General features: G+C 54.0%; 6 protein-coding genes and 5 long non-coding RNA genes across 40 annotated transcripts; 6 read left to right on the forward strand and 5 right to left on the reverse strand.

Annotated features, from left to right (window-relative positions):
* Window positions 1-22,197: 22,197 nt before the first annotated feature.
* On the reverse strand, window positions 22,198-38,638 carry RRP1 (ribosomal RNA processing 1). Of its 2 annotated transcripts, none has more exons than XM_019745752.2 (13): window positions 38,340-38,638; window positions 37,286-37,368; window positions 35,315-35,372; window positions 33,646-33,731; window positions 31,901-31,962; window positions 29,572-29,701; window positions 29,432-29,496; window positions 29,037-29,194; window positions 26,451-26,530; window positions 25,759-25,856; window positions 25,552-25,571; window positions 24,589-24,702; window positions 22,198-24,216 (listed from the first exon to the last, which is right to left on the reverse strand). In XM_019745752.2, the coding sequence occupies exons 1-13, from the start codon at window positions 38,470-38,472 to the stop codon at window positions 23,993-23,995; spliced, it is 1,311 nt and encodes a 436-aa protein (XP_019601311.2). In that variant the 5' UTR covers window positions 38,473-38,638; the 3' UTR covers window positions 22,198-23,992. The 2 variants fall into 2 exon arrangements, with proteins under 2 accessions (XP_019601311.2, XP_019601312.2); XM_019745753.2 differs by lacking the exon at window positions 38,340-38,638 and adding an exon at window positions 37,885-38,129.
* Window positions 38,639-41,624: 2,986 nt separating this feature from the next.
* Window positions 41,625-45,568, forward strand: CSTB (cystatin B). Its single transcript, XM_019745754.2, has 3 exons — window positions 41,625-41,815; window positions 44,798-44,899; window positions 45,186-45,568. Exons 1-3 carry the CDS (start codon window positions 41,750-41,752, stop codon window positions 45,312-45,314), a joined length of 297 nt encoding a protein of 98 aa, XP_019601313.2. The 5' UTR covers window positions 41,625-41,749; the 3' UTR covers window positions 45,315-45,568.
* Window positions 45,569-49,768: 4,200 nt separating this feature from the next.
* Window positions 49,769-80,616, reverse strand: PDXK (pyridoxal kinase). Its single transcript, XM_074324534.1, has 11 exons — window positions 80,375-80,616; window positions 68,347-68,401; window positions 61,751-61,855; window positions 60,801-60,884; window positions 60,296-60,342; window positions 59,589-59,674; window positions 58,482-58,527; window positions 57,479-57,590; window positions 56,387-56,523; window positions 55,322-55,388; window positions 49,769-55,034 (listed from the first exon to the last, which is right to left on the reverse strand). Exons 1-11 carry the CDS (start codon window positions 80,459-80,461, stop codon window positions 54,922-54,924), a joined length of 939 nt encoding a protein of 312 aa, XP_074180635.1. The 5' UTR covers window positions 80,462-80,616; the 3' UTR covers window positions 49,769-54,921.
* LOC141569970 (uncharacterized) lies at window positions 75,325-80,368 on the reverse strand. The gene is made up of 2 exons (XR_012493719.1): window positions 79,329-80,368; window positions 75,325-77,893 (listed from the first exon to the last, which is right to left on the reverse strand). It is a non-coding gene; the product is annotated as an uncharacterized LOC141569970 (long non-coding RNA).
* A 189-nt stretch (window positions 80,617-80,805) lies between the features above and the next one.
* On the forward strand, window positions 80,806-85,614 carry LOC109454766 (uncharacterized). 2 transcript variants are annotated; one of them, XR_012493718.1, is made up of 3 exons: window positions 80,806-81,734; window positions 83,876-83,942; window positions 84,632-85,614. It is a non-coding gene; the product is annotated as an uncharacterized LOC109454766 (long non-coding RNA). The 2 variants fall into 2 exon arrangements; XR_002138522.2 differs by having other exon boundaries at window positions 83,876-84,490; window positions 84,632-85,613.
* On the reverse strand, window positions 83,847-90,080 carry LOC141569971 (uncharacterized). Its single transcript, XR_012493720.1, has 3 exons — window positions 89,884-90,080; window positions 87,777-88,379; window positions 83,847-83,920 (listed from the first exon to the last, which is right to left on the reverse strand). It is a non-coding gene; the product is annotated as an uncharacterized LOC141569971 (long non-coding RNA).
* A 3,711-nt stretch (window positions 90,081-93,791) lies between these two features.
* Window positions 93,792-120,412, reverse strand: RRP1B (ribosomal RNA processing 1B). 7 transcript variants are annotated; one of them, XM_074324574.1, is made up of 17 exons: window positions 120,216-120,349; window positions 112,655-112,737; window positions 111,104-111,161; window positions 109,778-109,863; window positions 109,359-109,420; window positions 108,879-109,008; window positions 107,938-108,002; window positions 107,324-107,505; window positions 105,087-105,181; window positions 104,405-104,502; window positions 103,390-103,409; window positions 102,584-102,709; window positions 101,316-102,052; window positions 98,639-98,794; window positions 97,287-97,350; window positions 96,131-96,331; window positions 93,792-94,487 (listed from the first exon to the last, which is right to left on the reverse strand). In XM_074324574.1, the coding sequence occupies exons 1-16, from the start codon at window positions 120,331-120,333 to the stop codon at window positions 96,138-96,140; spliced, it is 2,274 nt and encodes a 757-aa protein (XP_074180675.1). In that variant the 5' UTR covers window positions 120,334-120,349; the 3' UTR covers window positions 93,792-94,487; window positions 96,131-96,137. The 7 variants fall into 7 exon arrangements, with proteins under 7 accessions (XP_074180675.1, XP_074180665.1, XP_019601254.2 ...); XM_074324564.1 differs by lacking the exon at window positions 120,216-120,349 and adding an exon at window positions 119,787-120,134 and having other exon boundaries at window positions 102,584-102,712; XM_019745695.2 differs by having other exon boundaries at window positions 93,792-96,331.
* HSF2BP (heat shock transcription factor 2 binding protein) lies at window positions 120,332-188,079 on the forward strand. Of its 20 annotated transcripts, none has more exons than XM_074324628.1 (10): window positions 120,482-120,616; window positions 121,070-121,169; window positions 121,407-121,684; window positions 122,465-122,615; window positions 133,574-133,677; window positions 136,701-136,850; window positions 138,557-138,689; window positions 147,941-148,058; window positions 158,163-158,266; window positions 187,364-188,079. In XM_074324628.1, the coding sequence occupies exons 3-10, from the start codon at window positions 121,649-121,651 to the stop codon at window positions 187,573-187,575; spliced, it is 1,008 nt and encodes a 335-aa protein (XP_074180729.1). In that variant the 5' UTR covers window positions 120,482-120,616; window positions 121,070-121,169; window positions 121,407-121,648; the 3' UTR covers window positions 187,576-188,079. The 20 variants fall into 20 exon arrangements, with proteins under 20 accessions (XP_074180685.1, XP_074180779.1, XP_074180774.1 ...); XM_074324631.1 differs by having other exon boundaries at window positions 121,070-121,124; XM_074324665.1 differs by having other exon boundaries at window positions 121,070-121,124; window positions 121,407-121,468.
* A 9,744-nt stretch (window positions 188,080-197,823) lies between these two features.
* Window positions 197,824-202,229, forward strand: LOC141569982 (uncharacterized). The gene is made up of 2 exons (XR_012493740.1): window positions 197,824-198,553; window positions 199,200-202,229. It is a non-coding gene; the product is annotated as an uncharacterized LOC141569982 (long non-coding RNA).
* Window positions 202,230-235,706: 33,477 nt separating this feature from the next.
* LOC141569983 (uncharacterized) lies at window positions 235,707-242,680 on the forward strand. 3 transcript variants are annotated; one of them, XR_012493743.1, is made up of 3 exons: window positions 235,735-236,864; window positions 237,268-237,328; window positions 237,569-242,680. It is a non-coding gene; the product is annotated as an uncharacterized LOC141569983 (long non-coding RNA). The 3 variants fall into 3 exon arrangements; XR_012493742.1 differs by having other exon boundaries at window positions 235,757-236,864; window positions 237,268-242,114; window positions 242,477-242,680; XR_012493741.1 differs by having other exon boundaries at window positions 235,707-236,864; window positions 237,268-242,680.
* Window positions 242,681-257,595: 14,915 nt separating this feature from the next.
* Window positions 257,596-268,907, forward strand: SIK1 (salt inducible kinase 1). Its single transcript, XM_074324689.1, has 14 exons — window positions 257,596-257,738; window positions 258,214-258,381; window positions 258,721-258,837; window positions 261,300-261,363; window positions 261,541-261,702; window positions 261,842-261,966; window positions 262,051-262,174; window positions 262,834-263,045; window positions 263,352-263,501; window positions 263,962-264,072; window positions 264,199-264,406; window positions 264,902-265,177; window positions 265,845-266,076; window positions 266,519-268,907. Exons 2-14 carry the CDS (start codon window positions 258,226-258,228, stop codon window positions 266,901-266,903), a joined length of 2,322 nt encoding a protein of 773 aa, XP_074180790.1. The 5' UTR covers window positions 257,596-257,738; window positions 258,214-258,225; the 3' UTR covers window positions 266,904-268,907.
* The last annotated feature ends 11,557 nt before the right edge of the window (window positions 268,908-280,464 follow it).

Below are 280,464 nucleotides of genomic sequence, written 5' to 3' on the forward strand. Positions count from 1 at the left end.
GTTTTGGATTAATACATAATAGGAAAACAATGATAAATGCAGTTTTTTCAAGAGACAAATTATTTTAAACATAGTCTTCTACAAGGGCAAAAATCAGACACTGGAGACCCCAGCACTGAGAGCTGCCCTCGAGGTGATGTTAAGAAACCCGACCAGCCTGAAGGGGCTAAATCAGACACGACTGTTGACATCTACCAGACATCCCAGGGTCAGCTGAGAGCACAGGAGTGGCGGGGACTGGAGAGAAGCTGGCCTGATCAGCCTAGAGGTCAAAGTCACGGTCACAAGCACAGATGAAGCCAGCACCCAGCCAAGGACAGACCAGCACGTGGGGAGGCCGTGGGTGCAGGCGTAAGGCCCTGGCTTGAACCCGGGCTCCCCCTGCACTAGCTGTGAGGGCGGGGGCATTACTGAGCACGTGCCCCTCTCTGCCCAGAGTAACTGCTGTACGTGGCTGTGTGGTCAGGACTGGGGACCTGTGGCCTGAGCCCCGGGCCTGCTTCAGTGACAGCCACTGCCCTGGCAGCTGTGGACTGCCATCAGCATTCTTCTAGTGCATTCCGCGGAAGCGTGGGGGTGCCAGTGAGCAAGGGCAGCAGGCCTGAGGGCAGGCCGGGGGCAGAGATGGGGAGATAAGAACGCGCTGTGGGGTGCAGCCTGAGGCCCTCCTCCCCATGCAACCCCAGCCAGTCACAGCAGGTGGGGCACTGGGGCCAACACCCCTCACAGGCGACCTTTGCTCCAAGCCTCAGCCTGCTGCACGGAGGCCTGAGGCTCTGCGTGCCTTTGCCTTTCACAGGCGTTGCAACAGCACCCCCACCGCCAAGCTCCTTGCACCCTAACCCTACTCTGTGTACTCCCTGGAGCCCCCACCAGACACAGCAGGCCTGCAAAACAGACCTTCCCGCTTATAAATGCTGCTTGACCAGGCCCTCCAGGGCTGCACCCCAACTCTGCAGACAGAAGTGGGCCTGTGCAGGCGCTCGGTCCTCTGACCCAGTCTCTAAATGAGTCAAGTGTTCAAGGCCCCTTGTAAAGGTGGGAGCCACTGCCCGGCACAGGCTCTGTCCACGGAAGCGGGGGGAGGGGGCGGGGGGGGCGGGGGGGGACAGGAAACACACAGCGAGTGACCTCTCCAAGGACGGTCTCCCTTCTTCCCACGCTCGCCCCCACCCTACATACACTCAAGCAAAAACGTTCATTTTTTTTCCTTGTACCAAATCATATCTCAAATGTTCTCTGGGATTAAAAAAAAAAAAAGTACATGCTGTTTCTAAAAATTCACCTGTTCAGATTTGGTATTGCTGACGTGTGAGGGCGCTAACCCAGCCCACAGGCCCCCGGCCGCGGAATTCCTGAGAAATAGGGAAAGGACTTACTCAACGACTGCGTTACTGAGATCAAGGAAATGCTTCCAGAAAAAAACTCCCCCCGACGGCCGTTAGTATGAAGGAGACAGTAACGCCATAGCTGGCGAGGGGGTCGGGGTGGGTGCCTGTTAAATGCCACAGGCATAGACACTTAGGCAGAGGTGCAACATCCTGACGTGGTTTTTTTTTTTTAAATTTTATTGAGGAATATTGGGGAACAGTGTGTTTCTCCAGGGCCCATCAGCTCCCAGCTGTTGTCCTTCAATCTAGTTGTGGAGGGAGCAGCTCAGCGCCAAGTCCAGTCGCCGTTTTCAATCTTTAGTTACAGGGGGCACAGCCCACCATCCCATGTGGGAATTGAACCAGCAACCTTGTTGAGAGCTTGCGCTCTAACCAACTGAGACATCTAGCCGCCCTGATATGATTTAACTATATCTTACATTTAATTACAAAAGCTTATGCTTTTGAAAGTTAGAGAACATATTCCTGGTGATGGTGACAAAAGCCAGCGCTGGCAGCCTGTCCTGATGTGGGTCTAAGTTCTCTTCACTTACTCCCCCCAACACCACCAGGAGACAGGGATTGCTGTTACCTGTTCTTGGGGGAGGAAACTGGGCCTATCAAAACCTTCCGCTGCCTGAGAACTGGTTTTGTCTTATGAATAATTTGAATAAAAGTAGGGAGGGGAGAGGTGCGTGCTTTGGGAAAAACTCCGCTGCTGAGAGCAAGCCAGCCATGGCTTACCGTGAGAGCTCAGTGAGAGAACTGCTGCCTCAGTGCCCCTTTCAGCCCTGTCACGCCCCATACAGCTGACTCCTGGTCCCCCAGAAGGATGCCTGCTCCGACACTGGGTCACTCCCCTTCTCTCCAGGCCCAGCAGGCCTCTGGCTCCTTCTGCAGCCCCCTCCCTGCCTGGACCCACAGCTTCACCGCGTGGGACCTGGGTGTGCCTGACCTCTGCAGGAAAACGGGAATCAGAATTCCTAGTGCAGAGTTGTCGTGAGGGTGAAATGAGACACGGCTGTGAAGTATGCACCAGTGTCAATGCCAAGAGACCTGAACGGACACCAGCCGCCCCCCCGCCCCCATCCCAGGCCTCTCCCCTCAAGCCTCCTCCGCTCCAGGCTGTGAGCCCCCTCCCCCCTGCACGCCGGAATGAGAGTGGGTTATGGGGTCTTCAGAGGAAGCTCCATCCTAGGGTCCAGCAGACCCCAGGTCATGTCACTATGAGGACCAACCCAGCTGAGGCCGCACAAACACCAGGCAATCGATCAGCAAACCCCAATTAATAAAATAGCAGGTAGATGCCAAGAATCAAGCCATCTGATAGCAGACACAGCCTAATGGAGAGCTCGTGGTTTCAATGACGTTCTGCCCTGAAGAAGACGAGGTTTGGATTTCTCAGATCTCCCAGTGGCCCAGCTGCGCGGGCCAGACGCCTGTGTGTCCAACAGCTCCCCTGGACCAGGGAACATGGAGCCTGCCCAGGGGGCACCGCCCTCCCTGCTCTGGCCCTGCCTGGGCGCCCGGCGGGACCTGCCCGGGGCTGCCTCCCACCGCCTCCGTCCATCACTTGCTGGGCTCGCTGCAGGCCTTTGCCTGTCGGCACTCAGAAAGCAAGGACCTGATGGAAGGAGAACTGACTCTGGGTGGTGAACACACAATGGGATTTATAGATGATGTAATACAGAATTGTACACCTGAAATCTATGTAATTTTACTAACAATTGTCACCCCAATAAATTTTAAAAATAAATTAAAAAAAAAAAAAAAAAGAAAGCAAGGACCAGTGTGAATCGAGTACCTGCTCCCAAACAGGTTGGTGCCTTTCCAGGTGCCAGGCCCGTGGGGGGCACCTGGACCGCCTCCTGGCTGGACCTGTTCCCAGGACACTGGACCAGGGTCCACGCCTCCAGCACTTGCTGAATCCCTGTATCCAAGTGCCTGTCACCACTGGCCCCATCGCCATCAGACATCTCCGCTGCGCAAAGCCACATGGTGAGGGCCACCTCGTTTCACATTTCCTCAGTGGTGGCCTTCAGGCATCTGGCCCACCCGCCACCTTGGGAGCAGGCGCCACTGCCCCCTGTGCCACTGACACAAGCAGCCCTGGTGACACTTGCTGTGCCCCTGATACAAGCAGCCCTGGTGACACTCGGCTCCTCCCATTGAGGGGCGGGCTCCTCCCCCATGACCCTGACCCTGGGCAGCCCTTGGATTTGCTTTGGCCAGTGGTCCTGCAGCAAAGGTAGAGCAAGACATGGCTGTGAAGAAAGCCATTGAGCTGTACGCTTAAAACGGCCAAAACGACACATTAGCTTACATATATTTGACCACAATTAAAAACCAATGAATAAATTACTTTTTTAAAAAAGTGGCTTTAAAAGGCCTTGCCTACGGGGTTGGTTGCCTTCAGAACCCTGGGATGCCAGCGTCTGAACGGCCAGCCATGGATGCCAAGAGGCACATGGCCAGGCCCCCGTCACCACAGCCACAACCACCAGTCATGAGAGTGAGGCCGCTGACCACCAGCGGACTTCAGAGCCTAGCGAACCAGCCGAACCAGCAGAAGAACTGCCCAGCTGAGCCCAGACTAACTGCCAGCCCCAGAATCAAGAGCTGAATAAATGGTTATTTTAAGCCACTCAGTTTCATGGTGGCTTGTCACACAGCCATAGATAACAGATACCCAGCCAACCTCCCTGCCTCCGCCAGCTCACAGAGACAGCGCTCAGCACGCTCTCCTTCCAAGGCTGATGGGCCACCTGGAGCTAATGTCTTAGTTTCCACGAGTAAAGAAACATTCCTAGTTATTTTACAGCTGTGACAAGCTGATGTGCTTCTAGTGTTCCTAGCAATACACATTTTGCTACCTTGTGTTACCCTAACAAGAAATGAAACCAGTGGTGTTCATTATTTATCCTAACTCCACTGGGAGGCTGCTTGAGTCATGACTCTGAGAATTGTCATCTTCCAGAAACGATGGAGGGAGCTTCCGACTGAGCTAGATTTTCAGAACACGGTGAACTAAATTACCATAACTCTGTAACAGTTCTGCATTAGAAACGATAAAATTGGGAACTGGGGTGGGTTTCTACTCACTGTAGAACACAGCAGGACCATAGACTCCCTTCCTGCTCATGCAGCCCTCCCCCCATCAGCTGTAGACGGAAATCCTGCCAGGCGAGGCCTGGAGCACACACTCCGTGACACTCAGTGACACTCGGTGACTGTGTGCTGTCTGCACAGCACCCAGCTCAGAACTGGGGACAAGGTCACCTCAAGGTGGCGTCTGCCCCCAAGGCGGGTCCAGTCCCGTTGGGATACTTGCACCTCTTGTCCTAGAGCCATACCCAAGGGTGGCTTGAGCAGCCCAGCTCAAAGCAGATGCAAATGAAAGGCAGCCCTTGGCTCTGTTTCAGATGATAAATGACAGGGTACCCCCCTCCATGGCGTCTCCCACCCTGCGCCTCTGTCCCCACCTGCTGCCATCACTCCTACCTCAGTTTCTGTGATGGCCATTTGGTCTTCCCTGCACGTTCCATTGCAGCCTGTCTGCGTGCAGCCCATGTGCTGCGGCTGGACTCACCTTCCCCAGGTGCAGGCTGGGCCCCTTCACGCCCAGAAGCCTTCGGTGCCTGGGCGCAGGTGACACCCCTCACCCTGGTGGTCCAGGCTCTCCAGGCTGAAGGTCCCAGAACCCGGAAGCTGAGGGAGGCTTGAGTGCGATGCTTCATCTGGGAGTTTCCACGCCAGGGCAGCTGGAGGGAGGAAAAGGAAGTGAGACCTGGAGGGGCCGTGAGGGGCCGTGAGCTGTGGGTGCATCCCACGCCGGCCGCTGTGTCTGCTGCTGAATTAGGTTGCCTCCGACGGGACAGCATGGGCCTGAGGCAGTCCACAGAATTAGGAAGGGGAGGGCATGGACCCCTGCATGCCTGCCTGTCCCCAGAGCAGAGGTCACCAGATCCTGGGTGTCGGCTGCAGCCACAGAGCCGCTTCACAAAGGTCGCACATTTGTGGGGACTCGGTACACTCCCAACCTGGGACACCCTGATGGTCAGTGTCTACCCAGAGCTCCCGGAACTGGAGCCTGCGCCCCAGGTCACCCCCAGCTCTGCCCCATCTTGCCTCCTCCATCTCCCTTCGCAGGTGTGGGCCCTGACGCAGCTGCAGCTGCGGTGAACACAACTCAGCTAAGTCTGAAGCATGTCCGCACATTTCAGATGTGGAAGCCGTGACCCCATGACATCAAAATGTGGCTGTGTTTGGAGATGGGCCTTTACAGAGGTGAGCAAGTTAGAGTGCAGTCACTGGGTGGGCCTGATCCCAAGTGACAGGTGTCCTTGTGGGAAGGCAGATAAGGACAGACACACAGGGACGAGCACGTGAGGACACAGGGAGCAGACACCATCTGCACACCCAGGAGCAGCCTCAACAGGAACAGCCCTGGGACACCTGGATCTCAGCCTCCGGCCTCCAGAGCTGTGTCTGCTGCTTGCACTGCCTGGTCTGTGGTGTCTTGTTAGGCAGCCCCAGCAAACAAACGTGGTGACATTCAACCTCCCCAAACCCCCGCTTCCTGCCCCATTGAATGGCTCTGCCCACCAGTCGGGCAGCCAGCCTGCCTTCTGTCCGCTGTGCTCAGTGGGCGCCTCGCCCCCTGCAGGTTCCCTCATTTCTCCGCAGAGCACGTGTTCACTGAGCGCCTACAGACAGCTGGACCTGCACAGAACCTGGAGGGCAAGGCCGTGGGCAGCAGCCCCTCAGGCCCCGTTGCAGGACAGGCAGGGGAACGGGATCAGGTCCACGTGCTGTCATTGTCCCACTCTGTGATCCTCACTCTGTGACCGAATGGTTATGCACTGACCCTCAAAATGCTCTCCCCAGTGAAAACTCACCCTCCCCACTGTTCAATGTCACGTTCAACACCCATCAGGGGAGGGTCTGGCACTGCCCCACCTGCCCGGGTACCCAGCGGTCAACCTCACACACACCTTTCTGGCATGGTGTTGCCGCTTACTGCAAATTCCTGAGTAAATAAAATTGCTGAGGGGGTGTTTAACACACCCAAGGACTATTTTCAAGCAATTTAGAAGCAATTTCCTCGCAGAAATTAACATGCTAATTATGAATAATGATGATCTATTAACTAAAATAATCAACACCGTTATACTGGTCTGAGCTCGTGTTGGTGTCTGAGGCAAGAAAACCGCGTGCTGCAGACATCGGCCGAGTGGGTGAGCGGGCCCTGGTCTCCCCGCTGACCCACAGGTTTCACTGACTCACTCAGGGCCCCTCCAGAGTCCTCCAGGCAGGCAGCGCAGGCCCTCCGTCCTCTCCTCCCTCCTGGCTCCAGCAAGAATTAATGTGTGTCCCCCTGAAAATGCACTCCTCAGAGTTCAGCAACCCGCTTCCACCCTGTCTGGGCCAGTCTCCCGGGTTTGAATCCTGGCTCTGTAACTTACAGCTGTGTGACCTTAGCAGGTTTCCTAACCTCTCTGTGCCTCAGTTTTTTCATTTCAAATGGGGATAATAAAAGTACCTACCTCTTAGGGGAGTGCTGTGAAGACCAAGAGAGATGATGTCAGCGGGGCCATACAGAGCGCCTGGCGTGGGGTAGGTGTCTGTGGGCAGCGCGTGGGGTGGCGCAGTGACCACCTCTGTCTGCTCTTCCTCCTCACATGCATCCTGGAATGTCCAGGGTTATTTTTATGATTTTAACTATGCGTGTACCTGTTCAACTCCATAAAGCAGCGGTTCTAAAAAGCCGGACCCCACACCAGCCCAACAGCAAGACCCAGGCACTAGGCAGAGAGTTCCCCAACCTCGCCCCAGACCTGCTGAATCAGAGACCCCGGTGGTCTGTGTTTGCACAAAGCTGCCGGGGGTTTCACCCCATGCTCGAGTTGGAGGCTCGACCTTAAAAAATAAAAACAAATTCAGCCACCTAGGCTGTAGGGTTGCATAAGAAAAGGAAACAGAAATGCCTGCCCTTTCTCTTCCTTTACCAATCGTGATGGTCTCTTTCTTATCACGGCGGGCCACACTCACCCAGCTCTGACCTGAGCCACCACCATGCCCAGGGTGCACCCTGTGGCTGCCATAACCAAGTGCCACAGACGGAGCTGTCAGCAACGTTTTCTCCCCTTTCTGGAGGCTGCAAGTCAGAGATAAGGTGTTGGCAGGGCTGGCTCCCTCTGCCCCAGGCCTCTGCCCCGGCTTCTGGGGGTTCCTAGCTTGTAGAAGCATCGCCCTGATGTCTGCCTCCATCTTCACATGGCGTCCCCGTGTGTCTGTGTCCGCATGTCCCCTTTTCATAAGACACAGTCACACTGGGTTGGGGCCCACCCTGGGTTGGGGCCCACCCTACTCCAGTGTGACCTCTTGTTAAGTAAGGACACCTGTGACCACCCTGTTTCCAGGACATCTGAGCAGCTCTGACCTCGAACAGACGCCATGAACAGCCACCAGTGGACATGACCTGACCTAAGGGCCCGCTGTGAGGTGCCAGGCGCTAAGACTTTGGTGTACGAATTGCAGGAGGACACAGTTCAACTCATCACCCAGGAAAACCCACCTGTCAGACTAATGTCTAGACCGAGATGGCACACAGACCCCCTTACCTTACGCATGAGCTGTCCAGGGTTTCTGACCTGTACACGTGGACACCGGTTCCTGGCTGACCTGGAGCAGAGCAGGAGCTCGCTGCCTGCTGAGAAGGGCCCGGTCTCCTGGGCACAGGCCGGGCTGGGCATGATGCCCCCTCATTGGCACACGGCCTGGGAGTGGCCTGACCTCCATTCCCACCTGGCTCCCGTGAGCAGGTAACAGCACACCCACCCACCTGAAGCAGGGCTGTTCCCTGACTCAGCGCTTACCTGCACTGGCTTGCTGCCCCAAAGCCTCGCCCAGCCCACTGTGAGCGTTTGTCCCGATGGGAGGGCACGTTCCGTTTTATCATGAGGCTCGACATGAAAGGGTGTTTGTTTTACAGAACTTACAACATGGTTTACAAACTGCCTGTAGCTAAATAAGATCACAGGTATGTTTAATATTTGCTCTCGCGGACACCACTACTTTTAAAGGAATTAATGCCACTTGTAAGGTCAGAGGAGCGGACATGGCAGTAACCAGTAGCCATTTGCTAGGCTGCCTCACATCCAGCTGTGACCTGAAAATGTTTTCATAAGGGGAGTGAAGAGGCCTCCACCCTGACCTGTGTGTGTATGTCCCTGTCACATACGGGCATGAGGCAATGGAAGGACCAGTTTCTGAAGGTGAGTGAGGTCATGCCCCATGGGTGGCTGTTCGTGATGTCCATTCAAGGTCAGAGCTGCTCAGACATCCTGGGGCCATGTTGGGGTCGTGGCCCTGTGGCCCCAACTCAGCCCCTTGGGGGCTGAGTTGGGGGTTCCACTTGGGGGTGTGTTTCAGGAAGACAACACCAGAATTCATAGGCTCACAGGGGAAAGGGACGAACTCAAGACCCTCCCCTCAAGGGTGCCCCCTCGGCTGGGGCACTGTTCCTGTAGATGCCCCCCTCATCTCTGTTGACCCTTCCCTCCACCCCTTTGCCTGGCCGGCCAATCTGGCCCCCAGACCCGCTACAGGGCTGCAGTCCTGATGGATGGCAGCCTGCCTGGGCACCAACCTGGGAGCCCTTTGAGGGCCATGTTCCCTCTCGGCAGCCCCAGCAGCCCTTACGGTAATTCGGGCCCAGGAGCACATTCACCTCCAGGCCGAGGAGATTCCTGACAAGACATACGTGGCCCATCAAGACCCCAGCTTTGTGCTTGTGCAGCCAAGACCCAGCCTGAGTAGCACCAGGGCACAGGGGCAGTGGCTCAGCCTAGACAGGGCGCCAAGGAAATCACAGGGAAAGATGGCGGGCCCTGGTGTAGACAGGGGGAAGCCTCAGACGAGGGAGCTGCAGGGACAAGCACAGAGCCAGGCCACAGGGTGCAGGCCCACCTGAGGCCTGAGAGAGCCACCAACCAGGAGGCCGCCCCGGGCTGTGGCCAGAGCAAGACGGTCAGCACCCCCAGAGCGGGAACTTCGGGAAACATGTTTGCATCACACCACTGCTTCCTTCCTCCTTCCTTAGCTGATTCAGCTGTTTACTGTTTCAATTCAGCTGACCTTGAGGTAAAGGGACAGGCTTACAGGATAAGCCTAGCTGTGCTTCTCCATTCCCGGGAATGTTTGGGGGATGGGGATGGGGTCGGGATATGCCAGAGACAACTACCTGAGGTACAAATGTCCTGGGGCAGCTGTAACAAAGCCCCACACACCAGGCAGCTTAGAACAGCTGAACTTTATCCTGACAGGTGCTGGCAGCCAGGAGTCTGAGAACAGTTTCCTGAGGTGAGACCCAGATGTGTCAGGGCCATGGCCCCCAGGAGGCTGGGGGGCTGGTCCTTCCTGCCTCTTCCAGCCTCTGTGGCTCCAGGCGTCGCTGGCTGTGGCCCCATCACCCCACCTCTGCCTCTACAGTCACAAGGTTTCTCCCTGCGTCCGTGTCATCACTCAGCCTCCACACCAGGATGCTGCTCATTGGATCCGGGCCACCCTGTTCCAGGCTGACCTCAACTGATGGCGTCTGCAGGGACCCCATTTCCAAATAAGGTCACAGTCACAGGTCCAGAGGTCAGGACTTCACCCCTTTTTGGGGACTCAATTCAACCCCCAATACCTGACAAGCCGCGGGGCAGATGAGATCGTCACCCCAGGCCTGGCTTTGTTACTCAGGTGCCACGTCTGCTCACAGGACCCACAAATACACAAGGGCATAGAATCCCAGGGCTTCGGGCCCAAGACACGGGCTTCCTCTCCGGCTCCTCTGTTCTAGATTCCTGGCTAAGCAGCTGAAACACTTCACAACGGGGAGGGCTGGATGGGGCCAGCTTAGCAGACTCACCGTGCCACGCCCACAACACGCCAGGTGAGGACCCACACAGGCCAGCAGACTCGCAGGCCGGGTCCTTTGCATGGAGCTTCCCTGAGAAGTGAGGTTTCCACATCTGGGCCCCCCTCCATCCCAGCTGACCTCCCCTACCAGTACCAGGCGCTGGCACCATCCCCACTGGGTGAGAGGCCTCCCTGGCCACCTCCCCTGGCCCTACCACCAGTTCTGTGACCTGCGCCTGGCATTCTCGGAGGTGGTCCATACCCCTGGGTCTCTGACCCCAGGTCCCAGGCCGCTGCCTGTCTGTCAACTCTCTGGGCTGCACCTGTGTGATCCTGTGCGCCCCCCCCCCCCACACACACACACAGTGGCGTTTGGGATTCTGTGTTATCCTCAGACACAGGTTATGTGAGCAGAGACCGGCTGCAGGCCTTGCCCTGAGTGGGACACACGGCCCTGGTGCCCTCAGCAGGGACACAGCCGACGCTGGATGGGGACGGGCATTCCCCAGGGACCACAGGCCCTTTGAGTTCAGCCATGGACTTAGTAAGCGTCGCCTTGTTCCTGCAGCTTGCTGTAACAAACGTTTCTTTTCGATTCAAGGACAGCTGTTGGATTGAGGTTCATTCTGGCCCTCAGAGAGCGGAATCCCACAGGAACGCACACAGGGCAACAGACCAAACAGACACACTCACTGGATGACATCAGCCCCCACCCCGAGAGATCCATCCATGTACATTAACAGAGAGGGGGCAGCAGGAAGGGGGTCACTGACTCTGGATTAAATCTGTCGGCGTCACTTCAAATATCATTTAATATTTCACATTTCAAAATCTCTGAGGCACGGGGTTGAACACAGAAAACAAGTATCCAAATGAAATGTGTGCATGATGCCATTTGTGGAAAAAAGCTCAAGCTGCATCACACAAACGTCCTCTGTGCCTACAGCCATCGCTACCCAGACACACGGCGAGCTGTCCCAGGCTGGAGGGAAGAGCTCGGGACCGGGAAGGCCTGCTCTGTCACCGCGTTTCCTTCCATCCTGACCACATCATTACACAGGACGCTCCGCCAGTGAAAGGCACACAGCTGAGGGCCGGGAGGGTCGGAGAGGGGGGCTCCCTGAGCAGGTGGGGGCGCCCCCCCCCACCACGTGGCCACACTCACCAACACAGGAACTAGCTCCCTGATCTTTCCGTTTTCACTTTTAAATTTTTACAAGGAGAGTTCATTTCTGTACCACTTGGATAATTAAAAATTATTTTTTAAAATCCACAGCATTTTGAAAAGTGAAAACAATCACAAAACCAAAAAGAAAAGGTGCAAAAGAAGCATATGAAGAAAGTGTCTCTATTCGAGAAAGCGTTTAGAATGAGAGCCGAGGTAGCCAGGCAGCTCTTGGCTGGACGTTTCCAGGCAGCCAAGGCAGAAAGAGTCACCAGCAAGGGGGCCGATGTGTGTTTCTACCGACATAAGGGAAATATTCATCTAAAGAGAAAAAAAAGTCTCTCCTGGAATTGAATCAGGAAGCCCCTGGAGGAAAGACAAGTGACCTGGGGGTCTCAGTCACATCTGTAAAATGAGGGGCTGCACCGGACGTTGAGGACCCTTTCCTATGGGTCCCACCTGCACTCTGACAGTGGGAAGCCTGGGGTTACCAAGGCCGGGAGGGCGCAGAGGTGCCTCACAGACCCCAAGGGCTCAACCCCGTGAGGACAGGACCAGTCGTCCAGATACATGTTTGGCGAGCTGGGGCTGCATGTGACGACGTGAGCACACGCCTCTCACACAAATGCTATGAGTAGGTCTCATTTTTTAAATGATTACTGCCATGCTCCCATTTTACAGGCGAGGAAACTAAGGCTCAAAAGTTGACACAGCCTGCCTAAAATCTCACAACAAGCGAGTGGCCAAACCAGGACCACTTGCGCCCAGGCTGTGTGACCAGGCACACATTTTCCACCGACACACGCATGCACACCTCTTTCTCTGCACTTCGGGCTCTCGGGGGGTCTCCCTCTCTGGGGCACCCCGTTAGTCTACAGTTCTGGAAGGCAGCACCTACCTTGGCCTTGGCTGCTGCGCTGACACCAGGGCCAGCTCATGAGAGATTCTCAAGCAACGTTCATGGATTCAAATCCACACCAGCAACCAACATCCTGCAGCCACAGGAAGTCCCACAGCCCAGAGAAGACAGAGACCCGGGCCAGCCCGAGGGTGCCCTGACTGCACGACCGGAAGGTGCAGAGGGAGCAAACGCATCCACAGGGAGAGGGTGGCGCTGGGGCAGCTCTGACGTCTCAGTGACAGGGGCCCACAGGTCTCTTCCCCACACCTGTCACCCTTGGTGGTCCTGGTGACAGAGTAGAGCAGCCCCTCTGCTTTGTCACCTCGCCCATGACAGGGACCGTCACCACTGCCCAGAATGGAGCAGGGAGACGCAGCAAAATACATTATAAAGTGCGTAAGTCAGTGGTGTAAGAGCCGTAACAGTGCTGTGTGACCATCACCACTGTCTAGTTCCAGAACTTTCTCATGAAGCAGTCATCTCCCAGCCCCTCCCCCAGTCCTGACAACCACCATCTGCTTCTTCTCTGTGGATTTGCTTGTTCTGGGCATTTCATAGAAGTGGAATCATTCAGTATCTGTCCTTCTGTGTCTGGCTTCTGTCACATAGCATCATGTTTTCAGGGTTTAACCAATAAAAACACAGGACATGTACTTCAGCTGGAATTTCTGATGAACCACAAATGGATTTTTAGTACAAGTATGCCTCAAATACCGCCTGGGTCAAGCTTACAGTAAGAGACTCCTCGTGGCACTGGGAAGCCTGCCTCTTGGCTGGGCCCTTCCCACATCAGATCAGGTTTCTGTCACCTGCAAAGCTCAGGGACGCGCTGATGTCCCGTGCGAGCACCTGAGCTTCGTCACAAGGCCTACCTAGTCAGGTAACACCACCTGAAGCAACCCCTATATCCGTGTCTCCAGCTGAAGCTTTGCCCTCCACATGCCCACCCCCAGGCTGAGGCCAGTGTACCACAGCAGCACGGACTTGGAACAGATTGAAAGAAAGAGGTGGGAGTCTCTCCTACACCCGACGCCAGGTGGCTACTCTGACCCTCAGTGTCCTCATCTCCAGGACAGGAATGACACACCGCGGCCCCTTTGAAGGTGGCCGGGCTCGGAATGTGCACACCCTCTGGAAACAGTGACCGACGTAATATGCTGCTATTATTACTACTTCTACATTCCAATCTCCTGTTTCAAATAATCCCCGGGACACAAATAAACACACTTAAAATATATGGGGAAATGATGAACCTAAAAGAATCTCTGATCCTCAGGAAGCACATCAGCATTCAGCAACGGGGCTGCAAACAGCGCTTTGAACTCGGGACAAGGTGTGGCTCAACCCCGCCAGCAACCGAGCTAGAAACAGGCTGGGCTGTGCCCAGCGGAGGGGACACTGGCTGGGAAACGACATCCTCAGGGCTGAGAACCAGCACTTGTGGGAGCAGGTATTTCCGGTTCCTGTGGAGAGCGGGTTCTGCGCAGCAGTCTGATCAGGTCTGAACAGGCGCAGACCATGGATGCAGAAAAAGAGATAAGGGGCCACGGGGACAGCTCATCAAGCGGCTGGGTCCCCCTGTGAGGAGCAGTGCAGTCCGGGGTCGTTCTGTGTCCCGTGATGGAACAGGGCAAGGTCCCGAGAGAGAGAGAACCTGCTGGGGAAGGGCTGCGTTTCTCAGGGTCTGCGCTCGCTCCGGGGGTCTTTGGGGCCCTCGCAGCAGATCCCAGTGTGTTGTCCAAGATGCAGCAGAGGCCAAGGTCACGAGGGGACAGACAGAGTCAGGAGGCCTCAGAGAGCGGTGGACCTGCTGGGCCCTGGTGGGCTTGTGGGCGGAGGCCCAGCCGGGGAGGAGGGACTGCTGTCCCCACCGGCTTGAGGGACCTCAGCCAGGGCAGCCCCTGTCTCGGGACTACGTTCCTCGTTTGAATAAAAGGAAGCAGAAATATGAACGTTAGAGGATTCTAGAAGACCGAAAAGCCCCTGTCTGAGAGCAAGGTCTTGGGGCCGGCGCCGTGAAACCTGAGCTCACGGAGAGCGAGTCATGCCTTGGTGCCTGCTTTCCAGGCGACTGAAGAGCTTATCCACCCAAACAACCCGAAAACAGCAGCCAGGAGGGGTACCAGGCAGACTGCTCCCGGAGCCTGGAAGTGGGGAGAAGGTTCCTGGAGCAGCAGTGCTCAGGCCCACACACAAGAGCTCGGTGCCCACACCCTTCTGCCACCTCGACCTGAAGCCAGCAGGTCCCTGAGCCCCCAGGGCAGGCTTGGGACCGGAGCAGGCACGGACCCTTGCACCCATCCATCGGTCTCTGCTCCACTTCCGGGCATGTCGGCATGAGGTTCTAGAAGCCTGTCTTCTCATAGTACAAACTGCCACTCTGCCAGTAATGGCATTTTCGATTTCCAACCACAGCGATCTCATTGGTGAAGATGCCTGGCGTACACTAGGGGTTTTCCGACGGCCAGTAGCCTGGGGCCCCAGTGACTCAGCAAGGGCAGACTCCTGCCATCACCAGGGGCCCGTGCTGGGAAATCCCGCATTGCCTGCTGGGAGTGCTGGGCTCCCTTGCTCTGAACTTCCAGGACTCTGGCAGGCCACTCACTTCCTTTGTTCCCCCACCTTGCAGAGCAAGTGACATCTGTTAGCGGATGTGCCAGGTCAGGCCCTCCAGCTCCCAGGTGCGGTCACGCCCCCGCCTCCTGCCACCCTGAAGGCACTGCCCGTCCCTGCCCCGCTGGGTGGTCCCTGAGCCCCCTGCTACACCTTCCCCTCTTGCCCCCACCCCCGCCTGCCCCTGAAGACAGGTCGACAGACATTCTGTCCCACATCCAGCATCGATCCAGCTCGATGCTCAGACAACAGTGGACAAATGGGTGAGTAAAACAAAATGAAAAAGTCTATAAAAAAACCCAAACAGTGGCTACCCTTAGAAACTGAGAACAGGTGTGTGGGACATTTTTTTCCCAATAAACATGGGTTAATTTAATAATAAAACTCAAAAATGAAAATCCAATGACACTTTCTGCACTAGAGAAAAATGGAAGCTGTACACACTGCCTGCTGATTTGCAGACCGCGCGTGCCAGGGGCCACGCCCCCACACCCGCACGGCGGTGGCCTAGAGTGGTCAGGAGTGATGGACCCCTCCCCCCAGTCCAGCCTCCACCTTCTTGTATTAACAGCTGTGACAACTTGGGCTAAACACAAATTACTGCCAAGCACGAGTTTGGGAGGGTCCAAGGATTTTGGCGAATCCTGCTGCCCCTCAGCCCAACTCTATGGCCGCAGAGATTTGATCCCAGAAACAAGAACTGGGGGGAACGTCCCCGAATTGCTGCGGCAGGTCCCCATCCATCTGGCCCACGTGGCAGGATCAGACCATCCTCCAGCAAACACTACACACTGCTCTGTGGGCCAGCAGGGCTGCGGCCAGGATTGGGGGCACAGATCAGCCCTCGCGGAGCTCGCATTTTTATGGGGAGAGAGACAAAAAGCTTAGTTACAAACTGGTCAGTGCCATGAGCAAAACAACTAGGGGCTAAGAAAAGCGGACTGAACAGGGGAGCCTCCTTCGAAGGGCATGCGACGAAGGCTGCCGGCTGCCTGTCCAACATCCACTCTCCCCTCCTCCCTTTTAACACAACCCCAGCATTGGTGGTGCCACCATGACCACAGCTCTAAAAATGTTTCTGAGCTCCCCTTGCAATGGGGTTTGCCAGTGAGAGATAACTGATGGGCTAGACGTCCAGAAAAGTTTCTTAACGAGAACTGCCTCAGCTGAGAATGCTCTCTTCCGCCATCCATTCTTTCTTCCTGCCTGGGATATGGTTGTGATGGTTGGAGCTTCAGTGCCGTTTGTGACATGACCTTCCCAGTGTTTGGGAAACCAACATTTAAACAGCAGGTACATTCTAAAGCCACATACTGGACTTTTGATTCTAAAACCTATATTCTCCAATTTCTCCAACCCCTTCCCTTCAACACACACACACACACACACACACACACACACACACACACAGCTGAGCTGGCGAACAGGGGTCTTTCATGTTAGGAGGGCTGGCTGTGGGATGGAAGGCCCGTGATGCAGGGAAGGTCCTTGCCCAGGTGAGCCTGGCACTAAGCAGAGGGCGCAGACACACCAGATGACAGCAATTCTTATTCTACTGACAGCTCTAAAATAAAATTCTCCATTCTTCTCTGTGACTGTGACCAGATAAAATTACACAGTACCAGCAACTTATAAATAGAAAAAAAATAGATGGGGAGAAATGAGCAGATCAAGCCATAAACCATCAGGAGAAGTGAGAGGATGGAGCGTGCTCCGCTGGTTCTCCTTTCCGTTGGCTAGCCCGGAGGCTGGAATTCTCTGGGCTCTGCATCTGCTGTGTGGCCCCTGCTGAGCCTCTGGCTCCATCTGTCTCACGTCAGCTGAACCCGAGGTGAAAACGCAAAGCACTGCACTCCGGAGTGTCACCTGCACTGTGACAGTCTGCATGGGACGCTGCGTCCGAACAGTGATACAATTCAGGAGACACGCAGGCTCTTTGATGGTCTGTGTTGGGCGGACGCCACGTTCCTGCAGTGGATGCAGGGAGGGCCCCACAGAGAGCAGCCCCCAGGCCGTCCCCGGGGGAGCGTGCAGTGGGGACAAGAGGCGCACAGCCAGCGTCTGCTTCTTTTTCTTTTCTGTGACGTTAGCGCCTGTCGATGTCCATTGCTGAGACCCTTTCGTTCATTACGGGTTGCCCAAAGGTGTCACTGGGAACCCGCTTCCGTCTGTTTCCTTTTGCTCTAAAGAGAAACTCACCTTCATCACCTTTCCTACTACCTCAGGCGGGGACGGTCTGGGGGCATCCAGACAGGAAGGTCAACGCATGACCTTGGCCTCGGGAGAGAATGAGCCGGGCCCTGGCATCCTAGAGGAGCTGGCAGCGAAGGGCTTCTCCGGTGTCATTATGCCACACGAGTGATGGTGTGATTCGTGCCCTGTGGCTGCTTCCTCACTCATTCCTATCCCGTGCTGACCAGGGTCGGTGCAGCCAGCAAACACGGTCCCCTAGGAGTGGACAGACGCTAACGCTGCACTCAGGTCAGTGTCCATGTTGGACCTGCCCTCAAATCAGCATCATCACTGGCACAGGGTGACGAAAGTGGTGGGGACGAAGCACAGGGTGGGCAGGCGCTCGGCGGTCCAAGGAGTGGTGGCACACCTGTCCCTGCCTCGTCCTTCCTTTCCTGGCTTTGACACGAGGCTAATCTCTGCTGCCATTTCATCTCATGCTCTTTGCTCTGGGATACAGGGCAGGGTGGGGCTTCCGGGTTGTGGCGAGACCCACCCCTTCTGCCCCAGGCACGTGGACGCTGGCCAGGGTTTTGAAATAAAATGCTGAGCTATGCAGGCCTTAAGATAGGGCACGGATTACGCAAGGGGCGCTGCGGTTCTCCAAACCCTTGTCTCCCCACCTAGGATGTGAGTCCTGGAAACAGGAGCCTGGCACACAGGGGGCCCTCGGCTGAGGCCGGCCAGGGGTGCCCATGGGGCGGGCAGGTTCACACTGCTAGTTGCTGCCGCCAGCAGCTTTACAGAGGTGTACCCCACCCTCCCAGCTGCTGATTGCGCAGCAGGCCCTGCCACGGGCCCCCACCCTGTTCCAGACACGTGGGCACAGGCTCAGGAACACCACATACGTTGAGCATTCTCATCGAGTTTCCACCCCGCCCCCATGGCCAGGGACTGATTGAGGGGGGAGGATGTCCCAAAAGACTGGCCCCAGCCCCAAGATGGGCCCAACCCCGGGGCTCGGCTGTGCTCCCGTGGGACCAGGCAGCAGCTGGCGTCCAGCCAGGCCACCCCTCCTCTGGAAGCTGCGTCGGCCACCTGGGTGAGAACCCATCACAGGCTCTGAGGGTCACCCCCGCGATGACCCCCGACCTGCCACACGCAAACTGTGCGTCCACATCCCCCTGGGCCGCATCTGCTCAGCCAAAGGTCATGAAGAAAAGGGGCCCGTTCACAGCAACTAGACACCTGGACCACTGGGCAGGCACTGCCCCAGGCGCCCCACCCCCACCCCCGGCTCCGGGCTGAGCGCGGCCCCCGCCCCCACCCCCGTGCTCCCTCCGTCCCAGAATGGTCCCAGCCCTGGAGGGCGGCAGCTTCCAGGCAGCTCCTTCGCAGCTGGGCGACGGCTGAAATGGGCCTGGACAGCCACGTCTCCCCCCAAGGGACGGCCGGGCCTGGCTCCTAGCTCTCATCGGGAGAAAACGCATGCCCTGACGGGAACTGGCTAAAAAGGAATTCCTTCCCAAGGGACATGAATGTTATCAAGTCTCACCAGGCCTTCAGCGGCTTCATGACACCGTGGAAATGCTCACCCTCACATCACTTTCAAACAGGCACAAAAGTCAGCCAGGCCGGGTGGAGGGGCAGGCGGTCGGGGTCTGGGGACGAAGGGACATTTTGGGAGAGCCAGACACGGCCTGCCCACAATCTAGTCATCAGTTACGTGCAGACTAGTCTGAGCGCCAGCTGCTCCTCAGTGTGACGACGTCCCCACTTTGCCGGTTTTAGTCCAAGAAAAGGTGAAGACAGGTTTCCTGCCTGGAAATCCTCAGGTGGGAGATGGAGACAGTCCGACCACTGTCACCTGCCCAGCACCTCCATTCACTGTGGCAGCGTGTGGCCCCTTCCTCTGACCGGCGGGTGGGTCAGGCAGCGTGGCCCGTCCACGTGAGCCTCCGTGGGGGTGACCCAGGGCACAGGGGCCCCAGGAACGGCTGCCCAGCTGGGGTCCCCTGCGGCCAGCACTTCCAGAACTCTCAGGCAGGCGGCGAGCACCAATGGATTCCACCCTGTTCAGGCCCGTGTGCTGTCTGCTGTTGGCTGAAGCGTTCTGAATCACGACAGCCCCACTGTGGAAATTCAAGCACATCTAGGGTGCCTGCCCGGGAAGATGCCACGACAGTAACCATTCTTACGACCACTGTCCAGCTGTGAGAAAACTTCCAGGGCAGCTGACCTGGAAGACCCGTTTACTTGGAAACCACAAAGCTGAGAAGGGGAGCACACGAGGAGCCGACCTGCCTGCTCTCAGGGGTGACCAGGGTGGGCTGTCGGTGTCACCGAATTTGTGTCTGCTCCTCTCCCCAGGAAGGGAGAACAGGGAATAGAACCTCAGGACTGGGAGGAGTGGGGTTTCGGGTAAACGTGAATGAAGCAGCATTTTGATTGGTGTGAAGTGAAGGGGACAGGCCAGGGCCCCGGGGCCACAGGGGAAGGCGAGGGGGGCTGGGGTGCAGAGGCTGGGAACACAGGCTCAGCCCCTGCACGTAGCCTGTCCCTCCAGCTGGGAAGCTCAGCTCCAGCGGGTGGTGGGCAAGGAGCCAGTGCAGGAGTCCACCTAGCACACTCCATGGAAAGCACAGGGCCGGCCTCAGGCTGTGCCTTCCCAGGGACAGCTGGGTCACACGCTCGCTGTCTCCGGGTGACGTGGGCCCGCACCCAGCAGACAGGGCAGCAAACAGGCCCGGGCATGGTTTGTCCTACACTCGACACGACCTCCCACCTGCTCCCGCTGGCCCAGCCAGGGCTAGACGCCCTGTTTGGTCAGCCCAGCCCCTGGCCTCAGGGCACTGCGGGTGGCAGGCAGGGCAGACCTGGGGTATTGCAGGGGGAGGGTAAGCAGAGAAGTGTTGACCCTAAGGCAGGGGCAGCAGGGTTGTAGGTCAAGGTGAGGAGATGGGATGACCTTGAACCTCCCTCCCTACCCCCCTCCCCCCCCCGCCTCATGATGCATCCCTTCCCAAACACCCACACGTGGTGCTGTGAGAACAGGCCCGTCTGCAGCATTTCAGAGTGGACACATCTGGCTGGTCGTCAGCTCAAAGCAAAGCTCAGAAAGGGACGGTGCCAAGTGAAATCATAGCACCAGGCGGCTGGATTTCAGAGGGAGACCACAGAACTGCTAGGACAGCAGCTGCGATGGCCGACCAGCTGCAGCTCCCATAGCTACATCCTGTGTGGGCAATGAAACCGCCCCAGCTTAGAGGTAAGCAGCGCCCTTTAGTGCAGTCTCCCCACCTGCCCACTGCTGGGTCGGCTGGCAGGCCTGTTCTCTTCGCAGCAGAAAAGTCCACTTGGGGAAACACTCCCATCCTAGACTTACTGGTCCTCCAGGACTGCAGGCCGGGACCTGGACGGCTCAGGCGGCACCTGGGCCTGCTGCTGAGGTCCTCCCCCGGCAGGCAGGCTGGGGCTGCCGCATGGACCCCACTGGGCCCTCCCCGCCTCCTGCTGGCACGGGCACAGGATGGGCTCTCCTTTACCCACCCCTCCCCTGCCACCAGCGGTCCAAGCCTCGACATGGACGGCCTGGAGGTTGGGGCTCCTGTGTCTTGCTGCCCATGTAACTTCCGGGCCAAGGACGAGGGAACAGTCCCTTGCTGCCAGATCTTAAGTGGTTAAGAAGCTATTTTTGGAAGGCAGTGTGTGAAAGGGCAGAGCTCCCCAAAACACTGGTCTGAGTGTCCCAACCGGGCTGCTGGCAGGACTGCCCCCAAATCCACCCTCCAAGCCATGACTAGGACAGGTCCAAAGCCCCCTGGCTGGCCACTCCTAGCGAACCATGGAGGGCACACAGCTCTGTTACCTCCTGCCCCGCCACAAACGAGCCCCTGCCACACAGCCTGCACAACTCCCCACCCACTACACCTCACTGTGGAATGAACGCAGGCAGCCTGACTCAAGCCCAGTCAGAGGGGCCGGAGGCCTCTTGCCCTAACAAAGCACGGGACGCTGGGGGAATGGCGGGCCTTGTTAGAGCAGAACCGCCTGACGTCCCCCACGGGCCCAACAGGTACAATCTGAGCATTCAAATAAGTGACAGTGATACATTGTAACCCACAGGAGAAAACAGGAAAACTCAGGCCACTAATGTGATAAATCAGTGACTAAATGAAGTGTGAGAGAAACGACCCTCCCCCCACTCTGCAGCAGGTCGTGGCCTGAGCAGACATGGGGGCCACACGGCACCTGAGTCTAGGCAGAGGCACCCTCAGAACCACCAGTGGGGGTGTTCTGTCTGGTCCTGAGTGTCAGGACGGGGGACCTGGTGCAGATGAACGGCCGCTAGACATGGGATCCAGGTGTGATTCCGAACGGGGAGAGGGCAGCCCTGAACAGGCCTGTGGGTGAGACCGCAGGTGGGCCTGTGCTATTTGGACTTGTGGTTAAGAGAAGGTCTTCACTGTAGGCAATGCACCCTCCAGTGCCCAGGGTGATGGGCAGCAAGGCAGCAGCCTTACAGGGCGTGGGGGAAACACTGCACTTGCGCGTTTTCTGTAAGCCTGAGGATTTGGAAGGAAAAGCAACAGTGCCCTTGTGCTCGCTGTGCTGGCCGGGAGGTGAAGGCCCGCCTCCTGGGCCCCGCGGGGTGGGCGCCCCTGAACAGGGACAGGCGGGATCCCTGACACCACCACAGGCTTACAGGTTCGACCAGTGAGCAGGTACCTGAAGCTGCGCCCACGTGCAGGTCACACCCACAGGGGCCCCCAGCCCGCAGGCGGGAATGTGAAGTGGTGCGGCCGCGTGGGACAGTGGCAGTTCTTCAAACGACACACGGTCACCTGCTGGCGCCTGGCACAGCACTCCTCCGACACACGGCTGAGAAGGGAAGCGTGTCCAGCGCTGTTCAGTCCCTAGCACTGGGCAAAGGGGAGGGGGGACCCCCGTGGGCAGACGGACAAAGGACAGTGTGGTCCACCCGCACCGTCACCAGCCAGACGCACAAGCTGCCATGTTGCCGGAGGCTGCAAACCTGCTGAGGGCCGGAGCCAGACACGAGGGCCACACACTGTACGACTCCATTTATTCCGAAATCCAAATCGGGAAGTGTAGAGACAGAAAGTGGATCAGAGGTTGGCACGGGCTGGGAGGTGACGGCTAAAGACACCAGGTGTCTTTTGGGGGTGAAACATTCTAAACTGGCAGTGGTGATGGTGCCACAACTCTGCATGTACTAAGCGTGTAGATTGTCCAGCGTGTGAGCTGTATCTCAGTAAAGCTCTTTGAAGAGAACACACAGGAGAATACACTCCATGCCACCTTCTGAACTCCGCTTTCCTGGGGGACGGCGGTTGGGGTCACGTTCAACGTCCTCTTACAGTTTCACCCCTTTGCCAGTGAGACCGTTTCCCGATGGGGGAGAAGCGCTGCCCATCAGACACAGTGGCCTGCAGTCCCCAGCGGCTGAGGGGTGGGCGGTGGGCACCCACAGTTACAGTGGGAGAAAACGTGGTTAAATATGCGGAGGCTGGGATTCTGGAGGGGGGGTGGTAACAAAAGCGGGTGGCACTGATCTGCCAGCGAAGGGCCCTGGTTTAGGAACAGCAGTCAGGTATGCCCCTCCCGCCCCGAAATCTCTACAATACAGCTGTTTCCTTTATGACCAAGGGATGTCAACAGACAACAAAGCCCCCCCACCCACACAGAGAATGGCGCCAACAGAACCCTGCCTCCTGGGGTCCCTGCCAGGGAAAGGGGGGGCTCTGAGTCAGCCAGGTCACTGCACCCATGCTGAGCTCTGGCCACCAGCAACTGGGGCTAGATGTCCTTGTAAGTAAGCGGCTTTGGGGAAAGAGAACTGTGAACTCCAGCCGACTCTGCCGCTGCGCCCCAGGCCACCACCCGTCACCAGCTGGACCGAAAGAATGTCCACAGATTGCTGGCTCCCCACGTGCAAGCTGTGCAGCTGGGCTTTGGGGACTGGGGTTCAGATCAAGCCTCTGGGGGGTCCTCTCTAGGTCGGGCCTCGCGCTGGGCTCACCCACACACCTCCACCCAGCAGCGTTGGCCGGGGTGCCCGTGGAACACAGGATGTGGACTAAACCGAGACTGTCACCTGTGGAACCCTCAGCCATGGCTGCAGCACTGCCTGGAAGCCACTGGGCGCCCACACGGCGCTGTCACGGCCCCATTTCCCTTCTCACTGAGACTCTGGGGCCAGGTCCCGCTCCCAGCACAGCCACTCCAGTGAGCACCCCTCAGCGCCCAGCCAGGCAGACACAGTGCTGGCACTTAAGGCAGGCGGAGCACGGCGGGTCTGCCCACTGAACATCGGATCCGGTCTGCCTCTGTGTCCCAGGAGACACCCTTCCGGCCTCAGGCACTTTAACCCCAAGTAATAGGGGCCAACACCACCCACGGCCGACACCAAACACCAGTTTATATTGTGGGGAGCAACAGAGCCTGGCCAGACACCCCCTGCCAGCACTCTGAGTCCTTGCAGATTTTGTTTGAGAAACATATAACCAGCCTTTTTTCCACAAAAAAGGGTACAAAATATAAACACTGCTCGGAAAGCGGCACCTGTGTAAGCACATGGGTCAGGACGGCCGTTGCTAAGAACACACAGGTTTTACACCCGGCCACCCGCCTGTGGCCAGGGCGCAGCCAGGGAAGGAGGGCAGGGGAGGGCAGCCATGGGAGCTGCAAGTCTGAGGCCCCCGCCTGCCCGAGGACACACTGGTCTGGTGACCTTCTGACCATGTCGGGGTATGGGGAACGTGGCCCACCTGTCCTGGCACAGGGCGCAGACCTGGAGCCGTGGAGATAGCACGTCCCTGCCTGGGCTGGGCCCAGCGGATGTCACTTGTTTTCCTGTGTCCGCTTCTTTTTCACCTCTGGCTCCTGGCAGCCAGTCACCTTTGCTCTGGCCCCTGCCCGAGGTCGCCGCTGCCTCCTATGAGCCCCTCTCCTGCCTTGGGCCCGGGTCTGCTCTTGGGGCACAGTGGGGCCCGTGGCCACGTCCTGCCTCGTCCTCCGGGACCCAGCGCTCGGGTCTGCACGCAGGTCCTCCTGTCCATCTCTCCCTGAAACAGCAAGAGCACATGAATGAGGCACCAAGTAGGCCAGGTGACAGGAACACAGCACAGTCTTCAGCAAGGGCTGTCACACTCTCACCACGTGTGTGGACCAGCTGGGGAGAGGAGGAGGGAGGAAAGGCTCTGGGAGCAAGGAGAGCACAGCGCGGGGAACAGATCCTGGAAGCACCCTGAGCAGGAACGATGGGTCAAAACCCACCAGACACACAGGTCAAGGACAGAAAAGGGTCAGAGAGCGGCTGCCCAGACCGCAGCTGCAGACGGGAGGCCCGGCTGCATGAGGCAGCCACACTGCTGGAGGCGGGGAGGAGGGCTATGCACCTGGAGCCCGGCATGTCCCGTCCAAACCACCAGGCCCACCTGTCTTGTTGTGCAGCCGGCATTTGGGCAGACGCCTCTTGGTCCTCCGGCCCCGCCTCCCTTCTTGGAGCTTCCTCGCAGCCTTTTCTGGAATGTCCTCCTCAGGGAAGAGGCCTAAGGACCGAGGCAGATGATCAGGGCTGAGGGCAGGCCTGGTTTTGTGTGCGTGTCCCACTTCCCCTGCCCCAAGCTTCATGCAAGGAGACCCCATGTGACACCCGCCACGGCTCAAGTGGCTCGAGTCAGTCAGCACGACACACGGAGGAGCCGGCTCCTGGAGCATTCATGACACATCACGGCCCACTTCCTAAAAACACTTATGTGGGAAAGGACGACACCTTATGGGACAATGCTGGTGACCTGTATTGTAATGGGGTTCGAGTGACACGGGTCTGCACTGGCCAAACCCACCCGAGGCAGTGCTCGTGCATTTCACTGTATGCGAATTCCACCTAAAAAAGACTGGACTTTAGCTCACGATGAGCATGAAGCACTTCGCGTACGGTCTCATGGAAGAGCCGGGCCCGATGGGTAGGGAGGTGACATACAAGGACAGTCAAGCGTTGATGGCAGAGTCGAGGTGGTGGGTATAATGATCCTCACAATACAACCTTTCAACTGTGCCACCCACGTAAAAACTGCGACGAAATGTCAGGGAAAGGCTACATCTGCACTCACCGACCTTCCAGAAAACCGTCTTTCAGTAAAAGCCACCCCAGTTCCATCAGCCCCGCACCAAGATGTCTGCAGCCCAGCAGCCTTAGCAGCCCGGGAACTTTAACCAAAAATGCAGACTCTCGGGCCCCACCTGCCCTGGACCCAGCGCTGACCCAACATGAGCCACAGAACCCTCGCCCGCCTGTGTCCCAGGCACTGCAGCGCCTGCAGACGATGCGTTCTGCAGCCCACGCCCTCCCAGGAACCTTCCACTCGGGCGGTCTCAGTGCGCAGCCCTGGGCTCACCTTCCGCGAGGTCCTGCAACCTGGAAGAGTGAGAGACGGTCACTCACACAGAAGGCGGCTCTGTCCTCCCATGCCCGCTGCCCTAGGCAGGGCCCCCCAACCTGAGCCCCGAAGCCGTCGGCTGCCCTCCCGCCTGTGTGAACCCACTTAGACAGGGAGGGGGCAACCCCAGAGCCGTGGGAAGGACAGGCCTTTAGAGAAACGTACTTTCGGATGACCTTGTAGAGTCGCTTCCTATTCGGGGACGGGGTGTCCTGCTGACCGGCCACTTCAAACAGCCTGTTGGCCACAGCCTCATAGTCGAACTGTGGCACAAAGACACCGGGGGGGGGGGGGGGGCGCCGTCAGTCAGCGTCCAGGCTGCATGATGGGAACCCAGCAGAGAAGCACAGGACACACCCTGACGTCCCCCTGACATCCCCTCAGCCGAGGGTACCGTCTATAGCATGGGGCAGCAGACACATTCCAGGGCAGTGCCACCCAGCAGAAACGTGAGGGGCCACAAGGCGAGGCCCCGCAACTTTAAATCATCTGGTAGCCACGTTAAAACAAGTAAAATTGGTTTTGATCAATTTCATTTAACCGATGACTAAAATCCTACTAATTGCACAAGTAATCAATATTTAAAACCTATTGGTAAGTGCTGTACACTCCCCAGGAGGCGGCCGGGCAGACTTGGGGGGCGACGAGTGGCGAGGCCTCTGAGACCAGTCGCCCGGCCCCAGCCCTGTTTATCAAGGCCTCCTGCTCTGTAAGCACGGGGTCCCCCAAGTCTCAGCCGGACGGCTGCCGTCCCTGCTCATGGCACCTCCTCCCCTCCAGACCCGCCGGCCCCCCAAGTTGGCAGCGCATCAGAAGGCAGAGGCTGAGAGCGCAGCCCAGGAGTCCAGGCCACGTACCTGGAGGACAGGGCCAGCGCTGTCCTCGTCACCTCTGGCTTGCTCCTCACCCAGGTCCACTGCAGCCCCACGGGAGGAGCCTAGAACGAGAGAACACACACGTGGCATGGCAGGCCTCCAACACCACACCTGAGAGCCAACAGCCCTCCTGCCAGGGCCCTCCACCTGGTAGAGTGCACAGGTGGAGGCTGGGGGAGCCCACAGCACGAGACAGGCTCACACACATGCCTGGAAACAAGGGGGACGTCCCAGAGGACGTGGCCTTATGGAGTGGAAGTAAGAGGGAACTACGAGTGGGCATCTTAAGCAGTGAACGCAGCGTCACAAGTTCCAGAAGGAGGAAGAACTGGTGCAGCCAGAGCGGGACTGAGGGACCTTGGGGACAATGCTCAGATCACTTGGGGCTCTGATGTCACTGCCTACAGGCGTGCATGGCAGGGAATGAGGACAGTGGCCATAGGCAGGCCCGCGGCCCGGCAGGGGACTCCTGGGTCTGCCTGTGTGGGGTGACTCAGGTCCTGGGAGTGGGAGGGGAAGGGAGGGACAGGAGATGCAGGATGGCAGAAAATGGGGGCGGAGGGGGGCTGACTAACAAGACAGCTGGGAGCAGGCAACGCAGGTGTGAGGAGCTGGAGGAGGGAGCAATTACCCCGGAATTGATGGTGAGTGACATTCCACAAGACCACTCAGGGGGAAAGGTCAGGCTCAACAAAGTGCTGGGCAACGGGACAGCCACATGCAAAAGAATGAATCTGGACCCTTCCAAACACCACATATAAAACTTAACTCGAAATGGATCAAGATCCTAAACTTAGGACCTAAAACAATAAAACTCTCAATAGAAAACAAGACAAAAGCTTCACAACATTGGACTTGGCCATGCTTTCTTGGATGTGACGCCAAAGGCACAGGAAACGTGAGAACAAACAGACAAACTGGACTTCATGAAAATTGAAAAACGTCTCTCAAAAGACTCAACGGAGTGAAAATGCAGCTCACAGAAGAGGGGAAGCTATCTGCAAATCAGGTGTCTGATAAGGGATGTGGGTCCTGGATGCACAGAGAACCCCTGAAACTCAGCAGCACAACAATCCGACTGGAAAATGGGCCGAGGACTCGAATAAGAAGCTGTACAAATGGCCAACAAGCCCGTGAAAACTGCTCCTCGTCGCTCGTCACTAGGGAAAAGCCACCTAAACGCGCGAGACACCACCTCACACGCATCAGCATGGCCGTCGTCATCAAGACGAGCACTAACAAGTGCGGCGAGGACGTGGAGAAAAGGGAGCCTCGTGCACTGATGGGGGGATGTAAAGTGGGGTAGGTGCTGTGGAAACAGCGAGACATTCCCACCCCCTGCCCCAGCAATCCCGTTTCTGGGCACACGCCGGAAACACCTGCCGTGGGGTCTGGCTGAGAGGCATCGCACGCCGTGTTCACAGCGGCGTGACTCACATGACTCTCAAGGGCTGAGGCGCGGAGGCAGCCAGGCGGCCATGCACGGCCAGCGGCATGTGGTCTGTGTGGTGGGGCACCACTCAGCCTCAAACAGGGACAGAATCCCGACACCTGCTACGACATCGATGGCCCTGGAGGACGTGACGCTGAGTAGAGTAAGTCACAGACGGCAAGTTCTGCCTGACCCACTGACCTGACGTCCCAGAGCAGGGACAGCAAGGGTCGGGGCTGGGGGAGGGACTGGGCAGCTAGCGTTTGATGGATGACAAGTTCCACTTCGCAGAGATGGACAGCTCTGGAGAAGGCGGTGGTTACACAACAGCATGAATGTATCTAATGCCACTGAGCTGTGCACTTACAAGTAGTTAAAACAGTAAACTTTGTCATGTGTACTTGCTACAAAGAGTCAGAGGCAAACAGGAGTTCTGAAGCTGCCACAGCCACACGACACTGTACCCAGGCACTGCACGGGCCACCCAGCAGAATGGGACACCCAAGGGCAGCTGCAGTCCCGCGAGGACCCACGTCAGCACCGAGACGGCGACCAGATACCATCGCTGCTAAAGCACCACCGGACGTGCCCCCTAAACCCTTCAGTGGGACAAGCACTCCAGGCACATTCCCTTCATTTGTTCCTTCATTCATTCACTCATCTGGAAATGCATTCATTAACCCACTTATCTAGACTCTCGGCCGCTACGTCAGCCGTGGCTCTCAGCACTGGAGACGCAGCTGTGGTCAGGAGTTCCCTGTTCTGTGGAGCCGACCTCCAGGGGGGAAGATGGCCCAGGATGATGAACACGTGACTTATATCACTGATCTGTGCCAGGAAGTGAGGCTGCACTTCAAACAGGGTGGTCAGAGCAGGACCCCCAGTGACGGCAGAGACGGGCGGGGAGGGCTGAGCGGGCAGCCCAGGGCGGGAGAGGAGGGTCAGAGAGGAGCTGGGGGAGTCAGGACAGAGGCCTTGGAGCAAGAGCTGGAGTGAGTGACACATGCTTGTTTTTCAAGGACAGATTGGGGCGAGGGCAGAAACAAGAGGTCCCAGCAGGAGCGCTGCGGGCTCGGTCCAGGGCAGGTGCCACAGAGGTGGCAGGCACGTCAAGTGGGACGCCCAGCGATCCTCACCTCTAGTTGGCTTCTCACACAGCTCGCCCGGCTCCTGCTCGTTACCCTCCGACAGGTCCTCCGCCCCCATTTCATTCATTAGGTCCTCGATAGCAAACGGGGCCTGTTCCACAATCGTTTCAAAGATGCTGCGCGTGATGTTGTGCAAAACCAGGGAGCTGAAGGGACAGCGGGCACGGGGCAGGCCGTCAGTCGGGCCCGAAAAGACAACGGGCACGGGGCAGGCCGTCAGGCGCGCTGGGGGCAACAGAGGCCAAGTGCTGCGCCCACCACCCAACAGCCTGGCCCCTCATGGGGTTGGGTCATGCGGACACAAGGGAACAGCAGCTTCCCAAACACAGTCCCCCAAAAGTTCAGTGCAGAAGAGGCCAGCGGAGGGTGCCCGGGCCACTTACTCCTTCGTCTGGGCGGCGATTCTGCAGAAAGGCTCGATGAACTTGAGGTTCTGGTCCGCCGTCAGCTATGGGGATGCAGGAGCTAGGTCAGGCCCAGGTTCCCAGACCCCGGGGAGAAGCTGGGCCACCCCGCCTCTCACCTCGTCTGCGCCCACTTTGGCCAGCTCCTCCAGGAAGATTTCGATGAAGTGGCTCTTCACCCCATTGGGGGCCTGGCTGTCGGGGTGCAGGATCTCCGTCATCAGCAGTGCCAGCAGCTGCTCCATGTGCCTGAGGAAAGAAGCGGGCAAGTACAGCAGCAGCCACGACAGCACCGCACACTGCTCCTATGGAAGCGGCGGGCTCTGACAGGAACATGATGGCAGGCAGGTACCCCGCCTCCCACACGCCCACTTCCACACCCACAGTCCATTCCAGCAGAAAAGACCCACACAATTCCAGACTTAGGTGACCGAGCCAGCACCTGAACACACGGCATGACTGAGGTTTGGCTACAACACACAGGATGTGTAAACATCACACAGGCCTCCCCTCCATCCTCGAGACAAGTGGGGGAAGGCTTGGTGTGACAGGAGGCTGCCTCTGCGTCTCACGTCCCTTCCTGCTGTCCTCGTGGGTGCTGCTCGCTCAGGAAGGCAGGACAGAACGAACTCCAAGACAAAGGACGGAGGCCACAGAGCGGGGACGGGCTGGCCCCCAGATCCCACTGCACTGAATACACGGCCCGTGAAGGTCACAACAGACCTCTTCCCACATGGCATGTTGGTTTCCAGGGTCCCAGAGGCCGGGCTCCCAGGTCAGGGACCAGCCTGCAGGGGTCTAGATGCATGAACTCCTAGGTGCCTGATGACATCTCCATCCCCGAGCGGTCACTGTGTTCTCTTTAAGAAGCTGCCCGAATGACGTGGGTGCACGGCTACTGGGGCACCCACCGGATAGGCAAAGAAAGAGGCCGCTTGGGAGAAAGGACCCGGGGCCAGTGCAGGTGCCAGAGCTCCCCTCCCCCCTCGGAGGCTGGTGACAAGGCTGACAGACGTCTACCAAAAACAAAGCAGTTCCAGTTGCTGCATCAGAGCAGAGAAAGGCTACAAGAGTAATCACACCAGCAGCTCTGGTCGCCCCACAAAGGGAGGTTATCGATTTCTCCACAACGATCACTGTGCTGAATTACTAGTAACACTGAGGGTGAGACTACTTTCAAACCAACACAAATTATCTGAAACAAAACCGTCCCTTGACACTTAGTTCCGCTTCAGTCACCAGCTACCCACCAGGTAACCCACAGCCCACGGTCCTGAAACGAGTGAGACGCCCCCACGCCCACCTCAAGGTCCTCATGGGGATTGAAGGACGAAAACCACTGGAAACCAGAGGCACTCCTGCCCTAACATGAAGCCACCCTAGGAATTCTAAACTTAGAGACGTTCAGGTAACTCAAGTCCCACTCCTCCTGGTCATTTTCATGAGGGGAAAGTGAGCCAGGAGCAGGAACTACTAACCTAACTGTTGTCCCAATGATGAGCAGTGCCAGCAAGCCCGGGGCCGCAGCTGACCTCACATCTGGGGACTAGGGTTAGTGTCCACGTACTTGACATAAGCCCTTTGAATGTACACTTTGTAATAACAAGTCAATTCAAAAAGCAAGTTTCTAAGCCCGTCCCCTCGCTGCCCTCAAAGTGATGCAGGCGCAGAACAGACACAGGAGGTCACTGTCAGTGAAACAAAAGGCAGCCTGCAGATACCATGTCTCATCCGACGCCACTTTTGTACCATCAATGAAACATCTGAAAATTATCTGTTGGGGTTAAAATGGCTTTTTAATGTCTTATAAGTTTTCTGCGTTCTTTATATGAGCTCACATCACTCTCACAATTAAAAAAAATTACAAAGGAAATTTTAAATTAATTAAACCAATTTTTAAATGTGGACATTCCAAACGCCCCGGAGGTCTGGAAACCGGCTGCCCAGGCCTGGATGCAGTGGCCCTCCCGCCGCTGCTCGGTCCCAGGGTCCTCCAGGAGGGGCGGGGAAGGGCAGCGGGAAGAGCTAAGAGCCGAGGACTGCTCAGCGCCAGTAGAAACACAGGCCACTGGCCATTTGGGGGGACAGATTACCCCACTACAAGCACCCAAGTCAAAAGTGAGAAGTTGGGGCGAATAAAGTATTTCTAGAACTGGGAGCAACTACCACTGATAATATAGCTAAACACAGTAACACACAACATACGTCATAATGACTCACATGCTGACTCACAGAACGCACCACTGAAGTTGAAAGCAAACGTTTCCGTGAACACACGCAAACCACAATTTTAAAAATGCCTTCACTTTAAGCACCATCGTCACCCTTTTGTGGAAAGGCTGACATCGCTTTATGACAAATAATTAAGAGAGAAACACGTGAACCCAACCCCCCGGGACACAAATCCGGACTCGCCCGTGAGCAGTCAGGACACGCTGTGACACAGACCTTTCTTCCCACCGCCGTGCTTTCAGGGCCTTCAAGGACTCGTTCAGGACCATCCGCATGAGCTGGGGCACAAAAGGAGACCCGTTAATGGGGGCACAGCCCGGGCGGCCCGACATCCCCTCTGCCCGTGGTCACGTGTGGCCCAAACGCACGCAGGCTCCCAGAGGATGAAACGTGGACAGGACACCAAGCCCTCGGGACCTGGCCCGGAGGACGCGCTGCTGCACAGGGCTCAGAAGCCCCGACTCCCCAAGCGCACCCGGAAGTCAGGCTCACAGAGGACACAGGTGGCAATGGCAGCACCGTCAACAGCAGCTGAGCCAGACTGGTCCCCATTTCAGGAGGGAGAACGGGATGCGGCAAACGTCCCCCACAGGAGGCAGAGTGCCCCGAATAGCCAGGTCTGGAAACTGAGAGACCACTCCGAACTCCCCCAGGAACTTGTCCCCCAGCAGAGAGCGGAAGGTTGGCTTCCTGCAATCCAGGGGTAAAGTCTCCCCCAAGCCTCACTGTTAAACCAAACCCCAACACCTGCCCACAGTGCCCCACTTCTCTACAAGGGCTCACAGCATTTGTGGCCCGGTGTCATGCCCACAGAAGGGTCCAGTGGTGAACAAAGGCAACAGAGGGCAGGACAGAGCAGACATGGCGGCCAGGATGCCCGTCCCCAGGACACCAGAGGCTGTTTCCCATCACCCGTGCCTGCAGTGCCTTCAAGAGGGTGGGCCTTTGTGGGGGGCTGTGCTGCTGAACATGCTCCCATGGGGACATGGGAAATGGGCCTCAAAACGCCCCAGAATCCACGCTACCGAAGGGCCCAGAGACTGCACTCAGGGCACAGTGCACTGACACCCGTAGGAAGCCCCATGGCTTGTCACCTGTACTCTGGGACCTGCAAAGCCTGGGCCCTGGCGCCGCTCACGGCCCCACGTGCCTGGCGTCCATCTTCCTTCCACCCTCAGCTCCCTGCCTGGCCCGCCAGCTGACATGATGCAGTGCCACATAACCCTGGCCACGGCTGAGCAGGTGGATGGTCTGAGTGGCAGATCACAAGTCACTGCAGCCCTGAGGGGACCTGTCCTCACCCCGTTCCATGTGCCCACTGGTCAACTGCTCTCTTTATCTGGGACCATCCTAGGTCTGAGGGGACACACTGTAGTAACAAGCCTGCGGGAGAGGGGACGAGGGCGGGCAGCAAGATACCGAGTGTAAAAACCAGTTCTTCCTGCGTCTGAGGGCAAGTCTAAGCCAAATTCACAGGCAAGCCCCACAGAGAGGACAAAACAGGGATTCTGCACGACCGTCACGTGACTGCCCTCGCCCAGAGGCAGCCGTCTTCAGGGGCGGGCAGCCCCCTCCATCTTGGGCACACGCTCATCGGCTCAGCTTCCACAGCTGGGAAGCAATGGCTTCACCACTGAGTCTCCCAGGAGGGCAACTGTGACCGTCCCCTGAACCAAGAGTCTGTGCGGTGTCTCAGGACTGTTTCTTTGCCCGTCACCAGCCCTCAGCCTGGACAAACACCGTAGGCCCAGGCACGCCTGACCTAGGCCTCGGCTCTCCTCACGCACACCGGGCGCAGGGTCAGTCACAGGGTGGCTGCACTGCCCAGAGGCCCTCACCTCCACCCATCAAGGCGCGGGGCTCAGAGGCCAGTCCACTCCCTCCCTCCCTCCCGACTCCGCAGGGCAGCACGCCAGGGTGCCGCCTGGGGAGCCCACGGGGGCATGAGGCCGCCCCCTCACCATGTAGAACTTGTCCAGGCGCAGTCTGTCAATGCCCGTCCACTCGCGATTCATCGTCTGCCAGAAGGTCTGAAGGAACAGGTGCTCTGGAGAGGAAGAAGGCCAGGAGTCATAGAGGAACATGGAGGCCACTTGGGGACGCGAGGTGCGCCAGTGTCAGGAAATGCCGTCAGGACATCGTGGCAGCCCAACTTGGGGTTCTCGGCCGAGAGGCGGCACCACGAATATGGCTTAGAAACGGGGCTGGGCGGGACCTCAGGGAGGAAAGCAGAGCTCACCTCCAACTCCAAACGCAGCCACATCCTCTGAAGAACAGGCGCAAAGAGCAAAGCCACCAGCAAGAGCGGCGGCTGCTCGGGCCACTTCCCCAGGCTCTCGGTACCCACCCCCTTGACTGGGCTTGGCCCTGCCTGCCACCCAGGCCTGACCTCGCTTAGGCCCGAGAGAGGCACTAACACAATCAAGCACAAAACCCTCCCGATAATGACTATGCCAGATTCAGGGTGCTATGGCTGAGCTGTGTCCCCCCAACTCCTATGTGAAAGCCCTAACCCCCTACCTTTATTTGCACATAGGGTCTTTAATGAGGTGATTACTAAGATAAAATGAGGTCACTGGGTGGGTCCTAATCCAATCTGACTGGCGTCCTTTTGAGAAGGGACCAGGACACAGACACACAGAGGGACGGCCATGCGAGGACCAGGGAGAACACTGCTGTCTACATGCTCAGGAAAGGCCGCGGGAAGAAGCCACCCTGGGACACCTTGACCTCGGACGCACGTCCGCTGTTCCTGGTTAGCCATCAGCCACCAATAGAACTGCTGTGGCTATGCCAGCGGGTGGGTGGGTCGGTTGGCAGAGAAGCGGATGGCAGACTGCGGATCATGTGGCTCCTGCTTCCTGTGTCTCCAACCCAGCCGCCAGTGAGAATATAGTGGTGTGACTCCCCTATCTATGGCTCCGTGGGTGTTCCTTTTTGGTGTCACCATACTGTGTCCACCTGCTGAGAGTGGGAGCGGGACCCAGAGACACTGCATGACAGTGACATCTCCCCCACTGATCACTGCAGGGCAGTTAGAGACCCTCCCAGGTGAGAAAGCAGCTCCTTGCCCACCCGCGCACCCCCTAACTGATTCCTTTACCCACAAGTCTATCTGAACTAAACCTACCCACGTAACGTAAGCATGCCATTGTGCACGCCAGTGACCCTGCCAGGCCTGGGCTGCCCTCGGGGCAGTGGACGGAGGTCAAAATGCTGGTGCCCAGGCCCCGCCCTCAGAGCTGGATTTAACGAGACCAGAGTCTGGACGTCAAGATTTCTACAGACTCCAAACTGACTCCAATGAACAGGCAGCAGGGTTGGTAACTACTGATCCTGGTCAGGACAAAAACCAGTTAGGAAAACGCGGAGGAACCTCACAACTGTCAGGCGAAATTCAGCCAAGCAGCTTGGTAGCACTGTGAGCTTTCTGTTTCACTTTAAATACAAGATATAGCCCTTTAGACTTCTGAGCTGAGTATATTTAGTTGACCTGTGTCCCACGCTTACGCGCCAGCAGACACCGGCTAGAACGGGGGCCTCAGAAGCCAAGCCTTCGGCATGTGGTCGCTGACTGACGCTCAGCGACCTGGCCTTACAAAAGGACTTCGCCATGGCGAGGATACTCACGGGCCTCGGCAGTCTGGAAAGCATGGATGAGCTGGGAAATGGTCCTTCCTAATTCCTCCTGTGCAGGAAACAGTAAAACACTCCCTGAGTCACCGAAGAAATGTGGTCTTACAACAACTGACAGCAGAAAGGCCAACACACTCAATTGTCCACTCGTCACACAAGAACCGGCTTCCACTGGCTTGTTCAGCCCAGTGGGCGAGGTTTGCAAGTTACACCTGTGCTGTGAAAGGGCCCCCCTAGAGCCAGGCCAACGGGCCCTCCCAACAAGGGCAGTCACTGTCCTCACGACCACGGCTGAGCCACAAGCAAGAGGCTGACAATCAAAGGAGGGGTGGGACAGGCAGGGTAGGGCAGGACAGAGCGGGGGCTTTGGGACGTGCAGCCACCTGCCTGGCAGAGAGGGCCAAGCAGACCCCTGTGAGTCCCTCACTGCCTGCATTCCTTGACTGTCACGGGCCAAGCATTACTAGTGCACTTGCGAAACACAATCCCACAGCCTCCCCCAAGGGTCTCTGGTTTAGCAGGCGCGGAAGACAGCACAGGAATCTGCCTTTCAAATACCTCCCCCACCACCCAGGATAGCCTAAGGAAGGGTAAACAATTCCCCCTCTGAGAAACCCCCTCGTGCTCTGCCGGTGGGGCTGTGCACGGGAGCAGTCGCTACGGACAACACCATGGAGGGTCTTCGGGAAATTAAGAATAGAATTATGACCCAGCAATCCCTCTCCTGGGGATCTACCCCAAACTCTGAAACATTTATCCATAACGATATATGTACCCCTATCTTCACTGCAGCATTATTCACGGTGGCCGAGACATGGAAATAACCAAACTGCCCTTTGATAGATGATTGGATAAAAAAGATGTGGTACGTATATACAATGGAACATTACTCAGCCATAAAAAAGACGAAATACTGCCATTTGTGACAACATGGATGGATCTTGAGATTATCGTGCTAAATGAAGTAAGTTAGATGGAAAAAAGTCGAGAACCATACGACTTTACTCATGTGTGGGATATAAAACTGAAAGCAACCAGTGAACAAGACAAACAAGCAAAAACTCATAGATACAGACAACAGTTTAATGGTTACCAGAGGGTAAGGGGTGGGGGGTGATAGAAGAAGGGAAAGGGGTCAAACGTACGGTGATGGAAGGAGAACTGACTCTGGGTGAACACACAATGCAATAAATATGTAGATGACGTAATACAGAATTGTACAGTTGAAACCCCTATCATTTTACTAACCAATGTCACCCCAATAAATAAAAATTTTTTAAACAATGAAAAAATAAATAAAAAGGAGTATTTTAGGGCAGTGAAACTACTCTGTAAGACACTGAAATGATGGCGCCATGTCATTAGACATTTGTCCAAACCCATAGAACACATGTCCTGATGGAAACTGTGGACTCTGGGTCATGATGACGTGTCAAGGTAGGTTCACCGATTGCACCAAACGTACCACCTGGTGGGGACGTTGACAACAGAGGTGGCTGTGCCTGTGTGGGGGCGGGGTGTATGGCAAATCTCTGTACTTCCCCTGAATTTTATAGTGAATTAAAACTGCTCTAAAAAATAACGTCTATTTTTTAAGAAGACAATACAAAATGGCTTCAGGAGAAATCTGTGTCTCAGAAGACTTGGACCCTCTCCGTCGGTTTCCATCATTTCAGGGCTCAGTTTGCAATCTCTCACAAACACAAGACAGGTAACCCAGGTGTCACCCACAGGATGACCTGCACTACTGGCAGTCACCTGTGTAGCTGTGGTGCTCAACTCAGCACGTGTAAGACGTACCCTAACCAAACGCCCTGGTATCTGGCCAAAAAAACCAGAAAGGCACTGGAGCTATAAAACATCTCCCGGCATCTTCAGCCATATTACAATCCGGCCCCAGCACACGCCTATCTGCCCTCCTGCCAACACTGCTGCTCCGTTTCTGTGGCTGCTTCCCACACTCACCTGGAGGAGTGGCTTGTCCTGCATCCACATACAATAAAACAGTCCTTTCCACACCTTCAGCAGCTCGTCGTGAGTGAAACCACCTGCACCAAAAAACAGCAACACTCAGACAAAGTGACCCCAACTTTTTAGTGCCAGGAACGAAGCCAGAGCAATGTGACTGCCTGAACAAGACCAAAGTCCTACTACTGTAAAGATACATGGCCCTCCCCTCTGCAGCCATCCTAACTCAGAACCCACTGGGCCTGCGGCTGTAGGGACGCCCCCCAGGTAACTGACATTTCGTGCGTTCAATAAACACTGAGAATCTACAATGTCAGGCACTGTACTCCATTTGTGGAGATTCAAAATTGAGTGAGTTGCCATTTCCTGTGCTGGATGACGGCTGCACAGGTGAATTTGGTGATAATTCATCCAGTGTTACACCTGGGGTTTGTGCACTTTTCTGTACTATACTTCATTTTAAAAAGTTAACTTGTCATGATAGTAAGGGAGGAAGACAAAAAAAAAAAAAAAATCCCTCGAAATATTGACTGCGTTCCTAACCACGTGTCTGGCACCCTGTCCCCCAGCAGGGTCCTCAGCCTGCAGCTAATCACCCGGGGAGCTTCCTGACACAGATCGACGACCTCGCATCCAATTGCGGATTCGGCGGGATGGGACGGGCCCAGACATTCGCATTTCTAACAAACGTCCCGGTGCCGCTGACGCAGCTGATGGGGACCCGCACGTTGAGGACCAAGAAGCATTTCTCTGCCCTCGCGAAGCGTACGCTACAGCGACACTCAAACGACAACCTAATCACTGCACAAGGAGGATGACACAGCGACAAATGCCACGGGCGGGGGGGGCAGCGGGAAGCACCGCCCGGAGGCCCGCCCCGCCACGTGGAGGCTCCACGCCGCTCGGAGGCCACCGGCCGCGACCGCTGCCGCTCCCCGGGGCCCCGAGGCGCCGCCAGGCCCGGCCCCCGAGGCGCCTCCCCCCGAGGCGCCTCCCGCCAGGCCCGGCCCCCGAGGCGCCGCGCGCCCACACCCGCCCGCCGAGCGCCCACCTGCCGCCCGCTGAGTCCTGGCGACGATGTATTTCCGGAGCTTCCTCACCGCGCGGTCCCGGGTCACCTGCTCGTTCCCCGCCAGGCGCTGCGCCAGCTGGATCTCAGGGGGCAGCTGCACGCGTGGAACCATGGCGACCGCTGCCGAGACCCCTGCGGCCACAGACCCACCGCTTCGCTCGGGCGCGCGTGTGACGTCACACAGCGCGCCGGTCTCCGCCGGGCACGCTGCGCGGCGTGATGCGCATGCGCCGGCCTGCCAGGCCTGCAGGCCTGCGCCGCGTAGTGGCCAGTCCCCGCAATGACAGCGCTGGACAGTTATTAAAAGGAGGTTATTAAGCGTGTGCCTGCTTTTGGGGGGGGCTGTAGTTCAATCTGGATGACGAGAAACGGCTCTTGTTTAGCACAGAATGCCAGCGAGCTCAGGCGGAAGGAATGGTAGAATTGCAGAAATTCCTGTGCAGCCCCCAGTGAATCTTTGATTCAGGCGAAGGTCATCAGAAAGCAGCACAAGGGCTGGAAAAAGGTGACCCTGGACGAGTTTTGCACATGTAGCCCAGATGGCCTGCCACCGCGGGCAGCGTACCTCCACTTTCCCCGTCCCGCGCAACTGCATCACCTGGGGGCAGTCTAGCCTGACCCTCATCCAGCCTTTAGGTCTGCTCCCCGCTCTCAGGACACAGAGGGAGACTGGGACCGGTGCGCTAGAAGACAATCACCACGTTGGGGCTGGGACAGTCCACAGGACAGCTGTCCTGATCGCTTCACAAAGTGAATGCCATCGACGAAGGAATGAATGAATGCATGTGAAGGAGGGGAATGCAATACACAAATCTTGAGTGGATCCTGGTTCAAAGGAAAAGCTGTAAGTCCTTTGGGGGGCAATTGAGAAAGCTTACATATATAGACTAGATGTTATGTTATAGTGTGATTATATTAGGTGTGATAATGTAGCGTTTATATTTATGCAAAATGGGCTCAGCAGACTTTTTCTGTGAAGGGCCACATGTCAGGGAACGTCAAGACCAAGTTTGTTCATTTGCTAGGAGGACACAGGACTATGATGTGTTATGGCAAAAGGATACAAAGCAAAATCAGCACAGGGAAAAGGCATGTGGAGTGAGCCCAGGGGAGACCAGGAAGAAGCGTCCAGAATCCTCTCCAGGTAGAGTCACACAGGCTGCGCTCATCTCCCCAGCAAGGAGCTGTGACAACTCAAAGGCGAGATGTCGACTACATGGGAGCAAAGTGGAGAAACACAGGCTTGTTGTACATGGGTGGGTACGGGATAGTTAATATGTAACATTTACAGTACATAGAGATGGCATGAGGGCAACAAGACAACAGTTAGGGGTTTCGGGTCATCCACCTGTGACAAGGTGGTTATGCCTCCAAGGGATGTGAATAAGAAAATTATTCTAACTTTTCAAAGGTGAGTTTTCCTAGATGCATAAGAACAACGCACAGAGCTTACTTACGATAAAGACTGATCTTTTACTAAGGAAGCTATGAGTCTTGGATGTGACTACCCACCATGACCTGCCCTGCTAGGAATTTATGATCAGATCACCCTGTGAGGTTACTTTCAGTCACTGAGCTTGTCAGGCTCACTCAATTATGAATGAACTGTAGGGATCTTTCCTTCCCCTCCTCCCAGGGCTCAACCACACCTGGCCTCCCACCCTTCCCTGAAGTTACAGAACAGGCTCTGCCTTGGCAGGTACCTGAAAGGCTTGCCTCCCACACACCTGCTCATGGGCCCCTCCCAGTGGGGATCGGTACTGGGCCTCCAGGGGACGGCCAAGGCTGGGTGTGCTCCTGCAGTCAGCACCCAGTGATCGGAAAGGCCAGCATCCAGTGAGGTGCAGCTCTGGCCGGAAGGCTGCAGCTGGAGTGCCACCCTCAGCCCAGCATGAGTCATCTCATCACTGGACTCCTTTGTGACTATCCACCTACGTCAATCCTTCATTGTGTCCCTGGGTCACATGCTGGTGACATCCAGAGTGGCCAGCACAAGGGGGGAGGGGTGCTGGGCTGGGCCTTACAGATGAGGGGTGCAAGGTGGTCGAATGTGCTTGGGAGTGAGGCCAGGCAGGGCCTGATCCTGGACTCCAGGACATGCTGGCAGCCCCCGTCTCTGTCCCCAGCACCTCCTGGTGCCTGCTGGGCACAGGCTTCTCCCCGCTCTGCCCTCCGTTGCTCTTAGGTCCAGCGTCCCACTTGTCTCCAGGTTGTCCCCCCACGTCCACCCCACATCCTGCCATGCACGGGGCCAGGGCCATCGAAGGGTTCCTCTAGGGCCCAGGCCCATCTCCACCTGGGGTGACTCCTGCTGTCTTCTGCAGGGCCCAGGCCCACCCCTGCCCCAAGCAGTGACCTCTGATTTACCCTTCAGGGCCACACCCACCCCAGTGCCCAAGCAGACCCCTACCACATGCAGGGCCATGCCCATCCATGTAGGGCCTGCCTCCAATGTCCCCTGCAATGCCCTGTAGGGGAGGAAAAGATTTTCCCTTCTTCCCTTCTAGGTTCTTTGGATGGTCTAATAATTAAATTGACATAGGCCAGATTAACAGAAGAAAAACAAATTTAATTTCATACATAGGGAGCCTCATAAAAATGAGACCCAAAGGCTGAGGTCTATAGCTGTCCATCGTTAAGGGCCTGGATGGGGGTCTGCTGCTTCCTGGGGAGGACGGAGCTCACAGGAAGATGGGGAGAGCAGGTGTTTGGTAACCAGATGTCTGCCCTGCCAGCAGGGGTCTTTTTCAGATAAGCGAGTTATCTCTGATAATTCACTCTTTCTGGACCAGGCCCCCTATCTACATGCTTTTAGGCAATTAAGGGAGAGGTGAAAGTTTTTCCAGAATTTCTGGGTCTTGACTGTCTTCAGCTCAAAATCATCCACATGCCAAAGTGGCACATTCTGGGGTGGCCTGTTCTGAACCCCTTCAGCCCACGCACACCCCAGGAGCTCCGACTCCTGACCACCCCCACCGCCCTCACCCCAGGCGGAGACGAGAGACGCCCCCCATCCTCCAGGGCTCACACTGACCCCTCGCTTCCCCAGCTCCTGACTCCCGGGCCACGAAGACCAACACCAAACCCCGGGTGGGGGGCGACACGCGCTACAACACACCGTCCTTGATCCCCAGAGGTGCCCCCTCGCGGGGGTCTCAGGTAGCGCACTGCACCCGCCCCGCATCCATTCCCCGCAAAGGGGGCAGCCCGCGCCCCCCCGGCCCCGCCCACGCGTCCCCAAGGCGCGGTTCCCCCGCCCCCTCCCGCCCTCCCGTCACGTGACCTGGACAAGTAAAGGCGGAGGCCACCGCGCTCGGGAGCCGCAATCGCAGTCCGCTGCTCTGTGCCCGCTGCTCCGCTTCCGCTGCCCCGACACAGGCGCTGCCAAGATGATGTGCGGAGGTTGCTCCAGCACCAAGCCCGCCACGGCCGAGATCCAGGCCGTCGCGGACAAGGTAGGCCCTTCCGGGTCCTCCTGAGCCCAGGGTCGGTGCGGCCCTGTCCGCAGAGTGACGGCGCCCGCCCGGAAGCCGCGCTGAAATGCGCGTGGGGCGCTGGGCTCGGGACGCAGCCTGTGCGTTGCCGACGCGGCCTCGGGCGGGTCAGGGGCTGCGCGCGCTGCGGCGCTGAGACGGGAGGGGCGTGGTGTGCTTGCCCTCAGGTCCATCGGGGGGAAACCGAGCCCAGGTGGTGGAGCAGGTGGGGTAGATGTGAGCAGCCATTGGACCTGGGGGAAGCGCATGCATGGTCCTAAACTTCCCCTCTACTCTGGTACTCTGTGTACGTTTGCGGTGACCCCCAAAGAAACGTCGTAAAACAGAAAACAACAGAAACCAGGCTGCCGTGCAGAGGCCGGGCTCGGTTCAGACCCTGGTCAGCACTTGACTCCCGGCCTGGATTTCCTGGTCTGTAAAGTGGGCACCGCCTAGGTTCCTGCACAGAAGGTTCTGGGGAAGGTGGAATGGTCCAGCCAGCCCTACCTGTCTTCACCGGTCAGCAAAGGCCACCCCTTTACAGGTGGGGGTTCAGGCCACATGGAAGCTGGGGTTCTGAGTGAGAAGAGGAAAACTAAAACCTTTCTCCGGTAACTCTCCTCCCTGCTGCTGCTTCTGGACCCAAAGGCATGCAGCCAGCCCTGCGTCCTTGCTCGGTGGTTTGGACCACCTGACCACAGTGAAGGGTGTGAATCAGTCCCAGGAGACTTTGAAAATGAGAAATTTGCAAAGAGTATGTGGTGAGTCAGCCTGAGTGGTGGTGCCTAGGGCCATCCCCACAGCCACTCAGAGCCCAGCTAGCATTACTGTTCCTGGTTTTCAGGCCTATGAAACTCCTCACTTGTCACGCGAACTTTGAACGTGCATACCCTCATTCAGGAGAGAGACTGGCTGTCTCAGGCCCCTTTGTGAGTTTGGCGTCTATCACTTGAGATTGATATGGAACAGGGCAGTTGTCATGGCTACTAGGGGGCAGTTATTGAAGCTGGATATTTGCTGGTGGCAGGGACACTGTCTTGTGGCTGTTTGCACTGACTGCTCTGCAAGCACTCTAGGTTGCAGGTAAGGAGAACAGAGGTGAGAGACTGAGCCCCGGCCAGGAGGACGTCACTCATGCCCGTTCTGTAATCCCAGCCTCAGGAGTGCCCACTGGTCCTATCCTTGGCCTTCCCTGGCCCTCTGCCCCGCTCTGGTCTCCTGAGGGCCGGTCACTGACAGCTTCCTAACTGACCTGGGCCTTCTGCGCCCCCCTGGGCGCTCGCCCAGCCCAGCTTTCTCCTGGTCAGCAGCAGCATCAGTGCACTGCTACCCGCAGGCAGTGGCCTGGCCTTCGAGGCCGCCACGTGCCTGATCCCACTGTCTGCATCTGGGTTTCTCACAGAGCCTTGCAGACGGCCAGGGCTTTCCTGCCTCCACTCCTGAAAAAGGCAAAGAGGGAGGCGATGCCTCCCCAGAGCCCTGGGTGGGTCTGGAGGTGTCACTCACCCCGTAGGCATTGTCCGTTGTCTGCAGGGTCAGGTCTCTGCAGGCTAAGCACGGTCCTGCAGGTTGAGTATTCAGACACAGGTAAGTCTGCAGGGATCGCAGTGCTAGGGCGTGGGGGTGGGGATGGCAGAGGAGTGGCCGGACCCAGCCTGCCCTCTCCCCTCCTGACCCTGCCTCCTGTCCTTGGCTGCTCAGACTCCAGGCTCCTCTCCATTCTTATCCCAGGAAGGGTCCCTTCCCAAAGATGCCAGAGGCCACACAGCCTTTTCTCAGTGGCCGGTGACTCACTTGTGAGTAATCCAGCCTGCTTCCTGCAGGGCTTTAACTAAAGCTGGTAACCCTCTTGGACCGGTTGTGTCAGGTTCTGTCACTCCCACTGTCAGTGGCCCCAGTGCCCACCAGTTACCCTGAGGCCTTGGAATGAGATTAGATTTTAAATTAAGAAAAAGAAAAAGGCAAACGTGCTCTCCTCTTCTTCCACAAAGATGCTCAGTTTCTCAGAGGCCAAGACCCTGGAAAACAGGATTGAACCACAAGTGCGGTGACTGTTGGACACGCGGTCGGGACCAGCCTCTGTGCACAGGCCTGGGGTCCTCTGTGCAAAGGACATCGTCTAAAAATGCAGCATAAGGAATAGAGTCAGTGGAGTTGTAACAGCTACGTAGTAGGTTGGAGGAGGGGGTTATCACTTTGTGGGGGGTGTAAATGTCTAACTATTACATTGTTTTGTACACCTGAAACTAATAAGAAAAGTAAAAAATGAAATAAATAAAAAATGAAAATGCAGGAAAGCGCTTCTGACCTGCAAAGCACTGTATCTGCTGCCCGATGTGTTGCAGACCTTAGGTCTCAGGGCCCAGGAGGACAGTTACGAGAAGGAAGGCACATACACAAGAAGGAAGATTAAATCTAAACTTAAACTTAGTTTAACATTTTTAAATGTTTTATATTTTAATTTTTTAAAAAAGTTTATTGGGGTGACAATTGTTAGTAAAGTTACATAGGTTTCAGGTGTACAATTCTGTATTACATCATCTATAAATCCCATTGTGTGTTCACCACCCTAGATTTTAATTTTAAAAGAGGCATTTAAAAACTACACACAGTCTTTCAAATGACCTGTTTGCAGGTTAAGTAAACAGAAAAGCAGGGAGTAACCTTGCACATAGTGTCATAATGAGGAAAAGGTAAAAATTTCCCTTGCCTAGAAAAGCGGGCAAGTGGTATACTGAAATTGTAGCTTTGGAATCTGGTAGAATTAAGAACTTGTTTGCTGTACTTTATCCTGAGAGCAAGGTTTAACAAACTTCCTTGGTCACAAAGGATAGTCGTGGTATAGAAAACGTCTGAAAGGTGGACGTTAGAATTGCTGGTAACATTTACAGTGAGATAGGAGCTCATGTCAGTTACTGTGCAGGAAAAAAGCCATTGAGTTTTTCCCTCTGTCCCCTCCCCCAGGTGAAGTCCCAGCTGGAGGAGAAGGCAAACAAGAAGTACACCCTTTTTAAGGCTGTGGAGTACAAGAGCCAGCTGGTCGCGGGGATGAACTACTTCATCAAGGTGGGGTCTCAGCCACGCAGGAGGGTCTGCCCTGAAGTGGGTGCTCGTGCAGACGTGGGTGGTGGGGGCTTGTGGGTTCCAAGAGGGGTGCTCGAAGGGGGGGTCCTGTAGCAGCCCCCAGCTTCAGGAGGTTTGTGGCCCTCCAAAGTGAGTGTGCACATGTGCCATCCTCCATGGAGGAAGGACCAAGCCTTTGGGGCAACCGAGGGCGTCCACGCACCAGCACCCCTCAGCCTGCCGGAAGGGCTCAGGATGCACCTGCCCCCTCACGTGATGCCCTTTGCAGGTTCAGGTGGATAATGACAACTTCGTACACATCCGAGTGTTTGAAAGTCTGCCACACGAGAACAAGCCGCTGGCCTTGCACGACTACCAGGCTGACAAGACCAAGGAGGACGAGCTGGCGTACTTCTAGCTGCCGATTGTGAAGCAGCCCGTCGTCCCCGCGGGTCTCTGTCCCCTGCACGCACGCTTCTGGAATCACACATGAACGTCGTCTCTACGCCCTGCTACCTGCAGTGGAGGGGGCATCACACACCTGTCTTGCATCTCTGTTCCTGACTTTCATGATGTTGATTTTCTTCCCAATCAATGGTCTTAACTAAATTGCTTTCAAAGGGGGCTTATATTATCTCTAAATACATATATTTTTACGTCTTTGCAAATTTTCTCCTTTGTTTTGGATTTTTTTTCTTTACCTGAAACAATAATCATAATGTAAAGTGTCCAGACATGTTTATAAACTTCTTCCATGGCCATGCCCAGGCCAGAGCCGGCGGGACCCTCTTCCCCCTGAGCAGCAGAGCCCAGCCAGGTTGCCTACGGTCACAGGAAGTGGGTGGTAGACCCAGGATTCCAGGCGTCTGTCCGACTACAGGCCGGCAGGCTGTTGCCTTGACTCTGTGTCCTGCATCCAGGCCCTGGTTCCCCACCACCACCCCGTAAATGGATCCGAGTAGACCCGCTCCTAGACCATTCGCTGCGCTCAGGCTCAGTCACATGCTTTATGCTCTCGGAGAGACTCCCAGATGCAGTGACGCTGCAGGTAACAGAGGTGCTCCTGCAAACTCCTGTGTGTCTGCCCTGAGTGCCATGCCTGGAGGGCTCTCCTGAGCTCACCACTGAGCCGCAGGTGCTCAAAACCAGGCAGGGGGCATGTCTGGTTTAAGAATTCTTTTGGTTTCAACAAAGGGTGCCTGCCCACCCATGAAGCAAGTCCCATGGTGGGTTGGTTGGTTGGTTGGAAACAGAATAAGGAAGACTGTCTGCGATATTGTAAGAATGACGACGGGTAAGATTTGTGTGTGGCTCAGGGTCAAGGTAGAAAATGTGTTTCTGAGGGTTGACATTGGTCTGATGTTCCTGCACCCCCTGGCCTCTGCAGCGTGGGGCACTTTGTGCCAGGATCGGGCCGTCAGGTCATGAGGTAATGAGTGTGGAAGGGCCTGATGGGCATGCAGAGCCTTGAAAGTGGCAAGAAGAGAACTGAGTAACGAGCTGTGCGCAGCCTGCTGCCTTTCCACGCGCTGAAGGATAAAACACCTCTGTGCCGTGCTCTTGGTCTTGGCAAACAGTCCAGCAATTTTGCACTCAAGACCTAATGTAGTCTCCACCTGGGAACTTCCAGTGACCGGTGGGGGGATGGCCTTGTGGGTGCCAAGCAGGGCCACTGGCCCGTGCCCTGCAGGCAGGGAGCCCCCTGGAGGCAGCTGTTACTGCCAGTGGAGACAGAGTGACCGCTTCATGGGTGTGGCCTGTCTTCCTGGGGTGACATGAGTGGCGGTTGCACAACATCGTGAAAGCACTAAGTGCCGCTGAGCCTTGCTCTTGAAGATGGTTACATGTGTGCCCTGTGAACTTGACCTCAAGAACTCAGCACAGTAAACCAGAGCCAGCTTGGGGGGCCCCTTGGCAGAGGGTTTGAGGGACACATGCTGGACTGCAGCTCTTCCATCTGCCCCCTGGCCCAGCCTCTCCTCTGCCCGCCCTGGGCGCTCACCCACGGGCACACCCTTGCCCTCTGGCCCCCGCTGCTCACTGCAGGGTCCACCTGGGGGGTCTGGTCAGTGCCCTCCCTGCGACAGCACTGTTTTCTGGGTTCTGGTAACTGGCCCGCCAGTTAGTCCTCGCGCCAGTCTGGCCGTGGCTCCCCTTCCCTCCGTGTCCCGACGCGGGTGCTAACCACCCTTCCCTCTCCCCGCTTGTCAACGGCCCCTTTACTAAGTGCTCCTTGAGTTACCTGTCAGAGTGACTCGAGCACCAAGAAGACAGTGGCAGAGGGACCCGCCCCACCAGAGTCACAGGCCCTAATTGTCAAGCTCTCAGACCGGCTGGTCCCAGACACCTCTGGCCGAGCAGGTAGGCACCTTCCCGAGCCTGGCCTGTCCTCAGCGCCCTCCCTCCACCTAGAAGTCTCCGGAACTTGACTTCTCCCAAAGCCCGAGGCCTGTGATGCTGAGGTCCTGTCCTAATGGTCAGATGTGCATTAGCTGGAGACGGGAACATATAACGGACACCACCTGTGCACTGGGGCTGGTGCGACGGGGCCATCGGTCCCCCTTTCTGGTGGATACTGGGGGGCCCTCACTCTGCTGCCTGGAAGTGGCATTATGGCACATGTCTGTCCTCGCAAACACGGGACATGGCTCTGGCATGCAATGGCTAGAAGACAACTAGAATTCTAGAGCAATGGGTGAATTCCTTCCTTTACAGCCTGGGTGTGGAAAAAAGCTTTTAGTCTTTGATTCAGAATCCAGTGACAGTAGAAGAGCGCGACTGTAGAGACGGGTAAAAGAGCGTCCACGTGGCAGGAGCAGCAGCGCAAAGTCTCAAGTCAGCTGACAAACCGACAAAACACACGCAATTTATATCCCAGATGAGGGGTTAATAGCTGCAACGTACGACAACTTGTAAAAGTGGGGAGAAAGGGATGAAAAATTCTATAGTAAACGGGCAAGGACCAGAACAGACAATTCACAACAAACACATAACCACGTGTCCACTGAACACTCATTCACAGAAGTGCAGAGTAGGCCTCGCCGAGATCCGCTTTCTGTCCTGTTTGCCGTGCTAACCACCCTGGGGGCCAGCTGTGGGGACGTGGCCTCCTGTGTTCGCTTGTGAAATGCAAAACGTCGCCACCCTGTGCGAGGACCTGGGTGACCTCTCGAGACTGCACATGAACAGCCCTTCCAGCTGGCCTGTAACCAGGACTGTGGGGGTTTGTTTTGGTCACTTGCCTCTCCCCTTGACCAGCGTGCAGTGTCCGCAGTGGCTGGCACCTGGTGGGTGTTTGACAAGTGGCCGGATGTGAGGAGGATGGCATCCTCGCCTAATTCAGGGCTCTCCCTTGTAGGCACATTGTCCCCATCTCAGCTCTGTGTGCCTTCTGAGCCTGCCACCTGGACCTGTCCCCAGGCTTCACACCAACGCCCAACCCAGCGGGGCCACAGCTGCCCTGAGGCTCGGCACACACCTCAGAAGCCCAGGGGTGCCAGCTCCACGGGGGGAACTTTGGCCCATTAGAGGAGCTGGTTCCCACAGCTCCTCCAGGGACGCCTATGGGACCCAGCAGCCCAGTGGGTCTCCCGGACAGCCAGCTAGGTCACACACCGCCAAACCCTTCCCTCTCCCTCCCTGCCTCACCCACTTTCCTGTCCTCATCCCGCACCCCTGGAATGGCACCCTGTACACTGCAGCCGAAAGCTCAGGCCCCAGCTCTTTCCCAGGACCCAGACTGTGAAAGCCCTGAGCCAGGGGTCTCAGGATGGGGCCGAACTTGCGGCTGGGCTTCTCGCCTTACAGGAAGCCTGCACGAGTCCTCTCCAGGCCTGAGGTTCAAGTGCTGTGCGTGACATTGGCTCTGAGCCTCAGGTGACGGGGCAGCACTCGCTCGCCCCACTGTGCCCCACCAAGCATACGGCAGGTTAAAAATGCCCCCACACACACACACAAATCCCCGTCCAGTGCCTGGAACCTGTGACTGTGACCTCACAGGGCACAGCGGACTTTGCGGATGCGACCAATAGTCTTGAGAGGGGGACGTGATCCTGGGTGATCTGGGGGCACGATAGCATCACAGGGTCTCTGCAAGAGGGAGGTGGCAGGGTCAGTGTCAGAGACCAAAGGGGCAGCACGAGCCGAAGGATGCAGGCGCCTTGAGCAGCCAGAAAAGGCAGGGAACAGATTCTCCCCGGAGCCTCCAGGGGGGGCCAACCCTGCCCACCCATGAGTCTTCCAACCTCCAGACTAAACATGACAAACCTGTGCTGTGGAAGCTAGTTTGTGAAAATGGTACAGCAGCCACAGAAACCCCTCTGCGAGCGGTGGGCTTCCGGGCCAGGGCCTTGCCGGCCAGCTAAGGGGCATCAGGTGGTCAGAGTGGATTCGAGAACTGGTCAGAGAGGCTCCGGACACAATGCAGATCCCACCTCCTCCCACCCTCTCCATGCCTTTGTCAGAGACTGGAGGTGACCTGAGGGCTTATCTACAGAGGCGTGGGTGAGAGGACAGTACCTGTGAGCAAGGAGGACCGGCGTGGGCACCACCCAAGTGTGAAGGAACTGGAACCCAGAGGGGCAGTGACACATTGTCAGTGACAGAAGCTGGTGCTCAGAACGTGCCAGGGAGGCTCTTGCAGGACCCCAACAGCCCAGCGTAAGGACCAGCCCACAGGACGGAGAGCAGAGCAGCTCAGATGGGGAGGGGACGAGGGCCAGGGAGAGGGAATGACAGGTCCTTTCTTGAGGGGCGTGTAAGGACGTGGTGTCTAGCAGTGAGCACTGCCTGGTTAACGTGGTTTAGGGGCGGCACAGGTGGTTAACAGAAGGGAACCCTGTGGGGAAAAGCCACCATCACACCTGAACACAATCACCATGAAAATATTTATTTGTGAGAATCAGCAGTCGCCAGGACCCGCAGGCAGGCCTCTACAACAGACACTTCACAAACATGTCCACGCGCGGGGGCAGGGCGGTTGCCACAGGCTAATGGAACTGCCTGAACCTCACAGAGACATCTCCCCTCACAGCCCGGACCCAGGGGCGATGTGCGTTGTCCCAAGGCTGCATCACACCCCGACACGCTTCCAAAATCCAAGCTCGTTTCCAGGAAGGGCAAGGCCAGCATTAGTGGGCCTGAGTCGTCAGCACCTCAGTCTTTCTGTTGGTCCAGTTTTACAGTCATCGGTTGAAATGCCAACTAAAATTCTAAATTGGAATGTATGCAGCTAACATTAAAAGCATTCAAACACCACCGTCCTACAAGGAGAATTCATTTCCGGTTCCCCCAATACTAACACCTACCCCTCCCTCCAGTCACCAAGACAAGGGTCCCAGCACGGGCTCCATGTGGCACTAACAGGAAGGCTGGCCCTTGCTCTCAGGTGTCGGAGCAGATCTGCAGGCCAGCGGTGCCCCAGGCCAGGGAGAGTGGCCCATGGCTTCAGGAAACCATCTCCTACCAGAATGGGCCTCCTGTGGCACAAAGACTGGCACTTGCCCCCAGTGGTGTGGGGCGGGGGTGGGGGGCAGGCTGCGGCTGGGGGCTTCGTTCCGTCTGACGACCCTGGAGCTCAGGGACCCCCACCGAGGCTCATCCATGGGGGGGCAGCGATGGATGGGGAGCCCGCTTTCAGCACGAGGCTCCTCTCGGCTTGGACGGTGGGAAAGCTTTGAAAACACCTGTTGACTTGGCCAGTCGTTAAAAAGAAAATTCTAGAGAGAACTTTCCATTAATACAAAGTTTAAAAATATTCTCTAAGTCTGGCCTAAAGTTCCTCATTCAATTCTTTTTTATAAACAGAATGCATACATTGTGCTGAGTACAAACCTCTAATGAAAAGCAGGACTGCAAAGACATGTTTTTTAATCACTTACACAGAAAATATTTTGTACCAAGAATAAACTGCAGATGTCCACAGGAAGACACACGATGAGAACCCACAATTTTAGGAATTGGAGTCGTGCCTTGTGGCAGCACGCCCTGGTGGCGGTTTCCCGGTGGGGGTTCCTCAGTGGGGGTGATGGGTGATGCTGGGATGGGCCTCTAGAGCTGGGGGATGGGGCACACACAGGCCCCCCACTCCCACTCAGAGGCACAGACTGCAAGTCTGGTTCCCATCAATGGACAGAAAGACTTCCACACTAAAGAAACACCCCCTAGAAGGGGGCACTGATGTTTGCAATCTACCAGGGTGAGGGGCCAGAGACCCCTGACTGCCTGTCACTCTCCTCCTGTGCCCTCGCGATGCCCCTGCAGGCAGAGGCTGCAGACGTGGCTGGATGCTGAAACCACAGAACTGCCTCTAAAAACACACAGGATCTCATGATGCTCTTCTCACCAGCAGACCTGCCAGCCACCTGATTCCGCACGTCACAAAGTGGCTGTGGCACAGGCATACCAACCGTGCACACAGCTCCAAGGACACACGGGTGTGGACTCTGCATCACTGAGGCAAGGCCAGTGTGACAGTGTGTGTTGGCAGACCTGCAGATAATAGGTGTCTCCTGGGGGAATGCCGGCCATCCAGACCAACGGGGCCCAAATTCAAGGCTGCCCTGGCGAGGGGCAGTGGCCCTGGCTCCCCAGAGTGGCCCTCCCCAGACGGGGGTCCTTCTGAGCACCCACACAGCTCGTACATCTGACCCACTCCCTCTGGCGGCATGGGAGCTGGCTCTCCAGATATCAGCGCAGAGCCGCACAGCGAGATGGGAATGCGAGCCCCTGCAGACTAAGAGGTGGGCTGAGCAGCAGTGCCCCGTCTGGGGACCACACGGCTCCCACCCAGACTCCGGAAGCCAGGACCACTCACAGCACCCCCATCTGTACACGATCCACTGTGCTCACTCACAAACTCCCTTCCCCTCCTTCTGGCCCAGGGGGGTACTGGGGGGCGGGAGGCTCCAGAGATGACCCCCGTCCCCCCCGTTAGTGTCCATGGAGGCTGGAGAGACCAGGAAGGCGGCTGAGAAGGAAGACAGGGATTGCTGGCTATTCTGGCATTGAACACAGCCCAGTCACATGGTCACAGACATCTCTGATTCACAGATGGGGACCCCGACACCCCAAGCAGGTGGTCCCATCCAAGGGCAGGAAAAGGCATGCGTGCATGGGGGTCCACTGGCCAGACCACTGGCCAGACGCTCTCACCTCCTCTTTTGTACATTTCAACTGAGGAGTGAACATGAGGTTCAAGCAGGAAATCCACAATCCCAGGCCCGTCTGCCGCATCCCAGATGGGCCTGCAGCAGCAGCATTTGGAGTTTCTTTCGTCACCGTGGATGGTGGCAGTGGGGAGGTGACTTTTCCAACAGGACTCAGGCATCGCGGTATAGGCCGCACGCTCTGGCGCTCTCAACACTCAAAACACCCTCCCTGACTCATCAGTGCAGGTCCATTGGAAAATTAAACGTTTTAAAAACTGGTTTTAACAAGTGTAAGAACAGGACAGCAAAGCAGCATTTTCACCATCACTGACACATACTGCAAAAATAACACAGGCTAACACAATCACCTCAGCAGGGCTTGGTGATGACTTAAGAAAAAGGGATATTTTGTAATTCATCTTTGACGTCTACAGGAGGTTTGAAAAACTGGTAAGTACTGACACCTACACGCTGACACCAGGCGGCTCCAAGCCCATCTACCTCCCGTGTTAACACACGTTATCATTTTGCATGTTACTAAACGACAGAAAGTGAAAACAAAGATTAATTCTAATTTGGACCCAAACTGTACCAGAAACTACTGCCAACGAGGCTGGGGGACTTCTGGGTAGGACATTCTACACAGAGAATGCCGGGGGCCTCCGCTGTTGTCACCACAGATGGGACACGTGCAGGTAGAAACCAGCCTACGACAGCACAGGCTCAGCGACAGAGAGGGAACGGGGGACACGCCTCCCAGCTGCTGTCTCGGGAGCCCTGATTTCCTTTTCTCAGTTCACAGGGCTCAGCCACCTTCCCTCCCCATGGCTTTCCAGCAGTCAGAGGACAGAGGAGAAAGTCGGATCACCACCCCTGTCTACAGAAGCCTTACAGGTGGAATAATTCTCATCATTCTATGCTTAACAAAGGGAAGTGAAAGGATTAAATCTAAGGCGGGGCCAAGCCTCTGAAATAAAGCTAAGGAACCAAGAATGGAGCAGCGTTTGCTGAGTGTCTCCGCTCAGGTTCGCTGCGTGCACGGAGCAAGCCTAACTCCCCAAACCGTATTTTCCGGGTGGGTTTTCACCACCTCATGGAAAATAGACACATTTAGGTTCTTTCCCAGTTTCTATACTGGCTCTCAATATTAAAACAAAAAAGAAGGAAAGAAAAGGCTTTTCTCATTGCCGTCTCCCCAGATCTACTTGGCAGTGTTTTTCATTATAGGTGCTGGGCAGGCCCAGGGCCCTGCCTGGGTGACTCTGGCTGGTTCCCACGAAACCAGGAAACATGACAGGGACACAGATGCCCTGACCCTGTGCACACGCTGCTGGGAGCGCTACTGCGTGAGAATTAAGACATTCAGAAGTGAGCAGAGTGGGAAGACAGCGGGAGGGTGCCGTGGATTTGGGGGCGTGGCTTCTCTTCTTTTCAGGGCGTTTTCTACAGTAAGAATGCACTACTGGAGAGGTGTGCGGGCTCCGGGGAGGGCCTGCCTGTGGGCACAGAGCCGTGGGGGGGGACAGGGCTGCCCTCACAATGATTTCCCAGGGGCCACATCTGGGCCCCTATGTTCTATAGTCTCCCTGTCCCCTCCAGGCTGTGGGCTCCTGAGAGAGGCAAACCTCTGCACCCCCAGAGTGGGGGGTGGGTGCTGAGATCAAGGCAGGCTGAATCTGTCAGGATGGACACCCCTGTCTGCAGCCATGCCTGGGGGACCTCAAAATTCTGGGTAAGGGGGGCCAAGGAGGTCACGCTGGCCGTGGACAACTGGACTAGTGCCAGGGCCTCGGGGTGAAATGTGCCCACAGTGGGGGACCAGGCTTCTCTGAGCCCTGGGGCAGAGCCTGGCCCTCTGGTCTCTGCAAGAGTAGGCGTGGCCTGCAGCCTGGCAGCCTGACCCACAGGGTAGGCGTAGGGACCAGCCAGAGTCACCACGGCGCTGGGCCTGCACAGCCCACCTCTGCCCTCTCTACCTGTCTGGACACTAACTCTGTGACACGATGCGTTTGTCACCAGCAGCAGGTGGCAAACACATAGTGCTTAACCTGTTGTACCACAAACGAGGTGAGTTTTCCAAAAGGAGCCCAACGTGGCATGTTCCCATAGGTGCCCTTGGCCGCACACCAGCCCTCTCTTTACTGGCCTCCGTGCATCGCTCAGCAGGTCCCTAGGGACACTTGTGGGTCACAGAGTGGTCCCGCTGAGATGTGCAGACCGACTTGAATTTTCAGGGTCCTGGAAAGGTCCCTGCCAAAGTGACTGTGCAGGCCTGTGTGTCTGGGCCAGCAGGCATTAACCTGTCCACAGGTGAAACAGAAGCAGAATATCTGAAATGCCCAGGGACCTGCTGAGGAGCAAAGTAAGAAACAAAAATCCTGAAGCAGAGGAAAGGTCAGAATGACAATAAAGGTAATTGGCATAATTCATCTGAATGCAAACGGTTAACACCAAACTTGTTCTCAGAGATGCAGAGACACAGGCCCACCCACCCCCGGCCCAGGCCACACGGTGGGAGCCAATGTGACTCTCTGGGGGGAAGCAGCCCCTCCCACCACATACCCCAAGATGGGCAGGACACCCCTGAGAGAGTGGCCACAGAGCTGGTTTTCCAGGTAGGTCCAGGAGCCTTCGGGGTGGTGGTGGGGGTGGGGCAGGGGGGGCTGGGTTTCCAAATAACAAATTTGAGATTGATTTGTTATTTTCAAAAAGCATGACCAGCACATTTTCACAATTAAGACCAGTTGAGGCTGGACACTCACGAAAGAAAAGAAAATATCAAGTTTCGGTCACAGCGCTAAGGCAGACGTTACATTTTTCACAGGGATGGAGACGGAGACACGGCCGCTGTGTCGGGAGGCACGCACACACGAGGCCTCACAGCACTGTGGCCTGGACGACAATCTCCGGGTTCTCGATGTCCCTTTTGCTCTGGACCATCCGCAGCTCCAGCTGCGCCGGGCTGGGCTTCCGTCCTCCCCCAGCCTGGGCTGCGGAACGGAGAAAGTGGAGAAAGCGGTAGTGACGGGTGCAGAGCAGGGAGAAGGCTGAGCCTGGAGTTCCCAGTCGACACAGGAGCTCCACGCCGCTGCCACTGCCCCATTTTTTAAATGCCAAGGGCCAGGGGAGCCACGGGAACCCCACCCACAGCAGAAGGGTCACTCCCTCGACAGTCGAGCAGGTGCTGACCCCTCCCTCCCACCGCTCTGCCCGAGGCCCCCGAAGGCAGCAGGCGCTCGGGGAGGCACAGGCGTCCCACGGGCCTCGTGGGCGGTACCTTTTGCACACTTGATGGTCCGCTGTAGGACATGGTGCATGGCTGACACGGTCTTCTCACAGGCCACCTGCAGGGAGGACGAACAACTGTGCCCCAGCACCTCTGCTGCCCGCAGCTGCCTGGGAGAGCACGGTCTCCACCCTGAGTCACCAGGGCGCTGGCTCTGCCATCACATGCTCCCCAACCAGCTGGACCCACCCCAGCGTGGGACAGCCCATCCCTGGAGAGCTGAGCAGATGCCTGCACACTAAATTAACTGCCCCCTCTGGACCACAGGCAACTGTGGGGAGGGGCTGTGACACCGACGGCCAACACTGCCTGGCATGTAGTGGGTGCTTAGTCAGAGCTTCTGAAATGAGTTAGTGATAAAGAATCTACATGGGAAAGAGCCCCTGCCCAAAGTCAGCCAAAGTCACTCTCAGGCAGACTCGGGGCTCAGCAGGCCCTGGGGGTGCATGTGGAACTCCCTCTGACTCCCAGACCCAGGGCACTCCGAACCCAGGTTTGGCCTTGGGCAGCCCAGCAGCGAGGCCTTCTCTGGTACCAAGGTACCACTGCCTGGACCAGACAGAGGTCCTGCTGCCTCCAATCAAACTGGCAGGCCTGCACGCGAGGGAGGTGGGACGGGTGGGGGGAGCCTGCCAGGGGACTGCACGTTTCAGCGGCCTGGTAGGTGAGAGGGGAAGGGCCCCAGCACCAGCTGTGCATTGCACAAACAGGGGGCCCAACACCCAACCTAGTTGATATGTTTGGGAGGCCGGGCCCTTGGGGGAAATGGGGCCCCCCCTGGTGCCCTGCAGAGACAGCTTTAGGGGAATCCATTTCCAGATCCCGACCTCCAAATTCTTCCTTGAGGGGACCCAACAAGAAGGCGAGCAGCGGTGGGGATGGGACACCACCCAGACGTGGGACGTGGGGTGCTGGAGCCCATGCCTGAGCGCTGTCCACCCTGTTCCCCCCAGCTCATGATACCCCTCGTCCCCTTCCTGGTCTTTGGATGTGGTAACCAGCTCCCCACAGAGGCACAGGAGACCAGGCGCGGCAGGAGGGGCACGTCCTGCTGACCTTGAGATTGTTGGGGTGCTTATGCGTCCACGCCAGGAGCATGGCGGCGAAGAGGTCGCCTGTGCCCACGAAGACGGCGTCCACCTTGCGCATCTCCATGCAGATCCGCTCCGTCACCACGGAGCCGTCGGGGTGCCCTGGGGGGACAGCACAGCTGGCTGGGACCCCAGACCCTCGGCCAGCACAGGGCCAGCCCTAGGCCTGGGCGCCTCCTGCCTGCTCCTCCCCTGCTCTGCACCTGGGGCTCGTCACTCATGGGGGCTCACTCAGGTAGAACTCGGGGCTCAGGTGCTACCCGGGGCCGCAATGCCCCACAGCAGCTGCCCTACCCCAGGGGAGAAAGTGGCAGAGTGAAGGCCCAGAGGACTAGTCAGGATGGCGCTGCTATGCAGCTGACAATGAGGGCCTGGCACACATGATATGATGTGATGTGATGTGGAGGAAGCAGGAGTGACGAGGGCGCCTCGTCCTCCAGGACTGTGAACTTCTTGAAGTGTGTGAGTGTGAGTGTGTGTGTGAGTGTGTGTGCCTGTTCTTGCACACAGCTGCAGAGGGAGCCTGCGGGGCTGCTCTCTGGGGCAGCGGGTGTGACCCCAGGCTCCTGCCACTTTAATGTGGTGCAGAGAACACCACCCCAGGTGGTATTTGCATGATTAAACAGTGGGCACAGCAGAGCATGAAGCGCCTTCCCAGTGAGGTCTGCACAGCTGCCCGCTCTATGGGAGGTGAGGCATGTGGACACCTGGACCCGGGGACCCTGCCTCCAGCCGGGTGTCCCTCATGACCCCCACGTTAGAGGGTGTTATCTTCACACCGCCAGCACCGCCATGGCATCCAGGCTGCTCGGCGACCATGGGTGAGGTGTCAGCACCCGGATTCATGGAAATCCTTCCAGTTTCTAAAAGTCCCATCTTTCATGGCGGGGTGATAAGCGTTCAGGAAATTGGCTAACTGCTGAGTAAGGCATGATTTTTTATTGAACCCAAAACCTTCACGGAAGCCTCAAGGGGCCACGATGACGTAAAGGTGATGGGAGCCCAGTGCTGGGGCAGGGCGGCTGAGGCGGGGTGTCAGGGGCAGGGAGGGGCTTACGAATCCTCTGGCTCCCCAGTGCGATCAGGTAGTCACTGCCCCGCGGGGAGGGCAGGTCGGAGCTGGTGATGACCACGGTGTCGGGGCCCATCGAGTGCAGCACATCCATCACCTGCAGCAGAGCAGGGAGCACGTCAGCCACGCCTCCTCACCCATGACCCCTGACCCCGTGAACCCAAATAGCCAGGCAGACTGGCAGTCGATCCTGGGATGTGCTCTCACAGGATTTGGCTGATGGGCCCGGAGACAACAGAGTAGAGGTCTTGGGAACCCGCCCTGAGTGGCCCATGCCCGTCCAGTGCCCGTCTAGTGACAGCTTTGCAGAACGACAACTTTGCCAGCTTAGCGCCGCTGTGCCCATTCCCTCTGGCGTGAAGTCTGAGGGTATGCGCCTGCTGGCTCCCACCTGCAGCCTACTGGTGTCTGCCTACGGGAGGAAGGTACCAACCAGGCTGGGCCGGCTGTCCTTCCCCATCTGGGTCCACACACAGCAACAACCAAACAACCACGGCTCCCACCTCCCGTCCATTCTGGGAAACCACGCATTCATTAATTCATTTGTTCAACAAACACCTACTGCCATGTCCTCAGCAATACACCAGGGGCTCAGAGGCCCCAGGGCGCCATCCCAGTTCGGAGCAAGGCCCTCAGAGCAGGAGGAGGGCCCCCCGCCTCGTTCCCTGCCATGGAACTCTACTGTGTGGCCACCCCGGTCAGCTCAGACAACGCCTGCTATCGTGAGCAGGGCAGACAGTGGATTAACCCAGACCTGACAAGCACAAAGCTGCGGGTGACCAACCAAGTGCAGAAGGAAACTTACAACACGTCCCCGGCCCTGCAGGCTGGCTGCCTGGGAGCTGGGATGCTGGCCACTTGGGCTGCCTGTCTCGCATTCCCACGGAGATGCAGCTGTCCCCTCCCCACCGCGGGCTGTGCCGCCTGTCCCCTCCCCACTGCGGGCAGTGCCACCTGTCCCATACCAGGCCCTGGAAGGTCCCCTTACCGCTAATGCTTCTTCCTGGCTGTGGATCTTTCTGCCACTCAGTAACCTGGAAGACAGGCAGGCAGAGAGATGAGATGTCACATCCTGGGTCCTGCCTGTAACATTCCCAAAGCTACAGCAGCACTGGTACCCCCGCCCCAATGCCCGCAGGGAACGATCTCAGAGCCTGCTGGCCACACGGGCCATCATGGACCAGGTGGCCACTGTGACATGTCTGGGGACCAGTCAAGAGTAAACTTTACTTTTAAACGGGGACTCTCACACATCACGGGTGTGCTGAGGTTCTAGCCTGTGGTTAACGTGTACATGTAACAACAATGAAGGACCACAGCACGTGGTGCCCTTTGTGACCCCCAGCACGGCACAGGCACCAGCAAGGGCGAACCATGTCCACGGGAAGTAAGAGCTGCAAGTGGCTAGTGTACCCATTCATGAGCCCACCGAAGGTTAGGGTCCTCAGGTGAGTCATCGTCCCTGGGAAGGACCGGCCTGGGGCAGGGAAACCCGGGCCCCATGTGCCCCCACCCTGACTTTAAAGAGCGGCCTTGAAAACAGAGGGGACCGAGCTGATGGTCCAGCAGAGCCAAACAGTGACAGAGACGAACCCACTTGGGCGCTCAGCTGCAACCCCACGGCATCAGGAAACACCCCTTCCCCCCTGGGCACCTGGTTCTTCCAGCCATCAGGTAAGGTCGTGCAATCCAAGAAAGGCCCTTGGAAACCCAGTACCGGGCAGCAGGGCCGTGGGCTGTGTCAGCCATATGCCAGAGCACCTCTTCCCCCTTTGTGGCCCCAAGGCCCCTGCTGTTCAGGAAAACAGCTGGGGGTCAGCACGGTCACCAGCAGGGAGTCGCAGTAAAATAACGACCCCCTGCTGTTATTGATGGATATAAGCCAGGTGGGTCCAGGGCGCCTTGTCAGCCTGGCTTGCAGGGGTGCAGGCAGCTACCTGACACAGGGAAGGTGCCAGATTTCCCCTCCCCCGAGGGAGGACATTCCAGGGAGGTGAATGCAATGCCCAGAGGGGAAGTGGTCGGGAAGCTCCCTGCACAGGCTCTGTGGCTGCCTGTGGGTGGTCTGCAGCTGTAACTGGTTTAAGTGACTTACTCAGCCTCGAACTGGTTGGGAGTTATGATGTCTGCGACTGGCACAACCTTCTCTTTGTAAACAGGAAGGAGGTCCTCTGGGACGTACTGAAGGAAAGGAGATGGGGACACAGGCTGACGCACACAGAGGAGGAGGAGGAACTGGGGACACTCCCAGTCAGAGCCCCTCGGTAAGACCGGCACCGAGAGTGGGCAGCCGGTGCCGACCCAAAGGGCTGCAAGGGCTCCTGGGGGAGGGCTGGGCGAGGCCCCGCCTCCTCTAACACCCTCCGCCTCCAGGAAGGCCCCGGGGTGACTTCACCAGCGGCGCTCTGCCTCCCCTGTGTCCCAGGGCCGGGTCCCTAAGCTATGGCCTGGGAGCGATTGTAACATTTTGTAACGGTTGAGGGACAAAGTCAAAAGAAGAACACTTTGTAACACATGGAAATGAGAGGAAACTCAAAATGTGTCCATACATGAAATTTTATCAGCAAACAGTCATGTCTGTTCGTTTGTAAATTTTTTGGCTGCTTTTGGCTACAACAGGGACATGTGGCCCTAAGATATCGACTCTCTGGCCTTTTACGGAAAGCCTCGTCTACCAGCCATGCTTCTCCCTGGAAGGGGGTCCTGCCTCCCCTGGGAGCAGCGTCCACCCAGGCAGAGCAGCGTGTCCTGCTTTTGCGCTGACGGCCTCAGCGGCACTTAAATATGCACAGAATGACTAACCATAGAGCCTTCGCTGTTCCACTTGTCACCCATCACCGGATCGCACACTGCGGAGGGACAAAGGGAATCTTATCAGCAAAAGCTACAGCCAATGAGAAGAGCCCTCAACACTATTTTTGCTGGTAAACTTCGCCTGCCCCCAAAACCTTGGGAAAATCAGCCTCCTAGTCTTATGCCTGTTACCTGGCGTTTGGCATTTTGTCGTCCAGGCCGCCCCGTGGCATTCCCCACCCCCCCAGAGTTGGGGGCATCACATACACCCCAACTGCAGTGCCGAGCAGCCTGACCTTCGCACACTGACACTGATTAGAGCACGCTTAGCCCTGCGTCTCTCACACGCCCCACGCAGACGCCCGCCCACGCCAGAGGTCTGAAGGCTCACATTCCCAGAGGCCCAGCGCAGACTCACAGGCTGGGGGAGCAGAGGGGTGCGCAGAGGAAGGAGGCTAAGCGCCCCCCAGCCTGGGTCCGACCCCACTCCAGTGGGTGACAGCCCAGCGCCTACCGTACACCAGCCGTGAGTTCTGCTGCTTCAGCTCCCGCACAATGTCCACCACCATGGCCAGGAAGGACTTGTCCCTTGTGTACCCTGTGGGCACGAGATCAGGCCACCCTCATAAAACAAAGGCTTGACCGGCAAAGGAGAAAGCAGTGCCATGAAAACCACCCCGCCCCACCCCACACAACGGCCGGCAGGTCTCAGGTCCGGCAGCCAGGTTGAGGGTGAAGTGTCCCCAACAACTGGTCAGTGAGGGGCACTGGGCGCTTCCCAAAAGAAACGTTAAGTCTTAGAGGAAAGGAAGAAGCCACGGGTCACCGCTGTGCGGGGGATTTTTTCTTCTGTCCTTTCCACTTCAATAAGAAGCACATCACTTTTAACCATGTATAGAAACACAAACAAGTACTTAAAAAAAATTTTTTTTTATACCAGTGGTGTGTGTGTGTGAGACCAACACACTGTTTCCCCAAAAATAAGACCTAGCCAGACAATCAGCTCTAATGTGTCTTTTGGAGCAAACATTAATAAAAGATCTGGTCTTATTATTATATAAGACCCGGTCTTATATTATATTAAAATGAGACCGGGTCTTATATTAATGTTTGCTCCAAAAGACGCATTAGAGCTGATGGTCTGGCTAATCTTATTTTCGGGGAAAGAGGGTAGCAGGTGGCAGTGCTGCTTAGCTGGGTATTTTCACGCCCGACCCCACCTGTCTCCACCCTCGGGCACTGGAGCCCCAGTGCGGCCCCAGAAGTGTGACTTGGCACGGCCAGGGCAGTGTTCACCCGAGGGGGCACAGCATGGCTAGGGCGCCCAGGCCATGCTACCAGGGATGGCCGGCACTAGGCGGTCGCTAGCTCTTGGCGGCAGTGCCGCCCCTCCTTGAAGGAGGCAGGCGCCGGAGGCGAGGCCGGGTGGGCGCTGGGGGCAGCCCGAGCCCGCGGGGCCCTTACCCGTGAGCACGTAGTCGTACTTATTCACGTCATTCAGCTTCAGACCTTCGTACAGCTCGTGCAGCTCATTGGAGTTCAGCACTTGGCCTTTCCAGTGGGCGTAGCCTGTGTTGGGGGGGGCACAACACTCAGGGCCTGGGCACACGGGCGACAGCGTCACCAATAGCCGCCGCCGCCCAACGCCCATTCACCCTCGAGGACACTGCCGGATGATCCCTTCCCCATGGGCTGACACAGGGACTAAATGAGAACACCCAGGCATGGTGCTTTGGTGGGTGCTCCTAACTCCGTGTGGGTGACCCCAAAAGCACAGCTGGCCCTAACACGGTCTGGTCACTACCGATAGCAGGGGTCCCACTCCCACTGCCAGTTCCTCTGGAATTAACCCAAAGTGACGAGGGCGTCAGCTCTCCAGGCCAGCCTATGGACACCTGTGGAACCTGTGTCACACTGGCAGCACACAGGAGGGGACGCTTGGGAAGGGACATGCCAGGCCCACGAAGCTGCAGAACCTCTCCCTGTTTTTAGTGGGGGCACCTGGGGACATCCCTCCACGTCACAGTCACTTGCTTTGCCAGCTTTTACTGTGCACGTTTCCCCATCCAGGCCGTTGTTTGCTCACTGTCACCTGGGCCCTCTGGTAGGTCGGAGCGCCTCACACCCTAGCGCCCACAAGGTTGAGATCAGGGTTTCCGGGCGGGAATTCCTGCCCGTTCTCAGGAAATTTTTTCACTTTCCCGTTCCCGAATCCAAAGATATAAACTGTTTTCTGTTCTCCACGATGAATTGTTTCCACAAAGTGACGGCTGATACTACCAACCACCTGGGTTCAAGGAGCTGATTTTCCTGATTTCCCGACCAACTTTTCTTGGGATTCAGGAACAGGAAAGTGAAGAAAATTCACGAGAATGGGCGGGAATAACCCTAGTTGAAATGCAGCCAAAGAAAGTCTTGGATCAAATCCTGATGTGAATTAGAAACAGGCCCCAGTGCTCAACCTGCTCTCGGCCTCTGACAGGTACCAGGTGAAGCGTTCCCTCTAGGCAGACAGACGCGTGGCATCCTGGGGACCTCCTGCCACATGGGACCCCTGTCCACAGAGCCTCCGATGGCGGTAGGGCAATGGCTTGGCTTTCACAGGGGCAGGGCCACACCATGGACAGCAAGGTCACCTGTGAGAATGCCTCCTGGCATCCCCTGTGCCACAGGAAGCCCTCCAGTGTACATGCTTCCAAGCAGGTACGTAAAACTCTCGAGAGAGCATCCTATTGCCCTCCATAGAGACCACAGGGTGGGGGTCGGGGCTGCCTCAGACCCTTGCATGGCGGCCTGTGTACACGAGGGAGCCGTCCTGAGGAAGCGTGTCTGAACGAAGGCGATTCCGCAGGGGCTGGTGTGGCCTCAGGAGTCCCCAGTGCGTTCCGTGGGGGGCACCAGCGGGAACTAATGCAGGAGGGTTTGACTGACCCCATTAACTGGGTGCCGTCAGGATCAGGAGGTTGGGAGGTTGAGTGTCAGCCTAGCCACCCTCCCCCCTCCCACGCAGGGCTGCCCACTCCAGCTCGTGTCCTCTAGGAGCTGGTGCTCTGGCTGAGCCCCGGGCAGGTGTGTGCTCAAGGAAGGCAGGGCTGCCACAAAATCCCTCAGACCCAGGGTGAGGACAGTGGTCCTTCCTGCCTCCTTCTGCCCAGGTTGGGCTTATCTCCACTGCACATGCAGGATGCTGGTGTCCTGGGCCTGCTGTGACAAAGTGCCACACACCAGTCGGCTCCAACAACAGTCCTGGAGGCCGGAGGCCGAGATCACGTGCAGGCAGGGCTGCTTCTCCCGAGGCCGCTCTCCTTGGGGTGCAGACGGCCTTCTTCTCCCGTGTGTGGGTCTGTGTCCTAATCTCCTCCTCTTACAGGGACGGCAGCATGTTGGACCCGTCTCAACGACCTCATTTGACTTGAATCCCTTCTCCAAAGGCCCCACCTCCAAACACAGTCAGTTTCTGAGGCGCTGGGCATTAGGACTTCAACACATACCTTTGGGGGGACACAATTCAGGCTAGACAGGCAGTGGCGAAGGTGAGACACAGGGCCCCGAGGCCTGCATCACAGCGAGCAGAGCAGAGCACGGCCCTCCATGAGACAGCTTCCTAACCCCCAGGATGCTCGGTCCCACACCTTTCCGTACCCCCTGCCCAGCTGCACCCTCGCCGCTCATCAGGGGCCCTCGCATCCTCTGTCCAACCCATCAACTCATGGATGAGAAAATAAATTCTGCGGAGGCCAAGCCATGGACCCCGACGGATGTAGTTCTGCAGGAAGCCAGAGCGGGCGCAGTGGTCTCGTCCCAGCCAGCCGCCAGGCGGCCCCTGGCTGCATGTCCTCAGCTGGTGCCTGCCCCAGCTCCAAGGCTCTGTGTGCCCACACCAGCCACCCCTGCTCCAGGGGCATCACCAGCAGGCCAGACCATTGGTCACACCGTAAACTCCAAGTGCCGGGACAGTGAGGCTGCCCTGTCCTCCGACCTCCAGCCCCACCAGGTTCTCCAGATGCTGCTTGGGGCTCAAGGAGACCTTGCTGACGAGCAGTGTAAGAACGCTGGGTGGGCAGGGGCAGGGGCAGGGGCAGCGGCTGCTTCACAGCCTGCAGCTGCCTGGAGGGGGTGGCCCTGCCCGCCGGGGTAGAGCCTGGAAGACGGGGGAAGTTGTGCAGAAGCCATCCTGAGACAGTCTCTTCCGAAAGACCTGCTTGTCTGGGAGCATGGGGTCCCCATCATTCGCAGAACTGACGAGAGGTTCCCAGGTTGCACAATGAGCTTCATGCTGACACCTGGTCTTCCTCTGGGAGTTTGGAATTTGGGGGCGTGCCAGGCAGAGGTGTCATGTGACCAGCACCCAATAAAAACCCCGGGCGCCACGTCTCCAACAAGCTCCAGGAAGTTGACATCTCCCACGTGTTGTCATAGCTCCTGGCTGGGGAGCGTCCTGTGCGACTCCCGGGACAGGCTCTGCAGATTGTGCCTCGTGTCCCCGAGTTCTCCCCAGGCACCTTTTCCCTGTGCTGATGTCGTGCTGTGGCTTTCACCAAAATAAATCACAGGCACTGGGCCCTGGGAGTCCTCTCGGTGAATTGCTGGGCCTGGGGTTATCCCGCCTGAGACTGCTCCCACAACCCCTTTCAGCGCCCAAAGCCTCCCTACTCTCAACCCACCCATCTTTCGTGATGTACCTAGACCCTCCCTGGGCTTGGTCTGAAACACAAATTCTCTGCCAAGTCAGAATCCTGGCGGGGGTTGGGGGGTTGGGTGGGCGGCAGTGCTCAGTTTCTTCAGGCCCCAGGCGACTCTTAGACACCCACAGATTTGAGAAGCAGTGATCTAGAGCAGGGGTCAGCAAACTGGCTGGTAGGCTGGGTATGGCCAGGCCCCTGTTGGGTGTACAGCCTGCAGGCAAGAGCAAGCATCACATTTTTAAATGGTTGGAAAAGAAACAAAAGCAATGCCTTAAGACTTGTGCAAATTACATGAAATTCAATTTTCAGTGTCCATAAATGGAGTTGAAGTTTTATTGAAAGCCCCACGCCTTTGCACACGGTCTCCGGAAGCTGCGTGCTTCTGCAGCACAGAGGTTTATTCCTGTCCCTTCACAGGAAGGCGCCAGCCCTGCTGCAGGACACCTGCTCACCCAGGAAGCCGGGCTCTCTGGCTTCCATCTTAAGAGTGATTTCAGACTCAATGCGATCCCACGTGACACCCACTAGAATAGCTAGATGACAAATCACAACAACAGCAAAAAAGACAAATAGTGACAGGTGCTGGTGAGGATGTGGAGAAACGAGCCCTCACACATCGTTGGTGGGGATGCAAAATGACGCAACCAGTTCGAAAAAGTCTTAAAACGATTAAACAGCATTACTAGCTGACCCAGCAATTCTGCTCCTATGCATACAGTGGAGAAAATCGAAACACATCCACACAAGCACGTGGGGACCAATGTTCACAGCAACACGAGTCATAACCCCCATGTCATCAATGGATGCGTGGGTACAAACGTGGCAGACACAGGGGGGAATAGTACTCGGCCATGAAAAGGAATGACGCTCTCTGGACGTGTTACAACATGGATGAGCCTTGGAAACATTAGCTCAGCGAAAGAAAACATCCTAAAGGGCCCGAGCGCCTGATTCCACGTATGAAATGTCCAGAACGGGCAAATCCACAGGTGGCAGGTAGACTGGTTGTCGCCAGCGGCTGGGGGAGGGGCGTGGGAGGGACAGCGAATGGGCACAGGTACCTTGGTACGGTTTCCACTGGGGCAATGACAGTGTCTGGAAATACAGTGGTTGACAAGGGTGAATTCATTCTATAGTATGTAAATATCTTAATAAATATATTTTTGGGCCCCCACGCCGCCCCGGCCAGGCCCCAGGAGACAAGCAGGCATGGGCACCAGTGTTCAGAAGCCACCACAGTAACTGGTATTGCTCAGGTGTCCCAGCGCGTGACCATGGGGACATGGGGACACTGGCTGAGCAGGGTGTGGTTGAGCTCTCGAGGCCAGCGTGAGCTGAGTACTCAGTGCACAGTAGGACCACACAGTGGAAATCACACACCAGCGAGGCCTTTGCCGGGCATCCTGGGAAGCCCAGCACTGGACAGGAACACTCGCAAATGGGGACCGTCCAGCTAGCGGGGGAGTCACACACAGCTCTTGCCACACGTCTTTTGCGCAGCACAGAGATGCTTGATGGAGGTGAGTGCGGGGGGACAAGGGGGGGATAAAGTGCCTCTGTTCTTCTTTTAAAAATAGTAAAAAATATCAAGTACTTTCGTTTCATGTCCTAAGCCCAGGACAGAACAGACAGGTCACTGTGGGCGTCCTACACTCACAGCAGGTGATATGGCTCCCCAGGAGTGGGGGGCCGTGTGGCCATGTGGGGGCACCTGAGTCACATGTCCTAACCACCAGCTCCCATGGCTCCCCAGGTGCCAGGTGCCACATGCCACACTGCCATGGGGGCTGGCTTTGAGAGACAGGCCAGCCTCACTTCTGAGCAGCAGCGTGTGGGAAGGGGTGAGCGGGAGAGGGAGGGAGAAAGGGGTCCACGGGCTCAGGGGCCCAGTGAGGCCTCACCTGGCTACACCAGGTGGGGTGGGGTGGGTGGGGGGATGTGGCACCTGAGCCACCGCGGTGGCCTTGGGAGGGCGCCCCCGGGAAGTCCCCCGAATAGTCTGCAGACAGGTGCCTGTGGGCCCCCCAGCACTGGCACAGTCACTGAGGCAGCTGCCTGAGGGGCCCCGCGACAGGCAGGCCCGCTTGGCATCTGGAGGAGGCTGGGTGGGGGCACGAGGTCTTTCCTACCCGGGGCCTCCCAGGGAACCCGAGGAGCCCAGAAGGCCCCAGCACCCCGGAAGCCGTGGAAGCCCCTCCCCTCACCCCGGAGTCTGACAGAAGGGTGACAGGGGCTTCTGAGCGGGGTCTTCGCTTGTTTTGAGCTAATGCTGATTATGGCACAATATGCTATTCACCAGTAAGTTCAACACTGTCATTTAGTGTCCGAGCCAGTTTGGCTCACCTACTTTAAAAAAGGAGAGAGAAACAAAGGAGGGCGGTTAAAACAGCCAATAAAAATGTGGGATTCAGGGAACTTCGCTGTGTCCACTGCCACTTCCTGGGACTCCTCCACCTTTTGGGGCACCCAGCATCCTCGGTAGAATGAAGGCAGGAAAGGCCTTTCAGTGGGAACTGTACCTTTTCATCAAGCACGCATGTGCCTCTTCTCCCCCGCCCCAATGCATGACTTATATCACCCCCGTCCCTTCCAAGAAAAATCACACCCAGGAGAATATGGGCTTCCTGAGGGCTGAGGCAGGGGCAGCCTTCCATGGGTCCTGCTGGCACCCTGCTAGGCGGTTCCGGGAAGTTCTGTGCCTGGAAGTTCCACCTGGGTTCAGAGTAACCCCAGAAGAGGTGACATGTGGACAGTTCCAAGAACTGGGGCGGCTTCGTCCTCCTGCCTCAGGCTGTGTGGGGAGCTTGGGGCTCGTCCCCCACAGTGAGGGCCTTCCAAGGGCACTGACCCCCACACACCAGTGAGCCAGCAATCCTGCTTCAAGGCATCTGTGACCAGAAATCCTCGGGGTCCCCGTGCATTGAGAGATGCCCACACGTGCTCCCCCAGGCACTAGTTTCTAATAAAGAAAATCAGCGGCTCCCTCACATCTACCTGCAGCATGGGGGGGGCCTCATGTGGCCATGGCGCCACCTGGTGGACGACAAGGGCATGAGCAGGAGCGTGCAGAGCATGGCAGGGCCCCAGAGTAGGTGCTGGGATCACCGTCCCTGTTTTTCAGAGGAGGAAACTGAGGCACCACCTGCCCCGGTTATGCCACCTGCCCCCGGTCAGCCAGAGCAAAGACACAGAGCCGAGACTCAGAGGCACAGCCCACACCTGCAGACAGGCAGGCCCCAGCCCTCAGCCTCCAGTGCCCGGCGGCCTTTGCAGGGCGACACCTCCGGCTTGGTTTCCCCATCTATCAGATGGGGACCCCCCATGTTTCTAAAGGGCCATTTCTCACACCCACACTCAGCTGAGCCAGTGCCTCACCTGTGTGGTTTGAAAACTGGACAGAATTCACAGCGTCGATCTCAAACCCCAAAACCTGCAATACAGAGAGGACAAATGTAAGAGAGCGGGCCAGGCTCGCGATGACCCCAGCAGGTGCCTGACACCAGCCTGGGCGCCAGCGTGGAGGAGGAGAGCCCCGTGGCGCAGGGACCAGAAGGGTGTCCCCGAGTCAGGCTCGGCGTCCACACTTTTGGTGGTGTGCCTGCCTGGCAACGGACTGTGTTCACCGCTTTATGCAGCAAATGTGTTGGGGAGCCACCAGCCCAAAGGACCAAGACTCAGAGGCCACTCCCCACCTGCTGGGATGCAAGGCCCTTGTTATCACTTCTGGAAATCCCAGCGAACGGACTGGAAAGAAACCCAGGAGGCCTCCGTCTGTCTGAGCAGGAAACAGGGCTGTGAAGCCTGAAGTCCCCACCCTGTGAGGAGCGAAGGCCATGGTTCCTTCCCCACGAGCCGGGCTTACAGACCCTCCATTGTTCCGTCAGCTGCAGAGAAAGTAGGCACCCAGCCCAGAGCCAAAGGTCCCCTGAGAACAGTCACCGCCACAAACCCACTCATGGACAAGGGACGTGCGGACGTTTCCCAGAACTGCGGCAGCTCCATCCTCGTGCCACCTGAGCCAGCCTTGCTGCCCTTGGGCCGACCGGGGGTCCTCCGCCATCATGGCTCAGCCCCTCAGCGAGGCCAGGAGGAGCAGTTCTGGAGCGGGGGGGCGGGGGGAGTTGTTGCCAAGGGAACCACAGCACGACTATTGCAAGTTCACTTACAGCACACAAAACAGGTGACTGCATAAAAGCAGCTACCACTGTGGTAAAAGCCAAGCACAGAAACAGTGGGAGCACTTTGCTAATGAAACAGAAGGAAAGGTTATGTCTAAGTGGCCAGGAAAGCTACACAATCCCACGTTGACAGTTTGCTCGAGACATGGAGAGAGCTGGACTGATCTTTTTCTTTTCCTTTTTTTTTTTTTTTTAAGATTTTTATTGGGGAAGGGGAGCAGGACTTTATTGGGGAACAGTGTGTACTTCCGGCACTTTTTCCAAGTCAAGCTGTTGTCCTTTCAGTCTTAGTTGTGGAGGGCTGCTGGTTCGATTCCCACGTGGGCCAGCGAGCTGCACCCTCTGCAACTAGAATGAAGTCAATGAGCTGCACTCAGCTCCCAGGCGACCAGATGGCTCAGTTGGCTGGCGTGACCTTTCTTTGTGCAAATGTTTACAGTGCACAGAACTTAATGAGGACATGCTGATCTGACACACACACACACACACACACACACACACACACCCCACACAATATTTCTTCATGTTCTGCTCCCTTGCACCCTGCTCTAGACCCTAGGCCTGGCCTCCAGCCCACCCCAGAGGGCACCTGCCAGGCCGCCCAAGGGCCACCACACTCCAAGGAGCTACACACAAGCAGGGAAGCCCGGAGCCATGAGGGAAGTGCAAGGACAGTGCCCTGCCTGGGGTGAGAAGTTGAAGACACGTGTGGGCTCAACTCTAACGCAGGAGACGTGGCCGTGCCCGGACAGGGCAATGAGTGAGGGCACAGGCCCAGGAGCGGGAAGCCTGGGAAATCAACCCCAGGACTGTAGTTCAGCTGGCCCACTGACCTTTAGCCCTCTCCCTCCACCCCCCCAATGAGGACAAAGGACGTTTCTGTAACACTGATCCACAAGACAAAGAAAGGGAGCAGACAGCAGCAAACTGTGAAGTAGCCCAGACAGACACTTCACACGCAGTCAGATTAAAATCTCAGCTCCTATAAGGGGCAGAGAGAGCGAGAAGTGAGCTACCTCACCTGCACAACCTCCCGGAGACAGTGTGAGAGACAGAGAGTGTGTGTCTGAGAGAAAAGAGAGGGACAGGAGGACGAAACCAAGGGCAAGGCTGGCCCCAGTGGCCACCCTCCATAATCCCCAAGGGCTTCCAGCCCCGGGCCCTTCTGCTGTGGCCACCTGGTCTTCTGAGTACCAACAACTTCCCACACTCTCTTCCCTCTTCAACTGACAACATCAAACCACTTCCAAGTCTCACCTAATGTTCAAAACAGGCCAAACTGTGGTGCGGGCGATGGGAAGTGGCTGCCTCCAGGAAGGGGGGGCAGTGATGGGAAGTGGGAGCCTGCTCACTGCTCACAGTGTATTTCTTTGTGTGGGTGGCCGCTACGCAGACGTGTTTCACTCTGTGAGGTCACTGAGCTACACACTTAGGATGTGCATTCACAAGTCTTTCTAAACATTTTAAGCCAGTTATCATCAGGACTTCAAGTAATAAAAAAAATCAAGTCATATTAATCTAAAATTACAATGGGCATTCTGCAAACTTCCTTGCCTGGTTTCAGGGCCTCCTGGACACAGATAGCTCATAGTGTTTCAGATCCTTTAAAATTCTAATCAACTCTGAAGAAACAGATTTGAAGCAGCAAGAACACCGGTCCCAGATATCCTGCCAAAATATCTGTTCTGTCGCTTCTGGATGTGGGTACTTAATCCTTGAGAGCTGGAGAACTGCAAGTCGTTATGTTCTGCTTTGATGTGACAGAGAGCCCTAAGCCCCCGGCTGGTGTCTCATTTCAAATACCATGAGCCACGTGGGCTTGTTAATTTGAGGGCACCCATCAAAGCTGTGTGCAGGGCTGAGTGGGACCCAGCAGAAAGAGTGAAGAGAGCCCCGCCTCCGAGAGGGAGCCCCTGGCCCCAGAGAAAGGACCTCTTGTTCAAATTCAGACTTCAGCTCAAACCCACCCTTTGTGCTGGGCCCTGTGGCGTCACCCCCTGCTTTGCCAGTGGCTCTCCTGGGCATGGCCAGCAGGGAGAGACCAGGGGAGGGGCAGGGCTTTCTCCCAGCAGCTGTCTGTCCTGGCGGTGACAGGCCTTCCCCGGTGGTGGCAGCGGCAGCCACACTGGCTTTCTGTCATTCGCAGACGTAAGCCCCCTCACCTGCCCCTCCCAGCCCCTTTGCCCAGCTTTAAGTTCCAGGCACCCAGCCTCCTCTCTGGCCCAGTGTCAGCTGCTAGATGGCAGCAGGTGCGTCCCCCTCTATAGCGACTTTCTCTGCTGTCCTGACCCCTGGTTCAACAACTGTGACAATGATTGCTCTGGTTTCTGCTTCTGGACTGGCCCCTGCCTGATACACTGCGTGTCCCTGATACCCCCCAGGGACACACTGATTCTTGGGTGCAGTGCAGTGTCATACCCCCCACCCCACCCTCCCACACACACGCTGAGCGGCCTGGTTCTCCCGTGTTTGCCTCTGGCCCGGCATGCGGGGCAGATCCGAGTTCCTGTCCCTTGAGGCCTCCACAGAAGTCACATGACATGGGAACGACCAAGACGCCTCATGGCACCACCGCCCAACAGGACCACCCTGTCTGTATCAGGCCAATCGATGAGACAGCACTGCTGGTCCCTGTGTTCTCATGGGTGAGAATCACGTTGTTTTACAGTGAACGGGCTCAGAGGGCCTTGGGGTGCCTGTGGGGCGCAGCCCTGCACAAACCCATCCGAGTGTGGGTGGGACCTGTGATGTCATCATGCCCCGCGGCCAGCGGCAGGGTCCCCAGGTGAGTCTGATCTAAGCACAGTGCCCGTCAGAGGCAGGGACTTTTAGGCTGATGGTCAGAGGCAATGAGAACAATGTGAAAGGACTCATGCCTGTCATGGGCTGCGAGGATGGGGGCCACGTGATGACGACGCAACCGTGCACGTCAGTGTCACATACAGCATTGTTACAAGCCGCGTCGGAAGGCGTACGTGTGCACGAAGTCCATGCCTCACCATTCCTTAATCAGCTCACTGCACTGCACCCTCAGCTGGGCTCTGGGGCTTTCGCGTCTGCTGATCTACAGAAGGGACGCCACTCTCCCAGCTCAAGCTGGCGGTTCACAGGCAGCCAGGGAAGGACTTATGCCACAGCCTCCACACCCCCAGCCAGTCTGTCAACATTTACCAGCACACAGTAAACAGATGTAAACAGACTCATTGTAAGAAAAACTAGGAAGAACTGACTAGTTCAGCCTGGGTGGCATGGGAAGGAAGGCCTTGCAAGAGAAGGGGGCACCACTTCTGCCAACCCTCCTGCAGCTGCTCACCCTCCCCCAGCACTGCCCTCCTTCTGCCTGGTGCCTCCCCCAGTCAGGGGCCAGGTGCCCCTAGAATTTACGCCAGGGCCCCACCTCTGCTGCTCAAGAGCTCCCACTCCTTGCCTATGAGCCTCCACACCACCATTCCCCAGGCCCCTTCGCTGACCCCCAGATTTGCTAAACCCCAACCTTCGAGGGCCTCCCACTGCCTGTGAGAGGAAGCCAGACCCCGTGTCCCACCAGCAGGCCCAACGCCCCCCCACAGCCTTATCTCCATTCTGATTCCACGCTGCAGCTGCAGGGCCGCTGGCCACTTCCTGTATGCCACTTCCTGTATGCCACTTCCTGTATACCGAAAAGCTATAAAACCTCTGTGAGCGCCTCTCCTTCCCCGGAACTCATGGGGTTTTCAGGGCTTTGGGGCTCCCCCACCCATCATGAGCCCCAGAATGAGTCCACCATGCCATGTGCCTCTGAATGAAGGATGGCAGAGGCCAAAGCCCCAGCCTCAATTCCACTGGCAAATGCATCCCACTTCAGAGAAACTCGGGGCCACAGCAGAGAAGTCTGCCCCGACTGAGTGTGTCACCCCTCCACTCTGGCTGCTGAGAAAGCCTGGCTACACGATGACCACATCTGTACAACTCAGCTGAGACAGGGGTCTCAGACCTGAGGGGAGCCACTGACATTCACAGCCAGCCAAAATCGAGGCACTGCTGGCAAGGTCCCTGCATGGGACACTCTGCCTGTCAATATGAATCTACGCCTGGCACGCGGCAGGAGCACTTGATCTGCTGAAGAAGTGGAGACGATGTGGAGACAGTATGTACGAAGCACTGGTCCCTGCCCAGAGAGGAGGCAGCTCAGGTGGCCTCGTTCTGGGACCCACAACGAGCCCAGGCCAGTGAGCCATCCTGGAGCTGACTCCAGCCTCCGAGCCCTGCCAGCGAGCCAGGAAACACTGGCAATAGCTGAAAGACATGTGTACCAGGGGAGAGCGCTTCCCTCTGCAGTCACGGAGCCACAAGAGCAATGACAGCAGGACACAGGACAGCATCAGGGTGTCAGTCCACGCAGGTTCCCATCTTCGGCCCGGATACAGACCTCAGCCCACCTTTCCAGGCACAGCTCTCCCCAAGGACAGCCGCACGTGCTGGGGAGCTGAAGCAGCGCTGGCAGGTGACGCAGGCTCCCAGGGCCTCCCGCCCACCTCTGGGCTGCATCATCCACCCTCTGTTCTGACAGGTAGGCAGACAAGGTTCTCGGTGAGCCCTCATCACAGCAGGAGAGGGGACATGATGGAATGTTCCGGCCCTGCTTCACTGCCCACCCGCCCAGACCACCCTGGTTCCTCTAGGGGAAGAGATTTGTGTTGGGCAGCAAGAGGGCGCTCTGGTGCCAAGACCAGTCACTGTGGCTGGTTGTGCAAGACCCTTAGCACTTCCACAGGAAATCAGAATTCGGAAAGAGGACAGGAGAGTGTCATGTGAATGCTGTCACCCTCATCAATCTCACGCCAAGTGCCTGCCCTGTGTCCCACCACCACCTATTATCAGTCACCCCTACAATCAGCTCAACACACACCCACCTTCCCCTGATCTCCACGGGAACTGCTCCTGCAAATGGGCCTGCCCCCACCCAGAAGCAGCCTCCCCGACTTGCTTGCTGTAGGGCCCACATGAGCGCCCTGGCCCCAGCGTCCTCACAGCCCTGGACGCCATCACTTAGGACCAGCCCTGCATCCAGCACATGCACACCAGCGCAATGCACCCCTCCCCCAGCTTCTGGGCTCACTGTGCTCAGTGCCAGAAGGGCACCAGCCAGGTCTGTACAGGGTCTGCATGCTAAGTCAGGTTCGGCTGGGTGCTTGGCTGCAGTGCAAAGCCCTGAGAGGGGTCTCATCCCAATCTCCTTGTGGCCCCCGGGTAATATGGGGACCAGGGAGGCTGGGCTGCTCTGGGTGGCCCATGTCCCCACGCCTCCTTCCTTTCTCCTAGGGAAATTCCATTGATTCTGTTCCATAGTGTCCCTCTTCCAGACCACTCTGCGAGTAGAACTGGCTGATTCCAGTTCAAAGGCTCTGTGTGGGCATCGTGCACCAGAGGACCACCAAGCCCACGAGCCGCAAAGGTCGTCAGCTCTCATGTCACGGAAGCTCCTGCTGGCAGATGTGCCCTCCCCTTCCAGAGAGGGCAGCACTGCCCTGTGAGGGGTCACTTAAACACAAGGGCCCACACAGAGCACAGCAGCACTGCACGGCACAATCACACACACAGATGCACCCACACGTGCACAAATGAACACCCATGCCCACATGTACCCACATGTGCAGATACATGCTACACATTATGCACATGCCCACACATGCACCCACACGTGCAGATGCACACACATGCCCACATATGCAGGCACACATGCACCCACACGTGCAGATGCACACACATGCCCACATATGCAGGCACACATGCACCCACACGTGCAGATGCACACACATGCCCACATATGCAGGCACACATGCAGCCACACATGCAGATGCACACACATGCCCACACATGCAGGCACACATGCACCCACACGTGCAGATGCACACACATGCCCACACATGCAGGCACACATGCACCCACACGTGCAGATGCACACATGCCCACACATGCAGGCACACATGCACCCACACGTGCAGATGCACACACATGCCCACACATGCACCCACAGGTGCAGATGCACGTCCACACATGCACCCACACGTGCAGATGCACACACATGCCCACACAGGCACGGTGAGAAGGAGATGAGAAAATGGGACAAATTAAGGTCTTGCTTTTTCCCCCATGGCAGGCAAAGAGAAACAGAAATCAGTCCCAAACGAAGAGATTTAGAAATCAAGATTTAAGCAATTCTAGACTTTCTTGCAGAAACAGCAAAAACAACATCCACGTCCCAGGACTGCACCCAGCTGGATTCTGGAGGGAAACGAGGCCGATCACACCCAGCACAGCGGGAAGCAGCAGATCTGTGCGGCCTGCACAGCACGCAGGAACCTTCCGGAGACGCTCAGAACTGTTCCAAATGTGGTGCGTCACTCCAAGGGAATGGACAACTGCAGCGTGCGGTGGGAAGGAAACACGCTTTTCGCGGCAGCTCTTCTACAGTTTGCTAATGATGTGTCACCGTGGAAAACGTTAAGACAGAAACAAAGTCTTTTAAAGGGCAAGGTGACATTCTGCCAGTATCATCTGAATGCAGTTCTGCTGGAAAAGAGGCCCTTTCAACCCTAGGAATTCTAAGGACAAAATGCAAAGATCCTCAAAAGGACTATCAAGAGATCCTCTGAAGGTCACCTTGCCACCCAGGGGTTTCTTAAAGGTGAGAGGGTGGACGTAGCTCCGTGTGGCCCTGAAGCGACCCCTTGGGACCCAGTGGTGACTCCAGAACCTGGATGGAGCCACCCACAGGAATAACAGGCCCGGTCCCCACAGCTCTGCAGCGTCTGCTCTGCTCGAGCAGCGGGGCCCAGCCCTCCTGCGGGGCCCTGAACTCTGCCCCAGCTCCTACAGCCACGTCACTTGGCAGGTCCGGGGCTAGAATCTTGGTTTCCAGGCCATGCCCACCAGCCAGCCTCTTCCTGCACAGACAGGCCAGGGCTCAAAGGATGAGGCTGACGTCCACAGGTCCCGGCCTGAGCAGTCCCCCTGAATCTCTTCTGGGCCTCCTGTGGTCGTCTTCCTGTCTCGGCGACTCGGCATTTAAATGGGATTCAAGCTAAGGCTACCTACCTCCTCTGTCACTGGTCACATTAACATGTTTCCCATGGCCACTAACATGTACTTTGGACTTGAGCCCGGAAACAAATCCAAAAGCAGGGTCAAGATTCTGCCCCCTTCCCTTTTGTTAAAGGATTTTCTCTGCTCGGGAAGGTGGCTACCTGTCTGAGATGGTGAACGGTGTGCTTTGTGGACCTGGCAAAAAGCAGTTTGGGAGCCCCGGCCATGAAGCCCAGACTCACAAGTATGTGCCACGCTCACCACGGAGCTGCAGGAGCTCCCAGAACTGGCCCTCAGTGCGTGGGCACCTTGGGCCAAGCTCCATCCAGGGGGCACCCCAGTGGCCAGGCACCATCTGATTGTCACGAGGACTATTCTCACTGAGAAAGGAAAGGGTGTTTGGCTGCTCCAACTTGGCCAGTAACCGAGGAAACAGTGAATTCCTCACCCAGGCCTTCCGTGGGGCTGGCCACCTCTATTTCCAACAGTTCCGATTAAAAAGGTAAATGATTACCCAAGGCAATGCCCGGTCTTTCTACATCCTGACAAAAGTTAAACAAGAATTGCTTCTCGCTCCCGCTCCAGGACTCGTGGCTCCAGGTGCTCGACGCCCACCTCACCTGGACATTCTGACACAAAGCTTCATCCTTGAGGGCACATATCACGGAAACCGCTGGCGCATCGCTGCACTTGCCCTCGTCCTCGCTGTGGGCCGCCCCTCACTTCCTGACGTCAGACGCAGCTTCAGGGCTTCCTGGGGCTCTGCTCCCGGGCCCATCCTCACGGGGCCCAGGTGAAAACTCCTTTCTTAAATCTATAAGGTTCTTTTCGTTGACATCACTTTGCAGGGGACGCTTACAAAGGCTCAGAAGGCAGGGCCAGATCCCTGAGCTGGGACTCCAAGACCAGGGGACACCAGGTCCGTCCCCACAGGCGGCCTGTCCACCCCCCACCACACGCATTTTCATCTCTCTGAGTAGCATGAAGGCAAACCTGTGAATCCCAGCCAGAGCCCATCCTCTCCAGTCATTTCCAAGTTCTCTCCCCACACCCAGCCGTGTGCAGGAGCTGCCTTTGGAGTCAGTCTCCAGCTATAGGGCATCGGTCAAAATTCAGAATGTAGTGCTCCCCTCTGAGTGGCTCTGGGTGTAAGGGACGCCTCCCTCCTGTGGTCAGTGGGCCATTGCCACCCATCTGCCTTCTTGTTCCTGCTCCAGACATGGGGGTGGGGAGCAAAGTGCCTGCACAGGACCCTGGGGACCATCAGGCAGTACTGCCAGATTGTGCTACAGGAGGTCTGGGCCGAAGCAAGCCTGCACAGACTGGTCAAGGAAGCACTAGTAGACAAGTGGAGAAAGTGTCCAGTGACCTAAGAAATTTCTGGAAACTTCTTGTTCTGCGCTGAATCGTGTCCCCCAAATCCATATGTTCAAGCCCTGACCTCCAGCACCTCAGAATGGGACCTCATTGGAAGATAGGGCCTTTACAGAGGTTAAACAAGGTCATTGCGCAGGCCCTGATCCAACACAACTGGTGTCTGCATAAGAGGAAGCGATCAGGACACAGACACACAGAGACGACCACGTGAGGACACAGAGCAGACGCCGTCTGCACACCCAGGAGCAGCCTCAGCAGGAACAGCCCTGGGACACCTGGATCTCAGCCTCCGGTCTCCAGAGCTAGGAGGGAATAACCGTATTTGAGCCCCTTGTCTGGCGCCCGAGCTGACTAACAGTTGTTTGAGGCCCAGTTTTGAGGGAGCATGTTTTGAGGACCACCATCCCTGGCTTTCTCCCTGACCTCAGCTCTCTCCAACCCCCAAATTATATTATTTCTGTAATTAGAAGCAAGAGATAATTAAGGCAAAGGACTGAGGGATGGAAGTGCGGACTCAACCCTCATCCACGGCTGACAAAGGTCCCAGCCTCCGCGGGTGCCCCAGTCATGCCTGGGTGCCACCGTGCTCTGCCCTTCATTGGTCTTTCTGCCTAAGGAGACATGAGCAAAGCACCCCGGGCACTGCTGGCCGTCCTCAGTTGTGTCTGCCCCCATCTCCCCTGGTTCTCAAAGAAGCCGTGAAGAAGCAACGTCATGCCCGTTCCCCAGACAAGGTACCGGAACCAGAGGGCCCGTATGGAAGGTGCCCTCTTCATGGTCATCGCCTGAAAGCAGGGCCCCTGCTTTTTGGGCACCCGCCCTGCCATGCTCAAGGGGAGGAAGTGTTGGGCTGGATTAAATCAGAGACAGAGGGAGCACCCCATCCATGACAGGCAGGAAATGACACGACTCCCACCCCCAGCCTATGTGCCACAAGCCCCAGGACATTCACCTACAATAAGGATGCTGGCTCTGGGGAGACCCAGGTAAAAACCGCAGCTCTGTCCTTACGAGCCCCTTCCCTCAAGTAACTAGAAAAGGATGGTTTGGGTGTGGAAGTTGAGGGCACATGCCTGGGAGTTCAGAAATAAGGGACATCATTGCAGGACCCTGGTGGGCAGAGGAAGGGAACAGCTGCCCAGTGGAAAGAGAAAGAAGGGAGTGGCCACAGGTGGGTGGGGAGGGGGCATGGGGCAGAGGGCACAGCGTGGCCAGCACGGAGCTGCACATGTCTGCCAAGGGCTGTTCCCATGACTCCTTGGCCCAGGCTGGGCTGGGGCTGCTCCTGCCATTGGGGCAGCTGGCTGAGGCTGTTCTCAGAGCGCTTCTGGTCCCACCTTCCTAGGCGGCTCCTGCTTTGCTCCAAGGACCCTGCAGCTCCACACCCCTCAGCAGTGCCACCCAGGTGAGTCTACCTGCCAAGCCTCCTCTCCCCCCACAAGCTGGGGGTGAGCAGGCATGCTGGAGCAGTGGCCAGGAGTGGGAGCTGGAGGCAGCCGCAGGCATGCACCCTGACTACCCCCATGGGTCTGCCCTCTGCTGGCCACAACAGGAGGGCCAAGGACCAGACCTGGGTGCAGGTGCTGGCTCGCACATCGGGGGCAGGAGGTCATTTTGAACTTGAACCCTCCTATCTGTCCTCCCTCGAGTCTCTGCTCCACTGTTTCCTCCTCAGCTGTCGGCAGGGCAGCCGCAGGTCGGCCCTCAAATTCTACTGAGCAACAGCTCCAGCCCCACCTGTAGTACTTCCAGCCCCCCTGCACTCTGCAGGCCGTTTGCTGTGGCTGGTGGCCCTCTGGGTCCTGTGGTGCCCAGCATGCTCAGCAGGGGCCCTGGGACCTGCCATACGTGCTCCTTGCTGTAACACTGGGCCCACGCTGGGCAGTCCAGGAGGGCAACCATCTTGCCAGAACACCCAGTGCTCCTGTGGGGCCCAAGGCAAGGAAGGCCCAGGCCCCCTGGTGTTGCTTCTGGCCCAGGTGACACTGCACCACACCTAGGCCTCCTCCTGCCCCTCCAAGGGCCACCCAGCCAGAACCTTGGGGCAGTAACAGGAAGCAGTGGGTGCCCAGCCAACGAGTCCGGAGGAGGTGGGGGTGAGCCCCTCAGCCAGGAGTTGGGGGAGGAGGTGGGAGGGAAGGCCGCGGGGACGCCAGCATGGGAAGGCTGACATATTTAAAGAGCGTCTTCTAAAGCAAACGCTGCGCGGCCCTGCACTGGTCTCTGGGCTGTGCTTCGGGGCCAGCACCTGCAGATAGGCCTTCTCTGTCGCACCCCCTCCAGCGACCACCTCCCGGAAGGGTCGGCCGCAGTGGGGGGCCCACCCTCGCCGGCGGGGCCTCACTGACCGCGAGCTGCCTCCGCGTCTTCCCTCCCCGCTTCCTGACCCAAGACCTGAATGGGGCGCCCAGCAGGTGAGCACGGCAAACACCTGCCCTTCCAGTCTCCTCCTTCGCTCCGCGGCAGGGTCTCGGCTCGCTGGATTCCCCGGCCCCTGCACTGCATCTTCTCGCCCCCAGGGAGCCGGGACCGCCGGGGCCGAGCGGCAGGGGGCTGCGGGTGGGCACGGCTCGCTCGGGGGCTTCATCTCAATTCAGCGCCCCCGCCCAGCCCACCCGCAGGGGCCCGCCACGTGCTCCCGGCCCGCGTCGGGGACCCTGCGCGCCAGACCGCACCTGCGGCTGCCTCGGTAGCCCGGCCAAGGTCACGCGGGCCGGCGGTGGCCACCCAGCTGCGGGCCCGCACGGCCGGGCGCGGGGACGCCGCGGGTTATGCAAGCGTACCTGCAGCGGAAACGTGGCCGCCCGGTTGCCCACGTAGCCGCGGACGACGTGGCTCTGGATGGAGAGCACGCGGCACTCCTGCTCCATGCCGGCCTGGCGGGCGGCGCGGGGCCGGGCGCGGCAGCGTCTCCCCGCTCGCGGGCCTCAGGCTCCGCTCCGGCCCGGCTCCGCGCAGGCGCTCGGCTAGGACGCCAGACCTCAGTGCTGACGGGAACCTGCCGGTCCCGCGCTGCGCCGGGGCGGGGCGGGGCGGGGCATCACACAGGCCCCGCCCCCGCCCCTCCCCCCCCAGGACAGGGTGACTCGAAACCGCACCCCACACCCGCCGTTCCCTACCCTCTCCCCCTCGGTGACCCACGTCACTCTGCGCTCCTGGCACGTGGGCGGGAGCAGCCATCCCCCAAATACTGGGTTTGCCGGTGTAATGTTACCCAGGAAGGGCGCTGCAGCGTCGCTCATTCATTCCAGTCTTTCATTCATTCATTGATTAACTCGCGCCTCACGTCCGCGGACTCTGCGCCCAGTCTCTCCCGGCCACTAGCCCAGCCGCAGGACAGCCATGCAGGAAATGCGCAGGCTCGGCTCCGCGAGAGTGGACACTGGCCGGGTGACCGCAGAAACAGGCGAGGCTGGAGGTGACCGGACCACTCTCCCACGGCCCCCGGGCGCGCGCAGTGCTGGGTCCCCACTCCAGAGGTGTCAGGGCCGCCGTGCCCCCTGTAGAGAATCGGATCCACACCCGCCGCTCAGACAGCGGGGGCCCGGCGCGTAGATCCACCAGCCCTGTGCCCGCCCTGAGGACCAAGGACCCAGGCCCTCCCCTTCCGCCGCGGCGCGCTCGCCTATGGAACGCGGAGCTGACCGACGCGCACGGCGCTAGGGCCGGCGGGGACCTGGCGTCCCCCCAAGAGGCCTGGGGGTGGGGCGGACACCTCCGCAGTCCCATGAAACCCAGCCCTTCAACCCACCATGTGGGGGGCCCACGCGCCTCAGGGTGCCCCGGCTGGGTCACGTGGCCCGTGCCCACGCAAGCCACGCCGTCTCCACGTTCAGATATCTGCCTTCCACCGGTGGGGCCAGCCCCGCCATGACCCCTACCCTTCACGTCCCACTCCCACCCTCCGCCACCGCTGAGCGGCTCTCTGCGGCTTGCCCTGGCCACCCCCCACGCACGCCCCTGGTTCACACCTCCAGACGTGTGATTTGGGTCCCTTATGGTGACTCAAGACAGCATGTTGAAACATCTGCAGCCTGGTGAGGCGGCCGGTGCGGCCAGGAGGCCGGTGCCGCCACCGCCAGGAAGGAGCGCTGTGCCATCGCTGTCCAGGTTTTGAAGAGGACATATATGTAGCTAATAATCGTGAGTAAATAATAGCTAACATTTACTGAGCACTTACTGTGGGCGAGGCGCATTCCACACATTTAATCTTGTTAGAAAAACAAAACGTAACCATGTGACGATCTAATTGCATTTACCAAGCCATTTCTGAGCCTGGCCGCAGCGAGAAGGAGCCCCAAGGGGCTGTACAAAGTGGAACTGGCGGAAACTAAGACGTTAACACTGGGTTACTTCAGGCAAGGACACCTTCCCTAGGGCGAGGGCCCAGGTTTTATCAGGCAGATTACCTTCCTAGCATGCAGCAGTGATTTCCAGACTGATTGGTTTAAAATTCCACTCCTGGGAGAGGCTGAACTACAATTATGTTAGTTACTAACTTTTGTTTGGGTGACTGGCTTAGCATGAGTGACTCCATTTTGGATGTTGTTTCTTGTCTTTTTTTTAATAGTCTTTATAACTGTCTTATACAGTAGGGGTTAAGGTACCAGCTAGTGATGGCCCTGCTGGTGAGAGCCCCTGGCATTCACGGTGGCCGGCGGCACCAGCCACTGGCCTTACTGCCCTTTTCTCATGCCTACTCTGTGAAGTCAATGGCCCTTGGCTCTCGGGAGGACTGATGAATCCCTCTGTCTCTGCAGCTGATCTCACCTCCTCCTGACCTTGATCTGTTTCACCCAGGTCCCTTCCTCTCCCTGAACAAGCCTCACAAGCACACTGCCCCATCCTTAGTCCCCCCCACACACACACCACTGTGTTGGCCCAGGAATGGATTTACAAAGCACTCAGAAGGGGAAAGGGCCTCCCCACCTGTGGGCTCTGGAACCCTCTTCCTTGACAGAGGGCCCAGGTAGCTGGAGGTCAAAACCCTGACAATGGCATTTTGGTGAATTTACTTTTCCTTGGACTTTTGGATCTTGGTTCCTCATTCCCAATACCTGTGGTCCCCACGCTGGTCACAGGAGTCACCTGGGGAACCTGGTAAAGTAGCCCGGCTCAGTCCTTCCCATCTCACTGAGTCGGGCCCCTGTACTCTCAGCTCTCCCAGTGCTTCTAAGACTAAAGTTTAAGAGGCACTGTCTAGGCATCTGAGCTAATTTGGTATTTTTATGAGCACTGTCAACTGCCAATAATTACCAGTCCAAGAACGAACCTCCTTCCTTGATGGATCAGATAGTGAAGGCCTTTCAGAAACTGTCAGTTTGTTGGCCAGACAGGTGATGGGTCGGCTGCCTCAGCTCTGCATTGGAGTCGTGGGTTGGTGGGGCGAGTGCAGAGCCCGGTAGGACCCCTCCCCCTCATTCCCATATCCCCCAGGCTGTGGGACTAACTGTCCCTAACTGGGCAGATGCTCTGCAGGGGCAGCCCCCTGATTAGCAAGCATTGGAGGGGCGGTGTCTCTTAGTCAGTGCGCCCCAGATGCCCGAGCATCAAGAATACAGAAAAATAAGAAAATGTAGTTAGTTCACTGGGGTGAGCTCCGGAAGCACACTGCCCAGGTTGGAGTCCAGCTCCTTCGGTGGCCACGTCACCTTGCAGTGACAAGTCAGATGGAGAAATAGTAATAATATTGCCGTCAAAGGGATGCTGAGGGGACCCCGCAGACTGACCTCATAGAGACTGAGAACAGGGTCTGACTTGAGGGCTCAGTAGTTCCCTCTTCATTCTGGTGGGACAGAAGCTGTTGAAAATTCCCCTGTCACTCATGAGTGATGGGTGGACTCCAAGCCGCCATTTTTAAGCCATGAAGAACCTAGTTCGAAATCCTTCCATCTTTAGCAAGTGGCTCCATCCTCTTGGGAACAGTCTTTTGGACATTTCCCAGTTCCAGAATCTTTGTTAACTGGCAACAGCTGAGTCTGAAGCCTGGAATTATTATTATTAATTGTTATTATTATTGCTGCTGTTGTTATAGAATTGCCTTTTTTGCTTTCCTCTTGGGAATAGCCTTTTTTTTTTTTTTTTTTTTTTGAAACTTTAAAGCACTTTGGGCCAGTGTCTTCAGAAACACTAGAGAATCCTCTAGATTCTTTCCTGAGCTGTCTCAGTGCAGTTTGACTTTTTAATCCTCAAATATGTTTGTCTGGTTTTTGAGGCTCACCTTGCAGTCCTCGGGTCAGCAACCTGGCCCCGTGACTCTCCCTGATGTTTGTCTGATCTCACAGGTGCCACGTGAAACAGCTCCACGTGAAACAGCAGCTATTGTGTATCTGCAGAGTTACACAATACATGGTAAGTGCTCAAGAAGTATTACTGACTATAAAATATAAGTTTCAGCTTAAGCCCAAGAGGGGCCATCACTGCTCACAGTCCCCCACCCAAAGAAATAACCTTGAACCTCAGCCTCTATTCCTAACCAGCGTTTATTGGGAGTATTTCCTCTCTCTCCTTAGTGATTGATACTTTAATTAAGAAAGGATTCAAAATCTGGGCCAACAGCTGAGAATTTTAGACCCTCAAGGGGCCTGGTGGGACAAGTTACTGAACAAGAAAGAAAAGAGGGCAAGGGAGGGAATTCTCTCTTTTGCCGTGAATTCCTCATTCATGGGAGCATCTGGATTTTCCTCTTGACTAACCACAAGCAAAGTTTGTTGACCCAGGTGGTTTGGGATTAACTTCCTGCTGCTTTTCTTACTGCACATTGTACCCCCAGAGCTCCTTCAATACCAAGCACTGTTTCTCTAGTTGTGGGAGAAACTGGAGTTATAGAAAACTTGGAAAGGTTAGGTACAGCTTTCTGGTCTTTCTGTGCACATCTGTCTGATTTTACACAATACATGGTAAGTGCTCAAGAAATATACTGAATATAAAATATGCAACTTGTATATTGTATCATGTATATAGATATCGTGTATATACTTGGATTGTATTATATTGTGTATATACGAGGTCAGACAATTAAGTTTGTGAACTCATCCTAGAAAAAGTGCTACATACCTCATTGCTGAATATCACTATGGTCACCTTCGAAGTACTCCCCTTGGGAAGCTATGCACCGATGCCAGCGCCTAGTCCACCCTTCAAAGCAATTTTGGGGACAGCCAGATGGCTCAGTTGGTTAGAATGCAAGCTCTCAACAACAAGGTTGCCAGTTTGATTCCTGCATGGGATGGTGGACTGTACTCCCTGCAACCAAGATTGAAAACGGTGACTGGACTTGGAGCAGAGCTGCGCCCTTCACAACTAGATTGAAGGACAACGACTTGGAGCTGATGGGCCCTAGAGAAATGAACTGTTCCCAAATATTCCCCAATAAAATTTTTTTTTAAAAAAAAGCAATTTTGGAAGTTTTTTTCTGGAATGGCCACCAGAGCTGTTGTCACATTACCCTTTTTTTGATGACTCCTGAATGTCATTAAAATGCCTTCCTTTCAATATTGCCTTTCTCTTCAGGTAAAGAAAGAAGTCACTGGGGGCCAGATCAGGTGATCAGGGAGGCTGTTCCAATACAGTTATTTGTTTACTGGCTAAAAACTCCCTCACAGTCAGTGCCGTGTGAGCTGGTGCATTGTCGTGATGCAAGAGCCATGAATTGTTGGCGAAAAGTTCAGGTCGTCTAACTTTTTCATGCAGCCTTTTCAGCACTTCCAAATAGTAAACTTGGTTAGCTGTTTGTCCAGTTGGTACAAATTCATAATGAATAATGAATACTCCCTCTGATATCAAAAAAGGTTAGCAACATCTTTGGAACAAGTTCGCGAACTTAATTGTCAGACCTCATACACGATATTATATTTTTATACCTTCCGCATGTCCTCTAATGTTTCTCTGTGGTATTTCATGGCTGTATTCTTTCCATCACATTGAGTTACAAGAATATCTCAAACTATTCCCCTATTGTTGTGTAGTTACATTGTTTCTAGCTTTCACTGTTACAAATATTTCACTGGACTTACTTGTAAGACAATCTTTGTGTGCATTTTTTGTTTCTTTCTTAGTATAAATAATGAAGTGGAATGATAGGAAAAAGAATAGTTTACATATTTAGATTCTTAACATATATTCCAAATTATACTGCAGGAAAAGTGTATAGTTGACAGTCCTGTCAGCAGCTGATGAAAATTTTAGCACAGCCTCAGTCAGGACTAGGTATCTATATTTTTAAAGAATTCTTGAAAACTGGCAAACAAAAAACACACGAGACATTTTCAGATATGACCTTGTGGAACTTCTCCCTAGGGTTCTAAGGAAGTTACATATGCAAATAAAAGAGATTCATCTAACTATAGAAGCTGGATTTTTAGAGGTAGACCGTCTTCTGTTTGCTCCTGAAGTCACGCCAATCAGGCCAGTCCTTCTCAGCCCAGGGCTGACCTGGACCTCATCAAGCAGCATCAGGGGCCAGGAGAGCCCCTGACTCACACCCTCAGCACCCGCGCGCCTCATAACAGACTGCGCAAGCCCAAGGTGTGCCCTCAGCTCACCAGCACCTCATCTGGAAGACAGGGTAATAACAACATCCCTCTCCCCACGTTCTTGTAGGAATCACGCATTTACACACGGGGCACACACAACAAATGCTGGCGATTAATAAAACCGGCTTTTCCCACCAGACTGTAACTCCATTAGCGGGGGACCAGAGCTGTCCTGCACCCCAACATCAACACTGTCACTTAATAAATGTTGGAGGGAGGGAGGGAGGGAGGGATGAATGGGTGGGTGGATGGATAACTCAATCAACCGGTGAAAAAAAGGCAATTTCTCTAAAAATTACACATAAAACTACCATATGATGCAGCAATTCTACTTTTGTGTGTGGACCAAAAAGAATTAGAAGCAGGGACTCAAACAAATATTTGTATACCTATGTTCCATTATAGCATTACCATAATGGCCAAACGGTGGGAACAACCCAAATATTCATCAAGGCATGAATGGATAAGGAAAATGTGGTGAATACATGCAATGGAATGTTACTGAGCCTTAGAAAGGAAGGAGGTTCTGACATCCTACCACATGGATGAACCTTGAGGACATCATGCTCAGTGACATGAGGCAGTCACAGAAGGGCAAGTACTGCGTGGTTCCACTTACATGAGGTGCTTAGATTAATGGAAATCATAGAGACAGGAAGCAGAATGATGGTTACCAGGGGCTAGAGATGGTGGGTGGGAATAGGGAATTATTGTTTAGTGGGGACAGTTTCAGTTTTACAAGACGAAACGTAGTGACAGTGGGGATGGTTTCACATGATGAATGTGAACCGTAGGAAGGAGGGATACTCGGTGGACACAGGGGATGTTTAGGGCAGTGACACGCTTCTGGGTGATACTGACGCATGTCAACCATTTGTCAAACTCCACAGAACATACACCACCAAGAGTGAGCCCTGTGTACACTATGGACTTTAGATAGTAATAATGTTATAATTCTGGTTCATCACTTGTAACAAATGTGCTACACTGACTCCAGACGTTAACAGTAGGGAAGCTGCAGGGAGGAGGGTGTATGGGAACTCTTATCTGTCAGCTTTTCTATACACTTAAAATGTTTCTAAAAAATAAGATCTATACATTTAAAAGAATACAAATTTATAAAGAAAAATCACGTTTAATTCGATGATCCATTGGTAACATTTTGATGCAAATCTAGAATTTTTATTTTATTAATTTTTTTAAAGAGTTAGAGACTCAGGGCTGGCTCAGTGGCTCAGGTGGTTGGAGCACCATGCTCCTAAGGCCGAGGTTGCCGGTTCGATTCCCACATGGGCCAGTGAGTTGCACCCTCTACAGCTAAGATTGTGAACAATGGCTCTTCCTGGAGCTGGGCTGCGGTGAGCAGCCGGAGGTTGGCATGAGCTGCCTGCCATGTCCTGCCGTGAGCTGCTGTAAGCAGCCAACCAACAACCGGTGACCGATTGCCTCAGCAGGGGGGAGCGCAGGGCTCATAACACCAGCACGGGCCAGGGAGCTGTGTCCTACACAACTAGACTGAGAAACAACGGCTTGAACCAGAGTGGGGAGGGGAGTGGAAGAAGGGGGGGGAAAAGAGTAAGAGAATCAGGTTGCTTGTGCTATTTCACAACCTGCCATTTTCATTAACATATGATGGCGCACCTCTACTTACGTCCATCAAGCTGATTCTACACTGTCGTTTTTCATGACGGTAATTCACTCCGGTATATGGATAGTTTTTTCTTCAGCAAACCCCAGTCTCAGTTCACGGAAGTTTCTTCAGTAGAGTCTCATGTAAACCGCCACTGGCTCAGGTGGACGGGGTGGCGGGGGAGCTGTGGCTGCGGCTCCAGGTCCCTAGAGAAGGGAGTCGACTGGTTCCTCCACCCAGCTCCTCTCACTCTGTGCTTGTAGCAGGAGTGCTGGCAAGCCCAGCTGCTTCTAATGTTTGCAGACATTTTTTGATTGAGAGAGGGGAGGCAAAGAAGGGGGGCTTTGCCCAATGCCTTAAAAAAACTGTCATGTCAACAAAAAGACACAGTGTAGATTTAAGAAAGGAGTTTTCACCTGGGCCCCGTGAGGACGGGCCCGGGAGCAGAGCCCCAGGAAGCCCTGAAGCTGCGTCTGACGTCAGGAAGTGAGGGGCAGCCCACGGCGAGGACGAGGGCAAGTGCAGCGATGCGCCAGCGGTTTCCGTGATATGTGCCCTCAAGGATGAAGCTTTGTGTCAGAATGTCCAGGTGAGGTGGGCGTCGAGCACCTGGAGCCACGAGTCCTGGAGCGGGAGCGAGAAGCAATTCTTGTTTAACTTTTGTCAGGATGTAGAAAGACCGGGCATTGCCTTGGGTAATCATTTACCTTTTTAATCGGAACTGTTGGAAATAGAGGTGGCCAGCCCCACGGAAGGCCTGGGTGAGGAATTCACTGTTTCCTCGCTTACTGGCCAAGTTGGAGCAGCCAAACACCCTTTCCTTTCTCAGTCACATAAACACACCTGAATTGCACCTGAGCTCATACTCTATTCTTTGTAGCGTTTTTATTAGCAAATTTCAACACATGATCACATGTCCGTCATTTAAGATAGAGCTGCTGGGTTCAACGGTGTTAAAAACAAACAGCACTGCCAGCATTGTTGTGGGGAAGAAAAGCGATGTCTTTTCACTAATAGAAAGTCAGTTATTGGGGGAAAATATGAGTGTCGGTGCCCCTGCCACTTCAGTCATTAAGGTCGGTGACATTTGCCAGGACGCTGCAAGCTGTGGTGGCAACAAATGGTGCCCACCAGAAGGTGCCCATAAAATGGGATTGAAATCCAGGAGCTGCCAGTGGGGTACATTTTCAACTTTATTCTTAAAACACGAGGTGGAGAAATAATTATAGGATTTGAAGATTGATGGGCCAGAGCCTTAGTCACCAGGCAGTGACTAATGCCAGGAAGAATTGCAGCCACATTTAGACAGGAATTCAGAAAGGCAGCGAGTTCCCGGAACACAAGGCATGACAGAGCCTCCCCTAAACCCACAGGCGCCTGGCACTCAGTTCATTCGCTGTTGCTGGCTCTGTTCAGGGACCCAGAGTGACCTGCCTCCTAAGAGGGAAACGCACCACCATCACCCACAGAGAAGGGGGTCTGCTGCCTTCCCTGGGGCAGTTCTGGGATAAACGGCCCAAAGCCTGAGGCCCCACCCTCCAGGGCCCCAGGCCAACCCAGTCCTCAGGGTCCCTGGAAACACCTCTCTTCTGGTGGATGTTCCCAGAGGAAGGTCAGAGGGTGGCGCTGTGGTGTGATAAACCGCAAGAGGCTGGCCCTTGAAGCAGGTCCCCACTGGATGCCCTCACCTGTCACTTCCCTGAGCCAGCGGGAGCCCGTCGTGCTGTCCCTCAGCCAGTCCCATTCCTAAGTGGAGTGGGGACAAGCCCTGCCTGCTGCTCAGCTTCCAGCCTTTCTCAGAAGGGAGGAAAAGGTGGCCTGGGAGATGGCACTGACCAGAGAGAGGCGGTCACTCCCTGGGAGTCACTTGTTTCCTTCCCGTTTCTCCAGACCTCCCTGGGCAACCAGAAAACTGCCTGCACCCCCCTTCCCCCAACCTGCTGAACTCAGGCCTCTGGCCTGTCCTTTGCCTGCTGCTGGGCCACCAACCTCAGCTCGGTCTGCCCAAAGCTCTTCCTTCAGAGGTCCTTGAGTGTCCCCAGGACAAAGCCCAAACCCTCCACGTCATCTGCATGGTCCTCCCTGACCTGGCCCCACCTCTGCATCCTTGGCTGTAAGGTGCCCTCACCTGTCCTCGGAGCACTGGGCTGGGGCTGGTCCGTGACACGTGCTGTCAGTGAAGGTCACCAGGTGTTGCAGACTGTCCACGAAAAAAGGCTGCAAAATAGCTCATTAATAATTTTTGACATTGATTACATGTGGAAATGGTAATATTTTGGGTAAATGAAATGTATTATTAAAATTGGTTTCACCTGTTTCTTTGTCTTTTTCCCCCCCTTCTTCCACCTCCCCCCACTCCAGTTCAAGCGGTAGTTTCTCAGTCTAGTTGTGTAGGACACAGCTCCCTGGCCCGTGCTGGTATTGTGAGCCTTGCGCTCCCCTGGCTGGGTCACCGGCTGGAGTTCTCACGGCAGCCCAGCTCCAGGGAGAGCTGTCCTTCACAATCTTAGCCGAGAGGGCGAAGCTCACTGGCCCATGTGGGAATCAAACCGGCGACCTCGGCGTTAGGAGCACAGCGCTCCAACTACCTGAGCCACCGGGCCGGCCCCTTCTTTGTCCTTTTAATGTGGATACTGAACAATTAATTGCGAGTGACAGCTGCGTGGCTGGGGTAGCATTTCTGCAGGGCAGTGCTGGTTACTCCCCTTCCATCTCATGGTGCCTCTCATAGGAGACGCCTCACAGGGGACGTGGAGCAGCCGGTCGGCTTTCACACCCTGGTGCCTGGCACTCTCTGGGCAAAGGTACCCAAGGAGAGAGCACCTTTCTCCAGAGTGGGCGTGGGGGTGTCAGCAGCGGGGTGGGGTGGGGGGAAGGATGGGGCTCTCCTGATCCCACTGCGGGTTACACGTGGCTGGGTGGCTGGCAGAGAGGGTAGCTGGGCATTCTCCCGCCTTTCTGAACCCCTGGCAGGTCACTACAGAATGTGCAGACCAGTGTCAGACCTGGTTCCCGCAGGGTTTGCAGGCTCGGAAAACAGACCAAAGCCATCATTGGCCTGCATTCGTGTTGTTTTTAAACAAAACTTTGACTTGGCTTATGTTTCATTTATAGAAAAGTGATATCATTGGGGCGTTGGTAAAATAACAGAGTTTATTCCGGGGTTCTGTCCACTCGCTGGACTAGAGCCACACGTCTGCCTTCTGACCCCTGACCAAGAGGAAAGGTTATGACCCCTGCTAGCCCATCCCCAGGGTGATCACAGCCTACCCGTGGGCCATAGGGTCAAAGTTAGACACACTCTTCAAAAATGCAATGTCATGAGAAAAAATAAGGGAGGTTCTACGATAAGAGAAACTTTAGCCACGATAAAGAAATGCACTGTGTTCCTTGGTTATTTCCTGGTTAAGAAAAATGTGTTTGGGGACAACTGGGGCAGATCTGACCGTGAACTTGTGGGAGGAGGGTTGGATTTGGCGTGGCTACAGGGCTGTGCTTGGAGAGGAGGACGTCACTCATTGGCAATGCAGGCTGGTGTCTGGGGACAAACTGTCACGTTGTCTGTACTTTACTGAGGGTTCAGTCAGAACGCACACACACTGGAGCACGGCAAAGGTTAACACCACTTCATTCGACACTACGGTCTGTGGGTGTGTGTGCTCTGCTTTTATGTTCGTTCAAAGTGAAAGGCGAGGCTGCGGGGCCTGGCGGGCTCCTCCCGCCTGGACCTCCAGGGCACCCAGCCAAGGGAAACCCCTTTGGTTTGGTGGTTGCAGCTGCAGTCAATTCAATGCAGCAAAATTTACTGAGGGCCAATTTGTGTGGAGGGTGGTGCAAAGGCTCTGGCCTTTGGGCCAGTGTGTCCCCACTTGCTGTGCCCATTTAGTGGCTCTGGGCGGCCTGTTGCTGGCCACGGCCCACTGCCAGAGCACATCCATCTCTGCAGACTCGGGAGTGGGATCAGTGCCCGGCTTGGACACACGTGAGCGGAGGTCTGGGCAAGGCCCCGGCTTCTCCAAGCCTCATTTCCTTGTCTGTGGGCAGGACTCATCAGATTTTCCTTCTGGGAAACTGGGGGGGGCATCTGTCAATCAGTCTGGCAGAAGCTCCTGCAGCTCCCAGGGCCAGGGAGACAGGCTGTCTGCTCTGAGTTGCCGAGTCCCCTTGTCCAAGATCTAAAAGGTGCGTAGACACGGCACCTACAGCAGCCCCTCCCCAGCCCCCCCGTAGCTATGGAAGCATGAAGGAAAACGTTCCTCTGTGGCTGCTGGGTCTACGTGGCATGGCCCTTCCACGCCAGGGAGATGGGAGAAGATGGAGACTGGCACTCGGCTGCTCAGCCCATGGGAGCAGTTCTAGAAAGCAGAGCTGTGGGCCCCTGGGTGCAGCCCGGCCCCACCGCCAGACGCCCGCTGTTCCTACTGAGCCTCTGTATTGAATAAGTGCTTCTGTGTGTGGTGAGCCCTCGATCAATCTCCAGACTTTGAAAGGCTATCTTTGCTAATTTGACCAGCACATCAGATGTCTCTCATGGGCAGAGCATTCCAAGCTCCTTGCACTGCCACCTTGAATCCCCACTTCTCGTTGCTCTTCAAATTCCCTGAACATGTACTGGCCTCAGAGCCCTTGCACGCGAGGTTCCTTCTGCTTGTGATACCTTCTCCAGATGCCCTCATGATTCACTTTCCAACCTTTTTTGGTCTCTGTTCAAATGCTGCCTTCTTTTAAACAAACAGCCCTTGCCAGCAGAGTCAGGTAAATTATGGGGGAAATAAAAAAAATAAAAATTAAAATATTGATTGTTCAATTTAATATTCTTTCCATCGCTTAATAAAACTGGCAACAGCTTCCAGCGGTCTTTATACTTCTTTGTGCTTTAAGTTCAGCAGAAACTTAAAAGGGAACCACATCTGTGAAGTCTGACAGCAATCTGTACAGAACTGTCCCAGGGCGTGTGTGTGGGGGGGGGCAGCTGTCACTCACAGGTCAGCACCAGAGCCCAGTGCAGCTGCCTTTTCCCTGGGTTACGTCCCCATCTGGCGTTCCTGTCCCACCATTTGTCGTCTCCACGGCCTTTGTCTGTTGACAGCTGTGTGTGCAGCGTGTCGTACAGGAGGGTGTTTGGTACAGCAAGCACTTGCTGAGTGAGTGTGTAGACGAAACACAGTCAGTGACGAGGGAGAAAGAGCCATTTGGCAACATGTCTTCTCGGGAGGTGGCACCTGTCACATGCAAGGCTGTTCTCTGCCGAGCACCACATGAGAGTGTGGGAAGCGGGGAAGACGGCTGAGTGCCATGGGGGCTGGAAAGAGCTGGAGGCTGCGCATCTGGGGTGGGGTCTGGGCGCCAGTGCGGGCATGGCTGGGAGCCAGCTGTCAGCCGAAGGCTCCGAGCGGCAGGTGTGGACATGGTGGGTGACAATCGCTCTGAAAAATGCCGTGTCCAGTGTGCCCTTAGGTTTATGGAGGGAGGGGCTGTAGCCCCACCCCAACCTTCAGGTCAGGCTTGTTCCCAGCGCCTGTAGTGTCTTAGGGAGGGCGCAGGCTGAGGCCCTGTGCCCACATTTGGGGTGAGGGGACAGAGGACACGATCCAGCGTGGGGTCTGTGACAACAGAAGCCCTCTGGGATGTTGCATTCCCCCCAGGGTGTGGACTGGTGGCCCCAGCTACCACTGGAGCCACATTTGAGACCGAAACCTAAAAGCCCATTGTTAGGGACCGGACGCACACAGGTATGTTCATGTAACGAGCGCTGTGCGGTCCCAGCGGAGGCCGGGCCTTGCTGGGCTTCCAGCTGGCAGTGGTCAGGTCCCTGGGATGAGCTGGGGACTCCAGCCAGGACGATGCCGTACCCTGCACGCGTTACGCCCGGCCCCCACCCCAGGAAGACTGGCCCAGTACTCGCTTGCTGGCTCTGCGTAGTGGATGCACGATGGGACATGTTTCCAAACCTTCCTGACCAACACCTATACCTACACCGTCACAGCTCCCAGAGGCGCAGTTTTGTGCAATGACAGTCAATACCCAACACAAATCTGAGGGCAGAGAGGTTTGTTTTTAATTGAACTTGGCTTTGATGAGAACTGACACAAATTGGTCATAAACAAAGTCCTTGCCAGCAGTCAGGTAAATTCAGAGAAAACACAAAACTCAGAAGACGGACTCAAGCTCACATTCTTTCCAGCAACAACACCTGCTCTATACTCTCTGTTGTGCTTTCAGTTCAGCACAAGTTAGAAAGGGCAACACCTTGTAAGGTGTGGCACCGAAGTGTACAGATGGCGCCGTACAAAACCCCTCAGATCACCAGCGTCAGATTATTTTCTTTTTTGGGCTGCCAAGTCCCCTCGGCAGTTGTACCTAAGAAAATAACGCGCATCAAGTAGAAAACGGGTATTCTAAATACACTTTCTTTACGTGAGACACCTTGTTGTGCGTATAATCAGAATTTTAAAAAATTGTTTTCTTTCTTTGTAGCCAAAATTTAGGCATTAAAAACAAGCCACAGCAAACCTACCGAACTCACCGACGAAGTGGAGTCAGTGAGGAGTGAGGAGAGAAGGACAGAGGGGCCCAAGTCACACTGTCACTTCAGGGCCCGAGTGCACAGGCTGGTGTCAGCTGGAGGTGCTTGTACGGGACATTCTGCGGTGCCACAGGGGACAGTGATACAACGGGGAAAGGTCACGGCGCTCATCAGGAGGACACGGGCCGCTTTCGCCCCAGAATGTCCTGCTAAGACAACATTGTTGGCTTATGGGGCCCGTTTGGCATAAAGACCCCTCATCTTTTAAGCTGAAATTAAAGTTGTTAGAAAAATAATTTGACCAAGGATAATGAAACTCTTTTTTAAATGAAAAGTTAAACATATTTCACTACTTAACTCTCTTCACGCTGTCAGGTCTGGTTTCGGACGTGGTTTAAGCACATACTGATCACAGGACACTAAAGCCATGCGCACAACGCACTGCCTCCTTACGAGGACTGGCTGGCAGCACAAGACACGTTTTCATGGCCTATCCTGACAAACCAGTTACGGGGCAGACGAAGAGCACGGCTCCCTGTCCTTGACCCAGGGCCCAACGGGCCCAGACTGTTCAGTGAGGTTCGCAGAAGCCACCCTGGTTATGTGATTAAGGAAACCAGAGTCAGCTCCTCGACACCCACTGTGTGGGGGCTTTCACTCCTAGGAGGCCCGAGATCCCTGAGCGGAAAAGGGTCTGGGGGAGCACGGGGCACCTAGGAGGTGACTACAGGCCCCCAAGTCACAACTCCTCCTTCAGGTCTGCAAAGTTATTGCGTAAACTCAAGAAAGAGCCGAGCTCCACTGGCTTTCCTGCCTTGAGCCTGTGGCTTGTCCCTCACTGCGATTTGGGGCAGACGTGGCCCCCCAAGCAAGGTGGGTGCACAGACAGTGCTACTTTCCCCCAACTGAAGTCTGTGTGCCTTCCATTCCCCATCTCTTGTAATTAACTGAAATTAGAACTTTATAAAAATCTGTGAGTGCAAGCTTCAATATTTCAGACATAAGGTAGCTATGAACAAATAAATATGCACAAACAATTCTTAAAGGTTGCTTATTTGTGCCTCCGAGTGGCAGCTCAGGTCTGTAGACACTGCCGCCACGCCTCTGGAGATCTAAGGTGGGAGATCTGCTTCTGTGGACGCCAGTCATTTACTTAGGTCGCTGGCTCAAAGGTTTATGGGTAAAGGGCAACCAGAACACAAGGACATGGGAAGATGAGTGGGCCGCCTGGCTGGAGTCCGGTGACAGCCAGGGGACACTTGCTGCTCTCCCCGTGAAGACACCTGGGGCTGGCTGAGGTAGAACGCAGGGCAGGCCCCAGGCCCGGGCTCTGCTCTCCCGCCCCACCCGCACGTCCAGCCCAGCTGAGCGCACGGACACAGGCCGGCACTGCTGACTCGCAGAACAGAGCCCCACGCCATGCACATGCCAGGCGCCGCACAGCATGGGAACACTGCCCTCCACGCTTTTCAGGACAAAGACGGTTAGACAGCAGACAACCAGCAAGCCAGCCAGCAGGCAGACCCACTTCCGAGCACGCAGGTGCGCACGCGGGCAGCTGACAACGCTAATGCCAGGCGCTCGCCCTGCCACACTTGGGGTGTCCTGAGGTTCCCCAGAATGTGGACCCCTGGAGGGCTCCAGCACACTTGATGTTTGCAGCAAAGGCTTCAACCATGATGCCCACATCCCCCGCCGGAAGGGACAGCCAAGCAGCAGCGTTGCAGCTCACACCGACCCTCGGACATACAATCCATGGGAATTTATAAAACAATAAAAAAGGCCCCACCTTTGCCCAGCTATAATTTAGAAAGTATTCTGTACAAAAGCAGATTAAAAAGGGACCTACGACTGCCCTAGAAGAAGTCCATAGCTGTTGGCCTTCTCTTCGGCGTGGCACTCAGCGGCTTCTTGAGCCCCAGGATGGTGCTGGCGGGGGAGCAGGTGGGCGTCTTCAGCACTCCGTGCAGCGGCCTCTGCTCGGGGTTGAAGGCCACGCGGGAGGGGCCTGTGGGACTGACCAGGATGCTCTTGTCCGTCTTCCTGAATTCTGCCCAATGGAAGCGAGTGAGGCCACACGTTAATGGGGGCCTCGTCCGTGCTATCAGCCTGTCTACCTGGGGTCCTGCCTTGGTGCCATCCCCAGCTCAGCTCCCAACATAGGCCCTGCAAAGGCCCGGCCCTGAGGGCTCTGAGGACATGGAGGTCACTAACCAGGCCGCTTCCCACGGAGGGCGTTACTCTTCCAAGGAAAATGCCCGGAGGGCCCCATGGACAGAGGGAAGCACCAGGTGGGGTGGGGGAGTTTATGGGACATGGACAGTCAGTGACGCCAAGGTTTAGAGGGTCGCAGGAGCCCTTCCTTCTGGGTCTGCTCCTCCTCCCACCTCCAGGGTGAGCCGGCTGTCCATCCTGATGGCCACTCACCTGCACACGAGCGTGCGTGCACACGCACACACACATGCACGCACACACACTGACACCGACACACATGCACGCACATGCATGCACGCACACATACAGACACACGCACGCACACACTGACACACACTCATGCACGCACTCACATACGCAGACACACATGCACAAACACGAATGCACGCACTCACTGACACACACGCACACACACTGACATATACGCACACACACTCACACTGACTCACTCACGCACCCAGTTACTTGTCCCTGAAGAGAGTCAAGTCTTAAACTCATCATATACTTTTAAAACCATTGGTCTCCTTTGAAAAACAACACAGTGACTTGTACCAGCGTTAAAAGCCACGAGACAAGATGTCCCTGTTTCCCTTCTCTGGGCAGGATAGTCCAGATGTAGGTAGGGGCGGCCATAGCTGACAGGCGAGGTGGTTACAGTACTCCAGGCAGGTGGGTGTGGGAAGACAGCCTCCAGAAGCCCCAGGAACCTTGCCCCCGGCCACCCCACTCCGCTCAGCCAGGGGCCACCTCTGCCCTGGGACAGCTGCGGCTGCACGAAGCCTGGCACTCACCTGCAGTCATGTTTCTGTTCAACCCAAAGGTGACCTTCTTGGAGCTGGACGGTGTCTTGCTGAGCTGCAGAAGGAAGAAAACTGTAACCGGAGGAGTAAGACAGAGGCCGAGATGCCGGAGTCCCTGAGCACTCAGCTGCCTGCCAGCCGCGGGGCCTCCATGTCCGCCTGTGGGCTCATCAGGATGGCGCTGGCGCCCGGCCCAGCATCTGAAGCGCGTCTGCAGGTGGACGCGCCAGTCCTGACGGGCAGGCAGCACCAGCACCGCTCTGCAGTGCCGCCCGGTGGCTGGTTGCGGGAGGCAGGGAGAGTGCAATCACCATGTTTGAAACCTCCCACGTTACAGGACGAAGTTCACCAATGAAACGTTATAAGCGAGTCCCAGTCATTTTGTCCCCGAGTTCTGAAGTTTTAACTTGTAAATGCATTGATTAGACTACACCTATAATGGGATTGAACTTCCGTGGGTAATGATTTGCATTTCCCAATCTTTTGTGCACCAGAACTCCAAATTGATTCAAACATTCTAACAATTCATCAAAATTAACTAAGCTGGTTCCTAGCTGAAAAACTTCTGGGAGCTGACCCATTTTGCATTATGAAGCACTTTCTCAAATCCCTCCCGGAACCCAACGTTTCTGTGTGAATCCCATAATTCTGCCTTATACCATTTTCGCTTTAACATCAACATTCTATGAGAGGAACGTGGCTTCTGTAAGCCTGGTGTCCTTTAGCAAATGTCCCCAAAGTATCGTGTGTGTAAGTGTGAACACAGGCAATGCTCCCTGCTGGGTCAAGGCTACTTAAATGGTACCTGCTTCCTTCTCAAAATGCCCACCCACCTGGTGGCCTCTCCAGCAGGGACAGCCCAGGCACCTGTCCCCACACCTCCACCGAGACCGTTACCTTGCACAGGCACACCCAGACCAGCCTCCCGTGTGCCTCCGTCTGCACTTGCCCCACCTTCTGGCGGCCCGTGGCGGGGCCAACCCTTTCCTTCACGACCCCCCACCCAGTCTCCCAGAATAGTGCCCACCCTCACCCACCGTGACGGGGGCAGCACTAGCTCCTTCTACCACCCTGAGCACCCAGCAGTGTCCTTGGCAGGCCCTCCCCCGTCCCTGCCCGCCCCCACCACCCGTTTCTCCCTCTCTCCTATTCCTGTGAATTCTGAGATGGGGCTCTCCGATCCGCTGCTGCAGAACGCGTCATGACCACACCTGAAGAACCCTCACCAACCCTTTGGGGTGGCTGCAGAGCAGCAGACCCGGCTCCTCGAGCAGGACCCCGCGTGCGTGGACAGGGGCAGCGGTGCGCCCCGGGCCTGTCCGGCATGGCGCGCGTGCGTATACCTGCACGGTGAGGCTTCCAGAGGCTGGGGAGGTGCTGCTCTTCACTTTTCTGCAGAACAGGGGCTTTGGTAAGAAAGGAGTTTGGTCAAACTTCACAAAATCATTCTCCGTCTTCGGCTTCTTCCTCTTCAAAGGGCTGAAGGGGCCACTGCTCCCCTGTGTGAGGAAGGGGCGAGATGACGGGAGGTCACACACAGAGCCCACTGTGTGGCACCCCCACAGGAAGCGAAAATAAAATGATGGGCGTACAGACACAACCGGGGGTGAGGCCAAAGATCGCAGAATGTCAGACGAGACGCTTTTATCAGCTGAGACAACGCCGCACACCTGCTTTCTGGAACTGGGTCTGCAAACACCTTTGCCATCAGAGTGCAGACTTCACGCACAAACCACCACCTCTCCACCTGGGCACTGTAGCAACAGGCCCAGTGCTTGCCTGTTTTCAGCCACAGGAAGCCGTCTTTATTTGTCTTCCAACTCAGGTCCCATGTTCTGAAGACTTCCCCCTTCACAGACCATCTACAGCCAAGCGCCACTTAATGATGGGGCCATGTTCTGAGAAATGAACTGAGGCAAGCTCGTCATGTGCAAGCGCTGCAGGGACACTCACGCAAGCCGAGACCACAGCCTGCCACACGCCCAGGCTATGGGGCAGCGCCATGCTCCTGGGTGATGAGCCTACACAGCATGTCACTGGGCACTGTAGGCAGTTGTCACACAACGGCAAGTATGTGTGTATCTGAGCATAGAAAAGGCACAGTAAAAATATGGTCTGAAAGATGAAAAAACGGCATCTGTACAGGGCACCTACATGAATGGAGCCAGCAGGACCGGAAGCTGCTCTGGAGAGCAAGTGAGTGTGAGTGTGAGTGTGTGAGTATGACGGCTGGACATCACACCACCGTAGACTTCATATACACTGGACACTCAGGAGACGCTGCGTTCATAAATAATATTTTTCTTTCTTCTATAAATTAACCTCATCTTACTGTAACTTTTTTACTTCATACACTTAAAAAATTTTAAACTTTTCAACTCCTGTGATAACACTTAGCTTAAAACATAAACATGTATGGCTGTACAAAAAGATTCTTTCCTTATATCCTGATTCTATGTTTTTTTCTATTAAAATTTTTTCTCTGTTTTTAAACCTTTTTGTTAAAAACTACGACAAACAAACACACGAACCTCGGCCTCCACAGGGTCAGGGGTCAGGGTCAGGGTCACTAATCCCACTGCCTTCCACCTCCACACCTTGTCCCAGGGGAAGGGCTTCAGGGGCCATGCCGTGTGCAGCTGTCATCTGTGACAATGCCTTTTTCCAGAGAAAGCGCTAGGACGTTTGGATGGCTATGACGTCACTAGGCCACAGGAAGTGTTCAGCTCCATTTTAACCTCACGGGACTAAGGGTGTATAGATGGTCTGCTGTGGACTGAAACTGCTATGCACGCGACTGAACTCAATTTCTCATTTCTGATCAACGACACCACTGTTCGTTGACAGTGTGGCATGAGACAGCACGAGTGACATCCTGGCTAGCTTCTGCAGGTCCATTCCCAGCAGATAAAGAACGTTCATTGGGTGTTTTATAAAAGCCCTGCTCTAGTTCTGGGACCCTGGGGTCTGGGGAACCTGGTGCTGCTACCTTGGCAGCCTGCTGCCTTTCCTGAGCAGAACCCACCGGGCAGACCCAGGAGCCCACCCCCTCCACCCCCCCAGCAGACATACAAGACACATCGCCCCTTCTGGGAGGAAAAACCTCTCGTGACTGTGACTTATTTAGCAACCATTCCAATCTTCTGAGAGGCTGCAGGGGGCAGAGAAATGAGACACAAAGAAGGAATTTTCTGATATTCTTAAAGAAAGATCGTCAAATGAGAGTGAAGGGTGGAGGCTGCAGAGCCAAGGGAAGGTGACACAGCTCGTCAGGGAAAGGTCTAGGATTAGAGTGAACTGCCTGAATTCCAGTGAGTGTGCTGCTTTCCCTAGCTAAGACTTTGTATGGCCAGAACCCGACTCAGCTAACCATGCAGGGATCCGTTAGAAAAGCGTGAAAGCAGCGTTTGGCCAAGGCCACCCAAGTTCCCCTCAGTGAAGAAAGGACTCATGTCACAGCCACTGCAAAACAGCACGTGCAAATACAAGTGCTGGACGGGGGTGAGCAAGTCTGTGTGCAAAGGGTCGCTGTGGAGTGACAGCAGCCAAGGACAGCGTGAGAATGTGCCAGTGGGCTATATGCCCACCATGAGTGCAGACGCAGCGGTCAGAGTGGAGGCTGTGGCCAGCGAGCCGGAGCCTGGCTCTCGGTCACATAGGGCTCTGGGCAGCCACCTGCAAAAAAAGTCTTTTCACTAAAAAGATGACAGAGAACTTGGGCCCAGCATTGGCCATGAGTTGAAGAAAAATAAGACCAGCATTTGATGGAGACACTTGTCTGCCTGTCTATACCACAGGGCAGTGTGCCTGCCTTGGCCATGGGGACAATTCTCCCAGCTTGCTGTGGCCTCAGAGTGAGTACCCTGGTGGAGTGAGGAGAAGGTTGATGACAACTGTCTCGGCCACCGAGATGGGTCACCTGCTGATTTCCTTGTTGGTAAAGATTGTGATGAAGCACGACTGCTCCTTAGGCCGGAGGTCTGACCTGCCCCCCTCCAGCCCTGAACCCGGCCGTCTTACCAGAGCCTGGACGAGCTTGACTTCGGATTCCAACACTTGGTTGTGTTCTACCAAGTTCAAGTTCAACATGTCTTTCATTCTCTTCCTCTTCTTGAAAATGGCAGTTTTCTGAGTGGACAGGTCGTGGAGGTCAATATTGCTGGGCTCCCCCTTCCTTTTCTTCAGTCTCCTGCCCTGGGGAGGGGTGGCCGGGCAATCCCCTCTGTCCGCTGGGCTCACTGGAGGGCTCTCCTGCCCGGGCGGGGGCCAAGCCAGTGTGGACGGGCTGCTGCCATTGACTAGCGGAGCCCCGAGTTTCCGCTTCCGCTTCAGGGCTGGGGCTCCATCGGCTGGGGAAGCTTGGGGGGCAGGCACCCAAGCATGCCCACTACTGGGGCCACCTTGAGACAAGTCCTCCAGAGGTGACCCTGCTGACTCTGTGTTCTCTCCCTGGACCCTCGGGCTCCTCTTCCGGTGTCGTTTCTTCCTACTCTGCATGGGGGAGCTTGAAGGGGGGTGCTCCCAGCCGCTCAGCTCCTGAGAGTTGGGAGCGGCTGCTGCCTCCAGCACAACCACACTCAGCTTCTGGGCTCCTCCCGGAACTGCTTCTGGCTCACTGTCCCCATTCTGTTCGGGGGACACGGCTTTGACCTCGGACCCTAAACGTTCAGGCTGGAGGTGGTTCTTCTTCTTTTTCCGTTTCCTCTTCCGAGTATCAACTTCACGCTCCTCTTCCTCAACAAGGAAGAACTTGTTTCCTAGAAAGACATACAGTGTAACCAGGTGCCCCAACGCCATGCAGCTAGCGGGTCTGGCAGGTTATTTGGGGCCATTAAGTGGCTGACAGGAGTCTCCCGTTTTACCACCAAGAAGGGTCCAGCCCTTCGCGATGCACTTGAGCCCATTTCTCCCTTTTCTCAACTGTAATTAGAAACCTTCCTCATGCCTCTTTTAACATAAATGGGATTGGGATATATTCAGATTCCCACTAATTTGGAAGGCAAAACGCACAGACCTAGGGTGGTACGCAAACAAATGTCCCACAGGGTAGTTTATACCCAGCATCTCCACATCCTCACGGCCCCAGAGGTGCCTCCAAGAGTCAACAAAGGCTTTCCGTTTAGGGGACGTGGGTGCCACAGAAAATCAGACCCTCGGAAACAACCTTTACTTTTCAGGAGTTAAAAGTGACAGCTTGTGTCTGTGATGCTTTACGAAGACATCTCTCTGGGTCCCCAGCGCTGCCTGCGTCTTCCACGTGTCTCGCCGCTTCCAAGCTTTGCGCTTACCTTTCTCTTTTTCTGCACTGGTTTTCTCCAGAAGTCTGGTTCCTCTTTTCTTCTGCCTTCGACTCATAGCTTGATCAGCTTGATGGGCAGAAACGTCCTCAGCAAAATGGACCTGAGGTATAGTGCCTGCTGGACACCACAGCACACTGTCAGCTTCCCGAGACCCTCACCACTGGCCCCAGGGACCAAAGAGCCACACCCCTCCCACATCAGGGAGGCAGTTTTCACATCACTTCTGCCCCCCCCCCCTCCCCAGTTCCTCACTACCTCTCCAACCCAAACCTCAAAGCTCTGAGTGAGGAATTTGACTTAAGACAACTCTGTGGCTTTCTTGCAAGGCAAGGGACAACCTCGGGCGACATCACCTCCAATTCAATCCCAGGGGCTGGGCAGTGCCACCCACATGCCAGCCAGGTCTGCACACCCCAGTGGCCCCACCGATTTGCTCAAATGTAACCAAATTTACAGACAGCAGCTTTCCCCAGGGGACAACTGAGATAAATCCCCTACCCCGCCCCTGGGGTCTGGCCCTTGCCCTGGCACTGGCAGGGAGGGACAGCTTCGCGTCTGGCTCAGCTTGGGTCCCTGGGATGGGGTGGCGAAAGAAGGCCCGCCATTGTGCTTCTTCCCAGGGCTTCTGCTCAGCTGAGCAGCGAGTGGGTAACTGATGGTCTCTCCAAGGTAAAGACGACTATTTCCTGTGTTTCCAATGTCTTTCAATCTGGCTTTGTCACATTTGGCGTAAATGCCTCAGTGGCCCGTATCTGGTAAGAACGTCCTCAGTTCTAACCCTCACATGTCCTCACCTTCAGAGATATGCTGGAACCTGAAAGAGAAAACAGAAGTTCATGTAGCAACCCCTTCTTTCCGTCTCCTATAAACATGTGCGCGGAACTCTGAAAACACGCGGTACAGGTAATTCACGTTCTTTTTCTTCTAGAAGGGGAAGCTAAAGAGGTGGTGTGATGTGAAGGCCAAAGTCGCCCTCGGCATCATCTGTCTCCCCAGGACTAGCTGCTGCTCTGAAGAGTCTGTCCAATGAAGCTGAAGAAATCACGCTCTTCTTGTCTCGTGGCTTCTTAGGGCCGAGACGGCTCAGGTCTCTGCCTCTGCCCAGCTCTCCTCTCCACTCACCAAGTGGAGAGATGCCAAGTGCAGGTTTGGTCCCTGCGATTCTGTGCGTCAGGACACAAAGGAAGTGTGGGCAGGTGTGGGGACTCGGGGGCAGGGCCCGGGGGAGCGGACACGGAAGAGTCTGGGCCCAGTGCTGCACCTGGCGGCTGTGACCTTGTGCAAGCCGGTGACCTTCCCTCCCTACACCCAAGTGGGGAAATCACAGAAGCCGCCTTACGGGGGAGCTTGTGTGACGGGCTCAGAGCAGTGCCCGCTCTCATGGAGGGTGACCCAGGCAGCTGCTGTACGTCAGCGATCCCAGCACCACAGGGCTCTGTGCTGAGCTACGGTGTGGCCACGATGACACCGAGAGCACGGCAGCAGCGCACTGGGAGGAGGGAGTGGGGCAGACGGCTGCACCAGGCAACTCCTGAGCGGGACAGTCACCGTGCAATTCCTCGGCCTATTCACGTCCGACATTAGCACCAGATTGCTTGTACATCAGCAGGAAACAGCTAAGTGTGAGGAAGGCTGCACTGGAAGAATGGAACTTGAGGGACATTTCAGTTTATATATGTAGATTGTGTTGCTATGAATAAAAACAGGTGATAAGCATGGTGACAGCTGTCCTACACCATGAGATAAATGAAAGGGCTGGACCTGAACGTGAATGAGAAGCAAGCAGGACCCTCTCACCCTCTCACTTACTTTTTGATTAGTTTGGAGAGACGTTTCCTGTTGAAGGGTGGGATGTTTCTCCGGTTGGTTATTTCCAGGAGTCGGTTAGCAACGGCCTGATAGTCAAACTGTGTGAGAAGAAAAATGAATGTAAGCCCTCAGCAAAGCCTCCGCTGACCTAGGAGAACCCAGCGGAGTGGGTTCTGGAAGCTCTCGGCAGAGGGCCATCTGGACAGCGTGTTCTACGACCTGGCAAACGTTAGACCTCTGAAAAACCCGTCTACTTCTCCTTGGAAGAAGCCAGCTATAATTCTCTATCCTCAAAAAAAAAAAAAAAAAAAAAAATTGTGGTAAAATATACTACATGAAATTTACTTGGGTGTGTACCTTTGTAAATTTAATCTAAATGTCCAGTTTGCATTTGGTAACATAGTAAACTTTATTTGAAAAGTACCACTGAGCTGGCTTTGCTATATGGAATAGAACAGATCTTACAAATTCGAGCCAAAATAAAGACTGACGTCTTTTAAAATTCCATCATATCAAATTTCTTTCTCCAATAAGCTCATTCAGTGACGGCAGTCACTGAGGGGATGAAAAGGATTTGACACATCAGGCCTTAGAGTTTAATTAGCTCCGATTCAAATTCCCAGTTAGCCAGGCCAGTCCACAGCAAATCTACATTCTATAAAAAGCAACAACTGCCACCAACCTGGAGAAGTGGCCCAGTGTCCTCCAAGTTCCCACCGTCGTCTCTCTCACCTCCATCGTGGATTCCGTCTTTTGTGGAGTGGTATTTGCCCTGTGCTATGAAAACACATCCAAAGACAAAACTCTTCAATTACACAGTGATGACATGACTAGTTCCAAAGAAGCCACCATCTACTTAGGTGTCCCTCAGTGAAAAAGAAAATTCTGTAAAGAGAAAAACCATGCAAATATAATTTCCCAAAGATGTTTTGGTGTTTTAGTCCCTGGATGTGAAAGGAATCTGAGCCTTAGTAGCCACACATCATGCCCTTCATTCCACTGTGAAGCCTCCACTGCCTTCAATGCTGCCTGGCCAACCCGTCCTTCCCGTCAGATGGTGGCCTGGACGGCAAGCTCCCGGGTCAGCGCTCAGGTAGTGGGGCAGGTGCCGTGAGCTCTGGCCTGCGAGGAGCCGCCTCGGCAGCCTGTGGCTAATTCCAGACAGCTTAGGGCCGTGGTAAGTGTCCGGAGCGGTACACTAACTTCACGGAGCAGCCTCAGGAGACACAAGCTAATATCAACACAACTTTTAACATTTAAAACATAATTTATAGAGCACTAAAGCCCATGAAAAAGCAGATAGAAATCACTAATGACAACACGCCACTTTTCAGAATTGTGCTGTTTCTGGACTCCTGTGAGCGCGTTAGCGGTGTGAGCCCGTTAGCGGTGTGAGCGTGTTAGCGATGTGAGCGTGTTAGCGGTGTGAGCCCGTTAGCGGTGTGAGCGTGTTAGCGATGTGAGCGTGTTAGCGGTGTGAGCCCGTTAGCGGTGTAAGCGTGTTAGTGGTGTGAGCCCGTTAGCGGTGTGAGCGCGTTAGCGGTGTGAGCGCGTTAGCGGTGTGAGCTTGTTAGCGGTGTGAGCGCGTTAGCGGTGTGAGAGCATTAGCGGTGTGAGCTTGTTAGCGGTGTGAGCCCGTTAGCGGTGTGAGCGTGTTAGTGGTGTGAGCCCGTTAGCGGTGTGAGCGTGTTAGTGGTGTGAGCCCGTTAGCGGTGTGAGCCCGTTAGCGGTGTGAGCTTGTTAGCAGCGGTGTGAGCCCGTTAGTGGTGTGAGCGTGTTAGTGGTATGAGCCCGTTAGCGGTGTGAGCTCGTTAGTGGTGTGGCCTCAGGGCACAACCAGAGGGGACAGCAGGGCCCATGCTGACCAGGTGATCCTGAAACATCCTGAGCGGAACTGGGACAACTGTGGAGGCGCTCGCAGAACAGTGAGACAAACGTGGTGACGGGGAGGGATCCACAGACAGCTGTCACTGCCACACAACATTTGCTCAGGGTTTTTATTTTAGTTAATCCATCACTTACATGGAATTTAAAATTAAAATGTTCCTTCCTTTTTTTTTTTAAAGACTTTTGTCTTTTACTGATTAAAAAATATATGCTCAATGTAGAAAATTTAGAAAAACAGACAAAAATATAGAGAAAATCACCCCAAATTCTGCTACCTAGGGCTAACTATTAACATTTTGATATATATCCTTCCAGAGTTTTTAAGGCATGCATAAATGTTAAAACAAACCAGGCTCCTTCTACATCGAGTTTTATGTCCTGCTTTAAAAACATTACCAAGCTTCGTCTGGTCATTATTTTTGAGAACTCTGCCTGTCGATGGCTACGTCACAGGGTAAGCGTGGGTGGACCCTGACCATTCACCCCAAGCTGGGCACCAAGGCACCGTAAACCACTGCCACAGCTTTATGGGCCTGCACTTTAAACGCACGCTCTCTGCACAATTGCACGGGCATAAAACAGCGCCGAGAACGATGTCAGTCCACAGTGGGCATTTAAACACCCAAAGAAAAAGAATGCTGAAGAAACGCAGAGGTCAGAGGGCTAGCTATAGAAACAAGTGTGCATTCACACTAAGTGCATTCGATGTCCCACCGAGAACTTTCTGCCGTCTGTGTCTGCATCATGATGTTTACAGACACGAAGAAGCCAAAACGACAAAAACAAAATCCAAAGCAGCAGCAACAAGGAGACTGTCCCGCCTTCTGGGAGATCCAGAACTGTGTGTGAGACGCAGCACCCTGAGACCTGGGATCCTCCCCAGGGGCCCCCCCGGACAGGCACAGGGTGTCCAAGGCAGAGCCATCTGTGATGAATTTCAGGTTACAGTGAGCCCCAGCAAACGTATTCAAGTGTCTGTTTGATGAGGACTTTACCTACAAAGAGAAAGGCTATTCAGGGAAGTTTTCTTACCCGTCTTCTTTTTACTGAATGTTTTCGTCCATGTCACCTCGTTTTCAGATGTCTCTTCTTCAAAGAGGTTGCTGTCATCCACTTTAATCTTCTGTTCCTCCACTGTCTCTTCAGGTTCAAGTGGAGACTGATCTACAATGACTTCAAAAACACCCCTAGCTATAGTCTGCACCACTGTATGGCTGGGGGGAAGCAGAGCAAAGAGGATGCGATTAAAACCCACGGTGTGGACCTCGTTAGCTAAGGCAGGTAGAGGGAGGGCTAAGGAGCAGGGCAGGGCCAGCACACGTCCACGTGGGCCTTCCAGGACCCGGGGAGGGGCCAGCGGGTGCGCACTCCCCCGCAGCTGCAAGGAGCCGGCCCAGTGTCTGTGACGGAAGCAGGGGGACCATGGGGGACGAACTCCCTGTGTGGAGGGCGTTAAACGGCCAAGCAAGAAGAGCCGGATCATGGCTCAAAGCTTCCAATGTCCTGCCGATGGGACTTAAGAGATTGGCTGTCCTCGGCTGGACAACCATCCCAGTTTGACGTGTCACTCTTCCCAACACGAAACAACCCCCTGCCCCACTTACATACCAACTGAAGCAATAAAAACAAACATGGGAATCACTTACTCCTTAGTCTTGGCAACAATTTTGCAGAATGGATCAATAAACTTGAGATTCTGATCTGCCAAAAGCTGTAATTTAGAAATAAAATAGGAAAAAAAAATAAGGGAAAAAAGCCTTTTCTCCTTCGTGACGTGTCCTTGAAAGAGGAAACAGTTGCTCTTTTCACATAGCTTGAGTCAGTCCGAGTGACACTTATCTCACAATGCCCCAAAACACTGCATGAATTACCCAGACGCCCAGAGCCAGGCCAAAGGTCGCAGCTGCCCTCCAGCCACGAGGGCACCTTGAGGTGGTGAGCAGAGAACAGCGCCCACTCCGACCGACAGCTCCAGGCCCCCTCCTCCATGGAGCAGGTCGGTACGGACACTACCAGAGGCTGAGATGAAGCGATTATGTTTTTATACAACACTTAGACTTTCTTTTACTTAAAAAAAACCACTTGTTCACTGCAGAACACTTGTGAAAGAAAGAAGTAAACGCTGCTCACAATCCCAAATCAGATAATCACTTGCACGCTAAGGCATGTGTGTTCCCTCTGCAGCCCTTGTCTATTCGTATGCGAATGTCTACTTAAAAAAGTCAGACCTTCTGCGCAGCTGCCTGCTCCCTTTCCTACTGCTTTTACAAACTCAGGATCCTGCGCATTTCCTCATGTTGGGTTCTTTACTGCACTAGGTAGGTGGCTTTCAATAGTTTCCTAAGGAAGACTCCATGCACTTCCCTAGGGCACGAACCCGTGTCGCTGTGTCCATTAGCTGCAGAGGACATTCTTGGCCGGGCAAGGATGGTATGAAAGACAGGGCGACCCAATGCATGCTCGGCTATTGCCAGCAACAGACCACCTTCCACGGCCAGCTCACAGGGCACCCGAAGAAGAGCCGACGCCTGTGCATGCCAGCTGTGGCCCCACCCCACCGCTGCTGGCACAGCAGCCTGCCGCTTACCTCTTTCCCTCCCACTTTGGACAGTTCATCCAGGTAAACGTCAATGAGGTGGAATTTCACTCCGTTAGGAGACTGACTCTCAGGATGCAGGACTTCCTTCATCAAGACACTAAGAAGGAGCTGGACTCGGCTAAAGAAAACAACACACATGGCCGTTAACGGCAGCGCACCAACACTTCTTGCCCCTATGGAGATGTGACTTTCAGCCTCGTGCTACGCTGCACGGCAAGCTGGGGAGGCCAAGACAGTTTTACGAGGCAAGAAGCGCCACTGAGATCAGTATAAAGTGCCAATCGGCACGTGTGCTCAGCTCTTGCATTCCTCCACTGGATTTGAAGTTCCGTATGGAGAAGGACGTTTTGCTTCTCAGAGTTCAAAAGAGACCAGGCAAGTCATACCTGACTAACTGAGAGGCTTGAAAAACACTGTTTCATTAAGAGTTTTAAGGCCACCAAGTGCTAAGCCCGATCGTTTACCAACCTTTCTTCCCAGCCATCCTGCTTCAGGGCCTCAAAGGACTGCCTCAGGACCAGGCGGATCAGCTAGAGACAGACACACGTGTATTACAAAGGGAGAGCAAGAAACGCTGGTCAGCTCAGCAGAACGAGGGGACCAAGGATACTGGTTTAGCCTGGATCCCGCAAGTGACAAAATACCCGCAATAACCGTATTTAACTTCTAGATCATAAGTGTTAACCAAAGCCCCCCAAACTCATCCCCGACAGCGGGAGAGACGACACATGTCCAAGGCCGTCCAACGCTCACTGGCTTTCCTCACGCTGAGCCTGGGACCACAGTGCTTCACAAACAACTGTCCCAGCGTGTGGAGCTGCTAACATGCTCCTGCACACGCGCAGCTGCAGTGACTTGGGGTGGGGCGGGGGGCGCGCTGACCTTACCATCTGGTATCTGTCCAGGCGCGGCGTGTCCATCTCTGTCCACTCTCGATTCATCGTTTGCCAGAAGGTCTGAATGAACAGGTGCTCTGCAGCAAAAAGGCTTTGTTTTGAAATGGTTGGTTTCAGGTGAACATATTACCAGATAGCAAGAAGGCATCGGCGAGAAACAAACTAGGACGATTTGTCATTTACTTTTCTCAAGAATTCTTGGGTAGCGAGACAGTTTGATCAATCATTAAATGTGCTCAATAATTGCTTTTACATGTAAGTAAAAGCATATTCTAGTGACAGGAAGACTGGTCATAGCGTAATGCTCAGCCAGTATGCTCTCTGCGCACTCTTTTTATCCACTGCAAAGCCATGTTTCTAGTAAAATCAAAAGATTTCCTGGGCCACGTCCATGGGCCTTTTCTGCCCACCTGTACCTAACAACCCAAAGCCAGTGATGCTGATGGGCACCTGGGCGGTCCATGGAGAAACTCTGCTTTTTGTTTCATGTGCAGTGTCACTGGGTGAGCTATAAAAAACATTCTACATTTTTCTTCTGAGCCACGAAGCCAACACCTTTTTGCCCAAAAGTAATTTTTGACTTTTTTTGTTTTTTTGCTTCACTTTTTGCACAAATCGTTCTTGATACATGAAAGCTGATACTACATTCCATGTGTAGCATCCTGTTTGTTATGTCGGCTGGGACCCTGCTCAAGTCCAGACAACCATGGGGAGCAATTAAGGCCATGAGGACACTTTTCTTCTTGGGAGCGGTAAGCAAAACAAACTACTTCTGCTGTCTCTTTCTTCCTTTGTAAGTAACCAAAGCCTGAATGTCCCAGAAATAATTTCTCCTTTTGTTTGTTCTTTCTGGTAGAGGGATTACTTTATAGTTTATATATTAGCAGTGATGACTTTATATGGCTCTAGTCTCGACGAGGATAAACCCGGCCCCCAGAGGTTGCTGCAAACACTGGCATATGCATATACAGCTTCTAGGAGTGTTAAATAACTCAGATGTTGGAGATTCTGGAAGGTTATTATTTCTTAAGACACTTTTCGGAAATCTCTGAGATGCCAAATACGACACTCCACAAGACACCTCCTTCCCATCTAACAGAGTCAGGATGTCAGCTTAGCATAGCTTCCCCCCAGGACCAGTTTGTCGCCTGATATCTACGCACTGGTAGCCAGCCCCAGGTTCATGTGAAACTAGCCCACTGGAAAACGGAAGCGTGGAAGCAAGGAGAAGAAACAACACGGACCACATATCCTAGGCAAGTTACCAAATCAGACGAACGAGGAAGTTTTGAGAGTCATGAAAAGATCAGGACTTACGGGCCTCTGAGTTGTTAACAACATGGATGAGTTGGGAAATAGTGTTCGCTAGTTCCTCCTGCAAAGGTGGGGTTGGGGAGAAACATCGGGGTTATTTTGTGGCAGCACTGAGATGACAGCATCACGGCCTGCACCTCCTCCCGTATCTGTAGGGGAGTACGAATCTGTACTTCTGTTTGCAGTGTCACTTCCACTAAGAAGTGTGCACCTGAATATCTGAATTTTATCCAATGTGAAACCCCCGCTTTCAATGGACTACTGTCCCAGCTTAATATGCCTCTGAGGTTTAAGACGCATGTTGAAAAAAGTATGTCTAGTTATCTGTTCAAATGACCTACAGACAAAATGAATTAGCTGTCAACTCCTGGCTTTCAAAATATACCAAAACTTAAATTGAGACTTTCTCCTAATCCCCCCTAATAACGGAAACACAGGTGCCCCAGCAGGGGGTGGTCAGCGGCAGTGAGCCGCTGGGACTCTGACCATGGGGCTCAGTGTGTGGAACCAGAAAGCCGCCCCCAGGAGTGCTCACAGGATGCTGGGCAGCACTGGTCAACGGCGCCCTCCCAGGCTCTGTCCGGGCAAAGTGCCACCAGAAGAGTGTGTCCAACTCAGCGGCAGCACGCTCATCTGTGCCGAGAACTCAGCGGTCTACGCAGACACCCGCCTTGGGGAGTGTCAACCAAAGAACTGTATGAGCAACATAAGAAAGGACCGATCGTCGTGGGTGTTACCTGCAGTTCCCGGGGCTGCAAGTCTCCCTCACCCAGTTTAAATCAACTCCCGGACTTGAAAACGATGTTCCTGTGTGTGTTTTCCCTCCACTAACGCTGTTGGCTGTTACTTTTGAATGTGATTTAAAAATATTTTTGCCCTGTTATCCTACTCAAAATATGTTCCGCGGAGTAAAAGCAACACATCAGAGCGAGTTATCACACGGCTTGGGGGAAGTGGCCAAGTCACGCATTAAAACCCAGACAAGTCAAATCTGCCTGTGACATTTTACACATGGGTGGGATTCAAATGGCATTTCAAGGCTTACCCCTCTGCTCTGCTTTTGCACATCAGAACAAAGCTCTTAAACAGTGAAAACCATTTTCTTACTAGTTGTGCTGGGGCCCAGGTGCCCACGCACACCTGTGCCGACCTCAGAGCGGGAGCAGTGAGCCCCTGGCCCTGCCCGGCCCGGCGGCTGCCAAGGCGCAGGCACCCACGTAACCGGCAGAGAGGGGCCCAGGGCACTCCGAGGACTTTAAGACTAGTGCCGTGGCATTTCTGACCACAAAGAAAAGGAAACAGAAACTTCAAAATAAGCAACGTAAAACCTATCATGGAACTAGGACTCTGTGACAGAGAAATAATGAATCTTTAATTTATGTCTATTTTTCATTATTTGAAAAAGGAATTAACCTCAATGCTTGGACACTGCACCCCATTCCATATGACAGAGGTGACGCAGGGCACATTAGGGGACAGACACAGCGTGAAACGAGCAAGCCTCCTATCCATCTCTGCCCAAATCCAGCCACGTGACAAAGGGAACTCTGTTACCTGCAGCGGGGGGTCATCCTGCACCCACATGCAGTAGAAGAGCCCTTTCCATATTTTCAGAAGTTCTTCTTGACTGAAACCGCCTAGAGGGCAAAACAGCACAAAAATCTTATTTTAGAGTCCTCACAGTTTCTTTCTTGAAGTTTAAAAATGCCACATAAACAGTGAAAATACCACATACAAGGTCTGACAACTAAGTTTGCGGACCCATCTTAGAAAAAGCACTACATACCTCATTGCTAAATATCACTACAGTCACCTTGGAAGTACTCCCCTTGGGAAGTTATGCACCGACGCCAGCACCCAGTCCACCCTTCAAAGCAATTTTGGAACTTTTTCTGGAATGGCCATCAGAGCTGTTGTTTTACCCTTGATGTCCTGAATGTCATCAAAATGCTTCCTTTCAATATTTCCTTTCTCTTTGGGTAAAGAAGGAAGTCATTGGGGGCCAGGTCAGGTGAGTAGGGAGGGTGTTCCAATACAGTTATTTGTTTACTGGCTAAAAACTCCCTCATGGACAGTGCCGTGTGAGCTGGTGCATTGTCGTGATGCAAGAGCCACAAATTGTTGGCGAAAAGTTCAGGTTGTCTCACTTTTTCATGCAGCCTTTTCAGCACTTCCAAATAGTCAACTTGGTTAACTGTTTGCCCAGTTGGTACAAATTCATAATGAATGATCCCTCTGATATTAAAAAAGGTCAGCAACAGCACTGCAACAAGTCTGCGAACTTAACTATCAGACCTCGTACGTTTTCATTGTTTCACCTGCAAATGCTTTTTTTTCTTTATTGAAGCATCGCTACAAAAGCAACACACAGAAATGACGCAGTTTTACCAGCTGTGGGGCAGGGCGAGTGGTGGCCTGTTCTCATTATCCAAGTCGCGTAGGAAGCCAATGTCATCACAACGGAAAACGCACGTAGCAGTCATGAACAACATGAACCCCCCCAAGGGCCTCCCTCTGCACATCATTTTCATTGCTCTTGCAAAGTCAAATCACAAATCTGAGAAAAGACGCAGGATTTGCTGAAGTCCCAGATAAGTAGCCCCCGGGAAACTGGCAAAGCTTGGGGACATTTCTGCTAAGGTGACTCTTTTGAGGCTCCTGCAATGAGGTCACACCTGGCTGTACCGGCATCTCCCTCCCTGCCAGTTACGCTTTTCACTTCATTTTATTTTCAGTCTTGCGTTAAGTGGCACCACCTTGGTTAGTCTCGTTCTGACTCATTATTGAAGCTCTCGCTCTCGGCCTGTACCACCCACGACCAAGGCACAAGTCACGCACAGGCTTCCATTCTCCTGGGTCGACCCCACGTGTCATGGAATCATTAATTGCTGAGTGACATAAAGAATTATAAAACGAGGTAAGTGTACACTCCGGGAGTGTCCAAGCCCGTGGAGAACAGACAGAACCCGCAAGTCTCAATGCATCTTACCACCAATGGTCTTGATCACTCTCTCAGGAGGAGACAGTAGGAAAAACCGTTCGGAGCAGCAGAACAGGATCAACTAGGAGAACGCAAACGAGTGTATGTCTGGACCAATGTGATCTCGGTGCCCCGGAAGGTCATTAAAAGGGGACAGACGGCTCCGTTTGATGGACTGAAGTTTATTTAGGGTTCAGCCTTTCTAGGTACTGATTTCCAAGTCACCAAACACCTTTCTTACGGTACCAGTTTTATTACGGTGCATTTTGGTTCTTTGTGGGATGTTCTCACTTAGAAGCAATACACCAGAAACTATAGTAAAATTAGTTTATTTAAGTGCATTTCCTCTAGAGGTCGGGCAAGCGTCTCACCGATTGGTTTTCCTCCCCTCCTGCTGCATGTGGGAAGCTTCCTACCGAGAACGCACACAACTAGAGTGAGCGATAAACCCAAGGGCAGGCACTGAGCCAACTGCGGCCATGGCCACAGTCACTGTCACTGGGCCTGCGCGGATGTTCACTCACCTTAAGGCTAATGAACTGGTGGATCCAGGCAAGGGTCACCAATGGTGACATTAGATGAAAAATAATCAAGGAACTTTAAAATGGACAAACCAGACCACCAACACCCAAACCCACGGATGTATCTCAACTCACAAAGGCCAACAACTATTCATTAGACGCCGCATGCAATGCAACAGGGAGCACACAGCACCACCTGCTAAGTCTTCTTACAAAAACAAAAAAGCTAATGTAGGGGTTCAGAATGAGTCACCCCAAGATGTGCCTCTCTGGCACGTGGATTATTTTGAGCTGAAGGCTCGTGAGAAACTTTCACCTCGCCCTTAAATTAGAGGCCTTGCTCATAATAAGACCCAGCACCAGAAATCACCTTCTGGCCCTACCCGCAGGGCGGGGCAAACTAGTAATGACTGGACATCTGCTCTTATCGCCTGCACTGACCTTCCTCCCCTCTGAAGCCCCAATGAGCTTCCTTCACCCTGAGCTCAGAATGTCACAGACACCTCGTTTCTTCTTTCTGTCTCTGAACCTCTCCTGTATGTGGGGTCTCTGACTCTCTCATGGATGTGGGGTTTCCATGCATATGTGTGTAATTAATTTTTTTTGTTGTTAATCTGTTTCAGGTCGATTTAATTATTAGACCAGCCAGAAGAACACTGAAGGGTAAAGTTTTCTCCCCTGCACTAACTTGCATCTTATCAGATCTATTGATACCAGTTCGCAGGAAATACAGGGGACACAGGAATATGTCAAAGGAGACCAAGGGATGTAGTAAGCAAAATCCCCAAGGTGGGAAATTACAGGATGAATGACCCAGTTTCTCTAACACATAAATTGCAAGGAAAAGAAAAGATAGGTAAGAACTGTTAGAAGTCTTAGCAGACATAGCAACCAAATGCAATGGGTGGGTCTTGCTTAGATTCTGATTTGTCATAAAAAATTTACGAAATGATGGGAAAACCTCAACAGCCTGGGTATTTCATATTAAGATTTTTTTAAAAAGGTGTGATAACGGCACTGTGGTTACGTTAAAAAGAGTCCTTATCTTTTAGAGACACATACTGAGTATCTGGAAATGAGATGACTGGGCTTTGCCTCACAAGGATTTAGTGGGCAGGAGGCAGTGGGCAGATCAGACAGACTGGCCAGGTATGGATAAACACCGGAGTATAGCAGCGAATAGGCTTTTTGTGTGTGTGATAGTCCTGAATTAAAAAAAGAAAACCACTACATGAATGTTATCATGAGCTCTTTCCTCTTTTTGTTTAAAAAACTTCATCCTGAAATTCGAAAAGCACGAACATGATGAAGTGTTAAAATGACATTGGCTTCTGCACGAGGCTCGGTACTGGGCCCTCCTCTCGCTTTTACAGGGCAGCTATGCCGCCCTCCCTGCAGCGCTGCCCACCTTTAAGGCAGGGTCTGTGGAAGGAGGCAGTGGTCCGGGCGGGACTCACCCACACGAGGGACGCAGCGAGCTGAGCTTACGCCAAATCGGCACGAAGTCCCTTAGCTACAGGGCTGGTTCAGAGTGGACAGACGACCCCACCGCAGACCAAGACCCTCTTCTCAGGCTTGAGGAGACTGGAAGAGAGGACAGTTCGTGCCTGCACTCAGCCACCTTCCCACACGACGGGGAGCCTGTGAGAATGAAACCAACCGGGGGTAGCAGAGCTGGCTATGGACAAAAGCTGGGTTCTGGGGCCTCCAGTGGGGCACCTGCATGAAGCTGTGCTCCAGGTCTTTCCTTTAAAACTAGTGTGGCCTGGCTGTGTTGTCAAGTTGCAACTGAGAGTCCTAAATGATAAAAACACATTTTTATTGCAAAAAATTCATCTACTACACCAACAGTTGTACAATCAAAAGTTCCTGTTCACTGCCTCCCAAAGGGATCATTGTTACCTGCCCGATGTGTCAGATCGCTCCTACACACTATGTGACACAGAAATGTAATTGCGTGCGCGTGTGTAACCTAAATAGCATCACATGTTCCACATATTCTGTATTCTGGCCGTTTCCCTTAAAAACAGCAGTGTATATTTGTCTCTAGATGGCTCTTCCAAGGGCACCCGCCCATCAAACCAACCCTCAGTGATAATCTGACGTACCCAGTATCTTGGGACAACCCAGGTGTGCACTAGGCCACATGATGATGTGCTTCTGTAATGCTCGACAGATTTTGACACAGTCAGTGTGACATCCTGGCCAGTGGGCAGGAAAGGGAATTGGACGTGAAAGCATATTCTGCTTCATCCTACGGGAGACAACAAAGTACAGTGGAAACAACCCTGGGTCAGGCCTCAGTTTGCTACTTACTAGCTGTGCAGTATTAGAAAACTCACTAACCTCTGGGCCTGTTTCCTCACATATATGTGAGGTTTGTGGTTAAGGCCAAATAAGAGCACATTTGTAAGAGCAAAGCACTATTCGATTTGTGGGTATGATGATTGTCTTGTGTTCTCTACCCACAGGCTCTGGAAGCTCTTTTCCCTTTTAAAACATCTGTTTTCAACATATTTACAGAAATCACTTGCTTTCACCCAGTAATTTAGCTGGTAAAAACAAGTCACCAATTTTTGAAACATTAAAAGCAAACAAATTTCCCTTATTCAATGTCTTTCAAAACTTTGAAGGTGAAGTACACGTCTCTAGTTTTGTTCCAGTTGCTTCTTGACCTGTCTTTTCTTCTGGGGGTTGAATTTCTTAAATTTAACAACCAAGTTTCTGCCAATATAGGCTTAGTTCAAAACGACCGAGGTGAAAAGAAAGTGAGACGTGGATACAGGAAATACCAACAAGCTTTGAAGTGAGAAAATTCACCTGTTCTCACCACCAAGGAGCCCAGGAACTGTTTCAGGAGGGGGTGGAGTGTATATTCAAACCCATACCTGTGTCACAACAGCTGCAGCTCCTGGTTATTATAACTGGGTCGAGAGACCCCCTAGCTATCGTATGAAAAACACTAATTTCCCCCATTACTATCACTGAATCTGAGCCCCACCAACTGTAAGATGTAGTTATTTTATGTGCCACGAAATGAAAGCAAGAATGCAAATGAAACTGTCACAAAGTTAATTGAGATAAATCCTAATTTTAGCAGGTGTTAAAGTTGCAGAATCGATCAAACAGGCAGGGAGTGTTGTCTGTTTAGTTCACTGCTGATCACCAGTGCCACCAACAGTGTGCGCAGTGAGAAGAGCACACAACAGGCACTCCATGCCCGACGCCACAGACCTGGATGAGTAAATAAGGACACGTGGGCCAGCCCGAGGAAAACCATGGACAGCGACAGAGACCATTCCATGACCACACACTCAGCACCCATGGTGAAAGCACGCTGAGGTGCTGTGAGCAGCACAAGGGTTTCTCATTCAGTCTGGTTGTGTAGGACACAGCTCCCTGGGCCATGCTGGTGTTAGGAAAGTTGCGCTCCCCTGGCTGAGGCAGTCGGTCACCGGTCGGCTGCTCACAGCAGCTCTGGCCGGCCGCTCACGCTGGCCACCGGCGGCCCCTGGCAGCCCACAGCAGCCCACGGCAGCCCAGCTCCAGGGAGAACTGTTGTTCACAACCTTAGCTGTAGAGGGTGCAGCTCACTGGCCCAGGTGGGAATTGAACCGGGGATCTTGGTGTTAGGAGCACGGCGCTCCAACCACCTGAGCCACCGGGCCGGCCTCTCATTTGTTTCTAACATCACAAAGCTGTCTGTGCTGCTGGAGGACCGCTATATGTATCTGTTAGTGTAAACTTTAGATTTCCTAAGACAACATGCAAAAAAAAAAAATTTGACGTTGTCAATGAGATTAAATGCCAGGCCAAGTACATCTAAACTTGTGTTTCTATTTTGATCGAGTACAGCTATGGCAGAGATCATGTTAATTTTGTCCCACCATCACTGTCTATGACGTTTACTTTGCAGTCGCTTTCCTGAAGACCCATTATACTCTGTGCAATGAACAAGAGATACCAGATGAGTAACTGTGGGTGTTTGGGGCGCTAAGCAGACAGGGCCCCTGGGCATGACAGAAAGGCAACGGCTGCAAGTGTTTGCATGAGCATTTCAGACCCTGGACGTGTTCAGCAAAGGGGTTTGAGCAACAGGCTGTCTGGCTGTCTCAGCACCATATGTACTGCATCTGGCCTTCTGTTCTTGTAAATAGCCAGGACCCCATTTGCCTGGATGTGCTTCCACTTTCAGCTAAGAAAACAGACGGAAGCTTACAGTGTTTTGGGGGAAAAGTGACACATTAACAGATAATTAACAAGCAATGCAGCTAAGTGCTACAATAGACACAAACTGCATATTCCAGAATCCTAGAGGAGTGGGGGTGAGATGACAGAGAAAGTGATGCTGAATATTGGGAGTGGGTCAGGGGTGGAAGTCTTTTCAGCATCAACAGAAGCAAGGCAGACACGTGATAAATGGGGTATCGTACACTAGGACCCAGGAATGCTTTGCTGCCAATGGAACAAGAAGCTGGCACGTAGGGGATGAGCTGGGAACAGGCTAGGGAAACAGATGACCTGAAGACTAGGCATCCCGGAAGGTGGGGACGCCAGGTCAGTAGCACGGCTGAGCTACAAGTAGCTAAGGTCGGGCTAGAAATTTAGGTTTAAGAACCTTCAGTGTGTCTGGGGTACCTGAAACCATGAGAGTAAATGAAGTCTGTCAGGGAGACCCCTAACAAAACTGAAGCCAGGAAACTTTGGTCTTCATTCCTCTTACTAGCAGAATTCTCATAAAATTGTATTTTCTTTTCCGAGTGGTCTTTTGTGATTTCTCTTCAAAATAAACTAACAAAGTCAGTACTGGCGGGGGATGATACCCATTCTTTCAAGTAACCTCTAAATATGTTAGGAATTAAACCACACGATATCTCAGTGCAGCAGAAAGCACCTTAGGCGTGCGTTAGGATCTACAGGACACATTCTGCACCCGGCAAAGGCAACCCTTCAATGGCCCCCCACTGCAACGCCCGGGGGCCCAGGCGAATGACTCCGTTTTCAACTTGATGCCCCACTCCCCTCCCCGCTCCGACTCACGCTCGTCCAGCCATTCCTCCCGCCTCCGTTCGAATCTGTGGGCCTCCCCGCAGAGAGGCCTTCCTGGCCCAGCTTGTGCAGAGGAGCGCCCTGCTTCCCTGATCCCCAAGGCCTTACTACACTCCTCAATCTCGGCGTTAGTTACCTCGCCGCGCCCTCCGCCCCAGCGTCACTAGCACGAATTCTTGGATAGGAATTGTCTTCTCTCCTGTAACTGCAGCCCCGAAAGGCGTCGTTCCAATGACGGCGCGCAGCAATGAGGAGCACGGCATAAGCCAGGCTGAGCCGAGCACGCGACGCACAGGGCCGGGGCGGGACAGACGGGGTCCGTTCTCAGCTTCCCCACCCACCGTGACTTTCCGCAGGCTCCCTAACCCCTGCGGGCCTCAGTCCCTCCGCCGTAAACCCAGACTGGACCCGGCAGGAAGCGGTCCCCACGGCGCGCACACACAGAAGCACGCGGCAGGCGCCAGTCCGTGCCCGACGTTTCCTCGCTCTCCGGCGGCTCGGCCCAGGCCCGGCCTTCAGCCCCGACCCCGCCGCCATGTGGCGGGGCTAGCCGCCGGGCGCCCACCTGTCTCCCTCTGCGTCTTCACGCTGATGTACTGGCGCAGCTTCCTCACGGCCCGGTCCCGGATGCCCTTCTCGTGGGACGCCAGCCGCTGAGCGAACTGGATCTCGGCGGGCTGCATGGCGGGGGCCCTCGCGCCCGCTGGAGCATCCCCGGCCGCAGCCCCCGGCGCCTCTGCCTCGCGCCGCGCGGCTGCCCCGGCCACGGCTGCGCAGACGGCGGCGGGGGCGGGGCGGGGGCGGCGCGCGGTGATGGCGTCACAAAGGCGCCGCGCAGCGCGGCTCGCAGCGCGTGCTGGGAGCGAGCGCCGCGGGGCCCGGCAGGTGGCGTGCGGCCCTGTGGCGTCACGCCTTCGTTCCTCCGCGGTCCTTCGGTCACCGAAAGTCAGCGCCGTTGACAGCGAGGTTGGCCAGGCTCGGGTCTTGGCCAGGAACAGTCGGATGGCCGATTGCAAATGGTCCAGAATCTTTAGGCACATTCACAAAACCCCCCATTTACCCGGCAGGCAGCCCACGAAGTACACGGCACCGCGTCCTTAACTGTACTCAGACCGCCGCGGCGGGTGGCCTCGGGGAGAAGGCTCGTCCTCGGGTCCTTGGCGGGACGGTGGGGCGGCCCCACTGAGAGGGCTCCGCGGCCAGCGGAGGCGGCACCCCCGAGGTCCCCGGCGTCTGGTCCCGGTGCTGGGCAGGGCCGGGGCGGGCAGGGTAGGTGCAGGCGGGAGCCGGGGTTTGGAGCGCGTCGCGCTCAGGCCTGGAGAGCACGCCCTGCAGGGAATCGGCGCCGTCGGCTTCCTGCGGGTTTCAGGGACGGACGAAGTCCTCCTTGCGCAGTAATCGGTACATTTCAACCTACAGGCTGCACCGGACTTTGCGAACCCAGTGGGCCTCCTGGGGCGAGCGAACGGACTAGGTGATGTCCCCACGTCCACGGAGGTCGTTTCAGCTTAGGCAGCTGGTCGCACTGACGTTCCCGGGGGGGCGGGGGCAGACTTCCCGCGGACCCTGTTGTCACAGCGCCGGGACCCCGCTCCAGGAGCGTGGAGCGTGGGCAGCGTGGCCGCGGGCGCCGCGGGGGCCGGGCCCCTGGCCGGCATCGCGCTTCCTCCAGCGGCTCTCGCCAAGCAGGGAAGGCCCGGTGCTGTTACTGCACTTGACATTCACACCTGGGTCTTACTGTCTCTCCACCTCGCAGTAACAAGTCGGAAACCGCCGCTGAGCCAGGAGAGCTGACGCGGATCCAGGGAGTCCCCCCTGGTTCGTGGGTTGCGAGCCGGCGCGCACCGCGGCTTGGGCCTCGTCGCTCGCCACACCCGGGCATGGCCGCAGTTTGGCGCTGGTTCCCGCGCTTTCCGGCGTGAGCGGGGTCAGAGGGCGCGCACGCCGCGCAGGCGCAGGGAGCCGCAGGCGCAGGGAGCGGAGCCGGGCGTGGCGGCCATGGGCGAAGCCGGGGGCGCCGAGGAGGCCCGCAAGGTGAGTGAGCAGGCCGGTGTCCGTGCCGCCGCCATGTGCTTCCCCGCGCGGTCCTGAGGCCCGTGTGGGCCTCGCCTGGTGCGCGCAGCACCAGCCCTGGGCCCGTCAGCACCGCGTGGCCTGGGCCGGGTGCGGCGGGGCGGCCCTCCTCCGAAACCGGGTGCGGGTCCGGGCGGCCGCACCGTGCGGCGGTGATGGCGGTGCTGCTCGCCGTCCGAAGCCTGGCGTCCCCGGCCCACGAGGCTGCGATGCTGGTGTCGGGCTTCTGTCTGTAGGAGGGTCAGGGTTCCCGTCGTCAGCGCCGCGGCACGTGACGTGGGAGGCGGAGCCAGCCCCGCACTCAGGTCTCGCTGTGTCCCGGTTACGGCGGCGCTTGGAGAAGCCACCCGGCCTCCCTGTGCCTCCCATTCTGGCCTGGACACCCCTGAAGGGTTGTGGCGGACACCACACGAGAGGCGAGCCGAGGCCTGGCGCTGCGGGGAGGAATTTGGTGAAACTCCCTTCCTCCTGACTAGCGGGGCGCTGACACGTGCGGGAAAGACGCTGGCGCTTTGTGTGGCTTTGCGGCGCCGGCGTCGTGCGCGCCTGAAAACGCGGCTGCCGTTTGGCAGGCGGGGCTGCTGCTCTAAGGTGTGGTTCGCGCAGCGCAGGGCGTTGGGCAAAGACCTGCTTCGGAAGCTGTGGACATGACAGGCGTTGCGAGGAGGCGAGCTGGTGCGCGGCTGGTCTGCGTGATCCGGAGAGAAACGCACTCAGCTTCAGATCCGCTTGTTCTTCTAGCGCGTGGGAGCCAAAGAAGAGTATGTGCAAGTCAGAAAGAAGGACCTGGACCGCCTGACGACGGAAGTGATGCAGCTGCGGGACTTCCTGCCCCGAGTCCTAAGCGGGGACGCGTTGGAAAGCGCCCAGAAACTAAAGGTTGTAGAAAAAAGTGAGTTTCGCTTCACCTCTCACAGCCCTAATGCTAGCGAGCGACCTGGTCCAGCAGGTTTGCGTTGCGTGGATGCCTGCGAGTAACAGTAAATAACCTGCAGGGAACAGTTACAGTCTTTAGTGACGTTTGGGAGAATCGTAAGGGAGGGAGGCGCTCAAGTGAGTAATTGGGGTTTTGTCGGAGGGTTTTGCTGGAGGGCTGCTAGCTTTCTGAAGTATCTGTCACCAGCTTCTCTTTCTGTCCACCTGTCTTCCTCGGCAGAACTTCCTCCTTTTATAATGGAAAGTTCTAAGACGTTCTTACTGGTGTAAGTTAAGGGCCTTGCCTTGTGGAAACCTTGCATGGAGGCAAATGTGTCTGTAGACGTGGCTGGATGTGGGTTTACTTGTCTCTGGGTTGATGGACGGGTCAGCTTCTAGCCCCGATTTGAGGTCAGCCTTGCCAGGACACGCCCAGTGCCCACCCAGACTGGACATTTGAGCTGAGCCGTCATGTCGCATATCAGTCTAGGAGCCGATGGAAGTTCTTGGCGGTGTTCCAGGATTGACTCAGCAATTGCCTAATTGAGGCTGAATTACAATTAAATCAGTCTTCAGCGTTTCAGGCTAATTCACCACAGTGAGTTGGACTGTTTGCTGTCCCCTCTAGGAAAGGTGCAGCTGGGGGGCCTGGGTTGTGTTTTGAGCACTAGTCCAGACAAGAAGGCATCTTCCCAGTACAAGTTTCTGGTTTGTGCAAATGCGTCTGCTCAAGGGGCAGCCATATCGAGTGAGGAGGGAGAATGCTCATGGCCACCATAGCTCCCTGCCCTGTTTATCCTCTTCAGAATCCTCGCATCTGCTGTCCTCTGCTCTGGGAGGTGGACTCCCCCACACCACTTGCACTGGCTCCCTCGCTGACTGCCAGGAGGGCTCACTAATGGAAGACGTCAGTGGGTGGAGAGAGGTTGGGTGTTTCTTCCTGCTCCCTCTGCAGCTGTGACCCCCCCCCGGGGGCCTTCCCCACAGTCTCAGCTCTCACTGGGCTCCACTAACACTGTTTTCTCTGCTCATTCCTTCAGCTGGAGGGCTGTTGCTTGTCACTCTGCCGGGTGGTTATGTTTCTCACTGCAGAGTAACAGACTGGCAGTCTACAAAACACATCAGGGTCTCATGGGTGATAAGCCTGAGTCAGTCTTTGGAGGTCAGTCCTCTACCGAAGTCAAATTGTGCTTGTAAAAGCGAGGGCCACAAACGAGTCTGGGGGACTTGGTCAAGGTTAGACTTCAGGAGATCTTGTCCCGCACTCCCTGGCCTTCCTCACGAGTGTCTTGGGCCACTTCTCAGTCTCCTTTGCTGATCACCCTTCTCTGCAGCAGCCTGTTAGCCAGTGGAGACTCAGCCCTGGGCCCCCTTCTCCCCTCATCTGTGCACACACAGCGTCAGTTACCACCTGGGTGCCAGTGGCTCCTGGATGTAGCTGTAGCTCAAACCTCTCCTCCAGGCTCAGAACCCTGACTAAGTCCTCCTTGGCGTTTCTTCCCATGTGTTTCATAATCACTTCAAATTCTAATTGTCTCGTCTTAGCCTAATCAGTCTATGACTATCAGGAAGGACCTACAGTCTCACTAGGTCAAGTTTATGGCTCATGGCAGGGAGGGAGACCACCCACCAGAGGAACTGCGTATCTTGCTGACAGAGGAAAGGATGGAGCTGCTCTAGGCTTTGGGGCAGGGTGGAGTCCAGCTGAAGTGCAGGGGAAGCTGTGTTTCTGTGGCTCCAGGCAAAGGAGGGCTGCATCAGGGGTCAGCATCAGGTCTCCCTGCAGTGGACACAGGTCCCGTTTCCTGGAAAACTACAAAATTGAGGTAGATGTGGAATTCAGTGCCTGCAAATCCTTCTTTGAGGTTCTGTGGCTCCTGGAAGCCACGCTGCTGCCCTGTGTCACAGTGCCTTTGGTCCCACAGGCGAGAGGAGGATGTGTCCTTCTTCCTGGTGTAAGCAAAATTTCTGATAGCAGGGATTTTACAGACTAAGCTTTCTCTGAATAAGAAACCACTCATGAAAGAAGGGGTCACGATGACGCTTACAGTACAGTGTGTCCTTGGGAGAAATATTGTTTCCTGTTAACTTGGCAGCTGGCTTCATGTGTGTCTGTTATCCCAGCCCGACAAACTGCAGGACAGTTTCACTTTCTCAGAGCAAGCTGGTTTTTACTTTCTCGTGGCTGACTCATGACATCCGTCCCTCCACCCCACCGAAAACTGGCTGCCTGAGCCTCCGCAGGGTACCGACGGTCCGATGAGGAGCCCAGGATCCTCCTTGCTCCCACCTCCTGCTCACCGTTCAGCCCCCACCTGTCTATCAGAACGTCCTAGAGGTTTCCTGTCGTGGACACGTTCTGAGTCCGTCAGCCTGCCGCCATTGGCACTGCCACCACCCAAGTCCAGGCCCCTCTCATTTCTCCTGAATCTCTGCCCCTGGCACTGTCCACTCGTTGGCCACTCTCCAGTCTGTTTTATACCCTGTAGCCAAGTAATTTTTAACAATTCAGTCTGATTATTCATTCCCCGGCTTACGTCTTCAATGGCTTCTCCTTGCTCTTAGGGTAAAGACCAAAAACCAAAGAGAACACCCACCAAAACCCATGATCACTCAAGAACCTAAACAGAACTGTGCCGTGGCCTGAAAGGCTGTGTCATTGGGCTCAGCCTCAGGCCCTGTCTCACTTCCTTATTGGGCAGCCCGGACATGTATGTCCCTTTTGTCAGAGCGCCCTGCACGGTTACCTCAGACAAAATGGTTTATTCCCATCTTATGGGACAAGTCTGTTCTCTGTGCCGGGCTGAATACTTGGTCCCGGGGGGCCCCCACCCTCCTAAAGTGGTGTCCTCTGAAGCTGGATCTGCTACAGGAAACCGAGTGTTAAAGGAAGGATCCAAGTGGATTGTGGTGGTGGTGGAGGTTTCACCGGGAACTTGGAACTTCAGCTGGCCCTTGGAGACGTCTGCTCTGGCCTGAGGCCTGACTAAGGCCTCTTCCCTGACCCACCTTCTGTTTTTAGTTTTGGTTAAGTAACAAGAAAAAGATAGAAGTCGCAGAGATAAGGAGTTGCAAAAGTCAAGATTTCTTAAACAGCTCACCTTGCAATATCACGATGCTTTTCATTTAAACTGATGTTGAAGCTTGAAATCAGAGGGGTGAGATATTTTTGTTTCACAATTAAGTCACAAGGTCTAATCCTTGCCTTAATTGACAAGTGTTCGTTTTGGAGAGAGATGATGAAAAAGCCATTGCCTGTTTAAATCTCCATTGTCTTATAGAAAATACCTTTCAAATGCATTACGTTGCATTTGAGATGTTAAATGGTGTAATTTGAAAACAACTTGAGGGCCGGCCAGTGGCTCAGGTGGTTGGAGCTCTGTGCTCCTAACAGCGAGGTCACTGGTTTGATTCCAACGTGGTTGCTGTGAGCAGCCAGAGGTGGCGTGTGCTGCCGGCGGCCCGCGTGAGTGGCTGACAGCCAGCGTGAGCAGCCATAAGCTTCCAGTCTCATTTCTGACATTTAAAAAGCTGCAACGTTGGTTTTAATGTGTTAAAATTTATTTGTTTATTTAGGTGTGTTTTCACAGTAACACTGTGAAGCACCCTTGTTTGTCTACTGAGCGTCAGCAGTGAGTACAAACCAGCACAGGCGTGACGTCCTGGAGGGACGTTTGACTAACACACTTTCTTTACCAGTGAAAAAAAGTTACTTTGTGTAGTTTCAAATGGACACCCGCCCCTGACCTCGGTCGGCACGGTCCGGTACAGCTCCTGTGCTGGTGAAGGTGGACAACTCATGCTGCTCGCCTCTGGTGTAAAACAGCCTCTACTGTATGTGGCCAACTGACCCCCTTATGTAGCATTAACTAGTTGTGTAATGATTTTCCACTTGGTTGTTTTTTATTTTAGTTCCCTGCTGAAATCCTGTTGGTGCCCATTTTCTGGAGCATATTGTTTAGTTGTTTTAAACTCTGAGTCTGTCAGTCCAATACCTGGATCACCCCTTGGCCGGCTTTTCTCACCCAAGTCTCCTCTGGGTCGTCCTGGTCGTTTTTTGTTGGTTAATGGACTTGCTGAATGAAAACTTGTAGAGGCTCTGGATAAATATTTTCCTCCGGCAAGGATTTCTTTCCTCTGGCTTCTGCCTGTCAGTCAGGGTCGAGTCCGAGTGGGTCACCTTCGTCCGTCAGGGCTTGCGCTCATTCATGCTGGTTCCAGCCATACTTCCAGCTGGCCGATTTCTAGTCCATTCTCCCTCCAAGGCTTTTAGTCCTACAGCATGGTCCAGCTGAGGGCCCCTCCATCTTGGCAGGCTCCGACCTTCAGCCTTGGTCTCTGCAGCCCCACGAGGCTGATGGGAGCGCTGCTGGTGCCGTGGCCTGCGCTCTTCAGTCCGCTGGCGTCGGCGCCTCCCTGTGCTGCTCCCACGCAGGGCTGGTGCTGGCGGGGAGCAATGGCTCTGGGGGCGTCCATTGTCCTCTGCTCGCTTCTTCTCTAGGGTCATGAGCCACCCCAAGCTGCTGTCCTGTAGCTCCCCAGCCGAGGGAGGAGACTGGGCGGCTCTGCTTAGCTTTGCTGCCTCTTACCCCGAGCTGCTTTGGAACATGCCTGTGCTTCCGGCAGGGCGGGCTGCAGAGCTGGGCCCTCTTCTCAAGGCCTGTGTGACTTGGTCGCTTTCACAGCCCTTCGAATGATTTTTGTTTATTTACAGTCTGTCTTTCTAGTTATTCTTGGTGGGAAAATTGATCTGCTACATCACGATCCTAGCTGGAAACGGAAGTCCTATGTATGTTGTGATTTTTAAATGTAAAAGTATACTGTAATGTCATGCAGAACGGATAGGCAATGGGGAGTTTCAAACTAAAGGGGCTGAAGCTACGTGACATTTCAATGCAATACCTGGCCCTGGAAGGAAGAAGATGTTATAGAGGGCAACTTGGGTCATTTGACAAAATTTGAATGTCAGTGGTAGGTTAGACAAAGGTATTAATACTAATTTTTCTGAAGTTGACAACTGTATGTAGTGGGTGTGTAAGATGTTATCCCTATTCTTAGGAAGTATTCACTGAAGTATTTAGGAATGAAGGGTCTTGATATATGTAACTTTACCCTCAACTGGTTCAGAAAAATATATCACGTGTGTTTGAGTGTGCTACAGACGTGAGCAAATGTGACATGTTGGTGAGTCTGGGTAAAGGGCACATGGGTATTCTTCACATTGGTTTTGTTCATACAACATTTTGTAAGTTTGAAATGATTTCCAGATAAAAAATAAATGGAAATACGAATTAAATGTTTACAGAACCATAAGTGTTCCTGATGTACTCTTGGGTTCTTAGCAGTGGGGTTGAAAACCACTATGATAATACGTGATTTCTAACGTGTCTGTGGGGTGTTTTGAGATTAAGTTCTCAAGAGTTTGACTTTAGTTAGAAGGGGGGGGGGCTCCTTTTCAGCTGGGAAGAATTATTATTTCCGGTCTGTAGAAATACGAACTAGACAGATAGTCATGGGGCACAGATAGAGTGGGACAAACGAGTGAGTGCCAAGAAGAAATGATTTCATTTGACCAAAAGTTATTGTGGCTCAAATGAGATAAGATCAGAATGTATCACATCCATGTCTTGGCAGGAAACTAAAGGGAGAAATGAAGAATGTAATGAAGAGAGGACGACAGAGCTGTGGGTGGGGTTCGGGGAACCAGCAGGAGGCTGGCAAAGCCCCAGGAACTAGAAGGGGGGGTGCCATGGTTCCACCCCCCCCCCCCCAGGCCTGAAGGAGACTTCCAGCCTCGCAGGAGGGTGGGTGCTGGCAGGGCCACAGCCTCCATCGGAAGGTGGAGCCACTGCTGCCTTGAGGCAGTGGGGAAGTCAGGGACCCGGCTTCAGTCTCCTCCGCGTTTCCTGCAGGGCCCGCCACTCCCCAGATCCAGCAGGAAGCTGGAAGCAAGGGCGGCCGGCTGCTGTGCGTGTTGGCTTCAACCTCTGGGGGACACATCAGGGCGGAGAGTGGACCTAAAGGGCACGTGGAGACGGTGCAGAAAGAATACAGGGGACTGGGAGAGAAGGACACAGATTTACAGGCCTTATGGACAGAGGAGGTGGAAAGGTGGCCAAGAGAGGCTGGAGACAGACAGTATTTGAATGAATCACTCCTGAGTCCCCGTCATAAACATATTTGTATTTATATGCCAATAAATGAAAAGCAACATTCGCTGACTCTGGTTTGGGAAATACTTTAACAGAATTCATATGCATTCAACAAAACCGAGCTTAGATTGTTGTGATGATGTTTGTTTTCAAGTCTTTCAGTGAATTTAGTTGATAAATCAATCCAGTAGTTACACGCTTGGTATCTGTCAGGCACAGCTAGGTCATGTGGGGATATAAAAAGGGTAAGATCTGAACCTTTCCCTTGATAATTTAAGGTAGACTGAGCTGCTCTAACATGCAGGTGTGAAAAGCTAGTGAGAGGAGGTAATGCCTGGTACATTGGCAGCACAAATTCCTGTTAGTCACACGTTTTCTTCATCGTGTGAAAGATTACTCCAGTGGCCTTTACGTTAGGAAAAGAAGCGTGGCTGTGGAAGCAGATTTTTGGCAGTGTAGGAAAAAAAAAAAAGCTATTTCCGTGTTCTGGCTCCAAACCCCCACCCTGCCCTCTTTGGTTTGTTTTAGAAATTTGACAGCTAATTAAATTGTTGTTGTGCTGGCTTAGAATGGGCCTTGGGATTTCAAATGCATTTAAGCTCCTTAACTGAAGTGGGTTTTTTTTCCTTCCCATGAAACTCGGAATAGTCTCATTTTTTCACTTTTTCCCCCCCTTCTTCCCCCTCCCACTCCGGTTCAAGCCGTTGTTTCTCAGTCTAGTTGTGTAGGACACGGCTCCCTGGCCCGTGCTGGTATTAGGAGCCTTGGCTACCCGGGCCGAGGCAGTCGGTTGGGTGCTCACAGCAGCTCACGGCAGCTGTCGCCGGCTGCCATCCACTCAGGGCAGCACACGGTAGCCCACAGCAGCTCTCACCGACCTCCAGCTGCTCACAGCTGCCCAGCTCCAGGACGAGCCTTTGTTCACAATGTTAGCTGTAGAGGGCACAGCTCACTGGCCCATGTGGGAGTCGAACTGGCGACCTTGGCGTTAGGAGCAGGGTACGCCAACCACCTGAGCCACTGGGCCGGCCCTTTTTTTCTTTTTCAACTTATATTTTCAACAGGCTGCCTCTGGCCCCCAGGTGGGAGGTGATTAAGGTAAAACGAGGTCTGTAGTTGGGCCCTAATGCAGTATGACGGGTGCCCTTGTACAAGGGGGGATCTGGACACTGAGACAGACGCACACAGGGAAGGTAACGTGAAGAGACGGGAAGGCCAAGTGCAGGCTGAGGCAGGCTGGACTTGTGCTGCCACACACCTAGGAGCCCGGGGGCTCTAGCAGCAGGGAGAGGCGGGAAGGGCCCTCCCCGACGGGCTTCAGGGGGCACATGGCCTGCCAGCACCTGGATTTCCAACTTGTAGCATTCAGATTTCTGTTCTAAGCCACCCGCTCCCACTTTTCAAAAGTTCACGTTATGACACTTCGCCCATATGAAAGATCTACATTAGTTGGCACTTGTTTTCGCTAACTGAAAGAAATCCGAAGACGATTTTTGCTTTTGTGAAGAAAGGCCAAAAGTGTTTGCAGAGAACCGTTAGAGAGGCAGCAGCGCTGGGAGTGGGGAGAGCCGCCCTGCCCAGCTCCTTTCCTGCCACTGCCCTCAGCATCTCAGCATCAGGACACAGGGCTTTCAACTGTGTCAGCGTCGTGCGCTTTACCTCATGTTATTTGTGCATCCGTTAGCAAGATGTGCCGTAAGGGAATTGCTTCCTCGCTTTACGCCATCTCGGCTTGTGGGGGTTTCATAGGAACGCTCTACTTGCAGACAGCGAGGGAAGCCTGTACTGGTGACGGCAGCCATAGCAAAGGAATGCACCCTCCACATCTCAGCTCGCAGTAAAGATGGAATCCGTCAGCAGCTAGTTCTAAATTCTTAGTGATAAGAAGGTAAAAGTTAATGGCTATTAAAAAGCCTTTATTTGAGGCCCTTTCCTTAGCTATTTTGGTCAAAAGCAAGTATTTTCATGTAAATGTGAACTAACTGGCCATTTATTTCAACATGCCCGGTGTTAAAGAGATGAGAAATTGATCCCTTTTATAGAGTTTAAATTTCTTTGATTAGTGTTTTCATTTATAACTCTCTGTATCCTGCCTGTATACAGTTCTCTGTACCCTTCCTGTGAATAAGCTGAGATACTTTCTCATGTCAGTGAAACTGTCAAAGGGTTATGAATTTCAGAAGACACGTGGGTGTGGAAGTGGCCTGTGATTCAGGTGGTTCTGTCTGTTGGTCGTCTAGGCCACCCTTCATTCAGTTAACCGTGAAATGGAGATTTCTCCTTCACTTTAAATGCTAAAGATTAGCAATTGAAATACAGTGTAGGCTGGGTGGCAGCCCCCTTCCGTGTTCTAACACTGAGGATGGGTAAGAAAATGTCCTGACTATATGTAATGTATCATTTACTGTTCAGATGTCTGTCTCTGAAAAAATTGCAAAAGTAATATTCTCATTAAAAAAGAATGAGACATGTAATCCAAGCAGCCATGTTTTTATTCAAAGATTAGCAGAAGGAATGTATAAAGAAGTGAATTTCGTTTATGTGACAAATATTTATAAAGTGCCTACTACATACCAGGTACTGTGCTAGGCATTTGGGATGTGTTAGGAAACGAAACATGGAAACCCGTGCCCTCAAGGTGTTTTCGGTGGCAGGCACGCTGTGGGCCAAGTTGCAAATGCAAGGTGCGACTTTTGTCAGGAGAGGTGGCTGAGGCGGAACCTGCGCGGTGCTGCCGTCCGGCCACCAGGCGGAGGCCTCGCACTGCGGAAAGTGCCACTGCGTCCCGGCCGGAGAGCCTGCGGTGGGTGGCGTGGCTTCTGGCTTCCGTGGGGCAGCCCTGGCAGTGGATGTTTTGACCCTGTCCTTTTGTTACGTTGACTCACAGTAAGGTCCTATACGGCTGTACAGAGGGAGAGATTACGGAATTCCCTAAACCAAACAGTCTTTGGGGTGGTCAGAATGAATTCCTACAGATTTTTACACGTAATAAGGCTTGTAGAGTTTTCATTTCCTATCTTCTTGACTGTGTTTGAGTAATATGCAGTTCAATGATAGAAAAAAATATAAAAGTTAATTGCAAAACATTTACACCTTCTTAATTTTGTCTTTTTTCATTTTGTTTCCTTTTGTCTGTGGCCATATGCAGTTCATAGTTCATATATAATTATAAGTAATGTGAATAATATGTATGTTTCCATTTAATATTGTTACAAAAGGCAACTGGTAGTTTTCCAGGCTTCACACTTGATTGATAGTTGATTTCTTCTGTGGCCAGGATTTGTGGGACACAGTAAAGAATTCCAGTGAAAGTCATGTTGTGGTTTCTATGTCGTAAAAAGGCAGAAAGAAACTGAAGGGAGAGGAAATAGTCCCACGTTACTTCACCCTCTTTCTCAGAAACACCTTTGAAGGGAAGCTGCCAGCCAGTTTCATAACCTCTCGCTGTCTGAATATTGAGCTGTAGCTTCTAATCTTCCTTCCAGGGCCAAGGGTCTCTGGGCAGCGTGGAGACTTCCTTTATTCTCAGAGCCTGGGGATGCCTGCATTGTTCTTGGCAGTGCCCCTGAACTTCACGTGTGGGCTTCCTCTTGTCCTCTCGGAGACCCCTCGGTTACAAAGCCGCAGCCTTTTCCCTAAGGCATTGTAGGAAGTGTGTGCAGGCCCCATTCCCTAGGCGGGGTCAGGTTCCATTCCCAGGGGTCTGCTCTCTGAACTCTCACCGCCCTCCGTGCTTCCGCCCTTGCGCATTCCCTAGGCCAGCTGGCTGGCTTCCCTCGGGCGCTGTGCACAATTTACGTAGTGAGTGATGAGAGACCAGGCCGTTGTCCCGAAGCTGCGTCGTCCTCACTGTCTGTTCCCAGACAGCAGCATCAGCCTCGCCTGGGACTTGTGAGCGTGGAGAGTGTCAGGCCCTCAGTCCTGCTGAGCAGAAACAGGACGGGCCCCCAGGGGCGTCTAATGCACACTGAGGTCTGAGCACCACTGTCCTTACTGCAGTCAGAGAAGTGACACTGTCAGGTCCGAGCACAGCTGCCGCTCACGTCTCCCGATCTGTTAGCATAAAGGTGACAATTCCTCAGTCCTGCAAGTCAAGGCACTGAACGTTTTAGTTACGTATTTCTTTGCTTTTTGAATGTCAGTATTTCTGCAGCGTAATACTTTAAAATGGCAATCTTTTTATTTCAAATTCACTCACATGGATGTCTTTGGGATTTTTGTTGGCCGTTTGCATCATCATGTAAAGGAATATGGTGGAGAGGAAGGACTCCACAGGCCCCGCGTCCCCTGTGGCCTTTTCTTGTGTCTGTCACCGTTGTTCTCACTCTTGCACTGACTCTGCAGCTGTCCCCATTGAGTCAGTCTGCCAGTTGGTGAGACGAGCTCTGTGAGTCAGCCCGGCTGGCACTGTCTCCTCACTGAGCTGCTTTCTGCTTTTTATGGAGCAGATACAGTCTGTGCCATGAGACAGTCGGGCTTCTCAGCCCTGCCTCCAGTCCTTTAAATACACACTTCCTTAAAGCCTCGAGTACGAGTCTGGCAGTAGAGTGAGGTCCTAAACACACAAAGCAGAAAACCACGAAAAAAGTGCTTTTTACTATGGGCTAAAAACTAATCAAAACTTACAAAGCAGGACTTTTAGAATATTGGTTACTCAAGGGCTGGTTACGCACATACCACTACGTCAGAAGTCGGTACAGGTTTTCCAAGAGTAGACGGGGCAAAATGGGTGCTTCCAAGATTAGTGATTTGAAATATTGAGATTTATGTCTCTGTCTTCTAGACTTGGAAAGGAAGGAGCAAGAGTTGGAACAGCTGAGAATGGACTGTGAGCACTTCCGAGCCCGCCTGGAGACGGTGCAGGCTGACAGCATGCGAGAGAAGAAGGTGCGGTCCGGCGCCCGCAGACTGCTGCCTGGAACGCCCGCGTCCTGGCCGTGGCCACGGAGGGGCAGCGGTAGCCTTCTGAGCCTTTAGGTCTCAAGATGGCATTTTTAACTATGTATTCTGATAGGTTTGGAAAGGCGTTGAACACTTGCATTCTATAACCATTTAATGTGGAGATTATTTACTGGGTCCAGCCTTTTAATAGTCACTGTTAATTTTTAGGTTTAAAAGACCATTCTGAAACGTAAACAATCATAATATACGAATCTTGAAATAAATATCGTGCACATAATTTATAATCAGAGGTATATTAAATCAGAAACATTTGTAATTAATTTAGGGGATAATTTACTGATATTTTAGAAATAACCAATTTCATTTTAATATTAGGACAAACTAATACTATTTCTTAAAAATTACACATAATTTTCACTTTTTGTATGGAAAAATTATTTCTTCTCTTGTAAAACTAGAAGTATTCTTCCACGTCTGGTAAAATTTGGATCTTGAATGTATTTTCATTTTTGACTGCTAGCGCGAGAATTGTCCTAGTAATGGCTGCCAATCAGCATCGTTCCCCATTTGCGGGCAGGGGGTCGGCAGCCGGCGGTGCAGCGTGCGTCTCCCAGCACAGCTGGGTCTGCAGGTTCTGCTGATCTGCGGGAATGGCAGGAGCTGGTCCAGACCCACTGCCTGTGTGCTAAGCTTCGTTTCATGCTGTCTTCTCATGGGACGGAGTTCTGAATGTTTGTGGCTACAAAGAGGTTTTCCAAAACTGATGGAAACTTCTAGGCTTTAATACTGAGCAAGTGGCAAATGTTAAGGAAAGAGTTTCAGTCTGAAAATTCAGTTAGGTGGAGTAGCACATATTGAAAGGTGAAATTTCAGCTTTGTCATTCTATTTAGATCATGATAAACTAAAATGGAATCCGTTGGTTCATTTATTCCTTAGATTGCTGAGACGTCTTGTTAAGATTGAGGCTTAAATTGCGCAGAATTGTAGATGTCTGTTTTTATAATTGATAAGCATAAGAGAAATGCCTGTTTTGCTGGCATGTTAGATGTACTATTTAAAAATAAGCCATTCTGGTAAAGTGCCTGCATAAGAGGATGAAATGGCCATGGAAAAGCAGTGTCCCATCACCAATATGTCACTGCCCTCATACCTGACCTTAAAGTGAGACTGTTTTAAGTCCAGCTGTTCCCCGTGATGTTTCCTGTTACATCGTCCCGCCCATGTACCACTGACGCGAGCCCTGCACGTTTGTGTGACACAGCAGTGTCTTTTGCCACTGGCAGCTGCCTTTTCTGCGGTCCTGTCCTGCTGCACAGATCACGAACCAGACTCTGGAAGCTTATGTAAGGGTGAGGAGCCATGAAAGACTCCAGGGACTAAACCCTGGGAATGCTTCAGTATGGGTAACAGCCGTTAGGGAAAGGCGGAAGTTACTGAATCCAGTGTGTAAGAAAAGACAGATAATAAAGCACGGACTCAAAATCAGGAAGACGTGTGTTGGATGAGCAGCAGCGCCCAAGCCCCTGGAGAATGGCGACTGGAAGCAGGAAAGCTTGGTTTATGATCTTGGTCGAGATGTGTCCTCAGCGATGATTGAGTCAGATCCATGGAGGAGGCCGCTGGAGGCGATGACAGCCTTGGTGTGACCTAAGGGACTGGCCCCGAGAGTCCTGGCAAAGCAGCAAGAGCCCAGCTTTCATGGAGGAGTGAAACTGCCGGAGGGGATGTGGGTTCCTTCTTGGAGGACTGTGCTGTCACTGGAAGGTTAGATGAGCCTTCGCACAAAGCTCGAGCCGGCGGAGCTGTCTCCGTGCCTGGCTTTGCCATGTGTGAACGGTTCCAGGCGGCAGGCAGCGTCCGTGTTCTCCTTTGGACCAGGCCTTTCGGCTGTGCACCTGTGGTTTCTCCTCGCTGTGTTGTCTTACGGCGTGCACCTTTCACAGCCAGCAAACCAACTAAAACAGAGACCGCCAGTTTTTGTTACATATATTTTTGTTAGGAAAGAGTTACTTTTTACGGTAATCAAAGGGAAGTTGTTGCAACATTGTCCACACACCACTGCCATAAAGCAAATATTGCAGTAAAGCGAATCACAAGTTATTTCATTTCCCAGTGCACATAAAAGTTATGTTTCCACTATACTGTGGTCTGTTAAGTCTGCAGTAGCATTATGTCCCAAACAAAAATCAATGTTAAGGTATATAACCTTAACTAAACATACTTCATTGCTCAGAAACGCTCGCCATCACCTGAGCCTTCGGCGAGTTGTAGTCCTTTTGCTGGTGGAGGTCGGCCTGGGTGTTGACAGCTTCTGACTTCCCAGGGTGGTTACTGCCGGCTGCTCTACTTTACTTGCCCTGTTCTCACCTCTCTAAAAGGAGAACCTAGAATATCGGATATACTTGAACTGTGTGGGCCACTGAGCTACTTGTACTTCGGAATAAATTAACTATGTTTTTATGTTTCTAAGTTTATCTCTGATTAAGTGAGGAAATACTGTCACCTTCTAAGGGAATTTCGGGTAACACGGAATAGTGATGCTGGTGGGGGTGGTCAGGAGGGCAGGAAGCCCCGCGTCACCCAGGACCCACCTGGAGCTGAACCGTAGGAGCGCATGGTGGTCAGAGGGACATTGGGAGGACAGTTCGTGGCCTCTCTCCTCGGGAAGGTTGTCACTTTGTTCAGGTGTCCCCCTTGGTGCTGGTCCTGGATTTAGCTACTTGGGACCTGAGATGCCTCATGTTTTCATTGACTTAAGGAAGGTGAAGTCAAGTCTTTGGCGGTATTTATAAACTAATGCAGGAGGGTGTGCTTTTCTAAGGGGGTTAATTTTACCCCTGAAGTTAATTTTTAAATATGATTGTGGCTCTCTTAAGGCGTGGTTTTCATTTGCGAACTGTTTTCTGTAATTCTGTGCGCATTTCTTTCCTTTAAAAATATCTGGAGAGAAAACGAGATACTTCGAAGTTGAATTCTGTCCATCTTTCTGACTTTGTTTTGACACCAGGAGAAGCTGGCTCTGCGGCAGCAGCTGAGTGAGGTGAAGCAGCAGCTCCTGCAGCAGGCCGAGTACTGCACCGAGATGGGCGCCGCAGCCTGCACGCTGCTCTGGGGCGTGTCCAGCAGTGAGGAGGCCGTCAGAGCCATTCTGGGAGGGGTAAGCGGGAGCCGCGGGTGCCTGCAGGGCGCTGACACAGCGCACCCATCCCTTCCCTCACCCAGCAGTTCTGGAATACCGTAGGTGTGGGGGCACTGTAACCTGGTGCTCTGGGGGTATGAGAAACAAATGCCAGGAGATGCCTTCTCTCCCAGACGCTGGATGGTATTAGTGGCAGTAGTACCACCCCCGGATTGTGGCTTGGCACTGTGTGTGTGTAACTGAGTTTAAAGTGCTCTTACACACGTCACCCATTGGGCAGTGTAATAGTTAACGGATCGGATGTTATGTGTCACTTGACATACACATTAGTGTGCGTGCACACACACGCGCACACACACACACCCACCAAGGAGCTTCGCAGAGGAAGAGACGGGCCTTGATGAACTTGAATAGGCAGTAATGGCTGAGAACGGGGTGGCCAGCTCACGAGGACAGAAATAGCATCATCAGAGGCACAGAGTGAGAGGTCTGACATTTGTTTTAGGGACAGTTGGCAGAGTGGAGGCTTGTCTGGTGAAGGCGGAGGGAGATGAGGCTGACCAGGACGGGTGGGATGCGATATTGGAGGACTGTCGGCACAGTCTGGTTTTACCCAGTAGGCGGGAGGCCTGGGTTCTTAAGGGTTTCTGAGTACGAGGGAAAGGACGGGAGGAGAGTGTGGGGAAGGTTACCCTGGCAGTGAGAGCGCGTGTTAGGAGCTGTGGGGCGGGGGCTGCAGAGCACACAGGAAGCCTCATTCGAAGTGCAGTGGCTCGGGTGGAGGGAGCTGGCTCTGCAGGGGGTGGAAGGAGAGGAGAGCCTGGCGACGGGGGCGGGGGCGGCCGTGCGGCTGGACTCCACGACCCGCAGAATGAAGGAACCGGCGAAGACTGAGGTTTGCCCTGGGCGTGTGTGTCGGGGACGGGAAGCCAGGAGGACCATGTTTGGCGGGAGGCTGGTAATAAATTCCTTATCACCTATAAACGTGAAGATTGTGTTTGGCTTTAGGCGGAGAAACTAAGTGTATTTTACAGAGTTTATTGACTTTTCTGAGCCGTATTACACACCATAAAATCCACAGATTCGTGCATGTATGGCTCAGGGGTAGTTAGCTAAGGTGCAGGGTTGTAGCCGTGACCACAGAGCAGTCCTAGCATGTCTCCGGGCAGCTCCTTGTGCCCTGGGTCAGTGCCTCGGTTTTCCAACAGGGTCTCAGAGCCCCACGGAGGTGCCACAAACCTGGAAATACTTTTGCCAAGTGATGAAGTTTTAAAGTGCCACACAAGCCTGTCCACCAGCTTTACCTCGTTTACTTTTGAGATTTCAGTTCAGATTTTATTTGAAAAGCAGTTCTGCCAGAGGTTTGAAAATCTCTGGTTTCATGCCTAGAATAAATAGAGAACACATTTTTCTAGTGTAATTTTGTGTGAATTCGTCCGAGTACTTCCAGCGTTGTGTGAATTTTGCGCTGTTTCCCATACTCATATTTTTATTTTACTCTTGGCTTTAGGCTTCAGGGTAATTTTTCTCCTAGTAGTCCTATTTACGTCTAGTGAAGTAAAAGCTTTTTTTTCTGACCTTTTCAGTAGAAACTTTTAATGAAGGAATATATTTTCAAATCTTGCTTCTGTAATTAACACTAGAGTCTTCTGCACCTTGTACTTTTCAAATGTTTTCATGCTGGTATCTGTGAAAGGGTGATACTTCCATTTCCACACTTGCAGGATAAAGCTTTGAAGTTTTTCAGCATCACTGGTCAAACAATGGAGAGTTTTGTGAAGTCGCTGGATGGAGACGTCAAGGAGCTCAGTTCTGATGAGAATCAGTTTGTTTTTGCTTTGGCGGGAATCGTAACAAGTAAGTCATTCTTTCCAGACTAGTGAGTGTTTGCAGTGTGTTCTGGAGCGGTGATTGCAGTCAGGTGTGTGGGCATAAACATCTCTCAGGCACCGTCTCAGACCCCTGTGCTGCTCACCCTGGGGAGTCGGGGGTAGGTCCCAGGTGTGTGTGGTGACACATCCTGCCTGGGGATTCTGGTCCACGCGGTGTTGGGGAGCGAGCACCGGCCTTAGGAAGCACGGGGTGAGGGGACATTTCCCTTCAGTCTGTGTTAAAACGAAGTCAGAACCAAACTGTGTGTTGACGTACTTGTCACTTGGCGACCTCGTCACTTTATTAACATCTAGTCAAGGAAAAGTCTAAGCTGAGCTCAGCTAAGCTCTTGCTGCTGTTGTGAGGCAATAATTAAAGATTTCAGACCTAAACTGTCTCCTTAGTAAATGTCTCCCCAAGGTAATAGGTGTAGTTGTGACAGAATTCTGCAGCCAAACCGCGGTAAAGGACAAAGCCAGCTAACTAGCCGCGCTCTCAGCACAGGAGGTGGCACGTACCGGTGAGACGCAGGGCTCTTCGTTCTGAAGGCAGCGGAAGAGTTAAGTGCATTGCTAGGGGTTGTTTTCTCACGTTGCTCTTTGCGTCTGCTGTGTGTCTTCAGACAATTCCCTGCTGTTAAAGAGAGAGGACATTTTGTTGTTCCTGGGGGTGTCATCCTTCACCTCCTGACAGCCTGATGAGGGAGATCCTGTGTGACCGCAGTCCTTTCCTAATCCTTTAAGAATTGGTGACACTTCTTCTGGGCAGATGGGAGACCACGTGGTGTCCAGGCCAGGCCTGGCTTAACCCAGCCCTTAAATCTGCTGCAGGACGGCCTCGTCGTGTGCTTTCCCCATAGCACCTTCAGCGGGACGCTTGCATTGCTCTCCCTTTTAAAATTGTTCTAAGGTCTTTCTTCAAACAAAGGCATTTGCAAATTCGATGAGTAGATTTTCTGCTATTTGCTGGTGACGCCAGAGGTCTATGACACATGCGATTTGTCATTCTGCTGAGCCGTGAACTTGAGCTGCCTGACTTGCCGCGGGCGTGTGGCAGTGAGGCTTGGCCAGCGGGCAGAGCCAGCCGGTTGCTCAGCATTCACGCGCACCCTGGCTTTGTTTCTGCTGCTGGGGGGGCTCACACGGGAACTCTCAGGGTTGGGAAGTGGGCAGTTGGGTTTTCGCTTCCATGTTGATGAATTTACTAGGAACATTACTGACTGGGGAGAGGGAGGGGGTTACTGAAGTGCTCCTCTGCAGAGGCGTGGGGGGCTCATGCGTCTCAGATACCAAGACCTTCTTCTGTGGGGAGTAGGCAGTGCCGCAGAGACCTGGGGTAGCTGTCCTCTAAAACAGGGTCCTTTTTAAAGTTTACATACAGTAAAGATCCTTTACAGGTCTTTCCTTCACTTTTTTGTCCTTCTGCAGTTTTGACAAATGCATCGTCACCAGCCCCACAGCTGGGATGTGGAGCAGTTCCATCACCTCCCCAGACCTCCTCCATATCTCCCCACCCCTTCCTTTTCCCCATCAGCTGTGGCTACCACGCTGATCTGGCACGTTGTTAAAACCTGTAGCTGAACTTTCCTTGCTGGCTCGTCTGGCTTCCAGCGTCTGCCCTGGGCAAGCAGGTGCCTTCAGGCCCCGCTAGTCCACTTCCCAGGGTGTGAGTTCTCTGGACCTTCTGTTCCTCACCTGCCTGATGGCTCACGTTGTTGTGAATCTCCTGCTGAGCTGCGCTAGGGTGACCGCACCGTGTAAACCAAGGTGCTGATCCACAGGGTGGGGGGGGGGGGCTGATTGTCCTCGGTGACCTGTATGAGGACGAATGGGGCACGTGGTTCAGCAGCAGTCCTGTGAAGGCTAGCTTGCTTACCTTGCAAGTGGAACACTGAGTTTTCTAACTGCTTTTTCTGCTTTTGATGATTTGAAAGTCACAATTGTGCTCCTTTATTGTGGGTTTATTCTTTCAAACTATATTAGGTAATGATTACAGAATCAGCATGACTTTTTGATTGTTGATTATTTGTGGGCAGAACTGGATCCAGCTTCTCACTCATGGACGCAGTCGTCTCACTAGGTCTGTCGCAGAGATCCCTCGTGTCAGCGACCTTCCCCTGGCCCCATGCTTCCTGCGGCTCTGTTCCCCCACACGCTCCCACTAACACAGGGAAGCCTGCGGGCGTGGGGACCGAGGCCCAGTGTCCAGCCTGGCTTCCGCCACTCACTAGCCCCGTGTTCTTGGGTCTGTGACTGTTGATTTCATCTTCTGAGAAGAGAGTCTTAGACCCCAGATGACGACTGAGGTCTTCCCAGCCCTGGGCTTGTGTGGTTCTGCACAGTTCCGGGCCTTGACTGGGGGTCGTCTTGTGTTACCCAGTGAAAATCTGCAGTGGAGTCAGTGGGTGGGCCTCTGGTGGTGTTTACTTCTTAGTTATTACAGATAATGCTGCTGTGAACATTCACGTACAAGTTTCTGTGTGAACATGTTGTCGGTACCCTTGGGCATATACCTAGGAATGGAATTGTGGGGTCACATGGCAGCTCTTTGTTTAACTTTTTGAGAAACAGCCTGTTTTCCACAGCAGCTGTACCCTTTTCCATCCTGGTGGCTGCTTTTTCCCGTGTCTTCAGAATAGTCTACCTTCGTGTGTGTGTGTGTGGGTGGGTGGGTGGGTGGGTGGTGGCGGTGCTTGGTCCTTTGAGCTCTAGGAGCGGTCCTCGGGCTGTCTAGACCCTCAGCAATGCTGTTACACCTCCTTGATAGCGAGCGTGGCTTGTAGAGAACTGGTTTTCAGTTTGTTCACTGGTCACTGTGATTTCATCCTGTTTCTGTCTCTGGATCATTGGCTGAACCAGCTGTCAGGACAATGGCTGAGAGTAGCACGCAAGACTCAAGCAATAGACATGCACAAGTGTAACTCGTGGCACCGTGAGAAGGAAGACCCCTGGACCCAAGACCCAAGTGACTTCATGAGCAGCACGATATTGTGCTCTCCACATTAGGGTAAGGCCGCTTAACAAACAGCAGCGTGGCCAGCTTTGGACTGGGAGCGTCTGCCACAGGATTTCTTCTGGCACCGCACTTCTGGAACTGTGGAGATACGGGGGCATTACGCTCTCTGGCACCAGACATGTAATGACTTGCCGAGCTGAGGGTATTACCTGATGTACTGTTGTACGAGGAGGAGAAAGGGACGCTATTTCATGAGCAGTTCATTGACTAGAAGGAACGTGCTGGGTGTTTTCAGTTAGCAGTTGGGATGGCATTGCTGGTGCTGCCGTCACGCTCAGAGGACATGCCTGTGCACGGACCACAAAGGACAGCCCACAAACGAGGCTAGAAGACCATCACATACAGCTGAGCAGCAGTTGCCGTGGCACAAGGAGGCAGTAAGCCTTGTCTTCTGGATCAGGACAGGTCCTGAGAGGCCGGGGGTCTTTGATGCACGCGTGTCTTTGCATTAACGTCTTGAGAACACGTTTGTCAGCCTCAGCACCAGCGTCCTCTGGCGTGGGGGCCACCTGTGCGTTGCCTGAGGTTAGCAGCAGCCCTGGGCTCTACCCGTTACAGCAGCAACCCCTAGTGTGACGACCACAAGTCTTCAGACCTTGCAGGAAGTCTCCGCGGGACACAGCATCCTTTCCTGCCACTTCGAGAACCACCGCCCTAGAACACGGTCACCTTTCATGCACACGGGACCATCATGACAACCTGGGGTATCAGAGGTCATTGTTGAGAGAGAGTTTGAGACCACACAAGGCTGTTTGGTTCCTGTGTTCCATGGGCATGTTTTTCACATGTTGGATTTAGTCCAGTCATGTGGAGGGCTTGCTAGTTCAGAAAAACTTGGTATCTGTTACCTACACTGTCTGGTTACTCACAGAAGTTCTCTTCATTAGCTTTCAGTGATTGGTCGTGGACCATTTGTAGCCTCTCCTTAGATAATGACCTTCCTTCAGCGGGCAGGCGGAGGGCCCACATCATGAAGTGTTGCTTTGTGGGGCTGGAGCGTCTCCTTAGCAGCTCGCGTTCCTTTAGCTTAGTGAGGAGCAGACAGTCAGCCTCAGTTAGAGCTGTCCCGAGTAGTGGGACCTGCTGGGTCAGAGGGGCCCCCCAGGCTCCGTGTGTCCTTAAATCTGGGAGTCGGACTTGAGGGGGCAGGCTGGGACTTCAGTGACTCCCTGGGGACGTAGCTCTGGGTGAAGGCAACTCTGCGGAATAGGACACTCAGGAAACCTGAGCCCTGCTCTGTTCCTGTGAGGAATTCGGCTTCGGGTGGGATGGAGGGAGGATGCTGATTGCACTGGGCACTGCAACAGAATGGAGTATCGTTATCTGTGCCTTGTTCACAGGCCTTGGACAAACGCTTACCGCCCACCTTTAGGCTTTTTGAAAACAGGTGACATCAGGCGATGGCAGGGCCCGGAACAAGGGATTACTGGTCCTTTTCCACTAGCTGTTCACAGTTGGCCTACAGCGCCTGTGTTTTAGCTCAAGCGGATTGAAGAAGTTGAGGTCAAGATGTAGGAGCATCATCTGGACTCTTGGCTTTTGCTCCAATTACTTGACTGTCCATAGAATTTTTTTCCTGTAGGGGTTCTGGGACCATGGTTAATTTTTGGTTCCTTCTTGACTCGTACATGATGTGGGCAACTTAATATTCAGATTGGCTATAATTTGTACATGGGAGAATTTCCTGGGACTTACAAAAATCATCCTCCTGTAGTTCCTTTTCTTTGTCGGCTCTATTTGCAAAATAAATCACTGTCCATTGAACTTGGCGGGTTGTGTTGCGGAGGAGGAGGGAGTGTCTCTCTGATAATGGGCCCAGAGTACCTACCAGTTACGGTCATGGGTCTGGAGAAGGAAGAGATGCCGGAGTCTGCCTTTCCTGAGAGTGCAGTCGGGTGCTAGGAGCCAGCCCAGAGAACAGGAACTGTACTTTGGCTGAGCTGTAGGAAAGCTGGGGCCTTTCGCTTGGAGCTGTTTTCTTCATGGCGGGTCGCCAGGTGACAGCATGTGGCTGGAAGGGACACCGTGTCACCGTATACCTGACCGTTTATGCCGCTGTGACTGGGCCTCCTGACCGTGGGGTGTGCTCACACCACAGTGCAAACTCATCTAACCTGGCGGAGGCCGGTTCTGCAGTGAAGGCAGGGGCAGGTCGTAAGCGATCTGGGAACATGTCCCAAGAGTCTCTGTACAGAGCGGGCCAGCAGCAGCACAGGACAGTAGCCCGTCTGCCTCCCTGGCCCTCGGCACAGCGTGCTGCTCTCTGATCTGACTTGTCGCTGCACGAGCCCCGTCATCCACAGGAGGGGAGAAACTGAGTTCTGGGGGCCACTTCCCCTCCCGCTCTGAGGGGTTTCACAAGTGGTGCACATTTGACAACTGAATAATGGAGTTGGTGAGAAACTACCACAGCAAACGCAAAGAAACCAAAACCAAACAACAAAATGGTCACAATATTAACATCGAGGAAACCTGCTTGTGTTTCTTTCAAAAACGATGGTGCAGTGTTAGCGCTGCAGGTGAGAGGTTAACAGAACACAGGTCGGATGAGCAGTTGAGACTGAGTTGCCCACTGGCCATGGAAATTGTGTCCCTGTTGTTATTAGTGCTGTGACTGCTATTACAGAGTTGCTGAGGTAGAGGAATACATCTGCAACTCACCAACTTAAGGTAGACAGTTACGTGTACTCGTGCATCCATCCCCACAATCAATTTAAAAAAGTTTTCATCAGCCCCCCAAACACCCCTGCTGACCTTAGCCCTCGCTCCTCAGTCCTGCCATTGCCCCAGCTCTAGAGCAACCCCTGATCTACTTACTGTCCTTATAGATTGGCCTGTTCTGGACATTGCAGATAATGGAGTCGTGCACTGCATGGGCTTTTGTGACTGGCTTCTGTCACTTAACACAGTGTTCTCAGGTAGCAGTGCTTCATTTTCATGGCCCAGTGACACTCCAGTGCACGGCGACAGTACATTTATCCACCCAGCCATCCATCCATCTGTCCATCAGTGGACGTTTCGCTTGTTTCTACTTTTTGGCTATTGTGAGTAATGATGCTATGAATATTTGTGTACAAGTTTTTGTGTGGACATAGTCTTTGTTTCTCGTGGCTATAGAGCAGAGGGTGGAATTGCTGGGTCATATGGATGGCTTAACCCTTTGGGAAACTGTCAGGCCCTTTTCCACAGTGGTGGCACCGTTTTCCATTCCCACCAGCAATGTATGCGGGCTTCCGTGTCTCCACATCCTCGCCAACACTGTTTTTTAAATTACCTTGTGATTATAGGTGTCTCGTTGTGGTTATGACGTGCGTGTTCCTGATGGCTAATGCTGTTGAGCCTTTTCATGTACTTATTGGTCATTTGTGTGTCTTCTTTGGAGAAGTCTTTAAACAGACATTTAAAATGGAGTTATTTGTCTTATTATTATTGAGTTGTAATAGTTCTTTGTATATTCTAGATACCAGGCCCTTACCAGATACATGATACGCAAAAATTTTCTCTGATTCCATCACTTGTCCAAGGATACTTTGATAAGTATCCTTCGAAATATAAAATTTTTAAATTTTGGTGATATCCAGTCTATTTTTGGTGATATCCCATATATTTTTTCTTTAGTTGCCTGCAATTTTGGTGTCATATCTAAGGAGCCATAACCATCCAAGATTATGGAGATTTGCTCCTGCGTTTTTCTTCTAAGAGTTTTATAGTTTTAGCCCCTACATTTAGATCTTGGATCCACTCTGAGTTAAGTTTTACATATGGTGTAAGGTGTAGGGAACCAACTATTTCTTTGCATAAACATCGAGTTGCCCCAGCATTGTTTGTTGCGAAGATAATTCTTTTCTCTGTTCAAATTTTCTTGACACCCTTGTTGAAAATCAGTGGATCATAAATGTGAGGGTTTATTTCTGACTCTCAGTTCTACCATTGATCTGTATGTGTGTCATCATGCCAGTATCCCGCTGTTTCTATTGCTGAAAATAAGATAGAAGTATTACAACTTAAAGCAAAAGTGTCATACATAATACATTTCAACTCTTTTCATCTTTAGCAGTACACATAATTGATGCCAGATTCATTGTTTAAATTATTACTAGGGTAACTTATAGAAATAATTTTAATAAAAAGTGAATCTAAAAATAAGTAAATTTTAACAGAAAATAAGCCAGCCATCCTTTATAGTCCTAGAGTTGACACATAAGCACCCCAGACAGATTGACAAACACTGGAGCTGTCTGTTTAGGAAGTTATCCACATTTATTTTATTTCATAGGTTTTTCTTTATTATTTATATTCAGTGAAATGCAGGTTTGGCATTTGCTATCACAATACTGGACACGATATGGACTGCATTTACTAGTCAGTTTGTTGGGTGTTATTGCCGGGTAGGATGCACTAAATGTTTGCTCTGTAGTTGTTTCTTCCGAGACGTAGTAATGACGTCCCTGTTATCTACTGCTGTGTAAATGGCCACCCCAAGACTTCAAGTCTTTAAACAACAGCCATCATTTATTTTGATGACAAATCTGCAGTTTGCCCAGGGTTGGCAGGCGGATTTGCTGCCGCTCTGCAGTATCTGGGCCCTGGCTGGAGTGACTCATGTTGTGGAGGGATGACAGCTGGGGCCAGCGGGGTGTCTGGCTCTAGTCATGTCGTCTCAGGGCTTCTCTTTCTGTGGTCTCTGTATCACTGCAGCCTCAGGGTTGTCACAGGGCTTTCCTGCCTCAGGCCTCTGGGATCGGGTGGCAAGGGACCACAGGGGGAGCCAGCAGACTCCTTCCTGTTTTGCATTGTCAGTCACGCAGCAGCGCTCTGCTGGGTACACGTGAGTCACAGGGCAGGGGGGACTCTGCATCCAGAGGATGGGTCGTTGGAAAACCATCTCTGGAATCTAGTTACCAACGTTTGTAGCTAGAATGTATGTTTTCCTGTGGGGTTCCAGTATGTGGTCAACCGTAGTTGCACAAAGAATGTTTCCCCTGAGAAACTTCTTTCAAATGGCTTTTTAGGAGTTTATGATGCCAAATGCTTTCAGCTTTGTTTCTCCCCCAAACTTGAAAATAATAGTTACCGGGTTCAAATTCATTGGACAAGGAAGGTAAGTTCCTGTCAGTGAAGAGTCTTGTGTTCAGGAAAGTTACAGCTATCGTGAGTTATATACCACATAACACAGCACCAACTTTTGAGGCAGAAATCCTGGAAAGACAAGCAGAAATGGGAAAACAAACCTGTTAGATTTTAATACACGTCTCTCGATCCTTCTCAGCTCAGGGCCACAAAAATAAATAGGGGTGCCTAGGATCTGATTCCATCATGATCTGGGAGCCGTCAGGTTACAGTTCATCAGAGAAGGACCAGTAAGCCATGAAATTCGTCCTCCAGCCTTGATAATTCTTAGCAAAATAAAAAGAGAAAACACATCTTTAACTTCGTAACAGCACCCCCAGGATCATCCAGCCGACACCCACTTAGCTGTGATTACTTGAACCATTTCCACTCGAGTCGGAGGACGGTGCTACTTACTGCCGGCTCTGGCCCCGGGGCCACCGTGAGTCATGCTTATCACTAGACCCAGCCGAGACCGACGTACCGACACGGCACGTAGTCCTGGGCTCAGCGGTGTGTCCTTGCAGGTGTCTGGGAATGTGGAGGAGCCAGGGTGAGCTGCACGGGCCCTGGGGAGCCGTGGGATTACTTGGTCTGCTCTGCGGCCTCAGGTGTGAAGAGACGCGGCCCTTGCTGGCCACAATACGATGTCCAGTTGAGGAGAAAAGATTTCCCGAGTCAGTTTTCACGTTGTCTTTGATCTCAGGATTTCCGCTTAGCCCTGTGGTTCATAGTCATTAGGAGTTTGCTCCCAGGGCTGAGTGGGTTTAGCGTCTCTGGTTCCAAATAAAGAAGTCTGCCCCCACCTTCTGTTTGGAGCCAGATCTGCAACCATTAATCTATGCCCCTGCCATCCTGGGGTTGGCTGCAGGCACTGTCCCTCACCAGGTGTTTGCTAACCACAGACGGCGTTCCACTGCTGTGATGTCGGTACCTCTTTCCAGGGGGCTGTCGGCTCTGTGCTCAGCACCATTTGCTTATGCCCCACCCCAGTTTTCCGTGTTTTCATTGGGTCTGCTAGGAGAAAAACAGCAATACTCCATTGCGCGCAAACTTTCCTAGCTTCTGAAGTTACAGAGATTGTGACGCTTTGTGTCGTCCTTCTGTTGCAGATGTGGCCGCAGTGGCCTGTGGCCGCGAGTTCCTGGTCAGCTCCAGTCAGGTGCTACTGGACACGATGCTGCAGCTTCTGGGGGACCTGAAGCCGGGACAGTGCACCAAGCTCAAAGTGTACGGTGACAGTGAGAACGCGGCCGTGCTCTGCACGTGCATGCGAGGGCGCGTCCCGGGCCTCCTCCGAGGGACGCAGTTAATCTGGCAATGGTTGTAACAAAACAGCAGGACCAAGCTTTTGGGGAGTTAAGGGACGCACTGTCTATCCAATACCATTTCAGAAAAGTGATACAAACAGAAGGGCCATTCTCACCGTGGAGTAATCAGTGCACCCTAGATGCTGTCCTGCGATACTTCAGGGTTGTAATAATCACCTCTACATGACCTTACACAAGTATTTCTCATGGCAGCACCCCACTTCCAGGCACCCAAATCAGTGTTCACTTACTGTTGCTGTGTAACAGATGACCCCTAACTTTGTGGCTGAAAAAGCACTGACTGCACAGTTCTGTAGGTCTGAGTGGGCTTCACTGGTTCTCCGGCGAGGGTCTCAGGGCAAAAGCGAGGTGCCGTCCAGGGCTGGGCTCTTCTGGAGGCTCTGGGCAAGAATCTGCTTTGGGTGCGTTCAGGGTGCTGGCAGAATCCGGTTCCCTGAGTTTGTCGGGCTCAGGTCCCTGTTTCCTTGCCGGCTGTCAGCTGGGGACCACTTTCAGCTTCCACGGCTGACTGGTTTCCTCTTCACACGACCCCACCTCATCTCCAAACCCCTGGAGCTCACTGAGTCCTCTTGCACTTGGAACCTCTCTGACTTCCTTTTCTGCTACCGGTCAGAGGAAACTGTCTGCTTCTGCTGGGCTCGTGGGTTAGAGTAGGCAGAACTGGATCGACTCCTTTGATTAATTCAGTCCACTGATGGATAACCTTGCTCATATCTGCAGTCTCTGTGCTGTGTCACATACAGGGGTGTGATGTGGGTACAGTCCCAGGGATCAGGGCGGGAAATCGTGGGACTGCGGGGACACCACTCGCTCACAGTGCTTGCTTTTCTCCTGGGAGCATTTTACACTGGCCGCCTTGCAGTCTTTGTCGGGTACTGCCATCACCTGTCCTTCGGTGTCTCCTGGTGGGCTTCTCCCACGTGAGCTGGTATGCTTCCTGTTTCTTTGGATGCTGAGCGATTTTGGGCGGCCTCCCACATCTGAATACTATGTTTGCGACCCTGGGTCTTACTTAATTTCATGGAAAATGTTGATGTTTTGTTGTAGAGTCAACCTGGCTGGGTTCAGCTCGCCGGTTCGGACCCGCCTTCTCTGTGTGGTGGTTTCAGGGTCATTCCACCTTCAGGAAGCCTTTGCAGTGCTACCGGGTCTGCCTCGTGTGCCCCCTGCGGCCAGCGTGTCACTCTGTGATAGTTGCCATTGTACTTCTCAGAGTTTGGATCTGCTGTTGGGATCAGATCCATGCATGCACAGCCTGGGGGGAGGCGAGGAGTTCCTAACAGCCTCGGGGGCGGGGCTCACTGTCTTGGGCTTATAACTCTCTGCAGTGTCCTTGGTACTTGCCGGTTCCCCGGGGCTCCCCTTTCAGCTCTTCCCCTGGACTTCTGTGTCACGCTGCTGCAGCTGTGCCCACGTGCAGGGCCAAGCAGCGGAGCTCAGAGGTCACAGCTCTCCCAGTGGTGAGCTGGACAGTCCCCAGGGAGCCTGAGTTCTCCGGGGAACCCGCTGCCGGCATGGTCACTGCCGGGGACCCCCCTTCGGCTCCTCAAGTCTTGTCCTGGTGCTCTTTTCTGGGGGGGGCTGGTGCCACTCCTGGGTTTGAGGGCCAAGTGGTTGTTTTCCCAATCTGCCTGCTGCTGTTTTCTTTTCGGGGTCTCCCATGGCTTTTCCGTGTGTTCTGTTTGGTATCTGTAGCTGCTGTGTTCAGGGGCGGGGTCTGTTTACTCCGTCTCACCAGCTCCAGCCTCTCCGCTCCATTTGGGAGCTTCATACTACAAAGTGTGTGTACGCGAGCGGTATGTGTAATACAGTGTAACCCAAGTTCCTAGTTTTGTATAGATTTTTACAAGTTGTTTCTGGATGTAGTTAGCTCCTATTAAGTTTCTTCGTCAAAGAAGATGAACCATTTGGGTTTTCTTTTCCCTGACTGATGGACATGTAGGTTATTTTCAGGTTTTACTCCACAAGCAGTGCCGTGCACATCTTGGACGAATGCTCCTTGCGAGCCTGTGGGAGCGCCCCCTGGACTTTCCCCAGCAGTGGAATCTGACAAGTAGGTCTAGCACATTTGTGGTTATGTACGCTACGCCAGGTTGGTCCCCACAGCACACGCTTCCACCAGCCGACACCGGGGTTGTGCTTTCCCACACCCTCAGCAACACCTCACGCTGTGTTCATTTATATAAAGAATTTCTGTACTGTCTGTTGATCTCTGTCTGCTTGTGTGTCTGTACATTAGGTGACCAGTGAGGTTGAGACTTTTCTCACGTTCACAACATTTGAGATTTCCCTGTGATTTACCTGTTCATGTCTGTTGCCCATTTTCTATTGGGTTGTAGTTTTCATAATGATTTGCTGCTGTTTCTAATGTGTTTTGGATACTAAGCCAGTGTCTCTGTCGCTTCTGAGGTCTGTACAAGGTCAGTGTTTATGGGCCAGCTAACCCGCTCCTCCAGCAGCTCCTGCACGGAGTTCTGCGTCTTTGTGCCCTGATTAGCTCCTGTCCATTGCATTGGGAGACCGGGGGGATGGGCTTCAGAGAGATCCGCTTCCTTTCTTGGCAGTCTTGCGTCTGACCACTGAGCAGAGCCCACGTACAGACAGCCTCAGACCCACTCAGGACCTCTGCTCGCACCAGGCTGCAGCGGGTCTCTCACTCTGCCTGCCTTCTGCTAGGCATGCCGTTTGTTCATGTTCTTCTCGCTGCTAACTCCCACCCGGAGTCCGCTGGAGCCAGGACCTGTCTTGTCCTATAAGTAAACTGTCTTTTCTTGTTGGCCTCTCCGTGCCTTGACTGTAACTTGCGCCTTTTTTATGCTCTTTTTTTCTTTAATAAATAAGTGCTCACTAATAGCTTTTGGTGAGAACCTACTGTGTGTCGTTAGTTTGAGGTGCCTTATGTATCTTATAATACGATAACAGTACCTGTCGCACAGAGAAATGGTGATATTCCAGTGAGTGACAGGCACATAAAGGGTTTGGGCTCAAAGTAATCAATAAAGGGTCATTGAGAATCCATTACACATAACACACGGTGGGTTTCTGTGGGTTTTCCTGTCTTTGCCGCCTCCGTGACCAGAGGCTACTCATTTCAACAGCTGGGTGCCTCAGACCTGAGTCTTTTAAAAGACTTTTGGTGTTTTTTAGAGCAGTGTAAGTTTCACAACAAAATTGAGAGGAAGAGAAAGGTTTCCCACATAGCCCTGTCCCTGCACATGCACAGGCTTCCCCATTTCAGCGTCTTCCAGCAGAATGCGACGTGTAAAATCGATGAACCTACATGGACATGTCATTATCACCCAAATTCCGAAGTTTGGAGTGTCCTCTTGGTGTTGTACGTTCAGTGTATTTGCACAAGTGTATCATGGCGTGTGTTCATCATCATGATACCGTACAGAGTGTTTTCACTGCGGTAACAATCCTTTGTGTTCACCTAGTCCTCTCTTTCCTCGCCCCTGGCGACCCCTGACCTCCCACTGTCTCTGCAGTTCTGCCTTTTCCAGAATGTCACAGAACTGGACGCCTTCTCAGATGGGCTTCTTTCACTTAGTAATAATATGCACTTAAGGTGCCCCCGTGTCAGTTCATGGCTTCGTGGCTCATTTCTCTTTCTCACTGAATAACAGCCCATCGCCTGGATGGACCAGTTTATACATCACCCACGGACGGGCATCCGGGTGGGTCCAGGTTTGGCCGTCATGAATAAAGCTGCTGTAAACATCCGTGGGCAGGTTTTGTGTGGACGTAAGTTTGCAGCAACTTTGGGTCAATAGCAAGTAGTGTGATCGCTGGGTCCTATGATGAGAGGACGCCACTTTGGTAAGAAACCACCCACTGTCCTCCTGTGGCTGCACCACCTGCCGTCCCACCGGCAGTGAGTGAGACTTCCTGTGGGGCCACGTCCTCGCCGCGCCTGGTACTGTGAGTGTCCCGGGTGGGGGCCATTCTGGTGGGTGTGTGCTGCTGTCCCGTCGTTTGTACTTGCATTTTCCTGGTGACGTGTGATGGGAGCATCTTCACGTGCTTGTTTGTCACCTGCGTGCCCTCTTCGGGGAGGTGCCTGTTAAGGTCTGCGGCTCAGTTTTTAATCGGGTTGTCTGTTTTCTTATCGTGTCGTGTTTTGTATATTTTGGGTAACAGTCCGTTTATCAGGTATTTCATTTGCAGGTATTTTTTCCGAGTCTGTGGCTTATCTTCTTTCTCTTGACATTGTCTTTTGCAGAGCAGAAGGTTTGAATTTTAATGAAGACTAGCTTATCAATAATTTTTTTCACGGATTGTGTCTTTGGTGTTGTATCTAAAATGGCATCACCATAGCCACCGTCATCTAGGCTTTCGCCTATGTTATTTTCTAGGAGTTTTATAGTTTTGCATTTTACATTTAGGTCTGTGATCCACTTTGAGTTAGTTTCTGTAAAGGGTTTAGGGTCTGTGTTTAGGTTCCTTTTTGTTGCCTGTGGGTGTCAGTGGTTCCAGCACACTTTGTTGGAGAGACCATCTGGCCTCCGTTGCACCTTTGTCAAAGGTCAGTTGACTGTGTTTATGTGGATCTATTTTTAGGCTTTCTGTTCTGTTCCGTTGACCTATCTGTCTGTTCTTTTGCCACTGTCTTGATTGCTGTAGCTTTAGAGTAAGTCGACGTTGGGTAGTGGCCGTCCTCTCCAATGTTGGGTTGGCTCTGCTGGGTCTTCTACCTCTCCGTATAAATCATTTTGATAAAATCCATAAAATAACTTACTGGAATTTTGATTGGGAGTGCAATGAATCTATAGATCAAATTGGGAAGAACTGACATCTTGACAGTATTGCGTCTTCCTATCCACCAACGTGGAATGTCTCCCTGTTTATTTAGTTCTTTGATTTCGTTTATCAGCATTTTGTAGTTTTCCTCATATAGGTCTTACATATGTTTTGTTAGATTTATCCCTGAATATTTCATTTTTGGGTGGTAACGTAAATGGTATTGTGTTTTTAATTTCAAATTCCACTTGTACATTAGTGGTGTGTCGGAAAACAATGACTTACGTATTTACCTCGTATCCTGCTTCCTTGCTATAATCTACTGGTTCCAGGAGGGTTTTTTTTTGTTGATTCTGGTGCTCAGCAAATGTTGCTCATTGAGCAAGTGAGATGCGAATATTCACTTTCTGGGTTATGTTTGTTGTTAAAGTTGTTTTAAATGCACAGAGTGTCACCGTGCATTTGCATGCCCTGACTCCTCCTTCACAGAAGGAGTGACTTAAATGCCCATTGAAAGAAACCCAACATGGTTGGGTTTCTAAACAGTTTCCAATCAAAATTTTAGTTTTACCCGGAAACACCAGGACCCTTGAGCACAAATGTAATAGCAGCCATATTGGTAATAGTACGTACTGGGAAATCACCTACACTCTGTCAGCTGGAGAATAGATTGTGATCAATTTATATATTGGGACACGTCAGTGAAAATCTGTTAGAGCAAAACAAGTCAACGTGGAACTGTCTCACCATGGTGTGGATGGAAGATTACATCCAGACTGCCGCTGATACAAACATGGCAGGTTCTGGACACATTTGTAAAAGTTATAGAACTGCTTGGCTGTGTCACATACCGAGTGGCAGTAGTGGTCCCTGCTCCCTGAAATCCATGATCCAAGTTCACACAGGGGATTTGACCGCGGGGATAAGGTTTCCTTTCTTCACCAGAGGCGGGTAGCATTGTTCTTTGTACCTGGTGTGTCTTCACTGTGCATAGTTGATACAAATCCATCTGCAGATGCTTGACAAGGGTTCCATACGGCGTGGACCACAGCCTGGGAAGCTCTGGCTATGGGGCTGGGCCCAGCATCTGCACCGAGCGTGTGGAACAGTCACGCGCTGCTCTCGGAAGTCGCTGGGCCTCGAGCCGCGGGCCTCCGCGTGTTGCGGTTGGTCAGAGGCCTGCATTGCTCTGCACTTGCTTCTCCTGTAACACACAGCTTCTGTGGAATTTTACTGCTCATTGGTCCTTAGAATTAATTACTCGATGGTGCTAATTTGGTACTTAGATTTTAGCTGGTTTTGGATGACTGGCTTGTGGTTTTTTTGTTTCTGATGGGTGAAGGGGACATCACAGTAGGCCTTTTAATTTCTTTTTTGCCTTTTTTGCCTTTTTGTTTCTCTGGTTGGTTTTGAAGTACTGGGTGTGTTTATTCTTTGTTAGTTGTCATTTCTTTTAAGACAAAGAATGAAGTAGTTTAGTTGTGTCCCCTTTACTTTTAGTGCCTCAGCCTGAGGTCAGGCTGTGAGGAGGGCTTTCTGGCTTCTCACCTGGAGAACCTGTTCCGGCCCAGGCCCGGTACGTCCAGGTGAAGGGAGTGTCCTTCATTGAAGGAGCGTGACCTGTGTGCTTTCGTAGCACTTCAAGTCCACCAGTACCTTTCACCTTGCCTTCAGTGCTTTTGTGGTCAGTGTCACATGTCCCTAAGGTTCTCGGCTGCAGAACTTGGGAGGCTGCTCTTTTGAGCCCATTGGTCCATTTGTAAGGAATCTTCCGCTTGGGCTTGGGGTGGGCAGCACAACTTGCCTGCTTCCTGTCACTGGAACGAGAGTGACACCCCCAGGACTCCAGTGCTTTGCAGGTGGCATTGCTCTTAGTGTCTCAGCACGAGAAGGGCAAATTGACTGGCGGTGGGAAACATGATGTTATTATTTACAAAATGTATTTTTGGTTGGAATAGCAATGTTGGAACCGAAGGCATTTGCATAGGAAACTCATTAGGGTTTGTTGTTTGCAAAATCCTCTTGAGACGTCGGAGAAGCCTGGTCCTCTGTGAGATGTAGCCTGGCAATGACACGGGGTCTCACGTGGTGCCATGGACGTCACATTATGTTTATCCCATCTTAGCTTTTAAGGAAGGCTGATTTTGACCAAATATAAAATTTTAAAGATATTTGTCAATTTGTGAGTCATTTTTTTTTTTTTAAGATTTTTTTTTTATTGGGGAGGGGGGAACAGGACTTTATTGGGGAACAGTGTGTACTTCCAGAACTTTTTTTTTTTTTTTTCCCCCAAGTCAAGTAGTTGTCCTTTCCGTCTTAGTTGTGGAGGGCGCAGCTCAGCTCCAGGTCCAGTTGCTGTTGCTGGTTGTATGGGACTCGAGGGATTGAACCGGCAACCTTGTGGTTGAGAGCCCACTGGCCCATGTGGGAATCGAACCGGCAGCCTTCGGAGTCAGGAGCATGGAGCTCCAACCGCCTGAGCCACCGGGCCGGCCCTGTGAGTCATTTTTGACACCTTAAAATTAAATGTAGTCATTGGAGAATTTCAAATATACACATTTTCTGGAACTTTCCCCATATTACAGTTACCACCTAGATGTTAACTTTGCCTATTAAGATCTAGAGAAAATTGGCTTCTCTTATTTTCATGCTCTAAAGCAGAGGTTAGCAGACTTTTTCTGTACAGGACCCATTAGAGAATCCGTTAGGCTCTGTGGGCCGTAGGCACTTTGCGGTGGCCCAGTCCTGCTGGTGTAGTGTGAAAGCAGCATGGACTAGACATTTAACGGGAAGGAGTACCGGCTGTCTGTGTTGGTGCTCTAAAGAAGGAACTTTTCTCATTTTGGGACACTGGCTTAGAGGCCTCAGAAAATTGTAGTTAGGATGCTGATTTTTCCTTGTGAATGTGACATTTGAATAGTCCTTAATAACTCATGAAACAGGTTGCTGGTGAATGGGTTCTGGATGTGTGTAAAAATTGTCAGGCAGACTTGAAATGCTGTGCAGTTTGAGCTCATGTTGTGGCCTGTGGTTGGTGTGTGTGTGTGTGCGAGCTTCACAACATGAGCACGGGCCCGCCCCAGGGCTGTGCTGGGATCCTTGTGACTCTAGCACTGCCTCGACTTTGCAAATGCTTCCAGGGAGCGTGAGCGTTGTCTCCGCGTACGTGCCCTTCTGTGGCTCTCAAGCCCTGCGAGTCCACTCTCCATGTTTACACTGAGTACTCACTGTGTCCCCGCACAGGCCAGCCCGTGCTGCTCTAAAGACCAGCGAGCCATGGGGCTTGATTTGACAAATGACGCTTAGTGGAGAAGCCAGCTGTTTTCACAGAAAATACAGTAAAAGTTTTCCATGGCGTGTGCGTGTGCACGTGTGTGTCTGTGTGTGCGCGTGTGTGCGCGTGTGTGTGCATGCGCCATCACTTAGTCCCTTTTGAATGGACTGATTTTCCGTTTGCCTCAGGCTTTATTATGTCTTGGCATGGCACTGCTCCTATCCGATCTTTATTTAAAGTGTTGATACATTGGTTGTTACGGAATTTTTGCAGTAGTTTTGATTTTTAAAAAATTTGCATTGCAATATGTTTAAAAATCTTGGTGACTGAGCATTTGGCATCTCTTAAATTTGCACCCCAAGAAAGTGCCTTACTCTCCTCCCCCCAGTTAAATATCCGATCGTATACCGGCCGTAGCAGGAGAGACGCTGTGGGTCTGGACTCTTGTCTGTTCCTGGAGAGAACTGATGTTTGTCTTCGCGGATACTCAGCTTCATCCAACCCCTCGACTCGGTCTCCCCTGAGAAGGCCGACAGCCAGAACCGGTGCCTCATCCCCGGCTGTGCCAGTGCTCTGGCCACTGGGCTTCTAGTAGCAGGTCACAGAGCCAGCCGCTGCACGCCCAGTGGGTTTCGCTCGTTTTAGTGCTTCCTTTGTTCTGCTGTCAGCCTTGCCGGTGGCCTCTTTCCTCGCTTCGCTCTGTTGGATGCCGTTCCTTTAGCTTTGTTTCCTGTGTGGTTCTCCTTTCCCATGTGTCAGTTGCCTTTGAGCTTCACAACTTGATTATTACAGTTTTCATTTTTGTAAGTTCTACCAGGTTCTCTTTTGAAGTGCCTGGTCATTTATAATACTCAGTAGATCCTTGATTATGTTTTTAATTTCTTTTTGAATTATTTATTCCTGTTAAACACACCCAATTTTTATTCTGAAATTTATACTTGTATTTATTTAATTCTGGCTCTGGTTGGTCCTTTGTGCTGTTGCTTATGTTGTTTTTCCTGTGTTTTGTGATTTCTGTTATGAACTCACACTTTGTTGGTTCTTGAAGACCAGATTGAGGGGCCTTTTCTTTAAGAGAATGTTTGTTTACTTTGGCCAGGCCGCTGGAATAGCTCTGATTCCTGGTCTGCGTTGTGTTGAAATTACTGGCTTGTGGATCCTCAGACCATACAAAAGGTAGGGACTTAGCCAAGCTTGAAAGTTCACTTTTTTCTCGGCTTTCTGTAGGAGTCTGTGATCTGAGTCGGTCTTGTGTTGCTCCGAGCCTTTTCCTTCTGTCCGTCTGCATGGAGCCACTAATACTCAAGCTCGGTGCTTCTGGAAAATAATTATCTGTAGCGCTTACCTCCCTGAATTTGTGCTTTCACACAGTTCCTGATCAGAGGTGTTTTCCCTTCATTTCTGGAAAGTTCATCCGTTCTTTTAAGGGTTTCTGAACTATTTGTATAACATTTCTTATGGCTTTGCAATGTGAAGTTTTGGGGATCTTGGTAGTCTATGGATTGTCACAAACAATCCTACATTCCCCATTTCCATCAGACTCTATATTGCCAGTTTGGTCCGTTCCCAAGACCGCCTGTAAAATCCTGTTTAATACCGCACCCTGTGTTGTTGGTTGTTAGGGATGGTTGGAGGTGTGGCGCTCTCCATCCCTCGTGCTGTGGATTAAACAGGCCTGACTAGCTGCCCACACGTCACTCAATGAAAACACAGGATGAAATTTTAAACAGCTGACCTGCACTTTCAGAGTGCAGTGTACTTGTGAATTAAGGGTTTCCTGTATATCAGTGCAGGGTTAGTCATAAGAGAATGACTCCATGAATAGGGTTGGGGTTTCCTGTCTGCGTTTGTGACTTGATGATGGGAGCCTATACAGGTAGCGAGTGGCCCCTGCCATGAAGGACCCCTCCGTGTGTGTGTGCAGGTCCTGCTTGGGGGGAGGGGGGAACGTGGCGGCCACACGCTGACACACTTTCTCTTGTGACCCAGGTTAATGCTGATGACGCTGTACAACGTGAGCATCAACTTGAAGGGCTTGGAGTACATCAGCCAGAGCCCCGGCTTCCTCCCGCTGCTGTGGTGGCTCCTGAGTGGTAAGGAGGGGTCCCCCCCACGCCCCCTCATCCAGCGCACATCCTGTTCCCGAGGCCGGGGAGGGGGTCCCATATTAGGAATTAGTGTCCATTGTCCCAACCTGTTACCATTTCTTTAAAGAAAGTTCAAATGCTAGAAAACGCAGGGGTGTGCTAAGTTATTTCTAGTTCTGTTTCGTAGTATTGCTTTCAATTGAGTTATGAATCTGCGACACAGAAAAGTGATGAGACACCTGGTACATGTCGCTGAGCTGTCCTGTTCTCTGAGCACAGGACAGAATAAAGGTGTTGTCTGTGGCTCTGAGTATCAGGGAAGGAGAAGTCCCAGTGGAAAGGGACGTGGGGACAAGGAAGCTGGAGAGATGCTGTAACTCGGAGGGTTTTGTGTATATACACACACATACACACACTGTACAGAGAATACGTAATTATACGCGATGTTTGTGTTTTATACATGTGAAGCGTGTGTGTGTCCTTTTTGTTTCCTTTGAAATAAAAGCTGTCCTTACTGTTTTACTTTCTCTTCTAAGTATTTTGCAGTTCCACGTGAATTTGAGAATCAGCATGTCACTTTTTACCAAAAAAAAAAAAAAAAAAAATTCCTGTTGGGATTTTTATTTGGGATTGTGTTGAATCAACAGTTCGTTTTGGGGACAGTTGTCATTTTAGCAATGTTGTCTCTCCCAGTCCATGAACACAATATATATATGGCTATTTTTTGGATGCTTTGGGAGACGGGTCTCATGGATCTTTACAGCTTGAGAGCAGACGACCTGACCTTTGCCTGGCTCTGCTTGTGTAGTGAACACCCTTAGAATACAGATAATGGAGTAAGTATAGTGCTTCCCTCCAGGGCCAACGTCAGGCAGGCGTACCACCCATTACGAAAGGTTTGGGCTGCCTGAGCTTGGGGCGCCTTTCCTGTAACGCAGAGCACGGCATGTGCACAGCCCTGTCCGTGAGCACAGCGTTGGGTCTCGAAGCGACGCAAAGGCCCTCTCTGCATGTGGCTGTTACTGTTGAGTAGACAGGTTTTTGTCTCAGACTCAGAAGTCCCATGTCTTGTGCCAGCACCCACGAAACTGCTGCAGGCTGACTCGTTAGCATGGCGAGAGCCCTGGACCTGCCGTCGTTCAGCGCAGGCGGAGGGCGCTGTGTTTACATTGCGTACCACTCCTACACACCAGGGTTGAACACTTGACCAAATAGCTTATTTCTCTTGAGAATGTGAACTAAGACCCACATTCTCAGAAGTGGATCCTGGACTTGACCTCCAAGGTAACTCTCCAGGCTGATTGTCATGGGCCCCTTGCAAGCAGACAGTGCCAGCTGGAGGGTGCGGGGCTGCTCAGAGGGAGAGAATAATTCAATAAGAATGCCCGCGACTTCTTTCTTCCTTTCTTGTTTAAAAAATTCATTTATTTTTCATTACAATTGACATGCAGCATTAATTTCAGGTGTATGACATGGTGATTAGACATTTAAATACCTTACAAAGGGATCACCCCGATAATTCTACTGCCCGTCTGTCACTGTACATACCGTGTTTCCCCGAAAACAAGACCTAACCGGAAAATAGGCCCTAGCATGATTTTTCAGGATGACTTCCCCCTGAACATAAGCCCCCATGCGTCTTTTGGAGCAAAAATTAATGTAAGACCCGGTCTTATGTTCGGGGAAACACGGTAGTTAATACGATGCTAACTTATCCTTGGGCTGTACCTTGTACCCTCATGACTTGTTCTGTAACTGGAAGGTTCTACTTCTTAATCGCCTTCCCCTTTCTCCCCTTGCCCCACCCCACTGAATACTACTTTTTGAGTGTCAGTCAATTTTAAGTGTTTTACATATACTCTCAGATTTATTTCTCTAAATAGTGTTATAAAGTAAGTGTTATGATTTCTGTTTTTTTGATGAAGAAACTGAGGCACAGAGAGGTAGAGTCACTTGCTTAAGGTTAGACACGTGGGTTCCAGGGCCCATCTGGCCACTCGCTGGGCTGCTCCTGCGCAGGAAGCGCTGCAGGGATGGGAGCCTTGTCCTGGGTACCTGCCTAGAGGCCGCTTGGCCGGGCCTCAGAGAAGAGGTCCTGAAAGCCCGAGCCCGCCTGTTCCTGCTAGCTCGCCTTCTGTCAGGTGTTTGCTTTCTCCTAGGAAGAGGGCCTGGGCTAAGTATTCTCTGGCCCGTCCAGCTCTCTCGCGCTTGGAATTTTCCTGGGCTGAGTGGAAGTTGTTCCGAGTTTCACTGTAACTCAGGCAGCTCCCCAGGCAGGTATGGGCTCCCCATCAGAAGAGTGCCCGTTCTGACACCCACTGGACAGGCCGCTCTTTGGCCACGCAGCTGTACCACTCAGACCGGGGTCTTGGACAGTTGGGTGGGGGTGAAGTGGATTCAGTGCACCTGTTGTCAGTGGGGCACCTGGCTCTCTTGTCTGTGAGGACAGTTACGGCTCTTTGGACACAGTGAGCACAGCTCAAACCCTAGTATAGCTTTGGAAGGTCATGTGACAGGGTATCTTTAGAGTTACTTGTTACCACAGTCAGCCAAAAACAAAGTCTGTCCCGCACAGGATGTTTGACCCCTGGATTATGTGGAGAATTACCTTAAAAATTGAAATCTGTTACAGAATTTGGTGTATATTTTAGGAAGGTGTGTGTATTTTACTATTGAGTAGGAAAATAGGAACAAAACCAGTTCCCTGCAAAATAACGTGCTTCGTGGTGTTTGGTGCTGGTGGTGAGATTGTTTTCAGAATTCTAGGTTATAATCACTACCTAGGGCTATGAGAGAATGTCCAAACTTTGGATTTGTGAGATCCAGACTGCAATCGCAGCTCTCCTGCTTGGGAACCTAGCTGACCTTTTAAGATCGCTCTTCTCTGACCTGTATGTAAATGGACATTTCTACCCCAAGGATTTTAATGTTTATTAAAAGACAGTAGTGCCTGGGCCAACACCTAGTATAGTGGGTGTTAAGTACGCATGAGTTTCCCCTTTTGTTTCTAAACTAAGTCTTCCATGCCAGAATGAAAGCTCATTTCCTTTTATTTCATTTGACCTAAAGGTGGCAAATTCCTTTCAAATATCCGGACTCCTCTGATCCAGAGTCATAGGACCAGTTGCTATTAATCATCCCTGACTAAATAATCTCATTTCCTTTAACCTTTGCTGGATATCATTTTCCTTTCCTTTATGCAGCTATGTGGCTGGCTTTTCCCCAGGCATTCCCCGCATTCTTCACGTTCCTCTTAAACCGCAGAACTGGCAAAGAACTCGAGCATATAGCCGATGAGGACAGAGGGTGTTGGCATGATGACCACATGTGGTGTGACCATGAATGTAAACCAGTGTTACGATGGCACTTTAACAGTAGTGCTGCCATTCCTACTGTGTTTACAGGGTTGAATAGGCACGTCGGCATTTGCATCCCATCTCACGCTTACTTGGTTTGGCTAATATGAAACATTCATCATGTCTACCAACTTTGTATCTCCAGCCCAGACCTCTCCCCTGAACTCCTGACATATATCCAGCCATCTACTTGACATCTCCACGTGGACGTCTAGTAGACGCTCAGACTCAGTGTGTTCAGCTGACGTTCCTAATCTTCCTGCACACTCACGTCTGCCTGCGGCCTTCCCAACCTCAGTTGATTGCAACCTTATTTTTCCTATTTCTGAGGCCTTTAAAAGCCTCAGAGTGGTTCTTGTCGCCTTTTCTTCTTATACCCACATCTAATCTGTTGGGAAATCTCGAAGGCTCGGTTTTAAGTTACGTCCAGAATCTGACCACCATCAACCACTGCCACCTGGTTTTGAGCCTCTGTCATCTTCTTTGTGGAGAACTTCATAGCCTCCTGCAGATATCCCCACAGTCCACCCTGCCGGCCAGGAATTGGGAGCCAGGGGTATGATGGGAGAGGTTCCAGACCAACTCTCCTACTGAAAACAGTCAAAATGTTCCTCTGAGCTAGAAAAAAAGTAATTGTACCCAGAGCACAAAAGCAAAGTGAAAGTGGGATGCCAGAGAGGTTAACAGAACTGAGCTTAATCCATGCTCTGAGGGCATTTGTCAGATTTGACCTTCAGTTTCCATGGCTTCACGGGGTGGGACGGGAAACAAAGCCCAGGTTCCACACAACCCAGTAGCCTAACAGGGGACTCCCAAATGTATTCACGAACAGTGTAAAGGTAAGCTGACAATTATCCTCCAACCCTTGGGGACTACAGGAAAATTGCTGGTTTTGACCTTTGGCTCTGAGCAAAGTGGAGGGAAAATCTCTGAGAAGGCATAACCGCAAGCTAATTCTCATGCAGCTTGGAAGCCTACATTCAAACAACCTGGGATGTCCCCATTTAGAGAACAGTGCAGATCCTTTCTGGAGGATTCTTTGACTTCAACCAGGTTCTTTAAAAAAATTCTTGCAGATAAGGTTCCAAGGGCTTGAGCTCACAAATTAAAAATCACAGAAAGCATGGGAAACATTATTAATGAAATCATAGGTTGGTATCGTCAGACTATTCATCATCAGAAGAATTACCAGGCCGACATAAAATAAGGACATTTAATGTGTTTAGAGAAATAAAAGGGGTTAATATATGAGTAAAGAGTAAGAGATTATAGAAATGACCAGGGAGGTCTAAAAAGGATGAAATATTATTTCTGGAAATGAACAGTATAATAATTGCAATTGCAAATTTATTATAGAGCTTTAACAGCAGATTATACGTAGTTGAAGAGATGATTAAATTGATACAGACAGATCTGAAGAAATGGTCCAGGATGAGGCACAGACACACAGGGATGGAAAATAAGAGCAGCTGAAGGACATAGAGGAGAGGCTGAGAACTTAACATACGACTAATCAGAGTCCTGGGAAGAGGAGCGAGTGATTGGGACAGAAGTAACAGTCAACAAGAGAATGGCTGAGAAGTTCCCCAAGCTCGTTTACTTGACTTGAGAAGTCCACCCAATGCAAACAGGATAAATGAAATCTACACTTACACACAGTAATGAAAACTACAGAATAGTAAGGCTAGAGGAGATCTTGAAGCAGGCAGACAGGAAACGTGTACTTTCGAAGGGATGACATTTAGACCGACAGTTGATGCCTTAACAACAACAGTGCAATATGTTAAAGCTGAGAGAAAATAACTGTCAATCTGAGTTTATATGCCTCCTACCCATCAACAAATATCTCTCAAGAACAAGGATGAAATAAAGACATTTCAGACAAAAACCGACTCACCGATAGACCTTCCCAATAGCGGGTTCTAAAGGTGCCTGCAGGAGTGTGGTCTCAGATGGACAGTGTGAGAGGCGAGTCGGAACCATCCGAGTAGCGACTGTAGAGTCTAAGTAAACATCAGCTTTATGAGGCGAAACACGCAGAAAACTGCGGCGATAGCGTCAGCCACCAGGAGAAGCCCAGCAGATGCCCCAGGACGGGGATGGGCATGATTACGGCCTTGTGAGGCCCGGGTCTCAGGAGGACAGCAAAACTAAGGGTTAATTTCAGACTCTTATGGTTAGTATGCAAGTTAAAATTCCTAGGGTAACACAGACATAGTGGAAATAGAACATCCACCTATAACATGAATACAGGATAAAATGGAATGTGAGAATAATTCAAAAGATGGCAAGAAGGAGAAAGTGAAACAAAAGATAAAGTGGATGCAATAAATCCAATTGTATGTGCAGTTATTATAACTGTAAATAGACTAAATGACCCAGTTAAAAGACAGCAATGTCAGATTGGATTAAAGCAATCACCCAGTTCTATGTTGTTTATAAGAGAGCCATCTAAAACATGAGAATACCAGGAGTGAAAGGAAAAGCGTACCAGGATATAACATTTCTAAACTTGTATCTTCACTTCCTGATACAGTATCAAAATGGATACAACAAAAATGAAAACTGTGTAAGAAGAAGTTCACAAATTCCCCATGATCAGGGAGATTTTAGCACTTAGTACTGGGTAAAAAAGACCAAAGTCTCAATAAGGCCACGAATGATGTGGAAAACACAGCCGGTTTGCACTACTGGGTGCATAGAACACTCCCAACTATATTTGTTTCAAGCACACGTGGAACATTTACAAAAGTGACAATTTTCTGGGCTGTAAAGATAGTCTCAACAAATTTCAGATGATCAGAATCACGTGGAATATCTTTGACCACAATAATAGTGAAGATGGAAATCAGTAATAAAAAGAGAATTGGTAAAATCCCGCATGTAGAAATTAACCCATGAGTAAACAAAATCATAGAAATCAGATATTTGGAATTGAATAATAAAAATGTAACATAAAATGGTAAAATATATCTACATCGGTATTTAGTAGAAAGTTTATTGGTTTGAATGTGTATATTAAAAAGGAGAAAGCAGAAAATTAATGAGATAAACACCTACCATAAGAACTTGAAATAAAAAAAAGAAATGGAAACAACCCAAATAAAGTATAAGGAAGCAAATAATGAAGAAAAAAGTATAAATGGATTTTAGTGCACAGGTTTAACAACAGATTTGAGCTGGCAGTAGGAAGAATCTGCAAGCTTAAAGCTCAATAGGGGTTATCTGGTCTCAAGAACAGAAGCAAAAAAAATGAAGAAAAATGATCAAAGCTCAGAGACCTGTGGGACATGATCAAGCATACCAACGTAGGCATAGTAAGAGTCTAAAGGAAATATGAGAGAAAAGAACGGAAAAATATTTGAAGAAATAACGTCTGAAAACTTAACTTTGATGGAAAACAGTCAGTACATCAAGGAAATATTGTGTACTCCTAGTAGGATAAATACAAAGAGATCTACATCTAGACTCATAGTCAAACTGTTAAAACTTAAGGCAAAGAGAACATCTTGAAATCAGCAAGAGAAAAACATGTGCAAGGGAACCACACCAAGACTAACAGCTCACTGCTCATCAGAAACAGTGGTCATAAAGCAGAAGGACGATGTCTTCAAAGTTCTGAAAGAAGAGACCGTCTGCCAAGAATCCTATGTCCAGCTAAACTATTCTTTAAAAGAGAGGGCAAAATATATTCCTGGATCAACAAAGACCGAGAGATTTCTTTGTTAGTAGACCTTCTTTACAAGACAGGAAGTTCTTAAGCTGGAAGAAAATGACACCAGAGGATAAGTCTAATCCAGACATACCGGGAGAGGCCACCTTGCCAAGTGCCGAGAGTGACACTCGGAGAGGGCTGGTGCTTCAGAGGTACTTTCTGTTGAAACTGTTGTTTGAAAGACTTCTTGTAAGAATGAAAGATTGTCTCTCATTCCTGGGTATTGATCCAAAAGAACTGACAACAAGATCTTGAGTATTTGCACCCCCGTGTCCATGGTAGCGTTACCCACAACGGCCAAGACAAGGAAGCAACCTAAGTGTCCATCCGTGGATGCCCGGACGAAGGACACGTGCTCTCCACATGCAATGAGATGCTACTCAGCCTTAAGGAAGGACAGTCTGACACAGGCCACAACGTGGATGCACCTGGAAAAGGACATGATGCGCCATGAAACTAGCTAGTCGCTGAAAGACACATACTACAGGATTCAAATGATATGTGGTATCTAAGGTAATAAGACTCAGAAAGCAGACTGATGGTTGCCCGTGGCTGGGGGAGGGAGAAACGAGCACTGGGCACGGCGTCCCATCCTCCTCCTGTACTGCACACTTCAACACGGTGAACGGGGTCCGCGTACCTTTGGTGTTTTACCCAGACACAGAATGAAAGGTGTTGTTTCGCTCCGCCCTCCCGTGGCACCTTGTACCTTGCTGGCCGAATGGACTTGTCAGCTGACTGCTGTCCTCTGTCTGCTCCCCTGCCATCTGCTTGTGTGCTGTGTGTCCCTCTGCTCAGAAACATGGCACTCCTCTTAGAAGTCCGACTTCCGCACCCCCTCCTCACCGCGCCCTCTGCTCACTCCTGGCCCAGTGCAGAGTGAGTTTGGGGGTGAGCGCTGACAGCCTGTGCTCAGGGCTGAATCCTGCTCTCTGGTGGCTGTAGGACTGGCAGGACGCTGTCCCACCTGTGGAGGGGCTTGTGGAGCTCGTCGTGTCGGGTGCCCTGCACGGGAGTGCTGGACACAGAGAAGCCCATGGAAGGACGGGTGTTCCCAGTCCTGGTCTCCCGCTCAGGGACTCTGCACAGCGTCCCATATGCCTGCCCCTGTCCCTGCCCCCACCTCCACAACTGTGACACTCCATCCTGCTGTCCACCTTTCCGATGCCAGCCTGTCTCAAAGGCTCAGCTCAGGCTGTGCTTCCTAGGAGCTTTCTGCTGCTGCTTTGGGCTCCCATTTTACTTAGAGACAGTTGAATGTAACATTTTCTTGTTTCATAGATGCCAGTTACCTCCAATGAGATTGTGCATTTCTTTTTGGTGGGAACGACATCCTAGGTTTCTTTGAAATTCCTGTTATCAGAGCCCTGACTCCCCCAGCGCCCCCGGCTGCAGCGTCAGTTCTGCCCACTGTACCAGAGGTCCTGTGCAGCTTGGCACCTGCTCAGAGATCGTGTCTGGGGTGTCGCAGCCGAGCTACCCTGACGGTAGCGTCCACCCCGCTTTCCGCCTGGTTTCTTGCCTCAGTCCTTCACCGGGCTGAGCCCTGACTGGTTCTGGGAGGATCTTCTGATTCCATGCCACCTTTCCCGAGCCCCTGGGTCTTGTTGCCACAGCCTGCAGGCAGTTAGGGCTCCGCAGCTCTGGCTAACGTGGCCTGAAGGCTCCCAGCTTGACCCTCGGGTCAGTCACCCAGCTTAGACTAAGACCCAAGTCCCGACCTAATCGGTGGTGGCCTGATGGGTCTGTGGGCTGGGAAGTGTAGCCCTGACCTAGTTTCTGGGGGTTGTTGCCCTGGTGTGCTCAGTGTGCTCCTGCCTTCTGCCCTGACCATTGGTCAACAACAGACTTGGCACTGCCACACGGATGGGCTCAGTGCTGGGCGTGTGAGCTGAGCGGCACCACGTCTTCCTCTGGGAGCCTTCTGGCTGGAGCTTGTGAAAGAGCGTATTTCCGCCCTCTTTGGGCCATGGGACTGCCCGGTGTGACCACGGAGCCACCTGGACAAAGGCTGTTGGTGCCATCAGTCTCTGAGGCCATCACAAGTGCTGACACGAGACGCCAGGGGGAATCCTCGTCTGCAGCCGGCTTCACCCTGTCTTTTCCAAGGCTTGGTTGCTCAGCTTTCCTTCAGATTTGGAGTTACTCCAGCGTCTGCTACGAATAACTCCTCTGGTTTTTCTTAAGGTAGTGTAAGCGTCATTTTCCTTTCGGGGCCCTGTGCCTCCCTCTCCCACCCACACCTGACCCCGCTTCACCTTCTGTCATCTTCTGACGTGCTGCATAATTTCCCGACTGTGCTGTTTGTTGTTCGTCATGTCTTCTACCCTGGAAAGGAAGCTCCAAGCGGTGGAGCTTGGTTTGGTTCACAGATGCGTCCCAGGCACCTGTAACTAACACAGGAGGTGCTCAGAGTGCGTGTCAGGTGAATGAATGAAAGATTCTGTTGTCTGGTCTCAGAGATGAAGAGCATTCCTTGGAATTTGGTTATACCACAGAGCACGTTTGGTTTTGGTTACGTGTATTTGGGTTACACGCACAGAAAGGCTGAGCGTTTTGTATGCTAGTGAAGGTTTCGTTACGTATCTTCAGGGCTCCCGTCAGGTATGTGGTATTACAGGAGCGCTATATACGTTACGATTCTAAAAAGCTGTGTCTTAACGACAGGGACAGTGGTGATACCCACTCCATCAAAAACAGAATATTTCACGTAAGGTCTTTATTTACAAAGGTTTTCAATGTTTTATTAATTAATGTTTTATTATGTTGGTCAGGTATTTCTCCTGATACTTTAGCATTAGCACAGTATTCAGGCTGTTGGTGCAACAGTGTCGTCTTTGTCTTTTAAAAAAACAAAACTCTCAAACATTATTGACTTGAAACTTGTCCTTTAGAAGGTCACAGAGGACAGAGAAGTCAGCCTGTCCTCAGGAGATGATGGGGCCGTTCTCTCTGATCAACCAAAGCTTACATAACAGTTTTATCAAAAAACAATCTAAATGTTTGATTTTCAGCTGTTGATAGAATTGATGGTCGAATGACACTTCATATCTTGGGGATGTCAGAAAGCCTCTGCTTTACACACATCAAGTCCAACAATCTAGAATTTACTGCGGTCTGATCCAGGTTTAGTGAACTCATAGGCACAATTTAGAAAGGGGAGTTAGTTTATTTGGGAAATGGGTTTGATGTGGGGCATGTTAAGTTTGTGGTAATAGTAAAAAACCCTAAATACACACACACACACACACACAGAGGGTGCCAAAGTAATATATATACATTTTAAGAAAGGAAAAAACTGCATTAAAATTACACTGATGGTAACCATTTTGAGCACCTCTTGTAATTGCAGAAGTCAAATATGACTTGTATTCATCTTTCGTTATTGGTATATTATTACAATTTTAAAACAGTTTTGTATACATTACATATATTTTTAATCATACAGTTTTAATACTATACACACACACATATATAAAATATCATTTTTTTAATGGAACTATCCAAAGTCAGTGGAGATGAGAAACTTAGAGTTCGTGACAGGCCAGAGGCATGAGTCTCATTATTAAGGAAATGCAAAGCAGAGCGACAGGAAACATCGAGAATGTCAGGCAGCTGAGGCTGGCTTGCATGGGGCTAGAGGCAGAGGCCTGAGCCGAGGAGGAGGTTCCCCAGGTGCCCCGAGTTCCAGTTCGACTTTGAGAGGCGAGCCTGGTGGCAGAGGATAGATCTTGCCCCTCTTCTGCAGTCTCCTAGCTTGTGGCTCTGGTGAGTTCCTTAAATTCTGTGACACTTGGGCTTGTCATCTACAGAATAGAAATACAAATACTGTTTCAGTCTTCCACAAAGGGAGGCCATGAGAATTGAGTGGAACAGTAAATGGAAATGTTTTGTAAATGGAAAAAAGGAGAAAATAGTTTTTTGAGAAGAAGAGAGTCCAGGAGTGTCAGGAATAGCTTGGAGATCAAGAAAACAGAAATTGACTTGAAAAGGAGAAAAGACTGTGACCGGAGACTCATCGGGGATCTTTGAAGAGGTCTTGTGTAGACAATTGAGTAGAGAATTACGACCAAGGGAGACTTCAGGAGGGAGTGGGAGAGAAGAAGAAGTGAGGTAGTGTTGGGTGGGGGTGGGCTTTGCTAGTGGCAGAGTTTGTGTCTTTGTATCTAAGGCTAATCAGGTTCTAATTTTCAAGTTTTCAATTTCAAATAGAAAAATAATTAAAAAGAAGAATTAGTATATCTTACTTCAAAACAACTGTGACCTTAACATTTTCTTGGACTAGGAGTTATTTTCTGTTACAGCTCATCTTTAAATGGTGACTTCTTTTCTGCCCTAAAAGTAGGTTACTACAAGGTGATTTTCTGCTTAATTTTCGGTGGTTTGTTTTAATGTAGGCCAGTAATAGAATAATTTTTATAATAATTCTTTATGAATTCTTCATTATTGTTTAAAAAAAGATAATATTCTTCATTAACTCACTGACGAAAGATCCAGTACTAGGGTTATTGTGCTTTATGAGATTATTAAACCTCAGCTAATGAAATTTCCCCATGACTTGTAAGCCTTCCAGCTTTGAACACATTCTACTGATGACATTTGGTTATGTAACATCTGAGAAGCCATTTTTATTCGGAAGTCAAAAGAAACCCTACAGAAGATGAAAATCGGGGAGTTTAAATGTTTGTCACACATCTGTTAAGTTACATTTCTTGGACAACAGTGTCACAGTGTAAGCGCCTAAGTGGTATAAACACCTTGGCTGCCCCGAGGTGACATGGTCTCAGAAGAGGTGTTGGCTGGGCCTGGGGGTACACAGCGGGGCACCCTCAAATCTTGCCTGCTCACCCTCCAGCAGAATCCTGCCAGGCCCAGATGCTTATGCAGAGCAGACACGTTGCCACGGCACCGGGAGGCCACTGTGACTTTCACCCGGGAGCAGCACAGAAGGCAGGGACCCCCCCCACCCCTGACACACACACCCATTTAATCTGGGAAGCTGCCCCTTAGGGTCCTGCTTGCTTTACGTGCAGCTTACAGGATTCTTCAAAGTCGTCTGCGACAGTGGGGACAGATAGTGCTCTGAGATTATTATCCCCATGTTGCGTGACGTGAAATTGTCACTCAACGATGCTGAGAGCGACCCAGTGCCTAAGCCCCTGGCAGCTTGGCTGCGGAACCGCACTGCTGTTCCTCCGTGACCGATTGTGTCTGTGCGTACAGGACCCCGGACGGTGATCCAGCTCCCTGTCTCCTCCTCGTATCTAACTCGGGGCCTCACTCTCCCTTTCATGGCCCGTATGACTGCAGGAAGGAGACCCTAGCTTCCAGTAGGGGCTCTTGTAAAAAAAGAAAACAAAAACATACACGTGCACACTCACGCGTGACCGATATGTCAGCGTGGCTCCCCAGCGCTGAAGACGGTACCATGACTGATTGGGACTGGAGCTGGCATCAGGGTTATCACCCTTCTCCAGGTCACACGGATGTGGAAGGCAGGGTTAGGCAGTCATGGCCATCCTGTCACTGTGCCAGTCAGGCCGTGGCATCCAGCCCACAGTCACTGGGACGGAGGGGGCCGCGCGAGATAAGTGGGGCCACCCAGACCCCAGGGTGATGGAGAGCTTCCCCCTTACTGGATGTGACCAAGGACGTGTGTAGCCCTGTGGGCCCGTTGCCTCTCACTGTGAGTGACGCTGTGGAGGGCAGAGCGGAGAGAAAGGGCCCCGAGCTTTGATGATGGTGTCGGGCCGTTGAATGCAGCCCTGTTTCTGCCCCTGGTAGGAGTAATAAATGCTACTTCTCTCCAGGGCCACTCGACTAGGAAGTGTGGCGCATAGTGGCGCTAATTGAAAGGCAAGTTTTCTTAAAAAAAAATTTTATTTTTCAATTATGATTGACATACAGTATTGTTAGTTTTAGGAGTACAACGTAGTGATTAGACATTTATATAGCTTAACGAAGTGATCACCCCATAAGTGCAGTCCCCACCTGGCACCATACATACTGTATTTTGCCGTGTATAATGTGCACCCATGTTTTTGGCCCAAACTTTCAGGGGGAAAATAATCTTTTGTTTTAATTTTTTAATTCAAATTTTTATCTGTTTACATTTAGGTACTTGATTTTGTATTATAAAGGATTTTTAACATTTATTTTTTAACATATTATGGTATAAGAAATTTTATATAACAGATAATTACGAAACACAAGAACAGATACAACATACAAAAAATTTTGTGTGCCGGTATCAAATTTACAATATTTATGCATCATAGAAGGCCAAGAACTCTTCATCGTTGCAAGTTCATCGTAAGTTCAACAAAACTGATTATCATATTTCAGGGCATTATTTTGCATATGGATATCGTTATTGATTTCTAGGGTTACGCTTTTTACTCAGAAGCATAAATAAAAGAATTAAAAACATTTATATAGATACGGAATTAGTATGACCCATGTATAATACGCACCCTTATTTTTCCCTCACAAATTTGGGCAAAAAAGTACGCTTTATACACAGCAAAATATGGTAATTATTACAGTATTGTTGACTATATTCCCTGTGCTGTGATTTACATCCCTGTAACTGTTTTTATAACTGGTAACTTGCACATTTTAACTCCTTCCCCCTTTTCAGCTAGTCCCCTGAACCCCCTCCTATCTGGCAAGCATTAGAATATTCTCTGTATCTATGAGTTTGTTTCTGTTTCGTTTGTTCATTTATTTTGTTTTTTAGATTCCACATATAAGTGAGATCATACGGTATTGAATGCTGTGGAAAGCCATGAGTTTGTAGAACAAGTGGCCAATCCTCAACTTCTTTTCCATCTAGAAATTTAAGCCACTCAGCTCCAGGCCCAGGAGGATGGTCTCGCATCAGAGGTTGATACCATTACATACGATTGGACTTGGGAATTTGGAGATGACTTTTGAGTTATGATTTAAATGTCCTTCGGACCTACCAGTGTCTTTCATTTTGCCCTGATCTTGGCTACGCTTTTCACTATGGACAGGAAGAGAGCTGCCGTTAGGAATTTTCGGATTCTGTGGCAGGATCCTATCAGCCCACTCCTTCATCCTCCTGAGTCAGTGAGGATGAACTTCTTATTTACTCGGCAGGGTAATGTGACAGCAGACTTCCATTTTCTTTTGGCCTGAGAGATTTTTCCCCAACGTAAAAATGCAGTGATGTGTGTGAAAGCACTTTGTAAGCGGTAAATTGCTAGTCAAATTAAGTTATTTTTATCATCATCTCCTTCTGGAAAGAATGAGGCTGTCAGAGGGTGGCCAGTATTACAGTTTCTCCTGCAGTAGTTGGACATAAACCCCCATCTTGTAGCTGGAGAGAGACATTTTCTAGAGGGCCAGGCGGATGGGAGCTGGAGGCCCAGGTGGAGGGCCCGCACAGGTGCAATGCTCATGGCAGGTTCCTGACTTTTCTCCGGAAATGGGTGGTCTTTGGAATAAGTTGCTCTCATTTTCAGTGTGAAGGGCCTGTACTCAGCACCTGGAAAGATGCGATGTCACGTGTCTGAACGAGGCACTGTGTCTTCATATACTGGGACCTTTTGGCTGAGCACCGATTACCAGGGTTGTGATAAAAACACATTGTAACCTTTGAAAAATACCAAACCCTGTAGGTCCAAACATTTTGAGTTCTGATTCTTAAATCAGAAAGAAAATAGGTACGGGCTGTTTTCAAAGCACAGTGGGAACTCCGTTAGCAGTGAGGAGGGAAGGCAGGCCCGCCGCTCCGGCACAGCCGTCCATCACCCTTCTCGCAGTAGCGGCTCCGCAGTCTGAGCAGCATCTGCTGCCTGGTGTCGCTGGCCCTCCATTGTCACCCCCAAGCAGGAGAGAAGGGGAAGCAGCTCCCAGATTTCCTTGTTTCAGCAGCCCAAGGGGCTGAGGAGGGGCAAGGAGGGTGTCTCCCCGCAGAGGGACCCAGCTCGGTCCCAGGTTGCTGGCCGCCTCCCTGAGACAGGTTACCCGAGGAACTCGGGGGTCTTTGAGGGGGGTGGGATGGGTGTATATGTTGGGGTGGGGGAGGATTGACCCACAGCTTTTGAGTTTCCAGGCCTTTTACACTCACGGCGACATGTGTTACAGCCCAGATGGGCCGTGTTGTACGTGTCCCCGAGCGCTTGAAAAGAATGTGTATTCCGCTTTTGTTGGGTGGTGTGTTCTGGAAACGGCTGACTTTCATGGTTGGCAACATTGTTTAGGTCTGTCTATCATGGTTTTCTGTCTACTCGTCCTGTCAGTTACCCAGAGAGGGATGTCCGAATCCTCGATCATCGCTTTCTTCCTGTCAGTTCTGTCAGTTTTCATTTCGTGTGTTTTGAAGCTCTGTTACCAAGTGCGCACTCATTAGGGTACGTGTTCCCTTAATGAATTGACTCCCTTGTCATTACAGAATGTCATTCCGTAGTCCTGTAATCGGACGTCCTCTGAATTCCCCGTCTCCTGATTCCCCTGCAGCCACTGCAGCTTTCTTCTGATGAGTGTTAGTGTGTATACACATATATACACACTATATACACACGTATATAAAATATTAAAAATATATTCCCATCCTTTTACACTACTCGTGTCTTTATATGCAAATGTGTCTTTTGTGCAAACAACATGTAGCTGTTGGGCCTTGTGTTTTTAAAAGGAATCTGACAATCTCTACATTTTAACTGTAGTATTTAGATCATTTACGTTTAACGTGATTGTTAACTTGGTGGGTTTAGCTGTCCTCTTGCTAGTTCTTTTCTACTTGGCCTATCTGTTCTTTGTTCTTTTTTCTCTTCATCGTGTGCTGCTTTTCCGATTAGTTGAGCACCAGTTTGTGATTCTGCTTGATCTCTGTTGTTGGCTTATTAGCTGTTTCTTTTGTTTTTAAACAGTGTTGTTTTCCTGGTTCCTCTGGCCTGAGCACAGTCGTCTTTAGAACACCCCACACCACTCAGGCCTTGGGGGTGGCTTCCTTTCCCCTCCCCCATCCTTTGGTCATTGTAGTCACACATGTATCAGAAAACCTCAAAATGCATTTTAATTATTTGTGCTTTAAGCAGCTACTGTTTAAAGAGACTGAAAAGATATAAAGCGAAACACCCAGGTGTTCACCATTTCTAATGCTCAGCGTCCGTTGTGCAGATGGAGCCCGTGTTCACTGGTGCCTTTTCCTTCTGCTGCAGAGCCCTCCACATCCCTCAGGGGCGAGGCTGTGGGTGCAGCATTCTCTCGGTTGGTTTGCCCCACAAAGTGTTCACTCCCCATTCTTTTTGGAAGACAACTTGCTGGGTGCCGAATGGCAGGTTCTATCTCCCATAACTTGAACGGTGTTGCCCCATCTCTGTGGCCCACACGCGTGGTTTCTTACCTTTGTTTCTCTCTGTGCAACGTGATTTTCCTCATTGCTTTTGAGAGCTGCTCTACCACTGGTGTTCAGCCCTTTAACTATGATGTTCCCTGGCGTAGTGTATCTTCTTGGATCTGTAGGTTGATAGTTTACCTCAGACTTGGACGTTTTTGGCTGTTACTTCTTCCCAATTTGTTTATGTCCCCCCTCCTCTTCCCCCAGGGCTTCAGTGACATGCTGGATGTTGTCCCATGGGCCACTGGCGCTTTTGTGTGTTGTTTTGCTTTCGATCTTTTTGCTCTTTATTGAGGGCAAAAGTCTAGTGAAGAAAATTAGAGTGTGAGGGGATTTGGAAGCTTCATGTGCTCCTTGGGCTTACGGCCCTCATTCTCCTCAGAAAGCAGTTAGCAGCGGCTGTGTGTGCTCACGACTCTTTCCCCACATTGTGTCATCCCAGTAGGGAAACCAACGTATGAGTATTTGCTGGCACAAACTCCCATATTTAAAATTTACTACCCATAGACTAAAGTTCATGGAAAACCAAACCACAAGGTAATTCTTGGAAAGCTCTTTCAGCTAAGATGCGTAAATTCTGTCAGGCTTGGGGTACGTGGCAGTTCTGATGGCTGAAGGGGGCACCATAGCCAAACAGAGTTCCAGTGGCCACACTTGCGGAGTACCTGCTCTGCCTGGCACATGCTTTTGTGTGTTCCCTCGTGTTCTCTGTAAGCCTCCCGAGATGGGTGTGCTTCCGGCTTATGAATGAGGAAGCTGAGCCTGGGAGGACGTGAGTGCCTGGCGTGGCAAGGCCAGTTAGCGAGGACCAAGTTTGGTGGCCTCATCCCGACTCTCTGGCTACAGACCCTCTGCCTGAGCTCACACGTCTCCTCCTGGGCCCTGCTGAATTTGTGAATTACACCCACAGTTCACTTGGAGTGTAAAAGTGGCATATTGCCTCCATTTAACAGGTGATACACCTTCCTGAGGAGTCAGTTTGCCAGTGGTCTCTCTGTTGCTGTTACTGACATCTACTTATTTTAATGCATTTTGATACACGTTGAAGTGGAGCTAGTTTGGTTGTGACGCAGGCTCTGCATGTGTATTGGGCTGGCTCATCTGCCACACGAGTGATTCTAGAAAAGGAGCACATTCTCGTTGGGCCAAGTCACACCTTCCCAGTTCCCTCTGCATGTGATCTGCTGTCTAGAGTATCGTGTTGAAAAGTGGAGAAGAGATTTTGGAAGGCGGGGAAGAGAGGAATCGGTTGCCAGAGTGTAATTCAGAAACAGATGCACTAACGCAAGAAGCCAAGGCAGGGGGTTTTCATTTGTAAAAGTGGAAGTGATGGCATCTCTTTGGGTTTTGGAAAGAAAAATTAGACACGTAAAGTCGCCTGCCTCCTCTGCCAAGTCCCAAGCATCTCGCCGTGCGCTAGTGGTTAATGCATTCTGTTCCCAGACCTTCCCAGTCCGACATGAAGCCACTCGGGGGCCTTTCCAGACACCCTGTCCCCTGGGCTGATCTTTCCTCCCCAGTGTCCCATGGTGGCAGTTACTCATGTTGGCACTTTCTTCTCTGTTGCTTGTTAATGGCCCGGAACTCTTATTGAAAGCCCCTAACTAGGCAAGAGACTAGAGACTAGATGTATTTCTTTCATCTCCCAAAAAGTCCACTGCTGCCGCTTGGCGTCCCCCTGCAGACCCTGCTGCTGAGCTGTGAGCCCTCCCTGTCCCCGTGGCGGCGGGTGCCATGGGCGGGCTGGACCGCAGCCTGGAGGGCACCCGGACAGCCCATTTGTGACAAGTATCCATCGAGCTCCGAGCCCTCATGCGACCTCAGGTTCAGCATGAACAGACGGAGTTCTTCCCTCATGGGACTTACCTTCAGCTGGAGAGACTGGGAACACTCAGGCAGATGGCGGAGCTCATATGATGCAGATGAGGGCGGCACGGCATGAGGGGATAGAGAGTGACGCCAGGGGCTGCTGTCCAGGTATTTGAGTGGAGCCCTGCGTGAAGCAAAGGACAGCTGTGAGATGTGTGAGCAAAGCGTCACGGGCTGAGGACGGGCTGTGGGAAGGCCTGGTGGCAGCCACGGGCAATGAGAGTGGCAGTGGGAAAGGCCAGGGCAGCTGGACGTGCTGCGGGCCATTGGGGCCACCGCCTGGGGGCCTGTAGACGGCCGAGAGGACGACGCTTGGCGTACGCTGAGCAGGCAGGCCCTGGGCTGCTGGGCGGTCGGCTTCCCAAACTCGCTCCGGCTGCTGTGGGGGGACTGCGAGGAGGCCAGGCGGTTGCAGGGGTTCAGGTGGGAGGTTGTGGCAGCCCAACCAGGCGGCAGCGGCGACAGTGCATGAGGTGACCAGATTGGAGGGGCGAGGCGCGTGAGGGAGGGTGGCCCAGGGCGCCGCCAGGGTCTGGGCGGAGTAGCTGGGTCAGTGTGTGTGGGGCTGTTGGGAGGACGGGGAGGAGCACGGAGAGTGGAGTTTAGTTTGGTGCCTGTTAGGTTTGAGGCCCCTGTTCCACATTCAGAGAGAGGTGTAGAGAACCCTGGATTCGTGAGCTGGCGTTCGAGGAGCAGATGGCGTTGGCGACAGCTCTGAACACTGTTGTGTAGACGGCATTTCTGCGCCTGCCCGTGGATTACGTCACTTGGGAGTGAGAGGGCTGAAGACTGAGCCTGGGGACAGTGCGACATTTTCCGTGTGGGAAGGAGAGGAGGAGGAAGCACAGGAGACGCACAGAGAAGCAAGAGGAGGCGGGAGGACAGCCCGGAGGAGGCAGCGTCCTCGAGGGCCCGGGGAAAACAGTTTCCTGAGCCGTGGGCTGGGGTCGAGCGGGGCCAGCTGTGTGCGTGCCGGGAGGGGAGGCCTAACGTAGGGCTGCTCGGTCCCCTCCCCCGTCAGCCCATCCGTGTGGGGTGACGAATGTGCGTGCAGTTCAGGGTCAGGGTCCTGATGCGCGCACGGGCTCTGAATGTCGGCATGGCACTGATGTTTGCGTGTGGCCCACAGACAGGCTCTGAAGGCGCTTCCAGAAACGGGCCCGTAGAGCTCAGTCCATGGTGCTGGTGGGTGTGTGTGGAGCTTGGGAAGGGGCGCGAGGGAGGGGGCACAGGGTGGCCTTGGACCTGCCTTCCTGTCAGAGGGCGAGGGTTGCGCGTGTCAGGGCAGCACACAGCAGCTTTAGGGAGAATCCTTGCAGTTCTGCTTGTGTTCCAAGAACCACAATTTAAAAATTCCTAATCATTTTATTGAAATATGGTCGCGTCCTAACCTTCCAGTGTGGATTGTCCCCCAATCTCTGCAGAGTGATGGTAACAAGTATTGCCTGCCACGCACGGTGGGGCGCCTGGGGCCAGCCGGAAGCCCCCCACCTGGGGTTGGGCCTGCAGTGGGCAGGCGTGAAGTCGGCTGGCCCACGCAGCAGAGCTGGCGGCCCTCAGCTGCCTAGCATGGCGGCGACCCTTATGTGGGCCCAGCTCTAGGCACAGTTCCTTCCTGCTGCTGCTGCTGGTGACACATGTGACAGCTGTGTGCTCTTCAGGGCCTTTGTCTGTGACAGACACTGGTGACAGAGCCCAGAGCTGTGGAGGACGTCACCCGGAAGGCGCTCTGATCACCTCGTCCAGTTGCCTTCCTGGTTTACAGCTGTTGGTGCCCTGTTGGGTCATGTCCCTTCCCCACTCCCAGGTGACTTACGCACCAAGCACCTGCCTTTGGGGGGGACACGCACGATGCTCTGATTCCATGTCTGTCCAAGGGCTTTGTGAGGGGGGCCCCACATGTCAGGACGGGACAACATGCATTGAGAAGTAGGAGAAGCCCGGCCAAATATTACCTTGTGTGGTTTGCCTGAGTTCGAATAGTGAAATCGTGCTGGTGTGATTTTCAAGGACAGGCAAACAATCTATGGTGATGAAATCAGGACATCAGTTGTTCGTGGGTAGGGACTGCCTCGGGGGGAGGGCCTGAGGGGACTTTTCGGTGCGGAAATGTTCTCTGACTTGTCAGCACTGGGTTTGGTACGAGTATGGCTGTCCCATTTGTCCGTTTCATCCTCGTTTTGACAAGACCATCCAAGAAAAATGTTGCTTTTCATGTAATTTTACATGATGTATAATAAGTAATCCCTATCTCTTGGGTCAGTCTTTTCCAGTTGGAGTGACGTGTAGAAGCTTGTCCCCCTTTATCTTTTCCCATTTGTTCTACAGTTGCCTGGAACATTCCCCGATATACACTGAGAACCGCGTCAGACACTGGAATTATGTTTGCTGCAGCCAACAAGCGTAACTTAGAGAACTTACGAGGAGAAGCAGGCTGCTGTGTGTACCTTGTTTTTATTCTTTCCATTGTTGTTTCTTGATGTTCAGAGATTTTTTTTTTTTTTTAGTAAATTTTATTGGGGGAAGATTGGGGAACAGTGTGTTTCCCCAGCACCCATCAGCTCCAAGTCGTTGTCCTTCAGTCTAGTTGTGGAGGGTGCAGCTCAGCTCCAAGGCCAGTCGCCGTTTTCAATCTTTAGTTGCAGGGGGCGCAGCCCACCATCCCATGTGGGAATTGAACCTTGTTGTTAAGAGCTTACTCTCTAACCAACTGAGCCATCCGGCCGCCCCAGAGATTTATTCTTTTATCATGTCCTTTCTGTTTCAAGAACTTTCTTTAGCTCTTCTTGCTTCTGTTTCTTCTTTTAGATTTACGGAAAAGTTGCACAAATTGTAGGTAGAGGACCCCTCACCTAGCTTCCCCTAGTGTTAACAGCTCACGTAACCAGGGTAGTTACTGAAACAGGTAAGTAACTGGCACGCTATTAGCTAATCTTCAGCCCTAATCTGAATTCTGTCAGTTTTCCCACTGATCTCCTTTTTCTAACAGCAGCTTTGTTGAGATAACTCACATACCGTGAAATTCAGCCATTTAGAGTGTATAACTCAATAGCTCTTAGTGTATTCACAGAGTTGTACAACCATCACACCACCGGATTTTAGAATATTCTTATCACTACCATAGAAACCCCCACACCCGTCAGCACTCCCCATTCTATTCACGCAGCACCTCGCAGCCATCAATCTGCTTTCTGTCTCTGGATTTAGCCATTCTGCGCAATTCATAAAATTGGAATTTTATAATCTGCGGCCTGTTGTGGCTGCCTTCTTTAGCATGTTCTCAAGGATCCTCCATGTTGTAGCGTGTGTCAGTAGTTCATCCCTTCTCATTGCCAAATGTTCCTTTGTGTAGATGACCACATTTTGTTCACCCATTCCTCACTGAGGCCATTTGGGTTTTTCCACTTTTGAGCTGTGTTATGAATTATCAAATTAACACTTACTAAGCGGAGCCCAGGTTGCCGGATGGTGAGCTGCGGTTCAACAAGAGACCACAAGGGGGATTGAAGTGGACAGGTTTAGTACTCACAGGTCCCGGAGGAGGCACCGGGCAGGCCTGGAGGGGCCACACGGGGCAGTCCTGCGGGGTGCAGACATAGGGGGGGATGGGGGCTCACGCCTTTATTAGCCTCTGTGGGCGGAGTGCCTTGAGGTTCCCCTAAGGCTGGGTTGGTCCGTTCCAACCAAAGGAGCGGGTGTTGGGTACGCCCGGCGGGGGTCTTATCTGAGGGGCACCTAGGGAAGGCTCTGGGAGATGGGGAGACTGTAGGGCACAGGGTGTTGGAGAAGTGGTATTGGGGCCTCTCAGTGCTTGCGACTCTGCAGGCTGTGGCTGCGGGCACGCCCTGGCCTGAGGGGCCCGTGTCAGGTTAGCGTCCCTGCTGGCTGCTGAGCCAAACGAAATGGAAGCCCAGGCAGCAGTAAGTACCAGGGCGTCAGGCAGCTGTGAACACCTGTACAAGTTTGTGTGGGGTCCAGCCGTTCTTTTAGAGCAGGTCGGCTCACGGCAGCAGCTCCTAATTTTCTTTCATGTGAGAATGCCTACATTTCCTTTCATTTCTGAAGGACATTTTCTCTGCGTACAGGATTCTGAGTTGACAGTTCTTATTCTTTTAACATGTGGAAAATATTGTGTCACTTCCTTCTGGCCTCCATGGTTTCTGATGAGAAATCCAGTATCATTGAATTGTTTTTTTCATGTAGGTAAGGTGTCGTTTCTCTCTTGCTGCTTTCAAGATTTTTTCTTTGTCTTTAGTTTTCAGAAGTTTGGCTTTGATGTGTCTTGGCACAGATTTCTCGAGGTCTGTCCCACTTGGCATTTGCCCAGCTTCTGGGATCTGTAGGTTTGTGTCTGTTGCCAAGTCAGGTAAAATCTCAGCCATTATTTCTTAGGGTATTTTCCAGCCCTGCTGACTTTCCCTCTCGCTCCAGAACTGCAGTGAAATGAATGTTAGATTTTTTTTATAGCCCCCTGGGCGCAGAGGCTCTGTTCATTTTCTTTTTCACGCTGTTTTCTCTCTGTCTTTCAGGTCGGGTAGTTTCTGTCGTCCTGTCTTCTAGTTCACTGATTCTTTCCTCTGACCCCTCTATTCTGTCTTTATCAAGTTTTTTAAAATTTCAGTTATTGCATTTTTCAGTTCTATTTCCATTCTGTTCTTTTTATCTTCTGTTTCTTCGATGAGACTTTGTATTTTTTCATTTGTTTCTAGCATGTTATGGTGGCGGCTTAAAAACTTGTCGGATGATCCTACTATCTGTGTCACGTCTGTGTTGAGTTTCTCATTGCAGTTGCTTCACCTTCTCTAAACCCATAATTGAGCCATCTGTTGGAATGTTCTCAGTCTCAAGTAATGAGGTCTTCCATGTTGTTTTCAAAGAAACTGTGCAGTTGTAACTCAGAGTTTGCTGAGCTGTGGCCCAAGCAGGCCTGAGGTTAGTGTTGGTCTCCCACCTGTACAGTGTGGGCGTGCATGCACTTGCCATTCCCTCATCTGTGTCCCTTCCGGTGCTGTCACCGAGCTGACCGTTTCCTTATGATGATGTCACCGTGAGCTGTTCCTGTTGGCTGCACCCTTGACTACCTGAGGCTCACTTGTGACCTCTAGCGGCTTGTCTGACTTGGCCCTTTTTGGAGGGCTGCACCGCTGTCTCTGAAGCGTGTTTGCTCTGCAGTTTTCTTATCGTTTGTATTCCGTCAGCCTTAGCCACATAAAATACTGTCTTGTCATTCATTCCACAAATATTTACTGCATTGGGGAGACAGTGATGGGTGAGACAGACAGGACCTTGCTTTCCTGAAGCTTTCAGTCTAGTGGGGGTGCAGAGAGGATTACTTCAGAGAATAAATGGTATTCAGGGAATTAAAACAGGGTGATGGGTGACAGGGTGAGTGGGTAATGACATTGGTGGTCAGCGAAGGACTCTGAGGAGAGAACATTTAAGCTGAAATTTGATTTTTTGGAGTTTCTATCTCTGTTTATGTTAACCTTTTGTTCTTGCATTAGAGCCTGTTATAGGCTGAACTGTTGAAAATTCACATGGTAAAGCCCTAACCTACCCAGTAGCTCAGGGACTGTATTTGGAAATAGGGCCTTTAAAGAAGTAATTAAGTTATACCATATGATGTCACTTATATGTGGACTCTAAAGAATAGAATAAATGAGCACACTAATCAGAAACAGTCTCAGAGACATAGAGGAAAATCTGAGGGTTGCTAGATGGGCGGGGGGTGGAGACGAGGGAGAAGGGGAGGGATTAGGAAGCACAATCGGTAACCACAACATTGCCACGGGGATACGAAAGTCAGTCTGGGGAATATAATTAATGACAAACATTTGGTAGGGTATCTGATGGACACTTGTCTCATTAGGGACACCACTTCATGGACGGGTAGGTACCTGACCACTGCACTGTACACCTGAAGCTGAACAATACCGAATGTCAACTATAATTGAATATATGTATGGTCACGGGACGTGGAGGACAGCACAGAGAACAGTCAGTGGAATTGTAACAGCTACGTATATACCATGTCAGAGGGGTAGTAGGTTGGGGGAGGGGGCTTATCACTTTGGGGGGGGTGTAAATGTCTAACATTGTTTTGTATACCTGAAACTAAAAAAAAAAAAAAAGAACTAAATAAGTTAAAACGAGGCCGTTGCAGCAGATCCTAACCCAATCTGACAGGTTTTCTCATGAGAAGAGATGAGGACACAGGAGAGATATTGGGCGGGTGTGTGAGCACAGAGAAAGGCCATCTGCACCCCCTGATACCTTGATCTTGAACGTTCAGCCTCCAGAACTGTGAGAAAATAAATGTCTGTTGTATAAGCCACCCCATCTGTGGTATTTTGTTTTGGCAGCCTGAGCTGGCCAATACAGAGCCCTTAGCAGATGAATCATAGTTCTTTAAATTCCCTGTCTGATAATTACAAAATATTTGTCATATCTCAGGGTGCACTTTATTATTTTCCTTTTGCATGTTTTAGGTGTTTATTTGCTCCTTTAAATATATATATATATATATATATTTTAATACATGAAAGCTCTGATAACTAATTTGGGACCTTTGTTCTTTTCCGCTACGAGCATTTAATGCTATTTTCCCCCCTTCTGAGTACTGTTTAACTGCACCCAGAGATTTTGATAATGTTGTGTTTTCATTTCATTCACAATATTGCCCAGTTTCCCTTATGATTTCCTTTTTGATCCATAGATTACTTAAAAGTGTGTTGTTTTATTTCCAAATATTTGGGGATTTTTCAGATGTTTTTCTGTTACTTATTTTGTGTATCTGTTATTCCTAATTTAATCCCTTCAGATCACAGAATGTACTTTGAATTCTTTTAAATGTCAGTTAGGTCCAGTTGGCTGATAGTATAGTTCAGAGATTCTATAGCCTTACTGATTTTCTTTCTTCCTTTCCTTAAATCAATAATGGAAATAAGAGAGTTAGTTTCCAGCTCTAATTATGAACTTGCTTATTTGCCCTTAGAGTTCTATCATGTTGTGCTTTGTAGCCATCGAAGCTGTGTTGTTAGGCACATATGTAATTCATCCTGTGATGTGTTTTTAATTATGCAAAGTCCCTCCTTATTCCTGGGAATATTTCTTGTTTTTTGTTATTAAGATTAATTTTATTGATTTCTTTTTACCTTTTTAAAATGTGGCTACTAGAAATTTTTTTTTAATTTATTGGGGTGACAATTGTTAGTAAAATTACATAGATTTCAGGTGTACAATTCTGTATGTAATATTTCTTGTTCTGAAGTCTACTTTGTTAGATGTAATATAGACCCTGCAGCCTTTTTTTAGTGTTTGCATGGCATATTTATAAAATTATTTTTTAACCTATGTCTTTATATTTATCTTGGGTATCTTGTACACAATGTATGGTTGGGTCTTGCTGTTGTATGTGTTCTCTCTCTTTTTTTTTTTTGCCATCCTTATTTTTTATTAATTTTATTGGGGTGACAATTGTTAGTAAAATTACATAGATTTCAGGTGTACAATTCTGTATTACATCATCTATAAATCCCATTGTGTGTTTACCACCCAGGGTCAGTTCTCCTTCCATCACCATATATTTGACCCCCTTTACCCTCATCTCCCACCCCTCGCCCCCCTTACCCTCTGGCAACCACTAAACTATTGTCTGTGTCTCTGAGTTTTTGTTTCTCATTTATTTGTCTTGTTCTTTTGTTGTTTTTGGCTTCTATACCACATATCAGTGAAATCATGTGGTTCTCTGCTTTTTCAATGCTCTCTTTCTCTTTTAATCAGTGTATTTATACTGTTTAATGTATATAGAAAGATATATGGAAATATTTCTAGTTGTTTCTTTGTCATCTTTTTTGTCTGCTGTTGGATTATTTTAATATTCTATTTTATCTGCACTGTTGGCTTACCATTTAAATTTTAAGAACTCTTTTATAGTATTTGCCCTAGGGTTTACAATACAATCTTTAATTAATCATAGTTAATTAAATATTTTTAATTACGAAATTAAAAATCTTTAAATAAAATTATAAAATTAAAAATTTTTAATTAATATTATCCTATTTCAGGTGTACTATAAGAATCCTAAAACAGTGTTTTCCCATCTATTAATCATACTGAGTTCAAATTCCTTTTCTGATTGTTCCTTCTCTGGTTCGTCTCTGAGTCTGGCTCTATTGATTATCATTTCACTGTGGGCTTTTTGTTTCCCTGGCTTTGTCGTCATAATTTCTGATTGAATGTTGGACATTGTGTGTAAGGCAGTACTGTGTATGTGTGGGGTGGGGTCCAGCAAACTTTTCCTGTAATGGGTCAGGTAGTAAATATTTTGAGTTTAGAGAGCCACATATGGTTTCTGTTGCACATTATTCTGCTGTTTTTCTTTTTTAAATAACTCTTTACAATATTAAAGCCACTCTTAGCTCACAGCTTGCACAGAAATAGGCCATGGGCTGCATTTGGTCTCTGGGCCATAGTGTACCGACCTCTATAGGAGAGAATGCGGTAAATAGTGTTTACTCTTGAAAATGGCCATAGCTCTTGTTTGTGTTGAGCTGGGGTTGGTTTGGTTGTTGCGGTGGTTACCTTCTGTGCACCACTAGCTTCAAATTCCTCTAACCTTTTCTTGTGCTGAGGGTGCAGATCCATGCAAAAAAAAAAAAAAAAAAATGAAATTGGACCGCTTTCTTGCACCATCTTCAAAAATAAACTCAAAATGGATTAAAGACTTAAACAGACCTGAAACCATAAAACTTTTTGAAGAAAACATAGGCAGTAAACTCTCTGCCATTGCTCTTAGTAATATCATTTTGGATATAGTTCCTTGGACAAGGGCAACAAAAGCAAAAATAAACAGTGAGACTACACCTAATTAAAAAGTTTTTGCACAGCAAAAGAAACCAACAAAATGAGAAGACAGCCTACTGAATGGGAGAAAGAAGATAGTCACCCTATAAGGAGTTAATATTCAAAATATATTAGGAACTCATTCAACTTAACACCAAAAAACACACAACCAATCCAATTAAAAAATGGGCAGAGGACCTGGATAGGCATTTCTCCAAAGAGGACACTGAGATGAGCAACAGGCACATGAAAGGGTGCTCAGCATCACTAATCACCAGGGAGACACAAGTCAGAACCACAATGCGCCATCATCTCCCTCCTGTCAGAATGGCCTCAATAAATCAACAAGTAAGTGTAGGCGAGGACGTAGACAAAAGGGAACCCTCATGCACTGTTGGTGGGATTGCAGATTGGTGCAGCCACTATGGAAAACAGTATGGAGGGGCCTCAAAAATTAAAAATAGAACCTTATGTATGACCTAGCAATGCCATTTCTGGGCATTTATCCAAAGAAATCCAAAACACTAATTCGAAAAGATACATGCACCCCTATGTTAATTGCAGATATGGAAGCAACGTGAGTGTCTGTCACTAGATGATTGGCTGAAAAGAGGGAGTGTGTATATAGTATGGAATATGGCTGAGCAATAAAAAGGAAGGCAGTCCTGCCATTTGTGACAACGTGCACGGACCTGGAGCGCGTTGTGCTGAGTGAGAAAAGTCAGACTGAGAGACACAAATACTGCATAATTTCACGCATTTGTGGAATCTAAGGGAAAAAACCCCCTAAAACAAATGAGTAAACAGAACTAAAACAGACCCATAGATACGGAGAGCAAGCTGATGGTTGACAAAGGGGCAGGGCTGGGGGAGTGAAGAAAGGAAAATACTGAGATCTGACTGAGCTGGGTGATGAGTACATGGAGGTTAGTTATATTATTCTATATTTTTATGTATGCCTTATTTTATAATTTCTAAAGGCTTCATTACGAACATGTAAAATAAGGATTTTGGTATCAAAAAAAGTCTCACTGGAGGCTCTTAAAAAAGGAATTTTATGGCAGCATTGTTTGTAACAGCATAAATCAAGAAGCCACCCCAAAATGTTCATCAGTGGAAGAGTGAACAATAAATTGTAACCAATTCATGCAATGGAATGAATGGGAAATGGATGAGCTACAGTTTCTGTTATCAGTTCAGGTGAATCTCTAAAGTTGAGTGAAACTGCTGGTTACAAGCAATATTACATACAGGCCAAAAAAGAAAAAACAGTGAAGATGCCAGTTCTCTCCCAGACTGGTATCCCTGTTTACTGCAATTTCAATCCAAATCCCAGCAAAATTGTTAATAGTGGGAGACAAAGTTATTCTAGAATTTATATGAAAAACGAAGGAATTGGAATAGATAAAACCAGCTTGATAAAGAAAAATAAAATTGAAGGATTACTATTAAAAAAACCCCAAACACAAAAATGCCCCAGTTCCTCCAGCTTTTCCTGTGCTGAGGGTGGGGACCAAATTGCCAGAGTGCCTTCCTTCGTGTCCTGCTCCACCCTTAGCTGTGGCCTTCCCTTGGGGTCTGTCCCTTCGTGTCCTTCCACCCTTTGCCCGTCCCTCTGCCGTAGGGTCTTCTGGCTGCTGGGTGTTTGCTGAGCTCCTGGTGGAAGGCGGAGGGCGGAGGGCCCAGCCTCTGGTGTTGGGTTCCGCTCCTGTCCACCTTCTCCGGCTGGTGGGGCTTTCCTAGCGATCCTTCCCTCCTCCCTGTGGCAGCCACAGCTCCCAGTGTCTCAGCGAGGTCTCGGACATCAAGAAGTGACACTGTTTCTGGGTCAGCTCGTACTTTTCTAAACTGTCAGATCTGTCCTTCAGAAAGGCCAGGAACGCGTGAGGGGCGATTCGGCCCCAGGATTTCCGAAGTTTTATTCTAACCCAAGTGTTACCTCTTCCCCCTAGATCCCGACGCAGAGGTGTGTCTTCATGTGTTGCGACTTATCCAGTCGGTGGTTCTGGAACCGGAAGTCTTCTCCAAGTCGGCGTCCGAGTTCCGGAGCTCCCTGCCCCTGCAGCGGATCCTGGCCATGGCCCAGAGCCGCAACCCCCGCCTGCAGGCCGTGGCCCAGGAGCTCCTGGAGGACCTGCGTGCCCTGGAGCAGCACCATGCGTAGGGGCGCTTGGCGTGTCCCTTCCCCTCCCAGGTCCCCACTTAGCAGCATCCTGAAACCGTCCCCAGTGCCACGTGTTACAGATGGTCAGCTGTGCTTGGCTAGAGAGGAACGTGAATTGGTATGTGTCTCCAGACTGCCTCCGGGTTAGTCTTGCCAGGGGAGCCTGGGAAAGGATCCATGCGTCTGCGCGGCGCCAGCTGTGCCTGGAAGAGGCCTCGGCGCCCCTGCTACAGGCGGGGCCTTTCCGAGGCCTCTGGGCGCCCCTCTTATCCCCCCAAGTGGGAGATTCAGTTACCACCTCCTCCATCGGTCAGCACTTTTCTGAGATCCATTTCCCTGTGAAACAGTTCACTCTCTCTCTAGTAGTTCTAAGTAGTCCCCCAAATGCAAGGTTAGTTACATTTAAACCTCTTGGTAAACCTGCTGTTTCAGATGACTTTGGACATTTTAGTTCTGCATTTTTGTGCCTCTTTTATTTTTGAATAAAGAAAGAAGAGTCACTGATGTGCTCCACCCGTTGTTTTCTGAAATAGTACAAGCGTGAGGTTAGGAGGACGTACATGACCCGCACGTACTCGGCTGGTGGGAAAGCCTCTCCTTCCGTTGTTCTGGGCCCTTTGACTGTAAACTCGGAACGAAGTGCAGTTTTTCGTGTAACAGGCAGCGTGCAGAGGGCCTCAGACATTAGAGCTCGTGCCGGTGTGTGTGCCAGGCTCCCCTGACCACGGCATCTTGTCTGCAGCCAGGCCAGGGGCCGGGGACAGGAGGCCACACTTCAGGCCTTGTGGCCCCTCTGTGTGTGCGAGTGGCGGTCCCATCAGCATCGTCCTTCAGGCCACATCAGGGAACGCGCTCGCGCCTTTCTCTGCTGCTTCCTTCCATGCCGCCGCCCTTAGGCCCCGGCCAAAGCAAAGGCACGGTCCCCTCGCAGTGGCGGCCTCACATTCCTCTCAGCCGCTTCTGCTGTGTGGCCTTTTAGAATAAGTTCATTCTCTTTTAAGTAGACGTTTACAGGCAACGTGCAGCACGGCTGAGGCTGAACGAGGAGCGTAGAGTAAGGCACAGCTGCTTGAATTTCACGAGCCAACATGTCGTGAAACACTAGCTCATCAGCCAGGGAAATGTTGTAAGAGGCGATTTAAAATTCATGGAGGCAGCATGGGTCCATCTGCTGTGCGACGCTGTCGGTCCTGCTCACGGGCGATAAAACGGGGGTGTTGTCTGTCTGCACTTTTCCTCGCGTGCTGTCATTTTCCTTTTGCCGGTTTGAAAAGGTAATGGGAGCTACACTCACGTCATTAGTCCGCTGCCTCTAGACACACAGTGTCCTTTTCCTGCTGAAGTGGATCAGAGGCGGGGAGGGGGAAATGAAATTGGGCCAGGCCTGTGAAGATCACACAGTCGAGCTAATTCGTAGACGGGTGTGATTAAGAAGGATGAGTTTTCCTACTAACTTTGAAGTGCTAAGGATCGCAAGAGTGCTTATGAAAACTCTTCTAGGAAGAAACACGTGACAAATTCATGTTTAAATGTATGTCACAGGAAAAGTAGTGAAGGCCAATTTTAAGGAGTGACTAGCCTTTCAAATAATTCTCTTCATGTGAAGGTCAAGGGGAAAACATAGGTTCTTTTTTGTGTGTCTTTTGGCATCTACAGATCTAAAGGAAATGCAATTTAAAAAGGATGCATAAAAGCATGTACTTGGCAGTGTTTGAAGTCTCTTATAAATTTTAAAATCAGAAACAAAAGCAGTAAAATGGTACATGTTTTTTAAAATTAATTTTTAAAGAATTGTTCTTATATAAGTTCAGGAAGTCTTTTTCTCCTTGGTGCTGTCAGTTTTTGTGTAAAGGTGTGAAACCTGCCAGGCCCACAGTGAGACCTCACTCCCACGCCCCCCCCCCCCCACAGGTGATCCCAGCAGGCCTCTTGCCCCTGGCTCCGTTACCAATCTCACCTGTTTCCCGTGAAGCCCTGTCTGCTCATGGCATGAACTGGGAGCAGCCTAGTGTTACAAGGACTCTCCCCATCACAGATATTTGCACAGCCCTGTGTCTTTCACTTGCTTCAGAGGATTTTCAAATTAGAGCGCCGAGCATAGCATTGCAAGTCTGTGACCTGGAGAAAGTCGGCCCAGGCTGGAAACCAGGCCATGGGCAAGGAGGGACTTCCGTAAAGGTGTAAATGTGCCCAGTACACGGATTCTGCCACACCTGCCATTAGCTATATTGCTGTGACATTAATGTGAGTGGAAACGGTTGACAACTACTTTTGTAGACTTAACTATGTTCCTTAAGTTCTGAAGGTGAAGTTTGTCCTATTTTTTTTAATTCATTGATTGATTGATTGATTTTTTTAGGATGTAGGTGCTTAGACTACCTCAGAAGGACTTGTCTGGCGAGTATATGGTCTCGGGCGAAGACCCGGTTACAGTGTAGGACGCAGTATAGGATACAGCATCCTTTAGGGGGCACAAGGTCAGGGTGCTGTGAACACACCCATTCAGGAGCCTTTAGATACCTTCCCAGTCCAGGCTCAGGTGGGCAGGGAGGTGACAGCTCGCACACCTCCACCCCACGGGGCTCGTGTCTAAGACCCACGCTGTCTGCGCTCAGGGAGCCCACTGCAGCGTGTCTGCAGGTGCAGAATGACGTGTGGAATGAGGAGTCCTTTGAATGTGCTCGTGCACGGCACACCTTGCAGACGGCTACTGCTTCTTCTTGTTATTTGTAATTTTCCAAGTTTTCAGATATTGTAGCAAAATTTGCCACATACGCATAAATGGTAAACATAAAGTTTATCATTTTAGCCACTTTTAAGTGTGGAATTCAGTAGCATTCAGTAGATTCACAGTGTTGTCTAACCATCACCACTATCATTTTCCAGAACTTTGTCATATCAAACCTGGTAGCCATGAAACACTGACTTCCCGTTGCTCCGCTGCCCCCTCCCAGCCCTGGTGCCCTGTTGTACTTGTCTCCGTGAATTTGACTATGGACTTCATGTACGTGCACTCACACGACGTTTGTCCTTCTGGGCCTGGCTCCTTTCAGCACAGTGGCTCAAAGGGTCACTCATGTGGGAACGCGTAGCAGGACTCCAGCCCTTTCTGTGGCTCAGTGACATCCCTTGTAGCTGTGCCACCTGTTGCTCATCCGTTACCAGTTGGTGGACACGTGGGTGGCTCCCACCTGTTGGCTGTCGGGAGTGACGCTGCAGGGAACATGGTGTGCGTGTCTGTTTGAGTCCCTGCTGTCCAGTCCTTTGGGTGTAAACCTAACTGGGACATGGCTGGTTCCCAGGGTAATTCTGTGTCTAACTGTTAGAGAAACAGTTTTCCACAGTGGCTGCACCATTTTGCATTTTCACCAGCGGCTGTGCTCCAGGCTTCCAATTTTCTCTACCTCCTCGCCAGCTCTTACTTTGTTTTTTTCCTTGATTCTAGCTGTCCTCGTGGGTGTGGAGTCTCATTGTGGTTTGGGGTTGCGCTTCCCCGCTGACCAATGATGCTGAGCATTTTCCATGTACTTACTGGTCATTTCTGTGTCTTTGCAGAAACATCCACTGCAGTCCTTTGCCCATTTTTATTGCGTTGTTTGTCTTTTGCTGGTGAGTTACAAGAGTTCTTCATATATTCTGGGTATTAACTTCTTATCAGACGGATGATTTTCAAATGTTTCCTCCCGTCCTGTGGGTTGTCTCTGCACTCTGTGGATAGTGTCCTTTGACGTACAAAAGTTTTAAATTTTCATCAAGTCCGACAGTCTGTTTTCTCTTTTGTTGCTTGTGCGTTTGGTGTTATATCCAAGACATGACTGTCACATTCACAGTCATCATTATTTCCCCCATGTTTTCTTCTAAGAGTTTTCTATTTTTCTCTCTTCCGTTTAGGTCTTTGATCCATTTTGAGTTAATTTTTGTATGTGGTCCAACTTCATTCTTTTGCCTGTGGGTGGCCAGTTTTCCCAGCACCATTTGTTGAATTTTGTAATTGTCATTTGGAAATATTATTATAGGCATGATTTTCAAAATGCAACGATTCACGTACCTTATACTCGTCATATTTTAAAAATACCTGGTCTGCTTCATGAATGGCCTCTACCGTGAGGGTTTGAAGTTGTGCCCAGTGGAGCTCCCTGAGCTGCTGCCCACCCTGCTGGGTATTTAATGTCCGTAGAACACACCTACTGCCAAGTGACTGCCCAAAAATGACTCCTGCTCATCGAGTTTATTACAGTTTTTAATCGGCGGCGTATTTGCAGCTCAGCTTTTCAATATGAATGGGCTTAAGCGACTGTCACACTGAGCTATCTGGGACAAGAGTCCTGCAGCACGTTTGGGGTACGTTTGAAGACTGCAGCTGGTGTGCAGGCGGGGCCACAGGAAACACTGCGGGGTTTGGTCCGTGTGATGACAGACGGTTGGAGAGCTGGGGCTGGAGCAACATCTGATTTATATTTTAAAATATAAAAAAGCCACTCCAGTGTGAGGTAATTAGGTGGCCATGCCCTCTGACTTTATCCTGGGGGTCTTCTGCCAGCCCCAGTCCTGGAGCGCAGGAGTCTGACACTCCAAGGCCAGTGGAACGAGCCTGTGCCCAGGCTCAGGCCCCGTCTGCCTGGCTGACCCTGGGCCAGCTCCTGTACTCTCAGCTGGCAGCCTGCCACTCGCCACGTCCGGGTCCCAGGCGCCCTGTGTGGGTTCTCGCTGATGGACCTCGCACCTGCCTGGCTGCCGTGCGCGTGTGTCATCGTGCAGAGCACGGGCAGTGCAGAGGTGACAGGGCCTGCCGCGGTGGAGGGGGTAGAGTGCCTGCTTGGTGCCAGCCCCGGGCGGCCTGTGCCGCTCTCAGCAACGCACCCCTCTTTCTGTTGTCCCCCGTCTGCTCTGCTCGACTGCAGACCGAGGACAGTGGCTCTTAGCTATTGTACAGGCAGGAGATAGACTTCTGTACACAGAAATGCACGTAAGCTCACGTGTGCAGCTGCTGTAGTTTCTGGGAGTTTGTGGGGACCCGTCAGCTGGGCAGGACCACTTGCCTTGCATGTGAGAATCACCCCGTTGAATTCCTGTGGCCTGATGGGGTGCCCTGCACATAACGAGGCTCTCAGAGTGTCGTGATTTCTGTGAAATCGAAGGGTCTCCCAGTAACGCCAGCCTGTAGCTGGACGGGAGACATCTAGTGTCCGGAGGGGGTCTGGGCCCGTCCACTGGCACCGGCTTGGTCCGCACAGCCTCTTGCCGCAGGCGAGGGGTGAGCCCCGCGACGGGCAGCTGCCTGCCCCAGTGACTGAGCTGCGATTCAAATCTGCGTCCCTCTTCAGGAGCCCTCAGTCACACTGTGATGTCACCTCTGCCTCCTCGGGTGTCCTGCCTCACCTGTGCTCACTTGTCCTCCTGACCAGAGCCTGCAGGGGTGGTGATTAGGGTTTAAATTCCTCTGGCACCCTCTTTGGCCATCAGGCGCTGGGTACCACCAGCAGGGCCGTGGGGTCATAGAGGCAGGAGAGGGAGGGGAGGGCAGTGGCCAGATGTCCCCAGGTAGCAGTTGTGCCCAGCCCTGCGTGGTGCTGCTCCACGGCAGGCTCCTGTGGCTGCCTGGTCACACGGTGACACTTAGGGAGCGAGGGGCAGACGTAGATCAATCAGTCTACTCAGCAGTAGTAAAGACGTTGATTTTTAAAAGGTTCTGTTAATATTTACTCCGTCTCAAGGAGCTGGTTGTCCAGTGTCTCTCTCGCCTTTGCCTAGAATAACAGTGTTTCTCTCTTTCAGTCTTTCTCTGAGATCCACTCCAGGCCAGGAAGCCAGCTCCAGACGACCAGGCCTGGGAATGAATGACTGGCATGGACCCTGTGCCCGGTTCAGGGCCACGGGGCAGAGGAAGAGGGGACCCCTGCGGGAACGCTGCTGCTTTTTCTCTCCTTGCTCTTGAGCTAAGTGCTGACGGGAGACATGCAGGGCAGCTGAAGCATGGGGGCTGTCACTTAGAGCCGAGGGAGCAGGTCCTGTGTTGGCATGAGTCACAGAAAGCACGTTTCCCAGGACCTGGGCCTGGCCCCCAGCCCCCAGCTGCTCCCTGAGGGGAGCGTTTTCACCGCAGTCTTGACAGAGCACGTCGCCGCACCCGTGCTGCCTCTGGACGATGCACTGACCACTTCTTGATGAATCACTGTCCTCTCCACCCGCCAGGGAAGGGAGTTTTCCAGAATCTTGGCACTGCACTATTTGAACACACTTCCTCCAGTTGGGAGAGGGGGAGGCAGTTTCTGCGTGGGCATGACTGGTTGTGGGGGCAGGGGCACGTGTTGGCCGGATGTGGTGCAGGTTTGGTTCTGACTGGGCACCGGGGGTGGGAAGGCCATTCTGGCCCAGCTGAGCTGTGTCCTGTGTGACGAAGCCGGGGCTTGTGCTGTGTCTGTGCGGTGTGGCCATGAGGGACTCTTGTCTCTTCAGGTCCTCCTGGTCTGCAGGAAGGGGCGCTTGAGGGTCCTTGGGGGAGCCCCGCCCAGTGCCTGTTCTGGAGGGTTTACCCCTGGGTGGAAGGGGCACCAGCCTCCAGCTTCTTCTGGGCCCGGCACCCCCTTACTTCTCTCCCATCTCGCTTCTCACCCATCGCGACTCCACCAGGGCCCTGGCTCCCTGGGAGTGCAGGAGGGAAAGGCCTTCACTGGGCAGCGGCCTGCCCACGCGAGTCCTCCACGGCGAGGCCCTGGGCTCCTGCATTAACGCTTCTCTGGGGCGCGCATATCCCTGGACGGCCAGGGCAGCCAGGCTGCAGCCACAACTGCGGCTTTCCTGTGGCCTGGCTCTTGCTGCCAAGCTGCCCCTCCCTTCCTCCCTCTCTCCCCACATACTCAGCAGCACGGGGTCTCCCGCCACCCCTCCCACACCCCCAGAAACCTTCCTCCTGAATCAGGCGTGGACATAGTGCAGGTCTTTGTACTGTCCCTGGCAGGTCAGTGAGTGGCTACAGCCATAGGCCTTGTCTGTCTCTGTGTGTGTGTGTGCCTGTGCGTGTGCATCTTTGCATACATGCGTGTGCACCTGCGTGGGGCTGTCAGACCTTCCTTCAGTGCTAAACCTGCATCTTGGCTCTGGTCCAGCCAGGTTACCCTGTTATATGTGTTCTCCAAGCCCATGAAATCTTGGTGGGAATTTGGCCACAAATAAGAAAATCAAAGGCTCCGTGTACAGACTTTTTTCCAGGAGTGGAGGGAGGCGCATAAAAGAATAAACACCGAGAGGCAGCAGCGTCCTGGGAGCCGGTCGTGCAGGGCATGGCCTCAGCCCTGTCCTCAAGCAGACGGCGCAGAGAGGGGCGCTGGGTCACTGCCCCTCATTCCTGTGTCCTGACTGAATGGACCGGTCCCAAAGGGGGGTTATTTTCTATGTGATGTTTGGGCAAACATTTCCTGCACGCAGCTAAGGGAAGCCATAGTAAGGTTGTCCAGGGCGGACGGGGCCCTCTGCCGAGGGGGCTGGACTAGGGTGCAGACGGGACATCCCTCCTGTGCCCTCAGTCTGTCCCCACGTTGGACGGGGCTGGGTTTATGTGCCGCAGGATTCCCGATGGGCCCGGGTGGTGCGTTTTGCCCTGATGATACCCGCGTTTTGGGGATCTGTATTGGTGTTTGACTGTTTTTGGCTGTAGACCGAGTGTACTGTGCTCAGACATTTGGTCAGGCCGAAGGAGGCAGTGACGGGACAGAGGCCCTCTCTGAGCCCTGAAGGACAAACCAGAAACTCCCTGTCCTGTGACCTAAAGCCCCTGCCTTAATATTGTTTTCTCCGCCGTGCTGGAAAAACTCCCATTCCTGGAAGTTGCCGGGAGGAAGGCCTCTCCAAAGGTCAGCGGAGGTGGAGTCACAAGGGACATGAATGGACCAGGTCCCCTGCCGGAGGCAGCTTCGGGATAAGGGGTCCCTGTCTGAGCGGCCCAGCCTCCTCCCTGCTCCCATCATGCCCCGTTGACGTCATCAGCACGAGAGACTCAAAGCGAGGAACAAAACTGCCTGTACTCTGGGCTCCTGATGCTATCATGTCCGTAGGAAGCCCGGGCCGAGCTCTGGGCAGGTGCACGGCCTTCCTGTTTGTCCTGCAGTGAGTCACAGGTTCTGGGCCAAGAGCCCTCGTCTGCCCAACCTGCATCCCTGGCTGCTGCAGCCGTGGCGCTGGCACGAAGGGCACTTCAGGCCGCAAGTGGCTGTCTTTGCAAGCCCTGCCCTCGGTGGCACAGGCATCTGCTTTTCCCAGTCCTGGAACACTGTGGTCTGGGCTACACTTTGCAGTGTAGAAGGAAGCCGTGTGCTTGTGCCTGGAGGAGGGGCCTGGCCTGAGCCCCTTGCTGGGTGAAGGGGCCACGTTCATGCTTCGGGGTTCCCAGGGACTGAAGAATGTGCACAGCAAGAAACGCCACCAAAGCTCGACTTGTTTCTGTTCTTCGCGAGTCCGCATGTGCTGGCTTTGGGGCCGGGGCTCAATTGAATTATCACAACAGTCTCTGAGTAAGGCATTCCTCATGGCCCCACCATGGCTGCTGGCCGGCCAGGCTCCCCACGAGGCCCAGCCCCTCGGCCTGAAGCAGCACGCTCTCGCCAGGCCACGTACTGTGTGTCCAGAGCCCCACCTGGAGCGGGGGTCTGGGGCTCTGGGCTGGTCCCCCATCTCAGCAGAGGAGAGCATATTCCCACAGTCACTGACTTCCATGGACCTGCCCCCGTCCATGACGTGACCGTTTTTCATTCTTATAGCCACTCACCTGTCGGGGCAGTAGCACAGAGGGGCAGGCCTCGTGGAGGAGCTGAGCTGGGAGTTCCCATACGAATCAGCTTTCACTCTGACTTTGAGACATGTCTCCTGCTTCGCTCCCCAGTTTTCATGTTTTCCCTGATTGCATTTAGTGTGGGCTCCCGTTAAAATCTGTGTGCATTTCCTTAGTGCGCCCCAAGGACACGGGACAGGACGCCAAAGGCAGGTGACGCTGCCAGGGCGAGCCTGTCCTGATGCAGGTCCCCGAGGAGGCTGGACAAGGTGGCCCGGCCACACTGCTGGCCTTTGACCTGCACCTGGCAGTGTGGACGTGTCTGAGACTCACCTGGCTCTCCGTGGCTGCCCAGTGTCTCACAAGTCTCCCTCTGAGGGGGCAGCTAGGTGAAAGGCTAGCAGGGCTGTGCAGAGACTCTAGCCCAGGGCCTTCCCCTGTGACCCCGAGCTGCTGTCTCTGTGGGGCGAGGATCTGAGGTCTGGACCCGGCTCACCTTCACTCCAGCCTCTGCTCTCCACAGGTGTGGCCTGTCCCTCACCCTCCTCTGCCCGGGCACCTCAGACAGGGCCCTGGGGTGCGGGCCCACCTGGTCAGCACCCTGGGCAGGGCTCATTCTGGCCGGGGCAGATGGTGCTGGGCTGCATTCTCCCCGCTCCTCAGAGGGTAGGCCTGCATGTTTGGGTCCCCCCAGATTCAAATGAAGCACTAACCCCAGTGTGATGGTGTTAGGAGGTGAGAGGTCAGGAGAGCGAGCCCTGGTGGTGGGGCAGTGCCCTTGTGGGACGAGACCAGGGATGATCTCTGCCTCCCACGTGAGGACAGCAAGGAGGAAGTGCCGTCTGTGAACCAGGAAGTGGGCCCTCAGCAGACGTTGCATCTGCCTGCTTCCTGGCAGCAGAAGGTTCTGGCACCACGCTACCCATGACCAGCCTCTCTCTGAGCTGTGCCCTTCCTGGAGACAAACGTCACCAAGGCCTGCTCTTCCTAGAAGGCTGGTTACTAGAATTTTCCTGCAGGCCACATCCCTTCTTGGGAATCCGTCAGGAGACCTGAGTGTGTGTCTGCATCAACATTTGCTTGGTCCTGGCATCTGGTTTCACACCTGGGATTACAGACGCCTTCTGAGTTAGCAGTGGAGGGCTGTTGCCACATGTTGGGGTCCATGTCGCGACACCCTGCTCCTCACGTTCCATGGTCCAGGGCTGCCTGGCCCTGCAGGGCGTCTGACCCGGAGGCGGAGGGAGGCCACCTGGGGCTGAGTTGTGGTCCTGGCCCAGGATAGTCTAAGCGAGGGGTCTGGAGGGGCGCGTGGGGAACAGCTGAGTCCTCGGCAGGGAGAGGGCGCTGCTCCCAGGAGTCCCTGGTTCTGGAGGACGTCTGGTGCCGGGCGGGCAGGTGTGTGCATAGGACTATGCGTGTGCGTGCACGTGTGCAAGTGTACATGCCCATATGCATGCATGTGTGTGCGTGTACGTGTGGATGTGTGCACACATGCTTGTGTGTGCATGTGAGTGTGCATGCCTGTGTGTGCACACGCTTTCCACACCCAGGGCTTTCTCTACCCAGAAGCCACCTGGATCTTTTAAACATAAATCAGACCACGTCATTCCTTTGCGTAGACTTCTTCAGTGACTCCTGTGGCACGTGAGTGTGCAAGCCCACCTGTCCCGTCCGGAGCCACCGCTCCCGGCACGGCTCCTGCTGCTTATTTGGGTTTTGCCTCATCCCTGGTGAGAAGGGGCCTGTCTCCTGGCCTCTCTCCCAGCTCCTGGGGCAGCACCTGACACATGGTGACACGCAGTAAGTGTCAGGGCCCCTGCAGTCCAGGACGCTGCCTGTCAGCCCCTCTAGTTGGACCTGTCCAGACCTGTCCATGCTTGTGCCACAATGGGGACAGAGCTGGGACCTGAGGGAGGAAGAACCGAGCCTCTGACGGGTCCAAGTTGCCCACACTGTGCCACACCTGCCCGGGCTCCCATCCCTACTGGGGACCCCACATTTGCTGCCCCTGTATTTTGTACCCACGTGTGAACCTTCTAGAACACAGAGCGTGGATGGCAGAGCATCCCTGAAGTCTGGCCGGTCCGGGCCCCCTCCTCTCCCCTGCCCATCGTGGGAGGCTGATAAAAGGCTGGAGCAAGACTGAAGCTTTTCTTCTCCCGTGGCTCTCCCGCCTCCTTCCTGGGGCCCAGATTCGTCCTCTGCTCACCGGTAGGCACCTGAGGTCTCTGGGGTGCTGTGGGGCTCAGCCTCAGAGGGTGGTGTTTGGTGTGTCCCACACCAGCCGCACCTCCTGAATGTGGCTGCAAACGTGTGTGTCCCCGGGTGTTGGCTGATGTGGAGACCAGCTGGCCGGGGCCTGGTGAGCCTGGAAGCGCTGTCTCTTCGAGATTGCCACATCGTGCCACCAAGGCTCTGCGGAAACCCGCAGTGAGACCCCGGTTTCCCTCCACTTAACCTCGCGTGTCCCCAGCCTGCCCTGTTCTGTGTGTGGTGACCTGGGAATTGCTGGCTAGCCCAGACCTTTAGTGTATAGGAAACCGGCCCAGGGACTTGCAGAGTCATGACACTCATACGAAAGTCATGACATGAGTGACGCAAGACGAACTCGGATCTAGTCAGCTGATGTGGGGCCAGGACTCGGTGCCAGGATGGTGAGAACACCTGTGCCCGGCTGTGCAGGGCGCCTGTGACATGGGGACAGTGCGAGGCTGAAGGGGTCAGTGTGACGGGAAGTGCCGTGCAGGTCGGCAGGCTCCTGTCAGTGGAAAGCCTCCCACTCAGAAGGGCTGGGCACCGAGGGGCGTCCCCGTCCTGCAGCCTCAGGGGCCACCTTCACCCCCTCCCACCCCGGCAGGTCAGCCCATGTCTGAGGAGAGCTGTTGTCTCTCCCTGTCCTGCTCCCAGAGGGACGCTGCAACTTTCTTAGAAGACACAAAGGAAGAAGGCTCGAGAAGGATCTTTGGAAGCCAAGAATTGCTCACAGGTGGACGTGCTGGGCTCACAGGAGGCGCCTGTGGGGGGCGGGGACCAGCTCACAATCGCTGTGGGAGCCTGACCCTTTGGTGGCTCAGCCATACTTGTGTGTGTGCACCATCGAGGGGGACGTGGCCTTGTCCCCTGCCTCCCCTTCCAGGACTGCTGTCCCCCAGCCTCCCCGCCTTCACAGGTTTTCTGTGTGGACCCAGCTGAACCTTCCTCCAGGTGATTATCAGACGGGTGGTTGTCAGGGTGACGAGGGGGCTTTTCTAGGAAATGAGCTGGGTGCTGCCCCGAGGCTGGTGTCAGCCCAGCACAGCCAGCGCCCTGGGCCCCGCCTGGCACTCGGGAAGCTACACTAGTGTGACTGCCCGAGGAAGGCCAGTGGGCAGGGCGGGCCCTTCCAGGGGGCACTGCTCACACGGGAGAGAGGGGTTGTGAATAGGCCTCGGGTCTCTTCGGGGGCCAGCTACCCACATGCCCACCAGAGCGACACATGTCCTCAGCCTGGGAGGCACGACAGGGCAGCCAGTCCAAACACCGGATGCACTCCAGCCCTGCAGAGGGGGGTGGGAGTGTTGAATCACTGAGTCCCCGAACTTTCTGAGAGGCGCTGGGAGAAAGGCAGTGAGTCAGGAAGAAGGGTCGCACGGCGGTAACTCAGTAGAGCCCGAAGGACGCTGCTCCCTCTGCCGCGTCTGTGTCTGGCTGCGGCTTCACCAGGCGCCATCAAGGGTGTCCACAGAGCACGGTGGCCGTGGAGACCGGTGCTCAATGGCAGCTGGGAGGCAAACCCAGGGGAAATCACAGTTCCTGATGGCTGCTCGGCTCTCAGGTGCACAGCTGTGTCTATGAACTGGGACGAATGGGAGGGAAGCCACGCAGAAGCAATGGGGGCTCAGAGCCCCAGGTTCTCAGCTCCAGCTGTCTGAGCTGGACCCCGGATCCGAGGCCTCGAACCATCTACCCTTCTGTCCTGGGCACCGACGTGAATTCACGTAACTCAGCAGTGACAGGATTATGTCTGGTCTTCATGGAAGGTGACGCTGCACAGACCCCCAGCCTGAGGGCAGAGGGGACGTGTGGTGAGCCTGGTAGTTGGGGACAACCCCACACAGACCAGGCCCTGCAGGCCTCAGTGTAAAGACACAGACCTGCTTGTCAGAGCAGTTAAAGCTTCAATGGCCCGTTAGCTCCCGGGGTGCAGTCCCCATGTGGAGACGGATTCCTGAGTCTCACTGTTAGGGTGACAGACTTCTTCCCTTTACCAACTCCAGCACTTCGGTTTGGGGTCGGCTGTCGGCCGGGCAAGGCCCCTGAGCCCAGGTGAGGCCCAGCAGAGACCCTCCCCGGTGCTCTGCTGGGCTGTGCCTGCCTCTTATGTCACAGCACCCTGAGTGGTCGGCAGCCCTGAGTCACCGTCATGGGCTCGAAACCATGTTTCGAAAGTGTCCGGTGAATCCTGTGTAGCTAAGTGTGAGTGTGTGTACGCACGTGTGACTGGGTGCCTGAGCTTGTGTAGGAGTGTGTGGCTCTCAGCTGTGGCTTCTCCTGCACCGCCTGACTCTGGGCGCCAGGTGGGCCTGGGCACGTTATGGGTGGAAAGCGTGGTGAGGACAGGTCTCCAACACTCAAATGGAGGGGCACAGCGAAGCCCGTATGCCCGACGTCTGCTGAGCGCTCAGCGCCAGGCACTGCCTGACCTTCGCCCCATCCTTGTTTCTGTTCCCGTCTATCTCACGTTTCTTGGAGGTGCGGCGGTCAACAGCCCAGGTTCCCGTGTGGGGAGACTGAGGCTCAGAGACATGAAGAGCCGTGTCCTGAGACCATGACAGTCCAGAGGTGGAGACAGGGTGTGGACGCTGAGTTGCAGCCACACGACGGACAAATGCTGTGAAAATGGCACGTGCGGAGGGCAGTGGGGACGGGGAGGGCCCAGTCTGCTGACACCCCCGGCAGTGTGCTCTGTGAGGGCAGGGGCCCCGCTAATCCTGGGCACCAGCAGCGGTCTGAGTGTCCCGTGGTCACGGCCTCCTGACCACAGGTGAAGCTGAGTGTGTGCCAGGCCTCAGCTTCTGGTGTCCTGTTCATGCTCCGGGTGTGTCCGAGGGGACCAGCCATGTCTGCCGGTAGCAGCTCTGGGGACACCCTCACCTGCCGTCACGTTTGTGGACTGGCCAAGCCGAGGTCACTCACCTTCTCTGTTACTGTGGCTGAGTCTCCACGAGCCAGGCTGAGGTTGCAGCACAGAAATACTCTGTTCAGCCAGCAGTAGGGGTCCCTGAGCCAGACGCCCTGCCTGTTGCCCCAGCTGTGTGTGTGCTGACTCGGGCCGTGCCCAGGCTAGGCTCACGGGTCCCCCGTGGGTGGTCAATTCACTTGCTTTCCCGCTGGCACCTGCCTGTGAGGGGCTGTCCTACCTCCAGGCAGCTCTGACCTGTAAGGCAGGTCCAGGCTGAGGCACGACTGGGGTCCCCCTGGGCCGCCTGGTCACCTCTGTCTGTCTCAGTGTGCCCTCTGTCCTGCACACTCTCAGGAATCAGTACACGCTGGCCCCTGACTCCTGGGAACTCTTGTCCAGCTCGGGCCACTGAGGGAACCCTGGCCATTTGGGGCCCAGCTCATGTTTGTTTGATTTGTTTTGGGGGGCTCCCTTGAGGCCTCTCACTCTTTGTGAGATGCCCCAAAGAGGTGTCCTTTCCAAGGTGTAGCTGTCACCAGGCAGGAGGGCCTCTCGGGGTGCCAGGTCTCTCCCGAAGGAAATACCACCAGGCAGGTGGGAGTAGGAGAGGGTGGGGCTGCCCTGAAGGCTCCTGGAGAAAATAGTGGGTGAGTATCCATGCAGGACGGGAGCGGAATTCATAACAGGACAGGAAGCTGTCACCACAGAGGGCAGGACTGACGCCTCCTGAGAGCTTCCCAACTGAGAACAGACTTTATCAAAACCATCTGAAAGGAAGGTGAAAGGCACACAGGACAGGAGTTTGCAGCACTGACCACCGACAGGATCAGTACCTACAAACCAGCGAGGAGAAGAGGAACAGCCCATGGGAAAATGGGCTCCTGGCACGAGCAGTCGGTTGACCAACAAGCTGGGGGAGACAGTCCATCTTACGCCTGGGCAGGGAGCGCGTGTTAACCCACCAGTGCATGGGTGTCAGGGGACCTGAGCATTCGGGTGTGAGGGGCCGTGGGGCCATGGTCCAGTGCTGGACGGAGAGAGCGGTTCCCACCGGCAGGATTGACTGGGCAGCGCATGCGTCAGGAACGTACGGTTCAGCGGAGAGGGCCCCAAGACCCTCCCCAGGCACTCGCGAAGGTTGTCAGGCACAAATGTACATGTGGCAGAACTTCTAAGAGAGCGGGGCTGATGGGCACAGTTCTGGGCAGAGGTGCCGGTGGGGCAGGGCAGGGGCAGAGGACGGTCACCGAGCTGTGGGTGTCCTGTCCCTGTGGAGTGGGGGCTCCACAGTGCTCACCAGCATTAAAACTTAATGAAGACAAAATATTAGTTACTGTCCTTGGAATGTCCTTACGGGGGCACATGGTAAATGTGCCTTGAAATGGGTCTGTTCTCCTGGTTTCCATGGCAAAGGGCCAAGGGGAGGGGGAGGGGAGGGCAGTGTCCCCACAGACCAGTCTTCATATGCTGCCCCTCTGTCCTCACTGCTCCCCAGCTGCCACTCCAGGCGCGAGGGCAGGCAGCCCTGCTTCCAGGTCTCAGGCAGCGGCACTCAGGACACTGAAGTCCTGTGTCTGTCTTCTGCCCTCCACCCCCAGGGACTCCTGATGACAGTGGACACCCAGTTCTGGCCTGAGCCTCTCCCTTGGGCCAGTGACCTTGGCACGGCAGCCATGCCGTGCGCCCTTGAGCGTCTCACAGAGCCAGGAGTGAGGGCAGGCCTTAGCTCGGTTACCCTGCATCCTCCTGACCACTGCGTGTGGATGCTGTCACCGGCCCACATTACAGGGGGGCTGGAGGGCACACTGACGGCGTGTGAACGCCAGCACGCACCCATCCCCCGCACGAGGCTGCTCTCTCCTCTCCTCTCCCCCATGTACCCCTTGTGGGGTGTAGCCTGGCCCGGCCATAGCCTCTGTGACAGGCGCGTGCACAGGTGCAGCCAGTGGTGAGTCACGGGGCCACAAAGTTCTGCAAACTCTTGGCGGTGCTGTCTGGAAAGTTCCAGAGAGCCCACTGGGGGAGTTTGCTCTTGGGTCCTTGGCAGGTCCAGGAGGGGAGGGGAGACTTGTCCCTGGCTGTGGTTGGGGAGCCTGAGGTTTGGTGGGGCACGGCCTGCCGGAGGGCAGCAGGTCCAGAGCTCTCCCTGCTAGGGAAGGCCCGTGATTCCACTGTGCTCCGTGCCAGTTCTGGGAACACAGGAAAGGGGGGAGCGCTCTGCTTCCTGAGGAAGTCTCTTCAGGAAACACGCTGAGCCCCGGGGAGCCCAGATCCAGTGCTGGGAGCAAACCTGGACGAGGTCGGGCTGCGGCCTAGCTGTGCAGAGGCGATGGAGCAGGGACAGCCCTGGACGAGCCCTGCAGCCTCCCCGTCTGCTGGGAGCCACACTCCGGCCAGGACAAGCCTGAGCTGCCGGCAGCAGACCTCCTAGAATTGGTCCAGGCCCGGGGCTGGTGCCCTGCTGAGCTTTCCAGAAAACACCAGCTCATGATGGTTTGCTGATCCCCTGGTTTCTAACAGAAAGATCAAATCCAGCCTCCGGCCCGGCCTGTGATAGATCCATCCTCTCTCAGGGAGAGCCGGGTGGGGTCAGAACCCCTCCCCCTGGCCAGGGTCCTCAGGCAGGACCTGCAGCCCCAGCAGGCCTGTCACCTGCAAGATGAGGCTGAGCCACACCTGGTCTCTGGCCCTGGGGCCCCAGGGCAGCAAAGCTGTGGGTGGGAAGGGGCTACACCCCAGGCTCCTGGGGGGGTGGTGCCTGTGGTTACTGACACCCCGAGCAGTGCACCCAGCAGCCCGGCTGGGGGGACGGAGCTGGCGTGGGGCTGTGCAGGGGCGGCTCTCAGAGATTTGCCCTGAGCGTGTCCTTGCTGTGGTACCTGTTGTCCCCAAGCAGTTGTCCTTTGGTCAATGTCTGGGGGACCCTGGGACAAGGCGAGGGGCCTCTGGCAGCTGTGGGCTTGCACCTGCTGGGGGCCGAGACAGGAGAGCTAGACTTGGATGAAGGTTGAGGGGAGCCTTAGGGCACCGCAGTTTGCACGAGAAGGGGGTGCTGGGTGGAGGGAGACGGGGCCCCTGGGAGCACAGGGCTTGCCACACCCCCTGATCAGCTGAGTGGGGGTGCCAGGACCTGGGGACTCGGCCTCTCTCAGGGCAGCCACGAGTCTTCCTGCTGCCTCAGCTGTTCTTGCCTCCGCTCCCCTTCTGTCCTTTGCTCGCCCCGGCCGTGGTGGCACTGGGGTGGAGCCGGACATGGCAGAATCAGGTGGGGATGGAGATGACAAGTGAACAAGTCACTAAGGAAGATGCTGCCACTGGATAAAAGCTGCCAAGGGCAGGACAATGCCAGGGAGGGGGCTGAACACTGCCAGCCCACGGAGACAATGGTCCCCAGGCAGGAGAAAGCCAGGTGCATGGGGACAGACCAGCGGCCTGCAGGGCTGAGGGGTCTTTGGATGGTACAGGGGTCCGAGCTCACTACAGCCCTCGTCTGTTAGCAGGTGCTCAGTCACTGGGAAGGGAGCGACCTCTTCCATGTGCGACTGGCAGTGGTGACCTGGGAGTGTGACCGGGGAGGTGAAGGTGGCTGTCCTCCCTGGGGAACCAGGTCCAGTAACATGCAGACCCACCTTCCCCCATCGGAGGCTCCCAGGAATGGGAGCCAGGGTGGCCACTTGGGCTTCCAGGGCCCAGAGCCCCTGGCGGGAGTTATAAATGGACGGGAGTGGCTGTGGCCACAGTGACCAGACTGATTGCCCCTGAGGCAGCCCTGGCTGGCGCCAAGAACCCCCCGTGTCCCCTACTTGCCCTCTCGGGAATGAGGAGGCCTTTTAAGGGCATTTCTGGGCCAGCACCTCCATCACTGACTGTCATACTGGCTGACGTGCTGTCCCTGAGCCGCTGTGCAGACACAGGAAGCTGTCCCCGGCTGGCTGGCAGACAGCATGCCCCTCTCGTCCCCACGTGCCGTCTCCGTTTGGATGGGAGGAGACATACAGGACGTGACCTGGAGCTGCTGCCCCAGTGTTGGGGGGTGGCCACAGTAGTGACATGTCCGGCGAAGCCTGGGCTTCTGGTGGCAAGTGGGGCATCTGTCTGGATCCTGGGGAGGGGAGGGCCAGGGCCCTGTGACCCTCTGTGCAGTATGCTGGCCTCTCATTAGATTCAGGATGTCCCAGCTCCCCTTCCTTGCCTGGATTTGGGCTACTTTCAAAGCCTGCAGCTCCTGTCCCTGCAGAAGGCCCTAAGGCAGGAGGCAGAGTCTGGGGAGACTCACGCTGGACCCACGCTGGACCCACCCAGGGCCTCAGGTCAGGTTTGTGGGGTGGGGGGCTGGCTGGAGAGAGACGAGGTCTCAGGAAGCCTGGGAAAGCAGCCCTCCATGTTGCCAGGCTCCCCAACAGGGCCCCCCTTAGCCAGGCCCCACGGGGTTGGGGGAGGGCGCCCCTCGCCACAGCAGGGGTCCGTGCCTGGGCCCTGCATGCTGGGATAGCAGGGGATACTCTCCAGACCAGCTGTTGAGCCACCTGGCAGGCAGGTGTGTCCTGGGAGAGGTTCCTCAGAAAAGGTAATGCAGACTCAACCCCAGGACTGGCAGTTTGGGTCCCTGCCTCCCCCAGTCTCGTTGCTCACCCAGGGCCTCCTCCACCATGGCCACCATTTTCCTTGTAGGTCTGCTCCCTGAGGGCATGCCTGGGGGCCCAGCCTGCAGCAGGTCTGGAACACGTGCTTGCTCCCTGGGCCCGGAGGTGCGGGCAGCACGCTGCATCTGTTCTCGGCTCTGCCTGGGCCAGACACCAGGAAGGGAGGCTGCATTCCTGCACCAACGAGCTTACAGGCCAGGGCCCCGCCCTGCGCTCACAGAGGCCAGAGCTCGAGGGGGAGCAGGCTGGCACTGCAGCGTCCACACGGCCAGGCAGGTGGCTGATCTGGGTCCTGGGGCTGAATGTGCCTAACGAGCCATCTGCCTGGGCACAGGCTGGCACCCGGTTCTTTTACTGTATCTGTAAGGATGAGGTTTCAGCCTGACAGCGGGCGTCTATGAAAAGCCCACAGCGCACACTGTGCTTCAGTATGAAAGCCTGGCTGCTTCTCTCCCTATACGTGGCTAGAGCCACTTTGACAAAGTCCCACAAAGTGAGCAGCTTAAATGGCAGATTAGTTCCCTCACAGTCTTGAGGCCAGAAGTGCAAGGTCATGGTATCGGCAGGGCTGGTCCTTCTGAGGCTGACGGACGACGTGCTCTCCCCCAGCTTCTGCTGGTTTGCTGGCGGTCTTGGGGTTCCTTGTCAAGCTTGTTTCCCAAGGCAGTGAAGGTGGTTCTTCCCCCCTGCCCCCGGATGCAGTTATGGCCCTGGGAGTGCATCCTGCTGGGCTGGGAGACAAACCCGGAGGGTGGGTGTGGGGCTTCAGAGGCCCCAGAGATCGCTGGGTACAGGGAGGCTCTCCACCTCCCCGGCAGGTGTCCACAGAGAGCACAGAGCAGCACCCCACCTGGCCCACACTGCTGGCCCCCACTTTGTGCCCACAGCCCGGCTGAGGAAGGAAGGGCTGTGTGCACAGGCCCAGAAACCTGCCATTGACTTGCAAATGGCTCCAGTGCAAACATAGCTACCGTTTCCCAAAGACAGAGCCAGCGTCCCCAAGGTCAGTGAGTCCCTACTTGGGAGGAGGCCAGCCCCCCATGGGGAGCTGCAGAGGTGGGTGCTGCTTCTCCCCTTACCTGCCTGGGCCCTGCGGGGCCATGAGATTCTGTGGCTCTGGTTGTGTTGATGGGACCCTGTCCTTAGCAGTACCCTCCCAAGGGTTGGCCAGACTGTCGCAAAATGGACATTTAGGGGAGCGCCCGGCTGTGAAATGGGGTTGAGTCTGCACGCAACAGACAGGCTCTGGGCAGGGGTGGGGAGGAATGCTACTGGCACACAGAAAAGTCTGGAAGATTCAGCCAGTGAGGTATTTAAGCCAGACAATCTGCCGTCTGCTGAGGGCTGGCAAGGGTCTGGACACCTGGCATAGTGGTCAAGGCCAGCTGGCAGACGGGCTGCAGGTGGGCAGGCCCTGGCAGGGGCCACCTAAGGATCATTGCCCATCAGCAGAGTTGCTCTGACCCCGCAAATGTGTCTCCCACAGGCTTTGGGGTCAGGAGTCACCGTCTGGCCGTGCCTGTCCTTGAGCAGAGATCTGATTCTCATGCCTCAGGCTGAGATGGAAAGGAGCTGTGCAGGCGTGCTGGCCACGGGGGCAGCTCTGTCCCTTTGAAGCTTCAAACAAGGCCTGGCCCCTGGCCTGGCCATCGCCATCAGGCTTTGGAACCAGAAGGAAAGCCCCACCCTTGGCCCAAGGTTTTCCTGCTCTTTGAAAGGATCTCAATTCCAGAGTCCTGCCCTTGGAAGTTTTCGGAATCAGCCTGTCCCCTTCACCCTCTCCTGCCCCAGAAGTACCCAAGGGGTGGTGGGAATTGAAGTGAGCAGGGTGGGTAGTTTGTACGTCCCCGGAAAGCTCTGGTGATCTGGCACCAGAGACCGCGGCGGGGTCTGTCTGCGTGTTCTATAACAGCGAGCGGAGGCGCCTGGCCTCTGGGAAGCAGAACATAGCCCCACTGAGCCCTCGTCTGAACTCCAAGCAGAACCGGGTTTGGGCCCCGCAGATAAAACGGGCCAGACGTGCAGTGGGGCGGCATGGAGACTGGTGTCCTGCTCACTCGTGGGGCACAGCCCTGGCAGTGGGGACACAGTGTCCTGCCGGGGCCACTCACACGGGGCTGTCTGTGTGTGCAGCTCGTGTGCAGACAGCTGCAGGGTCCCCACAGCGCCTGCAGGGGCTTCCTGCCTGCCCTGGCTGGGGCTGTGCATGGTGCATTTCTCAGCTGCACGTAGATGTGGTGGGAGGCAAGCTGCAGTGAGCCCTGCGTGGGGGCTGCAGTGCAGTGCCACCCGGCCCAGGGGCAGCCCCTTCCCTGCGAGGCCCTGGTCTGCTGCCCATTGTTTCATTTCACAGGCATCTCATGTGGAACCTTGGGGACCAGAGTCTAGCAGCTTCCACACACGTTGGTGCCATCTGAGCCCGGAGGCTCTCTGGCCACCGAACTGCGTGTCTGTAGGTGATGCACAGTGGGCTGGGCCTCCCACCCCAGCTCTGGAACACCTGTGGTTCCCTCGTGCCCACATCTGGAGTAGCTCAGCCCCTCCCAGCCTCTGGGGGCTTGTGACTCTCATCCAAGTCCTCCTTCGGGGCTGCGTGAGCCCCTTTCTGAGGCCCCTTCTCATCGAAGGTGAAGGCACTTTCTCTCTCTCTCCCAGCCCAGAGCCACGCCCAGTGCCACTGCTGGTTCCCGTTCTGAGCCTTCAGGGGACCCGGGCCTGGCTGGCGGGTACCCTAGGCCTGGACACATGTCCAGGCACGTCCTGGCCCTGCCAAGCGCCAAAAGCCATTTTAACAGAAGAGATGGAGGCACAGCGCCTGGCACTTCCCAAGGTCACAAGGCCATGGAGGGTCTCTGCCCCGCTGTTAGAGACGGGATCTGCCCCTGGGAGGGACGTGGGGGGAGTGGTGGAGCCCCCCCCGCAGCCACACCCCAGATCCCACCAGCCCTTGTCACCCCAGCCCAGTGCTTGAATTCCGCACATTCCGGCCCCAGTGCTGAGAACTCCACACGCACTCTGTGCACACATGTGCGTGTACGCGTGTTGTGCACACACTCAGGCTGTGTCCATACACACACCGTGTCCTCACCTGGGTAGACACGTGTGTGTGCGTGCGCCCTGTTTATATACACTGTGGCAGCGGATTCTGAGACAGCAGTGGCACTGGGGCCTGAGGACCTGAGTCCCTGGTGGCATGCCTGCCTTCTGCCAGGCTGTCAGCAAGTCCGCCCTGCTGCCCCTGGGGCACCCGGCGTCCCGGGCCCTGCTGGCCACCCCCTCCCTGTGCACACAGCTCCTTCTCTGGTGTCTCGCTGCAGCTCAGACCCCCGCGGCTCCCTCACCTGCTCGTCCCTCTTCCCCACCTCGTTTCTTATTTCCAGTGTGAGAAGTTAGAAAAGTGCAGTGAAGATAACAGCCGCTCCCCTCATTTCTACCCCAGGAATGAGCAGCCACCACGTGTCGTCGCGTTGCTCCCGGGCTTGTCTGCTGTCCGCTAACAGCCGGTGCCACGGGAGGGCGGGGGGCGGTCCTCCTGTCCTGGGCCTCAGCCTCCCCTTGGTGCCCCACTGGCTGTGGGGGCTGGAGGTGGCAGGTGTGTGGTGAGCAGAGCCCCTGCCGTGTTGGGCAGAGGCTGTGGGACCTTCGTGTGGCAGCAGGAGCCACTTCACTGGAAAGGCACCGCTCCTGCCCCTGCCCCCGACCGTCACCGTACACGAGGCTCAGGCCACACCGCTGAGGTGACAGTGCAGCACCGCTGGTAAGACCCAGGGTGGGGTCCTGGGCAGGGCCATGCAGTGGGCCTCGGGTGTGAGCGTGTGTGTGGTGTGTGGTATGTGGTTTGTGTGTGGTTTGTGTGTGGTGTGTGTGTGGTATGTGTGGCATGTGGCACATGGTATATGTGGTACATGGTGTGTGTGTGTGGGATGTGTGTGTGGGGGATGTGTGTGTGTGTGGTACGTGGTATGCGGTATGTGTGTGTCGTACGTGGTATGTGGTGTGTGGTGGTGTGCGGTGTGTGGTGTGGAGCGGGGCGGCCTGGCTCCGTGGACGGTGTGGTGGCGCAGAGCAGTTGGTTGGTGTTACAAAGCTGATTCCTGCACAGTCTGACACAGTCCAGACAACCTTCCGTACATGCCGGCCACTGGCCCCAGCCTGAGAGGACCCAGTTTGGGGAAAAGAAATTAATCTGGGTGAAATCACACTACTCTTCATTGGTTCTGCATTCCCAAAAAAACTCAGAAAAGCCAGCAGGCAAGCTTCAATGGGTCCCCTGGGGACCCTGACAGGCCGTGACGGAGCCTCAGGAGGTCCCAGCTGCTGGGGTGGGAGGAGGCCCTGGGCTCCGGAAGGAAGGCTGCAGGCGGCTCACAAGCCCCAGCACATTCCTGAGGTTCAGTGGGTGACATGGGAAGGTCACTGTCTGGTGAGGAGGCTGGGCCACTGACCCAGCGGCTGCCCTGCGTCAGTCCTGGCTGGTGGCATCTATCCACCTCTCCCACAATACCAGCCTCCCCTCGCCTCCCTGAGCCTGGCCGTGTCCGGAGCTGCCCTTGGGGCTGCAGGGAACAGGACGTGCCCCTTCCTGGAGGCCACTCCACTCCCCCAGGACGGACAAGGCCGGGCGGTCTGAAGGCGCCTGTGAAATGCCCTCTGGCCTCCAGTTCTGCTGCCCGCCCTTGGGTGTCTCCACCCGAAGCACACAGAGGCGTTTCTGTGTGGTTGGTCAGAGATGGTGAAGGGCAGACCCCTCCCTGCGATGAGGTGGGCTCCAGGGCCCTGGGGTGTGGCTGCTGGCTGTGCACCCACCACCAGGTGAGAGCCATCACGGGCCACTTCTGTGTCATGGGCTGTTGTAGGAAGGACGGTTGATGGGATGCTGCTAGGCCGGCCCCCTCCATGGAGACAGCCAGCAGGGAGGAGTACGGCCTCTCAGCCTCTCTGTGCAAAAAAGCCCCAAGTGGGGACATGGCCAGGCCTTGAGAGTGTGGGGTGCAGAGTCCAAACGCACAGTAGGAGCAAGCATGCACCTGGTGGGACCACGCACACAGGAGTATGTGCACAGTAGGAAGAAGCATATACCCGGGAGGGGCAAATGCACAGTAGGAACATGTGCACAGTGGGAGCTGGCGCACAGTGGGAGCTGGCCCGAGGCCCAGCACTGGGCAGCAACGCCTCCTGGCAGCAGGTCTAGCACCAAGCTGACTGTCCCCCAGCACCGTGAGTCTCCAGTGGCAGCTGTGGCAGGAAGTTTGGAGTTGCCTTGCCCTCGGCAGAATCAGCATTGGTGGGAAGACCCCAGCCCGAGGAGGCCTCGGGGAAGTGTGGTCTGGGGCAGGGAGGTGGGAGGATTCAGGGCCTACCCTCTTCCTGTTCCTATCTGTGTAGGTTTCAAGAGCCGAGTCCTAGCAGACAAACGCTGCAAGGGCTCAGATGGGCTCTGGGAATGCGATAGGGGGACTGAAGGGTGGCACTGGGCAGTGCAGGATGGGTGGGGGTGCAAGTGAGAGAAAGAGTGGCTGTTCTCGAGAATCCGCGACTACAAAGAAAGAAAGAAGGGGACTGGGGAATGGGGCAGCCAGGGGGTGTGGCGGCCGAGGAGGGACAGACTGGCTGGCAGTCCTCTGTGTCTGCAGACAGCAGGGGAGAAGGCAGGAAGGGGAGGACAGCTCCTGGGGACAGGCCCTCTCTGCTGGTCCCAGCGCTGGGCGGGAGCTTCTGTAGTGGATGCACGGCCAGGTGTGACCAGACAGGAGGTGGCCAAGTGCCTGATGGGGGAGGCCCAGAGGGAAGCGGGAGCATTATGACCTCCACAAACACTGGGCTATGCGACTGTTTAATCCACACAACCACTCTGAGAGGGGGAACTGAGGCACAGAGAGGGTGAGGGACTCACCTGAGGTCACACAGCTAGCAGAGGTGGAACAACTGGGATCCCACCACACTCTTGACTTCTGCTCTCTGCTGTGTCTTCAGAATGAGATCGATTCGCTAAAGCCATGTGCCCAGAATGAGATGGGCCCATGCGATCTATTAGGTGAATCCCCGAGAGTGTCCCCAGAGGTTTCTCTTTCTGGCTGTTTTCTAGCAGATGTGCATTGGTCCAGCTGGACAGTCTTCTTCTAATGTGCCCTTGGCCCCGGCTAAGCTGTTTGGCTGGAGTGCTGAGCCTCTACTCCTGCCCCTGCTCCTGCTAGCAACGGCTACAGACACTGGCCAGGCCAGGCTTAAAATATTTGTCTCAAGGTTTGGGTACATGGATCACTTAGGGAATTGATTTTCAGCAAACTGGTCAGTCAAGGTCATTGTGTTAATTGGCTTTCAGAGGATTGATTTCCCATATCTTGATCCAAACTGTTTCCCAGGAAGCCCCAAAGTGCTTGCATGGGTCTGCGAGGATGCCAGAGAGAAGCGAGGTCTTTGGAGGGTCCCAACAAGCATCCACGGGGGCTCTGTGGGCTTCCTGGGCTGTTCCCTGAGCCAAGGGCAGAGGTCACAGGCCCGTGGCCACCTGGCATGGAAGAGCTGCCCAGAGGGTAGCAGGCACCCAGCTGGCTCACCACCCCGCTCTGGGGCCCCAGGCTCTCTCCCTGGGGCCCCCTGGGGCTGCAGAGGGGGGCCGCCTCCCCTCTCAGCTTCTCTACCTGCAGCCTGGCCCACCCTCGCTCCCCTCCCCTCCCTGGCACACCTGCTTTTCAGCCAATGAGTCCTTGCCCTGATTGGACCTGAGTCTTTTCTCCCGGGATGTGTGTGTGCATGTCCCGGTCTTCCACGTCTATGAAGGGAGTCAGCGGTCAGCATGGAGCTTGCTCAGGGCCGCACCGTGCATCAGAGCCTCCGAAACAGACTCCATTGGCCCTTGCTCCACACTCTATGCCCCCCCCCCACCTTTGCAGCGCTCTTCCGGGCTGTGAGCTCTGTAAGGGCGGCAGGTGTCAGGGAAAGAGGAGAGGTCTTTAGCTGCAGCACCACCTTCCCCAGAAAGGTCTGTGGGATCATCCCTCAACTGCTGTCCCCCCTCCCCCCACAGCCTGTGGTCTGAGGACCGGCTACAGCGCCTGCATCGTGGGTGGAAACATGTCCTCACTCGCACAGTGGCCCTGGCAGGCCAGCCTTCAGTTCCAGGGCTACCACTTGTGCGGGGGCTCCATCATCACCCCCCTGTGGATTGTCACCGCTGCCCACTGTGTTTATGAGTGAGTATGGGAACTCACCTTCCACAGACCCGTCCGGTCCAGCCGCGTTGGGAGGCGATGGATTTGGGTGGTCAGCAGCAGGTCCAGACCACATCGTCACAAGTAGTGTCCACGTGGAGGGACCCTCCCTCCTCACCGTGGATCCATCACCGTCGGCTGGTATATCTTAGACCTGCAGCTCTTACAGAAAAGATAGAAAGAGGAGGAAGGAAGCTCTCACACAGGAGGAAACCCACTACATAACGGTCTGAGATCTCCCTAAGATCACCCTTAGATCTCGCTGATCACAGCGGACCATGTTGTGGCCGAGAGGGCGAGAGACAGTGCAGGGCTGGGCTGGCTTCGGGCTCCAGCCTGCAGGACGCCGTGGGGGTGGGGGTAGGGGGTGAGCAGAGACAAGGCCAGGCCGAGAAACCAGAGACCTACAGATGGCGGCAGGTTACGTGGGGCTGACGGCTGACTGGCGGAGGCTACACAATTCGTAGAAAAAATGGAGAGCGAGACAAAAAGAAGCAAAAGCAGAAACCTAATAACAAAACAAGAAACTCCTCAAACTATTGCAAACCCAAATCTAGAAACACAGGGAGATTTTGTATGTTAAGAAACAGTCTTGGTCACACAACTCTGAGTGTATTAAATGTCACTGAATTGTACATTTTAAAATGGTTACTTTTATGTTTTATAAATTTCACCTTAATTTAAAAAGAAAAAAAGAGCCACGAAAACCCATACTCAGAGCATGAATTCATTCCAGATGGGGTCACGTTAATGGAAGTGCCTAATAAAAAATCTTAATCTGTGATACTCAAAAGAAACGAATGGAAGGACTACATCCATTCAAAGAAAGTGAGAAATCAAATCGGCAGACACTGAGCAAAGTATGAAAATGGGAAATCTTAGAGATGAAAAATGTGCTCACTGAGCCAGGCATCCCAGAGGATGGATGGGAGCGAGTCCATGATGCAAAGAGGGTCAGTGATACAGGAGACAGAGCTCAGTGACCCGCCCAGAGTGCAAAGCAGAAAAGAGACAACGGCTTAGGTGTGTGCGCATGTGCAGGGGAGAAAATGGACGGTACGCCGAAGCGGGACCCCGACAGAGGAGCAGGATGGGAAGGGACGGTAGTGAAGAAGCGCCCAGAATGCAGGCACACGACATGTGCAGTGAAAGTGCAGCCCAGCGGAGAGCACGGGAGAGCCCTGAATTTGTCCAGATTCTTAGATGCAACAAGAAGAATCCATTCTCGCCCTTCTGGCGTAGAGGGATGTGTTCAGGGGTGTAGACCACTCTCAGAAACACCAGGAGGACCCAAGAGACAGAAAGCGCGAGCCCCAGGCCCCCAGCCTGGACCCGGGGCCGCCGAGAGTAGGGTCAGCGTCCTAGACACACATCCAGAAGGTACCAGGAATGAAGAGAGACTGCTGGAGGCCACCGGACAGAAGAGGAGAATCATTTGCTGAGGAAGAAGAGAGGGCGGAGGCAGGAGCTGTGGTGGGAAGGCGGTGACCTTGACAGTGGTCTGTCGGTTGTGCAGGGATCCTGCCAGGTGGGTGGATGGTGCCAGCCCTGCTCAGAAGCTATGTGGTGACACCACAGAGTCTGTGACCGAGAACAGCGGGTGAAGCTGTTGGATAAAGGCACACGGGTGTGGCCGCTGCTCAACTAATCATTGCCTAGAGAAGGGCTGCTGGGTGGTTTAGAGAAGTAAAGCGAAATTTCTAGGCAACAACACGAAGATGTGGACGAGGTAGGAAAGAGGGGCGGCCCCATGGGGAGCAGGAGCAGTGCCCCCCCCCCCCCGAGGCCCAGGCTCCCTTCCGTGCTGACGGGTCTGGAGGATGCAGACACCCCTTTGTCTGCTGTCCACACTCTGGGACGTGGCCGTGGAGCCCGGGAGATGGTCAGGAGGGCTGAGCCCTTTGTCCTTTGGGGTCTCAGCCTGCTGACAGGAACGACCCGGAGGCCAGAGCCCTGGGTGACACTGGGGGCGGCGTGACCTGGGCAGGGCCAGGAGGATGCTGGGAGCACTTGTCAGCCAGCCTTGGGCTGTGGCCTGCAGGTGGCGGTCCAGCCACCAGGCAGAGGACAGGCCTAGTTCTCCCAGGAGGGCAGGGTGACGTGCGTGATGCGTGCAGCGTGGGTGGCAGCCCTCCAGAACACTCACCTCTGCTCCCTCAGTGGGGAGCTGGCAGTTCCACAGCCCCGGGCAGCTGCCCGGGCAGGGCTTGTCCCAGGAAACTGGTGCAGAGACGAGGGCAGAAGGACTCTCCCTCCCTGGGAATGCGGGTGCCCTGCCCCCTCCCTCTGTACCCTGGTCTTGGGTGAGGTGCGGCACTGAGCAGCCTGGGTGTGGGCGGGTCCAGCTCGGAGGCTGGGCTCTTTCCCTGGAAGGTGCGTCACCTCCTCTAATCCAGGCTGGGACAACAGCAGGCCTGACCCTGAAGACGGGGGCCTACGAGGTCACATGGCTGGCCCTGCAGGTTCACGCAAGGGCTGTCTGATGACCACCAATGGTGTGTCTGTCCCTGCGCCCCCGGCTCGGCCTGGGCCCTGCAGGTGACAGCCGGTCAGAGCCCACAGGATGGCTGGTGCAGACCTGGTCCTGGAGCCAGCCCCTCCACCCATACCTGGGGCCCAGGTGGGGAAGTGACCTGTGGGACACAGAGGAGGTTGCCAGTGACTCAAACGCAGGCGGGCCCAAGGGCTCAGTGTGTGACAAATGTCAGAGGTCCCCAGGGCTTGACCCTCAGCTTGGAGGGAAAGGCCCTGGTCACCAGACGCCAGGTCAGTGGGTCTCCTCACTTAAGGACTTGGAGTGACAGCAGAACCTGACCCCTCACAAGGTCACCATGGTCACCTCCTCAGCCCTCAACCCCTCTGTCCTTTCTCCTGCCTGCTGGCCCCCTAGCTCCCCTAGGGAATGTCCACCCTGGACAGTGGCTTCTGGGGGCACGCCAGGCCTGCATTCCCGGGATGCTGGGGACCCTCCCGTGTCCTCAGCCGCTCAGCCCCTGCCCGTTCCCAGGCACCCGGTTTCAGGAGAGCAGGAGAGGCTGTGGTCAAGCTCCCCCACTGACTGACTGGCCCCAGACAGGCCATCCACTCCTTGAGCCAGGCTTTCCTGCTGCCTCCTTGGGGGCCATGGGCAGCCAGCGCAGGCAGAGACTGGTGGCTTTGAAGCCCTGCATGGGGAGGCCCTGGTTTTGTTCTTTCTATGGCGCGGTCTGGGCAAGCGCCTCTACCTCCAACCCGCCCCCCACCTGCCTCGCAAGGCTGTTGTGGGCAGTGGTGGGGCGTCTGGAGGCGCTGCCTTCTCCTCCTCCACGAAGCCCCCAGGAGCCGAGAGGTGAGGGCACACGAGCCTGTCCGGTCGGTCAGTGCAAACACTGGGCTGTGTCCCAGCATGCCCATCTGCTGTCCCCTCTGCCATCTCTGGTTTAGGGTGGAAACGGACCCATCGCTGCCCTTCACCAGGGGCGTCCTCCTTTGTGAAGGGGGCCCACTCCAGAAGGAAAGCTGCAGAGGAGTCGACAGCCGGCTGCCGGTCCTGACTTAAGGGGGTCACAGTCCAGATAGCCCTCCCTTCCCTCTGCCTCTGCACAGGGGACCCACACGCTCTGCCAGGTCCCACGTGGCCCCATCCACACCGCGAGGCTCTCTCAGTGGGACTGGGGGCCTCATCTCCCTGCGGGGTCGCTGGCTGCCCGAGCGTTCCCCCCACGCTCAGCCTTGACATCTCAGCAGAGCTGTGGCCTGTAGGACTAGTCTTCCTAAAACAGCACAGGTGAGTTCCCAGGCCAGCCTGGAGCTGCAAGTGGGCGGGGCTTTCATCCGCTTGCCAGAGGCTTCCGGGTGACACAGACTTCACTTCCATCAATCCTTCCAGAAATGAGGTGGCTGCATGGATGTTCCCTGCACCTAGACACAGCATGTGGGCGTGGCCCGTCGGCTGCAGAACCAGCGTGTCTCACACTCCCCACCGAGTCTGCACAGGTTTCCTGGGTGGCCATGCGAGTCTGTGGCGCTCCTGCCCAGAGCCCCGGCTGTATCCACTGCTGCCGTCCTGAGGCCGGATGACGTCCTTAGGTGCCCAGATGAGAGGGACTTGATATGGCTGAAGCCCTGGACCCCTTGGTCCCAGTTGACTTGCAAGCTCCACGTTAGAGAGTAGCACTGCAGGAGGTGGGGGCTGAGGGGAGTAATGACAATAAGAATAAGAATACAACCACAGTGGACGGTGTTTTCCGTGTGGACAAGGCTGCCTGGGGCCAGGGACCCCTGCCCTGTCCCTGAGATCCTGGCACACATACTCAGGCCACATCTGCTTAGGGACCTGCTGGTTTAGAATGAAGGACAGCAGCGGTTTTCTTGGGGAGTCGGCAGGTTTTGTCCTCCGCTGTGGGCCTGCCCTGCTTGTTCCTCAAACCGCAGGTGTGACGTTAACATCCTCGTAGTCGGAACCGCACACAGCTCCCAGGACCACGTTTTCGGGCAAACGACGGGTTCTGTGTTTTGACAAACGATTAAGATGAATGCTGAAAACTTTTCTTTCTAGAACAATTTTCCTGTCATGAGAATATTAAGTTGAACCCTAATATTTTTAAGTAGGACGATTTGGGGGAGGAGACCCACGGAGGCCAGAGGGTCGAGGTGCAGATGGAGAAGCTGCCCGGCAGCGTGGGGGCCCCTGAGCTCTCCGTCCTCCCTGCTGGGGGCCACCACGTGCCTCCCGGCTCCTCTGGGGCAAGGCCTGTGCATGGCCTTCTCCTTGGGCTTCTTATCGGTTCATTGGTCCATTTAGGTAATGACACTTCCTGCCGGTTAATCGCAGCCAAAATGAAGTCAGCTCCCCACATACATGGCCAGAGGGTTACAGAAGACTTCCTATTTGGGGAATAAAAATGAACGAGGCCTGGGATTGGTCAGGAAGTGGAAAGCCCTGGTTTCCGGTGTAGCTTAGGAGAGGATACACAGGGGACATGGCCCCTGAATGCAGCTGAGTGCACACGTAAGAGCGTGGCCTCCCTGGGTGGAAGGGCCCATCCCAAGCAGGCAGGCTCCCCCCTTCTCCCCCAGCGCTGACGTCCTTGCCCCGAAGACCATGCTGGACAATGGGGAGACCTGGGCCAATGCTTTCCTGGGAGGCTAGTTGGGAAGCCTGGCCCTGGCAAAGGGACCCCCACCACCACTGCCCACAGTATCCCGAGACCCCTGGTGCTATATTGGCTCCTGCCCGACCCACCCCTTCCTGGTGTGCCGGAGGTCACTGCCCACTTAACCTGTCCTGGAATCCTGTCTCAGCATCTGCCCTGGGAGACCGACCCATGCATTCCTGCTCTTGCCCCACCATCTCCTGTTTGGCCTCTCTGTGGTCCCCTCACCCCAAAGCATTATGGTCCAGGGCAGAGGGTGGCCTGCCTTCGGCCAAGCCTCTAGTTGTTCTCTGATTGTGGGGTTGCAGGCAGGGGCAGGAAGGCAGAGATGGGAAGGGGGGGATATCAGGAGGCTAGAGCAGGCTGGGCCCTCAGAACACTGACCAGTCCGAGTGTTAGGGAGCGACTTTGGCCAGTGCCCTAGAGAGCCATGCACCCCCCAGGCCTGGGACAACGGAGGCTGCTGCTTACATAAAGCTCTCCTCACGTAACCAGCATGAAGATACATGAAAAGCCGGGCAAGTCAAAACAACTGTGCCGGGCGGGGGAAGCCACAGGGACAAACACCGGGAGGGTGGTGAGTAACCAGTCGGAAAGCCCCAGGCTCTGGCAGGAAAGGGACTCTGGGTGGGGTGGCCCTGGAAGAGAAAGTGGTGGGACAGACAGACGCAGAGGCCACCGCTGGCTCCCAGGGCCAGGCTGGGTTCCCGGACCGTCAGCCTGCAGGTTCCAAGCCTCCATGACACCCCCACCCACACGCAGCCCTGCTCCTCTCCCCTGGCAGCCCGCCCTACCCTGCTGCCTCCTCGCACTGGGCACAGTGCTCTCGGCACCCGCTGTCCCCCCCCACCCTTTGGCTAGAAATACCCCTTTTTAAAAACATGCCCAGGTCCTCCCAATTCTTCCTCTCTGTACAATGGGAGCTATTGTAGCTTATCCCCTGGCTTGCGCTTTTGTGATTTTTCTTATTAATCAGCCTTTGCTTTTAAAAATTATTGCTGTTTATACCCTTTGATTTAGCTTTTACTCCGAACACGATTACAGGCTTCATACATGTATCCACACACGCAGGTGTGACATTGTTTCTCCCGCGGATTGTGACGTCAGTCGTGAACCAAAACACCGTTTCCAGGTCCTGTCTACTCCTCCCTGAGTCGCTACAGACCCACAGCAAGCACACAGGAAAACCACTCAGATGGGATCTCGTGTCAACTGACCTCTAGTTGTCGGAACTCAGGGACTGGAAGGACTCTGATAATTTCTGAATGATCCTGCAGTGTCACACTGTCACGATTGGCCATCCCAAACCTAAGAACCAAATGGATGTGAATTCCTTGCCCTCCGAACTCTCTTGCCCAGGCTCAGGGACCAGAGTTAGACAGCACAGGGTTTCCGTCCTTCTGCATCCGCGTGTGGTCAGCAGTGGGGTCAGAACGTGTCACGGAGATTCCAGCTGCAGCTCCTTCTGTCCCAACCACAGTCTCGAGTGTGACAGTCACACTGGTATCACTTCTACAGGGCTGTGGCCAGGCAGGAACATGCAGAGATTTTGCCTTGAATTCTGGTTCTGGCCCTTCATTCCCTTTACATGACTTTTCCGGCCTGTAAAGTTGTAAACGTTGTATCTGTTTTTTTAGGATTCTTGTACAGAATGAAAATAAGGTGTGGAGAGTGGCTGGCATATGTCATAGGCACTGGATGCATGACCAGTACCACTGTCACTTTCATCAGTGTTCTTAACCTTCTCCTTCAGGCTGCAGGCCTGGTACCTGCCTGGCGTGTGCGCCGGCCCCACTTTCACCTGGAGTCAGGGCCTGCTGGGTAATCCAGGATGATTTCAACCAGAGCCTAACTCGGTCACATCTGCAGAGACCCTCCTTCCAAGGAAGGTCATGTGCACAGGTTCAGGGGGCAGGATGTAGACATGTTTTGGGGGACCATCGTTCAGCCCACTGCAGTTGCCACAGGAAGGTCACCCCTAATCTCCTGACTCCACTGTGAGCACAGAGAGGCCCCTACAGGCGGCAGGCTTGTTGAAACGGGCACGTTTGGGGCAGACCTGGCAGGGCCGGGTGTGGCCTCCCCCAGCGCGGCCGCCACCCAGAACCCGCCCCAGACATGCAGCCACCCACACACCCACTTGAGTTCCTTCCCTCCACCCCAGCTCTCTCCCTCTGCCTCCCCAGCCCCAGGCCACATCTACCAACTTCCCTCGGGAGGATCTCGGTGGCATTTCTCTCCCTGGGGTGCAGAGCCTCATGCAGACCCCTACCTCGTCCCCCGATTTCTCTGACAGCGGCTGAGCCACCTCCTCTGGCCCGGTGCCCGGGCTGGGAGAGCAGGGGGTACCTAGGCCCACTCTGAGTCTCAGAAGCTGTGAGGGTCACTGGGCACAGAAATGGGGGTAGAAAGATGGGGAAGCGTCCCAGAATCCCCTCAGAAACCCGAGGGCCTTAATCCAGTGCCTGTTCCACCCCGGCATCAGCCTCCAGCCCCTCCACAGGCCCCTGATGCCAGAGCCTTCTGGCCCATCTCTCTCTCCTGCTCTTATAGGACCTCAGAGCTCGGGCCCAGCCCCAGGCTTAATGGGGAAACTGAGGCAGGGGAGGCTGCTTTGCTTTGTTCTTTGTTCCTCGGGTGGGGGCTGCCCTGGCGTTGCTCCTCCAGTTTTCACCAGCATGGTTCTCCCTGGGGGGGGAGCTGGGTGCTCCCCGTGGCCCCGGCCTTGTCTCTGTGGCTGTCCCAGGAAGGCAGATGAATAAAAATAGCCCCATCTGGCTAAGCCACAGGCCTCTTTTCTGGGAAGCTGGGCCCCCTCTTCCAGCGTCCCGGGACGCAGCCCCCAGACACGCAGTGGTCAGTGCTGGTCCCCGCTGGCCCAGCTGGCTGAGCTGGCCGGGCTGCCTTCAGCTGCTGCACACCCCTGTGAGGCCGCTGGCCCTCCTGCTGTCTCTGGGGACCTGGTGGGGCGTGGAACACGTGCTCTATGGCCTTACACTGTTCCTTTTTAGAGCAGTATTTTTACCCAGGCCATCCAGCCCCCCTCACCAAGAGGCCCTGCAGTGGGAGCTGGGGGGCGGGGAGTGTCCAGCCTTGGCCTGCAGACTGGCGCACACTATCCAGCCTATGGGTAGAGACGCCCCCCTGCAACCCCAGGAAGGGGCCTCTCAGCCCCATCTTCCTTTTACAGCCAGAAGTGAGTGGTCAGACAAGGAATCTTCTTAGGGGTCCCGTAAAATGACCCAGAATGGAAAATAGAGGTGCTTGCAGGAGCTCTGGGGCCAGCTGAGCAGACCGCACCACCCCTGTCCCCCAGCCCACGGTGGGGGCTGCTTTTCCACCAGGAGGATGAGAGGGACCCTGCCTGGGGCAAGGGGTGCCCCCAGGGCAGTGCCGCCAATGACCCCGACATGCCTGAACAGCACCTCCCGCTGTGATCGCTGTCCCAGAACGGAGGCTCAAATGTCACACGTAGTCCCCAGATTTAACATTTAGGGTTAGAACTGCTCACTGCTCATCTCCCCCCTGTCTGGTCCCTGTTCCAGAACTCCCTCTCGTCCCCTACCCAGCGATTCTCCTGATACTGTGATTGGTGGTTCACTGGGTTTCTAATAAACACCTGCCGTAATTGCTGTGAACTTCAGCTTGGCATATTTAGACCATTTTCCTTTAGTGTGACATCAGTATAACTGTCTTTAGTCTGTCATTTTACTACTCACTGTATCCCCTCTGGTTTTTCTTCCTTGGGTTCTCTTTTCCTGCTTTCTTATTTCTATAATTTGGCGTATTCCATTTTAACTTATCTATTGGGTTTTGGGCTATATCTCTCTGGATTTTTTTAGTGGTAGCTTCACGATTGCAATATACTAACCCCAACTCTCACAGTTTCCTTAGAGTTCATATTTTTAATTTCAAATAAAGTGGAGAAGCCATATAACCACAGAGATTCCCCACCCCACCCCCACGACCCGCTTCCTTTTTAAAAGATATCATCCCACTGTCTTTTGGCCATCATGTTCGTTTTACAAAATTTTTGTTTGTGTGCATGTGTGTGATGTTTTAACATTTTTTGCACTTTTTAATTTGCACCTGATTTCTTTTTAATTAATAGACTTTTGAAAAGAATAGATTTCGGTTCACAGAAAAATCCAGCAGAAAGTACACAGGGGTTCTATACACTCCCTCTGTCCTGCTCAGTTCCCCTTAGTAACATTGCATTAGCAGTTATACTCGTTACAATAGACGCCCAGGTTGCTACACTGTTATTATTAACTATAGTTCATAGTTTCCCTCAGGGCTCACTCTGGTGTTGTACATGCTACAAGTTTTGATAAATCATGATGAGACATATCCATCATTACACTATCATGCAGAGGAGTTTCACCGCCCTAAACATCCCTGCCCTCCACCTGCCTCTCTCAACCCCTAGCAACCTTTTTTTCTGTCTCTATAGTTTTCCCTTTCCCAGAATGTTGCAGAGTTGGAATCATACATGTGCAGCTTTTTCAGACTGACTTCTTTAATTTATCAATGTGCATCCAAGCTTCCCCCTGTCTCTTTGTGGTCTCTGTGGTTTTTGATGAGACATTAGATTATATGTCATGTAACATTTTTTTCAAGCTGCTTTCAATATTTTTTCCATTATTCTTGTTTTTGTTTGTTTGTTTGTTTGTTTTTAGCAGATTGTTTGTGATGTGTCTGGGCAAGGTTTTCTTTGCATTTAGCCTGTTTTGAATTTGTTTAGCTTGTTGAAACTGTACATGTATGTATATCTTTCCCCAAATTTGGGACTTTTCTGCTATTATTTCTTCAAATATTTTTTGGCCCCAATATTTCCCTCCTCTCTTCTGGGACTTTAATGACATGAATGTTAGGCCTTTTGATATTGTCCCATAGGTCCCTGAAGCGCTGTTTATTTTTTTTTATTTTTTTTTTTTTGTCTTATTTTCCTGTCTGTTGTTTAGATTGGAAAATTTGTATCAATCTGTCTGTAAGTTCATTGATTCTGTCTTCTGTCATTGCCATATTGCTATGAAGCCCATCCCCCCATTTTTTTTTTTTAATTTCAGATATTATGTCTTTCAGTTCTAAAATTTATTTAGTTCTTTTTTGGGTTTCTATTTCTCTACTGATAGTTTCTATCTTTCCATTCATTTCAAGTATATTTTCCTTTACAACATGGAGCATGGTTATGACACGTCCTTTGAAGTCCTTGTCAGATGATCCCAGCATCCGGTCGTCATTGATTGCCTTTCTCTGGACAATTTGTGTGATTCCTCGTATGTCAAGTAATTTTGGATTGTATTCTGGACCTTGCAAATGCTGTGTTGTGTAGACTCTGGGTCTTGTTAAAATCATCTGGGATAGTGTTGTTGTTGTTGTTGTTTGAAGCACGCATTGGTCCAGCCAGGTCAGACCCCAGTTCTGTGTCACCTTCTGTGGGCCGTGGCCTCCATCTCGGTTTAGCTCTCAGGGCCTTTGCAATGCTCTGTGGGTCAGCCCAGCAGTGAGCCCAGGACCTGAGCAGGTTCGTACACAGAACCAAGAATCCTCTCCTCCAGCTCTCTGCTCCAGGATTCCTCCCACAATATTCAACCCACAGGGACCCCCTTTTATGCTTCCTCTGTCCAGAAAGATAGGCGTACCTTTCAGAGTTGTGGCTGCCTGGGCTGCCGCTGCTGTGACACACTGAGATGTGCGGACTAGTAGCCCACATTGAATGCACAAAGCCATTTTACAATAATTTCAGGCTACCAAACTCAGGTGCATAAGAAGTATAACTGTCGTCTTCAGAAAATCAGTGTGACCGGTATTTGAAACCCTCCATTCCTACTGATGTGAAGAAATGTCATCTTAATAAAATCTGGGAAAACTACGTTATTCGTATCTTAAATCATTACATGTAGGATTTTCTCTTCCCCGTCTTCCTGGTGAAGTGTGATACACAGGATGGTCAGTGGGTGACTCTGGTGAGTTTCTAGGGTGCCTGTAAACAGCTGTGGGAGGGGCTGCCGTGGTTCTACCTTCCAACAATCAGCTCTGGAGGCAACTCTGTGTGTGTGTGTGTGGGGGGGGGGCGGCTACTCCAGCTTCAGGGAGTTTGACTCCAGTGGCAAAGCTGCCCTGGTGACCACAGAAGCCATTGTCATACTCTCTGTGGGGTCTCTCTGCCCCTCCCAAAGTGCCCTAAGAACGGAGCACAGTGGGCTGGCCAGGTGTGGCCTCTGGAGGACCACCAGGTGTGTCCACCTGTGCCCTAAGCCTGATACCCCTCATGGGCTGGCAGCTGGGGGCCTGCGGGCACCCCATTGCCAACCTGTCTTTGTGGGTTCCATCTCGCACTGTGGTATGGTTGTGGGGTTTGGGCAAGCCCATCATTTGTCCTGGATCTGGGGGACAGTGTCAAGGCTGTAACTGGTGTCTGTCCCTGTGATCTGCCTGTCCTTGATTTGTGTGTGTGTTAATAGAAATCACTTTGTGGTTAAGTAGCCAGCCTCGTTTCCTGCTCAAGTCTTCCCACACCATGGGGCCTCCCGGAACACTGATCCCATCTCTGGCTTCATGCACGGCCTGGCACGTGGGAGTTCCCAAGGGGCTGGCCCGCAAGCCAGGTCCAGGGCGCCATGCTCCAGCCAGCTGGCCTATTGGGAGCCTCAGGGATGTTTCTGTCATCATGGACACTAAACAGTGTTGGAGGTGCTGATGGGGATTCAGAAGTTGAGCTCCAGGTGGCAATAAGAAGGGGACCGTGGGGCCTAACTCAGAAACACACAAACCTGCACAGTTGTGTGAATATCATTCCTCCCTCAGAGGGAGGAGGAAATAGACAGTAAAATGCAGAAAGAGTGTCGTGCGGGAGACCCTGCTCGCTGCGCCATTTGTCGTGCGGGAGACCCTGCTCGCTGCGCCATCTTTCAGGCGGGGCGGCCTGCGGGGTCTCTGCTCCCGCTCCCCACACAAGAATGCAGGATATGGTGAGGCCGAAAAGGAACACCCACGGAGCCACAGGTAGGGGAGCCATACCACTATGGTCTCACTGGAGGCTGGGCCCACTGGACGCGTGACCTGCCGTCTGCCTTTCCGCCAACCGACCGACTGACCGACGACTCCTCCGCTCTCCTCGACTCTGTTCCTCTCTCTCGGCCCTCCTCTTCTGCTCTCTTCAGCTCTGCTCGGCTCTCCTTCGTAGCCGCAGCAGTTATACCAGCGGCCAATCGGCCAACCGGCCACAGCCGACGGCCAATCAGCCACAGCCGACGGCCATTCACCACCTGAGCCAGTACCCCTTCACATGAGGCCGAGAGCCTGTAAACTACTTTCTGGGGCTCTGTCCCCACAAAGAGTGACAGGAAGGACCAGGCAGCAGACATGATATGCGTTTGTTTGCAGGGAGGTGAGGCAGCCTGGTGGGCTCTGTGCGCGACTGGGGGGCAGTGAGTCTGTAGAGGCGGGGTCCAGGTGAGGCCGTGGCCCAGGGGGGTGTCTCCACAGGACTGTTTTGCTGCCTGGGAGGGTGGAGCTGGTCTGGCTGAGCCACACGGCATGTTGCAGACAGATGGTGAGAACGTGGCGTCCATGGGAAACCTCGGAGGCTGGGGATCTTGATCTGGGGTGCAGGCTCAGCTTTCCTCTTGGCAGAGGAAACTCAAGGGAACACCAACTGCCAGCACAATGGGAGGAAAGTCTGTTTCCTTTCCTTTCTTAGGCGGGAAAAGTTGAAGTCCCAGCAGAGAAGACCCCCCTTCCCCCTGCAGGAGGGTACAGAGGATGCCGGCTGGGGGCCAGTTACAGCAGGAGGTGTGGGGGGGACACCAAGGCGGGGGGGGGGGGGGGGGGGGGGGCTACACTGGCTTCTGATGATGCTCATCCAGCTCAGGTGCAGGGCAGGGCTGGGCTGGGAGCAGGGGTGAGGGGGGCACACGGAGGTGGGTCTGTGGATCTCAGGGAGAGCAAGGGTCAGGGGGTTTGAGTGGATGTGCACGTGCGTGTGTGTGTATGTGTGCGTGTGTATGTGTGTGTGCACGTGTGTGCGCGTGTGTGAGTGTGTGCATGTGTATGTGTGCGTGTGTGTGTTGTGTGTGTGTACATGAGTGTGGGAGTGGATACCTGGGGAGGTGCTGGGCGCTCAGCCCCTGTCTTCAGTCCCTCCATGAAGACGCAGAGATTAGATCCCCCATTCCAAATACTAAGTTCAGGCAAAGGGGATTAATTCCCCAGTGGCTGGAAACCTGGAGTTTAGCCCTGAAATTGTGTTTTGAGAATTTAGAGGGAAGGCACTGAAACTCTTAAAAAGTCTATTTAATGCAGGGATTTAGTTAAGAAAAAAAAATGGGAGCACTTCAGGGGATGGCCTGAGGTCAAGGTCAGCATGTGGGTCAGCATGTGGGTGTTTCCGGCCCTGAGCAATCAGCCCAGAGCTCTGGGATGTTCTGGATTCCTGTGTATCAGCGAGGCCTGCTGCTTTCTGCCTGAGCCAGGGAGCAGGACTGGCAGATTTAAGGGACTTCTGAACAGGGATTGAAACCACAGGGTGTGTCCCTCACTGAGCCTCGCAGGTGGCTGTGCCTGGAAATGTCCCTGGAATGGGGGAGGGGTGCTCCCACCTTTGCTGTGCTTCCAGTGCCCGTCTGGCAAGCCCAGCGCCCGGCAGCCCAGGGCCATTTCTCTGAGATCTTTAACAGAAACCCTGGCCCTGGAACCTGATGGAGATGGACATGGGTGCCCCGCTGGAATGAAGCCGGAGCTGCAGGCCTCACATCTCAGCCGGCTGCTTCCAGAGCCGCGTGCCATAGGTGCCAAAGGACCAAATGATTTACGGACGATGAGGTCACACTCGGTTAAACACACCAGTCAGCATTCTTAAGAGTGTTTGGACGTATCCAAGGCTGACCATGCATGGACTTTGTGCTTTTACATCAGGAAATGTGCTTTTATATTTCGCCCTTTGGATGAAATTTGTGATTCCCGGTATTCCTAAAACTTTTGAGTTTTTAAATTCTGGAAAAGTGACCACTGGGCGCCTCCCTTGCAGCTCAGTGGAAATGCCTGCTGTGGAAGTCAGTGTTTCATGCACGTCCGAGCAGAACAATCAGAAGAGAACCCAGGATTCTGTCTGTGAGTGGAGGAGATAAGAGGGTCTGGGGCGACGCTTGGTCACCCCTGTGGTTTCCCTTGGGGGTTTGTTTGGATGTGGTGTCGGGAGCTTTAGTCCCCAACTCTCTGTTGGCAAGTAATTTCTAAAAAGAGTAACTGGAAATGCAGCCCTGGCACTCCTGTCCTGTTGGAGACGCAGCCCCCTGACCCCGGGGGAACGCTGGCAGAACATCACGGTCACAGGCAGAGGGTCAGAGCTGGCTGGGGACCAAGGGAGCATCCTGGGGGCTCAGCTGCCACCTGCTCACAGGGACAGGGCTGCCAGCCGTCCTGGAACTCAGTGTGTGAGGACAGCGCGGCCTGGGGCCAATGAGGGCAAGACCCTTGGTGCTGCTCTGCCGGGTGGGTTTTCCAGAAAGCTTTCCAGGCTTTTGTGACGGTTAGGGACTGAACGTGGTGTTCCCCAAATTCTTACGTGGGAACCTCAATCCCAATGTGATGGGATTTGGAGGTGAGCTTGTGGGAGGTGAGTGGGTCCTCAGGGTGGGGCCATCATTAGTGGGATCCGTGCCCTTATGAGAAGAGACACGACAGAGAGCTGGCTTCTCTCTCCACCACATGGGGATGCACTGAGAAGATGGCCGTCGACAAGCCGATAGGCTCTCACCAGACCCCGGATGGGCCAGAGCCTTGATCTGGGACGTCCAGCTTCCAGAACTGTGAGAAATAAATATTTCTGTTTGAGCCGCCCAGGCTGTGGGATTTTTGGTGTAGACGCCCGAGCTGAATGATACAACAGTCGCGTTCTTTAACAATAACAAGTATTAGCGCACACACTGCCAACATATGAATGTATATTTATCTAGCATACTAAAATATTATAAATATTATAAAATACAGACATCTTAAACACTTAAAAAAGATGAGCTACAAAATAACCGCAATGGAAGTGTTAATATTTTCTCTCTGTGCAGCCCTGCGTGCCAAAGCCTCCCTTCCCTGGTCTAGGAGGAGCTTGCTTTCGGCCCGTTGGTAATTTTTTGTCATGTGTTCTAGACTATTTATTATGATCCTTTTCAAATATCAATATCAGAGGGAAGAGTATCACGGCCAATCTTACTTGATCTGTAGTCCCCTTCCCCACCACACCTCCTTCCTCTCTGGCTTCTTCTTTTTTTTAAATAAATTGTATTGGGGACTATTAGGGGACAGTGTGTTTCTCCAGGGCCATCAGCTCCAAGTCGTTGTCCTTCGGTCTAGTTGTGGAGGGCGCAGCTCACTGGCCCACGTGGGGATTGAACCGGCGACCCTGTTGTTCAGGGCTCGCACTCTTACCACCTGAGCCATCCGGCCGCCCCCTCTCTGGCTTCTTTTAAAGGAATTCCCTAGTCCTCACTTCATCAGAAAATGCTTCTGTAGGCACTTGTAGAGAACACCCACCTTTCGGAGTTGGTTTCTTCGAATAGAAAGTCCACAGCTCGATTTGACTCTGAAGCCTCTTTTGAACTCTTGGTTTCCTCTTGCCCCTGCCCGTCCCCTTCCCCCTCACTCCTTCTCCCCCTATTGTCACTCATTGGTTGAAGACACCTGGTCATTTGTCCAGTAGAATTTCCTACATTCTGGGTTTTGCTGATTGTGCCCCTGCAGTGGCAGTTACCAGTTCCTCTGTCCCTGAGTTTCCCATAAACTGTGAACCACAGGCTTAATCAGATTCCAGTGTGAGGAGGGCAAGGACCGGGAGGCGTCCTTGGAGGTGGTGTGTTCTCCCCTTAGGAGACCTTTGCGCTGTTGCCCTCGAGAACGTCAGCTTGAGCAGCTGCAGCAGAACCGTGCGGTGACGGTTTCCATCACTTTCCTCCCGGGGACCTCCCCCGCCTTTCGGGGTCATTGCCTCGCTCCATTATTTTATTAGTCTTTTTTCAGTTGAGATTTAATTGACATAACACTATATTAGTTTCAGGTGTACAACATCATGATGTGATATTTGTATATATTGTGAAATGATCACAATAGGTCTGGTTAACATCCATCACCACACAGATACAATTTATCAGGCTGTTTAATGAGCTAAGGCAGAAACTGGGTCACGAGGAGGCTGGCTCCTCAAGGACAGCAGGGTGGCCCTGCCATCGCCAGCAGGACGACACCTTCTTGGACCTCAGGCAGGTTTGTAAGTGGAAGCTGGGCTGGTTTCAATGTATCCATGAGAATACAGAGTTCACATAGCAGAGGGCTGGCCTGGGTGTCCTCCCCAGATACCCAGGAGGGAGCAGACCTGGTGCCCGGAGCCACCCCGAGTTACTCCTCTCCGTGCAGCGGGAAGCTGCTGGCCACCGGCCACCCTGTGTGAGTCGAGGACACAGCCACTCAGATCACTGTTTGGAAGGCCTCACTCTCCTGGAATCCTGGCTGAGAAAAAGTAGGCTAAAGGAGAGCTCTCGTGGGAATATATATAGGAACGTGGGGCTGCATGCTTAGAAAAATGAATTTACTCAGATACACGGGTGTGGGGACAGAGCCAGGAGTGCAGTTTCTAGGTTCTCGGCCTCACGTAGAAAGGTGCTGGCTTGGGTAGTAAACGGCCATCAACTGTGATTGGATGGCCATCAGCTGTGGCCAGTTGGCCGTCAGCTGTAACCAGTGAGCCATTGGCCACTAATATAACTGCTGTGGCTACGCCAGCAGAAAATGGGGGCTAGCAAGAAGATGGTGGCTGAGCTAGCAAGAGCAGATTGCAGTTAGCAAGTGAGGTTGGTTGGCAGAGAGTAGTAGACGGTGGAGTGTGGATTGCGATAGTGTGGCTCCTGCTGCCTGTGTCTCCACCCCAGCCGCCAGTGAGAATATAGTGGTATGACTCCCCTATCTATGGCTCCGTGGGTGTTCCTTTTTGGCCTCACCATGTCCTGCGTTCTCATGTGGGGAGCGGGAGCTGAGATCCCCCATGAGTCCCTGCATAACAATGGGCCTCAGGCAGGAAAGGGGGAGCAGCTTCCTACCCAGTCACCATTGTCAAGGGGAGGGTTCCCCATGGCCCCCTTCACTGGAGGCACTAAGGGCTGCAGGGGCGAGGCAGTGCGGGCTGTGAGTGGGTGCACTCAGCAGGACTCGGCCCTGGCGCCAGGCTTACCGTGGGCACGGAGCTCCAGTGGGCAGACTGGGGGGACATGGCTCCCCCACCTTAACTCACGGTCCTCGTCAGCTCCCGAAGGCCCAGAGTGAAGTTCACCAAGGACGCTCCAAACACGCCTTACGAAAGGGCCGGCTCCGGGAGCCTTCGTCATCCCTGCTCCTGTGAATCACGACGCCGGTGCCACGAAACCAAACAGTGATTTGTCACAGTGAATGTGAGCAAACAGGCCCCAGCCCGGAGCCCCCAGCCTGCTCACAGGCCAGCCCCTCCACTGTACGGAGCCTGGCACGGCCAGGTGTGGGGCACTGTCTGCAGGGCCCCTCCACGGGACTCAGAGAGGCCGTTGGTAACCTACAAAAGTTAAATTTGTTCAGAATGGCCACTGCCTGACTCTCCTCCGCCTTCATTTAAGTAGACCTAATTCCTTCAACTCAGATGGGAAAGTACAGATTCCCACATTTCTCCCCCGCCCCCCCCCCACAGGGCCCCTTATTTACAGCTTGCACTGGCTTCTTACGATTGATAAGCCAATGCTGATACTTTGTTGTTAACTAAGGTCCATAGCTTACATCGGGTTCACTCTTTGGGGTGTGTACTCTATGGGTTTTGACAAACATACAATGACACGTGTCATCACATGATCACACAGAACGCTGACAGTGCCCTGCACATCCCCTGCGCTCTGCCTATTCCCTCCTCCCCCAGCCCTGGCAACCACTGAGATGGTTCCTCTCTCCACCTTCTTGCCTTTTCTAGATTGTCATACTGCAGGAATCACACATACGCAGCTGGCCTGATTCTTTGAAAATGTCACATGTGTGACATTCTCGAGCCAGGCAGCACCACCCAGGCTCCTGAGCTGTTTCTCTTCTCTTGCACATGAGTCTGCACGAACCAGTCCTGCTTTTTCTCAGGCAGTGGGGCCAGTGCATGGAGGGATTTTCTTCTCAGGATTCGAGGAGGTAGGCTGCAGAGGCCTCTGTCTCCTTCTAGGACAGATGAAGAGGGGGTGAGAGGCGGCGCCTTCCCCAGGGCCAGTGGTTCTCCAGGCGGGAGCTCTCAGCACTGTAGGTCATCCAGGGCTGTGATCAGGCAGCCCCCCACCCCGCGGCCTTTTGCTCTAGCTCGGGCAGGTCCTGAACTCCACGCTCTGCTAGGAGACACGCTGTGCGGGTGTCTGTCTGTCTGTCCATTGGTTACACGTTTTCAAAGTTGGCTCATTCTCCAGCAAACCCTGAGGAGGAGTGTCTTTCCTCTCCCGCTGTACAGAGGAGCACACAGAGGCGGGAGACTTGGCCGTAGGCCACAAAGCTGGGCAGACTTTTTGGATGTAAAACCCAAAGGGTCCTGGGCTTCTGGAACTCCCTTGGGTCATGTGTGGTCACAGGGGCTAGCGGGAACCCAGGCGTCCTTGCATACAGTGGGGCCGTCTTAGTCCCTCGTGCCTGTAGTACCCCCAGCAGGATTAAAAGGCAGGGCCCTGAGCAGGCAGCCAGTTACTGAAAGGCGCCTCCACTTGCATTCCTGAGGTGAGGAGCTTCCTAACACACAACCCCCATTAGGGACCCCTGGGTGAGTGCTATGCTTTCTCAGGTGAGGCACCCTCCCCACACTGCCCGGTGCCCCACATGGTAAGTCTTGGCACTAATCACAGCTCCTCTAAGAAGTCTTGGCACCTGATATTTGACCTTGGGCTGTTGTGTGACCTTGGCCAAGTTGTGTGCCGTTGTGTGAACCTGGGAGGGGTGAGGGAGACTTTCATGTTCATAGTCAGAAAGAGGGTCCACGGCTGGCTTGGTGCACGGCCAGGCCACAATGATGCCCTCTGGAACTTGTCCCCATGACCTGGATGAACCCTAGACACACATTCAGGAATGCCAGCCAGGAGGTGGAAGGTACAATCAGGTGGAGTGAGTGTCCCTGTGCCCACTCCCTGGACAGTGTCCACCCAAGGCTGTGGGCTGGACGCTTCCTCCTACTGGCTGAGATACCCCAGGAATTGGCCCGGGACGCCTTGGAGTCAGGTCTCGGGAGCCCGGGGGTGGGAGGGCTTTGGGAAACGGGCACTTCTCTGGGAGGTGCTGAGGGCTGTCGAGGAGATGAGCTCAGGGGGCGGAGGGGCAATGCTTCACGGCACCAGGCTTGGCCCTGGGCTCCGAGCTGAGGGAGCGGCAGCGGGAATAAAGAGCCTGTGGGTGCAGTCACTTGAGGCACAAAGAATGTCCAGCTGCAATGTGCCAGGCGTGTCCACAACGCTGGATGCCCTGGGCAAGGGCTGGGGGCCTGGGCGTGACGAGATCTGAGGCCTGGCCAGGCCTCTGAAATGACTGGGACCGGCACTGTGGCCGGCAGGTGGAGGTGACATTCGTCTCGACCCTAACAGCCCTGCCCTGGTGGCTAGGCCTTGTTTCCTTGCTCTTCGCCTTGTCCCAACAGAGTGGGACCACCGTGCGTGGCACTGACGTGGTCCTCACAGCCTGTGGGGACTGGGTGGGAATCTGCAGGGCGCCCGACCCATCCTCCGGTGCTGTCCCTTAAGCCTTCCTCAGGCGGCCTTCCCAGGGCAGCATCTGAGAGAGAAGGCGCTGGCACAGCCACCCAGGCAGGGGGTGGGCACAGGACGCTCCCCTCCGCGGTGCCTTAGGGCCCTGTGTAAGCAAAATGACCCTCACAAAGGAAGTTCTTATTTCTGTACAGAAAGCGTGTGTCTGTGGCTGGAGTGACAACTGGCGGTGGCTTGTAGCCATTGGGTCACCTCTTTCCCTCCCATCCAGGGGCTTGTGCAGGTGGGCCCCAGCTGCTCCTGCTGCGTCAGGGCTGGGTGGTGCTCAGTCACTGTCCTGGCCTCTGGCATGACGCAGTTTTCAGGGGACCGTGTCCTAGAGGCCTGGCTGTCTCCTCGCTGCAGCATCACGACCCCAGGTCCATCATGGACAGGCTGGCAGGTGCCCCTCAGGCCTGGCTTGTGCCCCCTCCCTCGCCACACACACTCCTGCTGACGCCCTGACCTTGGGCTTCTGGCCCCCAGACAGAGAATCATTTCTGTTGTTTAAGCCTCTCTCCTCTCTGGTGATTTGTCAGGTGGCCCCAGACCCCTCCTGCAGGCCCTCCCCCCACCTCCTTTGTCCAGGAAGCCTCTCCAGTGCCCATGGCCCTGACAGGCCGTCCCCAGGGCCCTATGTTCAGGTTCCAAATTCCTCGTGGGGACCTGCGCCAGGTACGATGCGCTGCTCCCAGAAGAACGGTCTGAAAGGGGAGCTTCCACGTACGCAACAAACAACAGACACCAGCCAGGGGACAATTTCTGGGAGCTCTGCGTCTCCGACTGGGAAGCCTTGATGGAAAAATTGCCCAATGGATGAGCCTGGAGGAGCGGTTCTCAGGGAAATGCCGTTAACCCCGGGGTCTGGTGGCAAAGCTGCCGCGCACGCGCAGCTCGGAACTCCATGGAGCCGCGGGAGCTCGGCTCTTCTTCGCAGGCGCTCAGACAGCTGGCGACCCTTCCATACACCTCCACGCTCTTCCGTGCCAGCTGCCACACTTGGGTCTGTCCCTGTAGGTTGTGTCCACCTCTGCGGTCCTCAGGGGAGAATCGGTAGGCAGGCCCCTGGCTCCTGGGGGTCCTGCAGCCCCTGCCAAGGCCCTGCTGTGGCCCCTCCTGGATGGAGTCCTTTGGCTTCCCGGTAAGAGGGCCCTGCCTGCCCGAGGCCTCGCAACACCTCTGGCTGCCCCGGGCAGCCACATGCCCCCACCACTCCAGAAGAGATGTGGACGGCGGCGGTCCTGGTTGGTGGGGCACAGGCTCCATGCACCTCGGGGCATGGAAAGGTGCTGTTTGCAGACCTCTGCCCCGAAGCAGGCCAGCCCAGGGCAAGTATGCCTCTTTGTGCCTGGCTGTGGGGCTCCAGGCCTCAGCACAGAAAGGGGCCGACACCTGCTCCATGCTGTCTCCAGAGTTTGCCCGTGTGGGGCCTGGTCACTGGCAGAGGGTGCCTGTCCTGAGAGCTGGGTTAGGCCCAGTGGGTCTCCTGGGACCCCTAGTGATGGAACGTGACCTGGCGAGTATGAACGGGGTCTGCACTTGAAACAGTGAGGAGGCCCAGGATTCTTAGTTCTGCTTTGCATGGTTTATGTTAGGGCCCTGGGGAAGTGTCCACGACCCTCCCAGGACACACGCGTCTCTATAAGGATGTGCCTGAGAACAGAATGTGTCATAGGCAGCAGCCAAAATAGTGTCGTGTCAGTCTCTCTGGGTTTTGCTGTCCTCCCTGGGAGCCCCTTTCCTTGCAGCCATGGCCCAGGTCCCCAAGAGGGGATGCCCCCACATGGGTCCTAGCCTGAGCTCAGGTTCAGGGAGGTGAGACGGGGACACAGGGCAGCCTGTTGAGAGAGCTGTTGGGTCACGTCGGGCCGCAGTGCGGTTGCTAAGTTGGGTGCATGTGGTTAGAGCTGAGGGAGCATGCTCCCTCCTGGCCTGAAGTCTGGGTTCCCCATGGGACACCCCACAGCTCTAGCACAGCACTTGGCACGTGGTGGAAGTGCTCAGGCCCTAACCATTCACTCCTGGGCCAGCAGGGCACTGTGACTGAGCACATTAACCACAGTGACAGTCTTCCTCTCAAAGGGTCACTACCTCTCCCTCCAGGGTCCTGAGGTCTCGTCCTGCTGTCCTGCCAATTGCTTTGATGGCTCCTCCTCACCAGGAAGATGTCAGAGGAAGAAAATGGTCAAGACCAAGCCAGTTCCCCTGGCTGGGCAGGGGGAAGGGTCAGTTTAGGGATAGACTCAACAGACAGTGAATGGGGCGGTTCAGGAAGGCTGCCTTGAAGCTCACTCCTGGGCGCCTGGGCAGGAAGCATGGAGTGATGCAGCAGAGTGAGCAGGCGTTTGTCAAGCTCTGAAGAAGGGGGGTTTAGGGGGCTCCCGGACTTTCTGGAAAGTTCAGGACAGCCCCCCAGGGTAGCCACAGCAGCAGGTCTCCCCTCCCCGGCCCCAGCTCTGCAGTGGTCATAAGTGAGCAAGAAAAGCATGGAACCCCAAGTATGAATTAAATGCACAGCCCAGACCCACCTGCAATGGCCACGAAGGGAGGAGGTAGGCGCCGAAGGGGGGTGGAGAGGCTGCTGGGTCTTGGGGACGTTCAACCTGCGGGGCTGAAGAGCCCCACTCAGGACAGATGGATGGGCTTTGAACCCCTCAGGGCTGCTCCGTCTTGATGTGAGTCCAGGTGCCTGACAGTCCCCACCCCAAGGGGGAGAGATGAGGTTAGCCGAGGGGAGCAAATAAATGGCCCTTCGATGGGAGTTGGGGTCACAAAGGACGAGGGGGACAGAGAACCGGCAGCAGAGATCAGACACAGGCAGGGCAACAGGTCTCGCTGACCAGACCTCAGGGGCACCGGGAAGCACCCCTCCCCCACGCATGCAGCATTATCAGGGGCTTTCTGCAAAGCCAGCACCAAGCTGTCGTCATCATGGCACCTGCAGCACAGGGGCCCCAAGTTAGCTGTTGACACCCCAATCCCCACAGCAGCGAGGCAGGCAGCCCCCACAGCAGCCCTCTGGTGGGTGGGAGGCTCATGGACCTGGGAAAGGTCCCATAGCAGCCCGGACCTCACCCCCAGGGGGGCCGGGGTGGCAGAGCTTGTAAGGAATAGAATATATGAAGGTCTGCCTGGGAACATTTGGGGATGTAAACTCTCACAGTGGCTGGGGTACGTGCTTGGCCTTGGAAAGATTGGCTACCCTCCCAAGGACCAAGAAAATATTTACAGGATGTGGAGCCTGGCCTTCGCCTGGGCGCAGGTGGGCCGAGCTCCGATACATCTAATCTCATACCAAGGACTGGCCCCGGCTCCCAGCCAGATCCGAGACCAGTTCCTTGTGTTGCTGAGACGTATGCTTATTGGCTCCTTGCCGCTGTTGTTAGTGAAGTCCTTAAAACCCCAGAAAAACCGAGGCAGGCACAGTTGTTCCCCGGGCCGGCCGCCTCGGCTGCTGCAAGATATTCCACCCGTGTTGATGACTTTACTTGACTGGGATTTTGCCCGTGCTGATGAAAGGCCGGTGCTGTTTTGTGTCACGATGTTTCGCCCGTGCTGTTGAAAGGCCGGTGCTGTTTCTACGACGCTAATTGACTGGGCCCTGGTGGTATGATGATTTGCCTCCTCGCTTGTTAGTGGTATGATGATATATTCCCCTAATCTCTGTCTTGTCTTACTTACTTTCACTCTGTAATAAAACTCTTTAACCCCTTCATCCCGGCTTGCAGTGGTGTGTCTTGTGTATCGGGCCTTGAAATTAAGTCTGTGCACAGCAATCGATAATACTTAGCGATACAGAGCTGGAGCTCAGAACTTGGGGACCAGGCTCCTCAGACGGCCGTGACAGCCAGCCTGGGGCCCCTGTGGAGGGGTCGCCTTCCCTTCTGATCACATGGGGTGGGGGGTGCACAAGGCCATGGCCCTCAGACAGCACCCCCTGCGTCTGCTGTGTTTGGGGCCCTTGAGATGAATCACCTGCCTTTTCCAATTAGACTGTTCCTTGATTTCAGGAATGTTTCTTCTTTACCTGACAGTGGAGCTGATTTTCAAGTGGAAAGGGGAGCTCATTTGGTAAATTGCTGACGCTGGCTGGTGGGTGCGTTCCAGGAGCTGAGAGCAGCTCCAGTCAAACTCTGAGAGCTGAGGAAGCGCCTCCTCCCCGGGCCGGGGGACGTGGGGGGGGCGCCTGTGATGCCCGAGGCTGGGTGGGGTGACCCTTCCCACCTGCAGACGGCAGCGGCATGTGGCAGGCGATTGAACCCAGAGCTGATGGCGCGGCTGGTGCAATCAGGCCTCCTCTGACCATTTAAGGAGCCCCAGGCTGCTTGAAAAGCCCTGAAGTAGAAAGGCCTGCCGTGGAAGATAAGGAAGCTGCCACGGGTCCCAGCTCCCAGGAGTCTGTTATCGGCGCAGACACTGAAGGCTTGTGGCTCCATCGAGGCTGTTGACACAGAGAAAACCCTGGCGGTTCTGCTAAAGGCCCGTGGCTGACAAGTGAGCCAGTTTCGTTTGTGTTGCTCTGTACGACTGGACGCTGACCTACTGGCACTATGTAATGCTCATAATTTCATTGTCACTGCAGCTCAGAGGCAGAGGACATTGCTTCCCCAATTACACAGGTGGGGAAAGTGAGTCTCAGGGGCGAACACCTGTGCCAGGTTCTCAGCTGGTGGGCACACCTCAGAGCTTGTGGCTGAGCTGGGCCCACGGCAGGGAAGAGGCACGTCCATGGGAGTGGGGGCCTTCACACCTGGCCCTGTCTCTCCCCCATAATCCCTCCAGCATCCCATGACTTTCCTGTCCCTGAGTCATCTGTCCCCATATCTCCCCACCTCTCTGCCCCTTGACTCCTGGTTGTCCCCTCGCCTGGCCCAGCTGCCTTCCTTTTCTTCCACCTGGAGAAGAAGGGTCACTGGGACTCCAGGAGTGTGCTCTGCAGCTTCCCTGTGCCCTGAGTCCATCTCCTCAGCCATCAGGCAGTGTGGGAACTGTCCCCCAGGGGCTGTGGGCACCCTATAGGCACAGCTGTGCTTCCTGTCCCTGGAGCCCTGAGCCATCAGCACCACCTGGCACCTCCACACACACAGCTGACACTTGGCCCCTGGGGTAGCTCAGGCACCTCTTCTGCCAGGAGCCATGGGGTGGGGGGCTCAGGAGCGAGGCTGCCAGGGCTGTGTCACCTCCACTTGATGGCTTGCTCGTTTGAGCCTCCCAGAGAAGACTCCCGAGGTAAAACCAACGGCCCCCTGGCAGGTCCTGGAAAGTCTGCTTGCTGGCTCACGTTAGCGTCTTCAAGGTTGGTTTTGCTTCTGGAAAATTCACACCCGTGTTTTCAAATTGAGGTGTAACTTCCATACCATGACACACATAAGTCTTAAGTGTCCATCTCAGTTCATTTTCACACGTGTCTGCACCTGCGTAACCATAGTTGTGTAACAGGTCAATGTAGACGCCGTCCCAGCTCCTGAGAGCCCCTGGTGACCCCGCGTCCCCCCACCCCCGTCACCCTCCCCCATGGCTCACCACTCCTCTGAGCTCTATCCGGCCAGTTCTGTTCTTGAACATCACGTAAATGGGAACTCGCTTTCAGTCAGTGCCACGGCCGCTCCCGCCATCCACGCAGCTTCGGCCGCAGACTTGCCTCGTTCTTCCCGCGGTGGCGGAGCCAGCAGACCGCCGCGCATTCAGCCCCTCTGTGGAGGGGGCCGTCTAGGCGGATTCCAGCTCTGAGTGAGGCTGAGGACTGCGGCTACTCGGACGTCCCAGCACGCAGCTGTCTGTGGATATGACGCTCGTTTCTGTTGGATACACGCTAGCCATGGGGTGCAGGGTCTTGGGGGGCATCCGTTCACCCCCACCAGCGGGACAAGTGAATCCCAGGGAGATACGTGGTATCGTTGTCTTTTTAATCTCAGCCAGTCTAGCAGGCTTGTTGGAAAGTTGTGGACCACCCATCAGCTCCATTAGGCATAGAGGGTTTGGTAGGGAGCTTTTCCAGAGCTTTCCATCGCTGTCGAGCTGCTGGTGATGGAAATTGCCATGCCAGAGCAACAAGGAGCCAAACCCTGGATGGAGCCCCTCCCTTCTTCCCTCCAAGAGGCCAGACCCGCTCAGGGTGAGCTCCAGGGGCAGGAAGCGGGTGGTGAGCCCCAGTCCTGCTGGCAGGCATAGCGAGCTCCTGAGCGGCCGGATGTTGGGCAGGGCCTTTGGGAATACAGGGGACAGAGCTAGGGGATTAGTGGGGCTGGGTCGTGGCCAGCGGCGGGGGTGGAGAGAGATAGGATAGGATGACAGGTGACACGCTTTGTGCAGTGAGGGGATGTGGAGGGATTATGGGCCCTGCAGGATGGAAGCGTTGGCCGTGTGGTTCCGGCAGCCATCCCACCAGAATGTGCTGGAAAATAAGCAGAGGTGTGATGTCACACTGGGAAGAGGGCGAAGGGAAGAAATACAGCGTCCCCTTCCCCGCTGAGGTCGTGACAGTGAGCACAGAGGATGCTGCCCCCGTCTTGCCAGCCAGGGGCAGTTCCTGCGCACCCCGTCCCTTTGCGGGTGTCTGGGGCACTCAGACAGCGGCTCCAGGGGTGTGGGCAGACCCGGGATGTTTATGAAACTGCCCACAGCTGACTGCTCTCTGCGGACACCCAAAGCAGACCCCTTGAGAGGCTGGCTCTGCATCAGCTGCTGCATGGTGGCTGACCCTCCCTGTGACATGAGGGGGACACGGGCGAGGGTGCCCAGCAAGGGCACCAGGTCCCACAAAGTCCCATGGAAGGCAATGCTGGGCCCGTGTGCAGGGATTGCTGGGCCGTGTAGCTCACACCGTGGGGTCCTTTGGGGCCAAGGGGATGGGAGTGTCTACACTCGCAGCACATCAGTCAGGGCAAGGCTGCCCCTGGGCATGGGCGTAGGGATGGCCAGGCCCTCTTCTTTCTGTGTGCGCAGGATTTTATAATGTGGGTTTTATTCTTATTCAGTATGGTGAGGCCAACAGATCAGGAGGCCACGGCCCCTGCAAAGAGAGCTTGTTCCTCAGAGATCCCAGGAGAAAGGAGCTAGCTTATAGGCCTTGCCAGGAAGTGCATGGCCCCGCGGTAGTTAGGATGGGCCATGGCCTGGAGGTGGGCATGTGGGCTCTGGGTGGGTGGGCTTGCATATGGAAGGCAGCTCATGGGCTGAGTCTTTTACTGTCTCTAGGAATAGGACAGCCCTGGGAAGGCCCGTCCTGCCAGGGTCAACAGGCCACAGATGTCAAAGCATGAGGTACAGAGCAGAGCGTGTGGTTATCACACACAGTGAGCGCTGGGAGCAGGAGCTGGGAGTGGCCAGAGGGGCAGAGTCCAGGCCTGGAGGCGTTGGGCTTGTGCAGCCCAGCTCAGGAAGGCCATGCTGAAAAGGACATTTGGTGCCAAACCCAGGCCTGGTTTTGCCTCAGTCATTTTTCAGGTCTGCTGGGAAAACAGCACAGAAGGAAGGGGTAGCCTGAATTCCTTCCACTGGATCCGAGGGACCTTGCTGACAAGAGGCCCTGACTCCTGGGTGATCAATGAGAAAGTTGATACACGTCAGAGCCAGCCCCCAGGTTCACACATCACTCTGCACTTGGAAAGAACTTTCTGGAGATGCAATTCCTCCTCCCAGTCTTGCCCACAGCCCTGCAGTGTGGGACTTGGGTGCTCTCCCCTGTTCCTGTGCAGAAGGAGCCAGTCTTGGGGGAGGAGGGCAGAGACATCTGCAGGAAGCTGGGAGCCCTTCCATGTCCCACCTCAGGGCTGGGGAGAGTGTGGGCCCCTTCCCCTCCGGCCCTGCCTGGCCACTGCCTGGTCACCACAGGTCCCAGCGCAGCGGCAAGGCCATCCTAGCTCTTGTCTTCTGTTGACACGCTGGCTCGTTCATGTTAATTTTTTTGAAAGTCGTTACAGAGAGAAGAGCTTTCAAAATAGAGACACAGATATCCTGTTGCAAGGGCCTGGAGTCTTGGGGGTTAGCCTGGGCCTGGACATCCCCAGGGGTGCCTTCCCTGGCACAGCAGCTGGCATCCGGTGGAGATACTGGTGAAAGAAGCCAGAAGGGACTGACAGATGCCACGTCAGCACTCTGTGAGCCCCTGCTGTGGCCTGGCCCACTTGGGGCCTCGAGGACACCAGTGTCAGAATGGAGTTTCCTTTCTCAGAGGGAAGGTCTGGGTAGACGGGGACGAGACAGGGGCCTGAGAGTGGCTGCTGGTCGGTAAGAGGCTGCACTGTTTACTTTAGTGTTGAGGAGAAGAAAAGCACAATGGCCTTATCGGTGCCAGTTGGGCCGCGGGACGCAGTTCTGCAGTGGTGTGAGAGCAGGCCCGTCAAAGACAAGATGGAGCTCGTCCCCCCTCCACCCCCCCGCGGACTGGAGGGCCGGGTGTGGGCACCCCGCTCCTCTTGGGGTTCCAGCCTGCCCCCCGAGCCAGTGGTACCTCCTCTCGCTGCCAGAACCTGGATGACAGTGACACACCCACCTGCTCGTGGGGCTGCCCGCCGTCTGCACGTGCTGCTCGAGACAAAATCCACCAGCAGGCCGTCAGGACGGCGGATCCACACATGATTAGATCTGAGATGATGAGGCAGAGGAGCTGGGAAGGGCCTGCATTTATTCCTCGATTGTCCTCTTCCTGTACTCGCTGGCGCCTCAGCCCCGAAGAGAAATGTGGAGTCTTCCCCCTTCACTGAAAACAAGATACAACACGACTTCAAGCTGACAGACTACAAGCTGACAGAAGAGGGAATTCCCAGCAGCTGTCCTATTGAAGCCCACCTGTCGCCCATGTTGTCATGGGCTGTGTCCTTGGAAGCCCTGACCCCCCCACCCCAGTCCTCGGAATGTGAGTGGGTTTGGAGATGGGCCTTTACAGAGGTGATTACGGTTAAATGAGGCCATTAGGGCAGGCTGTGATCCACTAGGACTGGTGTCCTTGTCAGAGGAGGCCAGGACACAGACACACAGAGGGACAACCACGTGAGGGCACAGGGAGCAGGCGGCATCCACACCCAGCCCTCTCCGGTCCCACGGGCACCTAGCTGGGGGTGGGACCCCATCTGCTGTGACTGGTGTCGGGAAAGCCGCATTTAAAAGAGTGTTTATTGATCAGGCTAGATTGGAAGGAATCCTTTGGCAACAATGGTGCAAAGAAGATCAGTCCTCAGGAACTTGCATTTTATTTAAATTCGGATTTTAATATATCAGGTTTCCTGAGGCTGCAGGATGGTCACGCTGGGGGAGCTGCAGGCGTGGCTGGTGGGACTTCCCGGGTCACTGCATGGACGCCTTGGTGTGGTCCCCTCGAGACCAGGGCTGTGGCTGGTGGGAGCTTTTCAGCTGCATCAGATCAAGTCCTAATAGGACCCCCAGTCCGCTCTCTGATTAAATCAGCCATTTGTTGTGACTGAAGTTATTTCCAACGTGATCTAAATAAGGTGGGGTTCATGGGCTCTGCTCTGAGAGGAGGGGAGCAAACACTGGGCGACGTCACAGGGTGACTGGAGCCTGTGCTGTGACACAGCTGGGATCCAATGACAAGTCTGAGGACAAAGGGCTCACTGTGCCTCTAGAAGTCCCCTCTCTCCCCGTCCTCTCCCTCCCCACCCTGAACTCTGACTACTGTTTCTTCACGCTGCTGAGCCAACCACGTGAACGAGCAGTGTCTTCATTCTTCACATGGTCGCCCACCCCAGGCTCCAAACGCGCTAGAATTGGAAGGAAAGGAAACGGCCTGGGTGTCTGCCCCGGGGGGCTCCTGTGGTGCTCAGAGCTGTCACCTCGGTCAAACCAAGTTTGGGTGACCCAAAGGGCAAGGGCTTGGGTGAGGGGGGCCTACTTGGAGGTGATCTCAGGAAGCCCAGTGGGGGTGGGAAGGGAAGATGCTCTGCTGACTGTTGGCTGCCATGGGCATCGAGGTCGCTGGGAGGGGTGGAGGGCACCCACTGCCCAATGCGCACGGGGCAAGGAGGCTGAGGATTTACCCACTACGTCCCGGCCCTGTCGGTCGCACTTTGCTCTCGGGGTGTCAGACAGTCCCTGAGAATGCCCCAGGCAGGGGCAGAGGCCAAAGAAAATGACTTTCTTGTGCCCCAGAAGCCTGTGTGTGAACCTGTCGTCTGCGATGGCTGCGGCCTGCCCGTCACCGGGACACACACTCTATGACTCAGGTTCAAGGCTGGCATTCAGGAGGGCGTGGCCAGTGCCTCCAGAACTGGGACGAGGGCAGTGACCGGCCGTCCCTGTGTGAAATGAGCATGGACCCAATGACCCCGGCAGAAGTGGCCAGGCCCCAGCTCCTGCGGGAAACTGCGTGGTGTCAGGTCACAGCAGGGGTTTGGGAGGACACACCTGGGGTTCTGACGGCAGGTTGTCAGGGGGCGGGCTGGTCACCTGCTGGGAACCTGGTCCTCAGCCTCAGTGGCTACCCTGCAGATGAGTGCCCCCACAAGGACATGGCCCTGCTGTTCTCCCAGGACACTGGTCAGTTTAGAAGAAAGCGGCGCTTGCTACACTACACGGGTCTGTCTGTGCTGTAGTTACCTTGGTTGGGCCTGGGATGGGTCAGGTTGAGATCTTTTTCAGGCCCCTTCTGAGCCCCCTGTGGGGAGAGGCCTGGGCAGGAAGCCTGGCCCCGTGGGCCCCTACTCTCCACTCTGACTATCTCCTTGCCGGCTCTCGCTCGGCCTCAGACCCCATTCCTTCTCCTGCCTCCAGCCTGGGCCCCTCAGACCCACGCCCTGGGCTCGGCCTTCCTGTTACAGCAGCCCAGAGCCTCCCGGGGCGCTCACATCCCTCAGCTGACAGGCGGGGGTGTCTTTGGGCCTGGGTGTGGCCACGGTTGTCCTCACTGGCCTTTCCTGCAAGGTGGAGACCCTACCCCGCTCCAGCCCCAAGCCCAGCCCGCTTCCAGCAGCCAGGGGACTGTGCCGTCGGTGGGCGGGCAAGCGGCCAGCTGGTGGCTGCTCAGTTGGCTGACCTGGTCCTAATGGGCCTCAGGACCACGGGCTTCCTGGCAGGAAGCACGGCCAGCAGGCCCGAGAGGCAGTCTCCTGTGCAAATTGCCACAGTGTGTTTACCCGGGTCAGCCCAGTGTACGCTGGCACCACTTCTGTCACGCCGGCCGTGAGGCCTGCGGCGATGCCAGGTGGCTGGGAAGGGAAGTGGGAAATGGTGCCGGGGCGGGACAGGAGGGGGTGCAGAGGGAGCTGCGAGCACGCATGTGAGGGTGTGTGTGTGTGCAGCTGCGTACGTGGGGATGGGTGTGAGAATGTGTGTTTGGGAGCATGTGTTTGGGTCCATATCGACCCTGAAGGGCCTACAAACAATTTTCTGATTTGTGGGGTTACGTGAAGTCCCTAGAGAAAGAAAATTAAATCACATGTACTGAATAAAATAAAATTACAGGAAGGCAGGATCCCCGAATCAAACACGGGAACTCCCATTGCTGCTCTGTGTCAGCTTGACCCCCTTCCTCCCTGAGCCTGGAGGCCCCAGGACAAAGCACAAGGTTGCAGGGAGCTGTCATATTCCCTGTCAAGGCCAAGCCCCCCAAGAAATTGGTGACCCCCAGCAGCCTTGGGGGGGCAGCAGGAGGGGTGTATGGGGGTGGCAGTCCCTTCTCTCCTGGCCCTGACCCAGCCCCATGGCCAGCAGCAGGGGCGCTGCACAGAGCACTCTGGCAGGGCTGCCTCCCCAGGGTGGGGGAAGGGCACGTGGCTCTCTGCCTGACCCCTGAGCTGGGACATCCCTTCTCCTCCTGCCCTTGGACTCAGACCAGGATGTAGAACGTGGTCACCCCTGGTTCTCAGGCCTTCACACTCAGACTGAAGTCACCACTGGCTGTCTTGGGTCTCCAGCTTACAGACAGCAGACCTCAGGACTTGTTAGCTCCCATAATCCTGTTAGTGGATTCCTCACAATAGATCCACCTACATATCACCTATCACCTATCTATCTATGTATCTGTGTATCTATCTATCTATCTAGCATCTAGCATCTATCTAATCTCTCTGTCTGTCTACCTACCTATTTACCTACCTATTGGTCCTATTGGTTCTATTTTCTGGAGAACCCTGACTAATACAGCACCTACTTTTTTGGGTGCTCCCATCTGACATGACCCTCTCTCCATTGTTCACGCTCTGTGACCCCTGGCTCCCATGGTCCTTTCAAGTCACCTCCCATGTGCTTCTGTTAGCTCTGATGATACCTTCCTGGGCAGGGGCTGTGAAGGGGACAGGATTGGACCCCTGTAGTGTAGCCAGAGCTGGCCTGCACCTTGAGGGGTGGCGGGGACCCTGCATGCTCTCCAGGTCACCTCCTCCAGAGTAGGGAGTGGAGGCACGATCCAGGCAGAACTTGGGCCACAGCTGCCCCTGTGACCGTCCCACACCCCTCACTGCTCTCCCTGCCTCAGGCCTGGCCCCAATGTGCTCCTTCCTGCCACCTGTGCAGAAGAAACGTGTCCTCCCAGGCCCACAGCTGAGCAGCCCTCTTACCAGGAAGCTCCACGGTGCTATTACTAAGGAGACATCACTTGGAACCCTGATGGTGAACGGGGACCTCAAGGAGTTATCAGGGACCCCTGCCCACAGAGTTTTAGAATCCACCCCTTGGAAAGGACAAGAGAGAAGGGAGGGGAAGGCAGGGGGCAGGCCAGGGGCAGGAAGGGTGGTGCCAGGAGCCGGACCTCGGGCCCCCCTGGTCCCAGGGCCCGCCTGAGAGCTCCTTCTAGGCAGGCGGTGACAGCCTCTGGGAGGGTCAGGCCCCTGTCCTCTTCACCTTTCATCCTTAGCCCAGTCACAGAAAAATGAGTTCAAAGTTACACTCCTTTATCACAGGTGTTAAGATTGAGTGGGGACTTGAGACCTCCTCCTGCAGGAGTAGCCTGCATTCTTCTCTTTTGTTGCACAACCGGAGACTTTGATAGGCACAGCCATGCTTTTATTAGGTGCAGTAACAATTTCTTTGCTTTAGCGTTCATCTGTGACATCTAGACTAATGAAGATAAACTCTTAAATGCCAGTTCAGTTACTGAAGTACCAGCCACAGGTTTCTTCCGCTTCTGCTGATGGCTGGCTCTGTTCACACTCAGAGAACGTGGTCTGATGGAATCCCTGACAACGTTATCATGCAATGATACCACAGAGCAAGAGTGCCGTGGTAGTGACAGCCCAAAAGGCAGCATTTGGTGTCCAGGAAAAACCCCACAAAGACAAATGTGAGGAAAATATGTGTAATAAAGACACAAAGGACTAGTACCCTTTATATATAAAGAGTTCCCAGAGGAAATAAGAAAAGCATTCACCCTACTGGGACATCAGGGATGATCTTCCCCTACAGCCTGGGGAGGGGCACAGCCCTGGGACACCTGGATCCCGAATCCTGGCCTCCGGACCTGGGAGAATACATTGCTGGTGTTTGAAGCCCTCTGTGTTTTGATGCTTTGTTACAATGGCCCCAGGAAACAAATACAGAGACTATTTCCACCTCTGCAATTAGCAAAAATATTTTCTAAATGAAAATGCTTACATGATGGCCAGGTTTAAAGTCAGGAGTCACCTCGTAGCTTGGTAGCATGTACCCAAGGCTATAAGAGCATTTCTTCTCTTTAACGTGGTAATTTCATTTTTAAGGTTTTATCCTGACAAACATTTCATGTAAGAATGAAGGTATTTGGAAAAGGTGCTCACGATAACATTGCTTATGGTAATGTGTAAAAGCAACAAATGTCTAAAAATTGCAGAAAGGTTAAATAAGTGGAAATGTTAAATATATGTTTGACATAATGAAATAGTCGACAATTAAATAATGTCTTTAAATCAAACATGACACGGAAATTCTGTTTATGTACATAGGAAAAAACAGGGTATAAAACTATTCATATTCATAGGGTATAATCCAAATTTATTTTTAAAATACTTGTAACATATTTATATAACTAGAAAAATATACCAAAACAATAATAGTGGTGATATCTGGGTGGTAGAATTATAGATTATCTTAACTTTATTGTTTATTATTTCTTACAGATTCTTTATATATATATATATATATATTTCTTATAATGGTATATATTCAATTTTATGATCAGGAAAAAGTTTTAGAATTCCAAATCATTACTGTGTTGACTTTTGATTGAAATAATGTGGCAGTAACAATCTTTGAAAACTCCAAGATGTAATAATGATACCCAACGGAGACCACAAAACTTACTGCGGGTGAAGTAGTAAAACGACTTAAATTCTGTAACAAAGGCCCAAGTACGGGATGGGTGTTTCTCCTGAAACAACGAGGAAGACAGCAAACAATGAGGAACAAAGCAAACACGTGACTACTTCCCAAAACCCTCCAGGGCTTGGCCAAGCCAGAGAACCTGTCTCAATCTAAGTTTTAACACGAAGTGATGTTTTTGGTTGGGGGACGCCTCGTGCTCTACCCTTTTAATTGTTGCCTTTCTTCTTTCCCCCCATTTATCCCCTAACCTGTGAGTGTTGGAGTCGGGAGGGACAATGACCCAGAGAGGAGTGCCTGGGTCCCCCAGGGTGGCCTGACCTGCTCTAGGTCACCAATTGGAACAAGGCTGGGATTTGCCTCCCCAACTCCCCAGCTCACACTGTGACCGAGTGTCCCTGCCTGAAGGAGAAGTCCCACCTCACTGTCCAAGGACAGAAGTGTCACCTAGCCAGGCCTCCGACATCCTTTCCCAGAGGTATGTGACAAGCTGACCACACCTCCCTGCCCCTGCAAACTTGTGTGGAAAGCCCCTTGAGTTCTCCAGAGACTCCGTGCATTTAGGATCAGGCCTAGCTGAGGGGTGACGCTCTGCTTTAATAATTCACTGTCCCCACCCAGCTCCCCTCTGAAGCTTTGCCAGTGTGGGTGGGGCCCGGTGGGTTCACTGGGCCACTGACGGGAAGGTGGGCACCACCTGGGGAGGGCAGGCTCACCCCTGACCATGCGGGACTCTGGGCCAGCTGAGCACTGCTGGGTGTCCACCTTCGCCCTTGAGGCAATGGACACTGTCCCCAATCTGCAGGCCAGACCAGGGAGGTCCTGGCTGGGCTCCCGTTGCAGTGCTGGTCCCGGCAGTGCCAACTGCCTCCCCAGGACTTAGTCACCCTGGTCACCTTGCGCAGGAGAGGGGCAGCTCCCCGAAAGACACCAGGTGGGCTGGGTGGGCCAGCATGTCTCAGGCCGAGCTACTGGTTCTCAGCCCCAGGGCTTGAGGGCGTGGTCCCCTTCAGGTCTCCCTCCTCCAGGGTCCAACCCAGGGGCATCTGTGGGACTGCAGGGCTCCCAGTAACCCTTTGGGGAGAGCTCCCCTCTGTGGGGGGGTGACTGCTGGGGCCACTGCCAGACCAACGGACCAAAGGATGGGGGTGGGACTGGAGCCCCTCCACCCACTCCACCTCAGGGGGACGCTCCTTGACACCCATACCTACTCACAGTCACGTGTCCTGAATGAACACTGCCCAGGAGGCTGACCAGTCAGGTTGACCAGGCAGGCTGGGCTCCCAGTGGGTTTGGCTGCTGCCTGGGCTGGGACCTCTGATGGTGAGGACAGGTTGTCCTGCCTTGGGCTCTGGCTCCTGGTCTGTCCTTGTCTGGCAGCCTGTGATCTGCTGCCCCCATGCCTTTACACTGAAAAGTATTCTACCTTCAAGTCCCCACAGCCACCAGCCAGTCCATGGGATGCTCAAGGCCTATAACCCCAAAAATGTTCATTTCCCTTTTTGTCAGTGGAGTCAGTCCTAGGGGGTCCCAAAGCAGGGACACAGCTCTGACCACAGCCAGAGCCAAGCACACGTGCGTATGCATACACACACACACACACACACACACACACGGGCACACACATGCACACACACGGCAGCCCCCACACACACTACACACACACGCACACACACACACACACACACCGGCACATATAGACACACACATGCACACACACGAGCACACACACGGCAGTCCCCCCACATGCACACACACACACAGAGGCACCACCACACATGCACACACACGGGCACACACAGACACACAGAGACACACACATGGACACACACACATGAGCATCCACACACATGCACACACAGGCACCCCCCCCCCACACGGGCACACACATACAGACACGCACACATACGGGCACCCACACCGCCCACATGTCTGTTCCCTAACTGTGTGAGTGCGGCTCTCCTCCGAAAGAAGCATGTTACCTGGGGTGGAGGGAAGGGCTTTGGGTTTTCCTGTCCCATTTGACTTTTGCACAAGAACATGACCATGAGGCACAGATGTAACTGACAATAGAAGTAAAAGACCATGTGTCAAAGCCCCGACTCCAAGCTGGCCGCCCCTGTGGTTGGTCTTTCTGCAGCTCTGTGGGTTCCAGCCCTCAGGTTGGACAAACCCGCCGTGTGTTAGGTTCAGAGCCGGCAGGCAGGCTGCACAGGCAGCCAATGTCCACCCAGAGAGCACCTGCCCGGTCTGCCTGGGTCACAGAGGTGGCCTCTGGTTTCTAAGGGTGGGGGTGGGGGGCTGCCAGGTGGTCCTGTGGTGTTTTAGGCTCTTGCTGGACCCTTGCACCAGGCTTTTAAAAATTGTTTTTATTATGGTAAAATATATATAACATAAAATGTACCATTTTAACCACTTTTAAATGGCCAGTTCTGTGGCATTTAATTCATTCACATTGCTGTCTACTGTTTACCACCATCCAGCTCGGAATTTCTAACTCAATCCGAACAGAGACTGTGTCCCCGTTAAACACTAACTCCCCCTCCCCACCCCCTGCAACCACTGTTCTAATGTCTCTGAATTTGACCATTCTCGGAATCTCATGTAATCGTGGACTCAATAGGCTATGTGTCCTTTTGGGACTGGCTGTTGCAGCAGGTGTCAGAATGTCTTTCCTTTTTAAGGCTGAGCAATAGCCCGTCGTATGGACGGACCACATTTGTTTCTCTATTCCTGTCGATGGACACCTGGGTTGTTTCCCTCTCTGGCTGCAGTGAATACAGCTGGGTGAACAGGTGTGCAAGTATGTGTTCAAGTCTCTGCTTTCACTTCCCTTGGGTCTCTGTCCAAAAGTGGGGTCGCTGCGTCGTAGGGTAGCTCATATTGAAGTTTTTGAGGGACCTCCGTACTGTTTTCCAGCATGGCTGCACCATTTTACATTCCAACCAACAGGGCACAGGGTTCCAACTTCACAGCCTTGCCCACACTTGTTATTTTCATTTAAAAAAAAATAATAGCCATCTTGATGGGTGGTTTTGTGGACATGGCTTTCTCATGGTGATGGAGAGGAGACCGTGGTTGGGGCTCCCAGGAACACAGGGCTAAGACAGTGGGAGCTGGGCTGTAAGCCAGCCTCGGAGATGACAAAGCCCAGGTTCCTTCATTGGCCAGCGGCTCCTGACAGTCCCAGGTCCTGGGAGCCAGCTCTGGGCCGCCGGCCATGGGTAACGAGGGAACACGGATCTTTCAACCAGTGTTCCGAAGTCAGCTGGGACTCTGCGTGGTATTTACAGGCACGGCAGAGCGTGGGCTTCCTGAGAGGGTCCGAGATTTCCTTTCTAGATGGAAGCAGCACTGCAGAGGGCTGGGCATGCCCGGCCTCTGTGCTTCCTATTTGTTTAGGTGCTTACATTTCTTTTGGATTCTGTATAGATCCCATCACATTGCATCATCACATAACATCTCACATCTGCTGTGGGACATTGCCAAAGGATACCCGAGACGGCCCACCCCATCTTCTGTGCACCGGAACACCGGTTCTGAGAACAGGTTTGGGGATCTGAGAAGTCTGTTTCCAGTCTTGGTGGCCCAGATCCTGAACCTGCCCTGCTGATTTTACATCTGTGGTTTCTTTGTGAGAAGAAGGTTCTAGAAATTTGCTTCCAGGCCTTCAAGTGACCCAGAGACTCCTGGCCCTGAGGTGGGGCTGGTTGGACCTTCTTCCTGGTCCAGCTGGTCCTAAGAGGCCCTGCCCACCTTACAACTCACACCTTGTTCTAAGCAGTTTTTAATTGAGCTGGGCTATACAAGAAAAGTGTACTCCCCTCCCCACCCCCCCAAACTTTTGTTCTTTCTGGTTTAGCAGAGACCACCTACAGCTTTGATGAGGGTGTGCTAGTGCCCCTGGGCTCTGTCCCACTTTGTCCCACGTCCTCTATCATCGCATGGCCCATTAGTTGTCACAATGTCCCTGTTATTACAGGGCGCTTGCCCTGGGGACTAATTCATGGTCGTTTTTATTAGTTGATGATGATGCTGTCTTTGCCTCCTTGTGACGTAAATCTCTGTGTGTGTGTCTTTTAAAACAAATAACAACAATACCGAAAGCCATGGAAACTAGGTCAGAAAGAATGAGAACACCTTTGCAGACTGTACTGAAAAGCTGGACGCTGAGCAAGGAGGTACGGTGTGTCCTTCTGGGCCATCAGAGACCTCTGCGTCACCTTGGCAACAGGGTATGAGGCGCTCTTCTGTGGTAGCCAGGGGCATCTGGGAGCCCCTCCGAGTCTGAGACTCCACTCCTGGCCCCGAGAGCCCACCCCCTTCCTCAGGGGCTGGGCTGTCCTGAACGGGCTGGTCCAGCTGTCCTGCCTTGACCCGGATGCTCTCAGAGAAGCAAGTCTTCTGGACAGCACGGGAGGAGAGGCCCCTCTGAGTGACCAAGACGTTGGCTGGCTCGGAGGAGGAGGATGAGGAGGGGTTAAATGGGACGGGACAGCCACTCCCATAACGAATTCCAGGCAGAGGACTAAAACTCACAATTCTAATGACCACTTAATGACCTGGCAAGATGCTTCCTCAGTGTGGCTGGGGAAAAGGCAGGATGTAATCATGTACCGGGAAAGACTGGTGGGGAACACCATGCCGTCAACAGCATTCCTTACCTGTGCTTTCTGTTTTCACCTTTACATAGTTTCTAAATTTTTTACTGAACGTTTCCTACTGATTTTTATACTGAGAAAAACAAAGTGCTTTATAAGAAAAGACCACTCTGCTGAGGGAGCGTTTCCTCTTGTTCCCACTTAATGTCGCTGAAAGTTATCCATCTAGAAGCCACAGAGAGAGCCATGTCCCAGCCTCCCTGTCATTGCCAGTTCCTTCCTTAGCCCTGCCGGGAGAACCGGGGTCAGGGTGGGGTGGTGGGGGGCATCCCCTGCGTCTCCACCAAGGTCTGGAGTTGACAAACTGCTTAAACTTCCTGAGCCACCAGGACCTCCCACAATGGAAGTGTCGCTCTGGACCAGGTTCCCTGCCAGGCCGACACCCCCAGCCCCTTTTCCCCCCATTACCACCCTCTCCTGGCAGAGCCCTAACCCTGGTGAAGCCCAGATACCCACTGTGTCACACCGTCCTCACCCAAGCACCTTCAGAGAAAAATCACACAGCCATTTGAGCAATAAATTGCCCGTGGACATCGGACAATGTTGACTATTTCCACCACTCTCGGAGCTGGTCCCATCTCTTCTGTCCTCTCCTTCCCCCTGAGCCAACCCACCACACCTCATGCCCTGTGTCCACGCCCTCTGCCTTCTCTCCTGGGAAACAGCAGAAGTCCCCACGCTGTCTCCTTAACTAGATGACAACCCTTGAGAGAAGGCATCTTGTCTGTTCCCTTCCCACTTTGCGGCACACAGTAGGTGCTTCATGAGCCTGGGTGGACACCTGGTGGCGATTCCCTCAGCATGCCCTCGGGACCTGCACCTTCCCATCCCTCTTTGTCCCTGCTAGAGTACTGTCTGTCACAATTCAAGGCAGTCCCAAGCTTCCTTTCACTGCCTGGTGCAGTTCTTGCAAAGTTCCTGTGAAGAGTAGAAACTCACATATTTTTTGAATAATTGAATAGTAATAAAAAAATACATAGTTTATCGTGCCTGATGCCAGTGGATGCCCTGGAGACAATGAGAGCCCCCACGTAGAAGTCTAGCATCTCCCAGAAGGAATCGGGGTGCTCTGTGTAGCCCCTGAGGAAAGCCCAGAAGAAAGGCTGTGGCCAGCCCCGGGCCCCACTCTGGGGCCCCTGGCCCTGCTCCCAGGTCTGCACGAGGCCAGAGCAACCCAGAGGATTCCGCTCTGTGATGTGGAAGGAGCTGAAACTTTTCTCCCTGATTGCGTGGCACCACCAGTAAAATAGTGCAAAACTGGCATTTTAAGCACGCTGCTCCTTCTACCTGAGGTTTCCAGCTGGTTTACTCTGGGGCTGCAGGCAGGACAAGTGACCACACCCCACCTGGTTTCTTAATGCTGCTTTTCTGAAAGGAGCTCCCACACTGAGTGCTGATGCATCTATTTTGGGCCCTTGGTGAGTCACTGCTGCTCACCTGTCTCCATCCTGCAGCTCCACCCCCAGCTTCCTTTAAGACAGCTGTCTTCAGAACATGGGTTCAGGAGACAGACACCTTATGTCCTCTTGGGTCCTCAGGCACGGTATCAGCTACCGACCTGCTGTAATATCAGGCACCCCCATCAGTCCATCAGTGACTGCTCACTGTGACAGAAGCAGACATGGGAAGTAGAAACCCTAGAACTTTGCAGTTGGAAGGGCCAGTAGTCCGTGAATAGCAAGTTTCTGTTGGTGTGTGTGTGTGTGTGAGTGAGTGTGTTTGTGAAAGCCAAAATGTTGGAATTCTGCCCTGCCTGTCCTGTGGCTGCCTCTCCGGACCCCCCAGGTCCCCCACCCCAGTCCCAATGTCCCCAGGACCAGGATTCCCCAGGGCCTGGACTGAGGGGTGTGGGCATCACCGAGGCAGTCACAGAGCAAACGCACCCCAGAGCAGTGGGACGCAGGAGATGATGGCAAAGTAGGTGCTCCATTGGGTGGTGCTAACGCTGGCCAGTGTCCGGCTGGCCAGTTCCCCTGGACTCCTGACAACCTGTGAACGTCTGGGCCATCCACTGAGGGTTAGCGCTTTCCTCCCACCTGCTGGACCCCACGTTTTGGGCTGCAATTCCCTGACAGTGCACTCATGTCTATTGAGCATGTCTGTGCCAAGCTCTGCAAACATAGCGGGTGGCAGAAGGCTGCCAGTCAGCCGAGCTTGACCTGAGATGGTTGGGCTGACGCCGCTGTAAGTAAACCAGGCAAAACCAGATGAAACACAGCCAAGAGGACAGAGAAGGCCTGGGGTTTCTGGGAGGAGAGTGTCAACAAAGAAAAGCACCTTGTCTTACTCTTGGTGATGGGGAAAGTCATCTTGAAAGGGGCCTGCTGTCCCACCACATTTAGTTACAGAGGGGAGTAGGTTTAGAGCACACGTGGCACGGGCTGGCTCACTCACTCCTTTGTGTACGTGTGCTGCCTTCCAGCCTGGCTCTCCATATTGATTGATTGATTTGGAGGATTTTATGGGCTGCCCATTCTCAGTGTCTTTGGGTGCCTGAAATCCAGAACACTGCAATTGCAAGAGCGGCTAAAGAAATTCCAAATGGAAAAGAAAACTGACTTACTGTTTCTCCCAAATCTACAATGATATACAGAAGGGAGCATTCTCACAGACTTTGAGAGTATTTCCTCCATTATGTTAAGTGGAGACTTTCCTGAATAATTTGATTACGTCTGTAGATGCTCATGCAATGTACTTTTCCCCCCTCGAAACGTGTGCAAAGCGTAGAGACTAGAAATCTGAAAAGAAATCAAAGATTCTGGAAGGAAGTACAGCTTCCAGGGGCCAAGGATGCAAACAACCAAAGACACTCAACTCAAGCAGAGGTCGGTGGGGGCAGATTCACCACGGTAGGTACCGGGAGCCCACTGGGCGACATGACACCATTAGAGGTCAGCCTCTTCCTCCGCCCTGCCTGCATTCATCAAGAGCAGCCTCCCACGCGGGGCTGGGGAATGGCCATAGCCTGGCGCAGGGCTGTTCAGGAAGGGTCAGGTCAAGTGCACCTGGGTCCAGCGACCCTCTCTGGGGAGGCAGTTCCAGCTCTTTTGGGTGCAGTTTTTAAGCAGCGGGGACAAACTGTTTCCAAACTGCCGGCCAGGTGTTTGCAAACACCTCACACTTTTCAAAAGTCTTGGGCTTGCCCTTCGGTATGTAGGTGGGAGGGGGCCCAAGAGCTCGAAAGCTCTTGAGTCACAGAATAAAGGACAGCAGCTGAGTGCATTCAGGTCTCTGGTGTGTTTACTCTGCGTCTTACTCTCCTAGGAACAGGTAGATTTGAGGGGCCCCAGAAGGAGACAAAAGCGGTTGTAAACTATTCAGCTGGAAGGAAGTAGAAATATTCCCATAAATTCTCACTGGAAAACTCGGGACAGATAATGAGGGCACTTTTGAAAGACTAAGGAAAACTTTGGGACTATTAGTGTCTTTGAAAGGCCTTTTAAGACAAACTGACCCACAAACCACTGGCCAGGGAGGGGGTGATTGGGAAATATTTGGTCCCACTGGCGATCGAGCACATCTGACTCCGCCCGGTGCCCTGGCCAGGCCAGTCACGGCTCCAGGCAACTGCACACGCACACACGCAGCCTCCCCTCCACCATGTTGCCCAGTGTTGTGTCCATTCTGCTTAACTCTCGTTCCCCATCTCCTTCTGTGAAGTGGTACTTTTATTCAGCAGAAGGAAAAATGAAGCTAGGCTGGATGCAGAATTGAAATTCCCAAACTGCTGCCTTCTTAATGTTTAAAAAATATAGGTCACCATACCCTGTGTCTTCCCTTAGACAATTTTTTGTTTGTTTGTTTAGAAAATGTTTGTTTTTTTGATAAGGCATAAAGAATATAAAGTGAGCAGTGATGCCAACAGAAATTGTCCCCTGCTGCCATTTTCATCCTGTCCCCCTCTCCCCTCTAGTGCAGGTCAGCCCACCGCTGCCCTGCAGCTCTGGGGACACAGAACGTGGGCCAGGTGGGATAAAAGTAACAAAAGCCATGAGGCCTGCAAACTGTGTACTCTCGCCAAGGGGTGAAGTCCCCGCCCACTGTTGACCCTACCCATTGGCCCTGCCAGGAGGGGCCATTCCCCCAAGGACAGGGTCCTTTCCTCTGTCTGGGACAGAGCGCCTGGCCCATGTTCAGTGGACATTTTTCGGATGAACCCACAAGAAAAAGACCCATCACGCACTGAATTGAGGGCATTGCCAACTGGTCTTCCCAGTATTCTGGTCCCAAGAACCTGAGACTCTGAAGGCCCTGTTGGGTGGAGTCCACTTCCACCTGGCCCTCTGGCAACAAGCCCACTTCAGCCCGTCTTCCTCTCTCCACCCTGCTAGGTTCCAAAGTAAATCCATCATAAAGGACCCAGACCTTCCACAATCAGCTGGCTTCTGACAGCGTATCTGACGGAGAATTGGCAGGGCCAGCCCCAGTCTGGGGTTTCCACTCCAGCTGGGGGGTCTGCAGCACCCTGGGGTCTGCGGCCCGTGGGGGATGTACCCCCCCACACCAATGCCCTGTGCTCAGTTGCCAGAGATGCTCACCAATTTTCCTGGGTTTGTCTCTAACTTGCTGAACGATAGAGATTCACACAGAACAAGAGTAATCAAAGTTCGGGGGCCCCAAGGTCCTGGGGTGTGTCGCTGCAGAGGGTCCCCGGCTGTGGGCAGCCCCTCTCTGGGAAGGGGCGACCCAATTTGGGGTGTGGGAGCCGGCGTGCTGTCACGTGGCACCGCTGTATGGCCCCACTCAGCGAGTTTGTGAAGTTTCCCTAACCCCACCTGCTACTTTTCCTTATAGAGGCTTCAAGGCTGAGAACTTCAGAACGAAATTGGGGGACAGATGGGACCTGTACCCCGATAGCCGGGACCGTGGAGTAGGGGTCCAAACAGGACCCAGCTGTACTGCATTTCCAGGGTTTTCGGAACCGCCCTAGACCCAAGCCTTTTGGGTGGGTGCGAGAAGAGGGGGCACGCTCCAAGGAGGCCGTGTGAGAGTGTGCAGGCAGAAAGTGTGCCCAGGAAACACAAGGATTAATCGGCCTGCAGCGTCCACAGCATCCGGTAGGGGGCGCGCGCCGGCGGGAACGCGGGCGCGGGCGGACCTCCGCGGGCCTTAGGCGCCCGGCGCCTCTGACGTCACCGCCCCGCGGTAGCCAGGGCAACGGCCTCATCAGCGCGCGCGTCAGAGCCGCCAGTCTCTTGGCAACGGCCCGATCTCCCGCTCTCCCTCCGCTTGGCGCTGGGCCGCGCGTCGCTCTGGCGTCAAAGCGACGTCAATGGGGATGTATCAATCCAGCGCGGCGGCGGGGCGGGCCTGGCGGAGGCGGGCTGGGGGCGGGGCCGGACCAGGCCGGGGGCGGGGCCTGGGCGGGGCTGCCGGGGCCGGGGCGGGGCGGGGCGGTGGCGCGTGCGGCGGGTTGCGCCGCGCGGCCTCAGAGCTGACATGCGGCGCGGCCCGGCTGGCGGCGGCAGAGGCGACCGGAGCAGCAGGCAGCCGAACAGCGCGAGCGAACGAGCGGTCGGCGGGGGCTGCGGGGCGAGCGGCGTCCCGGCCTCGGAGCCCCGGGGGTGGCGGAGGTGAGGCAGCAGGCGGCGCTCGGGTCTCCGGTGGCCCCGCGGGTGCGCGCGGGGGGGTCGGGGCCGGGACGCCGCTCGCCCCTCGGTCGCCAGCCCCCTTTTGTTTTGGGGCGGCGGGAGCGGGTTCACGCCCCGCGGGCCTGGGGTCCGGGGTTCCGGGCAGAGCCGACCGCGAGCGGTGGGGGCGGCGGGAGCGGGTCCGCGCGCCCCGCGGGGCGAGGGACTCCAGGGTTGGGACGGAACCGACCGCGGACGGCGTGCACGCTCCGCGGGTTCGGATGGAGCCTGGCGGCGGGGGCGGGTCCACACGCCCCACGGGGCTAAGCGGGTCCCGGGGACCGGAGTGGAGCCGACCTCGGGCGGCGGGGGCGGGGTGCACCCCGCGGAGGGTTCGGGACGAGTCGGGACGGGTCGGGCCACGGCGGGGGCGGGTGTGGGGTCGGGGTTCGGCGCTGAGCGCTGCCGGCGTCCGTAGGTGCCCGGAGCCATGGTGATCATGTCTGAGTTCAGCGCGGCCCCAGCGGGCGCCAGCCAGGGCCAGCAGAAGCCCCTCCGGGTGGGCTTTTACGACATTGAGCGGACCCTGGGCAAGGGCAATTTCGCGGTGGTGAAGCTGGCCCGGCACCGAGTCACCAAAACGCAGGTGCGTGGGGTGGCAGGGCCGGCCTGGGGTGGGATCCCTGTCCGCAGGGTCTAGCGATGTCGTAAGGTCTGAACGCTGACAGCTTTTAGTCTGGTAAAGAAAAGAAGCTCCTTATGTTATGATTCTGCATAATGTGTATGAACATTAAAGGGTAAAGACCAAGTATTAAAGGATAATATTAATGATGACTTTGGTTATTCCCCCCCCCCAACTTTTTGTGACCTCTTGGAGATATAAAGTATTTTAGAAATTAACCTGCAAAAAGCGAAAATTAGGTTAAGTGAGAGGTTTGGTTGTTTTTTTTAAACAGAATATCCTTTTTCTTGTAAAAATCTGTAGGTTGCAATAAAAATAATCGATAAAACACGCCTAGATTCAAGCAATTTGGAGAAAATATACCGTGAGGTTCAGATCATGAAGCTTCTGAATCACCCGCATATCATAAAGCTTTACCAGGTAAGCGCCAGTGTGCCTTTCCCTGTCACTTCTGGCAAGTGTATTATTTCTTATTTCCGACAACGTAAGTGTGCAGTTTCGGAAGGTTGCTCTTCTCTTTGTGTGGATGTGGGAGTCCAGGAGTTGGTTGTATAAGGTCAATAGATTAGTTTCTGTAAGTGGTGCAGAGGTATTCACAGCTGTTTTCTTGCTTTTGGGTCATAATCGCTTCATGAACATTTTACTTAGTATTGTAATTTGTCCAGTGTTGAATGTGTTGAGGTCAGTGTTACTCTTACTGTGAAGACAAACAAGCAGATCTGTGTGTTGCCACAAGTCGGGCATTTAGGGTAGAACATATTCAAGTGAAACTAGACACTTCTGCCTCTGCAGATAATTATTAAACTTACAAACCAGCTGCTCTTACTAGTTTTCATTAATTTATCTTTGCAAAGGCAGCAGTAAGCATTTGTCTTCCCCTTTTAAAACTCTTCATCAAAAACGGAGAGATGAGAATACGTTTGCCCTGGTGAAAGCAAGGTTGTCATTTAATCCACGTTAAGAACAGGCCTCACCCTGTCCGTCTTTTGGTTTGTTTTGGGCCTTTATTTTTGTTCTGTTGAAACTAATAAATTGCGTCTTTGGAAAATAAGTGCTGGTTTAATTAGGACAGTAAAGCGATCTGTTACTTAGCTGACCACTTCTGTAAAGATGAAATCCAGCCTCGTTCAGGAGAATAAGTCCTTTGCTCGATGTTATGTCCAGTTGTGTTGACTGGAGGTTCCTTTGGATGACTCTCACAAAACCCTGAGAGTCTGAAATGAATATGGGACAGTGTGTGCATTTGTGCTGTTGGCAGGGCTAGGTGTACAGTGAGGTAGGACGAGACGGTAGTTGAAATGATCCCACGCAAGGCTCTTCTCTGTTAAAATGAAGGTAGAAGTGGAGTCGTTGGGGCTGTGTTTCCAGAATGACAGTTTACTCAGCGCTGTTAATGCAGCAGTCGCGTCAGGTGCTCTCTGGTTCGTGTTTTGTTTCTGTTGTCATTTGTAAGTTGCCGTCTGGAGAAGAAGTTTCCTCCCTGGTCACTGATGTCAGTGCCTGAGACATGTGCCTGTTTCCGCAGGAGTGGGCTGACCCCTGTCTGTTTCTGGCTGTGCTGAAAGGATGAGCCAGAGCATGGCTTCCCCGCTGGCCCATTGTGTGGACTAACCCAGTTAGCGATCCCCTGGCCCACGGGATCCAAGTTCGGTCTTTTCTGGGGTGAATTTTCTCATTGCTCTGTGGGCTGCTTTAACCATTTGGAGACATATGATGCAGTGGGACAGCAAGGATGGTGATTAGCCTGGTTTTGGCGCTGGCGTCTGATTTTCATCCAGCTAGCCCAGGCCCAGAACCTTGGTGAGGCACTAAACTCTTTCCGTGTGTTTTTTTTTTTAAACTTAACACACATTCGCTTTCATTCTTTTTCTGTCACTTTTTTCATTGAGAAATGGGGTGAACAGTGGTTGTCTTACTCGCCACTCTGTTATACACATTGAGCACAAGGGCAGTGAAAATTCTAGCCGAACTGTTTGGTGTTCAGGTTTCTTTCTAGATTTACAGCTCAAAGCAGTTGTTTTCCAAGTACCTTTTTTAAAGGAGTAATTCTGAAACCTGAAGGAGTCTTTTTCTGCAAGAATGTATTATTTTTCTGCCTCCCTCAGAACTGGTTTAGAATATACAGATAGTAATTACACTTCTTTCGCTACCAAAGGTCTGAATTTTTCTTTGTTTTTCAGTTATGTTTTAAACTCTTTAAAACACTTTCTTCAAAGTGAGATAAAACTCTCGATCAATAAGGAATCTTTAAGGTGTACTTGACATGGGCTGTTGCTGTTGACGCTGCTGAGCAGATTGCAGTACAAAGAGCAGACTGTTGTAGCTCACCTGGCAAAGCTGGCTTCTCGTGGCCTAATTAATGATGTCACTAACGCATGGGGGGTGGCGGGGGGGCAGTATTTGCTATCTGTGATTCAGCTGTGCTGGCCTTTGGCTGGAATCATTTGTTGCACGCTCGGCTTCTAGAAGAAAGCCATAGCAGAACTCTGGAAGTCGTTTTTACTTCAGTAGCCTCCAGAGTCCTCTAGGGGGGTGAGGCAAAGTGAGTTATTTGTTTTTTAATATTTATTTTACATTTGTATTTATATTTATTTCCTATGATATAGGAGAATTCTAAACCTTTTTTTTTTTTTTTTTTGAGAGCAAAGAAATACCAGGCTAGGCAGTCTAGTGAGGAATTCACCTCTGATTTTTAAATTCTTGTTTTGAATAGGAATCCCCTTATTTCTTTCGTTACTGTCAAAGTTTTTCTTTACTTTCCAAAAATTATGAAGGTACTCATCCCAGAGAAGTTAACAGTTGACTGGGGTTCAGGTGGAATATTTATACCGTTGGTATGCTTCCTTTTTGTGTGGTTAAATGTCATGTCTTTATTTTTGTAGGTTATGGAAACAAAGGATATGCTTTATATTGTCACTGAATTTGCAAAAAATGGAGAAATGTTCGGTAAGCCACACTTAGTTTTAGTATCTGTTGACGGCAAATGGTACTGACTTCGCGGGTACTGCTTGTCTCATGTTGGGGTGTACCTGCTATACAGTTCTGCAGCATTCCTCAGTGTGCCCGAGACATGGGCCGGGCTAGCAGGTGTGGGAGCTCGAGCTTTGTTTTGTCGCTCCTCAGATTACTTGACTTCCAATGGGCACCTAAGCGAGGACGAAGCCCGGAAGAAGTTCTGGCAGATTCTGTCGGCCGTGGAGTACTGCCACAGCCATCACATTGTGCACCGGGACCTCAAGACCGAGAACCTCCTGCTGGACGGCAACATGGACATCAAGCTGGCAGGTAGGGGGTCACGCTGCACCCAGGAAGTACCGTCCTGGTGGGGTGGGGCGGCGGCATGTGTGCTTTGTACGCACACCTGTGAAGCCACGGCCCCTGCTGTTTGCACCGTAACTTCATCACCTGTTTCTTTGTCTCTCAGACTTTGGATTTGGGAATTTCTATAAGTCGGGAGAGCCTCTGTCCACGTGGTGTGGGAGCCCCCCGTACGCAGCCCCAGAAGTCTTCGAGGGGAAGGAGTACGAAGGCCCCCAGCTGGACATCTGGGTAGGAACCCGCGTGTGCAGTGCGTGTTAGATGCTAAGCAGTGAGGGCGAGCGGGCTCTGACTGTGCTGTGTGGTCGTTGGCAGAGCCTGGGAGTCGTGCTGTACGTCCTCGTCTGCGGGTCCCTGCCCTTCGACGGGCCCAGCCTGCCTGCTCTGAGGCAGCGGGTGCTGGAGGGCCGCTTCCGCATCCCCTTCTTCATGTCTCGAGGTAGGTGTGAGGCGTGAGCTGAGCCTCCTGAGCGGGCTGGGCGTGGAGCGCGATGGGAGTTTTGGAGGAGGAGGGGGAGGACGCATTCATTTCCTGAAATGCCTGCTTGACTGTCTTCTGAGTCTGCCATTGGGTTTCTGAGTCAGGCCTGTATTACGCGGGGTGTTTACCTGTGAGAGAAACCCAACCCACGGGCTGTGTTTTCAGTGCCCTACTTAGGCCTGGCAGGTCCCTTCCTGCAAGGGCGTCTCCCGGAGGGCCGGCTGAAGGCCTGCTCTCTGGAGTCCCTGCCCAGTGCCCCGTCCCTGTGTCTCACCCACTCTGCACACGTGCTTTTCTCCATTCAGTAAAGACGTGAGACCCGCTGGCCGCTAACACGTGTGGCCACAGCAGAATGGGGAGTCTAAGTGGTCTCTGCGGGGACCACTTGGGAGGACTGTGTCCCCACAGAGGCCCATCCCTCAGTCGTGGGGCTCTGTCTGGTGACAGGTCTGAGCCGATGGCACAGGCCAGCACTCTTTAGGATGGTCATTTGTCCGTTTCCCCGCATCATGGGAGCCTCGTGCCCTGCGGGGCTGCTGTGGGACTGGGTGGGCCGTGGGGGAGGGCACCGCGCCACCCGCGCCGCCGGGTCTCAGGACGCCTGCCCCACCCCCCAGACTGCGAGACGCTGATCCGGCGCATGCTGGTGGTGGAGCCGGGCAAACGCATCACCCTGGCCCAGATCCGGCAGCACCGCTGGATGCAAGCCCATCCCCGCCCGCCGCCCGCCTGCCCTGCGCTCAGCTACAGCTCCAACCTGGGCGACTACGACGAGCAAGTGCTGGGCATCATGCAGACGCTCGGCGTGGACCGGCAGAGGACTGTGGAGGTGAGCACAGCGCCCTCCCTGCGCCTGGTCTTGGTGGGAGAGGCCTTCCTGGGGGCAGGCGCGGCCGTGTCAGAGAGCAGACGCTCTCCAGTCAGGCTAAAATGGGAACATGGGCTAATTTAAGGGCCAGCTAGTCCACACCTCTAAAAGATATTCTCGGCCACCCAAGAATAACCCTGGGAATGGCCCCGTCAGGGAGCCTCAGCGACTCGAGGAGATGTCCCAGGGCGCCGCCTGCCCGCGGGAGGCCTGCTTCTCCGCCATCTCCTCTGGCCTGGCTCTGACCCGCTTCTCTGCCTGTCGCAGTCCCTGCAGAACAGCAGCTATAACCACTTTGCGGCTATTTATTACCTCCTCCTGGAGCGGCTGAAGGAGCACCGCAGCCCCCCCCAGTCGTCCCGACCCCGCCTGGCCCGGCCGCAGAGGCCCAGAAGCTCTGAGCACAGCTGCCTGGAGGTGAGGGGGCTCCTTCTAAAGCCCCACCCTTGTCTCTGCCTTGGATTTCGTCCCCAGGTTAGGGATCCCTCGCTCAGACATGCTGGGGGGTGAGACGCAGGATGAGCCTGCTGGGCCCCAGGTCCCAGCACACATGACCCATTAAGCCCTGACGGGGTTCCCCTGTGAGCCTCGGATCAGAAGCTGCACGGAGAAGGGGGGGTGCTGATGCTCTGCTGGGGGTCAGGTCTGTCCTGTGGCCACTTGTTCCTAACTGTCCCTCATGCTGGCCTCTCCATGCTCCTCTTGGTCACCTTCAACCAGCGTGGCCTCAGGGAGAGCGCATGTGTCCTGAGCCCAGGCAGCTAGTGGCTGCCACCTGTTAATGCCAGAGCAAGCCAGCATGGTCTTTTCTCGCGATGTCGCGGTTGTCCCCAGAGCCAGCTGCCTGATGGCCCCGTCCTCGTCTGCCGACCCACAGGTGCCTCAGGAAGGCCTCCCCAGTGACGCTTTCCGATCCTCCCTGCTCTGCCCGCAGCCCCAGACCTTGGGGCAGGTCGAAATGGACTGTGACCTGCACAGCTCACTCCAGGTGTGTGAGCATCTGCGCTGTGTGGCGTCGGGGGTGGGGGCTCGGCTGGTTCCCGGCCGCAGGGACGGCCCCTGCACCGGCTCTCACAGAGCCCCAGGCTCACTGGTTTGTGTCCGTCCTTCACAGCCCTTGCTCTTCCCCATGGATGCCAACTGCAGTGGAGTGTTCTGGCATCGCTCGGCCTCCCCCAGCAGCCCACTGGACACCACCATCAGCGAGGAGGTCCAGCCGGGCGCGGAGGCGGAGCGGGAGGCACAGAGGCCCCTGCCCAGCAGTACGGGCCGGAGGCACACGCTGGCCGAGGTCTCCACCCTCTCCCCATGCGCCACTCCGTGTAAGTGTCCCGTGGGCAGGCGCGTGGCCGCTGAGCGGGGTTATAGTCAGGGCTGCGCAGGGCTGATGCCAAACGCACCCGTTCTGCTTATCCACCTCTTGTGGTTACATCCCCCAGCTCCGCCATTGGTTTAACCCCAAAGGCCAAAGGGTTACGCTTAGACACTCCTGTGGTGGTTTGGTGATGGGGACAGTGTGCCGGGAGGGCAGGTTCTCAGCCTGGGCCCCTCTGTGTCCTGGGTCAGCGCCCGGATCAGCTGCAGCCGACTGTAAAGCCTCCCCATTCTGGTGGCCTCTGGCCATCACAGACTGCCACACCCCCAGCACAGCTGTCTGTCCCCGTCAGCGGGCTGTGAGGATCGCCTTGGGGGCTTAGTGTCGCTGCAGTGGGCGTGCAGAGGGGCCGGAGTCAGTTATTCTCCTGTGAAAACTGGCGGCGCCTTGGGTGTGTTGGCTGTGGGGAGCCCCCCTCAAGAACACCCCGCTCCCTCTGCAGGTATCGTCATCTCCTCCTCCCCAACAAGCCCTTCCGAAGGCACCAGCTCTGACAGCTGTCTTACCTCAGCCGGCGACAGCCCCGGGGGGCTCAGTGGCCGCTTGGCCGCTCAGGGGCTGGTGGGCACCTGCTCCCCCCTCAGACTGGCCTCGCCGCTGCTGGGGGCCCAGTCTGCCACCCCAGTGCTGCAGGCTCAGGGGGCCCTGGGAGGAGCTGCCCTGCTCCCCGTCAGCTTCCAGGAAGGCCGGAGGGCTTCAGATACCTCGCTCACTCAAGGTGACTTCCCCTTTCGGTCTCACTTCCACCTTCCCCAGGAGATGCTGTGTGTGGCCCTGGAGGACATCACTTTGTCCTTGATGGCAGGGGTCCCCCCATCCTCTCGCCGGGTCGGGTTAGAGCAGCATTACTCCCTGGGGAGGCTGCAGTGCTGCCCCCGTTCTAGACAGCCTGGTCTCTGAGACAGTCATCGGCCTCTAGTGGCTATTTTGTAAAGGCCCGAGACACTCGGAGACCAGGCAGCAGCTCCTGCCTGCAGGAGCGATGGGGTCAGGGAGGGATCCCTCCCCTTAGCTGCCTGGGCATCTCCCCCCCACCCAGGGCTTGGGGGGATCTCACCCCCTCCCTGGTCCTGTGGCACTGATCGCACCCTTCTTCCATGAAGGGTCTATTGTCTGCTCAGGCGCACGCCTGTTTGGTGTTGGAACTACTGCCCCAAACCAAACCCCAAAAGAAGAAGACTTCCCCGCCTTAGGGAGGGGTGGGTGGTTTGTCACAAGTGATCGGATGCCCAGCAAGCACCCTGAGCCCTGCAGGAAAGCATCCTAGTCCTCGTATCTACCACCTCTGTGTTGCCCATGCCTCCTCCCTGCTCCCCGCCCCACCCGTGTGGAAACCCTGCACTGCGGGGCCAGGTCCATAGGCTTCTTCACCCACCTCCCCCCAGGCCTGAAAGCCTTCCGGCAGCAGCTGAGGAAGAACGCAAGGACCAAAGGGTTTCTGGGGCTGAACAAGATCAAGGGGCTGGCTCGCCAGGTGTGCCAGCCGTCCGCCAGCCGGGCCACGCGAGGTGGCCTGAGTGCCTTCCAGCTGCCTGCGCAGAGCCTGGGCGTGCACGGCGGTGGGGCTGGCAGCCGCGAGGGCAGAGGCCTGCTGGAAGAGGTGCTGCACCAACAGAGGTACGCCCGCTCGGCGCAGGCGCCTGCACGAGGAGGTTTCCTCCTAAGCTCCCCCTTCTCCATGGAGTCAGATGAGCACGCTTCCCTGCCCCCAAGTGCAGACCTGTGGGGCCTTGTTCCCCGCAGGTGGTGGCAGAGGTGGGGAGCCGTCAGGTTTTGTCACTTTGAAGCCTGTAAGGGGGATGGATGGGGGCAGTGAGTAAAAATGTCACATCTGGTTGGCATCTCTGAGCTGCCACAAAAGCACGCCGGAGAATGGAAATGTCAGGAATTGCTCAGGGGATTAGTCACACAGCACTGCATGTTCTGAGCAGCTTCAGCCAGCAGTTTCACGGGGCGTGGACACCGATAGTGTCTGAACCTGGCCGGGTGGAACATGCCAGAAGCAGCAAGCAGAGCTGATAGTGACCTGTGCCTTCCCCGTTCCCTTGTCTCCCTCCAGGTTGCTCCAGTTACAGCACCACCCGGCAGGCCTGCCCAGCTGCCCGCAGGCCCCCCAGCCACCCCCGGCCCCTCTGGTCCTGGCCCCCTGCGACAGTGCCCTCCTTGTGTCAGGACTCCAAAAGGAGCTGGGGCTGGCGCCCTGCCCGCTGCTGCCGCCCCACATCGTCCAGGCTGGGGTCTCCCCAGTAGCCTCGGCAGCCCAGCTCCTGGATGCCCACCTACGCATCAGCACGGCCTCGGTCCCCCTCCCCGCCACCACACCCCTGCAGCCACACTTTGCCATGCTGCCGCCAGGTTTCAACCCCATGGGGCTGCCTCAGGGGGACTGCGAGATGGAGGACCTGACCGCCGGCCAGCTGGGCACCTTCGTCCTGGTGCAGTGAGGAACACGGGTCGCTGCCCTCCGCCCCAAATGGGCCGCTGACTCCTCGAAGCAATAATCTGAGTATGTGAAGACGTTTCCGGACTCAAAGCCAATAACTTCTGAGAAGCAAAACAAGCAATACGTTGGTGTTTTGGCTTTTTAGTTTATATTTTGTTTCATTTTCTTCTTGCACTGAGCGGCTGTTAACATGAGTCAGGACTGGACAGTTTCTAAAGAAGAATAATGAGGGTGTGTCATGGGGCGGGCAGATGGGGGGGAGGAGGGAGCAGGTGAGAGCTGGATGACGGCTGGCTCAGCGAATTGGCTTGGGGCCACTGGTGGCAGGAGGGGCCCAGGGACCAGGGACTCCCTGGTCCATGGGCACGGCAGGTCACGAGCATTGCATTGGGCAAAACACGGTGTGAGCCCTATGCATGCAGACGACCTATGTGTGTGTGTGTGCGCGTTGAGTGGTATCGTGTTTTTTTTAGTTAACAGTTACCCACTTCCGGAAACACTTAGGCTTCAAATGAAAGCTGTGAACTTTCTGCTTTATGTATCGGTTTTTAAAAAGCTCTAAGGCCAGCCCAGGAGAAGATAATCTACAAATTCTCGGACTTCTCTCCCCTGAAGTCAGTACCCACAGGATCATTATACCTTCTTTTTTAGATGAGAAGTTTTATAAACTGCTCAAGAGTTGGTTTCCAGGATTCTTCGGAAGAACCTCAAAAGGGCGGGCGGGCTGGCTGCGGGGCACTCCAGCCGGGCACTTGCTCAGCCGGAGGAGTTTCCTCCTGCTGCCCGTCTGATTTCCGCTGCTAATTAAGTTTTTATGCATTTCATTATCAGGGTCCAAAAAGAACAGCTGACTGGGGAATGTGCAATATGGAGACCTGGGCCTGGGAGGAACAGATAGTAAAGGGTCATGCTAGTGGCTGGCCTGCTCCCACTGGGTGGCAGCCCACGGGCAGCCCAACCTTACCCAGGCCCCTGGTTAGGCTTTCGTTCACAGAAGTGAAATGACAGGTCAGGTCAGTATTGTTCAAGCTTTGCTCCTTTTTTTTTTTAAGCAAATACTGTATATGTATATAAATAGACAAATAGACACTACTTATTTTTTATATTTTTTACTACACCTTTGTGTTCCCAGTTTAAATTCCCCTCTGGTAACATTGCAAGGCGCTGACACCAGGTCCATAGAGGAGGGAGACAAGGTGCGTCTTTACCTGGCAGGTAGACTCAGGTGGTGGCTCGTGGGTCAGAGGCCTCTGGAGGGAGAGGAGGGTCGTCCCTGCACACCCCTGCACCGGTCAGCACGGCCCTTTACCTCCAGGTGCCTTCCGTTCACTTGGCTCTTACACCCTTCAGTATTACACAGGTAACCACGGGGGAAGGTGGGCATTCATCAAAGCCAAAGATGGCCCGCTTTTCTGGAGGGTGGGCAGGCGGGCGGCCCCTGTGGCTGCATTTGCCGAGCTCGCTGCTGCTGTCCCTCCTGCACTGGCTGCTTCAAGGATTGGGCAATGGGCTGGCCTGGCTGCCTGGCCGCAGGCACCACCCGAGCCTCCCACTGACTGGTGAGGAAGGTTGGGGCGGAGCGAGGCCGAGCCCCTTCCCACGGAAGCAGCACGCGGCCCACTACAGCCCGGTCCCCTCTCACACGGCTGTTCTAATGCCAGAGATCAAAGGCCTCAGAACATGACAAGCACTTTATCCTTTCACAGTTTCTTTCTCGTTGCCGTAAGTCGAGTTGTGTGTCTTGTTTTCAGGTATGCGTGGTGTGTTTCCTGGGTCTCCCCACAGTGCTCTGCTCGGACGGATGCAATAGCCTGTTGAGAGGCACTCGCGTCTGAGCAAGGTGTCTGTGGGTGGGTTTTGTTTTTTACTGTAACTGAGTTAATTATTTTATTTCTTACGTTAACATGAGAAATGTATGCCAAATGATTAGTGGATGTCTGTTTTTTAATTTAATATTTAAATAAAATATTTGGGGGGAAAAAACGTCGGCTTTTCCCTCAGTTCATCTCTGTGGAAGTGCCTTCCTTCCGAGCCGCTTCAGTAAGAGGGCACGTCCTCCAGGTGGATTGGCAGGTCAGGTGGCAGTTTTAATTAGTTTCCGGTATACAAAACAGTACTAGTAGGACATTTACGCCCCTCACAAAGTGATAACCCCCCACACTCAATCTATTACCCCTCTGACACCGTATATACGTACCTGTTACAATTCCATTGACTCCATTTCCTACGCTGTACTCCACATCCTGTGACCAAACATATAATTTAATACATATATTAAGTTATAGTTGACATTATTGTTCAGCTTCAGGTGTACAGTGCAGCGATCAGGCATCTACATCATCCCGGAGGTGGTCTCCCTAATGGGACACATGTCCGTCGGATACCCTACAACATCTTTACAACATTGTTGATTGCATTCCACAAACTGACTTTCGTATCCCTGTGGCCATCTGTGGTTACTGACTGTGCTTTCTCATCCCCTCACCTTCTCCCTCGTCTCCACCCTCCTCCCATCTAGCAACCTTCAGTTTTTCCTTTATGTCTCAGACTGTTTCTGATTAGTGTGTTCATTCTATTCTTTAGAGTCCACACATGTAAGTGAGATCATATGGTATTTGTCTTTCTCTGTCTGACTTATTTCACTTAGCATAGTGTTCTCTAGGTCCATCCATGTTGTTGCAAATGGTAAGATTTCATTCTTTTTTATGGCCGAGGCGTTTCAGGATTTAAAGGAGAGGGTCTGGTGCCAACTGCTGCATTCAGCCTCACTGCCAACAAGTCACGGCAACCCAACAGCAGGTGTAACCCCCCTTGCCGCCCCTTGCCCAGTGGTGGTGGGCGGCTCCAGGGTCTGCATGGGAGGGACAGCCAGAGGCTGCATTGGGGTGTGCGCCCGGCCTGCTGGTTCCCACGCTCCCTCTGGGGTGGGGGCAGGCTCTGCTAATCCGCTGAGTGTCTGACACCCAGGTTCTTTGCAGCTGGTCCTTCCTTCCCAGGGCTCCGTGTACTCTTCACCATGTTCTCAGAATCCGCTCATAAATCAAGGATTAACAAAGGCTCATAGCCGGACTATTTCCTGGTCTCTGAACATGGGCTTTGCGACTTCCTCGCAGTAGAGCAGATGCGGCTGCCGAAAGAACAAAGCATCTTCCTTCTGCACCTGCAAATAGTTTTTGGTTACAGAAGGTGTTCCTCGACCTCTTCACACCTGTGAGGATGGCCAGCACGAAAAATGGTGGAGAAATTGGAGCCCTGGTGGGGAACGGACGGCTGTTCCTTAAGTGAAACAGAAACAACAGATTGTCCAGCAACCCCGCAGGGCACAGAGGAATTGAAAGCAGGGACTCGAGCAAACGCTTGCACACACATTCATGGCAGCGCTTTCCACAGTAGCCAAGGGGTGGAAGCCACCCACGTGTCCATTGACTGATAACTGGATAACAAATATGGTCCGTTCTCACAGGGAGTGTTATTCAGCCCTAAAGAGGAAGGACCTTCTGATACACGGTTTCACATGAATCCTGGATGCTGTACAATTTCCTTACACGAGGCCCCTAAAGCAGTCAGATTCGTAGAGACAGGCAGTAGATGGTGGGCAGAGTCTCAGTGTGGGGAGATGCATGTTTCCAGACATGATGGTGGTGATGGCCACACAACAATGTGAATGAACTATACACTTAACAGTGGTTACGCTGCTGAATTTTGTGTGTTTTACCACCATGAAAAGAAAAATGATCTTTCGGGGGAGATGCCTAGAGACGGACAGTAGCTCCTTGTGCAGCGCCAGGCCCGGGGCGCGGGGCGAGTGCAGTGAGGGGAGGACGCAGGGTGGGCCACTGGAGTCCCACCCACGGGAACCCCTTGGAGACTCAGGATGTGTTTCCATGGCCTGGGAATGAAAGTGTCCAGTGTTGCTTCCGTGCGGCAACCTCATGGTCGGTCGTGGGGAGGAGGCCCCAGCAAACGCCGCCTGTTTGGGCAGTTAGGGCTGCTGGCTTGAGAACAGAGTTACACCGTCCCACGTCACAAGCTGTGACTCCCGGGGACTGAGGAGCTGTGAAGCGGCTGTGACAGGAAGGCCAATCAGACCACACACCCCCGAGAAAAGCTCAGCAACCCCCAGGGGACGTCCCTGCTGGGCCTCTCGTTCCCTGGCTTGTGCGTGGCCCAGCCAGGGAGCACTCGGCCCCTGGTCACCACGCCTGAGCACAGGGCCCGGGCTCTGTGGTGTTTGCTGTGGAAAAGACTAAGGGGAATCTCAGGTTGCTGAGTGGGACGTAGTCTTGTAAACTAGGAAGAACTTGAGGCGTGTGTATCTTGGCTCCCCAACTTGGTGGTCCGCTCCTGTGGGCCCATCAGGACACATCTGACACCAGGATCACTGAGCCCGGGCCTGTGAGGCTCCCCAGCGAATCGCCCGTGGTCACCTGCTCGGTGGTTCTTCTGGCCCTCGCAACAGTATTATCATCATTATTGTTACCATAGGACCTTCAGGTCTGCATTGGAGGCCTGTGCAGGGGCTGCTCGGAGACCTTGTGGGCGCTAGGACAAGGTCCCAGCCAGGCTCACTGGTCTGTTCACGATCCGTCTCCCATCTCCCATCCCACAGATGAATAGGCCAGCGTGGCCGCACGTGAAAGGACCCTCTGGGACCTGCCCTGTCAACATTTCTGTGGATGGGCGCAGCTGCTGGGGTGTGTCACAGGATGTTGACACTGGATGCGTCTGCTCCTGTTGGGTGTGGCAAGGCTGAGCGTGCTTTGGCATATCCCCGAGCCACATTCACACATCCGAGTGGTGGGCACTTGTGGGCTCTGAGAGTCTTTTTTCTCCCGGTCCCTCTGGGGAGGGTCCAGGTATAGCCTGAAGCAGTGAGTGCTGCAGACCAAGTGTCTTCTTGAGTCCTTGCTGATGCAGCTGCAGCCAAGCCCAGAGAGCCCCACGCACAAAGCACGTGGCCTAAGCAGGTGGCCTCTGGTGTCAGGCACACCTGGGGTCGGTCCCTGCCCTGCAGCTTCCTCATCCTGTGACAGTGGACAGTGACCGCGCAGAGCTGGCTTTCTTGTTTTCCAGGTGGCGCACAGGACAATGCAATCTACTTCTCAGGGCTATGCAAACAGAACCCCCACAAGGACCACTGAGCAGAGCGCCTGGCATCAGTGAGCATGCTGTGGACACAGTGGGACCTGCTGTGCCCTCGCAGCCAGGAGGGCAGCTGTCCACGAGGGAAGAAGCATCAGTGCAGCAGGTTGCTGGTCTCAGAGCTGGGCTTGCAAACGCTGACTCCTCCCACAGGAGGTAGGAGACCTTTAGTAACCCTGCCTGGGTGCCTCCGTGGGTTGCTGTCACCCAGAGCTGGTAGCACTTCTGCTGCTGGGCCACGGGGTCATGTCTGTTAGTGCATACCCTGCTTTCAGGAGCAAGTCCTTCTGGGTGTACAGAAACCAGGCAGCTCAGGAATAAGACCGGCTTCTGTGGGTGGGGCATGGGGACAGTGTGCACAGGCTGTGAGGGAAGTTCCAGGCCGGAGATGAGGCTCATCTCAGAGGCAGGAACCGAATCTGACTTAAGAGGAACTGACTTGTTTGGGGCAGAAGAGGATATGTTGGCCTATTGGGTTTCTGTGGTCAGGGGCAGGGCACACATCCACCCGGTGCATGACCCTTGACCTTGGTGAGGGGTCCCCTGCAAGAACATAACCAGGGTGGAGAGTGCTTCCAGGGCCCCCTAAGGTTCCCAAGGCCTGGCTCTGTGGGCTACTGTCCAGGCTTAGAGGAAAGAACAGGAACCCAGGGACCTGGAATGTGGGCTCAGGGCTGTGCAGCTGGCAGGCCAGTGGAGGGGTGCGGAGGGAAGGAGGAAGAGAGGGCTGGGCGGGCCGAGAGCTTGAGCGAACGTGTGCAACTCCTGGGGGAACTCCCAGGGTCTCAGTTTGACTCACTCCTCCTTAATGATCATTCTTTCACTTATTTGAATGTGATTCCTGTAAAAAATAGAAAGGACTTAAGTATCCCTCAGGAAGCCCGGCTGGCCAGAGTGTTCTGTCCCTTTCACCTTGAAAGGCTGTGTGGTAGATGAAGGTCATGGACTCCAGGCCTGCCCGCGTACCTGCACGTTTTTCATTTTGTTTTGTTTTTTTGTTAAATCTGAAGGGGAAGGTATCTTCCTTCCTTCATGGAGTGCATCCCCTTCCAGCAAGCCAGGGGTCAAGTGAGAGGCCCAGGGCTCTCAGGTCCCACTGGATTGAGGACCAAAGTCTATGAGGGACACAGGGCATGTGAGACCCCCCACAGGAACAGCGCACCCCAGACCAAATCAGCCTGCCGAGCTGTGACTGACAAACAGTAAAATGCACCTATCGTAATATAGTTCAATGAACTTTTACGACAGACCGACCTGTGTGATGTGGCCACCCCTGGAACTAACACAGAGAACGTTTCTGTCACCAGAAGGCCGTCCAGGCCCTTTGCAGAGCAACCTTCCCGCTCTCTGGGCCCCAGGCAGCTGATGGCCTGCTTTCTGTCACTGTGGGTTACTTTGCATTTTCTAGAATTTCCTACGAAAGGTCACACAGTGTGCCTGGCTTCTTTCATCGGCATAATTATGTGGAGACTCATCCAGGTGTTGCCTGTGTCACTGGTTCTGTCCTTTTCACTGCTACGTGGTGTTCCAGCGTGTGGACGACCAGACGTTGTTTACCCATCACCTGCTGATGGGCGCGTGGGCCGTTGCTGGTTTGGGACCCACAAGGACGCTGCTGTGAATATTTGTGTGAGTCTCTGTGTGGTCGTGCTTCATTCCTCTTGGGTGATGGAGGTGGAAGCAGACTGGCTGCATCGGGTGGCGTGATAGCTGTGAACTTTATAAGAAGCTGCCACACTGTTACCCAGAGGGGCTGCACCAGCTCACATCCCGCCCACTGGGTGCGGGCGTTCCAGTTGCTCCACGTCCTCACCAGCACTTGATAGTGTCCGTCTTTCAAATTCCAGCCATTTTAAGTTTATTTTTCGTACGTGTGTGGGTACAAATAGATGTACACACATGCATGTATACATATGTGGTGTCTACACACATGCATACACACATATGTGTATACACAAATATCTTGTACACATATATATGTATGCACACACACAATATTTCTATCTGTGGCTTGCCTTTCATTTGAAGAGTAGAGTTGTAGGTTTTATATCTTATAAAGTCCAACTTACTATTTTCTCTTTTATGGTTAGTGCTAGCTGTATCCTGTCTAAGAAATCTCTGCCTACCCCAACGTGGACTCTGTTCCCTCCTAGAGGATTTATTCTTTTAGCTTTTATATCCACATCTATAATCCACTTTGAGATTCTTTGAGATAGCAGTTAGCTGTGTCTTAATTATTCCATTTTGTCTCCACGCCTCCCCCCTGCCCACTGCTCGCTGGCCGGACTGTGGACACATCAGGGGGGTTGAGGACTTCATCGAAGCTGCCTGCTTTTATCATGTTTTCTAGAGCAGTGATCTCAAAAGATTTCTTTTTATGATAACAGCAATAATGACAAAAGTTTGAAAACCACGCAGCCTGGATTGACAGATGTGGAGATAGAGATTTTGTGAGGACCCGTGAGTCCGCTTTTCCATGAGCTCCGAGCCTGGCACAAAGGCCACCTGGCTCATCTATAGGCCTTCACGTCTCCACACAGGGCAGCGAGCTGGTCTCTGTGGAGGGAGGCTGACTCCCTGCCAGTATGCACCTGGCCAGGCTGTAACCCCTCCGTCCCCTCTCTTCTTCTGCCTGCCGCCTGCCACACAGATAACAGCAGCACATGCCAGGTTGTCTGAGGACCAGCGAGGGCAGACACAGGTGGAACGTGGAGCAGGGGATGCCAGCAACATGAGCTGCTGCTGTTTGTCATTAAGAAGCTTGTCCCTGTCATTTGCCACCTAGATGCCAATGTGTGTTTCAACTCTTGCCGGGTGGGGAAGGTGGAGCCCCATGCTTGTGGCTGGTGTTTCAGCCCGGGCCAGCTGAGCCTGGCTCCCAGCTCTGGTCCCTGGACATGCTGTCCATCTCCTCTTGCTGGGCAACCACAAGCCCCTGAAGAGCAAGTGAGGGAGAGAAGGGGATTCTGGGGTGGGGCCAACCATTCAAATGGGCACAGGGTCACCACGTGTGGATCACTTGGGCCTCCGAGATACAGAGCCTCCAAAGGCAAGCCAGGGCCAGCCAAGCTGCTGACAAGCTCTGCTACCGGCGGGACTCCCTGGGTGGAGGCTGGTAGATGGATGACGGGGACAGGGGCCCAGCTGGCAGGGCTTGGAGTCCTGCTGGCCACCACCTGGGAGCTCTCCTGACACCTGGGGCTCCTGGAGGCTCTGCCCACTTCCTCCCACACTCCGAGTTGCAGGCAGGCTGTGCTGTGGCATTCCGGGCCAGTGCATTGAGGACATTTAATGGGCGAGTTCCCTCTCTGTATGGGGTATAATTAATTTTCCTGAAATAGGCATGACAGCTCAATGATCTTTGCTTGTCTGAGTCAGGCGGTGATTATCTCATGGGCACATGTGCCCGCGGCGACTGGGAACTCAGGGTGCCCACAGCTCCCAGCTTTGCTGGCTGGTGCAGGAGAGAGTTCAGGGGCAGGCCAGAGGTGGGGGCACCGCCCACCACAGCTATGCTGCCCACAGGCTGCAGGGCCAAGAAGCACAGGCAGTCCCCAGGTGCTGGGTGACGCCAAGAGTGGCGTGGCACGTCATAGGGCTGGTGGCTCGGGAGGGGGTCAGTAAAGCTTGGATGGGGCTGCCCTCTGTGAATGGAGAGCAAAGCTGGGTCCTGTGGGGGGGAAGAGGGGATGCACCTCAGTAGGGGCGGCAGGAGAAAGGCCCCCTGGACCCAGTGAGGTCAGGGCTGCTTCAGCCTTGCTCTGGGCATGGCCGGTAGCGAGCGGTCAGAGCGGGCCTCAGAGGAGCAGGTAGAGCTGACATGTGAGGCCCCTGTGCCGAGGTATTGTGGGGTTCCCTCTGCCCTCGCTGGGGTCTCCTGATGGCAGCTGGTGGGGAACAGCACCTGCAGAGGAGGGAGTGGCTGTCCTCGCACCGGGAAGCAGGTGCTGGTATGGACGGTGGACACAGTGTCTCCGGCTGCAGGAGGTGTGGGCTGTGGGCCCCTTCTGCAGGGGGCACCCCCCACAGGCAGGGCCAGGTAGGCTGCACCTTCTCCCCCTTCCATTCCTGGGGCTCCTCATCTGAGCTCAGAATGCCCAGAGCCTCACCTGTCGGGGAGGCTAGAAGCAAAGAGGCTTTGTCCCTGCAGAGTTGCAGAGAGGAAACTGAGACTTCAGAGATTCACGGTGGAGGGGAGCTGAGGGCCTGTCTGGCAGAACACGGGGCCACCGCCCCTCTTCCTTCCCTTTGTTGGGGCTGGAGGTTCTGCGGCCAGCGTGACAGCACGCCTCAGAGCCTCTACTGCTCCCCCAGGTTGTCTCCCGCTTGGTCCACTTCACAGATGGAGACACTGGAGGTGAGGTCCCTCGTCCCAGGTCACAGGTGGTGAACAGCAGAGTGCCCTCACACCCTGCGGCCAGACCCAGAGGTACCCTAGACAGTGACAGGACTCTGCAGCCTCCCCGTGGTGGACACCCCATGTCCTTTGCCATCACTGCCCTCTGCAGCACCTCCCCCACCACCTCCAGGAGATACTGCCTAGAGCAGGAGTGGAGTCAACACAGGCCCCCAGAGGGAGGTGAGCCCCCATTTCTGAGAGGGTTTCCATTTGTGCTTTCTTTGTAAGAAGGAGGGTATTGTGGGTTGTACTCTGTCACCCAAAATGACATGTTGAAGTCCTAACCCCTGTACCTGAGAGTGTGTCCTTATTTGGACATTGAGTATTTGCAGATGTAAACAAGTTAAGCTGAGGTCCCTAGGATGGGCCCTAAACCCAACAGGCCTGGTTTCCTCATAAGAAGAGGTAAATTTGGACACACACGGAGGGAAGAAGCCATGTGAAGACAGAGGCAGAGACTGGGGAGCTGCTTCCACAAACCAAGGGGTGCCTAGGGCCCCAAGAAGCTGCAAGAGCTGGAAGAGGCAAGCAGGACCTTCCCTGGAGCCTCTGGAGGGAGTGTGGCCCTGCTGGCATATTGATTTGGGGCTTCCAGACTCCAGACCTGGGAGAGAATACATTTCTGTCGCTTTAGATGCCCCCCCCACCCCCCCCGGCCTGTGGTATTTGATACAACAGCAACGGGACAGTGCTACAGAGGACAGGCCAGGCCAGTTCCTGTCTCTGAAGGGGAAGAACCCACGGCCTGGTCACAAGGTGTCCTGGTGGGGAGCACGTGCAGTGGCCATGCCTCCTCCCCTTTGTGCTGTGGCTGCTCCCGGATGTGCCCTCTCCCTACCCTCTCTGCCCCGCAGCTGGTGGAACATGAGCACTGCCATCTTTGGAGACACCAGCCTTTTGGGGTAGGCAGAGGGGGTGGGAAACAGGAAACATGACGCCCCCCCCCCTCGGGAAGCCTGGCCTCTTTAACCCCAGATCTCAGAGGGAAGTGAGATCCCGCCCACGCGGCACATCCACGCTTTCCTGTGGGATGGGGTCAAGATGTGCCCAGCTGTGTGTCCAGAGACCAGACTCCAGTGGGGACACAGGCACCCCTCCTGCTGGACTGCCCCCTCTGGTGCTGTCTGCCTGTGAGGCCAGGCTTCAGGGGTCTCCCTCTGGGCTGGCCGGGACCTCAGTCACCCGCCTGGAGGGGCAGCCTTGCTCCCAGGGCCCGGGGCTAAGGGACCAAGGGAGCAGCCGGCCGGCAGGCAAGGGCCACCCTGCAGGGTTGGGGGCAGCTGGGCCAGTGCCGGGCCTATGGAGGGTGGAGCGAAGGTGGGGAGCCTGGTACAGGCCTGGCGAGGAGGTTCTGGGGGGGTGGGCTATGTTGGGGCCAGCACTGTCCCAGTGGCTACAGCAGGGCTGGGTGTGGGGCTGCGGTGAGGGGCTCATCCTGGCATGCCCACTGCACAGCCTCACGCACCTCCCTGCGGCTGGGGTGCAGGCTGCTGAGGGGCACTTGTCCTGGTCTGCTGGGGCACCCCAGTGGCTGTATTGGGGAGAACTGGGAAGGGGCCTGCCTCCCACCATCTCCTAGCCTTGCACCAAGGGTGTGGGGCTGGTGCAGTCTGGGCCTGGGCGCGGCTGTGAGGAGTGAGCTGTACTGTTCCAGCAGCTAGACTTTGGGCCCCAACGATGGCCATTTCCTGGCCCTGAGGCCCAGCACCTTTAGGGACCAGTGGGACCTCTCTTGACTTGTCTTTAGGAAGAACACCAAGTCCCCAAAGCTCCCACTGCTGCCTCCCTGATGAGGACCCCTCCTGGGCCAGGGCAGGTGGTCTTCCCTCCCTGGGAAAAGGGAACTGAGAGCACAGAGGGACGTGGTCTGCCCCAAGGCGGGCAGAGCAAGTGCAGGGCAGAGAGTCCTAGGGCTCTCTATGCGGAAGGGGCAGCGGACCTGCCTGATCGTGGTTCTAGAAAGGACAGGGCCCTGCCCGCACACAGCCAGTTCCTGGACACACGGGAAAGCCGCTCAGCGCCGGGAAGAGCCTGTGGGGGCATCTCAGGGCATCACCCCGTAATCAGGCTCCTCTTGTGGGGTGGGGCTCCCACTTCAGAGCAGCCAGCAGAGACCTGGGAGCAGGTGGTGCTGCCTGGGGCAGGGCGTGGGCACCCCACTCCTGCCCCACGGAATCTACTCATCCGCAGTTCACAGGGGGTAGGAGCAGGGAGGGGACGAAGTGATGGGCCAGGACAGGGGACAGGGGCACGCCGAGTGGGTCTGGCTCCTCTGGGCCTCGGGGCGGGGGTGGGGGGGGCTGCTTGCTCCAGAGGAGCCAGAACACGGTCACTACTCCTCCCCAGGGAAGGCCCCTTCCACATGTTCCGCCAGCTCAGGACAGTGGGAGGCACCCCTCTGGAGGTGGCAGGCATGTAGCTTGTGCCACAGGTTGGGGACAGCAAGACAGTCCCCAGGAAAGGACTGTGGGGAGCCAGCGGGGAAGCTGAGGCCCGGAGCAGGAGCTGCTGTAGAGTCACCAGCGGCCAGGCCCGGCAGGGGCACACCTTGGGGTGACAGGCCTAGGCAGCAGGCCCTGCCGCACGGCCACGACAGGGCGCTGGATGCCTGTGCAGGGGAGTGAGCACCTGCTGTTTGCACACACTGGCACACACGCACGTGTGCACAGACCAGGGTGCAGGCAGGCACAGGAACCCACTGTTCCCTGCCTTGACTCAGCCCCCACAACAGACTTGAAGTACAAACATTTGTCCTCTGCTGCAGCGCAGGAAGCTGAGGTTTGAGAGGCTCGGTGACTCAGACGAAGCCCAGCTCACCAGTTGGTGCAGCAGCTCAGGTGCCTGAGGGCGGGCAGCAGCGCTGTTGACCCACAGGTCAGGTGGGTGAGCCCCTGGCAGGAGACGGGCATCGCGTGCTGGTCAGCCTGACCGCAGGGAGAGGTGACTACAGGGGACAAGTGACCACAGGGGGAGAGGAGGCCACAAGGGAGGGGTAACCACAGGGAAGAGGTGACTACAGGGGAGAGCTGGTCACAGCAGTCAATGCCCACCCCCCAGAGCAGGATGAGACAGCAGGCCTCCATGGGAGGGGGCAGAGGAGTGGACCCCCACCCCGCGTCCTGTATGCGGGCACCGCCATGGACAGGGACTTTCTTTCCTCCGCGTCTATGGGCTGAGCGACTGCAACTCCGAATTCTCAGTGCCTTGGTTCCTTCTGCCATGGGCCAGAGGTCTCACCATCAGCAAGGGCTTCTGCTGCCTCACCACCCCCTCCACCTGTGCATAGCCATGGGGCCGCCTGTGGTTCTGGGGGTCCTGGCCACTCATGAGAGCCAAGCTGATGTCACCCGTGCCAGCTGTGCTGAGAGCTGTGCTTGTCTCGCAATGACAGAGTGGACATGTGTGGAATGCTGCTGCATGCATGTGTGCATGTGTGTTTGTGTGCTTGTGTGTATGCATGTGCGTACATGTGTATGTGTGTGTATGCATGTGCATGTGTGTGTGTGTTCCTGAGTCAGCTTCTGTTGTAACAGGAAAAATGCAACATGGTGGCAACAGAGCAAAGTGTCTTGGAAGGGGCTGCAGGCCCTGCCGGGCTGAGGGTCTGTATCACATTTGACCCGAGGAAGCTGAGGGGAGATGACCACTGAGGCCAGCACCAGCTTTGCTCCAGAAATCAGATCAGTGCAGGCTTTCTCTTTCCTGGTCCAGTGGCTCCTGTGCATCCAGGCAGAAGCAATGAAAGTTTACTGCAAATTGGGTTCCTGGTAGCCTTAGTTTGTCATCAAATATTATGCCCCAAAGACGGCCCCTGTGGGGAACAGAGCCGGCCAGCGGCCAGTGCCTGGAGGGCCAGTTTGGCCATCCCGTGGTTCCTGGGCTTCTCTCCGTTAGGCCTCGGGGCCGAGATTCCGGCCACCTGTGCCTGCCTCCCTGTCCAGTGGGGCCACAAGCAGACATCTCTCTGGCTCTGGGCAAAGCTCAGTCCTGGTCTCGCTGGGTGTGAGCTCAGCTGACTTTC

Source organism: Rhinolophus sinicus, linkage group LG01 (assembly GCF_036562045.2).
Source record: "Rhinolophus sinicus isolate RSC01 linkage group LG01, ASM3656204v1, whole genome shotgun sequence".
NCBI classification, from domain to species: domain Eukaryota; kingdom Metazoa; phylum Chordata; class Mammalia; order Chiroptera; family Rhinolophidae; genus Rhinolophus; species Rhinolophus sinicus.

Coding starts and splice junctions, on each gene's coding strand:
- CSTB (XM_019745754.2), top strand. CDS start 41,750: ATGATGTGCGGAGGTTGCTCCAGCACCAAGCCCGCCACGGCCGAGATC. Junction 41,816..44,797: donor TCCAGGCCGTCGCGGACAAG/GTAGGCCCTTCC, acceptor CCCCTCCCCCAG/GTGAAGTCCCAGCTGGAGGA. Junction 44,900..45,185: donor GGATGAACTACTTCATCAAG/GTGGGGTCTCAG, acceptor TGCCCTTTGCAG/GTTCAGGTGGATAATGACAA.
- RRP1 (XM_019745752.2), bottom strand. CDS start 38,472: ATGGTTCCACGCGTGCAGCTGCCCCCTGAGATCCAGCTGGCGCAGCGC. Junction 33,732..35,314: donor TTTCCAGACTGCCGAGGCCC/GTGAGTATCCTC, acceptor CTTCCTCTCCAG/AGCACCTGTTCCTTCAGACC. Junction 29,497..29,571: donor CCAAAGTGGGCGCAGACGAG/GTGAGAGGCGGG, acceptor GCATCCCCATAG/CTGACGGCGGACCAGAACCT.
- HSF2BP (XM_074324584.1), top strand. CDS start 120,332: ATGGCGGGGGCCCTCGCGCCCGCTGGAGCATCCCCGGCCGCAGCCCCC. Junction 133,678..136,700: donor ACAGCATGCGAGAGAAGAAG/GTGCGGTCCGGC, acceptor TTTTGACACCAG/GAGAAGCTGGCTCTGCGGCA. Junction 136,851..138,556: donor TCAGAGCCATTCTGGGAGGG/GTAAGCGGGAGC, acceptor CCACACTTGCAG/GATAAAGCTTTGAAGTTTTT.
- SIK1 (XM_074324689.1), top strand. CDS start 258,226: ATGGTGATCATGTCTGAGTTCAGCGCGGCCCCAGCGGGCGCCAGCCAG. Junction 262,175..262,833: donor CCCCTTCTTCATGTCTCGAG/GTAGGTGTGAGG, acceptor CCCACCCCCCAG/ACTGCGAGACGCTGATCCGG. Junction 266,077..266,518: donor GAGGTGCTGCACCAACAGAG/GTACGCCCGCTC, acceptor GTCTCCCTCCAG/GTTGCTCCAGTTACAGCACC.
- PDXK (XM_074324534.1), bottom strand. CDS start 80,461: ATGGAGCAGGAGTGCCGCGTGCTCTCCATCCAGAGCCACGTCGTCCGC. Junction 59,675..60,295: donor GGAACAGCGAAGGCTCTATG/GTTAGTCATTCT, acceptor CCTTTCCTTCAG/TACGTCCCAGAGGACCTCCT. Junction 55,389..56,386: donor AGCACCCCAACAATCTCAAG/GTCAGCAGGACG, acceptor TCCTCCCTGCAG/GTGGCCTGTGAGAAGACCGT.
- RRP1B (XM_074324564.1), bottom strand. CDS start 119,913: ATGCCGTGCTCCTCATTGCTGCGCGCCGTCATTGGAACGACGCCTTTC. Junction 109,009..109,358: donor CAGGATGGCTGGGAAGAAAG/GTTGGTAAACGA, acceptor TGTTTTCTTTAG/CCGAGTCCAGCTCCTTCTTA. Junction 107,506..107,937: donor ATTGTTGCCAAGACTAAGGA/GTAAGTGATTCC, acceptor GCTTCCCCCCAG/CCATACAGTGGTGCAGACTA.